Source organism: Aythya ferina, assembly GCF_964211825.1.
Source record: "Aythya ferina genome assembly, chromosome: Z".
NCBI classification, from domain to species: domain Eukaryota; kingdom Metazoa; phylum Chordata; class Aves; order Anseriformes; family Anatidae; genus Aythya; species Aythya ferina.
The window spans coordinates 22,353,642-22,569,578 of record NC_140299.1 but is presented as its reverse complement, the minus strand read 5'-3'; the positions used below and the strand labels follow the sequence as shown (position 1 = coordinate 22,569,578).

The 215,937-nt window shown below is 36.8% G+C and overlaps 1 protein-coding gene and 2 long non-coding RNA genes across 7 annotated transcripts; 2 read left to right on the top strand and 1 right to left on the bottom strand.

The window, feature by feature from the left end:
* Nucleotides 1-15,692: 15,692 nt before the first annotated feature.
* Nucleotides 15,693-16,308, bottom strand: LOC311427776. Its single transcript, XR_014687555.1, has 2 exons — nt 16,034-16,308; nt 15,693-15,953 (listed from the first exon to the last, which is right to left on the bottom strand). It is a non-coding gene; the product is annotated as an uncharacterized lncRNA (long non-coding RNA).
* Nucleotides 16,309-16,684: 376 nt separating this feature from the next.
* Nucleotides 16,685-18,789, top strand: LOC311427775. The gene is made up of 3 exons (XR_014687554.1): nt 16,685-16,994; nt 17,099-17,198; nt 17,995-18,789. It is a non-coding gene; the product is annotated as an uncharacterized lncRNA (long non-coding RNA).
* Nucleotides 18,790-23,974: 5,185 nt separating this feature from the next.
* On the top strand, nt 23,975-178,719 carry ADAMTS6 (ADAM metallopeptidase with thrombospondin type 1 motif 6). 5 transcript variants are annotated; one of them, XM_084503222.1, is made up of 25 exons: nt 23,975-24,156; nt 28,911-29,301; nt 30,082-30,446; nt 38,480-38,648; nt 44,640-44,857; nt 45,365-45,448; nt 45,963-46,108; nt 81,634-81,677; nt 85,161-85,266; nt 95,174-95,320; nt 104,056-104,197; nt 115,977-116,084; nt 122,873-123,018; nt 125,252-125,315; nt 134,865-134,967; nt 136,084-136,217; nt 138,754-138,877; nt 140,140-140,220; nt 144,048-144,211; nt 145,961-146,099; nt 157,826-157,955; nt 160,774-160,978; nt 167,951-168,127; nt 169,430-169,586; nt 175,248-178,719. In XM_084503222.1, exons 2-25 carry the CDS (start codon nt 29,205-29,207, stop codon nt 175,355-175,357), a joined length of 3,360 nt encoding a protein of 1,119 aa, XP_084359348.1. In that variant the 5' UTR covers nt 23,975-24,156; nt 28,911-29,204; the 3' UTR covers nt 175,358-178,719. The 5 variants fall into 5 exon arrangements, with proteins under 5 accessions (XP_084359348.1, XP_084359350.1, XP_084359349.1 ...); XM_084503224.1 differs by having other exon boundaries at nt 29,712-30,446; XM_084503223.1 differs by lacking the exon at nt 23,975-24,156 and adding an exon at nt 24,910-24,963.
* The last annotated feature ends 37,218 nt before the right edge of the window (nt 178,720-215,937 follow it).

Genomic DNA, 215,937 nt, shown 5'->3' with positions numbered 1-215,937 from the left:
CATTTAACTCTACAACTGCATATTTCCTTAACTGCCTCCTTTTGGGTTATGCTGTGTCTCAAAGATGTGAAACCTAAATAAAAAGGGCAGACCTGTACAGTGGATTCAAATCAACCACGGAGTATCAAACATGTCATTTGAATATGCTGTCTGGCTTTGTGAAAGAAAGGTCTAATCTGCATACAGTTCACTGTAGATTGCATTGCACGTACCGTTTGTTTTTACAAAGTGCACTTTTATTGGGTGCACCTTCAGCAAGTTTGCTGATGACACCAAGCTGAGCAGTGCAGTCAACATGCTGAAGAGAAGGGATGCCATCCAGAGTGCTTGAGAGGTGGGCTTGTGCAGACTGCATGAGGTTCAACGAGGCCACGTGCAAGGTGCTGCAGCTGGGCTGGCGCTATCCCAGGCACCAATACAGGCTGGGTGGAAAATGGATTGAGAGTGACCCTAAGGAGAAGGGCCTGGGGGTGTTGGTTGACAGCAAGCTTGGCATGAGTCGGCCATGTGTGCCTGCAGCCCAGAAAGCCAACCGTGTCCTGGGCTGCATCATTCTCATGGCCATCAGGGTGAGGGAGGTGATTCTGCCCCTCTGCTCTGCTCTTGTGAGACCCCACCCGGAGCCCTGTGTTAACTTTAAGTTAAATTATGGAACTCACTGCCACTCCAGAAAGTCCTTCTGCTTCAGCTTCAGATGTGCTCAGGACTCCATCCTTCAATGTAGAGCTGTTTCCTTAGGCTCATTTAAGTCATTTACTACAGCAAGAGAAAAACTGCAGAAATCCGTAATCCAGTTCTTCTCATGGCCTAAAATGTATTACCAGCTTTTGAGGGAAACAGGTTTGGACTGAAACAAGCTGTAGCTCTCAAAACCTGGCAAGTAAACGGAAGAAGTTCAAGGCAGTAATGAAAAACAGATCTTCCTCATGAGAAAAGCCTGGAAAAGGATTGTCCATCAGTCGTATCAACACTCAGGAAAGTCAGGGAGTTCTACAGACAGAGTAGAGTAATGTGTCTTTTTTTTTTTTTTTTTCCCCTTGCTTGTCTAATTCACATTTGTTTAACTGGACTTAATATTTATAAATGTGAATATTGGGACTCTCCCTATGCACATTCTATGAAATAATGATTTGTTTATCATCATCTCAAATTTTAGCTCCAAATAAACAGCATTAGAAAAGATGTAAATGTTCAACGAATATTTAGAGCTACTAACCTGAGTAAGACTAAAATTGATCTAGCCCACACTAGCTCTGTCTTAGACAGGACATTTTAGAGGATAGTATTCTTAGAGGAGAGATCGTGGTGGGTTCAATTAGCTGGGCCCCTCTGACACTCCACAATAATTATTTTGTGCCCAGCCAAGGGTCGACAACAAGCAATATGCATTTTCTTTCTTCACATAAATATATCAAGTACAGCTGCTGCTGTGTAGAAATTAATACACACTTCGTGCTTAATACACACTGCTGCATTTAAGAAGCTGCACTGTGAAAAAGTCACAAAGGATCAGAGGGAGGAGGTGAGCTTTCCACCCATGGCACAACTGAGGGACTGGAGCAGCTTAGCCAGGGCTTAGCTTCCAATCCATCGTTGGGTTTCCAAAAATAAACCAACCTATGTTCCATTTCCACTGTAGGGGCCAAGAAGAGAGACAAACCTTTTTAAACTATCAATACAAAGTTCTTACCTGAGGTTCATGTATGTTTGTGAATCACTTGAATCGCTTCTTTAACATCCAGAATGCCCTGTGGCAAATAGCTTCATAATTTAACTACCTACTGTGTGAAGTAGAATATCCGTTTGTTTACCAGGCACAATACTGACCTACCCTAGATAATAACAACAGGCATTTTATATTAGGGCTTATTTTTACCCAAGTGAATTCCTTAGGCAACTTGAGCAGAGAGGCCTACACAGTAGGTTTGTTTTAAGGTGCATTTTGGTACCCCTTTTCTCTGGCCTGCTGGTAAAGAAGGCTGTGTACCCTCTTCCTTCCTGCTCAGTGTTCCTCAGGCCACTTTCTCATCAGCTCTTGCTTCCTAAGATAAGTTGTCTCAGTGGTGTGAGACCTCAACAGATAAGGCAGACCTATACAGCGGATTTAAATCTACCACTGAGTATTAAATGTGTCTTTTGGGTATGCTGTCTGGCTTTGTGGGGGAAAAAAATCTATTTTGTGTATGGTTCAGTGTAGATTCCATTGTACATACTTTTTTTACCAAGAGTTCATAAACTCATTAATAGCTTTTTCTGAAGGCTATATATATACCTTATGTGTTAGTACAAGGGAAATGTCAGGATAACATTGAAACTCTTATTCATGGCAAGGGGATGTGGTCTGGATCAGTGTAAGTTCAAATACTTTCTTTGAAGAAAAAAGTACTTTTTTTTTGGATCCTTTCTCCACCCCATAAGTTAGAGAACACTTAGGCATGGACACAGATATTCTCTCCTCCATCGGTTACTGATAATGACTAGAATTGGTCTGTCATAACTGCTTTACATGATCAGTCAACAAACATAGCAGGTAAATCTCCCAAAAGGAGATTTACATCCACAACAAACATTACAGCCATTGCTCTTGCTCTCTGTCATCCCACATGAATACTCAGGTTTTGATCTGTTACTTTCCTTCAGCCAACATTTAGGAAACCAACAATTACCATTACTTCAAAGATATCTGTAATTCCAATAGGAGGAAATATGAAAAGCATTGAGACCATCGATACCAACATGTATCAACTTTTAATTAGCTGCATTATGTAGTCTATGACTTTGAACAAAACAAACAAAAAAAGTCTATGACTTTTTGTTTGAATTTAAACAGCATCATCTCTGTGACAGAGATCACGTTTTCAGTTTCACATACCTAGTGACATATTTATAAATGAGTACAAATGCACCCAACCTATAGAGAAAAGACAAACCACACCAATTCATTAAAATGTTTGTGAAACAATAACAAAAGAGGGATGATAATTTAGAAAGAAGGTTTCAATGTTGAGACCAAGCCTACTGGTCTAGATAAGTTGTTCCTGGTACCAAAGTATCTTTGAAAACACTTTATCCCTCTTCACACACCAGATATGGCAGTAGTAATCACACACACACAAAAAAAATAATAATAATAATAAAAAAAAAATCCCATGGTGAGGTCCAAAACATGAGTGATGGCAAAGACCACCTGTGGATGGCCATAACTGTTGGTGTCCTTGAGATCTTCCTTTCTTTATGTCCTGGACTAAAGGTTCGACACAAATATTGGGAAAAGAAAAAAAAAAATGCTTCCCACTCCCACAGGTGATATTTATTCAGTTTCTACTGTTTTTAGAGGAATCTTGTTGGAGACAAATGTGGCTCAGGAGGAAAGTTGTTCCTCCCCATCGCTTCAGGAAACCTCCCATTTCTCAGATGCATGCATTTTCTCTGTCAGCCTGTCAATAACCGACAAGTGGACCCTGATAATAATTAAAAGCTTAAAAGTAAAGCAGTGGTGATCCAAGAGTATGTAGTCAGGTTATTTGTGTCTTTATTGTCATCTCTTCAGTGTTTGTATGAATCACTGAGTCCTTAGTGTGCCTGATCCTTGGCCACAGGAGTCACAATTCAGACACCTATTTAAAAGTGTCTGGGATTGCAGCTGAGGACAGTGTCTCATCTGTCTGTCCTTAATTGATCGTCTTGTCTACAGTCTCATGACACGAGCATGATTCATATTGAAACCATCCCAGAGCTGGCTGTTGGAAAGCTGTTTTCCACTCGACATGGTCAGAGGTTGTGAGCGGTAGGCATTTTCAGCAAAGGTAAACACGTTCTGTGCTCCTGTGGCAGTTTTTGCACCTCAGTCTTCAATAACTCTTTTCAAATAAATTATTATAAAAGAAGTGGTTGCTCTGAAAAAGTGTTTTAATTTGGAGTTGTAGGAGACAGCATGCAGAAGTGCATGCAGAAATGCCTGTATCTTTATCCTGAAGAAGAGGGAATTCATAATATTCTAGACCACTGGATACTGAACATGATGTGTGTTACCATGGCTTCTGAATGGCAGTACTTCTTTCCATCATTTCAGACTCACCGTTTTGGCTTGGAGGTTGTTGTCCATATAAGCTTTGAGAAGTGCACCTGTGATTCACTGTTGAGCCAGTTTTACTGACATACGGAACTGCCCTTTGATTCTGGATTCTGAGATCTTAATTAAATCTTAACTTGGATCTTAAATTAGATCTTAACTTAAGATCTTAACTAAGATCTTAAATCTTAATTAGATCTTAACTTGGATTCTGAGATCTTAATTAAAACCTTTTCTATCGATTCATATCTAGACAATTGGCTGACCATAACAGCACAATCTTGAGATGCAATGACCGTGCTTCTTAGCAAAACAAAATGAATCTTTGTCTTTTCTATAGTAAGCAATAGTAATCAGGATATATGCCATGATAAAAATAAGCAGGAAGGACAGATTCCTTTGATTTTGATTGTTTCTGATTATTTAGTGTGGTATTTGGCTGCGTTTATTTGATAAGGCCCATATGTCTATAGTACTGACACTGATTAAAAACTCTCACACCTCTGACTCTGCTAATCATCAAATATTTTCAATCGTCAAGTAAGAAAGAGGCTTCTCCATCTACTCAATATATATTATCCCAGAATAGTTCTGAGGGCTGTACTCTAACATGGTCAAGAAGAGGATGTCAGTCACAACCCTGTCACCATCCAGGACATAATTCATGAAGAAATAAATGATCATCTGCTGAATCAGAGGCCAAAACTCTAACAATGATGCTTTAGGTTTTAATTGTTTCGGTAGAAGCTCTCAACTTGAGGATGCACTTCTTACCATTCAGATTTGATGGGATCCAGTTTGGCACACACATGTGCCAGTTTGGCACACATATGAAGAGGAAAAAGTGACTCACCCTACAGTAATAATCCTTCTGGACTGGGCTTCTCACTTGTCAGAATATGTTCTTCTAGCAAACTCCGTATCACAAAGAAATTGATCTAGCAACTTCAACTCCTTCTTGTAGGTACTATAAGATTACAAGGAAGCAGAGATCACATTTGCTCTCACAAACTCAAAAGCCTGATTGGTACAAATTTTCTGCCATAATTTACTACACGATTAACTAAATTGTTCTGGATAGCTCTTCAACTTTTGATGACGACATTAGAGTTAACCGTTGTATTTGTTTGTGTTTTGCTGCAGATAAGAGAATCATGATTTTGAAAAACTGGCTTAAAAGTTTCTAGATATGAAGTTTAGCCAGAAATATAGCTGAGCTTTTTGTTTGTATTTTAGAGATTGAAAAAGTGGTACTAATGAAGACTGTTATGGTTGTTCTGGTTTTGGCTGGGATAGAGTTAATTTTGATGTAGTATATCATTTTGAAAAATAAGGGTATCTTGAAACAACATTCTGCAGTATTTTAGTATGACAACACCACATTTTCTGTATCTTGTATTTGAAGTTTTGTTTTGTTTTTAAATGACATAAGGAAAAGTCAAATTAGCGTCATACAAAACTTAGTCAGGAAAGGTATTGCTACTTTGTGGCTCGTAACCTTAAGTCTCCAATACATCTTTTATCAGTTATTTATTCACAAAAGATGGCCAATCCATGAGACAAATCCTCTGAGATAAAGTTTTTTGTTGTTGTTGTTGTTGTTGTTGTTGTTGTTGTTGTTGTTGTTGTTTTTTGTTTGTTTGTTTTTGTTTTTTTTTTTTCAGCGTTTTGGTTTGTTTTACTGTGTTTGGTGCATTTTTTTTTTCTTGCTGGATTTTTTATTTGCTTATTTATTTGTTTTGCTTCAAACTTTTAGCATAACAACTTTCTGATCACAATACTTTTACTTATTCCCAAAGGTAAAATTTTAGTGATTAAGCAAGTGAGACTCTTTTTTTGTGCATATTCTCGAGCAATGCTAACACTATGTTTTAATTCAGATTGTTTCCAGGTTAAACAATGATCATTCCAAGGTACCTCAGCAGCACCGAACTACTCATAATTATAATCAGCCATGGTTACAAAAAGTTCTTTGTTCTGCAAAAGTTTTAAATTCCATACTTTACAAAATTTATTGTGTCAAATGAAACATAATCATGCCTTCTCTATTTGGCAACAAATACTGCTTGCAGGTGCTTCCAAATGAGCTTTTGGATTACAGTTAGCCAAGACAAATGTTTTTGGTGGTATTTCTATTGTAATTGTAATTTAGGTTGCATTCAGATGAGTTGCTGGGGACTTTTTCAGACAGAAAGATTTAAAATACAAATTAAACTACATTGATGTTGCTGTTTACTTGACTAAAAAAAAAAAAAACAACAACCAACAACAACAACTAACAAATAAAAAACACAATCCTTTACTATTTATAATAAATTATTTCTCTGACAATCAGTTGCTCAAGTTTCCTTAAGAAAATAAAGTGTTTTAATTTTGTTTAATAGAACACCGTGGAGTTCTGACTGGTGACAAGACAAGACACTATTCTTGGCGTCATGATCTTCTGAATATATTTTTGCATAAAACTGGTTTATCCAAAAAATATGTATAGTATATATATTGATATAGTGCTTAAAATTGATATCTCTTTTAACGTGTCATGTTTTTATTTGGGTACTTCTTTAGCTTTTATTTAAGGGAACTGTTTTTTTTTGTTTTTTGTTTTCCTATGTATTGGAACTACTGACTGTGAAAATAATGTTGCTAAATTATTAATTTATATTAATAAATGATGCCAAAGAGCAAGTGGCACATTACACAGTTACACCTAGTGTTTTGTTGTTGCTGTTGTTTTTAAGAATGTGCAACCTGCTGTTATTTTAGTATCATTTGATTTCTGAGTTGCAGCTATTTCACTATGAGAGAATTTTGTTTTGTGAAAATCATTGCATCAAAAGTTGTATTTTGATAGGTCCAGGAACATGTTGGTTACAGTCCTGCAACATTGGAAAAATGGTTAATTACCCTTTTGTATTTAAGAAAAGAATCCAAACGCTGAGGTAGACATGACTAAAATTGCTTAATAGACAGTGAATGGATCTGTGTTTCATTGTTGAAAGCTGAAACAAGTCAACTGAGCTGAATTTCAAGTTAGATAGTGTGTTTGGAATAGTTCTGCTACCCATTCTGCAAATTCAAAATTCACCTAAATTTTGCTATCATTGTTGAAAGCTTTTTAGGGTGGAACCCTTTGTTATGGCATGCTTGTTGGATTTCACATAGACATAGAGTCCTAGATTATTTTTCTTGTTAAAATTAGACATGCTTTATAATTTGCTGTTGTATATAATTAAAAAAAAAATGAAGCTATAATCATACAATATAATCAATTGCAGGAGAGATACAGAGTTTAACCTAACTTAAATAAATATTTTTATTACTCTGTGATGCTTGTCTTCTTTCACTGAACACAAAGAAGTCTTGCTATGCCTTTAAACTGCATGCACTAGAGGTATAACTCAGAAGTACTTGGACACGTGCTGACTTGTCTTGCTGATTGCAATTACTGTAAAAATCATGAAACAGGTACACTTAATAGTATCACCCAATTAATGCTTATCAGAATTATGTTATCAGGTACTTCCCAAGCCACTTGAGCTTTGCAGGGCAACCCTTGACTGTTAACAAGTGCTTGGTTTTGATGCTCTTTGTGCAGGAAGACTAAGGCTGTGCAGTCGATACATTCTTTGACCAAGCACAAGCTTGACAAAAATAGTGTAACCTGATCAAAGTCCCTTATATATGACAGGATTCTGGCAACCTTGCACAGAGTCTGTGATTTGTGAAGATAAAATATTGAAGAGCTGGCAAAGTTATAAAAATAGTATCATAACTGCATATGTGAGGGTCTCAGCAGAATTCTGCTAAGAACAACATATGAGTTCTTATGCAACTTTCCTCCTACAGCTTGAGCTGGCATGGCAATAACACATGAACTTAAAAACATTTGCAAGTCTCTTGACTGCTGACTTGGAGATGATTAACTCAGAAAGCCAGCTCTCACATATGGGTTACAGTTCAGGAACACTGAAACTGACCTTGAGAATAACAACTGTGTCTTGACTGAATTAGTCAAACAGCAACTGTTCTACGTCAAGAAAAGTGTAGCTGCAGCAGCATTCAAACTTTATAATGTGGCACAGATACTAATTTTATGAAATATTACATCTCTGTATTGACTCTGCATTACCACAATAGAAACAGCACTTTTTAGAGAGCAAAGAGTCACACAAACTGAATGAAACTGGGAGAGGACAGATGGAGCCCCAGCAGGATGAGTGATGGGAATAGTACTTACCATAAGATATTCCCTATACCATGCCAGAAATATCCTAAAAACAGCTAACCCTACATAGATTTATCAGGACTTCAATGTAAATCTTCACCTTAAATCTAGAGAGAGTTATCCTCTGCAGGAGGATCTGGATAGGCTGCACTGATGGGCTGAGGTCAACTGCATGAAGTTCAACAAGGCCAAGTGCCGGGTCCTGCACCTGGGGCGCAATAACCCCAAGCAGAGCTACAGGCTGGGAGATGAGTGGTTGGAAAGCTGCCAGGCAGAGAAGGACCTGGGAGTGATGGTGGATAGTCGGCTGAATATGAGCCAGCAGTGTGCTCAGGTGGCCAAGAAGACCAACAGCATCCTGGCTTGTATCAGAAACAGTGTGACCAGCAGGGCTAGGGAGGTGATCGTCCCCCTGTACTCAGCTCTGGTGAGGCCGCACCTCGAGTACTGTGTTCAGTTTTGGGCCCCTCGCTACAAGAAGGACATCGAGGTGCTTGAGCGGGTGCAGAGAAGGGCGACAAAGCTGGTGAGGGGCCTGGAGAACAAGTCCTACGAGGAGCGGCTGAGGGAGCTGGGCTTGTTCAGCCTGGAGAAGAGGAGGCTCAGGGGCGACCTTATCGCTCTTTTTAGGTACCTCAAGGGAGGCTGTAGCGAGGTGGGGGTTGGTCTGTTCTCCCACGTGCCTGGTGACAGGACGAGGGGGAATGGGCTTAAGTTGAGCCAGGGGAGTTTTAGGTTAGATGTTAGGAAAAACTTCTTCACTGAAAGGGTTGTTAGACATTGGAACAGGCTGCCCAGGGAAGTGGTGGAGTCACCATCCCTGGAAGTCTTCAAAAGACGTTTAGATGTAGAGCTTAGGGATTTGGGTTAGTGGGGACTGCTAGCGTTAGGTCAGAGGTTGGACTCGAAGATCTTGAGGTCTCTTCCAACCTAGAAATTCTGTGATTCTGTGAAATGACACTGAAGTAATATCAGTATGCATATTTATGGCAGGGATCAGCTTTTGTTAAAAAAAAAATAAAATCACATAGTCAGATACAGGATTATGGTTGCAAATTATTAGCAAACTACACAACGTCTGTATGCAACAAATCAGTTTGAATCAGGCCAAATGGACTAGTTTCAGTATACTTATTTTATGTTATGTTTTGTCATGCTATGAAAATATTTTTTTCAAAGATTTATGCCTTTTTTTTTTTTTTTTGGATTGTTAAGAAAATCCTTTGCATACATTTCCTGATAATACCACAGTGATCAAAATTGCATTGTTCATTAACAGGACATTTCAACTAAATTTTAACAGTATGTAATCACCTTAATGCTTTACTAGTACTTTATATGTCGGCTTGATATTAAAATACGAATGATTTTTTTTATAGTTCCTGTTCCTTTCTGAAATGTTTAATAATTAAAGGAGAAGAGATGATGTGAGTTTTAGCAAGGTTTTTCCCATTTAGGTGTATTCAAACATAATCAACAACAAACAGTATGCTCCTGTTTTTATATACTACTCAAGATATCAAGCACTTGTATGGCCTTTTAGTAGCCTAAATTATAACACAGTTGTTATGTTATATGTTCTGATGTTAAAATCTCAGTTAACATATTGCATATAGAATCAAGGGTAAGAATTAGCATTTTATTCTGGGGGGGGGTGTGAGGGGGGGGGGGGGGAAGTAACTTTTTTTGGTTCTACCATGGTCATGCCATTAGCTCATACCATTAAAAAGATCACATTAAAAAGATCATACAGTGGATTTGCTTGAGAGTTTTTGTGACTATTTCTTCTTTCTACCTTCCTCCAAACATTTATTTCCCTATATTTTTTTCTGGACTTTCTCTTTTTTGTTTTCCATTTCTTTTCTTCTCCCTTTTCTTCTTCCAAAGTCAGTACTTTACTCAGTACCTTCTAGGTCAAGCAGTATTCTCAACAGGGTGTTCCCTAGTCCTATTGTAACTGAAAACAGACCTATCTTTGGCTCTGAGCCTCTATCCAGACACTCTCTTCGTGGCACAGCTAGCTCTGAAGATTTTCTCTTCAAAGCTAATATACTCAGAAAATATTTTCATTTGGTTTCTGAGGCAATTCTGAGGGATGCATTGCTTTTTTCTTACAGAAGTATCCAGAGGAAGCTAAGGGGCAAAAAATGGTCCCTTTCCCATCAAGAAGTTTACCAGATGCAGAGCTTTAGCTGCTTTGTGAACAGGCCACTGCCTGCAGTGTTTCTTCATTCAAATTAATGAAAAAATAATTCAGTTCAGGACATATTCTTCCTTTTTAGAGCTTCCCAAAATCTTCCCTGTAAACATGGGACTATTAGTTATATTTCACAATAATTCAAGTATAAGTAACCCATTGTAAAATAGTGAAAGAAAATTTACAGAATCCCACTGAATCTTGTTATAAGGAAAAGACCCAGTATGAAAAATAATTTAAAAAAAAAAAAAAAAAAGTAAGTCTGGATGCCTCCCAACACATTAGAAAGTATACAGGACTAGCATGATCTTCCAGCACCTCATTATGCCATACCTTAATCATCCCAAAAAAGAGTCAGCCTTTTTAGACCATCTATTCCACTGGGAGTTTCCTTGGGTCTTCACTTACCTTCCTGTTTAGGACAGTCAGCCTTCTTCTGAGTAGGCTGCTACTGCAAAGAGCAGGGAGATGAATACATTTCAGATGCATCTCCTTCCCATGCCCAGCTTCCAGGAAACCCACTGAAAATCTCCTTAGGCAGAAATGAGCAGCTGCATTCCATGACAGTTCTCATGCATTCTATGAGGTCTGTAAAGTATTTCATCCATACACCACACCAACACCTAGTAGGGAGATAATTCCTAAGACTACTGCCACTTGTTGCTGACTCCAGAGAAGCAAGTCATCAGCATAAACTCCAAACTGGCTGTGAGGGGTGCACACCTGAGCTGCCAAGGTGAGAGAGGAGCTGTGGATGAAGGTGAGATGCAGGTAGCTTGGTTAGCTCTCTGGATCATTCAGCTGTTCTTCTTCAACCTCCAGCTGTACGCTTGTCGGAAGATTACTGTACGAAACTGTCCAAACAGGAGATACCTAGTGCTACACAAAAATGTGTTTGGTTCCAGTATCAACAAGGAAAAACAAAGGAAAACTGACCCTGGTAATCATGGCACAGGGACTGCAGACTGGACCATGCAGGGGAAGTCTGAATGAAGTGTTGTGGGTGAACCTGCATTCCAGGCCCAGTTGGAAAATACTAAAATACTACAAAAACTATTCCTAAAGAAAATACCAATAACAATAATAAAGCTAAGGGTCTCCCTTCGAAGTGAGCACTATTGTGCTTTTCTTCCTAATAACCTACCATTTGCTCCCAAGCCCGTGACAGTGAAAATATTATTAACAGTAGTAAAAATAATTGTGCAAACAGGCCATAACTATCCAGTCATGTAGTCATACCTTCTGTTGGGCCATCCATTTCTTTGTTCCTAGAACAAAATTAGTCTGAATCAGAAAGGGGCATAATTTTCTCAACAATAGATTTCGGTGCAAGGCAATCTCTGCCACACACAAAACTGGGAAGGTGGAAAAAAACATTATAGTCACAAAAACAAAATACAGATTGTTGGAAGAGATTGATGAACAGCATTTTAGAGGCAAATTATAAACTGATGATGCACACTTACTTCTGTATTTAGCCTCTGGCCTGAGTGACCAGATTTTTATGCATGTTGAATATGTAGTGCTTCCCTTACACTTTTTGTACCTGAAAAACAATGCATCAAAGATCAAGCATATGCTAGGCACTAAATTTCTATTTGTTGTTTATTTAAAACTGTTATCTATCCTTATTTTAAAAAATAAAAATAAAAAATAAAAAATAGTTCCTGGTTAAGAGTTTGAAAGGGAACATCTTTTCTTTACAAAGGTTTTTATACCGTGCATGCTGATTGCTGACATTCTTCAGTCCTGGCAGATCAATTTATAGGATCATTGTCCAAATTGTACTCCCTCTCTTGAGCTTTACGAAGAGTAAGAAAACTGTGGAAAATAGCAACTTTTCGAAAAGTTGAATATAAAACAAGTTTCTGTAAATGTAGTGATGGAATAGTTGGAAATCTTTCAGTGTAAGGTGTGCCATTTCATATACTTTTTTTTCCTTGTAATAGTTATAGTCCATTGTAGATGGAACCAATCAGGACTTCTTTTTTTCAGTTTTATGGAAGTTAAAATCCAGGCTACAGCTTGTCGTTATCTTTTCCTTGATTTGTGCAATGGAATGCCAGGACAGCAAACCCATTTACCAGTCCAGCGTAGCTCTTGCTTTGTTTTTATGTTAAATCACTTCCAGTTACTTTAAATAATATCAACTTTAAGACAGAGTTATGAAGCTGTATCTCTCCCATCTCAGACAAGTGCCTTGGTTGTACAGTTTAACAGAAATTTTCTCTCAGTATTAAATGGAAAAGCACATAATTTTTAAAAATAAATAAACACTTTTCAATTTTGCTGTCATTATTCCTAAACTCTCAGACTCAAAAAATGAGGTGAAAACTGCATCACTGTAGGAGACCAATCACTGGCAGATATAAGCCCAAAAATTTGCCCTCTAGGTTTTTGTATTTTTTGTTTGATTTTTTTTTTTCATTACTTTTTTTTTTTTCTCTACAGACAATTTCTACAGGTTTGAGGTTTCTTTATTGGCCCCAAATTTATTGGTGTACTGGAGGGGAATAAAGCAACAGCAGTAGTGCAACTTGTAAAGTTCTTGGCTCATATAAAGATTGCTTTCTGCTAAACCATTATTTTATTCAAAAAATATTGTAAGTAGTGCTGGCTCTATTGCTTCACTATGTTTAGACTTAATACGGGGTAGACATTGGAATATGAATGTCACACAGAAAAAAGTCACCCTGTTCTTGGTCTAAAAATGCAATGGAAAAATCCCTCTTTAGTTTCTATTTAATTTAAGGGATGTGGTTATGGATTCTGAAGATCTGATGTATCGTTTTCTTTTTCTGTCACGTTAGCGTACGTTCATCTTTTTGTTGTTATGCATACTAAGGGTGGCTGTAAGAGGTTTTAATGGGTCATTCCATTTTGACATAAAAAAAGGTTTTAGGAATCATGGAAACTGCAGATAGTTATGGAGTCCTAAGTGTCAAAATAGATCAATAACAAATAAAGAAGCCAATCCTAATTTCACTGAAATTAAACACAAAATTAGCTTGATTTCATTTTTCAGTGTCAGAGAACCATGCTTCTGCTTCTATCATAGTCAAATTTTATTACTGATCTCTTAAGCCAGAGTTCTTCGTATTTGTTCATCTCTCATATAGCATCCATCAGGCTTACAACATATATGGCTAGCTTATAATGTAATCTCTTTTGACATAAAGATATTAGTTCTGTAACTAAATTTTCTCTAGAATGAAGGGACATCAGAGGAGTCATGAGCTGTGAGGGTTAAATTAATGTCTGCAAGTCACGGAGTCAGCATGTGTTCAGTTTGGTGGGACTTACTTTAAACAATCACAAGATGGGGATACAATGATTCTTCCATACGGTGTTGGATAAATCTGTAAAAGTCCCAGGAACAGTTGAGAACCCTAACTAAAAATATTTTTCATTTAGTAAGAGTGACTATTCAGATTATTTTCCTCTTCCATTCCTTTCTAGAAAATCTGCATTCGGTTCAGATTTGCTAGTTAGGCACGCACATAGCTACAGACGACAGTAATTTGTGAGAGAATTGGAGCAGTGGAATTGGAGCAGTGCAATCGGATGTGGACTGGCGCAGGAAATGGAGCCAAAATGATTGTAGATGGCATGTCAGATTGGCTGCATCTGCCACATTTTCCGTCTTCCTGAAACTTCCTTTTAGGACTATGAGGGAAAGGAAAGCAAAGCAAAGACTCATTTTCACTGCATTTATTGATGGCTAAGATCCCTTTCTGAATCCACGCTGGCCAGATCATAGGAGTTCAGTGTTGAACCAGATAGAAAGCTTAGTGTATAGGGGCAGGAGGAGTTTAAATTTAGTAGCTAAATTTAGTGCCAGGTATATAGTCATTTTTCTTCAGGGAATTGGTTGAGTCCAGCACATTGGCAATGGGGAAGGGGAAACCTATTCTGCTTCCAGCTGGCCAGGCTAGGACTCTATAGCTCAAGGGCTTACAGTATTATGCTGCCTGCCATGGGATGATTGCCTGATGACCAAGTGCAAAGTTAGGAAATACAAATTACCTACTCTGACAAAGCTGTCGTATTTGTAGGGAGAACTCTGATCTTGTTACCAGTATAATGGAGAAAACAATTAAGTATGTTTATTTTGGTAAAATAACAAGAAAGATGAATAAGAAGATAAGAAGCAAATCCCAAATAAACTATTTTAAATGGGGATTTCCTTTTAGACATTATTTTTCTCCAAAGCTTAAAAATCCATTTGTTAATCATGCAAATTACCTTCTAACTATAGTTAATTAGCCTAAATTAAATTTGACTTTTTTTTTTTTTTTATCACTTGTGGAATCTAGACTACATTAATTTAACCTCAAAAGCAGAACAGCTTGCTGTGAGGGCCTGTCTGAAAAGCTGAGTCTAAGCCAGATAAGCAACAATAGGTGAGCCCTTTCCCAGTCTCAGCTAATTCTCACAGCCCAAAGCCCTGGGTCTTCACCTGCCACTACACTTTATACTCAGCCTGTAAAGCAAAATACAGACATTAGTATTAAGATCTTCCTAATTGTAAAACTGCAGTGCTTGTATTGTACAGTTATCAAACTGTATGAATATTTCAGAAACTGCTTATTCAAAAACAAAGATGAGAAATGCTAGGGATCTGAGCTTAAACTAACCAGAAGACAAGATAAAAAGGTTTTTGCAATAGCAAAACATTATTTTATGGTTAAGTTACAAATCTTTTCATATTGAATCATACAAGATAAAACACATAGATGAAACATGTGGAAAAAGTTCTGAGATGTTTAAAGACCTATATGTTAGCAAGGTTGGCAGAAGACAGTTTGGTAGCAACAAGTCCACCCAGGCACATTTACTAGAATTTATGTAATGTTTAACAACATGACCATAATAAGGCTCTTAGAGAAAAACAATCATTTCACATAATTGTACTTATAGAGACTACGGGCACTTTGTTATCCAGAGTTCTGTCCTCAAGATGAAAAAAAATTTTTTTGCACATTATGCATATTTTGTTAAAATCCCCAAATTACTGAACTAAAGAAAGGAAGTAAGAAAGAAAAAAGGCACCCAGTCTCTGTCCTTAGAGGGCAGCAGCGATTAAACAAACAAGTGCAAAACATTTTATCTTCATAACCACAGATGGGCTTCAGAAGAATTATAGCAACTTATTTTACACTCCATCTTTGGTAAGAAAGTGTGTAGTTGGTAAGAGATTTGCGTGCAGTTTTATTGTAGAGCCGACTGTGAGGAATGCTGGGTTGTCCTGTCTATTCTGAAAGTTTTGCACAAGACGTTTCAAGCTTCTGATTTTTTTTTTTCCCATGGAGTCTCAGAAAAACAAAACAAAACAAAAAACCTTTGCAGAGATAGTGCACAAAGTGAATTCCGTGGTATTCTTTTGCAGTTGATTTGTTTCATCCCCCAACAGAAAGGCCTCAATAGAAGGGTATCCATTCATGTGCAAAGCTGAAAATCTGGGGTAAAACAGAGAGCAAAGGTTAGCCCGCTCCCTCCCCCAGCCTTATTCAGAGAGAATCCCAGTTCTGTTCCTCACCTCTGAAAGTCAGACATTGTAACGGGGGACAGAGAGCGAGAATGATACCCGGGCCAGCTATTTGAAAATGATAATAAAACTCTCTCTGTGTAGACTTTCAACGGCCAGGCTCTAACCCCAGGTGATTAACGGTGTCAGAGAATCACCGAATATCCTGGGTTGGGAGGGTCCCGCAAGGAGCACTGGGTTTTCACAGAGTTATGAGCCTAGGCTAGGAAAACAGGCAGTCTTACAGGGGTGGAAGAAACTGTAAATTACCTCATTTGCATTCAATTACTAAAAGGTACATGGGCCCGATATAAAAATTGTACCGGCTGAACTGAGGGCATGATGATGATGCACAAATTTAGTTAAATGATTTACGTAGATCTTTACATTACAGAGTGACAAATGCTTCATTGCAATGAAGTCCCTTGTAGCCTCATCTGATCTCTTGGCAAATGCCAACCATAGCTGGCTGTATCACCGTAGATAAGTGTTTTCAGGTGGGATAACTGCATCTGTGTTTGCTCTCAGTGTGTAAGCTTGATTGCCCTCCTAAATGTGCTGTTAAGTCAGGATAGCTGTAGGTGCTTACAGCTGGCTGAACTTTATACAAAGTGGCTGCGCTGGAAGAGTTGTGTTAAGTATAAAATCAAATCTATCCAGAAAATCATGCAATAATTTATATGAGAACTTACTCAATTTATTGCTAGATAACCTGATCCATGTATGAAATTGTGCAGATCTATGCTGGATTATAGATGCAGTTGTGCATGCAATGATCTGAAAATAAAGGTTTAGCATTTTCTTCAAGCATATAGATTTTCTTAGCTATTACTCCATTTACTTTGAATACTTTCATTTTGTCTAACAAGTATCTTGATATATTCTTAAATACAAAGTTTATGAAAATAATACATAGACCTTAGTACCACTGATGGAGTTTCAGGCACTGTAGCAACACAGCATTTTTATTTATGTATGTATTTTGCTTGTTTGGTTTTTGCTCGTTTTTTGTTTTGTTTTGTTTTGTTTTTTTAAAAAGAGGGGGGAAAATAAGCGATGGAGAAATTACTCTTTCAGGAGTGCAGAAGGTTGCTGCTATAATCAGCTTGAATCCAACTCAGAGTTTCCAGAGATGACCAGATGGAGGATGAGGCTGCTTTTGATCTTGGCTCACCATGTAAGTACAAACACAGGAACAAGTTGCTTTTCCCTCCTCCTTTGCCCTCAGACATCTGTGAACAACCACAAACCAACATCTTATCTCTGGATAGTCTTATGGTTATTTCATGTTAGAATGCAGAACTACAGTATATACTGTGCAAGCCTGTTGAACCATAATATTTGCATCGGAGTAGCTTTCTGAAAGTTTTTTTAGAACAACTGAAACTCATCCTTTTTTGGTATAACTTGCCTTTCATTGCAAATCATCACTTAAAGGCTATAACAAGAATGAAAGTATGCTAAACCCAGGCCATATTTCAATTCACAGTTTGTAAATTTCAGATAGACTTGCAACTAAGAAATATAAGCTCTTGACTTCTTAGAACCAAATTTTATTTTTGTGTTTTTTTAAGTGATGGCTGATTTGCCACCAAAATGTGAAAAAGACATTTTTCAGATGCTGGAAAACTTATGTTGTGACCTCTGAGCTTCTACTGAAAGTTCTTTATTTTAGTTTTAGCTTTAAAACACAACAATAAACTTTTACAAAATGAAAATTCAAGATACATGTAAGACTGAAAGCATTTCAAGAATATTTAGAGGAATATCAGAAGATTCGTAGCACTAAGTGCTATCAAAGTTTAATATACATTTTTAAGCATCATGGTATTTGTTTTTGCTCCCAAATTTTTTATAGGTAGCCAAGGATTTTGACAGTTTCATTTAACAAATGGTTGTAGTCACTATTGGGGAGAGAGTAACTGTTCTTTTGGGGGACTTATTTTGTTCTTTTGGGGGGATCTTTTTATTAGTGCTCCTTCATGTGAAATCACTGCTGTCACGGCAGAGCAGCAAAACACAATATATGGATGTTCCTTTGCTGCCTCAGCGTGAAGTCCAACAGTGCAATGGATGCCTGATAACACCAGTGGATTCCTTTGAAAACTGATGGAAAGGTCTTTTAAGTTCAGCTACTTAAAATTTGTACTTAAGAAGCTGAAGGATGTTCTTAACATAAAATGGCTACTGGGCCATATCTAAAATTCATCTGCTTAGGGAGTCATACCCAAAATTCATTTGCTTTTGGAGGTCAGAACCCTTGCTGCTGTGAAAACCACCCTCACACAAAGCCAGCCAAACCTAAATAAGATGTAAAAGCAAAATGGTGGACATTTTAAGGGGGCTGTAATAACACCCTTTGAGAAGGAATGTCCTCGCTAATCAAGGTAATGTCAGTGTTGTGATAATCGTATATGAAAATGAACATAGAAGTTACTTGTGAGGTAGAAAGAAAGGAATGGAAAAGATTCTTACTATATTCACCTAACACTTTACTGTGTTCACAAATTGTCTTTGCATTTTTTTGGGGGATACCGAAGAGTTACCAGAATAGAGGTGTGTATTAACCCTTGTTTTCAATTCTTCCTTGAACCGTTGGCTTAACAGCTTTTATTAAAGGTTGTTCCATTTATAAACTGTTACAAGACACTATGGTAGAATGAATGTCAAAAAGCTATCTAAATTAGACAAAAACTGTAATCTGTGTCCAAAGCAGTATGCACTGTATGCTCTAGAGTCTTTAATAAATCTTTTCCAGCTATACCGTCCAGGAATATGGAAAGTCCAATTTTTTTCCATTCAAAATAAATCCATGCTCATTTCACAATCCAGTTTTACAATCTTGGACATTAGTGTATGTGTCCATGCATTTATACAAAGTGTACCAAGAAATGGAGAATCACCACATATTTCAGCAGATGCTAAATGAGCAGTCTGCGATGCTTGTAATTATGAGTTCTGTAACCTTCCTCCAGTTCAGAAACTAAACAAATCACCCAGCTTCTTAGACCAAGGTGCCTAATTCTGCATGGGCTGTCATTCCTAGAGCTGAGTGCCAGACTGCAAAACACTGCAGTGCTCTGCATGCTGATAGCCAAGTCTTGTGAGTTAGTTCCAGGTTTTTCATTCTAAAATCAAAGTAACTAAATCCTTACATTTTTGCTAAGAATTTATGCATAGCTTATATATGTTTCTGTATACATTAATCTTTGAGGAATACCATTTACCTGATTTTTCCATAGAGATTTTCCATAGACATTGTCCACACATTGTACAATTTGTCTCAACTTTGTCCTTTGTAATTCTCACAGATTGTTAAGATTTTATGAACAATTTTATCTGGAAATAGGAAAATAACAGAACAATAAAATATATACATAGAAAAATTATTATGTGTATAGCTGGAAAATGCTCCATTTAACAAACCGTTTATGCCTACCAGGCTAATCTTTTTGGTATCTCTCTCTTGATGAGGAAATCTGGAAAGAGACAAAATGGAAAAATATACTCTCTCTTTGAAAGAAAACAACTGTCTTATCTGAGTTCTGTGTTATTTTCTGCTAACTGCAATTCCTGTTCTTTTGTGGAACTTTATTATTATTATTATTTTCTGTTCTTTCTAGTTTAATTGTATCGGGAATAGGATCAGGCCCATCTATTTGCCTGGAAAATTTGAAGCAAATATCCATTCTGCTAAACAGATTCCCTAATCAGCTTAAGCTTCATTTCAGGTTTATTACAGAGAGAGTTAATCATACCACTCCTGCTGCCCACCCCCTCCATGTTTTGAGCGAGCCCTGAGCATACCCTCACCACATTCACATCTGATCTTCTCTCTGCTCTGCCTCACTTGTGTTCTGTCACGGAGGAGGCTGCCCAGGACCTGCTGGGGGATGCCAAGCTTACATGAACTCGGTTTTCCAGTTTTATTTCCAAATCTTACACTAAAATAATCAGGTTGTTCAGGTTCACAGGTTCTTGTAGAATTAAGAAGGCTCTGGTGACAGTAAGCCCCATATCAGCATAACACAAACAGCTGCTCCCAGGGAGCATCCTAGAAAAGGATGGTCTACCATCTTGCCTTTAGTGAGGTTCTTCATATTTAAATGAAGATATTCTTGGCAACATCCGCATTGTTGGGCAGAAGGATCCTCAAGGCCATACTTGAAACAAAATCAATTGCTGTGAATTTTGTTTTAGAGGGCCATCAAGGACAGCTCAGCTCAAAAGGGGTGCATTTGTCCAATTGAAAGGACACTTTGATATTCATTCTCTCTTTCCTTGGCACACTGAAATACAGCCAGGCACAATAGCCTTTGCCTCTCTTGCATGGAGAGTGATTGTTATTGGGCGGAACACCTCTTCCTGCAAAGGCAGATGAGATTTGTAAGCAAACTGAATTCAGGCTTTTTGATACTGGGTCTCAGCAGCATTATTATATTCAAGCAACACTGTGATCTTTTAGTTCAGGGGACTGAAAATGAAGCCCTTATGTACATGAAGCCCTTATGTACTGCTTTTCTCCCTATAAACACAGATAAACCACAGGACCTATAGCACAGGTAAATGCAAGGTTATCGTGCACTTTTTTTTTTTTTTTTTTTTTTTTTGACTGTGTGATCAACTATAATTTAGCAAGCACGTCACCTACTCTACCTCACGCATCAAGACTTTTTCAACCAAAGTTGAGTTCAAAAAGCCATCTGAAGTTATTCAATTAAGAAGTATGCTAGGCTATGGATATGTCTAAATTAGGGAGCCTGGATGAAGTATGAGCTCATCTACTTGTGTAAGCATATTTACATGATGGTAGAAGTTATGTACAATACAATGGGAAGATATGTAGGTTGTCAATATTGTCCTATTAGCTCCTCCAAAGGCAGCAGTAGCTTGCTGTCCAGCTCTGGAGGAGACTTGTAATCTAATTTGAGGTAGGAGGTAGCCATACTGAGAAGAAAAGCAAAGAAATGAGAAATCTGACAGATTTGCTATGTGTTCTAAAAGCCACACTCCAGTTTTTCCCAGCCCTGACAAAGGAATAGTAAGATAATTATTTTCTGATTCCTTACATGGAATTTACCAGATCAGATCACTGCTGGGATATTTCCGAACATGATAGGTTATGACACTTGAGTCTTCAGTGACCAGATGAAGATACATGTTGGAGAAAACACATATTTTCAAGCGTGTCTATCCAAGCATATAGGGAATGAGAAACTCATCTTACAGAACTACACTGCGCAGCAAAAACTTGTAGCTTTCTCTTCCATATTTAATAGAGTTAATAGCAAGATTCCTGGAATCCACCCCAAATACCTCTGAGTATATCTAGCAATGTTAAATTGAAGTTTAATGTAAATACTTATTTAAACAAAGAAGTGTGCTTGCCAATCTTATCAGCTGTTGACTGACATGCTAAAGGATTTGAAGGCCTAAAGTTGAGAGTGCTCAGTGCTTTAGCTAGCTACTTCCCTGGTCAGCAAAGACTAACAAACACGTTAAGACATGGAGTAATATCCTCTGTGCTCAATAAATCTGTAATCCTTTCTAGAGCCTTTGAGACACAGAATGGCTTGCACATATTATCAGAATTCTTATTAGAGTTCCTATCTCTGCTATTTGACAGTTTGACTTCTACTTCCAGCGAAGAAAAAATACTAAGAATCTGCATATGACTTTCTGTGCGAGTTACTTTTTCAAAAAAATGCCGAAAATCAAAAACATATGGATATTATTCTGGCTGATGAGACAAAAATAAAAGTCATCAAACAACCTCGCTATTTTTATCTGAACCAGGCTCACTCTGAAAAAAAAAAAAATATGCAAAAAGCAAAAAAGGTAAGTCAAAATGTATTGGGAATTCTGTCAGAAATTCTAATTATAGATGGTCAGGAAATTTTTAACTGCAGCCAAAGCTTTTCCTGGTAATATACCAGTTTTGACAAAATTGCTATTGGAAACATTTCCTCAGCTCCAGCAGTGGGTGTAGGCAAGAAAATTTAGTTGTCTGGGACAGGGAATAAATAACTTGTTGGTCTGAGCAAGCAGCTGGGTTTTGCAGAGCCCAAATCTTTGATTTAGAGCAGGGAGTTGAACCCGCCCGAGTGCCCTAGCCAGACAGTGCCGAGCTGCCTTTCTTTTTAGCTTGATGAGTATTTAATCAGCCATAGGTCGTGGATGGGCTCCAGGCAGGGGGAGCCCCCTGCCAGGCAGCATTCCCCAACCCGCCTGAGGCAGGTCCTGGTCCGCGGGCAGGGCTCCCGCCGCGCAGGAGGCAGCCGGCCCACGCGCGGCTCTGCTCAAAACGTTATCTTCGGGGGAAAAACTCCCCGCGCGGAGTGCGATCGCCTTACAAATGACAAAAACCACCACAGGCGAGGGTTTAAGGGGGGGACACGACCGGGGGGGCGCCGGCCCAAGCAGCAGCCGCCGCCGCCTCAGCGGCCGGCGCGAGATGGCGCCGTCGGCCCGAGCAACGCCTGACGGGGCGCAGCCCCAGCGCACGGGGCCGGCTGCGGGGACCCGGGTTCGAGTCCCGCGGCCGCCACGCAGCGCGGCTGGGCTCGGCGTCCTGCCGGCTGTTATTTAACGTCCCTTTCACTTCGCTGAAGCCCTAACGGTAACGTGCCTAACGGCCGGCGGGTAACGGCTGAGTGAACCCGGCGGGGGATGCCAGCGGGGCTGGTGACAGGCGCGAGCGGAGTGCCTGCGCGGCGGCTTGCGCTGACCCCGCCGGACCCAGCGCTGGGAGGAAATCCCCCCATTTACAGGCAGAAACGCCAATTCCGCCACGCCGCCTGGCGCTGCCCCGGCGGTGGGTGGCCGCACGGCTCGGCCGTAGGGTCACCGGAGGGATCACCCGCCGCCTGCCTCCGGCACGGGACCGCAGCGCGCGCCCAGTTTGGGAAACGTGTTAGCAAAAAGCCTGAAACCTGAGATGCAGAAAGTGCTTTATTTATTATTTATTATTTATTATTTATTTATTTAGGGTTACCGGGGGGCTGCCCGGCTCTCTGTCCCCCCCTCAGCGCCTCCCCCGGTGCCACAACCGGGCTCCTCGCGGCAAGCGAAAGCGAAAGCGCTGCACACCGGCCGCCCCCCTCTACAAGCGGCGGGTTGGTTATTGCCGTTACTTCGAATGAAACCCACGGGAATAAATTAAATAAATAAATAAATTAATTAATTAAATAAAACACAGCGGCTGCAGACCTCCGCCGGCATCCCCCGCGCCTCTCCGGGAAGGGGATGGACGTGCAGGCGGCCCGCCCTGCCCGCTACCCACGGCTGCGAGCTGCCCCCTCGCCTCCCCACACACGCGGGTGGCGGCGGCCCCGTTATCGCCCCCCCCCCAGCGTCCCGCTGTTTCCCGTTACCCCGACTGTACCCCCGCCGCCCCCCCCCCAACCTCCCTCCCCGAGTCCCCGCTGCCACGTGACGCGGCGCGCATGCGCGGGCGCGGCGCCGGAGCCGGAGCCGGAGCCGGGGCACATCTGCAGGCTGACGTCAGCGTGCTCCGCGCCGTCCCCCGGGCGAGGCTGCCAAAGGCTCCCCCGCCGCCGCCGCCGCGCTCGGCTTGGCCGGGGGCCGGCAGCGAGAGGAGGTCTGGGGCTACTTCAGCCGAGCTTTCCCGAGCCCTTCCTGCTCTGCCTGCCTCCCCCCCGCTCCCCCTTCTCCTCCTCCTCCTCCTCTTCCCTCCTCCTCCCTCCCTCCCTCCCCCCTGTCTCCCCCCGCCCCCCCACTCACGGTATTCACATGGTATTTTGCACAGAGGAGGCTGCTCGAGAGGAGGGCACCCACCCCCACCCCAATATAAGCCTGTTTTTCCTTCCTTCCTCCCCCCCACCCCCCCTCCACCTCCCACCCACCCCCCCACCCCCCCGCTCCTCGTTGGAAAGACAAAATGTGCAGGGTGATAGGTTGGGTGAATTGATGGCATCCTTCCTCCTGCCAAGTCGGTCCGTTTTCTAAAAAAAAAAAAACCCTTTTAGGAAGGCTAGAGAATTTGATTCTGTTGGAGAATATAACCCCGGTGGTTGCTTGCTCAGAGGGGAAAAGCAGAGAGGAATACGGGAACCGTCCTGTGCAATCTCTATTGTTTGAAACTTACTTTATATCAGAAATTGAAGATGAGAACGGTAAGGAAGATTTCGCGCTATTCAATGAAACTTTTGCTTTTCTCGTGTCCCGAGTAATGGTGCGTGCAGGGCTTCGGGGAGCGGGGGGAGCTTTATCTTGCATTAGGCGAGGTGGATTTGGAGTAATTTCAGAGAGAAACCTTTGAGGATGGGGGAAGGGGGTGCGAGGATTTTTCGACCGAGACGAGCAGCGATTTGTGCACTACGGTCTCGAGCCGTGCAACTTTTTTTCCACTCCTGCTCCCTTTTTTCCATCTTCTCCGACTTCCATACTAAACCGGCGGCCGACGGGGGAAGAAGAGGAAAAACGACAACAAAACAAATCCCCAAACCAAAAACCAGATGCAGACCAAAGCAGCAGCAACCCCCCCCCTCCCTCCCTTTCTCCGTCCCGTCCCGTCCCTCCTTCCTTCCCTCCCTCCCTACCTCCCTCCCTCCGCAGCCCAGGACAGCTCGGGGCTGCTCGCAGCCCGGGCAGCCCGGCGTTTGGGGCGGCCGGAGCCCGTCCCGGGGCCGTCCCGGGGCCGTGCCGGGGCGCAGGAGCCCGGGCTGGGCTGGGCTGGGCTGGGCTCAGCGCCGTCCCGCAGCCCCGCCGCTCGCCGGGCTCGTCAGGAAGATGGAAGCGTGTGGTTTTGATTTACTTCGGGCCGCCTGGGAATTGCCAGACTCTTAACCCCGCGGAGCCGCGCTATTTTTTTTTTTCCTTTTTTTTTTTTTTTTTTTCCCTCTTTTTTTTTTTTTAAATCGGAGTACGTCTGCCTGCGCAGCGGCCCCGGGGTTCAAAGGGACATTGTTTGGTGGGGGGAGGTAAGTGGGCTCTCGCTGCCCGGCGGTGTGTGTGCGGGTTTTGTCTTCGCTAATTTCTTTCATTGTTGTACAAGAGGAGAGAGAGAGAGAGGGAGAGGGAGGGAGAGAGTCAGACTCTTGTTTTTATTTGGGCTGCCGGTGCAACGCGTTTGGGCCAAACGCCAAGTGTCTGGGTCACACGCGTTTTATCCAAATAGATTTAGCGCTGCTGTCTGGAAATGGGCTGCTGAAAGTTAACTTTAGGATCAGCTCCACCGCAGCAACCAGACTCTTCCCTCCCGTCTCCCTAGGGAGGAGGGCTCTTTCTTTTTTTTTTTTTTTTTTCCTTTTTTTTTTTTTTCTTTCTCCCTCTCCTCTCTCCTTTCTTTCTTTATTCATTTTTTTTTTCCTTTTCATTCCTTCCCCTTCTGAATCCGCTTTGAGGGATGCGTGTCTGGTGACCTCCAGCTTGCTTCAACGCCAGCGCTTCCCGCTGAGCCGCTCTTGTGAAGGGCTCGTGTGCGCGGACGCGTGTGCAAGACGGCACGGGCTGTGCGTGCACACTCACACACACTCACACTCCCTCACACACACACTCCTCGAGCCCCGGGCGTGCTCTCCGTGCCTCTTTGTATCTCTCGCCCCCAGGACGACACTGACAGCGGGTCCCGGCTGTGCGTGTGCGCGCTCCTCGCCCCGCTTTCTCCTCTCCGCGGGGCAGAACGAGCCCCCCCCGGCCCTCCCACCTGTCCCCAGCCCGGGGGGCTCCGCTGATCCCCGGCCCCGATACCTGCCACGGCGCCCGGCCGCCTGACCCCGACCCCTTCCCTTCCCCTCCTCTCCCCATCGCCGTAGCAACCGCTCGTACCACCGGCGGGCCGGTCGGCAGGGGCGGCGGGCGCTGGGCCCCGCGGCGCGGCCGTCGCCCGGGGGAGGGAGGGAGGGAGGGAGCGGGGAGGCGGCTCCCCCCGGCCGCTCCCCTCCTCCCGGTCCCCGCTGTGCCGCCGGGGCTTGGAGGCGTGAGGAAGGCGTCGGGAGAGCCGGCCGCCGGCAGCCCGTGTGGCGGTGCTCCGCCCGGCGCGGCGGGGAGCTGTCGCTTGGCGGCTTGCCGGCCGTCAGGCTTGAGCCGGGGCCAGTCGAGGGGACGCTCCGGGTGCCCCGGGCGCCTTCGCCGCCTCCCTTCGCACCGCCGAGGTGGCCCGCGGTGATCCGCATCCTGCCCCAGAGCCTCCCTCGCTGTGTTCACGGGCCCCCTTCTTCAAGTTTTTTTTTTTTTTTTTTTTTTTTTTTTTAATCCTCGTTGAGTTTTAGTGAGCAGGAGCCTCCGGGCACTGCCACAAGCGCCTCTGCAGAAATCCCGCTGCACAGTACCGCTTGTGGTACCAGCGTTCTGGGTTTAGAAACACATCAAAGGGTTTTTCTTTGCTGCCTGGCAGTACTGGTGTAATGAAGCAGGAACTGTACCTTCAGGTAAACGTTAGGGAGCCATATCTGTACCTGCTTTACCTGAGGGAGATGTAGTTCAGCGGTGAGGCAGAGGAAATGCTTCTCACTGTTAGTTTAGTGCTGATGATACGAGTCATCTTGATGACCACAATAAAACTGGAATGCTGAAAATACATCTCATAGGTAGGAAGATGCTGCAGGTGTAGATGCTGGCCACTTCATAGTGTCAGTACTCCATCTGGAGTTACCTGACTGCTCTATTTCTCCACATCCATTCCAGTTTCTTAATCCGGAGCCTTAATACAGCTGCATCTGCCCTCTTTGCATTCAGTGCACAAGCCAGATACAATACTTTTGGAAAGGAGGTTAAAAGTTCTACTGAAACTTCCAGCAAGCTTTATGTCCTCTTATGTGAGGACCAAGGCTTAGAATGAGGGACACCATTTTGCACGGACCCCTGAAAGAATATGGGACACAGGTGATGCTTGCATGCTGTTGACCAAGTGGTGGCTAAGTACTGGGCACCGTAGTTTGCTTCTGGTATTCAGAGCTATTGAGCTCCCTAGGCACCATAATTTCAGAGATCTTAATGCTTGGGTAATTTATTATCAGCCTAACAGGCTGAACGTGAGCTCCCCATTGTGATTTTTTTGGCTAAGTAAAAGCTGTGAGGCAGTGTTGTCTCTATATATGGCAGTACGGAGCCATTGCTGGACTACTGTCCAGTTCTGGTGTCTGTGCATGAAAAGAGATGCTGACAAATTGGAAAGGACTCAGAAAAACAGCAACAACAACAACAACAACAAACAAACAAACAAAAAAACACAACTGTAGAAATACTTAGGCATCTGGAAACTGTATTGCACAGTGAGGTAAACTGAGTAGGTTGAGCTGCTTATCAGGGAGTGTCAAGAGTTGATTGTATCAGACTATAACTGTCCATGCAAGGAGAAAAAAGCTCATTAGCAGACATGTAAAGCAAGATGCAGCGGAATTTGAAACTGGATGTTCTCAGGTTGGAAGTAAGGCATATTCGTTAATGTACTAATGTAGCTGAAGAATATGGGATTGATTATGCCTCTTCAAAACTTGTAAAAGGCTGAAAGCTGTAATTAAATATTAGCTAGAAAATAAAGGTTTTACGTGGAAGGCCAGAGCAGAGATCATATTAACATCCTCTAAGGCCTTGCCTTATGTGAATGGCATCACTAAATCCTTTTGCTTCCTCAGAAAAAAAATATTTCTAAGTCCAAACTATGCTTGCAAAGTATATTTTATTCCCCCTACAAACCTGATTAAATCGTATGTGCTGTCTTGGAAAAAATGTTAAAAGTAGGCATTGGAATGGTCAGGTCGTTTACTGGTAACAGGTACATCTCAAATTGGCTAAGAAGTTTCCTGATATTCACTGTGATGTTAGTAAATGGGATTTGCGTGATGTTGACTTTTCTCAAGGTGACATACAACTCTTCAACCTTTACAAATTATCCATGGACTGCAGGGGAATTTCCTGTCTGAATGAACATTGTAAATCTCTCCCAGAATTTTAGAAAGGCAAATTCATCTGGTGCATGTATAAGTGACTGTGTACACTTTCAGTAATGTGTTTTTAAACGGTTTTCCCTTCTCAGGTGTTCTGTTTCTGTTCTGCCTGCTTCTGCAGAGTTTGCTCTATGCACAGGTGTGCTAAGAGTGCTTAAGAGGACTGATTATTACCAGCTGCCACAACACATGGTTTCATGTCCCATGTTACTGGACTGTTAGGTGGCTGCAGAGACCTTCTATTTAATCCCTGGCCACAGCTAGAGCTGCTTTTTGGTATTATTGCAAGAGTGTTTTAAATGGGGCTAGGGAGGGCAAGTAAAGCATTTTTCTCCCAATCCTATGACCCGCAAAATGAAAATAAGAATATATTCTGCTATATCCAACTGTAGTTTGTATACATAAAATATTTGTGACAACAAATGCTTAATCTCAGAACATGTATGGGTGAATAATTTCAAACACTGAAATTGTTTCTCTGGTACTAGAATGCAGTGTTCTCATTTAAGTGAATGAAAATTCTGCCTGCATAAGCAGAACCCAGGCCCAAGTAATAACAAAATACATGCTGCAGAAAGATCAGATAACTTTGCTCTGGACTCTTTCCCAGGTTCTTCCTGTGTCTACCAGTGTATTGGGTATAGCTATTCTGTGCTGAAATTGATGACTACAGTGCATTGATTAGAGCTGGAACAAGTCTGAACACAGTATTTGAGCAATAAGAAACCTTAATTTTATAAATTCTCACACCTGTTCAACTTGAAACAGATATGCACATCTTAAGCTGTGTAGAGCTATTAGTAAAAGATTAATGGTAATTTTTTTTTTTAAGATTGTGATCTCGGATATTAAAATTGGTAATGGATGAATTCTATTTCACGGTTATATTTTGCATATTACGTTATGGTGGCTTAATGTTTTGCAGGACAGATCTGTTTTAGTAGAAAGTTTAACTTGACTCATTTTGTTTTGTTTTTCAGGAAAAGAAACGGAGCAAGTTCAGTAGCTACCCAGTCTAACATCTTACTCATATCTTAAGGAATCTTACAACTACTTATTTTGAATTGAGAAAATGACTGCATATCTAGAAGAAAGTACAGGTTGTTGGAAAAGAATACCCGTCAAAAAGTGGAACATCCAATAGTTAATTTGGAAATAGAATAAAGTAAATAGACCTGTTATGGTGCGATTCTGGAGTGGAGTTAGCTCTATAGCACACAGGTAGCCCTCCGAGGAGGAGGAAAAAAAAAAAAAGCTCTCTGTTTTTCTAAATTATGGAAATTTTTTGGAAGACGTGGACATGGATTTTGAGCCTAGTCATGGTTGCATCGGAATTTCACAGTGACAACAGGCTTACATATAGTTCTCAAGGTAGGGGTCCAACCTCTGTAGCTGACAAGAGTCATTGATTTTTGCATTGCATTTGGGAAGTATTTTCTAAACCATGTTTGTATAATTAATGAGATCATACAGGCTCTGCCTTAGTTCTATCATAATTCATTGTCGTTCAAGCTTGATTAGAACAAAGCTGATTGAATTGTTGCTCTGATTTCTTTCTAGCTTTAACCATATGAAAACGTTGTAAATTAAATTGGTAAAATGTTGTACTTTATAATAGTTTAAAGACTTGCCATAAAGTCATTATCATGTTTTTAAACTAGGAAGTAAGGATCTAATTTTACTTTGATCCATTAACATTTATAGGTTTTTAATGGAAAGACGAGTCATTTGGATGTTTTACAGTACAGTACTTTTCATTACTACTGTTTTTATTCTTGCAGGTGGATCTAATAGCTTTTGTCTTTGAATGGTATCACTGGGAAGAATACGTCCTTCTTAGGTAGAATTTAGCCCCATGTTTACATATTTTGGGTGAATAGGAAAAGATACATAATTAAAAGCTTTATTTCCAGTGACATCAGATTAATATGAAAGAGAACATATTTTGTTGACTTAAAAAGAAGGAAAGAACAGTTTATGTTCTTTAGTAAAGCTCTATCTACATCATGTGTTTACCTGAAAATGACTTTTACGCATGAGGGTGATTAGCCAAAATATGGTTTATATTTATACTACTACTTGTTGTTTCCTGTTATATTTTCTTCTCTTCTATGCCCACTCCATGGACTGTCTTACCTTGTGATTACAAAGAGGAATTCCTGTCTTACCTTGAACACTACCAGCTAACAATCCCAATAAGGGTTGATCAAAATGGAGCCTTCCTCAGCTTTACTGTGAAAAATGCTAAACCCTCAAGAAGGAGGAGGAGCACAGACCCCTATGACCAAGAACTGGCAGCATCTAAGTTATTTTTTAAACTTTCTGCCTATGGCAAGCACTTTCATTTAAACCTGACTCTCAACACAGATTTGGTGTCCAGACATTTTACAGTAGAATACTGGGGGAAAGATGGACCCCTATGGAAGCACGATTTTTTAGACCACTGTCATTACACAGGATATTTGCAAGACCAACACAGTACAACTAAAGTGGCCTTAAGCAACTGCAATGGTCTGGTAAGTGCACATTACCTGTTTTAGTATAATAATATTGTGTTTGTTCCTTTTAAAACATGGAAGAACTTAACTGGCATTTCAGTTTTTTGAATCCTTTTGAGAAGCAGACACAGGAAAGTACAGCAATTCCCTAAAACCTGATCTGGGTCTTGGGGAAAAGTTGTCTTCAGTTCTTCAAGCTTAATTGTAAGCATTAGGACCCAATTCTGTAGTCCTCTAGCAGGCAACATTTTCAGTGTTTAACAGTGTCTGCGCTAGGGCTGCAAGATTAGGGCTGTTGAGAGATGATTACAGGTGATCAAAATGTTGCAAACTTGGGAAGGAAGGAGGAACAGTCATTCCTTTAGGATACAGAATCTCTTCAGTGAGACGTTAATTGAACTGAACAGTCATCCTTGCTGTCTTTGAGAGTTTGGGTTTAGAAACTTGAAGTAAATAACAAAGATGATGAGTTGCCTGGTGTAGTAGTCATTGTTGATATAAGTTCAGAATGAAGAGGAAAGTAGATCACTTGCAAGTACCAGCCATGGAAAGTAATTATTTAAATTTTTTAGAAATATTTTGTCTACAAATCAGACAGTTGCATTTAAAAGTAGGATTAGAAATTCTGTCCTCTGTGCTCAGCTTTTACTGTTCATCTCTTGATAACACGATAGTAGTACTTCCATGGGGAAAAAAACTCTTATTCACGACAAAAACTGGAAAACAACAACAAAAAAGCCATGCTGTTTAGTAGCAAAATACTGAAATTAAAGAGCAGGACTAGGAAATACTAAATCAAGAGCTCAGTATCTTCTCTATTGAAATATATACTGTGGTTATTCATTCAGTTTTTGTATAGCAAAATGCTGGTCAATCTTGTTAAGAGTGAACAGATCCAAGTAACTGTAAATGAGGCAAAAACAAAAACACCACTACACAGACTTGCTAAACTATTTCCTTTTTAATCCTTAGAAGTGCTAGAGAACTATGACTCTTGGGATGTTATTTACAAAGGCCCGCTGCTTCATACCTAGGTAGAGCACGTTACACCAAACTATTAGTGTTGTCCCTGATACTGTCTAGGTTAATGTTTTGGAGCTCTTGAGGAAAAATAATTTCATGAGGGTTTGCAGGGGTACGTTAACATTTCTAAAGAAACATAGTTAAAATGTAGATCTCTTGAATGTGGCACCTTAGTTTGGTCAATGCAGACTTGCAGATGATAAGTCTGAATTCATTACAACTTTTACTTTGGCTTTGCAGTTCCCATGTAATAACCTTTTTGATGCCATTATGAAAGCTCTTATGCTAGAGTCACTAGATCACTTTGCATTTGAGTTCTTGTCATCTAAAAACACTAGGGAGAGCAAATCCCTGCTTTCAGGATTCACTTTAGAAGAGGCTGCATGTCTCTGTCTCGCCAGGGTTTCTACCTACTGAGGCACAGACAGGTTGCCCACCTTGAAGCCTGCTGTCAGTGACATGGTGCTCCTATTTTGGTACCTCTGACATTTGCCAGGGAGTGAGTCAAGAGCACTTACTCTTGACTTTGCCAACTCTTGTTTTCCTGTCATGTTAGGAAAACAAGAGTGGGACGAGGCAGGAGAACTGACACGTTTTCGTATCGACTTCCCCAGTCTCTTGCTTCTCATGGCACTTGTTTTCTTCAAAGAACTTAGCAGCATGGTAGGTGTCACTGCTCAGTGAAATCTTCTTGAGGCAAAGCGGAATCATTTTTTGCTTTTGTGCCTCACACCCTGAGGTGACTGGCACTCCCATTGTTGTGTGTTTTCCCTGTCTCCAGCCATGCTGCTTGGCTGGACTGAAGACCTAGTTCTGTGGTTCTAGGTGTCATACATTAACTTTGTGTTTCAAAGTTAGGTTCAATGTGGCATGCTGCCCAGTTAAGTTGTCAGAGCTTAATAACTAACAGCTTCAGAGCTGTTAGTTATTGTTAGTTCTTTTGTATTTCTTCCTGGTATTTGTAGTGGCACCCTCAGGTTTTTTGGCACGCCATGACTGGGACTGTTGAGTCCTGCCTTTTACTTGGGACTGCAAGTGTCAGTTGTCCACTGCATCTGCTAGAAAGGCTGAATGACATGCACTCAAGGTGTTTGTCATGCTCCGGAAGCAGTAGTGACACATGGTTCTTTATCAGAGAGGCAAGGATCCTTCTAATCCTTCCACCTGTGCAGTGGTAGGCTGGACTCAATATGGTCCTCTACTGCACAGAAACTCCTGTGTTGAACTGCATTGGCACACTGTCCCAGAGCACTGCTTATGGGAGTTACCACTCAATTCAGATAAATCCATCACAGAGTTATTTTTAAATGATGATTCCTACTGGCAAGTATCTTATTATAAAGCTGCTGGTTAGAACATGTTTAATAAAGCAATTGGCAGTGAATATTGAGGGTGCTATTATTTGTTTTTGAATTAATGGTAGTTCAGGATATATTTGTGCTCAAGACATTTGTTGTATTTTCCAGTCTGATTTTTGGTCTGTAAGAGACTGCCAGTCATATTCTGCATAGTCTTCGATTAAAATCTGTCCCAAAGCCAGTCATTTTAAATTGAGTAACTCTAAAGCAAGTAATAATCTTAAACGATGAGTGCTGCTCACAAGCAAAACTTAAGCATTCCATTTATTCCTGTTCCCTGATGGGTGTCAGTATTGCCAGATGAGTCAAATTTGTTCCCCCCTACACAATGTTCTGAGTTACTCTCTTTAGTTATGCAAGGTGGTTACGTGAGACCGTGGTTTAACTAACATAAATTGTACAAATTTGAAAACATCTGTAGTATCTGAGATGAGTTCCAGCGCAAGAAGGGCTTCCTGTGCTTCACTATAGTAAAATTTACCAGCCACCAGTTTGTTTCCCCATCACTATTTCCTGGTTCAGCCTTTCCCTCTCTATTTTCTTTTTAATTACCAGACTCCCCAGAATTACAGACTGCTACAGAAGTTTGATTCCAGCAATTTCCATTGGCTGGGCCCTGATTATGCTATAAGTTGTCTGAAGTTTTGAGAAATGCTCTATAATCCAGTGAGCAGACATGTGAGGAAATTGAAGGTCTTGTCCATCATGCTTGCTGGCTTCCAAACTCATATTTACTGTATTGGAAGTTACATTTGTAGATGGATTGCAGGTTTGGCCTTCTCATGAAAGGGCCTGCAAAGAACAGTATTTTGGAACTGTTGGGTGCAAGGCAACAAGGCTGAGTCAGAAGCAGCTGAAACAATGCCTAAGCTGATTTTGTCATCCTGAAGTAAAGAATATAAGAAACAGTGGCTGAAGAGAGAATTTTACCTTAAGGGAAAGATTAACCTAATTCTGAGAGAAACAAGTCTTGAAGAAAAGTTTTGGAGCCCATAATGCTGGAATTGAGCAGAAGTCAAACTTGTCCTGTTCTGACCCACCTCTGTCCATTGCTGGGTGTCAAAGCTCTTAATTGAGTGTTCAAGTTTTTCACTGCAGTGGATTTTCTCATTTTAAGCTGACGAGGCCAATAGAAAGAAATAGTATTTCTACACTTTTCTACATGTGTAGAAAGTGGTGATTATTAGGAAAGTGAATCAGGGGCTAAATATCAGTTTGGGGCTACTGTTGCTCCAAGGAAATACTGAATGTAAAGGGCCAAGGATTTCCATGGCATGTAAAGTTCCATGCACTGAGCAATGTTTGTGCTAAGTAGCACAGCTATCTCTGTTTAAGCAGATAAGATAAAGATATCCCAAGAAATGTCTAAAAGCATGACTGTATATACTTGAAAGAAGAATTATTTTGCAGGAATGTTTCATGTTTGTTTAATATATTACAAAACTAGTATATTTATAAATTATTCATATTCTTAGATTAGCTCATTTGGAAACCGATTCTACCACAAAGAAAGCATCTACTTTTGCAGATCATAAATTACATATCATATGATATTTTTGAATCATAAGTAAAATTTGTAATCTGTGAACTGATTTAAAAGGTCAGAAGTAATGAAAAAGATTCTGTATTCTAGATAGGTGCACTTTGAGTTCTCTTTGGTAATAATCTGTGTTTGCAGTATAGGCTCAGTATTCAGAAAATTACATATAAACTGTCCCTGTCCTAGTTTTAAAATGACTTACTAGATCCCATACTGTGCTGTCCCAGGCCAGATCACTATTTTTTTTTTTTATCCTTAAGAACATGTGAAGCTAATGCAGCCTGTTTCCTCAGACATAAATTGAAGTGTAGAGTCAGCTGTAGACACATTGAACAACACTGACACATTCTCAGAAGTTTCCATTATTACTGCTTTATGTTAAAAATGTAAAGCGTAATGTCTAGAAAGGTTCAAGGCAGGCAGAAATTGGAAACCAGTAGTACTGTGAGGCAAAGGCACTTGTCCTCTGTAATTAATTTATAACTAATGTTCATGGAATCATAGAATGGCCTGGGTTGAAAAGGATCATCTAGTTTCAACCCCACTGCTCTGGGCAGTGTTGCCAACCACTAGAGCAGGCTGCCCAGACCCATGTTAACTGTTACTTCTGTAGGTGATGGACATCCCCTCTCTGAAATAAGGTGAGGCCCCAGCTAGACAGTCTGACAGATTTTCTTTTTACAAATTCAGGGGAACTGCATGTGGATTCACAGATTTGTCTGAGTATGTCAAACTGCTGGATCCAGACCTTATATATGTTAGCAGGAGTTGGCAGTCTGTAGTGGGATTGGATAAGACAGGACCTCAAACAATCTGTTTTAGATAATAGTCTTGGGAATGCTGCTTGTAGTAACCTACTTGGGCATTCAACTTATTTCTTAAGTTAATGGTGTTTTGTTAGAACATTTTGCTGTTTTTTTCCTGTGTCTTAATATTTCTTGTATTTTGGAGCAGAAGTTCAATTTGGAAGTTGCTTTAAGTTCAAATATGGTAGCAAAATGAACAGGAAAAAAAAAACAACACACAAAGCAAGCAAAAAAGACAACACATTTACATTTATTTCCTTTTAATGCTTTATAAGGCATTATTTCAATCTCCCTTTTCAACTGAAACATTGTTTTGCCCAAACAGGAGATAAGCCAGAAATGGGTTTTAAAATGTTGGTTCAGATACAATAGTGTAATTCCAAATATTCCCACTATCAGTTGGGCATTAGTGAATATATATACAATGAAAGCACCTCTAGGCACCAGAAGAAATGCTGTTTTTTCACTGCAATAGGTATTTCTTTTGTGCACAATTTGGAATGTTTCTAAAAAAATCATGCACTCATGCACTTTAAACTGATGTAAGTGGTCTTGTTGAGTTAATACTGGAAAAGCAGTTTGTTTGCAAGCAAAATTGATTACATTGGGTTTAAAATGGTGTTAGTATGCAGGGCTTATGTGAAGGGTATATGCAGGGCAAGTGAATTTCCAGTGTTTATCAAATCACATGGCTACCTGCCACAACTGACCACATGCATATTCTGACTGCCTGGTAGCAGGTGTAAGTTAAAATTTACTTGCAATTCCTTGACTACATGTTATTAACATCTCTTTTTCTTAATCTGACATAGTGTTTGAACAGATGAGATTGGACATTGACTAGGCATAGGAAAAATGGATGATACTTGCCCAGCCTTTTTCACTGCTGGTACCTGGAAGAAACCTGCCAACTGTTGTCATAGTTCACAAATGTGTGTAATAGCTTTTACTTCTCCTTTACACAGTTTGTTTACAAAATTAATGCTGCAATTAAGTGTCATTTATGGCATTTGAAATGACTTCCACTGCAGTCATCTTGCTCCTTAAAACTCATTTACCTGCTGGACTTGAGTACAGGCGTGAAGGATGTATGCCCTAGAGTAATCAGAGTTAGGTTAAGGCACTTCTCTTGCAGAGACAGGGCCACAGCTTGGATGGTACCTCTGTCTCCTCAGACTTGGCACAAAGCAGACAGCCTGATGGTGTTGGCCAGAACCACCGCAGGACTCTCTTTTCCTGTGGGAACATAATACCAGAGCTTACAATGGCTCGGGATTCACTTGAACCCAGATGTCTGACATCCAGACTGGATGCAGTCCAGACTGTCAAGGTTCTTTCTGCACATCTGGCAAAGCTAGTTACAATTCAATTTATATTTTCAAGACTGTTTAAGCAGCAGTGTACCATTAAGTGACTTATTCTGTAGTAAAATCTTAGACTTCAAGTAATGAAGCATTATGAGAAAATTTGATGTCCAGGTGAATATAGACCCTGATGTTGCCATCTTGAGAAAATAATTGAGTTCACAATGAAAAATACCACTGAAGAGTTACTGTTGTAGTCACAATGTAAGGAACACTTAATTGAAAAATGAACGACATGCATATATTTGCAGAATATATAATAGGGTTATATTTGGAAAGCATTGTTCTTTCTGAAGTGTTACACAGGCATTTTTATTTTAAAAGTTGTATGTTGTTACTGAAATCTGGTTATCCTAGGAGTGAAGAATAGCAGGCAGTTGATACACAAAAGAGCAGCAGAAGAGCTTTGACCAAAAGGACAAAGGCAATTCCTGATCTTAGAAATGGGTTTGGGATGTTTGGATCATTTGTAGAGCAAGTGGTCTTAGACCTTATCCTAGAGGTCTTATTGGAGGAAAACAAAAATATCCCCTTTAAAAACAAACAAAACAACCCCAACCCCCCAAATCCTCACACATAGTCCTTGTGTTACAGATTGAAGGTGTGATAGATACATAGGTATCGGTTTCTTCTCAAAGTGATAGGGTAATGTTTACAGCCTTTAAGAAGTACTTTGAGATAGGCTTGCTTCTTGGAACACTGCAGAGTTCAGATGACAGGCACATAAATATTTGAAGATATGTCTTGAGAACAGCATATGAGGTGTTTGTTGAATACTCTTAACTCCTCATGAGTTAGATTAAATAAGGATGAATGAATTAAGGTGCAGTTATGGATGCTTTCTTGTGTTTGAACAGTCTTCACTGTGGCTTTAATGGGATTTACATTAGTTTGCAATTCATCAGATCAAGATATGAATGCAGAATTTACTGCTTCCAGTCTTCAGGCTGATCAGTAGCTCTTTCTACTAGTGTAGAGAGATTATACATTCTGAATTTCCTAGATAAATTTACTGGAATTATTTATTTAGCAAATAGAAGTGTGGGAGTCTGCCTGTCAGAGCTTACTCCTCAGTATTTCTATACCCAAAAGGATCCCCAAACTGGATTTTCTGCTGAAGTTCAGTCTTAATTGCTGAAGATTCAGGAAATTGCATAGTTGGCCTGAAGTCTCCCCTTTCCTCTATAAACCACTTCCTGTTTGGAAGAAGCTGAGTTCACAAATGTGAAAGTTATGAGAATAGAATATCTACCATTCTGTACTGCAGTGTGAGGGAAAAAATATGCATTTGTTACAGAGCACGATGTCTAGTACATAGCCTGCAACAACTTGGATCTGCCAAAGATTTGTGATGAGACCTTTTAAGGAATACATGCTTTGTAGATAGTGTAGTCTAAGTTAATAGTTTGATTTTAATAACTAGATCAGTTTTGGAATTCAGCATCTGGATGTAAAATGCTGAATATTCTTGCTGAATAATATTGTCTAAAATTAATTCTTCCTGCAGTTTTTATGGCATTAAGCATCTACTAGTGTGGCATCATAGTGGGATACTGGGCTCACTGTTTGAGCAATATCATCTTGGCTTGGTGTCACTTTTAATGGCTATGAATCATATAGTTTTGGAACAGGTCTGTGAACAACTTTTTTGTCCTATACCAAGAGTATCTCTTCCCTTCTTGCTGCATCTACTTAAAAAAGGTGGGAAAGAACTCCTTAAGTAAGGCAATTATATTTTTATTCTTTTCTCATCGCATTGCTTATAGGTATTTACTCCTGCTCTCACTAAAGTCACTGGAAGAGAGCTGGTTCATGCATTTTCTTTTGACTTATAGCTGTGGATTTCTTAACAGAAATAAATGATAGCCAAATGTTGTTTAAAACTAAGCTTTTTATTATGAGTTTTATGTTGTTTTTTTTTTTTTTTGCAAGTTTTTATTTTCTTCTTTTCTTCCTTAAGCATGGAGTTATTGCTACGGAAGATGAAGAGTATTTTATTGAGCCTTTAAGGAATATAACTGATAATTCCAGTGACTTTAATTATGAGAATGGTCATCCTCATGTTATATACAAAAAGTCTATCATGTACCAGCAACACCTATATGATCATGGTCACTGTGGAGTCTCAGGTAAATGAGTATGAGTATCAGTTGTGTTTTCATTGCTTTTAAAATATATTAACTTAAGTTGCATTTTAAGGTCTTTCTTGGTTCACAGGTAAGGTACAACGTAGCAATAGGAATCCTTCTTTTGGGTGATACAATGTGCCGTGACAAAAAGTAGCTTTGCGTTTTTTTTTCAGATTCACTTGAAGAATATAGTGTCCATGTAAAAATACAGCACTGGGAGTAAGTCTTGTTTTATTGCTATATTGTATACCCTTGTAGTGATGAGCACAGGCTTCCTGTGCTGGATGCACTATAAATTTACTTTGTTTCCCATCTGGAAGGCATGACCTGAGTGACTGTGTTACAGCTCAGTGTGTAGTAAGTGTTCCATCTCATTTGACAAATCTTGATGTGTAGTAAATACGTTAGTAAAGTGATTACTAATACACCTGGAACTGAAGTCCATACCTTTCTCGTTATGTTTATGGTGTTTTGATACTGGCTTTTGGTTTAGTGGGTTAATGTTATTTCATGATAGTTGAGAATGTGATTTAAAGGTGCTTTACAGGATGGATTATATAGTTTTGATTGAGATTTTTTTCTTCCAAAATATAGTTTCAACATCTACAAAAACAGTTGAGTGTTTTAGTACTCCTAGTTTTGAAATGATTTTTGTTTCCTTAAAGTGATGCAGAAAACTTGTTTTTTGAGGACAGCTTTGAGTAAATCTGACCAATTGTTTTAGATTTTAGCGCTAAAATATATATATATGTATTAGCAGAAAAATGTTCTAACCTTGTCATTTATGTATATCTTGCTCTTAAAACTACAGTCCCGGACAGTAGTATTCCATGAGATTCAGTGCATAGGACAGGCTGGCATATACTAGTCTTAAAATAGTATCACTGTTCATTGATGTACCTTCTTTCAGCTGCTTCTTTTAGAAATTGTAACTTCGACTGGCAGTAGCTGACTAGACTGTCTAAACATGGTCTACAAAGTGAATGCTTGGGGAAGAGGTTTTTTTTTTTTTTTTTTCCTGAGTGGTTCTAACTGTGTTTAGACTCGTAGCAAATGTTAAACTTTATGTAAGTAACTTCTTTTTTAGTTTTGGAAGCATTATTTGGTGTACATGCTTCTAATGATGATGAAACAAGTCTTCTAATGACTACTGTGTGCTGTTTGTAAAATGAGAGAACTGATGTATGTGGATGCTCCAGTTTATGCATTTTAAAGTAGACATCTGTGAAGCATCCATCTTTTTCTTTCATTAGGTTATGCTGTCACATAAGCCTCCTGAAATAAGTGGAAGGATTGTAAAATATACTACAATGCAATTTTTACTGTTTTAATATCTCTAGAAAAAGAATGGATCATGCAGATATAATCTTCTATTAATGCTTAGGAAGTCAGTCTCCTCCAAGTGCGGATAAAGCAGTAGCAACTATTTTGATGTTGCATCCAACTGTTCTGGCAGTATCTGTCTTATGGATCATAGATTAATCAGAGCTTTGCATCTTGCATGCATTTTTTCAAAACATGCAATAATCCTTAGCATCTATTCCTTTACATATATGATGCTGCTGTTATCCTTGGAAGCTCCTGTGCATTCCCTGGTTTTCACATGTCATATCCTGAAGCCCTTAATCACTGAAATAACTCCCCCCTTTTTTTTGCAGTCCTCATGCTCTCATCCTCATTACTCTAATGCTCATTCATCTCAGCTTCTTTTCCTGTTGTTCTGTATACTTCTACACTCATTGAAAATTTCTGAAGAACTTTGTTCTCCCCCAAAACTGCAAGATCTTATTTTTTCAGGTGTCATGCTGTTTGAATGTTTTCCATCTGACTACCAAAACCTTTTCAACTCATTTTCTGAGCACTGTTTAACCTCTGTCTCAAAGTGACATGGCATCCAAACTATCCTCAGAATATCTAAAAAATAAAATCAAAGACTAATTTTCAGTTTCTCAGCTTTCAAACCCTAGAAATAAAGACAGGTAATTACTAACTCTATTGCTAGTAGAATAAATCTTTGGGGCATTTCACTATTTTTGGAAGTTTTGAGGACTCCAATTCAATGTTCAAAAAGAAAGAAAAAGGCACAACAAGTTAACAAAATTACAACTGTGTTTTTGCCGGAATATCATTTACTTTGTATGGGAAACTGGTTTTAGCTTTACTTTCAGAATACTATTGCGAGTACAATATACTGGGAGGAATGTGCTTATGTAACTGTGCTGCTATTCACACTCTGTTCTGCTGAGTTTTTTCTGTTATCTAGACCTAACTTTATTGTATACCTGTTGAGTATCATGGAAGTGGTGAGGATTTTGTGCTGATAGAAACAAAGAGTATAATTTCAGACCCTTCTGAGAAAAATTACAGTAATTGACAAAAAGCAAGGCAGGGAGTTTGGTGAAAGGATGATCAGAATTTGTTGGGATGATCAAGTGATGGACCACTTCATGGTAGATAGAGCTATGATGCCAGTACACGGGACCAGTACACAGAACTGGGGAGGCAGGAATAAAAATAGTTCTCTATTTGGCAGGTAGTTTAGGTTCAGATAAGAGTACAGGATAGAATAGTGTCTGGTTTTCATAACCTGAGTTAGATTTTTAAGCAGTTAGACGTAAGAACATTTAAAAAACAAGAAATACTAAACTAATATTTCATGTGTATATTGTCACCAACTCAACTGTGTTTTGTTATATGTAACCGAAATCATTAAGACCTTGCTAAGAATCTGAGCAACTTCAAATTCCAATTGCTTCAGAAGGATTTTGAGGCCACTGGGTTATCCTGCAGAATGCTTTGCAGAATCAACCTCTAGAAGAGTTAAACTTTTTTTTTTTTTTTTTTTTTTCCATTTTCATTCTTCTGTGTCCAAAACAGTGATGTCATTTAAGCGGCTTTCCAAATAAAGGTATCTTAAAGCCATCAAGTAGGCAGGTATAACTATGATGTCAAATTGAATTTATTTGATAGCTTAGAATTACAGTGTTAACATAAATATTTAGTTGGCATGCTAAAATTCTTCATTATTACTTTTGCAATAAAAATATATTATGGACTGTTACCTGTGATATGCTCTTTTGTCTGCATAGCTTATTTAAATGTTTATTTTAAGCTGATGCCCAATAGCATGTGCTATGTTAAGCTTGCAAAGTACTTATGGTCCGTTATTTTTGCATTTGCACAATTTTAAGGAATATGCTTTTCTACAGAAAAGCTGTATATGTGTATTTTTGTCTGGAGTTGAAATTCTGTTTTGCTTCAAGTATAAATAAAATTTCTTTACCTGTTTTTGTTACAAGAATTTAAAAACAAAATGACCAAAACATTTGTTGCAGTTATACAGACTGTTTAGATATGATTGAGAAACAATAAAAATTGACATCTGAAGCCTGAGAAGTGTCAAATTATTTAGGGATGGCACCACTACTACATGTAGTTTCACCTGGTGTTTTTATTCATGCCAGACTTTACAGTGAGCATATTCTGAAATGAAAAATGCTTGTGTATCTTTTAAATGAGGTTGTAGCAGTACATAATGTTTTATTTAAATACTCTCACAGTTACATCTTAAATAAGTAGTTATCTGTTCCATTTTGAAGTCATCTTCTGTTTTTGTGTGTTGTGTTCCTTCCTCTCTCTTCCCCACCACATAGCATCCTCACAGGACTGACTTAAAATCTGAGTATCATTGGTACTTTGTCTACACACATCTGGATTTCTTTTCAGCTTCAATTTACAATCTAATTTCCTTTTTTTTTTTTTTTTTTTTTTTTTTTTTTGTAATCATTACTTTGTAGTGCTTTTCTGGCACCCTCCTCCCCCTTGTTTCCTTGTTTTCTTTTACTTCCCAAAAGCTACACTCGGTGTTAATGCAAGATTAAGTTTTTTTTTCAAGCTTTTTTTTTAATCTGTGAATGTTTTGGAAAAATGGCATAACTTGCCACAAAAATCTATCTGTTAAATATACTGCAAACTTTTATGGAAATGCCTTGTTTTTTTTAAAGAAAATTTAGTTACACCATTCAGTGCTTTTAAAATATAACAACATGAGAACCAATAGATTCTGGAGTGCGAGCCTAACTACTCAGTGTTGTTTCCAACTTTCCCATTACTTTGAGACCAGCTGAAGCCTAAGATAAGGAGGAATGTTTGTTTTCCTGAAATCTCCTGAGACCTTTATTTGAAAGATGCTATCAAGATGAGTCCAGAAGAATCTTTGCTTTTTTTTTTTTTTTTTTTTTTTTTTTTTTCTCTGAAAGTTTTCAGCATGAGCTCATTGGTTTTCAAATGTTTAGAACAGATTTGCATCTTTGGGTGAAAATTATGAATGAATGTGGAAGCAATATTACATTTATAAAGTACTCGGCACTCTAAGAGCATCAGAAGCCCCCAGAGAACACCCTCTGCTACTTGAAAATAAGCAGTGGATTGTAAAAATTTTACTTCAGAAGATAATTATAGGTATTCTTAAGTCTGTGCTTAAGTGAGATGAAAATCTTTGAACAATTAAAGTAACTTCAACTTTCCTAGAATAGGGATGAAAACAATTTAAAGCTTGGTACTGATAACAGAATCCTCACTGGGCTTGATACTATGTTTTTAGAATGGGTATAATATTGTTATAATTTGATGCACATTTTAGTTTGAGGACAATTTCATTACTAGTGTTTTTGTCAAGTACCCAGTTTGTTTGCATTTTTCAATTTTTCTAAAGTAATGCAACTTTTAAAGCCAACACTGTAGACACAAAATATTGTGGGATACTGCAACACTGAGAATGCTGAAGCTTTGTATTGCTGGTTTTGACCTGAACATGCATACTTTGTCATGTAGTTGCCGCCCTATAAAATAGTGAAGTTTAGTTGGATTGCATAAAGCATTGCTTTTTCACAAGTGGTACTGGTCCTATCTCAGTTTACCTTAGTCGAAACAGTATATCTGGTATTGCCTACTCAAGCAGTTCTAGTCAGTCAGTTAAGAATTATATTCACTTCTTAATGTTCTTAAGTTCATCCATAACTAGCAAAGAAACTTCAGACGTTTTGAAGTCCTAATTATGTAAAGTCAGCCTAATTATCTACTTTAATAAACTTAAATTTGAGATCTGTGTGGCTCCTTGTGGAAAAGGAATACTTAATATATATAAAAGTGACAGTTCTGCAGGGAGTAGAGGTTCAAATATGCACTGAGGACAGCACTTCAGGTTTTTGCAGATAATTCCATCTGTTTGGATCAGTAATAACCAAATTGTTACATAAAAGCAATATGTTTTCTGGGTATTTATATGAAATGAGTACAAGAATCAATGCATTTGAATAACAATTAGTGTTAAAAATAACCAAAAATTAACCTTTGTTGGATCATCTTGAACTTCCTATTATTTTTAATACACGAGGTAGGTAAAATAGCTTTCTAAAAAGAAAAATTATTTATTTGGTCCAAAATGTTCTAGATGTTTCATTCTGATTGCCTAATTATGGAGTTGGATTCCCCACAACAGGGGAAAAAAAGAGGGGAAAAAAAGTTTTTTTTTTTTTTTTTTTTTTTTTTTGTTGCCTTATCAATCTTTTTAATTCCTTAATCTATATTGATGCCTTTTACTTTAATTTGGAATTTTCTATTTTATTTTTTTCCCCAAAATATTGTAGCTATCTTGTTCTTAAAATTCTGAAATGTTCTCGTGATTAACTATAACTAGTCATTAGTATTAACATAGATGTACAGGATCAGATCTGTAGAAAGAAGATGATGGTTTATTGTCCTAAGCCAAGTTATGGAGAGTTCAGAATATGAAAATTAGATACCAAGTTTTTTTCTGCTGTATAAGGTATTTTAATTTTTTTTTTAAAAAAGTATAAATTTAAATTTTCCTTGCCTCAAGAAATACTTGTTTTTAGAAGCTAAAAGATGATAATCTCAACATAAACCAGCTGCATTTGAATGAGTTTTACCAGTGACCTCTCTAAAGTGTTTAATTATTTTGGTTCCTAGAAGACCTCACAAGAAGCAGTAAACCTTGGTGGATGAGTGATGCATCTGCTTTTCCAACTTCACTTCCAGTCAATGACACACTAAGTAGCCACAGTCGACAGAAGAGATCAGTAAGCCTTGAACGGTTTGTGGAGACGCTGGTAGTAGCAGACAAAATGATGGTGGGATATCATGGTCGCAAAGACATTGAGCACTACATTTTGAGTGTAATGAATATTGTAAGTTTCATCCCTCTCTGTATTAATATTAACATGCATGCTCTGAAATTATAAAGCGTTTGTACTGGCATAATAATGTTATGCATCTGGTTGCAGGAATTAATAATTAAAATATGGTAAAAGCATGGCGGGGAAAAATGCTGTACTGTTTCTGCCAAGAAGTATGCTGTGATCACTTACATTGTTTGTCTTGCATGTGGTTACATTCAGATTAATTTAAAACTATACAGTTTTATTCTGTTTAAATCAACAGTCTAAATGCTCCTTATGTTGTATGGTTTATGAAACAAGTTATAAACATTTTTTGGCTGAAAATTCTGACAGAAGTAGTATATTTGTTTTACTGAATGGTCATTTGTTGATCAAAAGATATCTTACGCAGGTGATGGTGATAACTAACATTAGGGAATTACACTGAGCAGAAGAAGAGTTTAATTTTTAACCATTTAGGAAATGCATAGTGTTTCTTGTCTGACTTTGTGCCTTTTCTTATTTTCTGGAGGTCAGGTTGCCAAACTTTATCGTGATTCCAGTCTAGGAAACGTTGTGAATATAATAGTGACACGTTTAATTGTCCTCACTGAAGATCAGGTAAGAGTTGTTGCACTTCAGCTTTATATCCCTGAAATACAAGTTACGCTACTGTGTAATATATATTTCATGTAATTATTGCTTGAAATGGCTACATCTGAATATAAAACCTGTCTTGTAATCTTTCACTACTTTAATCAAGATGAAGACAGTTCAGAGGAATATTTCCCTCATATTATCCCAGGGATATCTGTTCTTTACTTCAGGTGAATATTTTATTACACCTTTGGGGATGTCAGTTTTGTTTTTAGACCTATATATCAAAATTCAGATTTTATTTATTTATTTATTGGTATTGACGTAGTAATTATTTAAGTTGGAGCAGAAGGAATGCCTGTTCAGTAATGTACAACTGAACTTGGGGTCAGATTTTACAGAGATAAAATTTGGCAAGAAGATTTTATTCCTAGAAACCACTGCTTCTAATTATAGTCCCGCTTTAGTCTTCAAAAGGCTTAACAACTGACCTTAGTAATTTGTTTGGAACATTTCTGGTATGCATGTTGTATTGCAGCCAAACTTGGAGATAAACCACCATGCAGACAAGTCCCTCGATAGCTTCTGTAAGTGGCAGAAATCCATTCTCTCCCACCAAAGTGATGGAAACACCATTCCAGAAAATGGGATTGCCCACCATGATAATGCGGTTCTTATTACTAGGTATGGTTATTATAAGTATTGTGTTTATTTTTATTTTATTTCTGTAGCTTTCCTGTCCTTACTGTTACATAGAGGTTAGTTTTAAAGTAATATATTTGTTAGGTAACCTTATGAATAGAAGGATTAATAGATGGTGATATCTTTAAATATATCAGACTATTAAAGTATAGATTAAGAAGTTGGGAAAGTAAGATACACAAATTACTTGTTTCTGCTGTTATTTTCACTACATAATTGCCAATGCAAAGTATTCTGGTAGAACAGATGGATCTTGTTGAATATTTTATGTTTTTATAATTGAGAAGAATTCTTCAAATTATGGAGAACAAAACAGTGTGGAAAATGTTTTGTTAACCATATATAATGTTTCTTTAATAAGAATTTCAAGGCAGAACCTCCCCTATTACCATAGTATTTTTCTGCTGAAACAGCACTTTCTTGCAGATTCAGGCAATGTGAGAGTATGCTGTGTAGTTGTTTTGATTTATTGTGCTTAGTCAAGATGAGAACTGACAGCTTTAATAGGTGGTTTCAAAGCCTGCGTATGTGCGTATTTGTTTGTTTCTATACCACATATACTATGGTAGATTCAAAAAAGCCTTGTGCTTAATCTATCTAAAATCTTTCAATCCTGGGAAAATATTGCTGTTCATCCTCTTTATGGGTAGGCAATTGTACTTTACTGGCAGATCTGTTTCTCTATTTCTTAAGAACAGTATTTATTCTTTTATCTTTTATGGAAATAGCAGCAGGTGCAGCAGCACTAATTTGTATTAGGAACCTTCTATTATAATTTGTACTTTCCCAGTCAAATTCTGTACTGCTCTGTATGTGGACTATTTTTGGAATCATTGTACTCCCTGCAGAAATTTGTAGAACAGTGATTAAAATAATTGATCTCTCCTGGGTTTTCCATAAAAGGTGTAATAGTGGCTGGATTTGGGGGGGGGGGAAGGGAAGGATATGTAGTGTTTTTTTGTTTTGTTTTTGTTTAAGGAACAATGTTCTCTTGTTAGTGGAAAGACAGGTTAATGAATCTGTTGCATAGATTTTGCTTTCATATTTCAAATATAATTGTTACGTGTGGACATTACTACTTCATAATAAGAAAATTCAAGTTTCTAATTTAAAAAAAAAATGAAATTCAAAGTAAAACAGTTCTTTTATTTAGAAAAACCTTGATTGTTCACAAAAAACATTTGTTTATAATCTTTTTTTTTGCATACAAGTAGTTCCTTTACTAGGGCAGCTCGCGTATGTGAAAATAAGTACTCCTTTAGAGTTGTGTTACACATCAGGTTTTACTGGCATACTTTAGACAGTGAGTGAAGATGTGTAATTGGTAGGTGGTACAGTTCAGTCAGTCGAAGCCCCCCAGTTTGTGTATGTATGAGCAGTGTTGGCAGCACTACATTTCTACTGTTATGACTGAATAACTTGACATTTTGTTAGCGTTACTCTGGCACTGCAAAGCAGAATTGTTTATTTTCTTTCACTGTTGTACTTTAATATGTTTTATTACTGTATATTCTGTATTGGCTTCCCTGTCCTGGTTGGATGATCACAGCAAAGTCATGAACAGTTTGGAGTTTCAGATGAAGGCCTACGTCAGTGCTAACTTGCAGGCCTTTAACTGCAACAGGAGCCAGTTTCCAGAGAACATGAAAAATTCCCATTGAAAATAAGGTTTCAGCAACAAGTAGTGAATATTAAGGACTTGTTGGGCTTATTAATTATCCAAGTACGCTGCAGAGTTTCCGAAGGAATTGTGTATACTATTTTATAAAAAGGACATAAGATTTTAAAATAAATAAAAATGTTGCACTTCCAAACACACATATTTAAATGAACATGCCTCAGTGTAGTATCAGCAGGCTATTTATACTTACCTTCATAAAGCATTGCTAAACTTTTAAATTCAGTAATCCCAAAGGCTACATTAATTATCTTGAATGGATTAGTCAGGCTTTTGCTGAAACTGCTAGCTGTCCCTGCTCTTAACTAACAAATTGTGCCAGCATATGTGAAAATGGATTTGAGGCGAGAGGGGAGGTGGGAATGAGTAAAGATATTTATAATAACTTAAGAAATTTAATTCTAAATTAATTACTGAAATAGCAGTGTGCTTTTTTTCATTGTTTTGGATATCTCATCTGATGAACCAGTTCATATATTATAAGGAAAAGAGAAGTGTATAGCTACAGTGCTTTGAACTCCTGAAGTGTTGGAGTTCTAACCAAGTATAAGGTTACTTTTTAGGTGCTCTAGTAGTGTTTCAAAAGTGTTTTCCTGCATCTTTCCCATTGATACAGCTCTGCTTTTTATGGGAACATTTTTCGATATTGTTATCAGCGGAAGCATCTTCCTTCAGTTTCACTGGGGAGCTTCTGTGCATTAGAGGTTCTCTCCCTTAGAGGTTAGGAAGAAGTTCTTCACTCAGAGGGTGGTGAGGCACTGTCACAGGTTGCCCAGAGAGGTTGTGGATGCCCCATCCCTGGAGGTGTTCAAGGCCAGGTTGGACAAGGCCCTGGGCAACCTGGTGTAGTGGATGGTGTCCCTGCCATAGGCAGGGGGTTTGGAACCAGGTGATTCTTGAGGTCACTTTCAACACAGGTCATTCTATGATTCTATGATGATCCCAGAAACTGGAGAGAATTACCAGCTTCTTCTAATGTGGTGGATAATAGGCCTAATACAGGGTATTTACTAGAGGGTCTCGGGACCCTGGGGACTTTGTATAACATGAATAGCAATTACAGAGAACAAAGATCCTTCAAAGATACTTCAGTGCATGTTGTTTTTGTTTCACCTTCCTTTATTCATTTACTTCAAAACGTTTTGTTCATATTTTCAGAGTCTTAAGTGTTTAGTCTTATTTCAGGATAAGACTGTGATTTAACTTAGGTTCTAAAGCAATGAGAGCTGGTTTTGTGATATTGTTCACCTGTAGAAATTTCACCTTGAGTATTTTTTTTTTTTTTCTTGGACACTATAAGAGAGTTCATTATTGTCACAGAAGCACAGAATGGCTGGTTTTGGAAGGAACCTCTGGAGACCATCTGGTCCAACTCCCTTGGTCAAGCAGGGACACCCGCAGCAGGTTGCCCAGGACCTTGTCCAGGCAGGTTTTGAAGATCTCTAAGTAGGGAGACCCCACAAACTCTCTGGCCCACCTGTGCCAGTGCTCCATCATCTGCACAGTAAAGATTCCAGATGTTCACATGGGACCCTGAGCCTCTTATCCAGGTTGATCAGTCCCAGCTCTCCTCAGCCTTTCTTTGTAGGAGAGATGCTCCAGTCCCTTCCACATCTTTGTGGCCCTCCATTGGACTCTTTTCATTATGTCCATGTTTCTCTTGTACTGGAGGGTCCAGAACTGGAGACAGCACTCCAGGTGAAGCCTTACCAGTGCAGAATAGAGGGTAAGAATCACCTCTCTTGACCTGCTGGCAATACTTTGCCTAATGCAGCCAAGAATACCAACAGCCTTCTTAGCAGCAAGTGGATGTTGTTGGCTTATGTTCAGCTTGGCGTCCAGTAGGACCCCCAGGTCTTTTTCTGCCAGGCTGCTTTCCAGATGGGTGGCCCCCAGCAAGTCCAGAACAATCTGAGTTTGTTCCTTCCCAGGTGCAGGACTCTGCACTCCTTGTTGAACTACATGAGACTTTTGTCAGCTGATTTTTTTCATAGGTTATCCTGTAATTGTCTAAATTAGTCTCTTGATGGTCAGTAAAAAAGTAACAGCACTGAGCTGATAGATTTTAATTGTGAAGTTGTTTAATGGTGTAATGCTCTTTTGACAATCTTTACATGGAAAAAAAAGATAAAAACTTGTATGAATCATTTATCTCAAGTAGACAGAAATTAGTCCTTGTATTTTTATTCTGCATCTCAGATATGGTAATCACACTTCTTAGAAAAATTAACATTAAATTTTCAGATTTGTCTTCTTAGGACTCAACTATTGACTACTTCATTTTGTGTTCTTGGCACTGGAATTCTTAGCAAGGCAAGCATATACCTTGTGAACAAAATTTTTCCTTGTCCTGTGCACTTGTATGGAATGGTAAGGGCCAGAGGTGTCCGCTTGCATTCTGAGTTAGTTTGTAGCAGGAACGGAGGATGACAAAATTCATTTTTTTTTTCCTTTTGCAACCTAAGAATTCTCTTTTTTTTATTTTTATTTTTATTTTTTTTTCTTAAATATATATCAAGGTAGTTTGTTTTGTCCAGGTACTAAATAGCATTTAGCTTTCCAAATAACACATGACTAACTGCATAAACAAATAACATGACTTTTACAGAACAGAGTCATTTCCTGTCAAGAGGAAAGATTCAGAGCTATTAATTTTCTTCCTAGTATGTCAGTAGTTGAATAGAAGTACCAAGCCAACCCACAGAGAAGAAGAGTTTCAGGGAAAAGCTGAGATGAACACTTGTATATCTCCAAGGGGGCAGAACTTTGTCTTTGAGATACAAGTGTTTTAAGTGGAAAAACTTTTGAAATGGTACTTACAGAGGTAGTACTTCTCAAATGTCATTGCATTAAATATTGTCATCTGTTGCTATCATCACATAGCAAGACTTTTTTGTTTTGTAAGAAAGAAAACCAAATCCACTGTGCTTGACAAGACCATAAAGATCATTTTCATGCACCTACAGTGTTTTGTTCTGATTCCAAACTGTAAAAAAAAATAAAAAAATTAACAGAAGCATTTTTCTTCAAATTTTGGTATTGAGAATATAAATCTGTATCCTTTTTTTCTCTGGTACACTGTTAGAAATACTTATGTAGATAACAGCTTTTGAAATTAATGACAGATAACAGCTCCTGAAATGCAGAAATACTGTACTTGGATTGGAGTCCTCTTGGATTTGTTTTGTGAGTGGTTTACTGCTTTAGCAGGAGTTAATTCAGCAGTGCCACTGAACTAATGTACTCTTTTGTTGGCGGGATCTTTCTTTATTCATGCAAATAATAATGCCACAACATGTTTTTATGTAAGCCAAATACACCTCAATTTGTAGATTAGACCAGTGTCAGTAAAAGTGGACAGTACTGCAATGGTATGGCTTTTCCACTTTTCTGGATTTTAAATGGACTTTTTCATGCTACAAGAGAGCTCATTCCCTCTCTCTCTCTCTCTCTCTCTCGCAAAAGTTAATACAGACTTTTGTATTTTTGCTAGGTACCACTGTACTTGTAATTCAATAAGTGTATTGCAGTGTGGCATGATAGCTCTTAGTATTAACCTCCATATGTATGCGGACAGTACTAGTATGCAATGCTTGCAATGTTGATGAAGCCCATGTGCGAGGCATTACTGTTTTTACACAATTGGTATTTTTTTTTCAAATCTTTAAAGGAGAGGAATTTTACATTGCTGTTTTTTTTTTAGTGTGTATGTTCAAGATTAACTTTCATGGTATTTTCAGTGATCATTTGCCTGTCCGCGTACTCTCACTGGCAAGGTATACTCTCATTTACCTGTGAGGTATGCATTCCCAGTATGGGCCCGTGCTGCCAGATTTGGAAGAGGCAGAAGGTGTAGGTATATGGCAGCAGTCTTAAACTCTTGTAAATATTGGGGTCCATAATCTAAAGAATTACAATATTTCTGGCGTTGCTCTAAGTATGTGAGAGGGGCAAAAGTTTTCTTGTTTCATTTTGCCTACCTGTGTAGAGCTGAATGCAACCATGCCTTTAATTTTTTGTAATACTATGGGGTTTTAGGCAGCCAAGGATGATTTGGAAGATGTGTCGCCTGATCAATAGTACTAAAAGGAAATGTACTTTATGGGCAAAATTGCTCTTTTGCATCTCAGTTGCTTATAGATTTGTAATATACTTTTATTTTGTAATAACAAGTAACATTTCTCCATTAAGTACTAGTTAAGGCATTTGGTTACAGAGTAGGGCCAGCCAGGACTCTGCATTCCTTTCCTCCTGCAGGTCCAAGATTGTTATGTTTCTTTTCTGAGGCAGTTTTCCACTTTTTCTGGGCTTCTTAACTTGTTTGCAAAGATTTCTTCTCTATATAAGGCACTCTCACATTGCTTTGTCTGATAAAAATGAGCATTCAGTGTTTTCAACTCCCATGAAGCCTTGTCTCTGATTCTCATCCTATAGTTTCTTCCGCAATTAACAAGAGAGGCACTGAATTCAAGAAATAATTCTGACGTCAGTTGTTTGTTTGCTTCTTACTGCCTTGACTTTAGTTCATTAAGCAATTTTTACCCTTGTTTGTTACGCAGACTTTCTAGTTGCTCCGCTGGAGTTTCTTACTGTGAATTTAAGCTTCTGGTGGGAGGCTCTTTTTCTTTGGTTTATTTTTGAGCAAAAATCAGAAGATTGTCCACTGACTTTATGTCCTGGAGACCACAGGTGTCAGACTGTTCAAAATCTGTGATGTATCACTTGTCTTTAATTTCTGTCTCTGCAGGTATTTAAATTGTGAAGATCCGCTTTGCAATGAATAACACTGTATTTCCGATTCCTCTTTGTTCTCAGGGAATTTGAAGGGGAGTAGGTAATAAAAATTTCCTGCATATTCAGAATGATAGATTTGGGGGGGCAGGGGAGAGGGTGTGGAAGAAAAAAAAAAAAAGCAACCCTTGAAATATACTAGCATTCTGCTACAGCGTATGGAAGAAAGTAAGGTATTTGATCTTGTATGTATGGTGCTTTGCATAATAGGAGTAGTTGTAGTTGATGTTTCTGTACATGACGTGTTTCTTATTTTTATATACTTGCTACTGACCACTGACAGAATCAGTATCTTGACTTAGAAGACATATCGAAGGTCAAATCAGTTTTGAGTGGAACTGGTCACACACTTAATGATTTCTCAACTGTAAAACTTGAGAAAATACACGAGCACGTGAGTGGGCAGTACAGCTTCTTACTGCCGCCAGTGAAAGTCTTTCCCTAAATAAGGCCTTCAGTAATTAAAAATTCATTAGAATAAACCCATTGAATACCAAACTACATTTTCTGTTGACAGTTATAGTATATTAATGCCTGATGTAGTTTAGAAATAAATACTTTCCTTTTACACACTAGTGTTACTACAGAAGAAAAAAAATCAATGAAAAATAGTTTTGTATGCTGTTTTTTTCCTCTTTTTTTTCCTCTCCTCTCTCCCAGCATTTACCTTCGGAGTTGCACAAAGGGTCATAAAACTATTGAAATGATAGTTTTTCCAGGAAATGTTTGGTGGTAATAGTTTGGGATATCTGTTAGAACACTCAGTTACTGCTTGGCCAGATATCTGAGGCAGGACTTTCTAGCAGTTTGAAATGTCATATTTTGCCTTCTTTTTCTTAGAGAACATAAAGACTTTTAAAAATCTCTCATTTTTAATTTTTTTTTTTTTTATTAGCGTGATTAGAATCCTAGTGTTCTCTCCCTGCTTCACTTATGTACAATATCAGAGCTGTTATTTCCACAACTTACAAAGGCTGGCAGAATAATACGTATGCAAGTGACTAGCTGTGCTCCTCATTCTTAAATATCCAGAAAAACATATTAGGCCAATTTCTACCCTGGATTTTTACCAACTGTGGAGTTTGTCTGCAATCTGTTGCATAAATTCTCTCTCTCACCACACTTGAATATATATTACATTTTCATGTTTTCTTCACATTTTAAACATCAGTCTGGACTATTTAGCTCAACTTTATAGCTACATTTTATTAGATTGCTTCTGTATAGGAATACATTAAAAGCATATGTTTTTAATTAAGACACAGGTTGTAAATTAATTCTTTTAGTGGCAACATCATATTCATTTAGTTTTGGTATTCAGTGTTCTTTAGTTTCTGCTAGTTTACACAAATCTGACCTAACAAAGGGAATGATTATACTTTGAGGTCAATGGCAATATGCCCATTATTTCAGTAGGCTCTGGATAGGATTTCAATTTTAGTTCATAGCATGTTCTTTTTAATTATGCAACTACTCATGAAAAACCTAAAGTAAGCATTGTTTGTTCCATGCTACTTAACTTTTTCAAATATTTCTACATCTTTAAAATGTGGATTATTGAAGTTAAGTGTGTGAGTGTCTTAACTATATTTAAATTAGGGATGATATTTATTCTGGTCTTGCGTTTATTTCTGTATTAAATTGACTGCATTTTTGAACAACTATTGTGAATGGAGATAGATCACTTCCTAACTAGTTTTTAAGTATATTCAGTGTGTTAAAAGTACTTTCCAGAGCAATTACCTCTACTTACATGTGTTTGTTTTTGTTTGTTTGTTTGTTTCTGGCTTCCTTTATTAGGAAACTCACAGCAAAGTAGTAACTTTTAAAAGGAAATGTCTGGAAATTTTCCAGTCAAATTATTGGAAATTTTCCAGTGTGTGAGTATGCAGGACCAAAGGATATTACAGAAATGTCCTAAATAAAGAAGTATCTTGCAGTGCATGTCTGCAGTTGTACCTGTTCAGTTTCAGTCTTATAGTGTATGATGTTATGTAGCTTAGAAGGGTATTAAGATTTTGAAAGAACTGGATGATAGAGGTAAAGTAAAAACCCGAGGTTAAAATTCCATGCTTCAATATTCTGTAACAGCCATGCTGGTCTGATTGTTTGAGCTCATCTGGTACTGAAGTTGAGGAAACCAATCTCTGAAACAGTAGATACTATTTAGCTTTAAACTCAAATAAAATATTTCTAATGAGTAAGAAAATTGATGAAGAAAATGTTACATTTATTTGCGATATATTCAGTATTAAATTGTCTCCTGCATTGCATTCTCGATTATTCTCTTAATTTACACTTGCTTTTCTCAATGTATGTATTTCATAGTCTTTTTTGTGTGAAGTAAATATTGACAATACAGTTGTTGAAGTACAAACATTGAGATAATTGAACTAAATGAAATTCTGGTCAAACCATTTGTTTTGCAATAGTCTGTAAAAGAACAGTGGTGTGACCAACTGTAAGTAACTGTATATTGAAATTGGAAAATATGAAACATGTAATGACTAGTAGGAGTTGGGGAGATTTCCAGTATTTCTATTCTTCCTACCATTGTTTGTTTTCTGTTCTCTTCTGTTGCTACCACATTTTCTTATTAACAGCAGGTGAAACCTTAATATATGGAAATATTCCAATTAATGTAACAATCTTTGCTTTTTCATGCTTTTTCTTTTATTTCTTTATTCTGTTTTTCATCTTCCTGTATCTTCATGGTTTGTTGCATACATCTTGTTTTCTGTTTCCTTTGGCTGACAAACTATTGTCTACATAATTCACTTTCTGGAATAGTAAAGACAATTTGAGCTACTCTGACATTTTTGAAACATATTAAATGGAATTGACACAAATTTAAGTCTCCCCTCCAAAAAGTTTTAAAGTTGTACATTCTATAGGAACAAGAATTTCAAGAAAAATGTTCAATTAAAATCTGACAGGACATAGTTTTTTGGGTATAATATTTTAGTCTTCAGGTGCAGTTTTATGCTAAGTACTTTCACACACTGAGAATGGAGGGGATTAATTATCCAATGTAATCTTTGTTGCTTTGGTTGGATAGCTAAGTGGTTAGATCTTGTTGCTCATATCTGAAGTTCCATATGTGCTTTGAAAGCTTCTATACTTTTCATCCTGTAGTAGAAATTCTGTGACCACTACAGAGAAATCACAAAATGCTATTTTTTACTGACATAAATACATAACTAAAAGAAGTCTTAAAGTTAGGGTTTTGTTTGTTTGTTTGTTTTTCAATTTTCATACTGTATGTGATATGTGGTTGTGTTAGTGCTAATGTTTAACTGATCTCTTAGGCTGTCATTAAGTAGAGCTGATTAAGGGCAAAAGAGCTGTGATGGTGCTGGGGAGGAAGCTGAAGATGGATTGCTACGCTGCAAGAGCCTGCTAGGCCTGTTTGTATTGAAGGTGAAAGGGAAGGAAAAAATAGTAAGTGATACAACAGAAAACTAGAGGAAGAATGATGTAATTAGAGTTGTTGGAGAATGTTCCAGACTGTGGGTTTCCAGACTGTTAACTGGAAATTAACTGCCTTAGAAGTAGTTTCATGAAGGTAGTAGTGTTCTGGGGATGCTAGGATGCCAAAGCAGGCTATGGCCACCGCAGCCTACAGAATACATGTGGGAACCCACAATCTGGCCACTTACTTCTGAAGTTCATTACCATAATTTACTGAGGGTATAAGGGAATAATGGAAGCTCTGTCTCAGAGAGAATGCAGAAGTTTTTTTTTTTTTTTTTCTTAACCTCAATGGAAGAGTATTTGACTAGTGACCTAGACTCACTGAAGCATGAAGACTAGTACTGAATCTGAAGCAGTAGTTGTATCTGATACTGGAAAAGTTAAGGTCACATGACTTTAAGCAAGAAAGGCTAGCTTCTGCAACTCTCAGTGTATCATCCATGTATCTATTCCTGTCATTTAGGAAATGGCAGGCCCAGTTGGCGGTGATAAGCGTGTAGAAAGTTGCTTATTCATAGCAAATTTTGGTGTTTCAGGGAACAGAGTGGAGAATCTCAACTCTGATATTTCATTAGTTCTAAGAAAGCTATTCTCTCAGTCCGTTTTAAATGCTGGTACCTGAATATTTTTTCCTGCTGGAGGAAAAGGAAAAGAAAGCTATGAAATTTAATCATTTATTTCTGGTTCAGATTGGAATGCTCTTCTACTTCTACAGGAAAAAATAACAACCATCAAACGCAACCCCATAGCAATATCCAGTCTACTACTGTGTAGTTAATTCTGAAAGATTAGAAAGAATAATTCTGGTATTTTAGTTTGAAACTTTCTGTCTTCTTGGTGATTTGGTCATTACTGTCTGTATTTCTACTGGCTAAGCTAACACAGGCCAATAATTACAACACTATCAGCAGTGTGAATAAAAAAGTATCTTTCAGTGCTGCATAATCAAATACTTTTTTCATATCATCAGTCAGTAATCCTCCAAACTATATTATGTATTATCCAGTTATGCAAAATTCTAGACAGTTGTAGTTTAACAAATACATCAGTAATAATAGTATCTCAAATCTAGGTCAAAGTAGTAAGTGAACTCTATGGAGATAGCCAAAAATGATAGAATGTGCATGACCAGGGCCTGCCGTCACTGATACCACAAGCTAACAAAATTAATTAAGAATTTATTTTTTTCACATTACCTGCAATTGTTATAGTAAAGTAATGACTTTTAGTAGGCAGTACTCTTTTTCAAGCAACATTGTATAGCTTAGTGAGTCAATGCTAGTTTGGTATAGTAGTGTGTAGATATGTTTGTTGTGTGTGTTTGTTTTGAATATTTTACATCCTCTGTCTCTCTTGCATCTTGTCAGTATTAAACAGTTACTGGCTTTCAGTTTGAAGTGCTAGTTTTCAGTAACAAATCAGATGCGAAGAATGGTCAAGATCAGTTTCAGCTGTCCATCCACAGATAGGAGAGTACTCCTCTATGGAAAATATTTTCATGCTAAAGAAAATGCTTTTTATACTTTGGTGTTGCTTATTATATAAAGTCTTATGCAAGTGCAACAAATTGCGTTGCACTTACATCTAAAATGAGTAAATACATACCCCTTATTTTAACAAGTAATATCATAAGATAGTTAGGAAAATAAATTCCAGAATTACAGTAAGGGAAAAGTAGAGCCAGTGAGGGGAGCCCTTGGCTGATGTTAAATGAGAGTGTCCTTTACGTTGCTTGTGTTCCTGTCCTTATAATTTGACTTGCAAAATTGTGCTTGCATTCACTGACTTTTGAGTATATACATTGTGATAGTGAATCTTCATGATACCATTTTTTGTCCAAATTGTTTCTACATTTCTGTTTGATTAGTGGAAGTGAGCAGAAAACCATGATTAAAAAATACTTTTAGATTGGCTTTAAGTACTTAATTTGTAGCTTTGGAATAACTCTTCAAATGTGTTGTACTTACCTTTGTATACAAAGCTAGTTATCTCTAGCAGAGACTGGTCTTTAACGAGGTACAAAAACACAGAAATCTTTTCTGCCACTTTTTTATCTGTCTCTTCTCATCTACTTTTCATCTTGGAGTATGTGTGGTGCATTCTTTAGTTTGGACGAGAAGTGTGAAATGTAGTTTGGTGGTAGAGCAAGCCAGTAAAATACTCTGCATTCAGATTGCCAGAAAGTAACTCTTTGTTACTTGTAGCAGTCTTATTTCAATATATTAGGTAAGTTCCCTTATGTCCAATGAAGAAATTACAGTTCTGTACATTATAAAATACATCTTCCCCCCCAGCACTTAACTGTTAGGTAATAGACGCATTATACCATGGGACTTCCTGAGCTGTTAAAGATTTTGATCCTCTTTACCCTAATCCAATAGACCTTTTTCCTATCAGAATAATATATAACTTTATTTTCATATGCCTGTGAGCTCCATATGTTTAACTTCTCATTAAATGGTTCTGCTTAGTGAGTTGTCGTGAAGAGTATTTGCCATGGCTACAGTCCTGCATTTTGGTGCAGAAGTTAAACTCTCAAGCTTATGCCATGTGCCTTAAATATTAACTTGGCTTTGCATGGCTATTAAAAAAAAATAAAATTTAAAAGAGCTCTGCACAAGTATGTCATTTGGAAGGATTTAGTCCACTGAGAACAGAATACTTTCTTATTCTTGCTCACTGGTGATAATTATGTTTAGAGTATGGGAGGGAGAGGAAGGAACACAATAACTTTGTGATTGTGTGGGGGCAGGCACCCAAAACCTCTTTTTCTTTCCATACTTTAAAACAAACATGAAAAATAAATTATATGGATTCCTCAGCCCAAAACACCAGTGTCACTTTTAAAAACTGTGGTACTTCAGACTTTTTATAGTGTCACAGTGTTATTTTAAAAATGTAATAGTTCTGTCTTTGATTACATGTTTATCCTGCTTTGCTGGAAGTTCAAGTGATATGACTTGTAGCACCTAGGAAGGAAAATAAGAATGTTAGTGGTATTTTCTTCAAGCCTTTTTTTTTTTTTTTTTACTTTTCATGTTGTAACATCAAGCTATGCCCTCTGGCAAAGGTCACTGTCATCGATCTACTTAGATGCTGCCAATGATGTGTGCTGTAAGCTTTTCTGTTTCCCTTGAGGTTCATGTGTGTCCTCTGCTGTATATTGAAGAGGTTCTTCTTTGCAGATCTTGCATCATTTTTGCTTGATGCAGCTACCATCCCCATAGAACATTTTATCTAGGAATTTCGACCTTTCTGTTGCTAGACCATTATCTTGTGTATGGTCTTGTATGCTAGAATTAAAGTGTGCTCCCTGTAGAGTCTGTTCAGAGGTTTCAGAGGAGAAACATTTTCATACTAAGTAAGACAATATGCACTTCTCACTGTGAGCCTACCTTGTATAAGTATGTGAATTTTCTATTTTGTACACGCTTGCAAGTTGATTTGATGCTTGTAAATGGCAGGCATAATATGGAATTCATCAGTGTGTACTTTCAGAGAAAAGGTGGTTCAATATGATAATATGCTTCGCATGAGTGGTTCTCCAAGCTTTCTTTTAGCATTACTGTGTCAGCATGTGTTTTCTTCTACTTTACAACAAAATACTTGTTTTCTGAAATTAGTGTTTGCATTCCGTAAAACATTGTGATTTCTGTAGATGAAGTACTTAAAATGCATGATGATAGATTTAAGAACAGTTAGTACAAATCAAGGAACAGAGTAAAATAAAAATAAACTACATTTTTTTGTATAATATCACAATATGATATACACAATATTGTATATATCACAATACGGTTTGCTGTCATACCTAATGGAGAGAAGAATATAAAGACTTATACATGTATAACTAAGTCTAAGAGCTAAGTCCAGTAAGGGTGACTTAGAGCCTTCTGTGTTAAGGGCATAAAAATCGGTATTTAAAAACAGCACAGGCCCAAAGAAACAGAACTGCAAGAAAATGAAATATGTTCAATACTATATTATAATAATATTCAACAGAAAAGCATAAGTGAAAGTATGCCAACTTAGTGATTTAGGAAGAAACATTCTCTTCTCCACAAACTTCAGGCTTATATGCCTAACAGCCAAGAAATAAACACCCACAAATGAAGTATCTGATCCTGTAAATCATAAATCGTGTAAGTATTTCTGCTAGAGTCAGGTTTTCAATCTCATTTTCCTCTTGATTTAGTGGAGCTGCACCTGCCTCCAATGCATGATGGAATTATGAATTAGCTCTGTAGTCTCTAGCTAAAATTTGGAGAGATGTTGTTAATTATTTTTTTCCTGTGCATGTTTATGTAGTGTATAGGTCCCTTAAGCACTGCAGTTCTAGACTTTTTGCCTTGGGTCATCTGTACTGTATGTATATCCCTAACCTCTCCATTCATAAATCATAGAACCACAGAATCATTGAGGTTGGAAGAGCCCTCCAAGATCATCTGGTCCAACCGTGTCCCTACTACCAATGTCACCCACTAAACCATGTCCCTAAGCATCACATCTAACCTTTCCTTAAACACCCCCAGGGACGGTGACTCCACCACCTCCCTGAGCTACCTGTTAACAGGATGTTATGTTTCCTCAATTTCCCTGGGTTGAGATCGAACCATTTTCTTACTGCACTAGGCCAAACCTCCAACCTGTTAGCTGTTTTGCTATAACTTCTTTCACTTGAACAGTATAAAGAGATTCCCTTGCTTATTTGCATATTCTCATTGGAGAAAAATTCTCCACTGCTACTTGTCTCTGTAGCTAAAGTATCTGAAGTAAGAGTAGTTTAGCAATAACTACAAAATAGATAATTGCCTGCTAGGAGAGGACTTCCCTTAATGTTAAGATGATTCTGTTATTCTTGCTGTGGTAGCTTTGTTGAAAATACATTTCCAGCTGTGACATCTTTAAGACAGGCATCCAAGATTTTTGCAGGGCCTGAATGATTGCTTGCACTGCAGTAGGGGTATGTAGTCATTGTTGCCCTGGATCCCTAGAACCATCTCCAGCAATTTAGCATTGCACTGAGGTCCTTTATCTGCTGTATAAATGGTACTAAAAGAAAGAAGTAAAATTACTGCTAGTACCTGGTGTGTATCAGAACTTATTATCTTGATCCACTATGCTTTCCCATTTTCCTTTCTGCTTCCTCGGAATCTCTAGATTCAAAATTCTAAATCTAAATTCTAAATCTATAAATTCTAGATTCTCTTCAAAACTTGCGTTTTGAAGAAGAGAGAAAATCATGTGGTTGGGTGACTGTGAGTATCTGTGTGTAGAAGGATGAAGTCATACCATGGTCAGTGCAGAACAGTAAGAGACAATGTTTGTCAGTACTGTGGCAGAAAGTCCACAACACCTGTTGGTTGTATGATTTTTATGTAAATATGCCTTTGGACAATGTATCTTGAACGCAGTATGGTGTTGGTAAGTATTTATGCTATCTAACAAAATCTTTTTTTTTTTTTTTTTTAAGACCGCTATTTAGTCCTTAAGGCTGTTACAGCACAGTGTTCTCTGGAATTATTTCAGTTTTATATGTAGAAACTAAGCTTTAAGAAAGTTTTCTTCAGTTGTATAGACTCCCTGAATTCTCTATGAGACATAATTTTTTAGTTGCTCTCAAAACAAAGTCTTGATAGTCTCCTACTCCAAGTCTCTATCTATTTTTCCCAAATAGTTACCAAGTAATTTCCTGTTACATATGGTGAGGTCAAATCCAAGACTGCCAGCTCAAGATTGCTTCATGTTTTCAAATACAGCTTTTTAGAGGAGACTTTAGAAGTCAGATGAGTTATTTCTGAATTTTTGCTTTCCACAAATAAAATCTTTGCAAACAAAGCTGACTTTTTTTTTTTTTTTTTAAATGGCCATCATAAAACAGCAGTTGATTTTTCTCGAATAAACTCATCTGTATGCACTGAATGTGTTTTCCTACCAAAATAAAGAAACACAAGTGAGGCTGAGCTATTTGATTGAAAAACGTTATGAGAGCTGAAGGACTAAAAAAGAATGCTATACAAGTATTGTAACAGTCTTTACACAGCTTTTAAGTTCAGCAGGGGTTCCAGTAAGGCAGTTTCCTAATGTTTTTACTATATTATCTTTGTAGTAAATATGTGAAAGCTTCCTAGCCAAGCTTTTGGGATGTCCATACCATACTGTTTTTTGTTTTTTGTTTAATTTTTTCAGTGTTTCCACCTCTGTTGAACTCAATGAAAGTCGCTTGGGGCTAAGCATTCTCAAAGCATATTTCTGCTTTTTAAAATGCTAATAGCGAAGGCTTTTTATTTTATGAGTTCCTTATCCTCATAAGCACTGTTGGCAAGTAGGAAAGTAAGACTGATTCTGTCAAAGACAGTAGTTGTAATTGTCAAGTCCGAAAGGTGATTTTGGTAAGCAATTGAGACATGTCAGAGTTACTAGTATGAGATTACATCTAAGCTTCATATCCCACTGATTGCTTAAATCCTCCAAGTACTATGGAAGGCAGACTGCGTTCAAGGAAGGATGGTCTAACTGAAATAACTGTTTTTTAATATCAGGAAGGATGTAGAACCTACATAATGACCAGATTTCTGCCCTTCCTTCTCCTCCTTACTTTTTTTTTTTTGTTCTCTTCATTATTTTTTATTTCTTTTAATCTATTTATTTACTTATTTATTGTTCCCTTCTAAGTATTTCATGGAAATACTTGGATTTGATTGATTTTGTGTTCTATAAAGGCTTGGGGCATTTAGTAACAAAATCATATTTTCGATATATCCTCTTAAATCTTACAGAACAGCAATTGTTTTATCAATTAATCCCTTGTAAATATTGTCCTTATGAGCATCAGAGGAAAAGATGTTCTTTTTAGAACTTGTATGATAGGATAATTATCTGTTTAGACTAATCTCATGTACTCTTTTGTTTATTGCTGAGCGTAATTTTAGAAGAGGAGAATACATTTTAAACAAAACTGAAGGTACACCCATGCCTTCCAAAGAGAGATTGCAAATGTAGGTTAAGCTACATTTCTAGTAGCTTTCATTGACTGCATTTCATGTGTATATTGCACACTATGCAAATGTATAAAGCACACAACAGGAATTTGTTCACATACTTCCAGAACTGATCACTTGATTTCTACAATTTAAGTTAAAAATTTTGGAACCCCTAGATAGATAGAGTTATGAATTTCTGAGTGAGACACAAAACACATTTATAGGTACACATTATGTACACATACTTTTCTTACTACTTACTACTATACACTATACTTTTCTTACTACTTGCTTTTCTTACTACTACTGTATGTGTTTTTAGAAGTTCCTCCCCGGAGGTGTTCCTTCTTGTCTCAGGGTTAATTATCTATGAGTTTAACTCAAAGGTCAAGTAAACAGATAACCTTCAGGAACAGATCCTTCATGGTTTTCTTTATTTGAGTAGTGTCCTCTAACATAGTTAAAATTATATTCCAAATTTTTCGTTTAAGGGGGAGGCTGAGAATAAATGCCCTTTTTTCCACATGTAATTTGGTGCATAATCATAGCATATTCATGTTCTGCTGCCTGTGAAGGATTTTAAAGAGGCAGAATATTTAGCAAATGACATATTCCCATTTTCTGGAAACCAAAGGTCTTAAAGTACCCGGAAATAGAAGTATCAGAAGCCTTTCAGAAATATTTTCGGTGTAAATGTTATTTGGCTAGAACACTAGCTCTCATGTTCAGGAGCGTAGATTCATTACCATCTTAGATAAACCATAGTCACATTTTTAAATAAAAAACTTTCAGATTTTCTAGGGGTAGAAAATTCTTGAAATATCTTTTAAAACTTGCTTTTTCTGTTTCATGGCAAATAAGTGATGTTAGTTTTATTTTAATTAAGTTGTTGACTCAGTAGGTGGCACTCTTCCCTCTGAGTCACCAAGGTGCCTAGGTCATCCGTATCTGAGATTCCCTTTTTTAAATATAGAATAGATCCTGACTGCTTCTGCTCATTAGAACATCAGCTGTGATATTCTGAAAAAATTCTATTTAAGCATGACACTTTTGCTTGTCTCAGTCTTGGTTATTTCTGGTCCTGGGTAATAATTATTTTTTTTCCAAACTGTTTTGTGTGTTGGTGTTAACATACGTAGTCTCAGAGGTGGTAGCATTTAAATGGGTCTTCTATTTTATGTTTCTTGTCCTTAATTATTAACATAGATAATTCTACAACAAGTCTTATCTGAATGATTGTGCCCTAGTAACAATTTTTAGCTTCACTGCATTTGAATAGGCCTCTAAACCAAGTCCCCATCCCTGCTCCTGCACCAATATTTGACAGGTGCAAACTATACCAGAAGCTACAAATGATTACAGGTCTTATTATCAAATAATCACATAATTTAATCACATAATTAAGTCTTAAGGCTTCACTAGAGTTATTTTTGTATTAAATGTAAATTCCATGTGTAAAACATAAGCATCAGTTAACTTGCAGTTAATTTTATGTGAGACTGAGGTATGATAGTCAGTGCTGCTAATACCAAAGCATGGTGTCTTGCCATGCCTTCCTGCCTGCTTAAAGGTCTGATTATACCACTACAGACAAATGCAACTCATCAGTAGACCACTTTAAGTATAAACATATACTCAGTCTTAAAGTAGATGTGCTTCAAGTATATGTTACTGAAATGCATTTGAAAGTTGTATTTTACTGCCAACGTGGTTTGATCTTAAAGTTACTGTCTTAAATTCTGAGCGTCTGTACCTTTGGTTGTGCCATGTCTATGTCCTCTGAACCCATAACAATAATGGAAATGGGGGTTTACTGTGTTTTCAATTATTCATACTAGCTATGCCAGAGACACAGAACTTCTGTGATTCACTCATTTGTACACCATGTCATTTTTGTTTGTAGCCTTTTATGCAGCAGATTAGGGTAATCTAGTTTTTCTTGCCATATTTTTTTCAGCTTGTAACTGAAACAAAATCACGCTATCTTCACACCTTTTCTGTAGTTTACATAGTAAAAGTGTTCAGCTGGCTATGGGTGGAAATATGTACCAGTGTTTGAAATTCGCCCTTTGTGTGTAATGCAGCTCATTGTATCATGTTTGTGGGATTTGAAGTTATAGTATTGGACATACAAAGTATCATTTTATTTGTTTCACAAGACAGGAGAAAAAAAAGAAAAAAGAAAAACAAAAAAAAAAAAGAAAAACAAAAAAAAAACACACACAAGAAAGCCTATCTTAAGCTTTCTGTTGTATTTAGAATTTCCATAAAGCAGAAAAGGAAGCTAACATGCTGTACAGCCATCTTCTGCTATTCCTCCCTACAAGTGTTCTACTTTTTAAAAAAGGAACTTTATTCATACAACGTGCAAGTTTTTAATCTAATCAGACAAAACAAAAAGATGAATACTCTTTATATTCCCAAACCAAATACAATATACAGCTCCCCATGTGCCTCTGCAATGTTTTGTGGCCCTTTGGTTAAGTGATACATTCTTAACCAGCAACCTATAGCTGGTTTAGTAAAAGCATCAGTTTTCAGTGCCCTCAGTGATCCCTGATTTGAGATGTACTGGTAATCACTAAGGAATAAATCTTTTTTTTTTTTTTGCTGTGGTGACTTTGAAAGTGGAATCGTTATTTTGTGTCCTTTGCTGTTGTGCCGTTTTGGTGCAGGGTCTTCGGTACAGTTTGCTGAGATTATTTACAATGTATTTGATGCAGCAGGAAAAGGATGCTTCTATACATGTGCACTTACCAGTATATGTTTCAGTTAACAAGCATTGTTATTTTATTTTTTTTTTTAATTTGAAACTGAAATCTTTTGGAACATAGGTACTGTTCAGGACAATATTAACTTTTTAATTAATATTTACCAAGGTAGAGGAAGTTTTGTAACATGTTTGTCCATGTTACAAAAGTTGTTAGAGCAACTGGCATTGTTTTTGTCAATCTGCACAAATATATTAATGATCTTTGATACTAGAGCCTTTTATCAATTTTGGAGAAGTGTTGTGAAAAAAACTACACTGCCATTTCAAATACTGAGATTATAGTGATGCCCAGTGTATAATAATGCAAATAAATTTAGGACAGGTCAGACAGAAGTTTTATTAACTATGTTTTAATAATTATGATCACAATGAGAGAACACAACATAGAGAATACAAACCTCCCTCCAAGACCTAACCTATATACTGTCCCAGGAGGAAAAAAAAAAAAAAGAAAAAAGAAAAAAAAAAAAGAGGAGAAACAATCATTCAATCTTTTAAATGTTAAAGCCAGAAATCATGTAATCATGTTTGTGATTCTCAAATAATTGCTTCCCAGCCACAAGAAGTGGCAGTACTTGTTATAGGAAGACTAGAGCATCTCATTTTAAAGGCGTGTCACTGTTCTATAGCCTATTTTCTTTCTCAGCTAGTAGTGAATTTTTGGGGCTCTTTATTGGCAAAAGTACTGAAAAAAAGTTTTATCTTCTGCACTCTTAAATTTTTAAGGTATGGGGAACTCTGCAGACAATCTCAATAGACGCTGCTGACTAATCCCAATTTGTATACATAATATATATTAATAATGTGCTTTGTGAAGGGCCACTGTTGTAAAGTCAGTTACTATTTTCATGGTATTCAGGCATTCTTTCATAACAGTTGCAATTACTATTAAAAAGAATTTTTAAAAATAAGTTATAAAATAATGATGTATTCCCCACAGACATTTTCTTGTCTTGAACAGGGTAAATGTTACTGCTTGTAGTATATTGGTTATTGAGAAAACTACAAAGTATTTGCATGCACATTTTGTGTTGGAAGCATGGATTTCACATTTTAGTGTAGACAGACCTCAGACATATCTTAGAGGTCACTCTGCTCTGCAAATATTCTATCACCACATAGAAAAATAACTTCCTGTTGCTCTTAACAAAGTTGAACAAGACCTCGGTTATGTTGTTATTCTTGTAGGCTTATTCCCTGTTCAATTCATTTAAACTTATCTTTGCTACAGAAGTTATTGCTTCTACAACTTTTAAATTTGCTCAAAGCACACTTAACCCTGTTCAGTAGGAAAAAATGTTGGTTTAAAATCATTTGAATCAAGTGATTCTTTTTGACTTAAAAAAAAAAAAAAAAAGTCTGCAGATATATTTTATTCCATTGACTGAAGTTTTTATTTACTGTGTTCATGCTGCTCATTTTTTGAAGAGCATCTATAAGAGTATAGGAGCACAGAATTCAGGTCAAGCAAGTGGAGCAGAAAGAAGGCTTGGCTAAGCAGGGATCTTCTTTTGGAGTTTAGGCAGAAAAGTGTATGGATACTGGAAGCAAGGTCAGGTGACACGGAAGGGCTGCAGAGATGCCTGCCACTGTAGAGAGAAAGTTCCTGTGTCCCAAGATCAATTAGAGTTGAGGCTGGCATTGGCCATGGTTCTCCTTTTGCTGTTAACACTCGTCTATTGTTTGATGAGGTTGGTCATGTTGCAAATATGGATTTATATTAAGCAGAGAATTTCAATGCCTTCTTCAGCCATGTGTATAGCACTAGTGATGGGCTCTGAGACCGTCAGAATTGGAGGTCTGTGATTGTAGGAACATTAAACAGCCAACTTGGAATTTTCTTGGGATTTGCTGCTCCTGCTGGATGCCCATAATTTTATGGGGCTTGGTGGATACTCAAAATGCTGGCTGATGTTATTGAGAGGCCTCTCTCAATTGCTTTTCAATGGTCCTGGTAGTCTGGAGAAGTCTCAGTCAACTGGAAGCTGACAAATACTGTTGCGGCTTTCAAGAATGCTGAGAAAGAAGACCCTGGTAACTACAAGCCTGTAAGTCTCTCTGCGGGGTCTGGTGAAATTAAGGAGAAGATTATTCTGACTACTACTACTACTACTACTACTATTTTTTACTAACTTAATTTCCTTTTATAACAAGGTTGACTAAGGGAAGCCACGTGATGTAATCTTTTAGGATTTCAGAAAAGCTTTCGATACTGTCTCTCACAGCATGCTTCTGAACAAAATGTCCAGCATACAGCTAGACAAATATATGGAATATGATGGGTGAACAATTGGCTGAGGGTCATAGTAAATGGGGTACATTAGACTGGTGGCCAGTCACTAGTGGGGTTCCACAGGTCTCCATTTTAGGGCCAGTTTGCTTTAATGTTTTCATAAATAACTTGGATGCAGGACTTGATGGTATACTAAGTGAGTTTGTGGATAGCACTAAATTGGGAGGAGCTGTTGACTTTGCTGAGGCCTAGCAGAAAGAGCTTGACAAATTAGGTGGGCTGGGCAATCCCCAATCATATGAAGTTTAACAAGAGCAAGTTCTAGATTCTGCACCTGGGATGGGGCTACCTTGTGTATATGTACAAGTTGTGGGACAAGAGGCTGGAGAGCAGCCCTGCAGAAAAGGGGTATTGCTCAATGGCAAGTTGAACCATGATCCAGCAGTGTGCCCTGGCAGTCAAAAGGGTCAACTGTACCCTAGGGTGCATTAGGCACAGCATTGCTACCTGTTCGAGGGAAGTGACTGTCACAGAATCATAGAATCATTCAGGTTGGAAAAGACCTCTAAGATCATCACTAAAATGTTGGGAATGAAGAAAATCACAGATCAGTTCTGATTTGCTCTGAGCACTCAGCTGTCTCTAAAGAGGGATACAGGCCCTGAAGTATGGATACTCACAAATCCAACTTCTACCAAAGCAGTCCAGATCCAAATGAGGTAGGTGCCCAAGGCTTTGGAGAACAGGAGGGTAAAGAAAAGAAATTCACATCAGGATCCAGAACAACCAGCCTGTGGATGACCCAGAGACGGGTGGGCATCAAAGCTCTTACCCTGCAATGGCTTATACTGTACTGCAGAAAGATGCATTTCCTGATGTTATGCCCATAAATTCTGCTACAGTAACAAAGGTAGGGTAACTTGTCTTTCCCAGCTCTGCCTTGGCAGGAAAGAGAAGAGGGGTCTTATTTCCTAGAGTAAGTACTGATGCTGCTTGTTGTTGGAGATATACTGCTGCCTAGAGAGATGTGAGCATACTGTCCTGCTCTGCTCCACACTTTCCTTGAGTACTGTGTACAGTTTTGGGCACCATAGTATAAAAAGGACATAAAACTCTTGAGAGTGTCTAAAGGAGGGCTCCGAGGATGGTGAAGGCTCTAGAGGGCAAGATGTCTGAAGAGCAGCTGAGGCCCCTTGGTGTGCTCAGCCCCAAGCAGAGCAGGCTGAGGGGAGGCCTCATGGCGGCCTGCAGCTCCCTCACGAGGGGAGCGGAGGGGCAGGCGCTGAACTCTGCTCTCTGGGGACAGCGACAGGACCCGAGGGAACGGCATGGAGCTGGGACAGGGGAGGGTCAGGCTGGGGGTTAGGGAAAGGGTCTGCACCCAGAGGGCACTGGGACAGGCTCCCCAGGGCAGTGGGCACAGCACCGAGCCTGACAGAGTTCCAGAAGCATTTGGACAAAGCTCTTAGACATCTGGTTTGATTTTGGGGTGGTCTTGTGTGGAGCCAGGAGTTGGACTCGATGATCCTTGTGGGTCGCTTCCAACTTGGGATATTCTTTGCTTCTATCTTATTCTATGATTTTAAGCTACTGAAATACAGAGCTCTGTGTAAATATAACAGTACGTATACCCAAGTATTTTTTTTGTCCTCTGCCTCTGTCACAAAAGTGTGTTAATACTATGAAATTGAGACTAGAAATTCAGTTTCAATGAGAAATACGGTAAGTTCAAGTGTTGAGGATGTTCATATGGTGCAGGTGAAAGAAAAATTGAAAATTGTGTAATAGTTCTAAATCATAAGGTTTAGGTGCTTATACTTCCTGAAGTAAGGGAGACTTTCAGCAGCAAATGATTTAAGATCTTTTGAAGACTTTTTGTTGCCTTATGCTATTTTTTTATCTGAGTTTCAGGTCCAAAAGTGCTACACTTTGTGTGTGTATATACATCATGCACAGATTTTTTTTTTTCCAAATTTTATAATGTGCTTCCATGTCAGTGTCAAGACAAAAAATAAAAAATAGGAATGCATTGTTTTTGTAGAAACAAAAAACTATGTAGGACAATAACAACAACAACAACAAAAAATAAAAGTATTTTTAAAAGTACATAAAAATAAATGTACGTTCACAATGCTCAATCTAATTCTACACAGTACTTCAGTAATGTGGTTTTGGAGTGAGGAAACTTTCTCTATGTAAGTCTTCTACAACAAATATTGTAAAATAAGGCACTTAAATGGACCTTTAAGTGTAGGTACTTGCAAGGTAAAGTACTCTAAGGGCAGATAAAATGGTCATTTCATGGACAAAGATGTATGTGATATTCTCAGAGGCTTGTAATCATTCACAATATTTGGAAAGTTGGAAGAGGAAGAAAGGCCATATCCACAACAAAACTTGTAAATATACTCACAGTCTGTTACTGGTATAATTTATCTCATTTATTTCTGTACAACAGAACTAAAGCTTGGTTAGTAATCGTAGCTGCTGTGTTTCCCTGCTGCCAGAGGTCTAGACTAGTGGCTTCCTATAAATGGTTTAGCATAATATTTTCTGCTGTGTGGCAGGATGCCCCCAACCACGCCTATGTAATTAGTTTTGCTAGTCTTCCTTTTTCCCAGACTTTTTTGCATTAGAACACTCCAGAAAGAATTACCTTACAAGTTGCTTGTGCTGCTGTGATTGAATGTCCTTTGAACAAAGGCTTTATGCATTAGTTGCCAGACTTTTCCTGAATTCACAGATAAAAAAAAAATAAAAATATTAGCAGTGTACTTGGAGTAGATATGCAGAAATTTCTGTTCTGTTCTCTAAGCCAACTTTAGCTAATCATATCCATGCAACTCCATCAACATTTTGGCTAGGTGCTGGGAATGCAATGAAACTGTGGAATTCAGTTTTGAGGAACAGAGTACAGCTGGCTAAATATTATCCAGTGTGGTGATAGGGAAAATCCTGAGTTTCTCTATAGTCTCTGAGCAGTTACAAAGTCATGATTGTCACTTGTGGGTGATTGTCACTCATGTACATCACTCTAAATTTCTGGTACACTAACATAAGCAGTTTTACTGTGGACCAGGAGCTATCCCATGGAAGAAAATCAGTTATGTCGTAGAATTTGAAACACTGTTTTTAATTATGCTATACTCTCTGATTATTTTCATGGCTTCACATTCTCCAGCTTGCAAGACTTATACGTTACTTTCATAATTATTTTTCAAAAGTCTAGAGATTTGATTTCCATGTAGGATTTATTCACAGATTAGGTTGAGGAGCCTCAGTGTTGAAGTGGACCAGAACTCTAGTTTGAAATAGAGTTAACATACTCTGAAGAAGATGGTTGAATTTACCAAGGAGTTGGCCAAGCCTACTGGAAAGCTTGGAGCTCTTTCTATTTGATGGCTTTTTGTATCTGAACTGCTTTCAGCAAGGTGATTCCATACTGGCTTCATACTGAAGCCATGCTCAAACCTCTCGCTTGTGTGCTGACACTAAATGCAGAAGCACAGAACTTGGTGCAAAGTATAAAAATGGAAAGAAGGGGAGTCTGAGCCTGGGTTGAGCCTTTTGATGCTGCTTTGGCAGCTTTGCTACTATCATTCAAGATGATTTTTGTAGTAGGGTAGACCTATTTGTAGAAACTAGCTGACAGTCATTCAAGCCATCAGTAAGTCAGTCTGATAGCCAAGCCAATCAGTCTGGTTAGTTCTAAAGTTGTGGAGAGAGAAGTCTGGTGGAAGTTATGTTCACAGAGGACCACAGAAGAAAATACATGGAGAAGGGAGGAATGAGTTACAGCAGCAAGCCTCTACCTATTGGATACAGAATAGAAAGACTGAAGAAGTAGTATATTAATGACAGACAAATTAAGGCAGAGCAGAGGGTGAAGTGACACTACACTGTGCCTGGATGTTTCTTCAGTGCTAGCATTTGCCTATAAAGCTGTCTCTAGAATAATTCTAGAGTTAATATTGCCAACTCAGTTTAATGAGTTTGTAGAATGTTCGTTTGCCTTTGTGATTGCCTTTGTAGTCATGTATAGTCTACAGAAAAGTTATGACTAGACAAGCACAGAGAATGGTAGTATTGTTTTACAGAGTTTCAAATGATATTAACAGTATGTCAGTGAACAGCAAGGAATTGTATCTGTAGTTTAACTACCTAGTTTTACTCCATGAAATAGAACTTTCATAGAAAAAAGAACAGCTCAGTGACTAAATGTCATGTCCGAACCAGTAAGTGGTATTGGTGCCACTAACCCCCTTGGTTACCTAACCCCCTTGGTGCACCTAACCCCCTCCCCCCCACCCCCCCACCCCAATACCAGCAGAATACTAACATTGGCCTATTAAGATACTGTAGGTGTCTGGCTTGAATACCTAACTAGATCATGATCTAGCTGTTCATAGCACTTGCTATTCTCTACTTTCCATCTTATTATAGTTGCTGTAGCTGGTAAGAACATGTTGCTATATGAGAATCATAGCTTATGTTGGAAAGGAAGTTTTTAGTTTGGATGACTATAGAGCAAAACCTGAAAAGTGCCAAAAATGTAAATAAAAATGGATAGTCTCAGAAAGCAGATGATGGCTAAAAAGTCTAAATGTATTATTTCTTTAAATTCATAAGATTTTAAAGCTTGTCTTCACATTTGTGCAATGATGACCTTTTAAGAATTAAATGTTTTTTTGAAATGGTATATCATGATATGTCTCCAGCTGAGAACTGTCTCAATTTCTTCATCTCATCATTAGAACTGTTTTTGTTTACAAACTCATGTATGAAATTCTATTTTTATTTAACTACTATATTTTTCAGTAACTCTACTATACGCTATATGACACAATAAAATAGCATTGAAGATTATTCTGTGTTCTGTATAAGAAAAAAACTGTTGATGTATTTTTTTGTGAACTTAGTTAAAAAGTGTATTTTGAACACTATAGATTAGAAATAGAATTATGCTAAGAGACTCTCTTAATAAATCATAATCTTGAAATCAGCTATGCATATCCGTCCTGAATACAGTGATTACAGTATTAGCTGTCCTAAATACACCAATGATACTAATGGTTATGGTAAATTTTCAAATTCTATCCTAATGTTCCATTGCCAAAATTGATGTAGAAAAATGACAGTGTTAAAAAAAAAAAAAAAAAGTTTCAGAGCAGAACTTATTTTTACTATACTGGGTGCATTTGCAATTCCAAAAAAAAGTTATATGAAATGTTTCATCTAACAGTTCAATTGTTTTATGTATTTCTCTTCCTATAGTCAGAGAATTAGAAAGTGTTAATAGTGCTTCTAGCTCAGATATTCTGTAACTCAGAATTCCATTATCCACCCAAGTTAAGTATCAGTAGAAAGCCCAGTACAGACAGACTTTGGTTGTCTGTGGCAGTTTTCAACACATGGAAAACTAATAATAGAAAAAGCTATTTCTGTTGAGTGATGTGTAACATGTATATTACGCTTTTTCTTCCTTGGTTTAAATAGCTCTTTTTGATTTGAGGTTTTTGAGGAAGAAACCATATAAGACGTGTACTTTATTTTAAGGCAGAATGCTGTTGCGGTGTACCACTTTCTGTAAGGCTAAGCATATGCTGTAGAAAAGGTTTTAGAAAGCAATCAGCAAATATTGTGTTACAAAGAATACTGCTGTTTGTAACCTCTGCAAACCTAGTGAATGACCAAGTTATCTTAAAAGTGGTGAGCTGCTGAAGAATTATGATAAAAAAAACTCGTTATAAGTGATAAGTTATAAGGTATAACTGACCAAATGACAGTAGTTGTTTTTCCACAGAATTCTCTAGTATTAATTACATTGTTTACACTTGCAAAAAAACCCCACTTTTTGTATGATAGCTATGTATACAAAAGAATATGGTAAAACTGCAAGCTATTCACTTTGTTGTTGTTGTTGTTATGTTTATTTTCTTTAATTTAAAAATAGGAGGTGGAATTATCAGATAGTTTGAGGCTTTTGATCCCTCCAGATTTTTAAGGGAAATCTGACGTTCCGGTTTGATCAGCAGCAGTTCAGTTTTAGCAGATTTATGTATTGGAACTAAGTTGACTAACTTACTTAAAAGACTATTTTTTTGAATGGCCTTTTGACGGTTATGCGCCCAATCATACATATCTTCTGTTTGAATAAGTTGCGTCACATCAAGAGTAAAAAGTAAAGAAGATAAAATTTTCATAAACCCATTAGGTTTTTATCATTGAGCAAGGGTATGTGCAACAAAGAGTCCTTACTTGAATAGCTTATTGTCATGGAATCATAGAATGGGTTGGGTTGGAAGGAACCTTAAGGAACATTTAATTCCAACCCTGCTGCCGTGGTCTTTGATGATTGCTGAAAGCCCCATCCAGCCTGGCCATGAACACTTCCAGGATGGCGCATCCACAGCTTCTCTGGGCAACCTGTTCCAGTGCCTCACCACCCTCATGGTAAAGTATTTATTCCTAATATCCAATCTACATGTAAATCTACCCTCTTTACTTTAAATCCATTCCCTCTTGCCCTACCAGTCCCCTCCCTGACAAGGAGTCCCTTCTCAGCTTTCCTGCAGGCCCCCTTTAAGTACTGGAAGGCTACTGTAAGGTCTACCTGAAGCCAGGCTGAACAACCCCACCTCCCACAGCCTGTACTCATAGGAGGGGTGCTCCAACCTCTTTATCTTTTTTGTAGCCATGCTCAGGGCTCATTCTAAAAACTCCATGTCTTTCTTGTGCTGGGGGCCTCAGAGCCAAATAAAAATAAAGTAAAAAGCATATGTCAAAAAGTATGATTTGGTTTAAAACAGATGAAAAATAAAACCTTCTTTTCTGTGATAACGTATTTGGAAGTGTTCCTTAAAAATGAACTAATAATTTGTAGTTGTTGGCTGTGTTTCCTCTTGGAACCATTTCTTAGTCTTTATTTTGTTTTCTGACAATCTTCTTCTTATTTTTTTTTTTCTCTCCCAAGCAGGTTAATCGGCAAATTTTGTAGTATTATGTATGTAAAGCGAATGTTCATCTGTCTGGAAATTGAGCTTTATGTTCAGTCATTCCCATTTGTCCATTTCATCTAGCATGAATTTTCTTGTATTTGTATATATTTGTGTTTATATTCCAGTCATCTTGGTAGGTTTTTCCTCAACAATTTCCCACAATTCTATTCTTTGTCCCCTAAACTCATTAAGAAATATTCCTTTAAAAGCCTGTTATTTCTTTCTCTTTCTATCACAAGTATTACTCAGGCATGTTGGGTAGGTAGCTTTCAGGTTATTTTATAGTAGGCTTATGTATTTATAAGTAGTTTGTATGTATTTGATGATTTTTTGGACAGTTTGTATTTCTAATAAGAGTTTCCATGCTTCATTCACCATACTTAGAGAAAAAACATTTTGTGAGTTTCTATTGATTAGTTAAATTCTTGAAAGTATGTCCATCACATCCTAGTTCGCAATGCTAAGATATGCTTCCAATCCTATATAGATATATCTATCTCAGTGCTAATTCAATTTAGGTAGTTCTAGTAGTTTAGGTAATTCTGGACATTACTAGAAAGATACATCTAATAAAAACAGACTTTCCTTTAGTGGGCAATTTCATACAATCAGATTGGTGAACAGGCCAATATTATCCTTGAATATGTAAATACAGATTATCAAGTAAGAATTTTCAGTTTACCTTTGTATCTACTACTGTTAATACGATTATTAGAAGAACTCTTTGAACTGTAATTCACATACATCAAAAAGTTTAAAAAGTTCTAAATCTCAAATAAAGGTGGCACAAAGGCTACGTTTTAGTGGCTGTTTTGTCAACGATGAAAGGTGGATTTGTTAATCTGACTGAAGAAAAAAAAAAAAAAAAAAAAGATAGCAGCATGTAAGAAATGCCTACTGGGACAAAGGGATTCAACCCTGCTGATAAGATCCCCTAGATGGACACAGTAAGATCCTGTAGATGGACAGTGAAATGGAATTATCTTGTTAGATTTAAGAGGAATTAATTGATAAAAACATTGAAAAATGTTTTTAGCACACTATTTCTAGCACACTAACACTACCTATCCTTATGTTTGATTGATGTCATGACAGGAGGCTGTTACCCCTCCAAATCTTAACCATCCTGTTGAACTGCTACACATTCCTTCTGGCTGATTTTTCAGTCAGTCATTAGTGACAGCTGTACATCTACCATTTCTTTCCCATCTGTTGAATGTGGCTCTTCACCAGCCCTGCAAGTATGCCCCACAGTCCTAATCCTTTTCTACATCAGCCTCATGAAATGACTTCTGATCCACTCAGGGTATTAATGGACTTGTAATCAACAATCTCACCTCTTAACGGCATTCTATGTTTCATTTGCCCAGCTTGGTCACATTTCTGGGATGTTATGCCTTTATCAGGAGGCATATGATTTTCTTTTCCAGCTCTGGCAAAGTATTTACTTTTTAGTCCAAAATGAACAGGCTGTAATTGTATGCTAGTTTTGTGTGTCTGTGTGTGTGTACCTTGTTTTTGTTTTATTTTTTTTCTCTACAACTTACACATCTGTATTTTTAAACTCACTTTTTTTTTTTTTTTTTTTTTTTTTTTGTTGTGGCTCTCTTACATGTTGTCAGTGAATTAAAAATAAAATATATTCATATCCTGTAAACTGCATTTTTGTATAACTGTTTTTTTGTGTGTGTGTGTATGTTTTTAATGGTTGGTTGAGGTCATTGTTGGCTTGAGAGTTTGCCGTTTGATTGTCTGTGGTTCCTTAAATATTTACTGAGGTCCTTGTGACAGCTATGACCCATCTTCACCTTTGTATTTTGTATGAAATAGCACCTAGGCCTCTCTAATCTCTTCAACAGGCTTGTGAGTATGGATCAAACTGTATCAGACCTTTCACTCAAGGGGCAGCTCAATACGTGTTTCTTTACCATCAGCATCAACAGGAATTTTAACAGGTCTGTCTGAGACTGGACTAAGATTTAGTACATCCAAGATGCACTTGTCTTTCCATTGAGGCTTGTGTCCTCTACACTATTTCTCCAGTTTCTTTGCTTTGGTATCTTTTTTAAGTGCAGTGGGACAGAATATGATATTTCACATTGTTCTTGCTTAGCCTTGGAAGTAATTTTTCCTGGACTTAATTTGACTGTTAAACTTGCTGCTTATACTTCCTCTATCTGTTGTCAGAAATCATGTGGCAAGCTTCATCTGTTCATGGTACTCTCCCTTTATCGGAACACTTGTGTGACAGTTCTCTGAATTCATTCTCTTCTGTAATTCAGGTGGTTTCTGACAGCAGCAGGCAAGTGTTGAAAGCTCTTGTGCTGCTTCACCTGTTGTGACAAAACTGAAACATGCAGCTCTTCTGTAGTGTAAACATACATTTATAATCATCATTTCAGTAAAATGATACTCAGATACTTTACAAACTATTTTTGATAATTAATATAAGTCATCCCTCTTAAAATGTGTATGTGGGATCTTTACTGGGGTCTGTATTAATGCCCGTGCTGTTTACTATGTATTAGATAGTGGGATTAAGTGCACGCTCAGCAGGTTTGTGGACGACACTGAACTGAGTGGCGCAGTTGATGCAGTAGAGGGAAGGTGTGCCTTCCAGAGGGAACTGTACAGGCTTGAGAAGTGTGCGCACATAAAGCACATGAAGTTCAACAGAGCTAAGTGCACGGTACTGCACTTGGTTTGGGACAATCCCAAACATCAGCACAGACTGGGAAATAAATGGATTGAGAGTAGCCCTGAGGAGAAGGTCTTGGGGTTGTTGGTTGATGAAAAATTGAACATAAACCAGCAGTGCACACTTGCAATCTAGAAAGCTGACTGTATTCTGGGCTGCATCAAAAGAAACATGGCCAGCAGGTGGATGGAGGTGATTCTCCCTCTGTACTCTGCTCTCCTGAGACCCTACATGCACTACAGCCTTCAGCTCTGGGACCCCAGGATAAGAAGGACATAGAGCTGTTGGAGCGAGCCCAGAAGAGGGTCAGAAAAATGATCAGAGGGCTGGAGCACTGCTCCTTTGAAGAAAGAATAAGAGAGTTGGGGTGTTTAGCCAGGAGAAGGCACTTGAGACACCTTCTTGCAGCATTACAGTACTTGCAGGGAACTTCAGGATGGAGAGAGACTTCTTACAAGAGCATGTAATCATAGGACAAGGGATAATGGTTTTAAACTGAAATAAGGTAGATTTAGACTAGATAGAGGGAAGAAATTCTTTACTATGAGAGCAGTAAGACACTAGAATAAATTTGTGAAAGACGTGGATGCTTCTTCCCTGGAGCGTTTGAGGTCAGGTTGGGTGGGGCTTTGGGGAAGCTGATTTAAGTGAAAAATATTCCTGCCTACCTTTCTTCAAAAAAGAAAGCTTAACACAATACTTTCTGAGTTTTGATATGCCTTGTCCCCACCTATGTTAGGATTTTACCCCTAGTCTCTTTCAGATACCGTTCTTCAGTGAGAAGAACGGACATGCTCAAGAGTTGTGGACATGCTCACCTTTCCATATCTTGCATAGAACAGGACGAAAAAAGGAGCAAGGGTTTTCCTTTGGTAGATAATAAAATGGAAAGCTTCCCAGTGTCACATGACAAGTCTGAGAACTCCCACAATGTAAATGTACATAGGGACTGCATGTTTCACAGGTGGAGTTTCTAGCAGAAAAAACCCTCTCTACATAATATTTCCTTCTGCTGAGATTTGAAAGCTAGTAGTGTGAACAGGAGTCAGCTAGGCTGATGGTTCTTTTGCCTTTAAATTCCGTGAAAACAGAAAAAATTCTGAGAATTTTGTGTGAAAAACACACAAAACATCTTTTAGGTCTTCATGATTAAACAGGTTCCATGAAAAGTCAAAATAAAGTTATAAGAAGTGGTGTCAAAACGATAAAAGACAAATTAGGCTGATTTGGTTAAATCATAAAGAGAAGCATAGGATGGAATTGTGCAGTTCAGTACATAAAAATAAAACAAGTTAAGAAAAAAAACGTGAGCAGGAGCCATCCAAATGAAAGGGAAATAGGGAAAAAATGGAACTTGAAGACAATGCTGTAGGTAGAGCAAGTCATGAGATGTTTTTCCTGTTAAACTGTTTTCCTTCTAAACTAAATAAGAGAGTGTATGAACATTGCTTACAGGAATTTGTGTATCAAATTTAAATATTTGAACAAATACTCAAATGTTTAATGAAACCACAATTAGAATACTATTATTATATGGGATTGATCTTGCAAAAAGAGTTTATTGGAAAATAAACGATCTTCCTTAATTTTATTTATTTAATTTTGGGACTAAAGAGAATGGCTTCAAGTTGTGCCAGGGGAGGTTTAGGTTGGAAATGAGTACATTAAAAATCTGGCGTTTCTTCTCAGAAAGAGCAGTCAGGCATTGGAACGGGTTGCCCAGGCAGGTGGTGGAGTCACCGTCCCTGGGGGTGTTTAAGGAGAGGTTGGACGTGGTGCTTAGGGACATGGTTTAGTGGGGTGAACTTGGTGGTAGGGGGATGGTTGAACCAGATGATCTTGAAGGTCTTTTCCAACCTTAATGACTCTACGATATTATGATTCCTATGAATGCTAGCCTGTGTATAATGAAGAATACTCCCTATGCAGCACAGCCAGGATACTATGGTAATTGTTTTTCAAAAGTGTAAGAGTAAGAAAGGATTTAATTCATATCATTTTCTCAAATCACAGTTCCTTTTGAAACTAGCTGAATGAATGCCTTCAGATTCATAGCAATATGGGAGTAAGCAGATTGAGGCAATACGACTAAGTTTTCAGCTCTACTGAAATCAGTGACAGCATTTTATTTGAATTTAGTGGAACTGGCTTGCTTCTTAAACATACATTTTATCTAAGGATGTATGACATTTTTTTATTATTATTATTCAGTATTAAAAAAAATAATCAGAAGAATGTTTCATTTGTATTCGTATGTTGATTATGTTCTTGTGTTGATTTCTAAATTCAGAATTCAGACTTAAAAGAATTCAGAAATTCTGGGTTTTCTTGTTAAATAAGTCTGATCCCTGTCTACTCTGAGGAACCATTCTGCATGAACTTCAGTGGGATTAGATTCAGGCTTTGTCCTAAATCAATGCGTAATAAATTTGTTTCTTTAAAGATGGCAAAGGCAGACCATATTCAGTAAAAATCTTTTGGTCTTCAACTACATCATTGTTCTGTTTTGTGACACATAAAACCTAGTTAATTATTGAGAAACAGCATATGGGAAATCAGTGAGAGCTTTAAGTGCATATAGGATTATATAGTCTGAGATGCTTTGGTGAGATCAATGCATATAGAAATTTGAGTTCAAAATTAAAGCTTAATCCAGCAAACCGCTCCATGTTTAGCACCTTTAAAAATACCAGGGATTCCATTTGGTCACAGCAGTCTACATGCACAGAGAATTCACTGGATTTGTTCCAAATTTTCAGCTTTGTTATTTTGTTGATGGATTTGGCTTACAGACAGACCTTAACTTTATTAACTCTGAAAGGTGTTTATCTCATGATCTGGTTCCTATGCGATAACCTTTTTGAAAACAATCCTTATATGTTGCTTTTAACAGAAATGTCTGGTGGCTTGGAATTAGTAAATATTTGGATAAAAATTTAAAGCATAAAGATTGTATCTTTCATTTTTGTTTTTGCTCACTATCCAAAATAATGGTATTATTCAGAAACACATTGCAAAGAAATCAGTATGAATCCTTGAACATCAAAGAGAGTATTCTCGTATCACTAGCCATATAATAGGATTACATATTCAAAATATGGAGTTGTCATTAATGAATTATGACTGCCACGTGACCACTGCTGTTACGAATAGCTGTTATACCACAGAAAACATTTTAATTCAATTTTCAGCTTCAGATACTTGCATGTCAACTGCACAAAAACTTGAGATCCCATATTTGAATCATTATACCTAAAATTATGAAAATTCTTTTTTAAATGCATTTTTTAGCTTTCAATAAAAATCTATTTTTTTATTTTAGTTTATTTTTCTTTCAGTTCATTTTAGTTCAGGACATGTATAATCATTGGAAGATAGAGATGGGAATTATAAGACAAGCTCATATTTTGATATTTTTTGTTGTAATACTCCAAGGCTAAGGTTTTAATTACAATCAGTATTTAAATATTAGGAGTTACAATTAATATTGGTTAGTTTTTAAGTGTGAGGCTGAGAATTGCAGTATGGTCAAAAAGTAAAATTAAGTGTTTTGAAGCAGTGTAGTCTACAGACATGCTGCTGTAACTTCTTAACAGCACGGTAGACTGCTTTATGGAGCTGGTGATTACAAAGATCCACTTTAACCATTTTTTTCTTACTGGCAGGTGTCCCACTGGCCTGAGGCCAGCGGCTGTGAGTGTACTACAGCTTGTGGTTTACACCAGAGTGTAGAAAATGGCGACACCAGCTGGCTGCACATAATTAAGCTGATTGCCATCTGACAACTTGCACTATGATACAGATATGTGATAAATATACAGAATATTTTACAAATTTGATCCTCTGACATATTTTATGTGCTTTTCTTCTCCTTAACAGATATGATATCTGCACTTATAAAAACAAGCCTTGTGGAACACTGGGTAAGATTATAAAGAGAAATTTCAGCTTCTATTTGCTGTTTGTTTCCTTGCTTTATACTCAGCTACTGATTTATCAGCTCATTAGATCTTTTTAAGTATATGCTTTCAAAATTTTGCAGTTTTATAAACATGCACAGTAAAAGGTAACCTACATGGATTTATGCTTTGATAGATTACAGTAATTTTAGATTAAGCGAGCTACTACTGGAGATTTCATCTCTGATAGCTGTAATGCTGATAAATCCTAGCAGATTACTCAGATTTACCAAGCAACAATTACTGGAGAGGACTATTTTTGTTTAACCTGTCTCCATGAGCTATTATAAAAAACAAATAGAAGACCTCAGGAAGGTTTAAAAAAACCACACACACACACAGAGAAACCAGAAAAGAAACAGGCTTTGAGGTTTTACACTGTTGCTGTGTTTTACACAGGGAGTACAGCCTCAGACTTTTCCTTCCACAGACTTGGAAAAAAATAACACAGTAATATAAATTATAGCAATATTGAAACTCCTTAAAACAGTGCTTTGACAAGAGAGAAAAACACAATGCAATCCTAGATGCAGGATTGTTCTCTTTATACTTAAATTTGTTGGCAGAAATTACTTACTGTATCATAGTTGTTACCTGTAGTAGTGCTTTAGTATATGAAAACATTTAATATATGAAACGTTATTGAAAGACTAATATGGTATTTTTATATTTTTTTCAAATGTACTCTGAAGTAATTAAATATATAATTCTAGTTCAGCGAGTTAATATTTTTAAGGTTGTTAATATTTTTTTCATAATGAGAGCTCATAACTGTATTTTCTTTGTCTTCCCCTGTACTACTGTATGCTTGATAGCCTTAACTCATGTTGATTTTTTTACAAGTACCACTCAAGTCAGCACGACACTTTTGGCAAAGGGAAGTAGTTTACATGAGGAGAAAGGTATCAGAATTTTTTTGCCTGTTCTAAATATAAACAATATTCACAGCATGTTTTAGTAAAAGGCAAAATGTAATGATAAATTTCTAAATGTAATTGGATTACTTTGACATCTGTGTGGAGGAGTCAAAACTGAAGAGACTGTTTATATTGATGTCAGAGTTGTCATTACAAGTGTTAAGAGAGTTTGAAAGGGAGTACATTCACCCACAAGCTATCTGATATTTATATGTGATATTTTTAACACACATCATTCATGTACTAGTCCTCACTGTATCAGACTTTAGGATAAAGGCAGATTCTGCTTCACTTGAATCCAGTGTAACAGACGGGATAGACTTTGGCTTTTTTTTTTCTTTAAACCAAAAGGCTTGAGTAAATGAAAATAAAAACCACATATGATATCAGAGTATTGTTATCAGACCGTTGGCAGTAAAACCACAACAATGTACTTGCATTATTGGCATTGAATTCAAAAAGAGGCCAGCCCCCACGGTCCTCTTCTGCAAGGCATTTAGTATGCTTAAGTCCCACTGACCTCCAGTAGCTGAAGTTAAGCATATATTTAAGGGGTCTGTGAACAACAGTCTCACATCTCAAAAGATCAGAAGAAATCTGAATCATTGGTGTTCCAGGAAGAAACAGAATTAATGGATTTACTGTGGGATAGATACCTCTTTCCTGTTCCTAGGGAGTCTTACGTAGAACTGCATGGAAGAGATGCAGTTCTTCAGATGTCTTTGGAGCAGCTGTATGGCTGCAGTGAAACACAACTCCTTTTTTCTTTGATCTGAGATGTAGTCTGGGTTCTTGACTTGACCTCTGTCACTTTCTGCAGACATGGTATTTAATTATATATCATTAGTCTGGTCCTGTAAGTCACTTAGCAAGCACTCAGTTAAGAGATCTGAAGATAGAGATGACTTTACCACCCAGATATGGTGAACTTCTCAAGGAAACAGGTTAGCTGTTACACAAGCATCACCACGTTGTCCTCAGAATGTCCTGCTCAACTGGAATGGCATAGTTTAGACAAGTGAACTGTAATTGTATTTTTTTTACAGGTTTCACGCAGCAAACAATGTACAAATTTTTCTCTGTGTCTAGTCCTTCTTATTCTGATGCTTCATCCTGTCCTCAGTGGTCATTGTCTACTGTAGTGATTTGATTTTGATGTTTTGATGGAAATTCAATGAGCAGACATTGTCGCCTTTTGCCCATGTTGGTTTGGTTCTCAGAGTAGTTTTGGTGTGTGCAGGTTAGATTAGTTTTGGACAAAACCAAGTCAAAACACATATTTCTTAAATGCTCCATATGTGCCTAAGGGAAATGTTAGGGTCTAAGTCACTGCTTGAACTGTATTCTTGATATGCACTGATACTTTTTTTTTTCCTGTAGAAAGCTCTGAACCACTTGTAGGGAGGAAGTTTCACCTATGGGAGTAAACTAGTCCAAAGTAGAGTCCAACCCACATACAAAGATAACATTAGGAGCCTAATGTCAGTGTTTTACTCTACTGACCAGCTCCTTCTGCTCCAAATTAATTGCTCGTGGAAGCAGGAAGCACTTATCTTATTACTGATGTAATAAGATGTCATCTTATTACTTGCTTGCTGATAGTTCAAACAGAATAGTTTGAAGTGCCTGCTCATTCATAAAAGAGTATAATTCTGTTTCCCCACAACCGCATTTTCCCAGCTATTGTTCTGTTACAGCGTAAACTGTGCAGGTAACTTCCTTAAAGAAAGCATTACTGCTGCTTTCACATAAGAAACCTTAGGGAATACACTAAATAAATGTGATGCTTAGAGATTTTGCTGCTTTAGTAGCAGCAAATTAATGTCTGCGATATGTTGTGTGATATTCTGTTGCTAAAGAATGTGCAGGATACTGAAGAGCCATATTCTGGAAATGCCAGTGGCTTGCTTTCTCTAAAGGAAGTTTTTTAAAGCACTTATAATGCAATAAGGTTTTAATTCCAGAAGATAATAGGTGATAAATGGAAAAGACTTCCATGGTTAAACGAGTGCTTGTTATTAACTTATCTCCTCTCTCTTCATTGATGCATTCGATTTTGTTTTTATATATTTTTTTTTTTTTTAAGTACCATGTGGGGCTTTTCATAGCTAAAAAAGTTGCTTGTATGTTTTTATGAACCCACTAAACTTAAACAGATTTCTTTAGAAAAATAATGTGGATACATTTTGCTTTCTTCAGGCTCAAGAATGTTAAAATAGAAATGCTTTCTTGAATTCCCTCTCCTGGCTCAAGTTACTAGGTGGTCCCAAGTTACCAGAAGTAAAATTTATAAATCTAACCCCTAGTCTAGACATTTTCCAGCACTGACTGCAGTTCAAAAAATATTAATGTCTAGCCGGCAAAGTGAAATTCCCCCCAGTGATTTTGCAAATGACTAGAAAGTTAACCTTTTGCCAACTGCTCCTTCTGTGCATAGAGGTTATTAAAAAGAATCCAGGCATTTATAACTAGGGCTTTTAAGACTGAAACACCTTGGCATGACCCTTTGTGTCTCCTTCTGTTTATTCAGGCTTGGCCTCTGTGGCTGGAATGTGTGAGCCTGAAAGGAGCTGCAGCATTAATGAAGACATTGGCCTAGGTTCAGCTTTTACCATTGCACATGAGATTGGTCACAAGTGAGTGAGTTTAAAAAAAGACTATGTTTTAATGTATCACCTTTTTAATATTAGTTTAATAATAGATATCATTATTTTTTCTGCATGGCTGTACCATCTCTGTTCTGGTGCTCCATGTTTCTTGTATATAATATTCATGAGTGGCAGTACATTTTATTTGGTATATATTACCAAGGGCTTTAACTTTAGAACTGAAGACTCATTGTTTACCCTTTGATTTCAGATTCCAGTTTAATCTGTGCTTTTGAGATTTGGCTCACACCCTCCTACTCTGTTTCATATTCTTAAATATTAGGCTTTGAAAAATTTCCCTCCCCCTCCCTCCACATTTCTTTATGAAACAAAAGCGGTTAAAAGTTTTTTTGTTTTTGTTTTTCATTATTTTATCTTAAATATAATTCAAAGTATTCTGACTAAAGCATTGCTTCTGTTGCCAGTATTCATATGCTTTCAGTCATCTTTCACTCAAGCAAGAATTATGTAAAATATTCATAACATCATCTGTATATTTTAAGCACTGGCATATTATTTTAAAGAGCATGATGATATGAGAGTGCAAAAATCTGAGTACAGATCAGTCTGGGAATATTTCAGGTCCTCCCTTGAAAGACAGTGCCATTAGTATGTTGTGATGACTTTAAAAAGACTAGGCACCTTCTTTTATCAAGAGGTTTCCTTTTTGTTTATGTGGGTTGACCAACACTGAGTTATGGATGATATGTTTTTCCAATCATTAGCTGATGCAACTGCTAAAAGTTCCAATGCAGACTGAAATGGAAGCTATCAATCTGCTGATCAAAAGCAGGAGTTGGAAGTAAACACTTATTTTCATCCCACCTATCATGCAAGATAATTACTTGGCAAGTACGATCTCATATTATGTGTGAAAAGAACACTTTAGTTACACTGAAGTAGATGAATTCAAAAATTCAAAAGCAATTGTATAAGATCTGAACAAAAATAATTTAAAACACGTGTAATTCTTGTAATCTTCATTTGCTTCCTTCTTTTCCTTTACTTGAATTGAAAAGGATAGTGTAAAGAAAAATATATTTCCAATGTTGCGGAAAAAGCTCCTTCAAATCACTTATACATCTGAAAATCTTATTAATAGTAATATGTAACCTTGTGGTGAATTTGAGCCACATGTTCAAAAAGAAAAAAAATCCCCATCTTCATTCTAATCTGTATGTCATGTCACTACATACTTTATGAAGGTTATTCCAGTGAAGCATAACAATAATCTGAGTGTATGCAGCTATGTTATTATTCAAAACTGGCATGATTACAATACTTCGTTTAAAAAACTGAGGCTTTGATTAGAATCTCAGGAGAAACTACATCCATAGGATATATTCTCTGATCATAGGCTTTTTGTTAACCATCTGTGTTTACTACAATCGGTGTCTCTTGGCTTCTTTTACATAAGGTCTTTTGAAATTCTGAAATCTCAGCTCTTTGAAGTTTTCAACTTGTCCTGTAGCTTGAATGACATGTCAAATGGTGTTTTGAAAATAATATAGAAATCATATTCACTTGATTTTATTTGATACACAGTGAATTAAGAAAATCATACTGGAAGTATGGAGTTAAAAACTGACCTTTTTATGGGCTAGATACCTTCTATAAAAACTGGGAAAAAATATGTGGGTAAAAGACCTTCAAGATTTATATGTTTTGTGCTATCCACACATCACGAGTGAATGGGAATTCACTCGTAATAAGACTGAATGCCTATGTGACTAAATCAAGGAAGTTATTACTTCCTTTTGTCTTCCTCTTCCCTTCAGTGGCTATTATTAAAGTATGTACTAGAAGGTACTTGCCTGTGTGTAAAATAATAATTTCAAGGAGTACTGTAAACTTTTCTTTCGCCATGACAAAATGATAGCTTTTCTCTTCAGACATACCTGGGAAATAGGAAATTGGCTTCATTGTCAAATGAAAGATAGAAGCACTTAAATGACAAGTCTACATTGAGTATATGATTCACAACAACAACAAAGAAAACACTTTATTAATTTAGAATATACTATGGAATGCTAAGTTAAAAAATGTTGAGCTGAGGAATAAAATTTCTCTTGTAATTAAGAGTCCGGTAGAGATAATACAGATAGATTTTCCATGATTTCTCCAAAAGCGGCATTATAAGACTTCTCTGATGGAATTATGATTCTATTTACTAGTTTCTATTAGGTTAATAAATTTGGGAATTAAAGGAAGGCCTTCCAGAGAAGAGCTTATGGATACTAGTTGAAGAACAGTTGGACATGAGCTGGCAATGTACATTTGCAACCCAGAAATCCAGTTGTATCATGGACCACATCAAAAGATGCATGGCCAGCAAGTTGAAGTAGATGATTCTCCTGCTTTGGTGTAGTGCGACCCCACCTGAAATACTGCATCCAGCTTTGGGTCCCAGTAGAAGAAAGATAGGACCTGCTAGAGTGAGCCTAGAGAAGGGCTGCAAAAATTATCAGAGGGCAGGAACACCTCTCCTATGAAGAGAGTTGGGGTTGTTTAGAATGGAGAAGAGAAGGTTCTGGGGAGACCTTCTTGCAGCCTTTCAATACTTAACAGGGGCTTATAAGAAAGATGAAGAAAGAGTTTTTACCAGGATGTGTAGTGACAGGACAAGGAACAATGGTTTTAGACTGAAAGGGAGTAGATCTAGATTAAATGTATGGAAGACATTTTCCACTGTGAGAGTGGTGAGGCTCTGGCTCAGGCTGCCCAGAGCAGCTGTGGATGCCCCATCCCTGGAGGTGCTCAAGGCCAGGCTGGATGGGGCTCTGGGCAACCTGGTCTGGGGGGAGGGGTCCCTGCCCATGGCAGGGAGTTAGAACTGGGTGAACTTTAAGGTCCCTTCGAACCCAAACCATTCTGTGATTTTGTGAAATGATTTGCTGATCTGGTCTGACTTTCTGTATATCACGGTATAGTACATTTAACTGATTTGCCCTTGTATTGATCCCAGTAACTTGCATTTGGTCAAAGTTTTTTTATCCAGAAAAGCACTTAGTCTTGAAGACTTAGAGACAGAGAGTGTGAGTGTGATTATTGTGTCTTGTTGTACTTTCCGCTAAATATTTATAAGTAATTTTAAAGTATCTTTTTGGCTTCCTTACAATTTGTAGCTTTTATATGTGTATATCTTAGTTTTTGTGCAGATAAGCCGTGTGTGTAGTCAAGACTCAAACCCAGCTGTTTTTATTGTAGACATCCGTAACACTTTGATTAACTCTGTGTTGCATAAAGAATGGTGGTAGACTAAGTTTTATGGTTGTTTCTCTCTATGTATGGTTTTGAGAAAAGCCTTGTATCGATTTTAATACTTCTGTTAATCAGATAAAGCCTGAGTGGACCACTCAGGCTTCATAATAGTGACTCTAAAAACTTGATTTATAATGCTTGACTTGCCACTAGATTATGTATTTCACACTGAAGAAATACTTAAGATTTCTGGTAAGCAAAAATCAAACCAGTCCAGATTTCCCTTCATGGCAGGAGTGACAACTGAGTGTGTGTAGCCTCTGCATTGTCAAACAGTTTGACTTTCTCTTTGCGAAGAAAAACACTTTGCAGGCTTGAATATGCTGTTATGGTCAGACAAGTGTAACATACAAGATCCAGTCCCATTTTCTGTTCCTACCAGCTGAGTTTGGTGCCTTTTCAGTCTGTACTTTTTTTTACTAGGTTACTTACTGAACTGCTGAATTTGCTTCATGCGTGCTGTACAGGATGCTGATTTAACAGATAAGGTTCCTTTGAATGGATGTCCGTAAAAGATAGATATAATGATATTCATTGTTGTAGTCCTACAGAGTTAGCTGAGCACTGGAAGCTAAATAACAAAGGTAAAAAGAACAAGAAAGATCAAAGAGGAAAAAACCATGAGATGTCAAAATGGGAGGATGGTGGACTGAGCTTAAAACAGAACTACCCATAAAATGCAAAGTAGGGAAAAGATTTGCCAAAGGTAGATCTCTGTTGAAGGTTTTATGAGCCAGGGAGCCAGAATGAAAGTCTGGTGTTTAGCAGTTGTATCTTGATAAAAATAAAAAAAAATCACAGAATCACAGAATTTTCTAGGTTGGAAGAGACCTCAAGGTCATCGAGTCCAACCTCCAACCTAACGCTAACAGCCCTCCACTAAACCATATCCCTAAGCTCTACATCTAAGCGTCTTTTGAAGACTTCCAGGGATGGTGACTCCACCACTTCCCTGGGCAGCCTGTTCCAATGAAAATAAAAATAAATAAATAAATAAATAAATAAATAAATAAAATAAAAATAATAAATAAAAATAAAATAAATAAATAAAAAAAAAAAAAAAAAAAAAAGATTATAAGCTAACGAATTAAATCGGCTTCAAGATGGAGAAGATCGTATTTTCTAGGAGGATTTAGTTCTGAATTAGTTCATACAGCTAAAATATGCCTGCAATTGTAGCATTTTTTGAATTCTTTTTTAGTCCGTATGCAAAGTAGGAAAATAGCACAAATAACCCCAGCTGCCCATATTAGAAAAGTGGTCTTCAGTGCTGGAATAGAAATTTCTGATTTAGGACAAAGTCTTCCTAGAGGCATTTTCAGGGAAGCTTTGTCTTTTCCTCATTCACTGGTAATTGGTGAGCTTTGTGATTGATCAGTAAGACCTTGTCTGCTTTATAAGACATCAGTTTTAGAATAAGATATTTCCTGGAAGAAATGTCTGTATGCATTGTAAAAAACATCAAGAAAATATTGCAGTCTGAGGGGCACACATGCCAAACTTCAAAATACTTAAACGCAGCAAGGATAAACTGTAGTAACACCATCTCTCATAAGCTCTCCCATGAACAAAACAAGACATTTTACAAGGGCATATAGTAATAGAACAAGGGGGAATGACTTTAAACTAAAAGAGGGTAGATTTAGATTAGAAGTAAGGAAGAAATTATTTACTCAGATGGTGGCGAGGCCCTGGCACAGACTGCCCAGAGAAACTGTGGATGCCCCATCCCTGGAGGTGTTCAAGGCCAGGCTGGATGGGGCCTTGGGCAACCTGGTCTGGTGGGAGGTGTCCCTGCCCATGGCCAGGGGTTGGAGTTGAGTGATCTTTAAGGTCCCTTCCAACCCAAACCATTCTGTGATTCCATATGGTTTAAAAATAAATAAATAATTTAGCCTTCTATTAGTGTAATAACAAAATAATATTTTTTCCATATCAATTTTACTATATTTCATTGCTAATAGGTATGAAAACAAGTAACAAAGTTACCATATATATCAACACAGGAATTGTTTACATCAGTTCATAGCTCTGAACTGATACTGTACAAAAAAAAAATAATTTATTCTTTAATAGTAGATTCTGTCTAAATTCATGCTCTTTTTGTTTAACAAGAGAATGCTGAAGCACTCTAGTTTTTCCTTCTTTTTCCTCTTTTGACATTTTCTAATGTCACTAAGAACAGATTTTTTTTTTTAAAGAAAATTAACAGTTAGCTTCATTTTATCTGTGAGCATTGCTATAGCTGTAAAGTAGGCTGCACACAGACATTCAAAGCTATATGAATGCACTCCTTACCTTTAATTATATAAAATAGAAGATTTCTGAATATTTAAATTACATCTTTTTAATAATTACTGGAATAAGTACAACATGATAGAAACAAAATGAATGCAAAATTTATGAAAAAGTTGATAAGCCTTACCTAAGCAAATAAGGTGGCATTTCTTACAAGAAACTTACCGTTTGCTCTTTATATTTTGTATCTAATACAAGAAGACTTGTTTAAGTATGCCTTCCGTCTCGCTGTAGTATTGATTTACTGTTAGAAATTTTGAAAGGATTATTCACTTGTGCACTTTTTTGACCCATCCCTACGCTGTGCTTCATTCTCCATAATAGTTGTGGGAGTATTGTGTAATGTGCTGAGACAGTCAAGGAACGTCTAGCAAAATACCTGGGTCAAAATACTTAGCTTGCAAATGACCCATTCCAGTCTTACTGTACATGTTTGGTTTGTATTTCCTAGTGCAAATAAGTTAGTATACTAAAACCCATTAAGGTCAAATTTTCTTTTTTCTCTCTCTTGAAAAGATTTATTTTTCCTAAAGAGTCACACAGAGTTACACAGCTGTAAATCAGCTTCTGATAGAGGACAGCAATATCAAGAAATTCATTTTTATTGTATTTCTTTTGCTTGTATACCTGTAACTTAGTTGCCTGACTCAGGAGAATCAGTTTCTGGTACTTTCTTCCATAACATACTTAACAAAGTGGCAGAGCAAAGTGAGAGCCACTGATTGACCAGAATTAGGCCAAATTCTCCCGTATATACTGTAACTCATGAATCTATAAGTGACTAAAAATTAATTGTTTTATTTAGAGAAAATAAACATTAGGGATCTGCAGTTCTGAATGTTCCAAACTAGGCAATAGCTCAGTGTAGAGCTTTTAGTATTACAATTGGAAAGCAGAGGTAATAGACTGTGAACAAATAAGGGAAAAAAAATCATCTGAGTAGCACATTTCAGATGATTTCTGTGCTGTAAAAGTACATGGTATATGAAATAAACCTCTGTAAGCAGTACTGAGGAGCATTCAGATTGGTTTGGATCTGTCTTCTCGGAAGTGTTTGCTTAATAAATCAAAACAGAGGTATCCTGGCTGTGCCACAAAAATAACTGATGTAATTTCAGACACATCAGCAGTAAGTGTTTTGGTAGCTCTTACCATCACAAGTTAGAACCACCAAGCAAATCAGCAACCTCACCTTAAATAAAAAAGAAATTGTAGGGAACCTGAAGTACTGTTCCTTCACAAAGTAAACGGGAGGATAAACAAGAAGTTTATGTTCACATCCTTCCCTCTGCTTTTACTCTAGAGTTTCTGGTTATCTATTGCTGTTTTATTCAATGCAGCTGAGACCAGTTAACTCCCCTGTGATTTTTGAGGTCAGAATTTAAGTTCGATGTGTATTACAAATAATTCTCTCAGTTTTTTTTTCAGATATAAAGAAAAACAGATTGCCAAGAAAAAGCGTCTGTTCTATTGCAGATGTTAACAAATGAAACAGACACAGAGCACTAGACAGATGTGCTGCCCTCTAAGAATTTTTTGAGAAGTGTAGAAACTATAGGAAATATTGCAGGAGAATTTAAATTATGATTTTAAAGCTCATAGTATTTTAACTGCTACTTTGCACAGTTCTTACATGTAGTGTGAGCAGAGAGAAGACTGGAGAAGAGTGGACATAATGCTTGAAAAAAAAGAGTGACTCAGAGCTGCTGAGCTAAACATCTTTCCTTGAGATGGTAGGCAGAAAGGTAACTTCAGAGAAAACTCCCGTGTCAGTTAAGAAGACTTCTCACTGTCTACTTGCTTATCTGCTTGTTCCTTTAAAACCAAAATTACATGGGCAGTTCTAGACAAGCTTTTAGAGCCAGTGAAAAAAATACAGTGTTAATCTGTTTAGTCATTTTGAAAAAGACAAGTAAATTATAACACTGCCTCCATTAAGACTATTTTGTTCCTTCCTTTCTTCACTGCCTTCCCACCCCAATCTAATTCCAAATATACTTTTTTGAAAGGTGTACCCTTAGTGTAATGGGGATCAAATACAACCAACATGTTCTGATGGAAATAAAAGTAGTACTTTGGACAGAAATTTGTCTTCATCTGCAGTCCTGGCTATAGGAGTGCAAATTACTAGGCTGTAAGGGCATGCTGCCACTACTGTCTATGGGAAAAGATGACAGTAATTACAAAACTCCTTTCTAAACATCAGAAATATTATCTGAACCTAATGGCCAGTTCTCTACTAAATTCAGAAGCAGGGGTGAGTGGAATAGCCTTTGTGTAAGGGAATAGATGATTTAGATGAATTAATATTTATTATTAAAAAAAGGGCAGTGCATTTAGCTCATGGAAAAGCATTGTATTCCCGTGTGCGTCTGGAATAGCAGCTTCCATTCACAGATTTGCATTTTACTAGATATACCGCTGCCACCATCTGCAACTTATTTTTCACAAGGAGACCTGGTAGAAGGAAAGATATTTAACTATGAAATTTGTTCTTCTTTTTGGTAGGCCCAAAAGACAAAATATGTTTGTACTCTTTCACTTCCTAGACAGTTGGAGTTTCTGTGATTTCTTTGACAAAATAAATATATTAACCAGCAATAAGTTGGGTATCACAGATAGTCAGTAAGACCCAATTCAGCTCTTTCCCACGTAGCAGAATGTCAATTTCTGTAAGGAACTCTCATAGGGACTGTTAAAACATAATGTTTTCTATTTTAAGAAATCGTACATAGGTAATTCAACAAGAAATATTACCATTTCAGGTACCCCTAATTCTAGGAAATTATGGCAGTTGAGAACTACGCCAATAAAATGCTTTTTCATTATTAGCTGATGAAGTGTGTTGCATTGGACTTCTAACTCCTTCACTTCCAAAATATATAACAATACCTTTCCTATGCGTAAGGCTTTCTGCATTTTTCAGACATCACACACTAAACAAAATAAAAGCAGGCATTGCTGCATACTGTATTACATGGGGAGACATCCCGTAGGCATAGATTGATGTATATTCTGGCAATCAGAATAAAAAATTTATAGAAAATAAAAATGGAATGCTTCAGCACATTTGTAAACCTGAATATTAAGTACAAAATCAGGGGGTCAGTCTTAGCATTTGTAACACAGAGGACTCCAAGGACTGGTCTCATTATAAGACATATAAAAAGTGACAGATGCGCTGCTTCCAACTGCAGCTCAGTTTTGGTATTCCCTTTGACTACTTCTCTGTCTGATGCTCTAGGAAGCTGTTCTATATCTCACTACCCGCCTCTTTGATCTCATAAGCCTTGTGTCATGTTTGGGAAGGAGGAGCTAATGTGTCCAAAAGTTAATATTTAAAAAAAATAAGATATTTCCTCCCAAGTGACAGAGAGGAAATGAATCAAAGGCAGACTTAGAAAATGGAGTTAAAAAAAGATGTATACTATTACAAAAGGTCATGGTATTCTATATTCTCTTAAAATGCTTCATTTATGACAGGTCAGTCAAGTATATGTTGTTGGTTGTTTAGGGATAACAGTAATAATTTCATTTTAAAATAGTTTTGTATATAGAAGGAAAGTCTTTTCAAATAGCTTTTTTATGAGTTAACCTCTAGTTTTAATTTATGTTGGCTGTCTGTAGCTCAAAGGGTTTGTTTCAGTAGCATGGGATTTCTAGAGCATAAAGATTATTTTACTGTATATTTCTTTCCAGAGTCATGTCATCTTTGTTGAAAGTTAATGAATTTGTTGGCTGGAAATATCTGCTGGCCAAATGCCACTCAGAGATTTCTTACTGTATTTTCTGCTGATTTTAAGTGTCCTTCACTCTGAAGTTCCATGACAAAGGAGAGCTCTAATAGAAAAACTGCAAATCATCTGTGCATTGGAAACATAGAGGGAGCATGAATACAGAATGGCCTTGGGAATTGCAAAACTCACGTTCTGCTTGAAATATCATTAGCTACTGTGTGCTTATATGTGTGCTTAAACAGCAACATCGCATACCCTATTTGTCTCTGTTTACTAATAGACGTGTTAGTGAGACAATATATATTCTTTACCAGCTACAATACCCAAATAAAGACTGATTGCTCTTGATTTATCTTGAAAGAGTAATGTTAAATTTTAGAAAAGAAGTAAAGTCCTTTCAGGACCGTGTGAAAAAAATGCTATGTAATTGTGCAATATTCTGAGATCTGAATAAACTAAACTTAACTGATCCTAATTCCCATTTGGAGTTCTCTTGTATTCTTTTAGGCCTAAATATGATTTCTGTAAAAATCACATTGTTTATGAGATGTCTGTTTCTGTAGAAAAATAACGGGCTGTTTTTCTTCTCTTTTGGGCAGTTTTGGTATGAACCATGATGGAATTGGAAATTCCTGTGGGACCAAAGGTCATGAAGCAGCAAAACTAATGGCGGCTCATATTACAGCAAACACCAACCCTTTCTCTTGGTCAGCCTGCAGTCGGGATTACATCACCAGTTTTTTAGAGTAAGTAATCTCAAGAAAAATCATGAGTTGTTCCAAAAAATCACACCTTTCGGAATAAATAGTAGAGATACAGTAACGTGTTCTTTACATTTTCAGAATGTAAAGACAGAAGTATAACAAGTCCCTGAACTCTTACAGGGTGCTTTTCCTGTGTATGGGTAAAAGTTTCTTGTATTCCATTCCCCATTTCACAGTGTTGATTTTTAATCTATTCAAACATTTTAAAGTGCTGATCATATTTCATTGCTTAATCTTAAGGTGAGAAATAAAGAAATGTGGAATCAGTCAACATGGGAAACATTTTTGTTCTAAATCGTGCATAATGTGAGGATATGCGTTGAAGGGAACAAGCTTCTAGCCCTTATCTTTGTGCATTTCATTCTCCTGATTTTTATGCCATCTTGCTTTTTTTTAGTCTGTCAATGTTTATTGGCACCTTTCATAAAAATATAAAGATCAGAGGAGAGGGTAGCATACATGTTTATGTTAATATTTTTTAAATGTGCTAACCTATACTTCTGTGGTGATTCAGTTCAGAAGTAGGTTCCTATCTTAAATTTTACCTCTGTATGAAAGAATTGAAACAGTCAAAATGTGTTAGTGTCAAAAATGTGCTTATTGATATACATGATACCTAATGAAGTCTTTGTATGTAATTAACCTTTGGAAGACAGGCACAGAGTTATGAGATCACTGAGAACAAATTAATAATAGTGTTTTTTAAAATGTACAGGAGATGGGGTCTTTATGAGAGCAGATGGAAGTTAGTTGATAAGTTCAGTGTCATCAGTGTAATTAGTCCTTTAAGAAATAAAGGTCGGTGAAGAAGTCAGTCGCTGTGTTTTAAGAGATGAACTTAAAACAGTCAAGTAGTCTAACAGTTAGATTACCAACAGCAAAACGGACTTTATCCAACTCTTTTGGGGATCTAACTTTAGAATAAGGTGCTGTATTCTGAATTGTACCTGAAGGAACCCATATAGACCAATGAAGTTTTCCTTTTGTTGGTTAAGACGTAGCTTCTCTCACAAAAGTACAGGAACACTGAATTGTGTCTGTTGGCTTCCTATAGGGTCAATGGGCAGGATCAGGTGTGTTGGTGTTAGGCACGGTCCAGAGGAAATTACCTCTCTTCAGTTACTTTATCAAGTTAAGGCATTTTTATCACCCCACTGAACTATGAACCCATGAAATTTTAAGCGCTGGAGTGTTTAAAATGAACACCTAAACTAAACTGTACTGAATAAATCATTCTACATGTGTGTGATACAGGTTTTTCACAATGTAAGTTGATTTTCTGAGGAGAGATATATATATTCATTTAACACTAGCAGCATAAAAAATGACAAGATCATCTTGTTTTTATCATTACTAATCATATCTGTTAATTCAGTTCCGTTTCTTTTAGTACTCTTTCTAGCTGTTACACAACCTATTTGTAACTATTACAAAGAACAGGATTTTCTCATCACTTCTGTGAGCTTTTTTCGTAGTTCAGTAGTCCTAACTATCAGCTTACATTTCAGGCATTTTCTTGTAGCATTGAGGGTTTCTTTCTTACTGTTACAGTGGTGCTGTTCTTAGTCTCACCTTCTATTTGTCACTGTCTTCTGTGCTGCATTTTAAATTTGTAATTGTCCTGAAAATAAGTTGTCTATTGATGAAGACTGTTCCACGGGTAGCTATGCAGTCATTTTTTACTTATGTGCTTAGAGAAGGAAACACATGGTAAAATTCTGTGGCTTGTGTTATGCTGCAAATGTAATAGAGCCAACTATTTTATAAAAACCTCACTCTGAACAAACTCTCTTGTTTCTTTACTTGTTATCTCCATGTATAGAGTGATCTTTCAACTTTTTGCTTTATATATTAAAAAAATGTTTACCTTGTGCTTCCTCTTTGTTTAAATGTTTCTATATATGTTATTATTTAATCTTAGCATCCACATTATTCTTTTCCATTCTGCAGGTTTGATGCACTGTTAAATTTCATTTTTAACCCTGTGAGATGCCACTGAAATTTTAGTTATATTGGCATAAAGGCAGAATAGCATTCTGGTGAATCTGTTCTCTAGTTCTTATGTCTTCAGGTTTTTTGAGATACTTCTGTGTCATTGCCACGGTTTTCAGCACTACTTGAATTATTATCATCTGCGTATTTCATAAAAATCATTACTGACGATTCTAGATTAGCTAGAATAAGAACAGAGCAGCTCCAATACTAAGTTATCTCCCACAATATTTTATCTTTATTTTCATAAATAAGAATGTGTTATTTTTTTCAAATCCACCTTGGATAATCATTCTTTTATGCATTTCAGTTATGAATAGAGTTCCCAATTGTGTCAAATACCATCATAAGTAATGTATGAAGAGCCAAAGACAGTTTATTCATCTACTGATTTTGCAATCTATCTTTAAAAAGTCAGATTTCTCAGACATGATCTGTTCATGATAAGTCTGTGCTTCTTATTGTTTGTGGTTTTAATAACTTAGAAATGATTTTTTTTTTCTTGAAATAGTTGTTGCATTATTTCAGAAAATAAAATAGTCTCTAACAGTATAGTTATTTTCTCTGGTTTCCATTCTCCTCCTTAAGTGTCATGTCATTTCAATGAAACCAGGAAGCTGTTAAGATAGAGTTACAGTAGGACAGCTGTCAGAAACTTAGATCACTTCTTTTATTTATTTATTTATTTATTTTTAACCTATTCACACCTTTCCTTGATGCAAAACAGCCTTAATAGCAGAGACTTTGCATTTTCAGGTAATGATCTGTGAGCAAGAAGCAAAGAAAACTACTCAGTCTCATGTAGTAGCAATTCCCTGACTGCCCCATATGATTTTAAGGATGGGATTAAAGACAAAGCAAACTTGTGCATTGCTAATAAGTCTATCAAAACTCCCAAGAATGATGACATCCTAGCACAGTCTTTGAAATGGCTAAGGAGAGCCATTTTTTTTCTGGGGAAAACATTCAGCACAAAATAGCTGTTGTCTGTCAAGGTTTATGTTAGAGTGAAAGATTGACTGAATTCAATTTATCAACTGAACGGTTTATAAGTGCTTGACAATGGCTTTAAATTTTGTTAACCTTTTTATGTAATGAAATGCAGAAGGATTCCATGAGATTTGGAGGGTGGAAGAGCATTGTCAGAGGACAAAGATTCCTGTGAAAGAAGTAGAAATCGTTAATGTGTTTTCATAGGAGAAAAGAACCAACCCTAAAAATGTTGTCTGTGATTGAAAACTAATTGGTATAAACTTCGTTCTATGCAGCATGTATATATATCATGCAAGTTTCATTTTACCTTGTATAAAATTATCTAGTGAGTAGCCATGAAGATCCCTAGACTTAAGAACAAAACAAAACAAACAACAACAACAAACTAAAAAAAAACAACCACTTTATATTTCATTATTCGGTTACTTTCATGTTTTGTAGTAACATAATTTAGATGATTTCAGGAGTTGGAGCTGCTTAATCTTGTCAGCATCAGGTAAGAGAAGGTATTACAAGAAGCGAGATGGCCAGCTCTGTCTTTTAAAGGGAGGATCCTCTTTCAAAGAGGAATAAAGAAAAACCACGAGTCTTATAACTATTTGAATCACAGGGCATTCTTAGAGAGTTTCTAGGTTTGCCATATAGTGGGATTTAGATCTCAGAGACTAGACCATTTTAACTCTGGAAAGAAGCCAAAACTACTTTGGTCCGAGTACGCTCATAGAGATGATATAAAAAATCTTTCTGTGTTTAGGCCCAGGCATCATCTGCCCCAAAATCTTGGATATTTAAGTGGATATGACAGATAAATATAGGGTAGCTCGTTGCCTATGGCAGATTGGCCAATTCCTTGTTACTCCAGGGGAGTAACAATAGCAAATTCCATCTCTTTCTATACAAATCAATAGAAAAATTTATAGAGAAAATTTATATTCATTATCATCTGTTGGCATTTGCTTTGGATTATAATTTGCCCCTTTATTCTTTTACTTTAGAATTTATAATAAGCTTTTGTTTGATTGCTTATTTTTTGCTAACAGATAATGGGTTAAAAAGGCTATTTCCCCAGTTGGCTTATGTTTAACAAGTTTTGCAAGTCAGTATTTCACCCAAAAGGCTACCCAATTTAAAAAAATAAAGAGCCAGTTTATGTAATCAGTGGCTTGCAATATGTTTTGAGTGTTGCTTTCCTAAGTAATAGCCTTTGTCTACCTCTTTTTTTTTTTTTTTTTTTTAAATAAGTTGTAAAGGGCAGAATCAGCAATGTATTAACTGTTTTGTAGAATATATGATAAAATAAATGTAGAACAAATTGGCCCCATATTTTATCTCTCTCCCAAACTCTCAATGACAGGTTGCCAGTAGATTTTGATAGGAAGATGATTTTGATAGATAGACTGGTAGATTTTTCCTAATATGGGTGCTGGATAATTATTCAGAATATGTTCACTTTGGAATGTATTCTGGAGAAAAGTATGCATTAAAGAAATAGCGAATTGTCTACTATCAAACTAAAGAAAAAATGAGCATTGTGCAAATTAAAGTGTCTTTGATGTGAAATAGCTAATCAGACATAGAGATATACTTGCATAAAAGGTTGGAAGGAAACAGAATGTATCATGAGAGAGTGTGGTAAATCCACATCAATATCTGATTTTCCCTAAAGTTCAAGAATGTTTGCATTTAGTGATCCTATTCTGGTTCGTTTTAATTTTAAACATACCACTCTGAATCATACCACCATTACTTATGTCCTCATTATGCAAATATTTATGTTATTATCTATAGACTGTTGAGCAGTTTGTAGAGTTTATTCATTAATGTCAGGTTAAGCAACTTTTGTAGCCTGTACAAAAGTATATGTCCTGGTACTCTTTAAAAACCAGGTTATACTCAGGAAAAGTATGTAATAAATGTGAATGAAGTATTTTGAAAGGAGCCAAATGTTATATGCAGGCATGTAAATAATTCATGTTTTAAAAGTTATATATATATAAAATGCTCTGTGTTTACAGTTCATTAATTTTACTATTATTATTTTCCATATATTTATGGAAAAATTTGTAACTTAATTAAAATCTTATGTATACCATCCATATATTTGTCTATATGATTTTTAGCTATAAAATAATTAAAAATACTTAGAATGCATTTAAAGTATGCTTTTTAATCGCAGCTTGCATTATATTAATTCCACATTATTATTATGAGCAAGCTCATTCTGTAACATTCAAAATCCATTTTCTGTACCAGTGTTCTGGACACTTCTTTCTGTAGCCTTTGAAGGGAGTTAGTTGTACTGTGTATGTTCCTGAGGTATCTGTGAATAAGTACTGTAATATGAGCATAAAATCTGAATGGTCTACAGCAATGTTTTTTGCATTTTTTCTTTAAGTAGTGTGGGGATATAAAAGTGATGTCTGCGCAGAGACAGTGATCATCATTATTGCATTGTTCGGTCTGTAAAGATTACAACACTGAATTCCTGGTTCACATGGATCAAACAATTAGCAGTGATAGAAAGTTGGAGATCATGAGCATTAAGTGAAAGCTCTATTATCCTTGCTATCCTTCCAAACAGAAACAAGATTAATTTTCTATCCTGAAATACTGAAATAAAAAGCAAATTGTTAACTACATTGTAGATTATTTTACAACTATCTCTTGACACGCTACACTGGAATACTGTTCACTGTGACAAAATGACATCCGGCTTCAGTATTATACAGCTGTAATTAGTCCCAATATCTCCCATTTAAACCCATTAAATTAACCTAGAATTAGGAAAATGAGAAAGTCCCTGAGTATTAGTATTATTTTAGGGAGTTAATAGAACGTATGCTGAGGTTGAGGTCATCTTATTTCTATAGCAGACAGTAAAGATTTATCCACTCTTCAAAAATGTAAGTGCTCTAGCTGGGATATTGCATTGGGGTTTTTTATTTTTTTTATGTGCTTCCAATATAGAATAAAATCACACAGCAAAAACTGACAGTGAATAGAAATTTTCTATAATTGAAGAGATTAAAATATTTAGGCATTCTTTTCGTTCCCATTATCTTCCTTTACATCTATACATAGGACTTTTTCTTAGGCCAGGTGGTAACTACTAGATCTCTGTTTGGAAAGTCCTCAAAAGTCCTGTTACTCTTCTTGGACCATTTTGGTTCACTCCCCTAGATTTTGTGCAATCTTTTCCTGAGGTGTCTAGGTTTTGCCTCGGTGGAGCAAAGAGATAGGCAGAAGAACAAGGACATAGATGCAAGAGTGTTACACCGAAGTCTGGTAGAAATTATCTGGAAATGTTAGCTAATCCTGAGTCTCCATTCATTGTTTGCATTGCTTTGATGAGATCCTTCACCTCCAATGGGGAAGGTCCTGGTTTCATGACTGTTCTGTAACGCATGGTATTTTTTCCAATGTACTTCAATTCACAATGCAGTATCAGGTTCCCAAACTAAGTTTGTAATGTGCCAGTGCTGTTCAAGTACTTTAAGAGAAATAATAGTACTGAAGCAGAAGGAAAAAGAGAAATAAATTTGTGGAGATCTTGAGAGATGGTGATGTAATGTAGCTAAGTGCATAACCACTTACTAGTCTTTTTCTTGCCATTTTATTACAACAATCATATTTCATTATGGTGAGAATGCTGTCATCAGAGCAGACTGGGCATATTTTTGAAATTTCTGCAAGGATTTGACTTACATAGAAGTGTTAAATATTTATTTCTGCCATTATGTGTCTTGTAGAGTAGTTGTAGAGTTTAGTGTACAAGTTCAGTGCATTTGAAGATTCAGATCTGTAATCTAGTACTGTGCAGGGAGGGATCTGTATGCTTATGGACAGTATCACCAAAGGTAATGAGAGGTTTATAAATGCTGTATCCTTGCCTGTTTGTTTACAGGATCATACCTTAGAGACCAAACTCTGCACTATCTGAATCTGTGGAAATGTTCCAGTCATATGTAATACTAGCTCAAGCAAATGTTAAACTTCCCATTGCTTGTTTAAGCAAAGTTCCTGTCTGCACATTGGTTTGGACAATGCAGAAAGATCAAATTGTATTTGATTTGTTTCCGTATTGGAATTATTAACATGTACTCTTTATACACGGAGAATACAACACTGAAATGGCTTAGATTCAAAAGAATGTAGGATAGTTTCTCAACTTCTGCCATTAGAAATTGTATATGCTTGCAATCCTTGAAACTGGAGTAAAGGGACTAATACATTATTTTTTTACGTTAAAATCAAAAGTTTGATATTTTAAAGGTAGATTTCAACATCTTATGTCCTCATTGTTGGGATAGGAGGAGTTATGCCTTGATCTGGGGGGGGAAAAGGAGGTGAATCTGATTAAATTTATTGGGATTAGTAACTGAAAATTGTATCTTTTCTTTATTTACTTGATAATTGCCTTAGTTGCTGTTTGCTTTCTTCTGAAATGGTCAGTGCTTGTTTGTTTGTGTTTTTCCAAAGGGGTAGTTTTAGTATTCTGAAAAAATAATCAAATAAGTTTAGAATGAAAACACAAACTAAATGGTTAATTTTTTATTTTTTTATCTGCAAGTGAAAAATACAGCAAATTGGAGATCTCCAAAAAACAGTGTAGAACATTCACTTCTGAAATTATGTTCCTTTGGCAAGGTGCATGGAAAAGATTTGGAAAAAAAACATCAGTGCTGGCAAAATTTGTAGGAATGTCGGAAAAAAATTTAAAGTGTTGGCACCAGAATTCTTTAAAAATCCTCACTTATTCACATGTGAAATGAAAGTAAAAAAGCATCTGTCCTCTTCTATGCTCACTGACTAAATAAAACTTAATAATTATATTTAGCAAAGTATGAAGTTTTCTAAAGAAAAGAACTCTGTCTGCCTTTGACTTTATTTGTTATTGTTCCACTACGCTGAAATATTATGGTTAAATATGAGCATATTTTGAAACAAAACAAAACAAAACACCCACAGAATGGTGAATATAAAGGAAAAGAATATTCAAGTTTTGGAAGATGATGATCTTAGTTAAAACTTGAAATTCTGAAGACTATATGTTGTTAATGCAATAGAAAAGATCTTTAGATCCATATGAATTTTGTCACTCACACAAGTATAGGTGAATTTTAAGATCCTAGACAATTTTTACCACTGGAACAGTTTTGTTCTCTCACATGGAATAGGCATACATGTTAGGGTCCTAATCTTATAAACATTTAGTCATGTTGAAATTTTAGTGTGTTTTACTTTTGCATAAACCGGTTGAGCTGCCGTTATCTGTAATATTTTAAGGTACTTGGCTGTTTGAAGGATCAGAAAGATTGTTAAGAATTATAACCTTTATTTATTTTATTTGCTTAATTTGTTTAATTTTTGTTCTATGACCAAATGTACCTATTATTTAATGAAAACAAATAGGAACCTTAAAACAAAAATGAAAATCAGTCTTGTGTGGCTCAGTAATTCTTGTACTTTTAAAAAGGATAATATAAGAAATCTATTTCATGATCTAAAATAAGCATTTTTGTTAATAATTATGATGAAAAATTATTTTGATCTCTTAATTCCCTTTAATATATATATATTTACCATGGGTGTACCATCGTACTGTTTGTTTATTGCGATCATATTTGTTTCACACCCAAAGACGTTAAAAGTAAGAACTAGATACATGATATCATTACTGTGATTTACAGTCAGTAGAATTCCTAATTCCTTTGGTCCTTTATGTTGAACAGTTCGGGCCGTGGTACTTGCCTTGATAATGAGCCTCCCAAGCGTGACTTTCTTTATCCAGCTGTGGCCCCAGGTCAGGTGTATGATGCTGATGAACAGTGTCGCTTCCAGTATGGAGCAACATCCCGTCAATGTAAATATGGGGTAAGAAGTCTTAATCCTTATGCTGAGTGTTCTTCTTAGTCATTTGTATATATTCCTTTATAGCATAATTTTTTAGTTAGTTGCACTAGTGGGTTACACATTTCTGACAGCATTCTGTCTGGTGCCATCCTATGTAAGCAAAGGGTACATTTTAATCCTTATGCTGCATCTTTTGCTTGAGTCATTTGCACATACTGTACACCAAAATGTGTGGGTAACAATGAGCTGGAGAAGCATTCTTGAATGTTAGGAGAAAAAAGAGCCCAGAACACTTGATCCTGTTCCTTCTAAACTGTGCTACATGATTTTCACTTATTAAATGAGATCAGGTTCATGCTGTATGAATCTTGAAACATGAAATCTGTTTTGTTGGCTTTAACTTCAAAATGTAGCTTTAAATTGAAAAGTTACTTTTGTATTTGTATTTTGCTTTCCTTTTCTTTTATTTTTTGATGACGAGCTTGTTGTTTTTCACATTCTTCAGATCTCTTTTTGAAAAGAAGAATAATTGGTAATGGGAACAGAGGAACGTGAAGCTAGGTAGCTAAATAGAACACTGAATAGCTTAGTGCTAGCAAAGATTTGGCTGTAAATACCAGTGTGCAGTATTGAAGGTAAAGAAATTTGCAGTCAAAATAAAAGCCTGCACACTTAATATTTCAGTACATTATGCAATATATTTTAAAATATTATTTAAAGAAAATCTTGCAGCCCAAAATGCATAGTAAAAGGATTCATTCCGTTATGCCTGACATCAAATAATCAGCTGACTAAATACTCTAAATAAAATAAACCTTGAAAACACGTCTAATGATTAAAAAATACTGAGTTTTATTAGCATTTTAATGATAAGACTATTCAAATAAAACAATGTAACCACTAAATTTACTCTGTTCACTTCTCTAAAGCTAGTTATAAAGGAAGTCTATTTTTAATATCCCTTGGGTGATAAATACAGTATTTTTCTTGAGATGCCTCTTTGGTAGGTTGCAGTGTGGAAAGGATTTTCAAAGCTATATGTAGTTGGTTGATTAGCTTGTTGGGTCTTCTATTCCTGATCCTCATCAAACCTCTTTTAGCCTTTATTGTTCCTCTGTAAGTTCTTACTTCCCACCACTGTTCTCTAAGGGCCCTGTTTCCTGTTGCTAAATCTAAGTCATGTCTCCCCCCCAACCCCCTTTTTTTTTCTTACAAATTCTCAGCACACACACTATTTATTTTAAGACATCGGTATAAATATTTATTTTAAGAAATCTGCAGGTATTTAATCCATTATTTATAATGGTATTTAATCCATTATTTATAGAATGCTCTTTAGAGATACTTTGCATTTTAAATTAAACTGGAAAGTTAATAATGTGCAAAACCTGACTTTTTCACATGTAAATTATTTTTTTCAAACTATGTTAAACTAAGTAATCATTGTTGTGATGATCATTCTGCACAGTACACGTGTTTCTAAATCAGTTTCTAAAATGTCAACAATCGAAGGTACTAAAGATGTAGATAATCTTGTCTATATAAAGTCTGCTTTCTTTTTTGTTTTAAATATTTTTAGGGGATTGTTTCATAGTTACAAAAAAGAGGTTGAAACTTAATTGATGTAATAGTTAAAAGAATTTAAGTGTTCATGTAGTATCACCAGTCCACTGAATTGATGCAGTGTACTATATGCCATCAGTGTGAGCATGATGTAAGTGTCTCAGAAAAAATAATCTATTTTTAGTACTAGGATTCAGACTTTTCATATCTATATAACAGGTTTTTGTAAAAGTCTTATAATATCCAATCTAAGAAATTATATAAATTTAAAATATTGTCTACATTTAAAAATATCATCTGCCGTGGTCATAATACTTTGGAAATGCCATCATGATGATCATACAGATTTCAAGTGATAACACTGGAGAGAAAGAAATAGTCCTTGTAAGTGGAATGCAGATGGAAAATACAGAAGAAAGACTTTTCTTGTAAGAATGGGTTTGTAGAACTGAGTAGTGGAACTAGACTGAAATACCAGGAAAAGTTAAGTTAAATATTATATTCTACTCTTTCATTATCAAAAGTAAACAGACAGTAGTCTGAGTGTTCCTGTTTGATATGATGTCTACACTAAAATGCTGTAAATAGTTCATTGATCTCATTCTAACAAGTGTGCAACCATGAACTGAAAAACATAATAAAAATCACTAATTAACAATGGATCTGATTCGTGTATTAACTTCTGTCTGGCAGTCAATCCTCTCTATTTGAACTGCCTGGTAAAAAAGGAAGGGGTACAGCATGATGTACAGTATGGGATTTAACGACCCACAAATAAATACATTCTAAAACAAAGGGAAATCTCAGAGAAAATTTCTTGCCATTTTCTCTTGCTCATGTTCTTTATTAATTTGTGATGGCAAGACATGACAAGAGAAACTATTGAACTCTCAAGTCAAAGCAAAAAAAAAAAAATGTAAGTCTCCTTTGGACTCTGATACTAGTGTTAAGATGGTGTTTGTAACATGACTTAGCAAATAGTGATGGTCTTTCTGCTTTGAAATTCTGTCCTAATGTCTTATAAACCTCTAGAAAAATTACCTCTTTCAACCAATCAGCTTTGATGATCATCGGTATTCATCACTTGTTCTCCCATATTTCCTCATCTAGTCCCTCTCTATGTGTATTTCAAATGCTTGTTACTTTTGGTGTAAATTAGGTCCTAATCCTGCCAAGAATTTTGTATATTTAAGTACTTAAAGCTTTCTCTCTCACTTAGGAACTTGAAGTTAATACCTGGAGAGGTATTTGAATGTTTAAGCCATGAGAACTCACTGCTAAAGGGACTGCAAGACCCTGACTTTCTGTGTGTGTGTGTTTACTGACAAGGAGTTTTGCCTTTAAAGGCAGCTCTTAGGTAGTTATACTGATATTAGTGTTATTACTAGATCTAATGAAACCATCTGTTTTAGTCACTTATGAGCAAAACTGTTCCAGCAAAAGCATTGCAGTTGTTAGTCAGATTTCCTTATGTTCTTCAGCACATTGTGTGGCAAGAATTCAAAGTGCTGTTTTAGCATATCAGTGATTAACTGTTTGCAAATAGACAGTGATTTTTTCTAATGTCACATATTTTAGTGTTCTTTATACTTTCCACAAATCTATGATATAGGAACAATTTAGATAATTTAATTGAAAAAATAAATACTTTTAATAAAGAACTAAGAGGCAATCTCACAAGATACTTAAAATACTTCATTTTTAAGCTACAATTTCAGATAGAGTGTTAAACTTATGACTTCGAGTAAAACAAATTGTAGTGGTAGAAATTTCACCATATAATGCTGATGCATACCATTTTCTACAGGCATGCATGTTTTCAAGTATCTTGTTAGATAGAGCGTAGTCAGAAATTATGACAGTTGTTAGGAACAATACCAGTTCCTGTTCTGTAGAACATGTAGCTGGATTTTTCTCTCATTACTGTCAAGATGGCTCAGTTCTTCTCTGCTTGTGTTCCAGTTCCCCTGATAGTTCAGAAACTTACTCAATTTGTTTACTCAGGTGAGTGTGAGGAGAACATCTTTTGTTGACTCCTTACCTTACTCACCTTTGAACATCTGCCTAATAAGAGTTGCCTGTCTCTGGGTTAACTCAGGAAGGAATTCCAGTCTTGACTTTGAGTTTCTGTTTTGTGAGTTTAAATAATGCCTGGAATATGCCTGACTGTAATTTACGGATTTTGTGGTTCAAAATAATGCTTTGCTTTAGAGCTGGTCCCCATGTTTTTAGGACAGGGACTAAAACCTCAGACATTTTAATTGCAGTTAATACTTTATGCATATGGTTGATATTGTTGTGGTGTATTTTATGATCTGTGAAGCTGTTGGCTGCTAGCATGAATTTCAGAGAGAGTGCCTAACAATTCTTGTTAAGAATTCTTTTTTTTTTTTTTTTTTTTTTTTTTTTACGTTTTATGCTTTTTCACCTTCATTGGTGTCTAAGTGTTTGGTTTGGAGTAGAGGTGTAACAGGACAAATGCTACGTTCCTTTGAGCACATGGCTTCACTCAGATCAGGAGGGCCAATCTATTTGTATTTCACAATGGAGTTTAAGACATCAGGTTATATATTCTAGCTGATGACATGCAGCTCTCTTCTTTTTCATGGTCTTATGTTTGCAATTAAATTCTCCAGTTAGTGTCCCAACTAAAGTAACTTAAAATTCAGGTACCAGTTTTTATTCACATTTTGTTGCTGCGTTTTGAAGGACAGATAAGTTCAAGCTATGAACTTATTGCTTATAAACAGGAAGAATGAGGATACATTCCCAAAATTAAAAGTCCTCCTTCTGGCTTCAAGTGATCCCCTTGATTTATTTTTAATGAGTTATGGAGAGTGTTCATAAAGCTAATGACCATTAATAGAAAGTTGCTTGGAAAGTATGTACCACAGAAATAAAGGATATGCAGTCACTATACCTTCACTGCTTTGTAGTTTCCTACATGCCAGTTCAGAGACAGAATAGTGTAACTGTATTATGAATGAGCAAAACAGCTAACTTGCCTCTCTGGTCAGCTGACAAATGCAGGAAAGCAAACAAACTTCTATACAGAGCAGTTCTGCAGTATTTCTTCTAGCCTAAATTACAGTTGTCCCTTGTAAATTTTAATGTTAGTGAATTAAACTGTCACTGTTTTCATGAAACACTGATATGATTTACTCCACTTAAATAAAGAGGTATTTAGCTTGACTTAGAGCTCTTGTAGGTAGGTAAAAACCATTTTACTCATTTATTTATTTATTTATTTATTTATGTGCTTTTTCCAAAAAGCAAAGGCAGAGAAGCCACTGGTATATCTTTACACTAGACTACCAGGTCCCTTCTCTTTCCTCACCCATTGATGCTATGACAAGTATTGTGCATTCAATTCAATTTGTACATAATGCTAACTCACTGAAAAGTGCTCTTTTTCCCCCCTTGACTTCATACCATGGCTAAATCACTTTATACAATGTGCTTGTTAGCAATGCATAAGTAGTTCAGTCATATTGATTTACATCACAAATTCCTGTTTTGCGTGGCCTAGATGAGTGGATGGTGAGATGGATTGGCAATTGGCTGGACAACAGAGCTTAAAGCGTTGTGCTTAGAGGTGCAGAGTCCAGTTGGAGGCCTGTAGCTAATGGTGTTCCCCAGGGACCAGTACTGGGTCCAGTGTTGTTCAATTTATTCATCAACAACCTTGATGATGGAATGGAGTGCACCCTCAGCAAGTTTGCTAACGACACTAAGCTCAGAGGGTTGGCAGATACCCCAGAGGGCTGTGCTGCCATTCAGAGGGAACTTAACAGGCTAGAGGACTGGGCCAAGAGGCACCTCATGAAGTTCAGCATGGGCAAGTGCAGGGTCCTGAACCTTGGGAGGAATAACCCCAAGCACCAGCACAGTCTGGGGGCTGACCTGCTGGAGAACAGCTCTGCAGAAATGGACCTGGGAGTCCTGGTGTACAGCAGGCTGACCATGAGCCAGCACTGTGACCTTGGGGCTAAGAAGGCCAACAGGATCCTCGGCTGCATTCGGAAAAGTGTTGCCAAGAGGTCAAGGGAGGTGATCCTCCCCCTCTACTCAGCCCTGGTGAGGCCACACCTGGAGTGCTGTGACCAGCTCTGGGCTGCCCAGCACAATGGGCATGGAGCTAGAGCATCTGTCATATGAGGACAGGCTGAGAGAGCTGGGCCTGTTTAATCTGGAAAAGAGAAGACTGAGGGAAGATCTCATCAATGTATATAAATATCTGAGGGGAGGGTGTTGAGAGGATGGTGCTGGTCTCTTTTCAGTTGTGCCCTGTGACAGGAGGAGAGGCAATGGGCACAAACTGAAGTGCAGGAGGTTCCGGCTGAATATGAGAGGGCATTTCTGTACTGTGAGGGTCACAGAGCACTGGCACAGGTTGCCCAGAGAGCTTGTGGAGTCTCCTTCTCTGAAGATTCTCAAAACCCACCTTGATGCCATCCTGCACAATGTGCTCTAGATGATCCAGCTCAGACCGGGGCGGTTGGACTAGATGATCTTCAGAGGTCCCTTCCAACCTTGGCCATTCTGTGATTCTGTTTAAATAAGTGTAGGTGAAGAGAGGAACTGACAGTCCTGCTGCAATACTCTTGTCTTTTTTTATCAACTTCTCCATTATTCTTTATTTTATAAGGTCTTGTCTTCCAAGTGCAAAACCTCTCATCACTGTTGTAGAGGTCTTTTGCATTTAGCATGATAAAAAATTTGAGCTTTTCTTGTGTAAGGACTTAGAGGATCGTGCTGTAATTAATAACAGCTTTATTCTTAAAGTGAATAACAGCTTTATATAATAACAGCTTTTATATAATAACAGCTTTATTCTTAAAGCTTTCAGCTTTATTCTTAAAGTGAATTTTGTTCCCTCTTTTTTTTTTTTTTTTTTTTTTTTTTTTTTTTGACATTGTGATGTGTGTAACCAATGGTAATCCCATAATTTTTCCTCTTTATGAATCCTATGGTGGTTTTACATCTTTTTTGTTTCTTTAAAAAGTTCCCAGAGTACTATCACCATGATGCAGTCCCTCTTTCTTCTTTCCTTTGGCTGTCTTGCCTCCACACCCTCTATCTTATTCTCCCCCTCGTCTTCATTTTTTTCTTTTTCTCTCTATCACAAGAGACACAGATGTAGCACAGGCATGCATGGATCTTATGAAAGCTGCTTAAAAATGACAAGCAGAAGCCAGTGATCAAAGCAGGAGTAGTGCTTCAGTGGATAGCAGAAGCAATGACAAGATTCCAGATTCTGTAATGTGGTTTAGATAAAGATGGAATAGTTTTCATGGGTTTGAAAGGGAAGATGCTACTTAGAGGTCTCTGAACTTGTGAGGCTTCTGTAGTTTCCATAAGGTTCACATAAGCACCCAATATTGAGGAATGTATGCTGGTTACATAATGCAAATGTATGACTTAAGTTACAGCTTTTATTTCACATTGTTTCAGCATGTTTTGATTCGTAACATGCTGCACCACTTAATGAGCATTTGGTAGGAGAGCACTAAAATGGTAACTTTTGGGTGCTTATCTGAACTAAACTTGTTGAACATTACAAAATTCGCCCATAATTACAATCAGCCTTCTAGTTTTAAGTGTGTTGCCATCAGAATTTCAGCAGTGAGGCCGGAGATACTCTAGGCTGATGCTTTTCAGATCTGAATTGTAAATTGCAATTCAAGCAAATTATTTTTATGCTCTATTTTAGCAAATGCTCATCAAGAGGTGCAGCATATTATAGATGAAACATGCTGACATAACATAAAATCCTGATTAGCGTTTTTAAACTTTATGGAAAAAAAATGAAACCCTAGATTATTGAGTTGAATATGCATTGTGAATTTGAAACCCCCCAAATTATCGTAGTTTAATATGCGTTGTGAATGTATTTCCCATCTTTTTTTTTAAAACATTATGGGCCAAACTGCTAACTTTTGTTGGAGGCTTTCATTAGTGTTAAATATTAAGAACAGAGCAGTACAGCAAGTTGACCTTCACTCATCCAACTGAGTTTTCATTGTGCTGTATTGTTACTATTTATTCTTATTATATATTATAGGTTGCTTAGATTTTACATAATTTGAAATGCCTATATGTAACTCTGCATGACACAACAGAAAGAGGCTCCATCATTGATAACACTTAGGCAAAAGGAAGATAATTTGATTTGCTGTTTTTTTTCTCTAGATGGGTTCAGCTTTGTTTAATTTACTGCAAATACAAGCATCCGAATTCCAAACTGAAGTCATGGAGCCCTAAGATACACCGTTACAGGTTGTCATCTATCTTGTCTTGATCTTGTGAAAGGCCTCAGCTTCAGTTTATGTTTCCTGGACTTCTAAAACACTTTCCCTTGTTTCCTTTATAAATTAATAGTTATTAAATCCACACACTTGAAGACTGACTTTGAGATCATTGATTAATTTTCAGATTATGCTTCTTTTTCTTAGCTTCAGTAAATTATTCATACAAATTTAATGTTGACAAAAGGTATGTTAACCTCATCCTATGTCCACCAACAAAGAAAACGCTAACCTATTAGTGGGTCACCTTATGTTGTGTTGTGTGTGTGTGTGTGTGTGTGCATGTGTGCATGTTAGTGTGTGAGGAAAAGCAGTAGACTTTCTGCTAGTGATTTTGAGCCTGACTTTTCCAGGGCAGTTAGGGCAGTTTCTCATACGTTTTTCAGCCTGGTTTATTAAAAACAGCTGCTTAGAGATGTTACGAATAGGACAGTAAGGAAATAATTCAAATGAATAATTATGAAACTGAGGTAGTACCAGGTATAGGGTTGGTATGGTGAACAGAAAGCTTTGTGCACCTTAATAAGAATCTCTCTCAACTGCCTGAAATCACCTGAAAATAAAGAAGACGTAGCCATAGTAATAGATGGCATAATTCCACTTCCATTTAATAGAATAATAGCACAGGTGAATTTTGCTATTTTAGTTTAACTATCTTGTTTTCAAATGACAATGTTATTTTACATACAAGATAGAAGAGATAGAAGATATACTTCAAATAGATGATAGTTATAGAAGAGGTGATAGAAGATATACTTCAAATTCTACTATTTCTTTTAAACAAAATACACTAGGGGAAATTAAATCATCAGTATATAAATGGTAAATAAACGAGTAATTTCTCCTAAAAGAAATTATAAAACTTCTTTTAGAAGAAATTACAGAAACACATTCTTTAATTTCTTTTTTTTTTTTTTATTATAGAATATTTCTACAAATTGTTACATTGTGTTATATTAGTTTACAAGTAGTCTGTATTTTGCGTAGTTTTCCATAAGTTTTCTGTTGATCTTGGGATATCGTATGTCTGTCCTTGGACAGAACTCTTTTCTGATTTGAATAGAGGTTTTAGCTTAAGTACTAATAGTGTTATACAGGATTACTTTCATTTTGTCATCAGATGTTTACTGAGAAAAATTGGTACTAAAATTAAGGTCTGAAGAAGAACAAACAGGCTATGTCAGTAATAGTATCTAGTTTTGATAGTTTTTTTCATCTTATCTCCCAAAGCAATTTTGGAAGAAGGAAAATATTTTTTTCTCATTTGTCATGGAGTAGGGTGATGAGCTAACTTGCTTAAAATTATTCTGTAAATGACGAATAACTAAAATAGCTGTATCCATCAGTTCATACAGTTCAGCTGATTATTTACTTGGAATTACAATGTCTGGGAGAAATTGTTAAATGCTGTCCTTTGTGAGTATGTTAGCCTGGCAATGAAATACATGTTTGAATTATTTAATCTCCCCTTCTGTGTTAACATATAGATGGTGCATTTGTATAAGGATATCAGAAGTGAAATTCTGCAAGTAAAATCTGAAGCACAAACCAGAATTCTGGATTCAAATCACTCTGAAATGTAAATGTGTTCAAAATCCAGAGTGTTACAGAGATTTTACTTTTTCTTCTGTCTGTATTAGATTGGTTGAAATCTTCATTTCCTAACGCACTTGAATTTTTGGTTTTCCAAACATTGGTCCAACCTTTGCAAAAGTAACACAGATATTAATTTAAACATTTGAATTTGATCTGATGTAAAATAAATGTAGGATCTTAACTAGGATCATCACTGTCTGACACTTCTATTTACAGTCTGACAATGTAAGTCATACATGAAACAGACAAACAAGTAAATGAGGCACGAAAGTAAGTAAGGCAGTTGTATGACAGAAACACCTCATATTGTGTCTGAAAGGAACTTGTTTTAGGTTTTCACTTTGAAATCCATACTGGATTGAAGTTGAGATTCTTGATTGAAGATGTGGTTTTGATGTAGTGTTGAATTTTAAAAATAAACTCATAGTTATAAAATTTATAAGAGAGTTTTTAAAAGTCTTTGTGATATCTTCTGTGCTTTCCCTGTTCTATTTGATCTTTTAAACCATATGTACCTGTGGATGCATATCTTAATCTGAAAATCTTACCGAGTAGCAAAAGCAAGTGTTTTATTCAGAGATTTATGTAAGTAAATATTTCTACTGTTTTCATTTCTTTAATGAAAAATAAATTCTGATTTGGAAAGTAAGGTAGTTCTTGCTTTTTTTAGCAGGTATCCATTTACCTGTGTATTTCTCCTAAAAAAGACTCACAAGTATCCATTCTCTTGAGTTTTCATAGAGCCACCCACCAAACAGGAATTGTTACATCATTTAATATAACTAAATAGCTTAGGCCAAATTGTTAAATGTTGAGTGGAAACTCCACAAATCAACAGTACTTATTCCTCATCATTTCAGACCATGCTAAGATGGTATGTTTTTTATAGATTTTTAAAAAGATGGCTTGCTTCTACCAATTGTGAAACTAAATACAGAGCATATATCTGTCCTGAATGGGCACCAGCTGTTTTTAAACTTGGTAAATAATTTTGTATTATTCAGTAGAAATTTGTACTGTTGAAATTACTGCAGTTACTAGGTAATAATGTGTAAGTCCATTTCTATATTCAGTAGAATTTCGAAAGAAGCATTTCTATTCATCATAAGTTTCATGCAAGAAGCCGAATCTTAGGGAATAACATAACAGTTGTCTAGTTGAAGTGCATAGAAAAGATGCCTAGATGCCAGATACGCATTCATTTCCTCAGATAAACACTTAATTTGCAAGGGTGTGGGGGGTAGCTAATAACTTTAATTTGCTCATACTGTCTTTTCCTTTTTCTTCTTTGTACCAAGATTCAGTCATAGAATCTATACAAGAATTATTTTTGGGTATGATTTCAAGCAGACGTTTAATATAATGCCTATCATACAGTTGAATAATTATCTTTCAAATTTTCAAAACTACTTTAAAACAGAAAGTATTTAATAGAAAGCAGGTTGTGAAGTCTCACACAGATCTCAAAGTAATACAACAAAGATTATCATGCAGGGCAGTTACCATAAAAACAAATTATTTCTAATTCCATTCTGCATATATAGTCTAAGCCAAGGACAACTGAAGTGGATCACACCTCTCATTATGAATTTCAACCCTAGATATTTTTAATACTGAATCTCTAATGTCAACAGAATTTGACTTAATTTAAATTAGTAAATGCACAAAAACAAATGAGAAAACTTGTAGGAAAATAGATTTTTTGAAAACCTTTTTAATGCTGACAATGGAGGGAATTACGATAGGCTAAATCATTTATAAAATGCCACAAATCTAAAATGTTTTAAGGAAATATTTTAATATTTTTAATATTTTAATATTTACTACATACAAGTGCACTGTTTTAGCATGTGTTACAGAAGAGGATTGCAGGTAGTCTAAGCTCCAAAACCTTTTGGTTTAACCTGAAGGAAACAAATCTTGCTGGTTCATATTTTGAAGTTAACAGTATCCTTTTACCATGATTTTTTGAGGCAGATAATGTTAATGATGGAGATACTACAGCACATCCTTTACAACAGATTAATTTTACAACAATACTAAAATATATCAAACAGTAATCAGAAAACCAGCACAAAACAATGCTTGCATAGCAGGTGTAGAAAAACACATTTTTGTAGTCTACAATTTGATCCTTCCTGAATTTTTGTGGCAGAACATTCTTAAGTAGAATATGCTGGCTTTGAAGTTGCTCCAGAATGTTTTGCAAACATCTAGACTCCAGCCCAGCACTTACAGTATGTTCAAAACAAATTTCTCTATATATGTGTATGAGCATTGGAAGCAATTTTAGGCTGTTACTCTGATCAACTTGCTTCTGCCTTCTTTCCTAGGAAGTGTGTAGAGAGCTCTGGTGCCTCAGCAAAAGTAACCGCTGTGTTACCAACAGTATTCCAGCAGCTGAAGGTACTCTTTGCCAAACAGGGAGCATTGAGAAGGGGGTGAGTACAAATAATGTATTGTTTGAATAAGTATTTTACTGTTTGGAAACTACAGGAAAAAAGAATTAAAAAATTAAAGTCCTTATGAGCAGCTATAAGTGTTCAAATAAAGAGAGATTAATTCAGGATACAATAGTATCCTAATGCAACTGCTCTACGGAATTTATTTAACAATTATTTTATATATATATAAATTTAATAAAATATTTATGCTTGCTATAAAATTTTGTATCCTGGATTGAAAAAAGCCTATTACATTCACTATATTTATTTTCTGAGTGATTTCTGTAAAAAACTCTTGTTAGTTTAATCATTATTAAATTTTATAACACTCTTCCAAAAATGTTTGTTACAACTCTGGGTCTGTTGTGGACTCTGAAAATGTAAGTCATAGCTCTAGAGCCTGATTTCTGTTAATTTGTTAGAAGATAAGTCTGTATTCTTTCAGACACTACGTGAATTCCAAGCATATAGGAAAAAAGGAAGAAAAAAAAAAGGGGGAGGGAGGGGAAGCCTTACTAAAAGGGTTTTCTGAATGCTCTTATTTCCCAGTGACCAATCTATTCTGACTTCAACTATTACAGAATCATAGAATCACAGAATGGTTTCGGTTGGAAGGGACCTTAAAGATCACTCAACTCCAACCCCGGCCATGGGAAGGGACACCTCCCAGTAGACCAGGTTGCCCAAAGCCCCATCCAGCCTGGCCTTGAAACACCCACAGGGATGGGGCATCCACAGCTTCTCTGGGCAAGCTGTTCCAGGGCCTCGCCACCATCTGAGTAAATAATTTCTTCCTTACATCTAATCTAACTTTCCCCTCTTGTAGTTTAAAGCCATTCCCCCTTGTCCTGTCACTGCACTCCTGGAAGGCCTCTTTAAGGTCTCCTGGAGCCTTCTCTTCTCCAGGCTGAGCAACCCCAACTCCCTCAACCCATCTTCACAGGAGAGGTGCTCCATTCCCTTTGATCATCCTTAATATTGTTATACTTGCATAACTGTGTAGCTTTAAAGAACTTCGGTATGCAGTCTGATAAACTCTCTTGTGTAACAGAAAAGTATGAAAACTCAGTGTTGCAATAGATAAGCCTAGTGCTACTGTATTTGTCTGAATATGTGAATTTTGATTTTTCATCAATAGTTTCAGACAAGGTTCTGAAAATAAGTTTTAGATTAAGAATAGTAAGAGAGTGTTTCTCAGTTGTAAAGGAAAATCTGTACAGATTTTAGAGAAGATCAAAAATATTTTAATCATTAATTTACAGGATGTGCGCTAGAAAAAAGTAATTTCATGTTCCTATTTCCACAAAAATATGATAATTTTTATGCAGGTTTTTAGAAAACAATGAAAAGTTATTGTATTTAAATAATTTCCATTATCTTTTTGAGTGTTGCTGTCGTTAAGATTTACTACTCCAAACTGGATTTTTTTTGTAACAGTGACCACTGTCATCTATTCCCTGTTCTGATTTTTGCCATGTTAGCTGGGCTGATTCCAACAAAGATTATGCCGCATTTTGAATTGCAATATGATTTTTATAATAGAATGAAAGCTATTGGGCAGCTGTCACAGTTTATTAATCCCTGCTGATGGCTTCATTCAGGGCGCGTGACCTAGTGCCATTCTGATGGCTTTTCCATGCTGAGTTTGGAAATATTGGTAAACCATGTTAAATAAATTCATTGAAGGGGTCATTAAAAAAAATATATAGTGCTTACAGTTAGCCAATGAAAATAGAGACACCTTCACATTTTACCAAAAATATTACCTTTTATTAGAGTAATAGAAAATGCTAGGAGCTTTATTCTTAGATCAACAGTCTAGGTTTATTTTGGAACCACCACTTCTTGTCAATGACAAGGAGCAATTTACTTCACTGTAGTTTAAATGGTTTGAAAAATACAAATTGAACAAGTCAAGATGCTTTAAGACACTGTGTGCTTTTGCCAGAGTCTTTTATCAATTTATTCTCTGCAAAAAATCTCTAGTCATCAGTATCTTCTTCCCTTGTTAGATTTCAGAGAGAAATCTGAGAATTACTATTTTACAAAGCTAAACTGTTCATGCCTTTAAACAGTGGAGAATTGCAACTATAAATTTCCAACTTCAAAGGTTCCTGTAAATTAGTAATTTGTGATAGGAAAAAGCCAAAACAGAAAACACAGTTCTTTCCAAACATGTAGTTCTCTTCACCACATGCTAAGGAGAAAATAATAGTTTACAATTCTGTAACACTTTATTATTATTATTATTATTATTATTATTATTATTATTATTATTATTATTATTGTTATTATTGTTATTATTATTATTATTATTATTATTATTGTTATAACATTTATATAGCAGTCATGCTTAAAGGCCACAACCAAATTAGGCTCTATTTTGCTGGGCTCTGTCCAAATATGTAATAAATGACATTCCCTGCTCTAAAAGCCTAACAAGATCACAGAGTACTCTATCATATTTGGAGGGTCAATTTCTGCTTTTAGTTATACTGATGTAAATTCTGTGTAACTATTAACTGAAAGCTAATTTTGATGCAGTGTGCATTAATACTTTATTGGCAGAGTTAGGAGGGATTTCTACAATTAAAATTGCCCTACACTCTATTATAAGACCTTCTTATATAAACCTGCCAAACTTTAACTCTTTGGCTTGAAATTTTCCACCGTAGAAATTTTCCGCAGTAGATGTCTGCCTAAGCCTGAAGTTTTTTAGAGTGTTTTCCATAAAAGTTATTCAGCTGTTTCCTCATACAGGGAAAAATAATGGTGTGGATTTTTTTTTTTTTTTGCTGTTGACAGAACTTGTACATCTGTTCTGTTTGAAGTTTTAACATGTTCATGCTTTAGTGAAGGGGTTTGTGTATTGGTTGGGTTCCAAAAGGTATGCTTTTTCCAAATCTTATAGTAATCGTTTTAAGTATAGATGAAGATTAAAACTGATAGATTTAAAAGGACTCTAATGAGGAAATACTGTATATGAAACAAAAAGACAACACTGATAGCATAATTTATTTTTGTCTTTGAATTTAAAGTAATAAAAAAATAACCTCTTCTAACATCGTTGTATAAACCCATACCAAGCAAGTAAATGAGGGAAAAATGTACAAAAAGTGAAAACAGTGTGCTGAAAGAACAATTTAAATACCTGGATTATGTGGTAATCTAAATTCACATTAGTACTGGGCATCAAGTTTCCTTGCAAAATAATTGCAGAAATACTCATTGAAAATTAATCCTTATAGTTGAAATGGCAAGCTTAAATTTAATTAAGCTTTTTTTTTTCTCCAAAAAAATAAATAATTTTTCCTCGCTATCACAAATACTTTCTCTGTTAGTTTTCAAAAAGTATATTATTGTAAATACCTACAGTTCTCTCAAATGTGCCACAGTGACATACCTTCTTTTATTATTAATGATCTTTATAAGAAGAATCCCACATTATTTAAAGTTTTGTGCCTCTTTAATATGTATCCAAGTGCATCACCACTGTCTTTCTCACCCAACTAATTGAAAGTTACTTCTTCATTGTGAGAGGAGAATTAACATTTCAGTTCTAAATCCTTAATAAAGGATTGTCCTTCTAAAATAGCTGTCATCTCCCCTTTTTTTCTTCATATCCTGTTCACTAAGTAGACCGTAACCTCATTGTAGGGGTTATTATAATTCTCAGAGAAAAAAAAAATCTGTAGTCCCATTAGAAATAAAAAGATTTTGGCCATTTTGAATTAATTGGACAGAGATTCTATGCATCACTTGCCTCTGGTGAAAGATGAATATGCATTAGAAAATTAAAAAGATATACCAAAGTGGACAGTAAGTGTTCAGATTTAACTTCAGTAGAGGAGGAAAAACAGCATTGAAGGAGTTTTTATAGGGGAAAATGGGAGTATGGAAGAAAGAAATGTTTGGTTGGCAGAGGACATTGCAGAGTACAGGAATCTTATACAAGTTTGGAAGAATAAAACAGGTGAAATGCACCTGCATATTATGTACAGTCATAACACCACAAAGGTTTGTTTGCATGTTCTGTTTGTACATAGATGGTATTAGTTTGGGTTTAATTGTGTTTTTCATTTATGAATCTTGATTTTGACATGTAACATTTTTACAATGTATTTATTAATCTAATTTATTACCATACGTTTTTACTCTCAGAAGCATTTTAATTTTTAGCAGTTGACTTTAGTATTACATAATTACTTGTGTACTGCTGTGGCCTCTGTAATAGTCTGCCACAATTCATTAATGAATGAAATAATTATCACTTAGTTTATCACTATAATGAGAAGAAAAACAGAAAATTCTAATCCTTCATGCTTAATACACATAAATTTACTTTATTCTCTGTCATACCATATCCATTGTACCATTAGAGGTATTGCAAAACACTACCATATGGATACAGCTATACCAGCTGAAAGTAGGTGTTCAGTATCACCAGAAACCTCTGAGTTGTAAATTTACAACTGTAAGGAGGATAAACTATATTTTGCTCAGAAGCGCTCCATGAAACCTTGTGTCCTTCTGTGTTTTTTTTCCTTAAGAAGCATGTGGTGGGTTGACCCCAGCTGACAGCTAAGTCCCCACCCAGTTTCTTTCTTAGTTCCCCACAGCACGATGGAGGACAGAATCAGAAAGGCAAAGGCAAAACTGAGAAAGATTCATCTGTCTAGATGGAGGCAGTTTAAGAAATGCAGGGAAAAAAAAAATAAAAAAGGGAAAAAACGAACAACCACAAGTGATGCAAAGGCAATCAATCACTCACCACCTCCTACCAGCAGACCAATGCGCAGCCAGTCTCTAAGCAACAACTTGCTTGGAAAGACTCCCCCCCACAGTGTGATTGCTGAGCATGATGCCAGTTTTATTGTTGAGCAAGATGTTCTGGGGTATGGGGTATCCTTTTGCCAGTTCAGGTCAGCTTTGCTGGCTCTGTCGCCTTCTAGCCTCTTGCCTACCCACAGCCTGCTCACTGGAGGGGCAGAGTGAGAAACACAGAAAGCCTTGAGGCCGTGCAGGCACTGTTCAGCTAAGAGTGGTGTGTTATCAATTCTGTTTGGTCACAGATCTAAAACACAGCACCACTTGGGCTGAGATGACAAAAACTGACCCAACCAGACCTGGTAGAAAAGGCAATGCATTTTGAGCTTGAGGTTTAAGATAATCTTCTTTATACACTTGTAGGCGTATGGGTGCTGGTTTTTGTTTCTCCAAATAATAGAGGATGAGTTTTATAAATAGAAATGTGCTGGACAGTAACAGCAGTGCTTTAAAATAAGTTCAGGTACTGCACGTACAGAGAAAAAAGTGGTCATGGAGAATAAAAATGTGCTGAGATAAGAAACAAGGATGATAGAGAAATAATGCTAGAGACTTCACTTATTAATGTTAAATGGTAGCATGTGTTTTTTATGCAAAACTACTTTGTATCTAGGTGTATTTGCTGATGATAAGCTACATATTTTTTTTTTAATGTTCATTCTCTGTAGCTACAGTCACAGAAACTTTGATGTGCTTGACAATCAACTTACATTTGTATTCAACATGAAATTTCTAATTAGGAACTAATATGAAATTTTAGTTGATTATCACTGTCCATAATCCTTGTTTATATCAAACTTCAATTATTTTTTTTTCTGAATAGTGATTGAAGGTTAAATTATCTTGTCAGTTGCTTTCATAAAAATTGAGAGAAATTCAAAGCATTGTCAGTGCCTGCATTTGCTCTTTTGTGTTTGTCCCAGCATTGTTGGGACTGACACTTTAGGTGAGCCTTAGGACTCAGAAGAAAACTTGTTTTTTTTCTGGACTAGTTAATATAAACTCCTCACCCAGTCTTACTATAGTGCTTATGGGCTGTCTCACCATGTTTTCTGTCTATGTCTCAGTGAATTTTGTCAAATTCATAGGCTGATTTTGGATACAGCAGTTATCTGTTTCCTTGTTTTTCTTGAAACGAAGGGTTTTTGTGTCTGCTTTGGGACTTGAAGGCAGTTTAAGCAACAGATACTCACCTTTTGGAACTGAAATGTGCAAGTTGAGGACACAGTAAACCTGCGGCCATGCTGTTTTCTGTTGCCCAACACAGTGATGGCAGGAATAATTTACATAACTGTTCTAGACTTTCAGTGATACACCAGAATGTGAATCAAACTGTAAGCTCCTGGGTTATTTCCCAAATCGTTTAAAAGTTGCTGATACAGGAAATTATTAAATAAATTTTACAATACCAATTTGTTTGAATTGTCTGACATTTTGTATGTCCAGTGTAAGTAGCAATATTGCAAAGGTTCAGGGTTTGCAGGGAAAAACCTTCTTAAGAATATGATGGGGGGAATTTTTCATTTTGCATAATAAAGCTACTACATGAATCCTAAGTGGAAGGCATTTTGTTTAATCTTAGAAGTGGATCATAGTGTTTGAAAAGAATGTAACTTGTGGTTCCTTTAATGTGAAACATTAAGGAGGATGTATGAGGAAAAAAGAAAGTCTTAATTTTAAGCTTGCTTAAACTTCTGGTATGTGTTAGAGACTTATAATTCAGGGCTTAGTGAAGTCAATTAACAAATCACACACACTCTCACCACACACCCTCACCGATGTCTAAACATGGCTACAAAAAGTAAAATACTAGTGTTATATGTATGGAGAATGCTAATGCCTATAATTGGTCATTGCCTGACACTTAGGTTTCTCTGCCCTGATAAACATCAGCCTGGAAGCTAATTTTTTTTTAATTATTATTATTATTTGTTTTGTTTGTCTGTGAAATCTTTCAGTGGTGTTATCAGGGAGAGTGTGTACCTTTTGGCACTTGGCCCCAGAGCATAGATGGAGGTTGGGGTCCATGGTCAATATGGGGTGAATGCAGCAGGACCTGCGGTGGCGGAGTCTCCTCATCTATAAGACACTGTGACAGTCCAGCGTAAGTAGCTAAAGTAAGCTGGAGCCAACAAAAAGACAGAGTTGGAATTTATTCAAAACTGGTTTCATATGTTTTCTGTAAAAATGTTTTGCAAGTTTGCCAGAGTTTGTCTTCAAAATTGCACACAGAAACAGTTAACAGAAGAAGCTCACGAGACATACTTAAAACAGTTTTTAATTTATCTATTATATACCGTAAAAATTGCTGGATTTATATTTATTAGTAACTAGTACAGTTTTATTTCTGAAACTTCTTTTTATGCAAAATATATTTGAATTATGATTTATATTTCTTCTTTATTCATATCTGTCATTCTAGTCTAGGATATAACAAATGCCAGTCATTTGTTAAAAAAGCAGCACTATTTCCAAGATTTTGTGTTCAACAATTTACATATAAGCACACAAGTAATTAGTAATATTACTGAGCATACATTTATATTCTGTCACATTTGACACTTAATTGTGACTTCCCACTGATTCTTAAAACAATTGAGTTACTTCTCTCCCTGCCACCACTCCCTATTGGTCCATCTACTCTCTCTCAAGAGGGGCCAGCTCCTCCACTACAGCTTGGTCTATTCTATGTATCTGGTAGCCTCTGTCTGCTTCCCAATGTCCTGAGCAGTGTTCCAGAGAAGATCTGTCAGGTAAGTGCTCTTCTCTCTGTCTAGTGCTTCTCAGAGGAGGAATGCTTACTTATTTCCATTGCTGTTCTCTGCTGAATGAACAACTGCTTTTTTTTCTGTTGATGCTTGCTTTGTTTGGGTTACCTCATTGCAAGTATAGCTCTCTGTCAAAAGGTAGTTTTATGACTACATACTTTGCTCTTGTCATGACTCATAAGCTCTACTTCCATCCCCATTACTAGTTCTTAACACTTTTTCTAGAAAACATCAAGCTTCTTTCATGAAAATCAGTTCTGTAACTTCTGTCATTCCTTTTTCATCTTCTCCTTTCTGTACACTGAAGTTTCCTGTTGCTTGTACCCAAGTTTTGCAAGCTAAGCTGTATTTCAGCTTTCTACTGTTGTTTGCAAGACAGACACCACGATGTGACATTACTGCTGTTTAAGGCAGTCTGATCACTTTTTGTCTTTAGCAATTACAATCAGTCAATTCTGGCGAATGCCACTACTTATTGAATAGATTCAAAAGTGAAAATTGTGTGTACTTACATAGATTACATGTCAGGCAATGTTACTGAGAAAATAATAAATTAAGCACATTATTTTTTTTCACAGCACTGTGTAGAAACATTAGAGAAATATTTGCTTGAAGCACAATTAATTTTATAAGATTTTTTTTTAACTACTTCTGTCTCCATGTACATCAGTTGGTATGTTGAAGGATAATTATATCTTAAATGTTTAACAGTGTAGCCAGAATGTGATTTTTTTTTCCATGTTTGCATTAGGAAAAAATTCCCTTTGGTTCATTAATTAAGATGAGTATTTCTAGGATAGGGCTGCTTGGACAAATGCCTGTACTGTGAAAAACGTTATTAATTTACTTTTTTGCTAACTGTAAATTCTTCTTTATCATAAAACAATCAGTGTTTTTCCTTTTTGCTTTCTTGTTACAAGCCAAAGATCAGATGTTTGATTAATCTTCCACTTACGTCAATATTAATTTGTTATTTGACCTCAGTGGGAGATAGCTAATGTTCCTGAACAATCTGGGAATTAAGTGCCAGTGTCCTAATTACACTAATAGAAACCTGCTTGCTCTGCGGTTTCTTTAGATTTAGTACTACTTAATTCAAATCATAATGAGATTCATGAAGAAGCAGTTTTTGTTGCTGACTCCAGTATTTAGCAGGCAGTTTCATCATTTTGTTATGTTTTAAAGTGTAATATGAGCAGATTAAAAAAAAAAAAAAGTCATCTAGGTTGCTTATACATCTTTCATTCTGGTTTTACAAAGCATTCAAATAATTGAAAGCAATACCTTTTTAATATGTTCAAAATACATTTATACTGTATTGTTTGAAATCTGTGCAAACAAGATAAATATTATGTATGAAGACTTTAAAATACCCAGTGCTGTCTTCTATGTGCTGGAGTTCAAGTCAATACCACAATTCATATTAAAGAAAACACTGTAAAATTGCACCTTAAAACTTCCATGTGCTTTTGTTTTTGTTATGTAGCAATATTTATCTTAGTAATGTATATCTCGTGAACTTATGTTTATACTGAAATATACACTAACTCATAAAAAATATTTTTCCAGACCTTCAGGTGGAGGTAAATACTGTCTTGGAGAAAGGAAGCGGTATCGCTCCTGCAATACTGATGTAAGTGAACTTAGTTCCACTGTAGAAACAACTTGTCTGTTTTCATTTTATTAGCAATAGATTAAATAGTGTTTTTAGCTATTTAAATAATAAATTATGCTAAATAATACAATTTTTAAAATAACATTTTTTCCTGACACAGAAAAGCTGCGAATTCTGCATTTTACGTGTGTGCTTTATACAGCAGGCACCCTACATGTTCTAATAAATTTTCAACCTAAATTTCATGTTGGAAATTAGAAGAAATTTTTTTTCTCAGAAAGAGCAGTCAGGCATTGGAATGGGTTGCCCAGGGAGGTGGTGGCATCACTGTCCCTGGGGGTGTTTAAGTAAAGGTTGGACATGGTGCTTAGGGACATGGTTTAGTGGGTGATATTGGTGGTAGGGGGATGGTTGGACCAGGAGACCTTGGAGGGCTTTTCCAACCTTAATGATTCTGTGATTCCATGAAATGTTGGGATGTCTATCTCAATGTGAAGTCCAGCTGGTGCCTTCACATTATTGAGAAGAGTGAGTTCAACTTGAGCAAGTATGTTTAAGGTGAACAAGGAGCATAAGGAATCCCATTCCACAACAGAGAAAAGGTTTGTGTAGAACACCAGTGTGTTCTTTCCCAACTGTAATAACAGATGCTTCAGGAAAAAATCACTGAATTGTGGGAGCCAAGGCTTGACGTTTCCATGGTATACCTAAGAGTTTCCAGAAACTGAGTGTTAAAAAATTTCTTGAACTCCACATCTTATCTTTACCTTTTTTAACCTCCACCATTCCTCCACTTGTAAACCTGCTTACCCTTTTTATACCTTTATAAGTTCCAGTGGTAATATGTTACGCAGTCCTCTTAGACATTTTGTGAAAATGTGTTTCTTCTGGTATGCTCTAAGTGCATTGCTTTGCCATGAGGTATGTGTTGGTTCATGTGTTACCATCATGATCATACAGTTTCATTTTAGAGCTGAGTCCATCAAGTAATGATGTGCCACTGTGGGAGTGGGGCACTGTATAAATGTTTGAAATCAAAAAATGAGCAAAAATTATACATTCAAGTAAGTTAAAAAATGAACCAGGAAGAAGCAAATACCAATAAACCAGTTAAATAATAAGTTTCCAAGTTAGTAGCAATACAAACAAAAGCAGGCTTCCTTTTTGTTTTGTTTTCCAAATGCATCTTAATTTTCTTAAAACAAGAAAGTTAGTAACAGTGGAAGAGTCTGTGTACATTAATGGTGTTATTTCACCTGTTCATCTTTTGATATACATCAGGAAAAAATACAATAGTTCTTGTTCTAGTTCCTTGAAAACACCTTGTTTTTATGATCACTATTAATTATTGTGTGCTATTTCTGCAAAGTTCTCTGTGAGGGATGTTCTCATTGTTCAACAGTGTTAAAAATTCCCAGATTCAAAATCAATTCCCTACTTCAAATCACAGCCACTCTGTTCATGCAGCCAAGATGTGTCATTAGGCCTTTTTACCAAAGTGTTGTAAGAGAAACTGCTGAGCTACTTGTCTATCATGAGCTGCAGAACTTCTCCAATCACACTGCCTTCCATATTACAGAGCACCATTCGGGAAAACCTGGCCATCTTACTTTCTCAGTAGATTTATATTTTTGTGTTTACTGTCTTTGTGATTTTTTCATTTGAGTGAATCCAGCTTCCCAGATGATACTCTGTAATCAATTTACCATCATCTTATTTTTCATTCAACTGGTCCTCATGTAATTGGGAAGCTTTCTAAGTAATAATTTTATTTATGGTTCCAGTGCAAAAATGAAAACATTGAGTAATATTTAACATGTTTCTCATATTTGCAGTTGATAGAAACTTCACCTGTGAATTGACTTCACCAAGTGATGATCTCTTACTGAAGGTCTATCACTTGAAAGCTGATAGTCAATATTTAGTAAATTTGTTGGATGCTCTACTGATTTTTTATTTTATTTTTTAGTCAGGGTGTAGTGCACTACCAGATTAAATGGTTTATACAGATCTAAGCATATTTCAGTATTCTGTTATTTTCACCAGGAAGTTGTATAAAGCTGATAAAAAGTGTTTTTGAGTTTTGATTTATCTTTCTTCTATCAGTTAAGTCACTACCAATTTCTCTGTTCATTTTGAATTGATATCAGACAAACTGTGTTCTATTTGCCCTTTTCAAATACTCCTCTTTTTACCTATCACTGTTTCAGTTTGTATGCATAGTCTAAGATTTGTTTAAAAATTCACATGGACAAACTGAAGACCTTCTCCCTTAGCTCTTTCAGAACTCTTGAGGTCTAGTTCTCCAGGTATTCTTATTTAACGTATTTATCTCCAGTAGGCATTTGTTAGCATCTGCTACAGTAACTCATACACGAGAAAAAATAGATAATACATTATCCTGCTACCTCACAAGTACACAACAATTTTTAAATGCTTAAAAAAAAAATAAATAAAATAATCATACCTAGTGATATTGTTGAAATGCTGCTAGGATTTCTTTTATTCTTGTCATTTTTTATTTCATATTGTCAGAAACTTTTCAGACAGTTTTCTTCCAAATCTGCTTTGCCTGCCTTATCTCCATATGCTTCTCGCTTATTACTGAGGAAGCTCAAAAGGTCACAGAAGGAACATCTGCAAAGTACCTGAGAAGACCACTTAGACTGTTTCCTGGTTCAAAGACAAAATCAAAACCAACTGTAATTAGTCCATTCTCAACTGATGGTTAAGCAGTTGTCAGACCTGTTTTGAACTATCTCCAGTCAGAGAGATATCGCTATGATCTTTATCTAAAATGTAGCATGTTTCCTTTAAGGCTCTTACTCTGTCCAAACTGCAATTTAGAAGATAGCTGGTCTTACTCCCCCTGTGGCAGCTTTTCCTGTGTTTGAAGACCACTGTCATCTCCTCTTAGTCTTCTTTACACCAAACAGTGTCTCTTTTAATCATCTTTGTCATCCCAGTAGTGCACATCTTCCTGAAGTGTGGTACCAATACCAAACCTACCTATGCATAGGTTTCTAGTTCCAGTCAAAACAAGGCATAACCTAGAACTAAGTATGTCATCTTAGTGATGAGATTCTGTTTATAAATTATAGTATTGTGTTCTTGTGTCTTAAAACTGACATTTATTCTGCACGTATTGATCCATAGCACCCAAATAAATCCCTTTCTAAGGTGTTGTGGTTTAGGAGGCCATTCCTCAGATTGTCCTGTACGGTTGATTGGTCCTACCCAAGTGTAGTGATTTGCTTCCATTGCTTTATTTCAAATCACTGTTTCAAGTTACCAAAACCTTCTAAAATTATAGTCCTTTATTCCAAAGTGTGTATTCCCTACCTGTAGTCAGATTTCAATAGTTTATACAGGGATTTGGAAAGGAAACTTCAAAAAACAAATCTTGAACAATAACATAATTGGGCCAGGGTATTTACAAATGCCATTCTTACTATTTGACTGTGAATAATTTTTAAAAATCGTTTTTCTGTGAGGTATGTTTTTTCAGTGCATAAATATACTACGACTTACAGAAGTCTAAATTTACTGTTGTAATGGTTTTGATGATTGTAGTCCATTTCTTTTATAGTAATATTTAGGGTTCTAAATAGCTAAGAATTGCTGAGGCTAGTATATTTTGTTTCAAGATTTATTGCAGTCCTTAGTGCTTGACATTTTTAAAGGAATGGTATGTTTGATTAATGTAAGCACTAAGAGCATGCAAATCTGTCATTGTTTTTATGAAAAATGTGTTGTTTGTACATCTTTTCTGTTGAATTTTTTGCAGTGTCAACATTCATTGCCCATCTGTAATTTTAGATGTAACACTCCCTCTAGCTCCTGCTATTCATATACAACAAAAAAAAACACACCCTCATTTTGACTTCATTTTTCTTTCAGTGAAGAGTTAGTTCTGTTGCCCTTTCTTTTGACCATTTTCATTCTTTGGAAACAGTGCACACACTCCTACTAGGCATATTTCTCATCAAAGACTTCCAAAGCCATATATGACTTCTTAATTCGAAAGGCATCTGCTAATGGAAACATTGAGATCAGCAGAAAAGAACATTAGCTAATGAGTCCTGGAAACAAAAGGTGGTAGAAAGAACACATTCATCAGAAACATATTTTCTAACATCAACCACAGTACCTCTTACTTCTGTTGGAAAAAAATGCTTATTTACTTATATAAATTAGGAAATAAAAAACAAACCCATGAAAGTGCAAGACACAATATCTCAGTTAAAATAACTCATTGTCTTGCTTAACATATATCTAGGATGTGAAACTTAATCTGATACACATGTAGGACTGTAAAAGGCTCCTTATTTTTAAAATACAGTAACATGTTTTGTTTACAGGTTTTGTAAATGGTTTATTTACTTGAAAGTATAAATGTATACATACCTTTAAAAGATTTAAGTTCTTCAACCTTTTTTTTCTCTTAGGCAAAGGACTCCTGTTGCTTCCTTCCTTTACGCATATATTCATTCACAGCTACTGTTCATCGCTTTCATAAATTTAGTATTTTCAGTCCTGTTATATGTAAAATCTATCCACGTGAGGAATTACATCTTGGAACAGTATCTGAGTTTCGACTATTACCCTTCTGGCCTTTTGTTAATAGGAAGCCTAGTCAATTACTGAGGTCTGCCTGACTTGAAGTTCCAAGAAAAACAGATTTCTGTAAGATCAGATGTTTGGTGTTGCGTCAGTGTTGGTTCAGTGACTTGTTAACAATTGTTAAACTATTTTTGCTTTTTGTCGTAAAAACTTTTGATGTTCTTAAAGTGGGTGCTTTTTTGAGTCAAAATTTTAAATGTTTCATCATCTTCTCAGAACCTTCTTCAGACACGATTATAAGTTCTTTTACATTTGTTAGATTCCTGCCTTACAAACTGCAGTCTCCTATAAGAGAGTTTGGAAACACAAGCAGTCTGTAGCCATGAAAAATTCCACGAAAAATGTGAAATATCTTACCCACTAAAGTGAAGCAGTTATTGCACAATTATTCTGGGTGAAGAGCATCTACGCAGAGAGATAGTGCCAAAAAGCTGACATCTTGTAAATATATATTGCAGCTAATCTTGCAGTAACCTGTTTGCACTACTATTGGTATTATTTTGAATACATATCTTGAGGACATCATCTTTAGTTTTACTTCCTCTCAGGTACCAGTTACATACAGGAAATAAAGTAAAGCAACATAAATAAATTTCAGTGTAAATTGCATTTTTTTTTCTTTAGACTACAGAATATTGTATATTTTGGGCTATCATTTGGTAACTGCAGTCTGCAAAATGGCAGCCTTTTTACTAAATCCACCTGAAAGCTGGATTCAACTAATGATTCAGAGTATTCTAAATAATGATTCAGATGAAGAGCCAGATCCTGAGGTCAGTCAGGATTCCCTGGGAAGACATAGCCACTAAAACTTATTTTATTGCAAAGGTTATCAAATCTGTCAATGGAATGATGGATTAGCAGCCAAATACACTGGGTTATAGAAAAGCTTTGACATCATAGATATATTATTTTTTAAAATTAATTTAACTGTACTTGAAGTAAAGGAAGCCACAATTAAATCTGCAGGACTACCGAAACCAGACAGAATGTTAAGAAACCAGGAACATTGTCACACCCCTATCTGCAGTACTTTCTCTGATGATTGAAATCTCCAGCTGCATTCTTACCCATTTTAAACTCATAATTTTAAGACAAAATTAACAACATTTAGTAGTACCAATGTATGTTAACTAAATTGTATCCAGTGATGGCAGGTAGTAAAATAGTTGGAATTAGAAATGAGTATTGTCTTTGTGATCTGCTAATGCAGGTCTGAGTTGAAAGAGCCCTTATTTTAAAAGTAGGTAAGCCTGTGTAATAAAACTAGTTTTCCTACAAGCACAAAAGCAGGTTATGCGATAAAAAATATGCTGTTCAATATGAAAGCCTTTGGCATCATTAGTCTTTTCAATAGTGATCTTTCTGTGAGTGACTCCCTTCAGGAATTATCTCATTTATTTAAATAAGATCTGGAGTGTGCCAGGTATGCCAAAAGCATGCTAGAATATCAGTACTGAAGACCTTTTCAATCTTCTTTGCTATCACAGGTGATTGATAAAATGTCTCTAGTAGCTTTTTCTCCTGTTCTGTTACTGTTTCATTACCTGCAACCTAGAAGGAAAGTCATCCAAATTGATAACAGTTGTATTCTTTGTTTCCTTGAGCTACTACAGTGATCTTAGGCTTTTTCAGACTTTTTATAATGCTGTGGCTGAAATTCTTCCTGTGTAGAGGAATCACGTATGAAACTACACGTCACTATATTTGTGTCATGGGTATAATAACAAAAGATTCTTGTTAGTCTAGGCAAAGATGACCTAAGAAGTATGATGAAAAGACAACTACTCTTGCAGTAACCTTCCTATTATGTCTCTTAAGTAAAGTTGCAGTGTTTATCACCTTGAGTAGCAGCAATCATTCTACATCCCAGGTCCTTTTCTGCAAAGTTCCTTTCCAACTGAGAGGCCCCCAGCATGAGACCCACAACTGACATGCTGAATGCATGAGGATATTCCTCCCTGTGTTCAGGACTTTGCATTTCTCTTTTGTTTAATTTTATGTTTCTATGGGTCCATTTAACACCCTATTGAGGTCTCTCTGGATGCCATTGTGACCCTCAGTTGTTGTTAGCTACTACTCCCAGTTCTCTGCCATCTGCAAACTTGCTGAGAGTGCACTCTTCTTCATCATCTGGCTTATTAATGAAGATGATGATGCCTCAAAATATATCTGAGATCACCGTCAAACAAGAGAAGTAAGACTATATCTCAAAAGTCAGATTATGAGAATGTTATTCAGAAAAAGGATTTCATGGTGTCTTTTGCAGGGGAGTTTAACTAACTTGCACGTCAGTAAAATAGCAGCCATACAAATTAGTGTCTTAGCATGCTGGGTTAAAAATGGGCTGGATGACCGGGTCCAGAGAGTAATGGTGAATGGAGAGAAATCCAGCTGATCATCAGTGGTATTCCTCAGGGGCTGGTGTTGGGGCCTATCCTCTTTAATATCTTTACTGACGATTTGGATGAGGGAACTGAGTGCACCCTCAGTAAGTCTGCAGATGACGCCAAGTTGGGGGGAAGTGTCAGTCTGCTGGAGGGTAGGAAGGCCCTGCAGAGGGACCTGGACAGGTTGGGTCGATGGGCAGAGGCCAATGGGATGAGGTTAAACATGGCTAAGTGCCGGGTACTGCACTTTGGCCACAACAACCCCATGCAGCGCTACAGGCCTGGGGCAGAGTGGCTGGAAAGCTGTGCAGAGGAAAAGGATCCGGGGGTGCTGATTGACGCTTGCCTGAACATGAGCTGGCAGTGCTCCCAGGTGGCCAAAAGAAGGCCATCAGCATCTTGGCTTGTATCAGGAACAGTGTAGCCAGCAGGACCAGGGAGGTGATCGTCCCCCTGTACTCAGCTCTAGTGAGGCCATACCTTGAGTACTGTGTTCAGTTTTGGACCCCTCACTGCAAGAGCATCGAGGCCCTGGAAGGTGTCCAGAGGAGGGCTACGAAGCTGGTAAAGGGTCTGGAACACAAGTCCTATGAGGAGTGGCTGAGGGACCTGGGGTTGTTTAGTCTGGAGATGCGAAGGCTCAGGGGAGACCTTATTGCTCTCTACAGCTCCCTGAAAGGAAGGTGTGGGGAGCTGGAGGTTGGTCTCTTCTTGCAGGTAACTAGTGATAGGACTAGAGGGAATGGCCACAGGAGGTTGAGGTTGGAAATGAGGAGACATTTCTTCTCAGAAAGAGCAGTCAGGCTTTGGAACGGGTTGCCCAGGGAGGTGATGGCATCACGGTCCTTGTGGGAAGGTTCGGACTTAGTGCTTAGGGGCATGGTTTAGTGGGTGATATTGGTGGTAGGGGGATGGTTGGACCATGTGATCTTGGAGGTCTTTTCCAACCTTATTGATTCTATGATTGATTCTATGATTCTACCTGGAGCTGAAGAATAGGATGAATTGACCAGTATCAGTGAGATTGGTCACAACCTTTGAGGTATGTCAGGTTACTTCTTTCTGCTGCTTGGAGAGTAAGATGCAAATAGGCAAATACAACTGGTGTAACCAATTAAAAATATTTTTTTCTTCTTATTTTATTTGCACACAGTTATTATTGTCAGTATTGCGCTCTGAAGGACTTTAATTAATGAAGCAGCAGTAACTTTTTTTTTTTTTTTTTTTTTTTTTTTACCAGTAAATGCCTTATATTCAAAAATGTATTATTTAATAAGAAGGATATAATAGAGTGATTTATACACAAAATTTAAATTGCGAGACTCTAGTATCCAGCATTTTCATTAAATTCAGAACTGGAAAAGAATGTAGTTTCTGAATCATAGTGCAATAGGATGGCTGTGGTAGGAACGTGATTCATGTGTACTGAGAATTATAATTATTATGTTAATATTTGCATTGTTAAGTAGATTTTTATCATACATGTTTATACAGATCCTTTCACTTGATTGCATTTCAGATTCCTCAACAGTGCTAACTAGCTTAGATATTTATAGGAAGACTAGTAAAACTGCCATGAAATGGACTCTTCTGTTGCTCATAAAATAGTAATATTTATTCACAACTCTCATTTCTGTCAAACAATCTCTTTTCTCTTTCAGTCTAAAAATGATTTTAATCTGTATTTCAAATACTTTGTCTGATGACACTTGCAATTGCAGCTGCTACTTAAACATTGATAGTAATGTTTAATGTGCTATCTGAATTTTGTGTGTATTCAAAATTGTCATTTGAACTTGCTGATGAAAAAATTGAGAAATAGCTAAGAATTCAGTTTTTCCTGAAACTCTTTCCTGATATGATTTTCACTTAAATCTATCATTACTCCACATAAGACAGTTATTTTTTTTTTTTTTTTTTTTTTTTAACTGATAGTGTGAAATAGTGAAAATTTAAATATAAGCACTTGGAGACTGCTTAAATATTACACTTGGAGACTGCTTAGAATTAGAACTAAGCATATCTACCCTTTTTCTCAGCCTTAATGTAATCCTTTTGTCAAAGCTGCAAGTAAGAAACGGTGATAATAGTCTGCAGCTCTTCAGCAAGTGTTTTAATTTCTTTATCCATGTCTTAAAAACATAGCTCAGTACAGCTGCTTATTACAGTACAACTAAGGTTAGAGCTCTTATCAAAATGGTTTTATTTTTTACAGCTGTTTTTTATGTGTGCTTATAAGGAGGTAGCTAATGGATTGATTATGAAGCATAATTTGACATGATTTCGATTGGTTTTGTGGAATTATGGAAACGTCTTTGTTTAGAGTAGTTCAGTTACTTTGTTCCAGCTGAAAGTTGCAAAATAAATGCATCAGTTATAAAGCATATGTTAGTATCAGACCCACAAGATAAAGCAGGGAACCATCTCCTAGTGTCTTGGATGATTTTATTTTTTTATTTGTAATACAGGTATTTATTTTTATGTTGATATTTAGAAGAAATTATTTTTTTTTTAATTTATTTTAATTTATTTTTTTTTGTCTGTATGATTTTAGCCATGTCCTTCAGGAGCCCGTGATTTTCGAGAAAAACAATGTGCAGACTTTGACAATATGCCTTTCCGGGGAAAGTATTATAACTGGAAACCCTACACTGGAGGTAATGTGTAGCTTTTCAAAAAATATTTTGTGAGTGAAATCTTAAAACTGTATAAATGTAATACAAAAAGTAGTGTATGTAAATAGAACATTTTGATGAATATATAATAAGTTAAGTTGGGTAACCTTTTGTCAGTTATGAAAAATGTAACAGAAGAGCCATGACAATTCCTTTTTTTTTTTTTTTTTCTTTTGATGTGGAAAGAGGGTGAGTGTCATTGTAGGGACTCCAGTAAGGAACCCTTTTCCACCTGCAGTTGTGATGTTCTTAGATGATCTATAAGTAATTTTGATGTTACAGTGACAAGTTTAGCATAAACATCTCAATAAAATTTTCATTAATTAAGGTGAGAATACTGAGAAATGGAGAAAGAAAGAAAAGCATTCATAAAGTATCCAAGGCTACTTCAATAAGTTGAGTTATAAATAATTATGCTATGCAATAAAAGGATATTTTGAGGAAGAGAAGAGGATTGTAATTTCTTTTTCTCTGTGACAGTTTAAGCAGATTTAGTTGTTTCTGTCATTTTTCAATGTTTCTAACTCGCCTTTTGATTTTTTTAAAAAATTTTATTTTTTCCTGTTCTAAACCCTGAGTAAATCAGTTTCACATTTGTGGTTTTATTTTTCTATAGATTTTTTTTGTTTTAAAGATTAGAAGCCTAAAAGTGACCATTGTGATCACATGATCTGAGCTGTAGCATATTTCAAGTAATAAGACTGAAGTCCTAACTGACGTATTCTGATCTTGTTTTTGAAATTTACACTGACATACTTCTAACACTACATTCTTTTCTTATTCGTTTTTCTCAAATGGTGAAGTATCCTTTTTTTTTTAAATTGTTCAATAATCATTAGTGTTGTATTAACATAATAGAATCCTTAAGTAGCTATCCAATCTTGCCATATCTTACTATAAGAAATAATCCTCTCTGCAAAAAAGGGAAGAGTCAAGTAGAGAAATCAATAAGAGAAAGTAAAATAAAGTATATCTATATTACGTGTCAGGTATGAGGGAATTTTATATATTTCAGATTTTTTTATGCATATATATTCTTAACTAATTAATATTTTTTCAAGAATTATGTTATTTTTTTTCTTTGGTTTTATTGTCCAGGTGGGGTTAAACCATGTGCATTAAACTGCTTGGCTGAAGGTTATAATTTTTACACTGAACGTGCTCCTGCAGTAATAGATGGGACTCAGTGCAATGCTGACTCACTGGATATCTGTATCAATGGAGAATGCAAGGTTACAAATGCTTTATAAAGTACTTACAGATTACTTTGTTTTGTCTGTTATATCCTACATTTAATTATGGTATCTGATGGTTACTTGTGTGAAACAGGATTGTTGATGAAGTTCTTAATGAAAGAGTCAGAGACAAAGAGCTAAAAAAAGGTATTGCATTATCATAGAATTATGGAATGATTCGGGTTGGAAGGGACCTCTAAAGATAGTCTAGTTCCAACCCCTCTGCTATGGGCAGGAACATTTTTTGCTAGACTGGGTTGACCAAAGCCCCATCCTACCTGACCTTGAATACTTCCAAGGAGGGGACTTTGTCAGCTTCTTTGGCCAACCTGTTCCAGTGCCTCACCACCTTCCATAGTGAAGGATTTCTTCCTTGCATCTAATCTAAGTCTACCCTCTTCCAGTGGCTTTACCCCTTGTCCTGTATCTACGTGCCCTTTTATAAAGTCTTTATCCATTTTTCTTAGATGCCCTTTTAAGTATTGAAGGGCTGCAATAAGGTGTCCTCAGAACCTTTTCTCCAGGCTAAACATCCCCTGCTCTCTCAGCCCCTCTTCATAGGAGAGGTGCCCCTTCATCATCTTTGTGGCCCTCCTCTGGACTCCTTCTAATAGGTCCATGTCCTTCTTGTGCTGGAGGCCCCAGAGCTGAATGCATCACTTCAGGTGGGGTCTCATGTGGGCAGAGTAGATGGTGAGAATCACCTCCCTCCACTTTCTGGCTGCAATTCTTTTGATGCAGCCTGAGATTTAGTTGTTTTTCTGGGATGCAAGTGCATACTGCCAGTTCAAGTCCAATTTTTCATTTGCCTGTACCCCAAGTCCTTCTCTGTATGGCTGCGATCAATCCAATATTAGCCTAGCCTGTACTCATGTTTGGGATTGTCCTGACCCAGGTGGAGCACGTTGTACTTGACCAAATAAGACAAATCATTCAAATTAGCTCCTCACAGACATTAAAGCAGATTAGAGTTCTTCATTTTGCCATCTTTTATCTTGCTTTGTGGTTTCTGTGTAAACTATCAGTGGAAAAAGCAACAGGAGATGAGCATATTCCTTGTACTATTCCAAGGCCTGTTCCATCATTCCAATTAGAACACTACTCTGGAAGAAAAACAGTAAACATGAACATATTAATCTGTTTCTCCACAAATAGTTCATCCTGTTGGAAACAATTCTACTGTTAATTAACTTGGAACAGAAATCTGTCACTGTCACTCTGTGAAAGAGTGTATAAGGGCAAGTATTTGCCATTTACTAAAAATACAGTTACCTTGTAAGGTTCTTATAGAACTGTATTACATGAATTTGAAGAAAATTGGATGTCTGTGCCATATTTTTGTTATATTCATCATACTGCTGCTTCAGTTTAGCAAAGCATTTAATTATGTATTTAAGTCTAAACATTTGAATAGTGTTGGTGACTAGTAAAAATCATCTGATTTTGCTGAAACCACTAACATACCTAAAGCTTACTCAAGACTTAAGTGGTTTGCTATACTGAATGCTGAAGATTTATGTTTATTGAATAATACGATGAGATTTACCATTAGTAATCTAAGCAAAAAAAGTAAAAAAATAACCTGTGGAATTCTGGTGTACTTCGTAAATAAGAACATTCTAGCACTTTGGAGAAGTCTTTTAAAACTAATAACCAGACTAAAACTCAAGTTTGAGGGGGCTGTGTAAAAAAAAAAGCAGGTCCTTTTCATCTTGGCGAATTACGAAATTGAAGTATAAGTGGTTAGAATAATACTGTTTTTTCAATTACTTGCAGTATTTTAACTTCTGACCTATGTATTAACCTGTTTGCAAGTTAAAACCAAGCTATGCAGCTGCCTCCTATTTTATATAAACCCCAGACAAAAATGTCAATGTCCAGTGTTCGTTCTCATTTTGTTTGGTTTGGTTTGGCTTTTGTTCTGTTTTTTTGGTATCTGACTGTATATATTTGCATTAGGTTTCTAATAGTGATGAATAAATTAGTCAGATGCAGATGCTCATTGTTCACTGTACATAGATTTCTCAAGTAGATAAGTAGTCTATAAAGCTGTAAATTCCTTTGTAAATAATATTTATGCTACATAAACGTTTAAGAAAACTACAGCTAATGTTTCCCTTAAACTGATACAGATTAAACACAATTAGCCCTTGTAATATTAAATAAAAAGGTCACTAATCATTTATTAATAATTGTAATAATTACATTGTTTGTAAATTGCTATGAGATCCCCACCTGAAAGTCACAGTAGAAATAGAAAATATTTATTAATCAAGACTTAACAGTAAGCCAAAATTTATTTTCAGTAAGTCAAAGTTTGTTTTTAGTAAGCCAAAATTTTGTTTTGATTTTTTAAGTTTCTTCACTTCTTGCAAGTGAAAACCCACTTAATAGTAGCAGGTATTGGAAACAGAATAGATAGAAAGAATGAATATCTTTCTGAATATCTTACACTTGAGTGAAATACTTCAACGATCTATGAAGGTAAAGGTGTAAGAAAACTGTTAAAATATTTTTTCTTTTCTTCTCTTAGCATGTGGGTTGTGATAATATTTTGGGGTCTGATGCTAAGGAAGATAGATGCCGTGTTTGTGGAGGAGATGGGAGTACATGTGAAGCAATTGAAGGTTTCTTCAATGATTCATTGCCCAGAGGAGGTATGCACATACAAGTCCATTCTGTTGTATTTATGTGGCTATTTAAAACATAACAGTGTTCCAACTGATTTCCAGCATTGCATTGCTGGCAGTCATACACTGTGACTACTTTTGCCTAGTTGTTTCCTTTTCCTATGTTAGTTTGGATTTCTATAAAATACAGTCATATATTTTCTTACTTAATCTTACTTACTTAGTTCTGCTGATGTTAAATGCGCTCAACAAGAAGTGGGTGATTAGTTTTAATTTTAGTGTAATCTGTTATTTGTAATCATGTATATGACTATACATGACATTTTAGAATAGAAAGGATCCAGAAGAGTCTTTTATGCTCATGTTATTAAGAAAATAAATGTATATGGAAATATATAAGGGTGATTAGTTGAAAACTTAACTCAGAATAGAAAATACTAGTGTTGCAGTGATTCTCTGTGTTACTGCATCTGCTCCATCTAATTAAACCTTACTATCTTATTATCTTATTAAATCTTAACTAATATTGCATGTGGTCCTGGACATAAGAAAAAGATTGATGTACCAGAGTTAGTTCAGCTCAGTGAGGGGGCCACTAAGATTAGTGGGTGCTGGAGCAATTACTGCTCTGTCAGTAGAGGTTGAGGGAACTGGGCTTATTTAGCCTGGGAGAGAAAAGACTTGTGGGGACTGTACCATCCTTCCAAATCTCTGAGGATGTTATGGTGAAAACAGCCAGACTGTTCACAGTGGTGGATGTGTGGTGGGAGGAGCAGAGACTATGTCTATAAATTGAAACAAGACATGTGCTGACCCAATGGAAGGAAAAACATTTTCCCAGGAGTGGATCAGGTTGCCCAGAAGGATTGTACAGTTTCCAGCTTTGGAGTTCCTTATAACACTACACAACTATAACGTGTTGACAAACCTGGTCTTACCTCCTAGCTAGTAGTAAGAAGTTGTTCTAAATGAATGTCTTCAGATCCTTTCCAACCTGAATTATTCTATGATCTTATGGTCATTTTATATATTAGTTACTTGTAATATACTTGAGAAGACTTTATTATCATTAAAAAAATGAATTCCTAAATTCACATTAAATTCTTTCTATCACAGTCAAATGTATTTGAACTTTAAAGACATTTCTATGCATCACATAAATGAAAATATGCAAATACATTTGAATTCCATGCTTCTTACTGTTTTTTAGTAGTGAATAATTTATTAATGGCTAGTTTCATGACTAATATTGTTTAAGATAATGAGAAAAAGTTATCTTTCTTTTACAGGCTATATGGAAGTGATTCAAATTCCAAGAGGTTCTGTGCACATTGAAATAAGAGAAGTGGCAATGTCAAAGAACTACATTGGTAAGAGCATGGTTTAAATGTTACTAAGTTGGATTTTCTGATATGATTCAGGAATAGATATTTCTGATATGACCAAACCGTACATATATTAGAAGCTGCAGAGGGAATAGTAGTTGTTAGTCTTAATCTGTGGTCAGACAGTTAGAGCAGGTGGTTAGGATGTATTCTCCTGAGTGGAGCTAATGGAATGCATCATGTGATTCCTCCTTGTATACAGTGCAAAATCAGGTCAGTTTTACTGTAGTTACGGAGTCAGACTTGGAGCTAGAGTGGATGAGGAACACTCAAGTGATCTACTGTCCCTCTCTGAGGTAATGTCTTACACCTGAGGAAGTCTCTGATCTTAGGGAACCATACTGTTTCAAAACATCATTTTTTGCTTGGAATGATTATTCAACAACAGTCATGGTTGCTTAAATACAATAATAATGCCTCCTTATCTTAAGGCAGTTGAATGTAATAACTCCACAGTGTTTCTGTGTTGCTGCTTTGTAGGGACTTGATGCCATTCCTGTTTTATAGATAGGGGAAAATGGGGTGCAGAAAAGCTATGGGCTTTATTGAGATCATACAGGAAGCCTGTGGTAAAACAGAATTAAATTCAAATGCCCAGATTATCCCTTGTTTCCTTTAAGATTGTGTTAAATTTGCTTTTCAGCTTTTAAATATTGGTGTGTACAGATCTAGCTTTATCAAACTCAAAAAGAGCATGCATTTCTGACAGCTCCTGTAGTCTGATTTGCATAGCATTTGTTCACAGTAGTGCAGAGAGCTGATCAGTGCTGCCGGAAACTAACAGATAAACACAAACAGAAGCTGTTAACCTGTTTAGGCATAATGACAACTGACTAGGCTATTTTTTCAGTCTGTTCTGCATGTAATTAGTATAAAGAATAGCAATGTGTTGGAAAGGACTATAATGCATGTTAGTAGGACGGACAATAACATCCCTAGATACATTAATTGCTAAATTGATTGTATTGATGATAATGGTGCCTTTTACTGTTGGATGCTTTTTCCTTTCTTTTTGCCTGCCCCTACAATCATGTAATTCGGCAGATTTTCAGTCTCCCTTCATTCTGCGGGGGATAGTAACATCCACTACTCCAGCAGTAAAGAGTGCTTGTTATTCTTTCAGCATCACACCCCCCCATGTCAAAATATGTGAGTAACATTGATCAAATATCCTACAATGACTTTTGAGACAGAGATGGTAGTGGAAGAGAGGCATATAATGCAGACTAATGTGGTTGCTCTATGCTAAGAACCATATTGTCAAAAGAATGTTTTGTTAACATGGACATTTAGGCTAATATTAATGTCATATTTAGTACACAGATTCCATTAAGATACTTGTGTTTCTGATTCTATGGGTAGCTGAAAATAAATACAGGAGTTAAATAGAATAAAGCAGATACTCTTAGTTACTACCATTAAGTTTGTTATAAATTTTGCTTATAAATCAGAGGAATGTGATCTGGAGCAGTATTTAAGTCAGTACCATCAGCACCAAATGAATGAAAAAAAATGCCAATTTTTTAACTTCAATAAAAAATATAGGCAACTTTTTTGATATTTAATTTGGCCACAGATCTAAAAAGGTAAAGTGGTACATAGCTGTTTTTTCAGTCTGCTTCTTACAATTTCAAGAGGGTTCCTGATTTTCAGGCCCTCTCTTCAATACCTTGCTAAATGCCACAGAAGCCCTTGCTAATTTCAGGGGGATTTCTTTCCTTGTGTTTACAACTTTGAAAGGAACCATTATATCCTATTGTAAGTTAATACTAAGTTGCAAGGAAAGGACTGTTTCCTTTTTTTGTTGGAATGTTTTGTACCATGAATGTGAACCAGATCACTGTTCAAGGATCAGCAGTTTTGGGGGAAAGGAATGCTTATAATTTGTTTGCTCCCTAAAAACAACTATGCAAGCAGGATGGCAGCTAAAAAATAGTTTATTATGTCAAAATGCATACTTCTAGAGTATCATTTTATAGATGCTTCTTTAGTGGCAGTGTCAACTTCACAACTTCCCCATCTTTATGGAGTTCCTCTCCGTTGTTCAGGATGGATGTTTTGTGGTCACACCATGAACCAGATTAGAGAACTGATTCAGCTGAAAATAACCATTTACACATATTATTATGTTTTGGTCTATGTGTACTGCTGCCAAATATGTGACCACAGTCTAAGAAATAAATTTCTCCATTTGGAAATATACAAAAAAGAAAGAAAGAAAAAAACTCTCTCATACTGTTTTCAATGTTTCCTCTGTTCTTTTCAGTTAGTAGGGTCTCTAACTTGCAGCAAACATCCCACAGTTCCTGAACTAAAATCCAGTTATTTTCCAAACCCTGGCCTCAAATTTAGGAAGCAGTTAGATATTTGGCAATCTCAAGTAGCTCAGTCAGCACCTGTCCTCCCTGCCCCCATCTCAGGCTTATAATTTCTGCACCAGTATCACTCCTAGTGCTGTGGCAACAAAACCACGTTACTGCAGCTGCATAAATAATAATTTATTTTTTTAAATGATCTGACCAAAAATAATCCAACAATAAAATTGCCCGTTCCCAGAGCTGCTGAAAAAATGTATGTTTAGGAATGCTGCTATCTTCCCTTAATTGGATTGATCTGAGCTGACATCTTTGCTTATATTCCCCCTATGCAACAATATGTTGTGTGCTAATTTCCTGTGGGCTTCCTGCATTCTCAAGTTCTAATAAATTATTTAATTATTAACTTGTTTCTTCTGTCTTATATGCTAATAATTATGTCAGTGCTTCATCATAGTCATGTAATTATATTATTGGAATGCTATTCACAGCTGTGTCCTTCACCTGTGCATAACAATGCATATTAAGCAAATCTGTTCACAGAATGCAAACATATTTTTCTCTTGCAGGCAAGTAAAAAACAAAAAAGGGTATAGCATACACAAGCTGTTTGATTGTGTATTTACAGCCATGATCTTGCCTTTAAGAGCACGCTTTATGTAAAGTAAACATAAATGATGAATAACTAGTGATCTTCATCATTATCTTGTCCAGAAGGCAATATCTAATTAACAGAATATTCACCTTAAGATACAAAGTCAGTTTCATGTTTAGAAATGTAATCTCATAAAATATTGAATAATATATGCTTGTCCAGCCTAATTGGTCAGTTAGCTAAGAAATCTGTTTGTTATCTACAGTACTTACATGGATTAAGGCTGTAAATTAATAATAATAAAATATCTTGGCAGATGAAATAGCTAGTATTTGTTTTTGTAGTAGAAATGCCTTGGATTTATGCTTTAAGAAGGAAAAAAGAAAATGGGCAGAGACAACAAAGTAAACTGATTGGGACCATACTTCAAAGTCAATCTTTTTTTTTCTCTCTCAGCATGATATGTGATATCTTTCTTATGCTTGAACATATGAAATCTTAATTATTAATGATAATCTTAATTAATCTTAAATTAGATTGGTAATTGATTATACATTTGAGACCTACATATGTCTTAAGCAGAACAGCATACATTGCAGGTGGGTTTAGTTTTAAAGTTGAAGATATATTTCAGGTTGCACAAGGCACTGTTATTTCCAATATAGCATCTGCATGTTGAAATCTGCAAAGTGTACCTGCACATTAAAGTTCATGATAGAGACAGTATTTTCAAACTGTATGACGGATATTTTAACCAAGGCTAAAGAAGAACATTTGTTGAAAAAACAATGATAGAGAGCTGAAACTCATATACTTCTAACAGAGTAGTAGTTTAATTTGTAATGGCTTCTCCATTATAAATGCTGCTTCCAATTTTTAGGTGGCTTGTATTTTTTTTTAAGCTTTAAAATCTGAAGAGGATGACTACTATATTAATGGTGCCTGGACTATTGACTGGCCAAGAAAGTTTGATGTTGCTGGAACAGCTTTCCATTACAAGAGGCCAACAGATGAACCAGAGTCTTTGGAAGCACTAGGCCCTACTTCAGAAAATCTCATAGTCATGGTAAAGTTTACAATTAATATATTTCTGAAATCTGAAATAAGTTTTTATGTTCTGAGGAAATATAAGACCATGAACAAAATCATAATAGGTCACAGGCTGTGCTGGGACTTTTTGCATTTGTATTTTAATTCACTTTTCCTCTTTTTTAAGACTGATGGGTAGATACTGTGATGGAAAAGGTGTAAAGTTAGAAGAGCCCTGGGAAGCATCACAGGAAATGCCCTATCTGTGTTAAGTGTGCTTCAGAATAGTAGTAGCAAAAGTTGTAAATTAAATATATTTTGTATTTCTGTGTATTTCTGATACATGGAATTGTTAAAATATAGCATACAGTAATTGCATCAGACTATGACTGTGATGTTTAATGTGTACACAGCAGCATTGTTTTTTTCCTTACAGGTCTGTAGTTGTCAGTGGTTTTAATCATGGCCTTAGTATTTCTATTTGACCTGCGTTAAAGTGTGTTTTGAGATAAATTGCTATGAATCGATGGTACAAAATATTTGAATGTAACAGAAGAAAATATGACCAGGGTGCTTGTAGCCTGTCTCTGACAGTAGTCAGTAATGAGCCCTACTGTATCGCTCTGTTGTGTTGAGGAAGAGTATAAGACTAAGGTGAAACTTGATCAGTATATTCTATCAGCTGCCAGTTTTGCAGTTTAGGGATTGCTTGAGCCAGACAGGATATTTTTCTGTATAGAATGATTGTTGCCTAGATAATTACATTTTAGTCAGTGTTCTTAAGTGTTTGAATCCCGTTTTTTCTTTGTTTGTTTTACTGTAGCTGTGGATAAACTGGGGAGTTCATATAGAATGAGTTTCATAAAGATTATAGCGCCTTTTCTCATTTGGTCAGTCTCTATGAGTTTTGTATTGAATCTCTTTTGGCTAATAGTTAGGTAAATATACTTTTACAAAATACAATAGAATGTAGAAGGAGTTGAGAAATAGCTCTTAGATATGTCAGATGCTGCACCTGACGCAAAAAAAAAAAAAAAAAAAAGTTTGGTAGATAATCAGACCCTAGTGTTCAGCAGGTGGTATGTGGAAGTGCACTGCATTTCAACAGTCATGGTAGATAAAGCACATGGTGATTGTTGCACTTCCATCTATATCACCTACAGTGGTGCAGCTGTAGTGATAGTTTTGATATTCCTTTAAAGGAACCACTGCTGTGATTCCATTAGTTTAATGCTGCTAGCTAATGCATTACGGGAAAACAGTAACCTCAGCAACAGTCTGTTTCTGTGTTACTATTTTTACTATTATTAATTAATAGAAGTATTAAACAAGGGCAGGGCTCGGTTCATAACTACTACATGGGTAGCTCTTTACAAGATTTCAGTGAGAATTGCTGCATGTTTGCGTAGTAACGTCTGTAACCTACTTTGACCCCAAGTAATGATTCAGTTACCAAATTAATTTCCATTAATTAATACATTAATTTATGAAGACTGGCTTTTTAGAACTTTTATGTCAAAAATAAAGAAGTGACAAAAGTTGTGAAGTTGTGGTGTCAATGGCAAAAGGTGGCTCACCACCTTAATGCAATAATACTTTTTGTTTGTATGCATCTGCATCTTATAAGTCAGTTCAGATTCACTTGGAAATACCGTACATAACTACTGTGGCTTCCTTTATTACTTTTTCCCCTTCCACAAGACATAACACATACCTAGATTAATGTCACTGTAGTTGCCCTCTGCTTGCCTGTTTTAATGGTATAACCAGTTGTTTTCAACTACAGATTCTGCTACAGGAACAAAATTTGGGTATAAGGTATAAATTCAATGTTCCCATCTCTCGCACTGGCAGTGGAGACAATGAAGTTGGCTTTGCGTGGAATCATCTGCCTTGGTCAGAATGTTCTGCCACTTGTGCTGGAGGTAAGACACCAGGCAGTCAAGTTACAGGGTAAACTGAATTGCAAGATACACTTTATTACATAAATATGTAGGTAACTAATTGAAAACGTTTCTTTCAGACATACTTCAAAGCTTAACTTAGAAAAACAACATTTATTTTATCATATTGGATTTTGCTGTTTTCAAGTACATTTAATGTGTTCAGATCTTCTTGTTAAATACAGTGTATCTTGGCACAGTGTGTCTCTTCTGAGGCTTCTTCTGACATTCTCTTGAAGCTGGGATGTTTGCTTTTCACAGGAGCTTTCTTGATAAAGGACACCAGAAGTTTTAAGTAAGGAAATTAATAAACCAAAGGGAAATAAGGCAACTATAAATAAAGAGATATGTCCGTGTGTGTGTTTGTAGGTATTCTTCATATATCCGAGTCAGCCTTTCCACCCTCCAGCCACCAAAGTTTAGGTTACATACTGGTAGTCTCTGTAGGAGGTGATAGCAATTGGATTATACTTCCCAGCCCATAGCAGTGTCTGTGATTGTTGCCTATTGGCAGCGATGGGGGATTTGTAGGTTGTCCCACGTGATTCATCATGGGTGCCTTTTGCCCACAATTTACTATATTCCTAATCCTCCCTCTAGTGGCCACCAATGCAATTCTTTACCTCTGGCTGGGAGAGCAGGACAGTTGGCTTTCTTCAAAGCCAACACCATTGCTGCTGCATGGACTGGTGAGTAGAAGTGCTGTGTGAACAGTATCTATCTTCTCTCTGGAGACTGAATGCATCATCCCCAACATATCTCAATTTCAGAAGAAATGGGAGAGAGCTGTAAATTGATGAAAGAATTTCAGTTTTCTGAAGCACTGTGCACTGACTGTAGCAAGAGGAAGAATTATTTATTTATTTTAACGAATCTGTGGACCAAATATTAGTCCTTTTCCTTTCCTTTCTGGCTACTGGAGGTATTCATGTTTGGAATCATCTTGATTTATCTCTGGTGGATCCTGCTGTGGCTGTTACTAGTTGTTTGCAGTTTAAATACAGCAGTTTGCTTAGCTATATAGGTAAGATGCAAAGGATAGTACAAATTCTGTTCTGTACATCTAAACAGAAAGTCTTGAAACAAAATAGAGGAGGTTGCCTAATTTCTCCAATACTTTATTGTTCATTTGTAGTATTCCTTTAATCAAGTGGGTGATAGGTTGCTCTTTTAATTAATATTTTAATATTGGTGAGTCTGGTAGGAAAAGAAAGGTTTTAAAGATGTAGAAGTGAAGGACATAGACTGAAAGTGCTTTTCTTAGAGTAAAAGAAGGTTCCAAGTATCAGAAACTTACAGGTACTGTGAAATCCTATTTTGATGATAACAATGGGTTAACGATCCTTTTGGTTTGAACATATGGTGTGTTCTTTTGATGGTTCTGTGGAGCTGGACTTGATCCTTGTGGGTCTGTTCCAACTCAGGGTATCCTACAATTCTATGATTAACAATTCTTTTGAAGTCACAGGAAAGCTTCCATTGATTTAGACAGTGACAAGATTATACAGATCTTCCATCACCTAAGTCATTGTCATTTCAGAGATTCCAAAGTATACAAAGGAAAAAAATAATTGGCTCTGAAGAAGTAGGCATTTGTTTAGATAAAAACAGTTTGACATAATTATGTTTTAAGGAAATATATGTGAATCTCTGATAACCCTATACATTTATTAATCATCTGAAACTTTCTTTGGAAGGGTTTTCTTCAGTAGCTTACAGTGTTCAAACCAGAGACATTTCTCTCGTTTAGCTTAGCATAATGATATATTATGATCACTTATTTTCACTGAGACTTCTGCTTAGGGAATCTGTTTCATTGTAGCTATAAGTCAAATTTTAAAACTATTTGATTTAACCATGTGAATACCAATAGAATACTATACTCCCCGGTTTATGAAACACCTTCTGCCATGTACCAAAAGAAGACACAATTCTAGAAAGGATCTGAGTAGTGGAAAAAGAAAAGGGAGACAAAAGATTGTAGAGACAGAGAACATAACTGGAAAAGCTAGCTAATATAAATAAGAAGCATGAGAAAACTCAGAAATGAAACCACTAGATTACTTTGTTTATTTCTGTAGGATTCATTATGAAGTCCATTATCGCAATTTACCTTTAGGAGAGAAGTTTTCCTCTATATCAAAGGACAACAAAATACTCAGAATTGAATATAATTTATTACTAAAAGCAAAATAAAAAAAGACAGTGAGTATATGTGAGGAATATTAGTATGGAAGTTTTTTTTTTTAATTATTTTTTAATAAAATTAAAGAGAATTTTATATAGTGACTTTGGGACAGACTGTGAACAGGTTAAAGGTATCTACATTTTCCTGCCTCTTACAACAGTTGGTGTTGCTGAACTGTAGTGGAAAGACATTAAAGATTTGATAATCATATGATATTCCTTCTTTATCCAGGAAAGCTTATGATTAAGTAGAGCCAGATACACTTTTATGTCAAAGCATAGGCTTTATATCAAAGCTGTAGGCAAACCTAAATTCTTATCAACACATTTAGCTGCTATGCATCTCTGAATGTCTGTATTCTAATGTTTTTGTTTGTTTTTTTTTTGTCTAGACATATGTTATGCTTAAAAAAGCTGTCTTAAAAGAATGTCAAATTTGCATGTATTTAGAAGCCAGGAAATTATGGAAGGAAGGATGACTATGAAATCTTAAATTGTTTTCTGTGGTTGCTCTAGAAACATGGACCAGTTGAGCAGGGACCGTTCTCTGATCCTGAAGCTGTGTCACAGACTATCATGGTTCCACTCCACTATACTTAGGTATAGCTCCCCCTAGATATGACTGACTGTATCTGCATTACACAGCATTTGGCCAAGTCTGGGTCTCTGAAGACATAGTTATTACTTGGTATATGTTGTGTTATTCAGAGTATCTAACAAAAAGGCAAGAGCTGGATTTTGGCAGCACCAGTAAATTGTTCTGGAGTTTTGTATCTTGCAGAAGTGTCTAGGCTTGTGATGTCTCTTATTTATAGCCTTTTGAGAGCAATCCCCTGCATTCAGAGATTCCTAGAGCTTCTTGTAGATCTGTCTTGGAGACGAATTACTGGAGCAGTCAAGGGGCAAGCCGAGAAGCAATTGATTCTGTCCTATTTAGTGGCTTAAATACCTGTCTGTCTGTGTATGAACCTACAATCTGTAATTAAATGGTAGCATGCTGTTTGTTCCATTGGACAATGGAACCATCTTACGTTCATCTTGTGCTGATGAGTCACTTCTGAATAGTTAAGGCATTTAAACTTTTAATACAGGACCTCTGCTCTCAGACCTGTTTCAGTTTTGCAGAATAGCAAGACTATGCTGTAAAAGGAATTGCAGGAAGAAGGAGGAGGTTTTTATGCTTATGACAGCTAAATGCTGTGCTGGAACTCTGGATTTCATTCCTGCCTTGCTTGTCTGGTTTTGTGTGATACGGAGCACTCACAGTGCACATTACACCCTTGCTAATTAGCAGTTCACCACTATCTGGAAATCTGTCTGTATGTATGAAGCATGCCATGAAGTTCATTACATGAGGTGCGTGTAAAACAAAGTATTTTGAAAACTTATCTGAACACCTGATATCAATGGATTCTTTCCACAGTAGAGTCTTTATCTCCATGTCTAGAAGATAAATTAACTTGCGAAGAAAGTAGTTAAATGCTTAGATTGCATGTAAAAGACAATCAGAAAAAAGTCAATCTTTCATGAGAGATTGTAAACGGTGTATTTAGTAGTGTCATTCATGTTATAAGATAAAAGAACAGAATATTCCATAGATGCTCTACAAGTGAGCATCATATTCTGTACAATAAACTACACAGAAATAATTTCTCCAAAATCTGAGATTTATTTTGCTATTTTTTTAGTTTTTCCAAATGCAGGTTCTTCAGATTTACCAGATTTACCTTAAAGCCTCACCCAGTAGCAGACAACTCTTTTCTGGATTCAGGTACTCAGATGTAGGTTGAGAATACAATTTCATTCATTTTTTATTATCTGCCTCTTAGTGTATGTTCTTGGGAATCCAGGATTGCAACTTTTCTTTTTGTACACTAGGATGATTATTTTCTGTATTGAAAAACTTCTTTTTTAAATACAAGTTTCTACTGCCTCATCTCGTTCTTCCTCCTTCGGAACGTTATGTAGAAGTGAACTACACGAATTCTCCGTATTAATTTCCCCTTTTCCCTGAAATTACACTTCTACTCCAAGTCAAAAGTTTTCAAAAGGAACTTATATTATCTTGTACAAGTCTTTCTTTAGCTGATAGAAATTAAATTTTCCCCTCAAGCTTTACCAAAGCTTCATCTCATAAAGTGTTTTATTTAGCACATATCAAGTTGCCCTGCTTGAAAGCCAAAGCCTTTATAGGTTAAGATGCAATCTTTTCAGGTTGCATAATGGACATGTTCAGTGAGAGAAACAGTATTACCAAGCCCCAGTGCTAGCTGTTGCATTTATTAGCTTTAGCTTGCAGTTTTTTTAGCTTTTATTAGCTTGCAGGTTTTTTTTTTTTTTTCTGTTTCAGCTATCTGTTTACCATAGTGCAAGGGCCTCTGTAAGCTACAAGACTACAAAAACATCGTCAGAGAATACCAAAAGGTACAGTTCAAGTTTATCTGCACAGAAATGAGTGGAACAGGAGAGAGCACAGGTAATTTAGAAAGGATGGATGGATGGATGAACAGGTCCCTGGAATTCAGAAAAATCTGAAGACAGCAACAAAAGATCTTTTTAAGGAAATGTTTATTTAACTATTTACAAGAAAATCTGGGAAAGGGAAAGCTAGAATACACAGAAGGAGCAAATAAAATGAGGGCTGGAAGGAGAAGAAAAATGAGCTACAATGGAATTGTAGTTTATTTACACTTCTGCCTGTCTTTCGTTATATAGTAACTTGTAGCTTTTTAAGTGCAAGTCTGTGACTTTGTCCAGATCCGTAAGTATTCTTAACAAGAAAATGTACTGCTAGTGGTGGTGTTTAAAAAATCCAGCAAATGAAGGGAAAAAATATCATTCCATATATTTTTTTATTTTGTGTAAATTAATAATAAGCCACAGTAAGTGCATATTTTATTTTATTTTATTTTATTTTATTTTATTTTATTTTATTTTATTTTATTTTATTTTATTTTATTTTATTTTATTTTATTTTATTTTATTTTATTTTATTTTATTTTATTTTATTTTATTTATTATTCCATACTAATTGAAAGCTTATCGGTAAATGGCAACAAATGACAGCATTTATTATCTGGAGTTTAGTGGTACCCTAAGCATTGATTTTGATGTTGTTTATTCTATGAAAGTTCAACTCCAGATGAGTTAAATATCTCACATACTTGTATTTTTTTAATTAAATGTTCAGTCAGTATGTTATTATAAGTAAACTTACTGCTGCCCAGTTTCCTTTGCTGGTGATCACTGTTACAGAATGGTGCCTACTGTGTTTTCTTTTTTTTTTTTTTTTTTTTCATGCTCTCAGATGAATTATGTCTTTGGACAAATAAAATATACTTGTCCTCATCAAGGAAACTGTAAGTTTGGCTCTGTGATGAACATCTTGTGATCTGATGAGTGAGCTCAGAAAATATGTCTGGGTTAACCAGCATGCACTAGTTTTTGTGATGCAAGCTTCACTATGTACTGGCATCTTTATAATTAACTGTTGCAATCACAAACCACAATTTTGGGGGATTGCTTTTAAAAATAGATACAGCATTTACATGCCTGCAATTTTAATTTAAGAATAAAATGTGCTCCATGTAATTTAAAATTTGGCTGCTGAAAGTCATGCAGACTATTTGTGAATTGAAATCTGCAAAACATCTCAATTCTCTGGAGAATGTGGTCACTAAACCACTGGAGTTTTGTTTTCTATTAGAATTGCATTGACCAGTTATGAGGACATTTTATGTTTTTTATTATAAACTATAAATCTGTAGATTTGAAAGCAGCGTGTTTCTGTCTAACCACTTGTAATTATTCCCCCAAGAGTTTCAATGAACTTGTTTAGCTATGCTTTTTAGATTATTTAGATTATTTAGAGAGAGACCATATACTCATAGAGTTAATATTTAGATTATTTAGAGAGAGACCATATACTCATAGAGTTGATAATTTAATTTTTTTTTTTTTTCAAGTTCCTCAAGGCTTAAATAAGTTGTAGCTGTTGTCTGGGTAAAAATTGCATTCCAGGCTTTTCCATTTCTTCCTGTTGTTTTGAATTTAGAATCTTATTTGTTTTTATGAGATACTATTTTAAATAACACCAATTAGACAGTTTCCTTAATCCATACCTATGTTTCTTGTATCACAAATTATATACTGTGTGGCAAGATGGTGCAGAACATTTTAAAGCTGAATTAACATATCTGCATGGCATGGATTAAGAATTCTTAAGAATAGGGGTGAATGCTGTTTTTTGAGTGATATGCTACCTGACCAATGTTCAATAAATTACATGGCTGGTTTTGTTTTGGTTTATTTTATTGAAAACTAAGCACAATGATAGACTATCACAGATAGAAATTGGTGAGAAAAGGGGTTAAGTGTGATGTGATGGGTCTTGCTTGACTAGTTGTATCTATTGTAATAGACAAATTATTTTGTAGACTAAGGAAATGTAGAAGTTCCATTTATGTAGACTTCTGTAAGGCTTTTCTTGTCACCTACACCTAATAAAGAATTAGAAAAGATTAGTACACAAGAGGCACTCTTAAAAATGTGAAGTACTGGGCAACGTGGCATTGAACCTCATGGGCATCTTAAAGACTTGTCATCAGATTTCAGTTTTTCTTGTTCTGATGGTAGCATAAATAAGAATGAAAGCTCTGATGAAATTGGTTGATAATGCAGTGCTGGAAGACATATGGGGAAGATCAGTACATTATGTTGTAGTTATAATCACTGGATAAGGCACTAGTAAAATCTCTGTGGAGTACTGGGCATGGTTTGTATTAACTGGCTGTTAATGCATCTAGAATGAAAATCAGAGTGTAGTATCAAAGGTGTGAATTTCAGAGAAGATAGTACGTGTGGGTTTAAGGCAGAGCTTGAGCAGTTTATGAAAGGAATTACTTAGAGTGGTTCTCAGAAATACAGAAGGGAATTATTTCTATTTGTATCTTGCCGTGTGCTAAGCTTATTTAATTAATAACATAAGATCTGATTGAATTTAACCCTTTCTTGTAATTAAAGTATTATCTGCTGAGAATGCTATGGTGTAACGTCTCTGAGTGAATTGTAAATATCTTTGATACCTGATGGATGATTGTCTGAAATGTGTGTGTTAACACAGTTGGCAGCTGTGGGGAGGCATGTCCTTCAGGAGGACCTTTAGTGCCTCCCATGCACTTTTGAGTACTCCAAATGGACTAACTATCTAGCAAAATAGAACTTTCCTAATATGTACAGCACCTAAATTGAAAAGTAGTGCAGGTTGAAAACTTGCAGAAATTGTTATTTTCTCTTTATTTTGTTCATGTAGATTTGTGCTTGTAAGATACTATTGGAAAACAGTCTGGCAACTTCATGCACTATGTAATGGTATCCACAGTTGTCTAGTAGCGTGGCATCCAGATACGTGTAGAAAGAAGGAAAAATGAGACAAGCCAGGTAATTGGTTTACGTGGCTGACCTGTAAGACACTGTTGTGGCTTAACTGGCAGGCAGCTAAGCACCACACAGCCATTTGCTCACCCCTCTTCCCTGCCTCACCTCTCCCCTCCCCATCCCACATTGTGATGGGGTAGAAAATCAGGATAAAAAGGTAAAACTCATCAGCAGAGATAAAGGCAGTCTTTATCAGAACAGAAAATGAATGTAAAATAATGATAATAATTATGATAAAGGAATAGACAAAGCAAGTGATGCACAATGCAGTTTCTTACCACCCGCTGACTGATGCCCAGCCAGACCCTGAGAAGCAGCCCCCACCCCAGCCAACACTCTCACTTCATTGTTCACCATGACCCCATATGTTACGGAATACCCCTCTGGTCAGCCTGGGCCAGCTGTTCTGGCCGTGTCTCCTCCCAGCTCCTTGTGCACCCCCAGCCTCCTCACTGGCAGGGCAGCACAAGAAGCTGAAACATCTTTGTCTCAGTGTAAGCATTGCTATACAACAATTAAAACATTGGTGTGTTATCAGCATTATTCTTATCCTAAATCCAAAACACAGTACCATGCCAGCTACCACGAAGAAAACTAAATCCCAGCTAAAACCAGGACAGACATATATCTCATATTAATATCTTTTTCATAAATAAAGCTTTCTTTCAAATGATCATGATATTTATGGATAACCTGAGATGTCTAACATTTGTAACCTGATTGAGAGGGCCTACTTTGGGAAAGTTATGAGTAGATATAATCAAAAAGGAGATCTCTTTCCCCCAGCAGTAAAGCTGGGGCTCTGGATTCAGGGACTGCAGTAGAGTGAAGACTCCATTATTAGGCAGGCACCTTTGGTCTCAGTATGGTTAATAATTTTGAAGTGAGACAAGGTGGCATGTGCTTTTGAGAGCTGACGCTCAAAGTTATCACCTGCTAAACAGGCAGTGCATTAGAAGTGAGATGTTTAGTGACAAGTCTAACTCCTCTCCTGTTGGTCAGGAACATTTATGTTGAGGCCACACATTTTTCTGTGCTAAGGATCCAGACTGCAAGGTTCTCATGAGAGTGTTTTGACTTGAACTGGTGCACGCTTCATTGGGTTAGAAACTGGCTGGATAGCCGGGCCCAAAGAGTTGTGGTGAATGGAGTCAAGTTCAGTTGGAGGCCAGTCACTAGTGGCGTCCCCCAGGGCTCGGTGCTGGGGCCGGTCCTCTTTAATATCTTCATCGATGATCTGGTCGAGGGCATTGAGTGCACCCTCAGTAAGTTTGCAGATGACACCAAGCTATGCACATGTGTTGATCTGCTCGAAGGTAGGAAAGCTCTGCAGGAGGATCTGGATAGGCTGCACTGATGGGCTGAGGTCAACTGCATGAAGTTCAACAAGGCCAAGTGCCGGGTCCTGCACCTGGGGCGCAATAACCCCAAGCAGAGCTACAGGCTGGGAGATGAGTGGTTGGAAAGCTGCCAGGCAGAGAAGGACCTGGGAGTGATGGTGGATAGTCGGCTGAATATGAGCCAGCAGTGTGCTCAGGTGGCCAAGAAGACCAACAGCATCCTGGCTTGTATCAGAAACAGTGTGGCCAGCAGAGCTAGGGAGGTGATCGTCCCCCTGTACTCAGCTCTGGTGAGGCCGCACCTCGAGTACTGTGTTCAGTTTTGGGCCCCTCGCTACAAGAAGGACATGGAGGTGCTTGAGCGGGTGCAGAGAAGGGCGACGAAGCTGGTGAGGGGCCTGGAGAACAAGTCCTACGAGGAGCGGCTGAGGGAGCTGGGCTTGTTCAGCCTGGAGAAGAGGAGGCTCAGGGGCGACCTTATTGCTCTCTACAGATACCTTAAAGGAGGCTGTAGCGAGGTGGGGGTTGGCCTGTTCTTCCACGTGCCTGGTGACAGGACGAGGGGGAATGGGCTTAAGTTGCGCCAGGGGAGGTTTAGGTTGGATGTTAGGAAGAACTTCTTTACCGAAAGGGTTGTTGGACACTGGAACAGGCTGCCCAGGGAAGTGGTGGAGTCACCATCCCTGGAGGTCTTTAAAAGACATTTAGATGTAGAGCTTAGGGATATGGTTTAGTGGGGACTGTTAGCGTTAGGTCAGAGGTTGGACTCGATGATCTTGAGGTCTCTTTCAACCTAGAAATTCTGTGATTCTATTTTGGATTAACAAGACTCTGTTTTTGTGTAAGTGGTAGTAAATATATTTTTCAGGATGCAATGACAGTTGCCTATTAAATAGCAATTCCCAGTTTCAGAATGAAGAGATTTCAACTGGGACTACATCTCCAGAAAAGTACTCTAGCTGTGTGCCAAAGAATAGTCAAAAAATCTAAAAAGGTAGGGAAAATGAGGACTTTTTAAACAAGTATTCCAGGTCATGGTGTAGCCAGGGATGCAAGACTCATGGGTCCAGTGGCAAGAAGACATTCATCTAGCACTGGCAGGTCTTGCTCTCAAGATGGTTTCTACATTTTACATTAGACTGTAATTGGACAACAACAGGAATAACCCACGAGTTAGAAACTGCAGACTTGCCATGTAGCTGACTAAATTAACTAGTCACAGAAGTACTGTATGATCAAACTTACTGCTCCTGGATCTGCGGCTTCATGAAAGAGTACATGCCATCTTCAAGACTATAGTGAAAAATGAGGTTTCTCTTCTCCACGTTCTTTGTGCATAACGTCAGAGAGACATATGTCTCACATCCTGTATGTCTCGTAACGTCAAAGAGACAATGCTTCTGTGCTTAGACTGGGACGCTTCTGTTTGTAGCCAAGCAGTATGCTTTATTAGCCAAACTTCAGGCATCTCCAGGTTAGGCTTGATTTACTTGGAAATAAATACCTAAGTTCCATATAGGTCTAATCTTAGGAACCAAAGATTTGGTTCTTGTCCATAATGGATAACAAAAGAAACAATTGAAAGGTAAGTGGGCTGTTTAGTGTCTGAAAACCACATTTGTGTAATTAATCTTATTACTGTACATGTCTATCTCCTATAAAATGCTTGTCTTAAAAAGAGACAAGGCTGTAAAGTAAGTTGGCACATATTTGAAGCCAGGATGTTTTAATGCATTTGTATTTGTATGCATCTCAGATTTTGGAAAAAGTTAAGTAATTGCTTCTGTTTTTAAGAATGTTTTAGGGCTTTTTTTCAATTTGTATTGTACAAATAATCCTGTTATTTCAGTACTATGACCACTTGTGTTCAGTAAGAAATGAATATGAATTGCAGATCCACAGTTGTATTATGCTAGCAAACCTAAAGCTTGTTCTAAAAACAGAGAGAAGGCCACATGTACCACTGTTTTCAGCAATGCTTGGAGCTGCATTGTTATCATATATCAATGGTTCTTTAATGGCTTTCTTTAGATTCTGTTTTATAAAAAGTAGAAAATCTGCCTAAAGTGTTACCTTGCAATGCTGTCTTGACAATGGTATGCCATTATGTTTTGGAGCAATAATCAATTCTGAACAGCCTGTTGATGGTTAACATAATGAGAGAGGAGCTGGGAGTGACAGGCAAAATGAGCATTCACAAAGACAAACTTAATCTTTCAGAATGAATAATACTTCTATTATTTTAATGAAGAAAATGTTTATAGGACGACACATATAAAATTGCAACACTGTATTCCAGTATTGCTGTCTTATTTTAAACCAGAGCACATAATAATTCTGCAGTGAAGGGTGACCACATTCTATTTGGTGATATTTTCTTTGGAAATCAGTGTCTTTTACCAAGATGGGAGGTTAGATGGAAATGGAGGTTGTTTGTTTGTTTTTTTTTTTTTTTTTTGCAATACACAAATAAAAACAATCTGTTAGTAAATCTATAAATATATTCCCTTTGTTTTAGAACACAACAGCAATTTAAGATCCTCTCAGTGGGGTGGCCTAAAATTAAAAGAAAATGAAAGATTTTGTGTGGTCAGGGGCATTCAGTCAATTGGAATTCACATCCTTGAAGCATTCAACCAGTTAAAGAGGGATAGCAGGATTAATAATCAACAGGTGAAATACACTTTTATTCAACAAGCAGAAGAGTAAGAATGATTAATTAATGGTGTTTAATTCCATCCTAAGGTGTGCAGAAACAAGAGGTGGTGTGTAAAAGACTGGATGACAACTCCGTTGTACAAAACAATTACTGTGACCCTGACAGTAAGCCTCCAGAAAACCAAAGAGCCTGCAACACTGAGCCTTGCCCACCTGAGTAAGTCAGTTATCACTAAGATGGATCTGTTTTGCATAGATAGAAAAGCCGTTGTAATATATAATAAATCCTATTGACCAAGTATGCTTAAAATTCTGATCTAGCATTAGAGATCTGTCCTACTAGAGATGCTATTTGTTTCGGGGTTTTGGTTATGGTTTCTAGTTCCTCTCGAATCAGTTGTGAAAGAAACATAATTCATCCTAGAAGAGGTCTGATCTGACTGAGAAACTGGCATTCAAACTACACAAAGCAACACAGACACTGTAAGTAAAAAGATACTGGCAAACAGTTTCTGAAGGTGGAGGTGTAAGGTGTGGTTCCTAGTGCTCAGAACAGAACTGGAGAACATTCTTAAACTAATGACAGAAGAATCTGGAGGTGAGGGGAGACTTACTTTCCCATTATACTAAATGTTTACTGTATTTTTGGGTATTTGACTTTAAAATTTGGGTTGAAGTGTTCAGATTGGAAATGGTAAACCTAGAAACTGCTTAATAGACAAACCATTACTGGTAATAGTTACATCAAACAACTTTGTCTTCTTCAGGATTCTCAGCATTAAACAGTAATACTGTGTGCCTTTAGGATTAGGTGCGTACTTGGTTAAGTCTATTTTGTTTTATATTTAAGGATATCTGTTTGCTATATATTGAAAAGATAATTAAAAACACAGCAGCTCTTTTGTTCAAAAATAAAATTTGGCAAGAACCTATAGCATAGCTTAATCTTACTACAAAAACTGTTTAGAAACAGCTGTGATATTTTGCACTGGAAAATAATTTCAGCATTTGCACAAGAGTTCCTTTCTGAGATAAAAAATTAGAGGTACAGTATTGTATTGTTGTATCAGGCCTTGTTCAATCTCAAGCTCTGGTTAGCTTAAGTTCAGTGATATTTTGTACATACAGTTTAACAGGGTGTGAAAATCATTAATGCTGATTAGTGTAGATATCACAAAATAAGGAAATACTGTGGCCTCTTCTATATGTCTGTTACAAACTGTATGTCCCCACTGTTTATCTGTAAATATGTGCTTATCCTACACGTATGCTGCTTGTATAATACTGTTTAGTGTGGCTGTAAGTGCACTAACTGAACTCTCACACCATGTACCTGAAAACAGAACTTGGGAAGTGGTCATGTTTTGTCAGTTCCTTTTTACCAAACAAATCCCTTTCCGTTCCTTTGTGTGATTTAATAGTTCAAAAATTAGCATGTCCAAAATTGTGATAATATAGTTACTCTGACATACATTTTTTTGTTATTGGTTTGTTCTTTAAATGTCAGTTCAAAAACAAACAAAAAAGAAAAGAAACCACAAAGCAGGATGATTCTAGATTATACATTCAGTACAGCAGGGAAATCAGTGAACATGGTAAAAACCAACTCAGCAATGTTCAGAAAGTGGGTAGTAAGTCATATATAAGCATATACTTGTGTATGTCAGAACAGCTGATCCCATATCTGTCTTCACCCTGATGGTCCCCACAGGGTGAATACAAAGTGCCAAACTCCTAAGAAAGTATTCTTGATTCCTTAACTTTGCAAGTATTCTAGAAAGAGGTTGTTCAAAGAGGTTGTCTTTTGAGATAGTTGCCCTGAGAAGTTTGATCATTTTGGCTGGAAAATCTATCAGTCGGTAAGGCTTACTCTTTAAACAGAGTGGCCAGATATTTCCTGTTCTTAATTAATACAATTCTGATTTTCTTCTTGTGATTACCAAGAACTATGAAAATGAAAAGACCTATGTTACTCCACATAGTGAATGCCAGTTATATTATGTTCGAGGCTTCTGAACAACAGCAAAGACTATGTTTGTTCACATTGCAATAAGTGATGCCTAAAATTCCAGATTTTAAGAAAGGATACAGGACTATCTCTGGATCTTTTGGGCTGTTTCATAGTTCTTTTCCTAAAAGGTGAATAGCACTCTGTTGTGATAGAGTATAAACATAAAAGGTATCTGAGAATACTCTTGAGCAAATCATAGTATCAACTAATAATTAACAATACAGCCTCTCCAAAGCTCTGAAGACCTTCTAATTCTCCCTGGCATTGTAAAAGCATTTGTTGAGAATCACAAATTAATTCTCTTTCACTGGGATAATGACAGAATATAGCATATGTTTGAATCACTCTGTCTTACTGGGCTCAAAATTAGCAGAAGAAAAATTGTTTCATTGATTCAGGTTCATAATAGAATACATTCAGTAACACAAAGTGCAGCAGCAAATACTTTTGGCTGAGGCTTCAGACAATGACATCTTACAAGGCCACTCCAAGTATACATCCAGGAACTGACATACCTGGCATTTTTGGCATGTTGACAACATGCTATAGCATTCAACTCTCAGACTGATTCTGACATGAAATTTCATTTTGTTGTAATGATATGAGAAAGGCAAACACCTAGGCTTATAACATATTTTTTAACCTACTGCAGTGGTTCCCAAACATTTGCAATTGCAAACCACTTTCAGATGGGTAATGTCATGCAAGTCCAGTGCAAATCTGCTTGAGTAACTGAAGTTTTGTCAGTATCAACTGTCCTTTCTAACTACTGTAGTCTAGGTTGGAAATTGCAGCTCTAGAAAAATATGAAGTAGTATTATTATTGGAAGATATGATTGCAGTAAGGCATAAATTAAAAAGTTAAGTGAAAAGAACCTAAGTTTCTACTTTATTTCACTCTGAATAGATGTATTGTTAACAGTGATTTAGTTTTAGTATTTTAAACTATTTGGATTATGGGTTTGTTCAATTATCTTACCAATTTCTGACGTGTTAATAGAATTTCCTAACGTTTTCTGTCCAGATGGTTTATAGGGGATTGGTCAGAATGCAGTAAGACCTGTGATGGAGGAATGCGTTCACGAACAGTTCTCTGCATCAGAAAGATTGGACCTTCTGAGGAAGAGACACTGGACAATACCAACTGCTTAACACACCGGCCTATTGAAAAAGAGCCCTGTAACAATCAGTCCTGTCCCCCACAGTGGGTCGCTTTGGACTGGTCAGAAGTAAGGAAATTTTGCTATGTAAAGTCATTAAGACAAGAACTCTGACCACTGAATATTGGTACATTTCCTACTGCTGCTCAAAATGTAAATTATTAATGAAAAATTCAAAACCTGAATGATTTGGATTATTGAAGCAGTCTTTGTCATTCATATTTCTTTCTTCTTTTCTTCTGTGTTGGCAGTTCTGTTATTTTGTCAAACGATTATGACCTGTTGCTATTAATCATAATAGAAAAATAGTAAAATATGAAATAGAATAGTAAAGTAATAAAAAAAAATAAAAACTAGATAAGCTTTCAGTATCAGATCTTAAAGAAAAAGTCAATTTGCATTTCCATTGTTTCTTGAATGGGAAAATAGCCGGAGAGAAGAGTTGATGGGATTATACTATCAAAATCCAGAGTAAACTGCAAGATTTTTTTTTTCTGAAGTAGCCATGCTCATGTAAAGCATCACCTTTTTTAGCAACATGCCCTAAGAGGCAGACCTGAAAATTAGTATTCTCTTAACTGAAGAAAGCATCTTTTGTTCAATACGGTGATTTCTGTTTCAGCATAAGTCCTTATAGTGATTCAAGCATTAAACCTGAAGGATGTTAACCAGTGCAGCTGAAAGAAGACAGATTGGTTCAGTGATATATTTGAGTGGTACTCCATCACATGCAAATCACAATGCAAAAATGGCTCCATATTTTTTCAGATCCATCTGTCCTGGACTCTTATATCACCTCTCTTTTTATCTCAATGTAGCCTTTGTAGTACTTACAAGTAAGGTTTTCCTGTCTATGGCCCTGCTGTCAAATGCAGCAATATAATATAATTATTCTGATAAATGGATTAAACAGTGTTTTAAAAATAATTAATTTGGAGCTGTCATACTGCTTCTTGGAAAATTATTCCTGAATTTCACTTTTGGAATTGCAAGAAATGTTCCAATTCCATACCAGTTTGTACGTTTGCTTTTGTTATTGAAACAAACCCTTTGTTTTGAAACAAACCCTACTTCTTTTCCAGCTATTATTCATCAAAAAGGAATTTACCCTGATCACATTGTGCTTTCATGTTTCAGTTTGAAGTCTATATGTATTTCTACATATTACCCCAAAGGCGATTTTGTATGTGCCTTGTTATTTTGTTTCCTGCCTCTACTGAAAATAACTATAACATATGGTGTATTGGTATACCTTTTTCTGTTCCACAAACATCACATAATGATTAGTTAAGCTATCTTACATTCTGTTAGTACATCCATAACTTTATCCTCCTTTTTTTTTTTTTTTTCATTTCAGTTAGTGATTTACCAGTTTAAATAGAGATTCTTGTTTGTTTGTTTGTTTTTAATGTTTCTCTTTGTACTGTAAGGGTTCTTTTTGTACTGTCAAATTTCACTTCATTTTAGTTATTCTTGTCCTCAAGGTTTCCGGTTCTTTCTTTAAAGCATACCTCTTTAGCACCAAGGTCAGTTAGTTACTTGTGCTAGCTGCTAATTTCTGTAATTTCAGTAACACAACAAATTAAACCACTGTTGCATGAGTATCTATCATTAAGTAAACTATGAAGAAATATGAATTAGATCCAGTCGCATGACTGATCCTATAAGGTCTTTGCAGATAGTATCTCTGAAACACCATTGAGGATAACCACTTGACTGGAGGCCAGAGGTTAGAAATCTTATGCTTCCTCTTTCTGAAAAAAAAAAAATAAATAAAAAAATTGTTGGAGTAAACTGGAATAATCTATCAATGATAAACCCATTATTCGTTATATCCCGTTTCCTGTATACTTGCTTGTCTTGAAACAGTCTTTCATTCAAAATAAATTATAAAGCACTCTAAACAATCGGGAAGGTTACTGTGCTTGTGATTGCACAGATCTCTTCTATCCACAGGTAGTTTTATCTCCAAAAATCATTACAACCTCTGGAAATTCAAAGCATGAAGAAGGAGGCCTACCAGCCTTACTCTGAGTGGCCATACTTGTAGTACTGATCAGCTCTTTCCATATTTTTTAATACAGGTTCACAGAATCATAGAACAGTTGAAATTGGAAGGGACCTCTGGAGGTCATCTTGTCCAACTGTCCTGCTCAAGCAGAGGCACCTAGAATCAGTTCCCCCAGACCATGTCCAGCTGGCTTTTGATACCTCCAATAATGGAGTCTTCATTCATTATTAGTAATAATAGTCTAAACATTATGGCAGAACTTAAAAGTAGTAATATCTTCATGTGTTGTGAGCTACCATAGAAAGTGTTGAGGTTCATTTCCTTCCTTTCTGGATCTCATGCCTATATAATCTCCATGTGTTCTTCTCAGATGAAGAAACTACTTGTGTAGACTTTTTTCTCCATTATGTACATTATTTTTCTTTGAACAAAAGAAAATGTGTTACTATGCTATACTCTTCAACTGTTTGGCTTTGTTTCATGAGGAGTTAATTGTCATTTTAGTGAACTTCTATGTAAAGAAAGTTCTTTTTTTTAAAATACAGTGTGAACTTCTGACTTTTATTTTGTTTTCGGTACTTTATCATAGAGATGTTTTTGGTTCTAAACCTCCTGTTATTTGTACCAGGTTTTGTAAATGATTTGATATCATAAAACAGATATCTTTCACAGATTGTACCTGGATCTGTCTCTAGTTCTATACAGTTTTAACATAACAGATATATATTTTTTAATTGATTCTATAAAAAGTTATCAGTTGTATATCTTGAAACCTCTAGGAAGAAATATTTATTTCAGAAGCTTTTACCAGTTTAGAGCAGGACTTCATGAAATGACACAGTGAATTTTAAAATATGTCTTGGTCTACATGTGGAACAGTATTTTTTTACCCCACTGTTGGCTGGCATTTCACACAAGAAATAGGGAATTTAAATCAAGGCAGAAAATATTTTAAATGGTTCTTGTCCTTATCTAAAAAAGTATATAGCATATTGCAGCTTGTCAAGAATGAATTTGACTTCGAAGGAGCAGAAGGGGAAGGAGCTAGAAGGAAAGAATGGATGAGTAGAAAAGGATGTTCAGTTGAAAACGCACATCATATCTGTGGCATTGATAGTTTTAAGCTCTTTGTGACCATTACCATGGTACTTCATTTCTGGTTGGAATATTTGGACATTGTCTCAATACTAACATGTAGTGGTATCTATTTGACAAATTATGGAGCCATACATATATGTTCTAAATACTATCAAATATAAGCATTCCCTTGTTGCTGCTTTCTGCAGACTTTACTGACTGTTATATCATCGTTGAAAATGTCAACATAGGAGCTTTCACATCCAACCTTTTATAGAGGTGGAATGTGTTATAATTTTGAACACAAATATTCTCATCTAAAGGTTAAAGCTCTGCTAAGCATCTGGTTGTGAAAAAGTGCTGACTTCTTTCTTGTACAAATTTTGCCTGATGATAACATTTTAATATAATGAGGAAAAAAGATATTTTTTTTTCTGCTCAGTGTTCCTAGAAAGATAATATATATATAAATCCCTTTAGTAATATACTTCAAATATATATATATTTATATGATTTTCTGACAGAAGCATGAAAATGCTGCCTCTGTTTTTGTACAGAAAACAAGAGTGAAAATAGAAGAGTCAAATAGTGCTTCCCTTGAAGCCAGTGGAAAATTTTGCTACATTTCTCTGGAATGCAAGGTCTAAAGCTTTGCTTTTATATGAAAAATAAGCAATACTAGGTAAAATTAAGAAATTTTTAAAATCTTTCATATACTAATGTAGTTGTTGAGCATCAGTATAGTTACATTTTTTTTTTTACTTTACATGGTAATGAACAATAAATTAATTAACAAGAAATTTTCTATCTTGTAGGACAGAGAAACAAATTTATTTTGTAAACATAGAGATTAGTTGATATCTTTAAGAGAAGGGCAGGAGCCCTGGAAGTGTTTCAGGCCAGGTTTGATGGGGCTTTGAGCAACTTGGTGTAGTGAAAGGTGTCCTTGCCTATGGCAGGGGGCATGGAATTAGATGGTCTCTTCTTACCCAAAGCATTCTATGATACTGCGTTTCTATAAAAATACCCACACCTATATTAAAACTGACAGTGGCTTGTCTAGAAGAGTGTAATCATTGCAGCTAATAGATGTAATATTTTGGATTTCAGTCAAATTTTCAATATTGTTTCTCACAGTATCCTTCTGGACAAGATGTCCAGCATACAGCTAGACAAAACAACTGGCTATTGGGGGTTGGGCTCAGAGTGTTTGTAGGAAATAGGGTTACATCTAGCTGGCAGCCAGACACTAGTAGGCTTCCACAGGTTGCCTTTTTTGGGGCCAGATCATTTTCATGTGTTCATAATTGACTTGGGTGCAAGATTTGAAGGCATACTTAGGAAGTTTGTGGATGGCTTTAAATTAGGAGGAGCTGTTGACTCTGCCAAAGGTAGAAAGGGCTTGCAGAGAAAGCTTGACACACTAGGGAGGCTGGGCAATCCCCAACCATATGAAGTTTAACAAGAGTAAGTGCCAGATTCTGCACCTGGGATGGGGCTACCCCGGCTATATGTGTAGGCTAGGGTACAAGAAGCTGGAGAGCAGTCCCACAGAAAGAGATCTCGGGGTTCTGGTTGATGACAAGTTGAACATGATCCAGCAGTGTGCCCTGGCAGCAAAAGGATCAACTCTGTACCCTGGGGTGCACCAGGCACAGCACTGCTAGCTGGTCGGGTCAGGGGAAGGGATTGTCCTGCTCTGCTATGTGCTAGTGTGGCCTCACCTTGAGTACTGTGTGCAGTTTTGGGTATATAAGAAAGACATAAAACTGTTTGTGAATGTCTAAAGGAGTGTCTAAAGGAGGGCTACAAAGATGGTGAAGAGTCTAGAGGGCAAGATGTATGAGTGACTGAGGCCCCTTGGTTTGCTCAGCCCCAAGCAGAGCAGGCTGAGGGGAGGCCTCACGGCGGCCTGCAGCTCCCTCACGAGGGGAGCGGAGGGGCAGGCGCTGAGCTCTGCTCTCTGGGGACAGCGACAGGACCCGAGGGAACGGCATGGAGCTGGGACAGGGGAGGGTCAGGCTGGGGGTTAGGGAATGGTTCTGCACCCAGAGGGTGCAAGGCTGTCAGAGTTCCAGAAGTGTTTGGACAAATCTCTCAGACATCTGGTCTGATTTTGGGGTGGTCTTGTGTGGAGCCAGGAGTTGGACTCAATGATCCTTGTGGGTTCCTTCCAGCTTGGGATGTGATATGATTCTATAATTCTTGGGTAATATCAACTTAAAAAATTTAATACTTTGAAGTAGTTGAGGTGAGTTCTTCTGCACACTGTAAATTACTTCTATATATTTCTAGATAAAATAGCAAAAAATAAAGATTTCTTGGGAAGAACCTTATCAGAGACAAGTAAATTTATTTTGCATTCACATTACTGTTAGTCATGACTTCCGCTGAGTCAAAAATTCAACAGGCGTGTGATAGTGGGGAACATGATTTTCTGTTTTTCTTTGAATGGGTATTTTGTCTTTCACATGCTTTGGAGACATACATTTGTGTTAACTTCTGTTGATGCTTTTTAGTTTTGGTGATTCAGTATTATTGTAGACAGCCTGTTTCCTTACTTTGCTTTCAGTTCTGGGTACAGGGTGTAGTCCATCTTAGTGGAATTTTAACTACGAGTAACTCCAAAAAGTTTTTTTGGTACAAGTAGCTGAAAAATTTTCCTCAAGTTGCAGTTTAGACATAGATTTAAAAATATGTTTTCAAACAAGACTAGAAAAAAGATACACCTAAACTCCAGTGCTGATCCTCAAACTCTTGTTTATTTGCTACTATATTCTTGGGATTATAAAATTCCATAGGCACACTGGATTTTGACATTTATTTAACTGATTATCGGAAGTTCGACTTTTTGCCTGTCTTGATGCATAAGAGAAGCTGAGTGCCAACCTCTTCCCAAAGTCACGCAGTGATTCACATGCTAGATATTTCTCCACATATCCTCTCCAAAGGCCTCTATTAAGAAGACATTCTTTCAGCATGTCTAACGATCTGAGTTTTCAGCTGGTGATAGCTTGCTATTTGTGTTTTTATAGTATTTCAGGTTTTAGAATGCACCGCCCAAAGTGCAGAACACAACCCTCTGCAACTCTGAGGTTCAAGTCTTTCTGTCTCCTGCTGTTTCTCAAAGTGAACTGATCACAAATCTGTAGACTACCCTAATGATGGTGGTAGGTCCTTCCAGCCTTCTCTCTCTTTCCTGTTGGCTTCACAGAATGCTCCATTGCCAGGAAGAGGAGATTGAATGCAAGTAATTTTTAAGCACTGAGCTAGGAAGGGGTACTTGCTTCCAGTTCCTGCTTTAAGGATTTATGCATGTTATTTGAATTTTTTTCCAGAAAACATGCAATATTCCATAGAATTTGGACCAAAATAAGTTATGATTATGACACGGCGGACCTGACATATTCATTGTCATTCTCTTTTGATCTCTATTTAGCATCAATATTTAATTCTTTCTTCATTTCAGCCAGGCAGATTTTTCTTCTCTTCCTTCCCTCCTTCTCCTAGTTTTCTAGTAGACATATGCTTAGCGTGTACAAGATTTGTGTTAAAAAAAGTAGAACTGAGTTCTACTTTGTTTCTGAAATAATTACACTCAAGTTTGTTTCATAATAATGATGCATGTGGCAGTGCTTTTTACTTTACAGCAAAGTGCATATCTTAAACCTAACCTAAAGGTTTTCATGTACAAAAGCAAATAATAGAGACACATAAATAGCAAAGGAAATGTACTTTTATTAAATTAAACTTATAAAAGATTTAACTTAATAAAGCAGTCATCAGCCAGCTTGTTCATGTTTGTAATAATTTTAAAACTACCATTTTGGGAAAATTATAGTTTACTTGTAAGAACATAAATATATCTTTCAACTTCTCCATACTATTTCTTAAAACTTGTACTGACCTTTTACTGGAATTTTCATTATTTGTTTGTACCAATATTTTTTCAGTGCACGCCAAAGTGTGGTCCAGGATTTAAACACCGAATTGTTCTGTGCAAAAGCAGCGATCTTTTAAAAACGTTTCCAGCTGCTCAATGCCAAGAGGAAAGTAAACCTCCAGTCCGCATCCGCTGTAGTTTAGGTCGATGTCCTCCTCCTCGCTGGGTGACTGGAGACTGGGGACAGGTAAGATAGTCCATATAAACATTTACTGCTGTTAGTCTCCTACTCATTAAGTATCAGGCTCTACCACCTACTAAGCATAAATGTGTTACTGGAAATGAATAAGGGATGGTTCCCATGACTGAAGCGAAAGCTTCAATCAGTTTATTTCAGATTGAAATATGGTGCAGAGTGATTATTGTCGGCTGAACTATAAAGGATTTGTTGACAATAATCTGGTTTCTGCTGCATGAGTTTCCATATGCATGCTTTAAAAATGAACTAGTCCTTACTAAAGTTTAATAGAAGGGGAATTTGCAATACAGCAATGTTGCAAGTTTAGTTTTAACATATATAGAATTTAATTTGAGAAACTTCATGGAAATACAAAGCCATTTTAGTGTATTTTACTGTACAGAAAGATACATAGCAGCCCAAAGAACTGAGTTTTTTATTTTTTATTTTTTTTATTTTTTTTATTTTTTTATAATTTTGTATAAAGTATGCTTAATTATTGAGGTTCTAAATTGTTACAGCACAGGTTGAATGGTGCTGCCAGTTATGGAGTGTTCCTAAATAGGATGTACTGGGTTTCTTTGCTTTTTTTTTTTTTTTTAAATCTTAATTATGATAAATTATGATACGTGTATATTAATTATGATACATGTATAACTTGATATTTTCTAAGTTTGCTGATAAATTTGCCTGTAGTGAAAATAAAACACTTCAGGAGATTAACTAATCAGGAAACAATCGTTTGTGGTATTACAGTATAATTCATATGCAGTCCATCTTTTCTTTTACATTAGTTGTTCAGATACATTTTTATCTTAAATTGATCTAAGTCTCAAAACCACTGTTTAGATACAGAAATTCAAAAACGTTTGGAAACCACAAAGTATTTTTGTTTGAAAGATACTTCTCTTTGTTCCTAGAAAAATTCTGTTATCAGATTTGAATTCTTGTTGTCCTTGTTTTTTTCTTCTCTTTGTTCTAAACTAGATGATTTCTCTATTGAAAATATGCACTTAACCTCATACATGATATATGAAATAGAGTAAATTTTATTCTCTTACTTCAAATCTGAGCAGTTTAAGGAGCTAACATTGCACTGTTTTATTTTCTTTGAAAGACAAATGCTTGTATACTGTCAGAAAAGAAACATCCTAAATATTTTATGAAAATAATTTTCTGTATTAACCTAGAAAATTGCCTGTGTGTACATAGGCAAATGTGCACATTTGTTCCTGACTGCTCTCCTGTTGTCTTGCTTTATTATTAAAAGTTGAATCTGAGTTGTTTTACTTTTTTATGTCTTATTTTTAGTGTTCTGCACAATGTGGTCTTGGGCAACAGATGCGAACAGTACAGTGCCTCTCATATACCGGACAAGCATCTAGTGAGTGTCCAGAAACACTTAGACCTCCATCAATGCAGCAGTGTGAAAGCAAATGTGACAGTACTCCCATTTCCAACACGGAAGGTAAGTTTGCCATCTTAAGATAATGTAGTCTGAGTGAAAACAAAGAAAGAGTGAAGTGGTCAGTATTACCTTATTCATTTATTATTAGAAATCTACATTAAATCATTGCCCAGACTGACTTAATTTTTTTGCAATTATTGTCTAATTAGTCGATGTAGTTCAAAGGTGAAGTCAGTGAGAAGCTACATGCTACATACAGGTTCTTTGTTTAAACAAACAAGCAAACAAACCATATGTAGCCACGGACAAATTGCTATAATTTTGTGTCATTAATCTTCCAGTCTTTATATTGGTGAATGGAAATGTTCATGATAGCAGGGATAACATGATATGTTTCTTAATCCATTGAGTTTGTACTCACTCAGCAGTGGAGCAGGCAAAATTATTTAATCACATGTTCGTTGAAAAACATTTAATGCTACATGGTGTAACAATTCTGTTTTTATACTTTGACTGACTTATCAGCTTCTTCTAATTAACTTTGAATTTCCTGTATTCATAATGCCTGTTTGAAATAATTTCAGTATGTTTACACAATACAAACTAATTTAATCAGACTATTATCTGTCTTCATCATAACATAATTTATGTTACAGATATATTAGATAATAATGTCAAAATAAGTGTGTTAATGTTTATGAAGGGTTCCAGGTCTGGACTCATAAATTCCCCGTGTAAACCTCTTGGGAAATTCTGTCTTCAAAGTAGAATTTGAGTGCTAGGCAGCAAAAAGTTTCCTTGCTGATCATAAAAATCTAGAATAGTTGTTCACCAGATGATTACATTCCATTTTGTGTGGAAGGGAAAAAGCAGTCAAAAATCATCATAATAAATCACGAAACATTGAAATCACAAAACATTGCACAATAATTGTAGTTCTTTTAAAAGAAGTATTCCCCAAATTGTGAGTGCTTCACTTGACAATATCAATATCACTACTCCTTTAGCATAATTAATGTAAATGGAGTGGCTTTTGCAGTGGTTCTCCAGCTGTACTGTAGGTTGATGTCCTGTTTATATGGAACAAGTGCTCTGATTTTTACTTAAAAAAAAAAAAAAAAAAAAAAAGGAAAAAAAGGCTAGTCTTTCCTTATTTGACGTTCATGTAATAACCTTCTGTATCCATTTAGGCTCACACCGTAGCTTCAAAATTGTCATAAAAGTCTGTCAATGTAGACATCTTGATGAAAAAGAGCATACTAAAATCTTCCTAGGAATACACTGATAATTGATTGTGAGCAATTTGTCACTTGGAGTTTTTAAACTTTAAATAGACACTCATCATCCCATGTTTTCATTAGAAATACGTCATCATAATAGAGTTTTCCTTGGTCACTTTAATTTCCATTGCTATGTTTAGTACTCTTAAGTAATCCCTAGGCAATTATTATCAATGTAGGAAACTTCCTCTCCTTTAAGCTCAACAGCTAGCTGTTATTTTATTTCCAAACACAGAAGTTGTCTTTTTTCCAAAGTAATGAAGGTAGTAAAATATTTTTAAGTGTGCATGATTAAGTCTTAGTCTCCTCTTCAAGATGAAAAGGTCAAGTCATTGCGTTAGTAATTCTTTAACACCAGGAAAATAAGGCGATCTGTTTTTTCTGTCTGGGATTTTCTGTCTGAGATATATGGATACTTAATGTTCATGGACTTATTTAAAGAAGAGCTGTGCAGGGTAGCTATGAAAAGCAAGTCTGTTGGCTGTAGTGTTTTCCAGAGACCCAGACCTTCACTGGAACGTTGTTGGGATCCACAGAATGAAAAAAGGTGAAAAACACTTACATGGTATTCCAGCTGGACTTCAGCTCTTTGGCCAGCTCCATAGTGACAGCTATGCAGCATCATTAGCATGGTACTTTACTAGTCCTAGGAGTAATTAAAAGGAAGAAGATGCTAGGACAATCTTGTCCAATAGAAAGACAGTCATATTGCCACTTAGCACCCCATTTTTGTTTTTGTCCCACACTGAAGGTCTTTACTGGAAACCACTGATTATTTGTAAGTGGTTAAGTGGCTCAAATGGCTCAGAAGTAAACATAATCTCAGAATTTACTTACCAATTTAAAATACCTACATCCTTTCAGAAGAACCTAGCTGCAATCCATGAAATAATAAGGGTGCCTTATCCCAAAGTAAGACAAAAAATGTTTTCTAGTTATTTTTTTCAATATTTTTGTAATCATTTCTTAAATATAAATCCTAATTTATAAACATTTCAGAACTATTAAATACTGAATATAAGAAGCACAAACTGAGTATTCGCAAAATAATGTGCCTGTATTGCACATTTTCTGTTTGTACTTTGGCCTTAAAAATCCTTAGACAAAAGAGAAGCTGACAACTCTTTGTGCACGTATGTAGCAGTGCCTATCTGCCTGCACATAGGGACTTAGTCTGCATGCCATCCAGAATTATTATGTTGTGCTTTGGGCTCCACTGTGGGGAAAAGCACCCTCAGCAACCAGTCATTGCTTTGCAGAAGGGTTGGGCTTGCTGAGTGAATTCCCTTCCTATTTCAAACTGCAGTGAACTTCCTGGTTCCCTTCAATCCCAAAATTCTAGTGCTAGCCAGTGGGACCCATTCATCAATTTCTGAACAACTTAGTTTTGCTAACCCAAGATAAGAAAGTACATATTTTTCAGCACATTTTTCAGCAAGTGTAATGATCACATTGGTAAAGTTTGGAAGTGCTTTCTTGCGGAAAGTGTAGGTTGTTTACATTAAATAATAGTCAAAATTCTGGTTATATAGGATTAGTAAAAGAAAATTAACATGTATCTTGTCACATTAAACATCTCCTTTAGCTCTTTATTTTCAGTAAACTCTTCACTGGAGATTTAGAACATTGTAGATAAGGTTTTGAGGTAGCTGCTGAGTACCATTACATTCAAAGCTGGAATTGCGCTCCAGACAGCATGTACCACACGATTTGAAATGTATTCAGAATGATTTTATTCTCTAAGTATGTATGTCTGCTGAATCTAGACTGCTAAATGCCACCTGAAACTTTACATGACAAACTATTTAATCTATGTTTATGTCATTTCAGTTTCCCTTGTATTTTTTGTGGTAAGCCTTTGCAGTCTCTTTAGTTGACAGCACTGTGACATTCTCTGCTTTATTACTGTAATATGATACTTGGTATCATAATATTGTCTGATCTGACAAGGAAAGGAGAGATTAATATATGTATTTTATTGAAACTTGCTAACAGTAGTTACTAGGAACAAAAAGAGCTCTGCTAAACCTCTTCCATTCAATGACAGCCCTGTGAAGAATAGGCTACTTCATCAACCTCTGTATCTATTTCAAAACTGATATTTAAAACAGAAGTTGTGGGCACCTTCCAGGATATTGTCTCACTGCTGTCCAAATGGCACTGACTGAACAGTGTCCAGGTTTAGTCAAGAGGAAGAAAAACATTAAGAAACATGAAATGGGATAATTTCAAATCCTACTTTTAGCAAAAATATAGTTAGGGGCTTTTCCTGTATTTAACTAAACACGGTGTGTATGGGGTTATTTGGGGGATTGAATAAACTTTTACATCTCATCAAGATCAAGTGAACCTTTTTATTCCTCGTTTTATTTATAAGTCACTACTTTTCTCTCCTATGTTCTCAGTGGTAATAAACACAGGGACCTGAAATATTTCTGGAATATATTTGACCTCTTTTGGGAAGAGTTTTTGAAATAAAGTAGTGACCACATGTAGTTGCAAATGGAGAAACATGCCTCTTTCAAACAGCTATGCTCAATGTCTTTTCTCCTGACATCCAACTCTGTTTTCAAATAGAGAATTAAAAATTAGAAAAATAGCGCATAAAACAAAAGGTAGTTAGAGTCAAGAATTACAATGAAAGCACTATATGTGAGTAAATAAAATAAAAATTTAAATCATTTCATGCTTTTACTTGTCTAGCTAAAAGCATGCACGTGGGCATTGTCAGAAGTACCATTAAGTACAGACCCTGAGTTCAGTGTCACTAATGCTTTCCTAGGTTCAAATACTAAAAAGTCTCATCTGCATATAACTTTCTACTACAGCATCCTTGCAGCTTGAACCCCACTGCTCATAGCTACCTTTTCTGGAGGAAAAACATATATATAGAAGACAAATAGGAGTAGCTGAAGGATTGTACGTCCAGATTGTGTTTGTTTCACTATTACTTCTTGCATGGCTTGTGTGTCTCTGTTGTCTTTTTCATACATAGTTTATGGACACTTGGGATTCAAGGACTTTTGTTCTGTCAGGCCTTTGAGCAACAAGATCCTGGCCTTCACTAAAGTCTTCACTTTTAGACAGTAAATCAACACAGTATCTGATAATGTTCAATGTACAGCTAGATCCAGTCCTTTTTATTCACATTTTCTTTATACCTATTTAATGTGAGAAAGATTGTAGAAGAAATGAAGTATTGAATGCAACCTTGAAAACTTACAGCATCTGAGACAAATTATTTTCTGAAATAATCCTTCCTACATCATTTCAGATTTGTGGGTTTTGCTTTTTCTGTGTATACATCTCTTCCTTTTTCCTACCCACAAAACAAGGCTCCTTGCCAAAGTCCTATTTTAATATCAGCCTGGAAAAAAAAAATACACAAATGCTATTAACTGGAGTGGTAACTCCTGTATCAGACACCTACCACAATATTTACTCCGATGAAAAGCAAATCTGCAGTAGCAAAATCTGAGATGTAGAACCTGAGTGTAAAATAGAGCTCTTGGATACTGCTTTATGTCTCTTACATATCACACTAAGAACTGGGTATAGACCAAACTATTCCATTCCCTATTACCACCTTCTTTCTACAGAATGGAAACTGAGCCACAGGAGAACCATTGCATATTCCTGCAGTGCTCCTGTAATGAACACCGACAAGTCACTGCAGGTACAGCTGGTGTGGGATGGAAAGAAAGGAATCCTTGCTCCATGTGACAGAGCTCTTGTTCCCTTCCTGGGACACTTACCTGCCAGTATGACAAGGGCTGCTGAGGCAGTAAGCCCAGCATACAGGGAAAATGCAAATATGAAAAAAAAAAAAGCTCTTGCATGCCTATTACAGGCATAAAAGTGCCTTTTTCTCCTGTGTAAAAGAAAGTGTGGACACATGGAATTGAGCCTCAAGTACAACATTTGGCCAGGTTGCTGAACTCACACTGTTGGTGCCTTGATTTGTAACACTCTTTGTTTTCTCCATCCCTGTTCACTGCAATGCTTATACTATTTCAAGGATTCTTACAAATGCACAGGCATGGTACCAAATACTGTGAATTGTGTTAGATTTTGGATAACCTCTCACAGATGAATGAAATAACTCCTGAGAAAGAAGCTATAAAAGTATTGTTAAAAAAAAAAAAAAAAAGACTCATGTTTCCTAGCTGTCTAAAGTGGTCATTTATTGCAATAATTTTTATTTTTTAATTTTTTTTATTTTTTTTTCAAGACAAATTGGGCACACTTCTGAATTTCTGGGAGAGAAGACCTGCAAATGATTTTATGGCTTTTAAAAATATACTGTATGCACTAAGATGATTAAGGAAGAGTAGTTACAAAGAGGGCAAGGTGGATGGGTAGAGCAGAAGCATGTTAAATTTTCTTTGTAGTTTAATTTTTATTTCTGATTCTTTTTCTCTTTAATACCCTTAATTATTAGAGTGCAAAGATGTGAACAAAGTGGCATATTGTCCACTGGTGCTGAAGTTCAAGTTCTGCAGTCGAGCATACTTCAGACAGATGTGCTGCAAGACCTGCCAAGGACACTGACCCACAGAAAGCATGAGAATGTGCCTTGTTGTTACCATTGTGGAAAAGTGTCCATCGAAGAGAGCCACACAGTGGAATGAGATTGACGTCCTTGCAAATGCATTACCCTGTGGAAAACGTAACCACTGGTCAGCCCCAGCTGACAGGATTTCAATATTATTTTAACTTCTGTGAAGTGGGATTTATTCATCCAAAGTGCTGGACACAGTATAAGGAGGGCATGCCAAATTGGAAAGATCCACACAACACATATAGAATAGCTTACTGTGGAACATTTGTGTTCTTTTGACTAAATCCAATAGTCTGTTTACCTCCTTGGACCATTAAAATAATTTTTATTATGGACTTAGCAATGACACTGAATCCATTTGTATTTAAAACTGTTTAAAATGTAGCTGTTATGACTTGGTCTACTATGGAAGTAAAGAAGAATCAAAAAAAAATGTTAAGTCATAGCTTAAAAATGTTAACTATTTTATCTCACGACACAGCACCACAATTTAAATTATAAAATGAGCTTGGAATTGTTATTTAAGGAGCAGATTTTTTTTTTTTTTAAATGTATTTTTCCTTCATTCCATCTAATTCCCTTTGGAGTAATCCATATTTCCTGAACACTGCTGTGAGCCATATATAAAACTATACTCAATAGAACAACCATGAGGGACATTGTTTTAAGAGGTGCAACAGTTATTGCAGTGGTGCATGAAATACAAGTGTGCGATGAAATGAAATGAAATCTATGTTGCAGGTTTATAGCCATCTTACCATTGTACAAGCAAAGCTGAGATTTCTACTAAAAGGGAACATATTTGAATACCATGGAGGAGTGGTACTCCAATAGTGGTGAAGACCATATGGCCAGCTCTTTCACTGCTACTGTGCAGTTTGCGTAGAATTTAAGATTTTGTCTTCAGCTCACTTTTGTTTACATCACTAGCCACAAAGAAATAACTTTGTCAGCATCTATATCCATTTTATGCATTACTTTTGATTCTCCAATACCAAGAAGTTATAGTGCAAAAAGATAAGCGTACTTTGTAATAATAATAATAGTTCTTTACAAAGCTGGAAGTTAAGATGGATTTCAAATGTTCCCTTCTTTGATACCACAGTGGAAGAGCATTTTTTTTCAAAAAGAATATGCGAGTCTGCAGTTCAGGAGTCCACATCAGAGTGGACAAGGATTACAACCAAAGATAAAAGATTTTTGGGGATATGTAGGTTCTGCAAATGAGAAGTCGAGTGTGCTTGAGCCAAAAGGCATACTGGGCTATCAGGAGTAAGGCACACTGGAAAAGGGGTGGCTAGAATGAAGTCTGGTCACCTTGACCTAAATGGCCAAGTACCCATTTAAAGCTGGATCATATTTAAAGCTTGAGGCAGCTTTCAGTGTGAGACTGGAACGAAGTCCTGCCTCTGGATTCATAGCTAGATGCCAATATATTTCTAGCTATTCCAATTATTCTGCTGTCATACTCCACTTATTCCATATCACCATATTTTTAATATTCACCAATTACTTTGCATTTTTAAATGTGAAACCAAACTGCTTAGGCAAGTCACATTCAAGAATCTACCATAAAAATGTTTAGTGTAGTGCTCCTCTTCCCCTTCACTCTCAATAGCAAGACTCAACAAGGAGATAAGGAAAGTGGGTACTTGTTTATATTAATATATTGTACTTGAACACTTGCAGTTTGCAGCAGGTACTTGATGAATGTGCTTTTGTGTCAAACTATGCCTCCTTTGTTGTAGTGCAATTAAAATTATGTGAACAATAATGTGTTACAAATTCTAACTCAAATAGCACTTTTTAAAGAAAGTACTCTTTTCAGTGAAAAATAATTTCAAAATATCATGAGATTGAAGTGTATCAGTGTATTTTACCAAGAACAAGCCAGATGTGTTGCACACTATCTACTAATGTGAATTAGCATGGAGTAGTAGATGTTGTTAGCAGGGCTCATACTATGAAATCCCCCCAACATATTGACAATCTATCAGTGGGGTTTTGTGCAACCCACGTACTCATGACCATCAAAGTTCTGTCATCTGCTACCTCTTGCCAGTATTTTCACTTCCTTACACCTGAGACCAGTGGAATTAATTTTCAGTTGGCTTGCATGTATTCACATATGCTTATCTGCTGCTCTCATCACCGTGTAAACAACTCCTGCTAAAACTGACACCAGTAAACAGCCTTTGGGAGTTGCACATATGGATTAAGGGCAGTATGTAGTCCTTCTCTGTTAAGTGAATTGACTTTCTGTATCCTTTTGACAAAACACCTTGGTGCTAGCATGCCCTGGTTAGGTCAAAAATATGATAAAAGGGAAAGGCGTTACTATGGCATTCTTTAAACAAGAAGCCTCTCTGTGTCAGGGTCCAGTTTTCTCCAGGGCATGACTGTGTTTATAAGATAATGTGTCTTTTCAGCTAATAAGAAAAGGTTTTTTAATGTATTCAAAAGAAACTTTTTTTTTTTTTTTTTTTTTTTTTTTACCTCACTTAGGAAAATTGTAAGGAGTGTTTCCAAAGACACATTTTGCTCTCTTACTGGTGCTAGAACACTAGGGAGTCCCATGTTTACTCTGCAACATAACAGCACTGAGGCTGGAATTTAAAGAACTCCCTGGAGCAACATTGAATCATATTGTTAAAGGGAACAAAACACAGAATGTATGTGGATTTACAAACTAAGCAACACTTCAGACTAAGACTGACAAATGAAACCTACTTCAAAGAAAAATAATTGGTTTCCACAGCACAGTTCATTGCTGCTGCTACGCTGTAGCCATCTATATAATCTAAGCTAAATAGTGTTATATTCCTAACTAGTGACAATAGGACTATTTGTGTAGGCTATAAATATGAAAGGCCTAGAATCAAATAGTAGAATAATAAATGCAGAAATCAATCTGGTGCCAGTACTTCCACTGAGCAATACTATCAGCTGAAGAAGATCAAATCAAAAATAATCTATGGATTAACCCCTCAAGGTGTATACACCCAAAAATAGTCCATTTTATTAGGAACTTTGTAATGGAGTGAATGTCACATAGATATCCTTAATAATACAGACTGAAATTACCTTTGTATTATTGTGATTAGTTGCTTATTATTTTATACTCAGTATTAATGTGGTACACTGTTACTTTATTATTATTATTTTTTGCTTTTGTAAATTATATTCTAATTTATTGTCATGTTTCTTAACACTTGTTCTACATGCATTCTCCTGCTTGTAATGAAAACAAAAATATTGTAACACTTGATGCAGTGAAATTCCACACCAGGCACAGATTTGTTTTTAACATAGATAATTTAGTAAAATAAAACTGCAGCTTTTAAGAATGATACCCATGGTATGGTTGTCTATTCCCTGACTTACAGTTGCTAGAATTCTGTATGCTTGATGTTTGCTTCATCAGATGCATCAAAATATATATTAGATATTTTCTTTCAAGTAACATCTATATGTTATGCCAGAATTCTGTCTTTGGCAGCAGCAATGTTTGTCATATATAAGTGAAACAATAAGGAAAAGGAAGAGTCAAAAATATGATCATGTACATTATTGAGTAATATTTTAGCCTAAGCAATAAATGTAGATCAAGAATGAAATTAATGGCAGCAAATTATCCTGTACTTCTTGGAATGATTTCATTACCAGTCAGTCAACAATAACAATAAAATGTCCTTCTTGCATTGAGCTTTTAAGGTTTCATCTGAAGTTTATCCGAAGCTGTAAATATAAAGAACAAAGTCATTTCAGAAGACCTGGTGGTTAGATGACTGTTGTTGACAGATGCTTCTTTTCTTACCTGATGCAGTTAAAATATCCTGTATTGAAATCTCTGATCAAGTCCAATTAAATATTTATTGTTTCTCTAGAATAAGTTAAAATCTAGCTTCTGTTTTAATGAAAATAATCTTTCTACTACTATTAATAAGTTATTAAGGCAATTAGAGAACCTTAAATATTTTGATAAGGCATTTAGTAATTTTTTTTTTCTTCTTCTGTTTACTAAGGAGGATTCAAAAAACCTGCCTATTTCAAAGGCACTGATATTTCCACCTATCAAGAAGCTTTATTGCTCTACAGACTATAAATTTAAGGTTGAATAGTCTTACTAAATTACACAGTGTAATAACAGTTTTCACTGTGATTCCAAAACTCTGTTGATGCTTCCCCCATACATTCACACTGCAAATTATTACCTGATAGGTTTCCCACAATTGTTCAGTTATGAGTATTATTCTTTTCCCCTGGAGCAACTGTGTTTTGGATTATAACAACAAACTGCATACACTGAAACAGATGCTCTTGTGTTTCTCTCCTTTCCTGCTTTTGCTACTTTATACTGAACATCACCCATGCTGACTGCAGAATTCCTGGCACATAAAACTCCCTTCAGTCTTCTAAAATGCACTCTTCCTACACCTAGAACTTCCTTCTAGTGCCAACCCTGCTGTCGCAATTCTCTGTTATACTTTTTCAGTTTATTTCTTGAGGAGGCTATCTTTCATTGGACACCATTTTTACCTGAGGTTCTGCTTATCCTTTCTCTGATTTATCTTGCTATACCCCATGATTCAATATATCCCTTCATCAGTAAAATCTCTGTTCTCTCTAAATGTATCTGATCCATGAGACAGACTTGTAAATACCGTCTGTAGAATACTGAACAGGCCTTGGTTATTTTGCTGACTTTTTTATTATTTTTTTATTACTAGAAACTAAGGTCCAGGACTCTTTTGTGGACTTTTACTGCAATAGACTTTGGATGAGTCCTGTGAGTCTCATCTGGAGTCAGTCAGTCATCAATCTAAGAGTCTTAAGAGAAGGCCATTACTAAGCTGAGGCTGTCGTTCTGTGAGAAGCGACACCCTATCTGGCCGTCTTCCCTTCACCACAAGCAACAATTAGGTGGAAAGGATGGATCATTGCTTCTGTGTGGTCCCTCCGATCTTTGTCCTAGACAGAATGGTGTAAGAGCATTTGCATGCAGTAATCAGGATGGAATCCCAAACAGATTTATAAGAGCTCAGTCGGCCACATAACAATGTTCACTACAGCACTAGCAAATTGGTAGCTTCCCAAGTATATTTGGCCCAGCTAAAAGGGGAGTTCATGTCCAGTTTAGGAAACTGAGCAACGGAGAATTTAGCGTGGTGTGCATTTAAGGATACTCCGTCCCTTAAAGCTGTTGTATCACCTAAGCACCACATGTCATTTATTTTCCTCTATTTCTGCACAGGACCGACACAAGCTGGATAGTCTATGGGACAAAGAATTTATGCTCATCAAAGGTCATATAGGTGCCAGTCAGAAAATTACTGAAATCTGTCCTTGAAAGGGTATGTCTTTCTGCATTAAGAGTGGGAAGATGCCATTTTTATAAGCTGTAAGACTTTTTCAGTGAAGACCTAGCAAGATCACTTAATAAATAATCTCACTTCTTCAGTAATCCTGCTTGGAATGAATTCATCAGATCACAGCTTGAGATAGCAAAGGAAGTGTTTTGGAAGCTAGATGTGAAGACTCAGCCAGAGAGGGCTCCAGGCTTTGGTTGCTATGACCACCCAGAGGGATCAGATTTGGCCTTGCTGGTAAGGGCTAAGCCATGGCTTTTGGAAATTGGGTCTCTTCAGTGCTCAGCACATTGCAATCACTGCAATTTTTTAACTCTTTCCTCCCTCTCCACTCACCTTTTAACATCAAAGTGCTTAGAGCTGTGCAGGTTTTGCGACATTTATAACAAAATTATTGCTTGTCTTGTTAGAAATCACATCTCACAATATGACATCTTTTGTAATGAAGATGTCTTCCCTGTATGATTGAAGATCTCCCTCCCCTTGAAAACAGATTGGTATTGAGTAAACAGCTCATGTTCAAGTAAGTTGAGGTAACAGGTTGCACATGTGGGAATGTCTTCCAGTTACATCTCTGTACAGACATAGACCCTGGACTTAACTGGAATTTCAGAAGACAAACTTCAGTTGTGCACTTTAAGTTCTTATTACCACATCTGTTTTGAGGTCAGCTATGCTTACAAAGCAAATTATTTTACAGAAGTGCAATGCACTTAATTGGGTCACTGCATTCTAGCATCCTTGAATAGCGTCTAGAGACAGGGTCAGGGCCTGATATGAACAACAACTACATGTGTTTGACAAGTTTGCAGTCCATTTCCAGGGCTGTCTCTTTCGTTCCTCAGAATCCATATACTGGGCCAGAGCTTCTCTTCCTTCCATCGTCTTCTTTCTCCTGGGACTGCTTCACCTCTTTCTCACTGCTTTTTCACATGCCTGTGGAGTCTCACAGTCAGTGTACGGTATTTCTGTCTTTGATTTTAATGTGAGCATTATTAACAACTTTCCAATCTGTAACTTAACACTATATGGTATGTTAAAGAACCTGATTTTCAGCTGTTTTTGTCAATTTTGTGTTGAAGAGTAAAAACTAATTCAAAATCTAAATAAGAATTTAAAGGGAAAATGCTAGAAACATTAAAATATTACTTGCTTTCAAATAAGATTTTTTATTTCAATTTTTTCTACCACAATAAAGACACCCTCAAGATCTTGTTTCTTATTATGAAAAACACTGAGTTAGGAACAAATATAAACAGAGGGAACTGAGCCTCTCTTTTTGTCTCATTCTCTTTCACATTTAGCCTTTGTTATTGAAATGCTCTATCAAAACAAGACCTGCAGCAAAAAGGAATCTCAAACATCTCATTTGCCCTTTGTTGCTCAAAGTTTCCTTAGAAGTTTATTTACATAAGATAAGGTTACATTGTTGAAACCATCCTGTCAATTAGCAGATAACATTTGACTTCAAATGTATTATTCTTCACAAGCATTTTGTCAAGGATACTGCTGGTAACTGAGTTACTGTGGGGGAGGGGAAGTATGACAGCTATAAATTACACATATCAATTAACCATGGGTTGCTCAGAATTGTTGTGAAACAAAGAATAAAACTGCTCATTTAAATAAAAGGGAAAAAGAATTCAAGTTGCCTTTTTGTACCAGCTGCAATGGGAAAATACAAGGAAGTACAATATTCTGTCCCAGGATTTTCAGTGAGGCTTAAGAAGTCAGCTCAGCTTCTGTTACTGCTTTTGTTATTGGTAAAACTGCTTATAATGATAAAGGACCATGGCCTGAATTCTCTTAGCATGGATTTTTTTAATAACTTTTTATCCTAATAAGGATCTCATGCTGAGACACTTAACACCCTTCTACAAAGTATCCCTCCACAGATTTACGAATTTGCCATGCTGCTCATTCCACTTCTTGCAGACTTAATGATCATGAATTTTAATGTACATAAAACTACAGAGAACTATGGGTTTAGGACTGCAGTTTAGTGTTTTGGGGTTCTTCCCTTCACCCCCTTTCTCCTTTAGATGGAACTGCAACCCTTTTTCCCCAGTATGAGCAGAACACATTTCCAGCACCACAGGCTTCCATGCTGTGAACAAATGATCTGTAGGATTGGTGGCTTCAGCCATGGCAGCTACCTCTGCCTGTGGTCAGTGAACCTTCTACAACATCTATCAAATTAGGCTAGCAGGCCACCAGCCTCCCTGCTCACAGCACTGGGTGTCCCTCAGCCCTTTTTGGGAGCACAGCCAGGGCCACAGCCAGTGGCCATAGAGAGCTGCTGAGCTCCCTGCTATGCCAGGAGCAGGGAAGGCTGAGAGCTGGACATGGGTTGGCTTCAAGACAAGCTTCAGGTCTGGTGAGTGCCCATCAACCTTGTCAACTCCCTGGGCCAGGCTGGGCAGCTGCACCGATGGCATCCCTTCCCATCTGGAGAAGTGAAGGGGGCACTGTGGTGAGCAGCCACATGGCTCCTGGGGAGAAGTCCCGCTCCCGGGGAGAGGTCCCCAAGTGTTAGCACAGGAGCATGAGCTGAGATTGAAGGCAGGCTGGTGAGGCTGGGGGACCCATGGTGTGGCATGGCTCTGGGCTGCTCAGTAACAGAGATGACACAGAGAAGCTGGGAGGGAGTGAAGGGCTGAGGGAATCCCAGGATGGCGGTGGGAAAAAGGGTTGGATGAATTGGTGGAGTCCTCAGGCCCCGGGTGGAATTGGCTCTGTGTTGGCAAAGAGTTGGCTCCTGTGAGAGTTTATGAGACCCTTATAAACCCTCATTCTGGGAGATGGTATGGCGCTCCCCCCCCCAGAAGCTCAGGCCTCAGGATGGAGGGTGAAGGGCCTGGGTGAAATACTGTGGAGAGCCCTCACAGGGACAGTGGAGACAGAGGCCCTTGGTCAGTTTAAACCCTTCAGTGAGCTGCTGAAATGTTACATGTAGTGTTAAAAGGGGAAAGCTGTGACTCTGTATTACTTGTAGTATTGTGCTGAACTCTGCCTCTTTGGATAGCCTGTTTTAATTGGTTATTTTGTATTTAGCAGATGAACAAACTGCAAATGAGAATGAAAAATAGCAGTTGCAAAAATGATGTCCATAAACATGCTTATCATAAAGACAGCAGCATTCTCTAATGCCAGATGCTTGGTGAGTCCCATGTAGTTCTGCTGAGTTGATAAACAAACACTTACAGCATGTGTTGGCTCTCAGCTGGTCATCACGATCACAAAGAGCTGCCAAGAGATATGTTTCTTGTTATCCATCTGAGACTTAAAGCCTTTAAAAAGTAAACCTAAAAGAAACAATCAAACAACTACAACATCAAATGGGTAAGAGTGTGGTAACATGTTTTGGTAAACTTTGGACTTAATTTTTTATCATTCCTCTGTGGTTTGAATGACTTGATTACAAAAGAAGTCACCTTGCGTAAGGTGTCCAGAGTTTTGCAAATGGAGTGCTGTGGTTAAGTGTAAAATGTCAGCTTGGTTTTGCTTGTTTCCCTTATTATATTTATGTATATCATATATCTAACATATACTGCATATCAGGAATCTAGTCAAAGCTGCTTGAACAGTCAATAGTATGAATTCTCAGCTGGGTTGTCTTTTATTCTTGTCCAGAAGCTTTCTTTCTGAAATTAAGGATGCAAAAAGTTACGTTCTTTGTCTTGGTACCACAGTGTGTCAGAACATACTATGTCACAATATAATAATCCTCACAAACTCATTCTTAGTCAGGAGTTCAGTTAATTACATTGTAGAAATTTGCCCAGTTGAGACTGTTGATGCAGCTGCTATAAATACTTGCAGAGCTGCTAGAAACCAACATAGCATTGTTCCCAATCAATTTTTAATCTGAAAAATGTACTTTTTATTAAAAGATTGAGAAACAGTGAATTCTTGGACATCAGTAAATGTAATGAGTAAAGTATGTATAACTAATCATAGTAGAATATTTATTACAATGAAACTGCTGAAAATCTTGAGAGACTAAAAAACCTCACAAAGACACAGTTCAAAATCATCTCTAGTAAATAAGTATGAAAAAACTCCTCAAATGAAAACATCTTTTGCTGTTTAGAGGCAGATAATCCATTCTTAGTCCAGTGCACAAATTTGATTTACAGTGCATTTCAAAATGTTTATCTTTTTTTTTAGGGTTTCCATCACTGCCTAAGCCAATAACCTGCTGTGTCTGAAAATGTCTGGGCAGTAATTGTCATTGTTTGCAAAGCTATTTTGGAAAATAGTGAGCTTCGTGGCATTTTGTAGAGTTAAGGAATGCAATTACCAACATTGTATACATAATCCAAGTGACCTTCTGGCTTCAGAAGCTCAAACCCATAGAAAAAAACTTTAACAACAGCAAAATGTTTGTTTAATTTTTCTTCTGTAGTTGGTGAGTCGTAGGTGGATTATATTATAGCCAGTTTGGCAAAAATATGATTAGCTTAACAATTCCATATAAGTTCATAGCAATCTTGAAGTAAACATGCAAGGAAGAGTATGATTTCTCCATGTGGGTATTCCAACCCTTTCTCATAAGTATTTGATGAAGGACTGTGCTGATATGGCAGTAGCTGGGTGTTCATGTGATTCACCCAGAATAATTAACAAAGAGCAGAAATAATTATTTACTTTTGTAGTTTTCCAAAAAATTTAATAGATGTGAATATATTGAAGTCTATTCTACATATGAGCATGTTAAATAAGGGATTGGGTGCTAGTTAGAAATGGACAGAGATCTTTCCCAAATTCAGTGTTGAGTTTCCCCTCTGTCTTTTGCAACCTGCCATGCTGTTATAGAGTGAATGTACTTTTCTGATAGACAACTGTTGAAGAATTTAAGATTTGAAGAAAATTTTGGAATTTCAATTCAAATTAAAAAACAACAACAACAACAACAACAACAACAAATGGTTTTCTTTAAAAATAAAAGTATTAAAAATACTTTTTTTTTTTTTTTTTTGAGAAAAAATATTTAAACATTTTTGTCTCACCATGAACATCCTACTGTATAAATAACATGCAATCGCACTTTATTGACAACAGAAAAATGTAAAAATACACTTCGGGTCTCTCTTCAGTCCCCTTCCTGACTGATTTTAATCACAGCTCACCCTGTTCTATAGTGGGTCTTGATGCATTTCACAGAAATCAGTTAATGCTTCGGAAAGTTACCAGCATTTTCAAGATCATGTGTAAAATGAGCATACCCAGGCACCACGGTATTTATTCGCTGATGTTCAAATATGTATTGCATCCAAGTTATACACAACTTTTGGGAATTTCCATCTGTATCTTATACTTTTGACAGACTTTTTTTTTTTTTTTTTTCCTGTTAAAGAGGCACTTTTGAAAGAGTAGTTTGGGATGATTTTGTGCCAGAAGTTACCTGTCTCACTCCCATTTTGAGAACTGGCCACTAGCAGACACATTAAACCTTGAAAGTCATAAATATTTTATTCCATAAGTACCTGGATCCTAGGACCACATTCTGCAAGTTGCATATTATGACTTTTATTTTAACATTTTTCTCTATTCAGACTAGTTACAGGTTTCTTGATGATTAGCAAGAACCAGTTCTGTATCATAATGTGTGTTTACACCCCATTCTGGTTAATGTGAAATATATTTATCTGGACAATTTTATTTTGATCCACATTGTCACAGAATTAGATTAATTTAAAATAGTCCTTTACCTGTTCTGTGCTTTTGTGCTCAAATAAATTGGTTCAGATTGGGTCAGACATTTTTTGACTGCCCATTCATGTGTCTGTACATTTTTTTTCTTCTCTGATTTTGAGTTCAGCTCTAGATCTTTCTTTCTCCCTAAAAAGAAACACCTCACTCTTTATGCAACTTAAAAGGTCTCTAGGAAAATTGAGCTCACCTTCCCTGTTTCTTGTGTGTGTGATCCACAGCAATCTCTCTGTTACAATTACAAAGAATCTGTTCTAGGCATGGCATGCCTCTTATATTCATGGTGTGCTCCTCATGTATAGAAGTCAGCAGATGCAGATGCTGAGGCAATGATACCACAGAAAGGAAGGAATGAACTTACTAAAATGGTTGGAAGCTGAGGTTTTTCAGCTCAGAAAACACCTTTGCTGATCCATGAAGCTCTGAGATATTACTTCTATATGACTAAATTAAACTGAATAATGGCAGTGAACTGTGAGGTGCTTAATTTACAAACACTGAAGGTGTTGCATTGAAGCAGGCTCTCTGATGTATTACTCTGCCTGGTTCGGTGCTGTCACCACAGCCCCAAGAAATGCAATATTCAGACAGATTTTGCACTGTATACAAACAAATTCAAGTATTCATATTTGGAAATGAGGGACTCCAAAATGCATGTGCAATAGAAGTTAGAATTTCTTCCTCTCGAGGTCCTGTAGGTGCTTCCTCTGCTTCTTTGGGGCTATTAGGGAAATGACTTTTTCATTGTCACTCAGCCTCCATCTATGGATTGGAAACACAGGAAGGTCTGAGAGAGTTTCGAAATTATCTCTCAACCTTATTCTGGGAGTTTTGAGAAACCATTAGTCCTTGGTAACCCCAGGCAATTTCTAAAACTAATAGAAGTATCTGTCAGACTGTGAAGTGGGTTGATCCACAGTTCTTGAAGTTCCTCTCAAAACTGCCTTCAGGCAGCTGTCCGTGTTGTGAGGCTTCTGAAGAGGAGGTTAAGGAGGGTTGTTGAAAGGTGCTTTGATACTTCCTCTGTAGCATATACATGTACCCTTCTAAAGGGTATTCCTGTAGTTTCTGCTGGAGCGGTTCTTTGGAGATATTCCAAGCCTGCCTTGATGTGACCCTGTGCAACATGCTCTAGGTGACACTGCTTGGCAGGGGGATTGGACTAGATGATCTCCAGAGGTCTCTTCCAGCCTTGGCCATTCTGCAATTCTGTAAAGTGAAGCTGAACATTTTGGTGGTGTTCCTGTGGCTTGAGCCTAGAAAGTACAATCTGAGTGAATAGAAAATTGCTTCCAAATCTTTTTTAGGAAGTCTTTGTCCTGCTCTTACGAGTTGACTTTTGAAGTGATAAAATCTCATAGGGATGCTTGAATTTTCCAGGGAATGCCTCTAATATCTAGAGCTATGAAGACCAGCAAATCCATGGAACTCGTGTATTTGGTGTGGAGCAAATGACCAGGTTTAGTCAGTTCTAGACAGTCTATATTACTCAGTAAAATTGGATGAAAAATAATAGGAAGGCACACAGGCAGAACCCAGGCTGGTTATTTTGTTGTTAAGTCTTATAATCTATGATATATACGTAGGTTAACCATTAATCACTTACCCTATGGGGCATTCAAGAAAAGGTTATGATATAGGGCATAATTGCTGTCTGTAATCCCTTTCAAAGTTTAGAAGTAAAAGTTCTATATCACTGATGGAGAGTAACACTTTTTCTCTAGCAAGTTCTGTGTTTTTAGATCTCTGCTTAGAACAAAGTAGTAAAGTTAGTCTGGTTTGATGATCCCCTAGCACTGGCAAATCATTACAAAACCTGCCAGCAGTCAGAAGACCTTCAGTGCTGGTGGTGCCAAAGCATTTGGACCCAACGCCTTCTCTGGTGCTGCAGTGCCTAGAGCTGAGATACTCTTAGTTCTCAGGTTAGAAGTGCAGTTTTAAAGATGTTGCTTTGCATGGTCGCATGGGGGGACAGGTGCTTCATTGCTGTCAGAGGCAAGTTTTTGGTATTTGGGTATTTGAAGAAAGTTTGTTTTTAAACAGCTGATCAAGATTTGAAACAGCAGTAGCTGTAATGTTGCTAGATTTAATCTTGGTTAATGGATTCTTGTAGTCAAGGAATTATAGAAGTTGCCGGACTATTTGCAAACCCAGGTGTTTGTGAAGAAATAAAGAAGTATTTAAAGATGCTTACTTGCTGAATAGATGATGATCTGGGGAGCAAGGCATTATAAAAGAGAGAAACTAATAATTTTATTAACAAGCATTGCTACCTCTCAAAGTTGTACTGTGTTAGTTAGAAATAAGCAATTATGGTTTCTTTCTTCCCTATCTCAGGGAATTTTAGGCCAAAATTAGTAAAGTGAGATTCCCTTCTTTGCCATTTTATGATCTCTTGATTGGACTCCCTATTAATATGAAGCCAAAAACTCCTTTGGTATTATATTTTCTGAATATGTACTGTGTTAATGAAATTTATATAATTCTAAAAGTCATAGAAGAAACTGTAGTGCCTGCTGTTTGTGCCAGAATCTGTGCGCTCTAGAAGAAAATTAACCACTTGGCTTTAGTCAGACTCTGTGTGCAAGTGTAGTTTCACAATGGCAGTATTTGAAAGCCACAGTGAGAATTTGTCTTTATCCTGCTTAGTGCTAGTACTTTTCACAATCTGTCACTTGTTATGTGAAGTAGAATCAAGAAGAAGTTATATGAAAAGATGAAGTTAAGCAGGGATGAATGAACTCATAAGAAATATCACTCGGAGTGTATTGAGAAGAAAACAGACTTCTCAGATCTACTGAGCAGAACTAAGGTGAGACAAACTAAAAAAAAAAAAAGTGCATAAATAGATGCAATTTTCCTGCTTTTAAGTCTACGTTGTTTCCACTTACACTTTCCACCAGTGTTTTCACAGCTGTCGATCACTATGGCTTGAGACCACAAGAATAAATGGAGAGCTTAAACTATAAACATCTGTTTTCTAGATTTGTTATCACTGAATAACATCCCCCCCAAAAATGTTTTTTTTTTTTTTTTTCAAACATTTGTCAATTTCTTTATTTTTAAATCCAAATTCTAGATTATGTGATAAAACACCCACAAAGGATCTCAGAGAGACAATGGCAGGAGAGAGAGCCCAGACAATAGGCTGCTGGGCCCATCACAGGAGCCAGCAACCCATCAAAAGCCCATCTGCACGAGCCCAGGGGAACCCAGGGATGCACAATAGCAGGCAGGAACCCAAATCAAGGACTCTTGAGGAATGACCACCTTGTCCGGTCCCCTCCCAAAATATGGAAAAAATGAAGCGTCAGGGCGAGGACCAGAGCTATGTAAGGAGTAGTCACACAGTGTGGTTTGGCTTGATATAACTTCCCTTGTTCAGACATGGCAGACAGAAAAACAAGACTTTTCTGGATTTCTCCTGATAAAGATAATGTATTGGAATTCTGCACTCTTGACAAACTTCTGTGAAAATGAATTTGTGTTATATTAGTATAAACTGTAGGGGGAGGATTTATTTATTTATTTATTTATTTATTTAAGAGTTGTGAAAATTAGATAATGGCTTTTTTTTTTTTTTTTTTCCCCAGCATCTGTCATACAAAAAGGTGCCTCCCTTGCAAGAAGTGTTGAATACAGTTTGGATGCAGTTCTTGAGCCCAGATTCATCTGATCCCTACCTAAATGCCTAAATGCCTGCCTACTGTGTTATCTAAATGTTCCACCTGAATGTCTGTACCTTGTGCTTGAGCAGCTTTGATCAACCTACTCTGGAATTGGTAGCCACCAAACCAGTAAGAAATATTTCACCATAAATTAGATGGGATTTAACCTCTATAAATCTGGGTCTATCATTTCCTTTTGATCTTTGGCTTCTAGTTCAGGTGTGCAGATATGCCCAGTGTAAGAGTGATGAAATAATGACTTATTACTTCGTGTGTAAATGAGAGACAAACTCTTGATAAAAAATTACTTTAATTCTATTTCTTTTTAGCCTGTGATTCATATGTGCATATGCACTTACTTGATGACAAATATTATTTTGTACTAGCTTAACTTGGACCAAGATGAATACTTCTGTAACATACTACACTGTGTTACAAATTAAGGTATATTTTGGGACTGAGCATCTGTAAATGATCTGTCTGCTGTATATTTTATGATTGTTCTTCATAAGGTAAATCAGTCGTGTTGCTGGTGTTGCCAACATGGGGAAAGCTTCCACTTAATGACCATCTATAAAAATATAGCTTTTTACATTGAGAACTAGCCACCTGGATTTTTACATATTCCATTTACCATGTTTCTTTCCTATGCCTTGAGGAAGGGAGGCAGCTCACTGTCAAACACATATGTCAATTTTGAGGAATGGGAGGGAATGAAAAAGGAGATCAGTACAACCCTATTAGCCAGATGTTTACCCTCATGTTATGCAGTGACATCTGCAGATAAAACACAGTCCTGTAATTATAACCAATTACCAAAGCATGCAAATTTGAGAGATGAAGAACCACGTCTTAGTCCGGGGTGTTGTGTACAAGTTTCATATACCACCAAAACTGAAGAGGTAGCTTGTACTTTAACCTAGAGGCTTAAGGCTCCCAAATAAAATATAACAGGTGTTTGTGTCTGTCTTTGGTGTGAAGATGAAGTTTAAAACACACCAATACTGAATGAATGACTTTTCAGCTTTGTGCAGATTAGAAAGCAATCTGATGGCTCTTAGTTTTTGAAGTATAATTATTGTGCATTTATTTAGCTCATTACCAAAACTATTGAGTACTCCGGCTAACCAAATTCAATCAGCTTGTTACTGGAAATGCAAAGTCAGCATCTAAATATCTAAAACCACACCTTTCCTAAACAACCTCAAGGGTCTTCTAGATATCTCACACAGTCCGAGTGAAGGAAACTAGTGATCTCTCTGTTCCTCTTCAAAAAGTCTTGACCCATCTCTTGTCTTTCTTTCCTATGGCTGCAGTATCCATCCTAGCTTAGAACAAGTGAAATATTTTCTTTGATTATACTGATGTACTTTTGATCATGTATAAACATTCTAGCGATAGAGAGCTTTGACTAATAGAGACAATAGTGCTCTGTAACTGTAAGTGAGTCAGGAAGGGTCTTTGTAAATGAACTGCTTTTGAAGTTCCATAAAGTGCAGTAATATAAAAATACTGATTTTGGAAGTACCTGCTCTTTTAATGTTTACAACAAATTGGAACTGTAAAGACATTAAGGAAGAAACAACTTTTAACTTGATTTAATATTTTTGCCTGAAGTCTTGTTCAGACCATTTTCCATGTTTTGAGACTTGGCAATCTTCACTTTTAGAATAGGTCTCCCCTCCTGTTCTTATATTAGCACAAAGTGCTGTAGTCTTGTGGCCAGTCTGGCCTATTTCAAAGAAAGTATTTAATTTATTGTAAATTTTATTTTAATAAAATTTGAATTTAATTTCCAATTTGAATAGTCAATGGCTTTGTTATTTTAAAAGAAGGGAAAAAATCGTGGATTCAGATTAATTTTTGAATGTATCAGCTTTACTTATTATCATTGCTGAGATAATCAGATATTTGTGTTTCTGTAGTAGAAACATGTAGGTCATATTTAAGATAAAAATGAAATAAGATTATAACAACAAGTTTTAGGGACCTTGAGTGTAGGGACAAAAATGTTTAATTGTTTTCAAATTACAGAATTTGTGATCACCTGCTAGTTAATGATAGACCCTTCTCAAAATTTTCTTTACTTTATCAGGAAATAATGGATTAAATACTTTATGAACACTGTTAATGTCATTTTAATGTGCAAGGTTCTTCTACATGGTCAGTCACGCTGTGAGGAATTACCTAACTTGGAAATACTCTATATGGTAGTGAAGTAGCTTAGTACTGTAAACTTGATGCCCATAGGGTTGTTCATTTCTTCTTCCTTTCAGTAACTTCTTCTGTTTTCTTTGACAGTCATGACAGCAATTACTTCAACCAATAGATGACAAGGAGGCATTTGTTTCCTTTATATTAATCACTTATGGAATTGCAGCCTCAGGGTATGTCCATCAAACTAGGCCACACAGGTTACATTCCTGAATTCCTAACAATACTGACTACACAGTAAATGAAAAGAGGTCTGAAGAAGCTGAGAATATCTTTTTCTGTAATGATAAGAAACCTCTCTTGACAATACATTTGGACAAAAACTAGAAAAGATTATACAAAGGTCTTAAATACCTGTGAAATAAAGTTGTTTTTCTGAATATTCAGTTGCTTCAGTTTTTAATGGCATCTTTCATATTTCAGCAGTTAAACTATTCAGTAGAACTTCATTTTCAGCACATGTAAAATACTTCCATACCATGATTAAAATGTTTCCTTTTGATGGCATGAGAAATGTTTAAATACCTCTGCATAGCTTATCTGCACAAATAAGATTGATTTTCTTTTTCAAAGCAAATTTATATGTAATATGAAATTTGTAATATGAAATTTGTAATGATTTTTTTTCCCCCCAAAAAATAAAATTTGGCATGCTTCCTCCTTTGATTAGAAAGTCAAATCTAACTTCAGCTCTTCCAAAGAAGATGACAAATAAGATATTTTCAAATATGAAACATGCCAGCTAAATATTATCATGCTAAGTGCCTTATTCCAGAATATTGTCAAGTATGAAATAATTTCTCAGCAATGAAGAAATGTTCTAAATATTCTCACAAACATTGACACAAGTTTGCCACTATGTGCAGACCTAAAAAACAATTTTTTCCACCTTTATTTAACCATAACAGTGATATTCACCCAGAAAAAAAGTAATTTCTTATATGTATCAAATTGTTCCTTCTGAACATGGGGATGAGAGATTCCCTTGATTTTTTAGGGAAGATTTTCTGAATTAACGGCCATCAGGAGTCTAGTCAGGAGTCTAGTGTTAGAGTAGAAACTTCCTTTGTCCCAGAATTTGCCTCTCTTCCTCCCAGCAAATAAACCCACCACAACCAACAAAAAGGAAACACACACATACAAAGCAAAACAAAACGAACAAGGAATGTATAAGTATAAAGTAAGCATAATGCAGAAGAAGAAAACAATTCATTGAAAGATGAAAAAACACAATTTGTCTGTGAAGAGGAGAAAAATTCCAAATTAATTGTTTAGTATCTTGCAATGACCTTTGGAATATATGTAGCCTGAAGTCCTGTGGTCAAAACAGTATCAGCTGAAGGCAGTTTGTAACAAAGATAAAGGGATAAAAAAAATGATTTTTTTTTTTTACTTTCTAATTACTTGTTAATTTCTGTTTGCCTTTTTTTTTTTTTTTTTTTTTTTTTTTTACACGCCACAAAGAAGAAGTGTACTTTCTTTCCTGATGAAAAAGCTTTACTGCAATCTGGCAATTTCCTTTGATTTAGCAATACTTTTCCAGGAGGTTTAACGTTTTAGCAAGATTCAAATACTTTTCTTTGAGTTCTTGGAAAATAAACCAGCCTCTAAGTGTTATTTTCTTAATGTGGAATTTCTATTAATGAAGTTCTATAAGAAGATATCAGAATATAAATGTAGAGGAGTTTTCTGGGTTTCATCTGTCTCATCTCTCCATAACACTTTGATCATTAATAATGATGAAATGATAATATGACCGACCTCCCCAAATCTGCTGTTTCTTTTTTATTTTAGAAATTTAATCATGTGTAACTATGGAGACTCTGTGGCAACAGCAAAACTGCTCAGAATTCTGGAGTTTTGCTAATAAAACATTTTAAAACAGGTTCTTAATGCAATGTGCAGTAGTTTTTGCATAGGGGCCAATATATTATGCTGTCTGTATCTGCTGTGTTACCACTGTATAGCAAAACTGATGATAAAATAATAGCCAATTTAATGTCTAAATTTGACCATAATACTAATATTTCCAGAAGACTTTCAGAATGCTGAAAAGATGTTATTTCACAACTGAATAGGTTAGAATTAAATCTTGCAATTCACTGCTGTTCCCCAGCTTCTAAAGTCTTGGAATTATTATTTTCCAAGATTTTTTCCATGGACTTAGCACTGAATAGCACTAAATAAAGACAGAAGAGGAGGGAAGAGAAGAAGAGAGGACAGGACAGGACAGGACAGGGTTATGACAGGGACAGATCCAGAGCAAAACGCCCCAGGTTATCACATATTCCTGACTGTAAACCAGGCTCTTCTTTCTGCAGCTTTGGCTTCGTTCTTCCAGCTTTTTGGCCAAACCAAGTACTTGCAGAAGACAGCCTCTCATACTTCATGCGCAGCCTGATTCACCCTCCAAGTCTGGAACATACAGAGTGGGGCAGAGGTCATTCAAGAAAAAATGTTTTGTGATCATTAAAGTATGCAATATAACATCATGGACAGATGAGAGGAGTGAGGGAGTGTTGCAGACTAACAGGGAGTGTCCTGAGGTTCAGGCTCTCCCTGCTGAAATGCTGTACTTCCCTCGGTTTTAGGAATTGCCACGTTCACAGGAAAGGAATGCAGTGGTATTTGGTCACTTAGACTGGAATCAACATTTGCACAAGAAAATGTTAGACATGCAAGTAAATATCTATTTACTGAACCTCAATATTAACTCTACAGTTACAAGGTTAGTGCCAGCTACACTATAAATGATGCTTAGATGAACCCTGAAGGATTTTTTCCTTTTGGTATCTGGATAGCAAGTGGTGAAGACTTTCACACTTCTTGTCAAGACTGAAGTTCAATCGTCCTGCAAAATAAGTCTTGGATATAAAGTGATACTTCCAATACTGAACTTCTGAGTTTTTGTTCAGATTCAGCCTCCTACCTCCTAAAATAAGCACATTCAGCATTTAATGTCTGCCTTCACACTTCTGCTGGTGGATTGTTTACAACCCCCACCTGCTTGTTTAGAAATTAGAAGCACCTGTGGGCAAGGCATAGGCTCCCAACAGTAAGCAGAAGTTTTTAATGACAGTCCTGCTGCTGAAATATATACAGACTAGAAATGTAGGACTGGTGGTGTGGGATTAGGCCCTAAGGGCATGTATAGTTGCTTTATGCACTGAAACATATTTTTATATCAGTAAACCAAAAATTCCATACTTATGTAAAAGCACACACAAAGCGTTGCTAATTCTTTACCAGACAGGATGGTAGCTAAGTAGCTTCCTGGATGATAATTATAATCATAAGTGAATATTATAAGTGAAATCATAAGTGAATATTACTAGCCCTGGCTCTGAAAAGTGTCTTTGTGACAGACTGGAGATCTTTAGCTCCCTTTCCTGTTAGATCTGAGCTGACCATATATAAACAGCTGGATTGCTGTCTTTGTTACTCTTGAATGCTTGACTTTAAAAATCATGACAGTTTCTTTAAGGTGCTTCTTTGGTTCTAAATAGACTGAAACAGAAGCTGTCATTTTAAGTAATCAGTTAATTGGCAGCAATGGAAGGTTGCTGTCCTCTCTGTGAATCTCTGATGTTTTAGTGGTGGTTTGCAAAGTTCTTATTAGCAAGGGAACAGGGAAGTCAAAGATGATAAATATTTTCTTTAAGATCATATTATTATTATTATTATTTTAATTCTCATGTGTTTTTTTCTAACCTTTTTCTCAGAAGCAGCTAGATCATTTTGACTGGCACATTACCCATGGTCTGCTTGCCTGCAGAAGCACTCCTCCCAGATCTCAGATTGCATTACTGTCTTGTAAAAAAGCTGTAAAACAAATTGGCAAGGTGTGCATGTGTCTTTTTCCCCTACAGATAGGGCTACAAAATGAAGACCACTCTAATTACTACTACGAGCTCAGGTCCCAGGGAAGTCCTACAGAGGAAAATACATAATCTTGCTACCTAATATATCGTGAGCAGGCATTTTTGGTTTTAAAACAGTTAAACAGTAAAACGTTAAGAAATGCCAGGATTAAAATTTGCTTATGGTGCTGAGCCTGAATTCTCATATCCTATTGCTGAACAAAGTTTATCGTTTGAGGCTCAATGATGTGCTAAATGCAACAGTATGGCTTTTCATTCAGAGCTGGCATGTGTCCTGCTGGCTCAGCGCTTGGGTGGAATTTTCATGTGCCTGCCTGCGAAATGCCATGTAAACAAATGCTATGGGGGGAATTTCCAGGAGTATGTAATGGCTAGATGTACAAGGGCATGTTGTGTCAGTGAAATGGGATATCTTCCTTTAGTGGCGAATGTCTTCACCATCTGCTTAAGGTATCTCATAGTTTGGTGTTTGGAAAAGAAAAAAAAAAACGCGTAGGTGAGGTATAGATTCTAATCCCGAAGGCAGACCAGGGCACAGAAACCCTGCTCTCCCACATCCTGTATGACTGTCTTAATCACAGGGTAGTACATGATGATGATTTTTCCTGTGTGTCTTGTTTGGACATATATATGGTCTAAGCACATATACCTGCAAGTGGGAAAGATTCAACATGTTTAGTCTGTGAATAAGAAACAACTTAGCCCCTGCCTCTGCCTTATGCATCTAAAGTGGTATGCATTTAGGTACGTACCTAAAACTAAGTGTAGTTCCTTAGTAACTTTACTATTTTATTTATTTTTATTTTTATTTTTTTTTTTTGTTAACAGGGACTAGGTTTTGACAGGCATAAAAATTTTAAGTCTTGAGCTTCCTTATGAGCCTAAGGTATAAGGTATCAACTTCCTCTGCCCTAATAATAGCCATAAAATGATTTTGTTTGTCTGAAAGGCAGGTTTATTGTGCTTATGCTAATTAAATGAGATTATCATTGAGAAAAAAAATCTGTTTCATTGTATTAGAGAGCTGAACATTCATGGAAAACATGCTGCATTCAAATAATGACAGAAACTGTTTTGTCAGGGATAAATCCTGAGGATAAGCATTGTTTTGTATAGCTTTTTACTAGACAGAATATAGCAGTGTTTTTTTTTTTTTTTTTTTTTTTTTATTATTATTTTTTTATTTTTTTTTATTTATGATCTTCCATGTCTCTCTTGGGCTCTCTCCCCTCTGAAGTAAGCTATGCATTTTGGAAGCTTGGAAAGGAACATTAATATTTGATACATGTTTATACAAAAACAATTCATTTAATAGCTGCAGGGGATAGTTGTGTAGAAGTAGGATGATTTATAAAGCACAGGGTCAGCTTTGGAGTTTTTGAAGCCTTAAGCAATGGATGATTACAGTGCGCCAAATGGGATCAGAGATAGCAGAGTTTGCACCTGCACTTGCTTTTTCAGCCTTTGTACTCCATGCAATTGATGGCTCAGAGGCCCTCAAGGCTGTCCAAGATGATATGGTCTGACCCAGTAAAATGAAAAGTCAAAATATCAGGTGAAAAACAAAAGAGCAAAGAAAAATTGTCTATGCAGAGAAGGTGTGTCAGAAGTTGAATTAGCAGCTGGCTATTCTGTGTTATGTCAAAAAACATCAGCTCTTATTTGTTTTAGATCTTATTGTATGTAACTGGCAAGTGTGGTCCAGACTGTTGCTGTGTAACAGTTTTACTACAGGCTGTGTTAGATTCTTTGCCAACTAATGCTTTGAAAAGCAGTGACAAAATGGTGTGAATAAAGAGCTGAAAGCCAGTCCTTAGATTCTTAGCTTCTAGTTAGGTTAACTGTGAAAATTTGAATATTAAATACCAAAGCGAAGCTATGAAGAGCCATCTCTATAAAATATTGGATGTTATATTGGATGATCTTTTTTGTTTCTTTTCTCACAGCCTTTACATTTGAAAATTAGTTGTTTTGAAACTCCAACATTCCTGTTATCCATATATCCCAACTTTCATAACCTGGTGAATTTAATCATATTTCCAATTCTGCATTCACTATCCTATAATCCAATAATTATTTTCTGTAAATGTAGTTCTGTTGGTTTTGCATACTAGTTGGTGTCTGACCTTATTATGAAACCTCTTGCTGTGATCTCAATATGTAAATTTAGCACGCAAAGACCTTAAGCACTTTTTAGAAGCCAAAAAAATCCATGATGTCTGGCTCCATTATTGTACCAGGTTAAAATTTGTTACTGCTCATATATGCATTTTGAGCTGCATGGTAAATCCTTCTTGATTTTTTTTTTTTCTTTTGTTCAGTGAATCCAGCCCTTTCTTTTTGCTATTTTCATTCGAAGATGATGTAAATTTGACAAGCTAATTTTAGTTTTGCAATGATCAGAAACATCAGTAATAAAAAGAAGTAGACATGCTGATTAAAACAGCTAGAAGTGCCACTTAATGAACTAAACATCTCACCAAAACTAAAAATAGTTTTATTTCTTTAAACTGTTTCACACCAATGAAGTGCATGAATCTTTTACCAGTGCTTCCCAGAGAAACTCCTTCCCCCACTATGAGAAGATAAATCCATGTGACAAACTCTGGACAAGAGTGTGCACAGGCTTGCTGATAAGAAAGTTGAAGGCCTTTGAAGATTATACATTCATTTAGAAACAAAGGCTGCCTTGTGGGTCTGCCTTTTCCCATAATGTTGGTTAAACTTTTATAAGCTTCTGTTTGTTGCAAATATTCATACTTCTGTTCATGAAAAATATCTTCAGAGTACTGATTGTGTAGCTCAACGTGTAACATGGAGTGGTGTCTGAGAAGATCTTTAAAGGAGTTAGTGGGCCATCTGGGTGCCCAACTCTGAGCTCTGTGTGCCAGTTCACATTATGACAAGAAATAAGTGTTTGGAATATTTATAATTTTGCCCTCTCCAATTTTGCCCTCAAGAATCCAAGTGCAAATACAAAAAGGTGAAAGTAGACATTTTCAGCCTTTTCATCCTAGAGATTTTTCTTCTTCTGAAGCTAGTAATTTTTTATGAATAGAAAGTACAAATTAAAAGTACAAATTAATGTCCGGAGCAAATTAACAGTGTAATTTAGAGGGATGAGTTTGGCAGACTGCTAGTGTGTTTTGGGGGAGAGAGGGAAGGGAGTATTACAAGCATCCATTTATCATTTTTTGTGTTTTGACCTCAATTCAAATTAATCTCTTTAATGCTTTCCCCTTATATCCTACCTTGACCATGCAAATAAGTTCGAAGTGTGGTGTCTGTACTTGTAAAAGTGCTCACTTATTAAGGGATCTTCTGAAAGTGTCCTTTCAGTGTTGAGTTGTGACTCATATGTCTTTCAGAGGACTTCTGCTGCTGCTCTGTAGTCTCTGAAGTATTATTTACATGTCTTCATGCCTTATGGCACTTTTGAAATTGCTCTTAAGTGGTCAGATGTGTCTGCCAGGTTATTCAATTAACTTCTGCTTCTGCAAGCTGGAGCCCACGCTGGAATGAACACATTCACACTCCAATGACTGATGCAGCTGCCCAGGCTGTATCCTTTATCAGGAAGAACTGTTCTTTTGGGCTAACAACCACAAACACAGATCTGGATGGATATTCTCTGGTTGCTTCTTTCAGTCTTGCCTCAAAGCCAGCTAAATGGCCATTTGTCCTTTCCTAGTGTTAGGTGATCAATACTGACTGGTGGACAGACATCCAAAGAAATCATGGGTTTGGAAATATCTCTTGGGTTGGAAATATCTCTTTCCTGTCTTCCATTTCTCATTATATACATATCTTATCTTGGTCTCATACAAAATTTTTATCTTTCCCAATGAGTAATTCCTGTATCTCTGCCTAGAGCTGAACACGTTTGCTCCCTGGCTCCTTCTTTCCTCTATTAAATGTGGTAACTACATCAAGTCTTTCTCCAGACTTTTAGTAATACCCTGTTTTCAGTAAGCTGTCATAAACCTTTTCTATAAGGCTTCCAGTTTCCCTCTCTTCCGCTTTCATAATTTGGGGATTTAAGTCATCTGGGTTTAGTGCTTTGTTGGCTTTCAGTAGTTCTAATTGCCTTCTTATCTGTTTTATGATGAGGGTAAAGCCTTTCAACAATGCACTCCCTCAAGCCTAGGAAAACATACCTCAGTCCCCAGGATGTTATCATCTTTCCTTTTGTGTGTACTGACGTGAAAAAAATAATTTAGACCTGCAACATATCAACCATCTATCACTAGTTTTGTTCTTTGATCCTTCAATATTCCTCCTGTATCTCTTCATCCTGTTTTGATAGCATGCTGATTTATTATTTTATTTTATTTTATTTTATTTTATTTTATTTTATTTTATTTTATTTTATTTTATTTTATTTTATTTTATTTTATTTTATTTTATTTTGTTTTGTTTTTGTTTTGTTTTGTTTTGTTTTAATTTGTTTTGTTTTAATTTGTTTTATTTTGTTTTATTTTGAATTGTTTTGCTATCCTTTTTCTGTTGTTGTTTTTCCATTTAGGCACTGTCTTTATTTAAATGTTGTATTGTTTCAGTTTTGTCTCATCTCTTTTTGTTAATTTCCTTCTCTGGGAAATAGAGATTTACTACAACCCACTTCTCTATTCCATTTCTCATACTGCAAGGTTCTGCTTTAATCTAAAATTTAAAATATTTCAATTCAGCTTTTTTTTTTTTTTTTCAAAATGATATACATAAAGGCAACTTTTCATCAAACAGCTAAATGGGGATCTATACAATTTCACCTGTAGCTATTTCAGTAATTCTAAATGTACTTTTCCTTGCCAAGTGAATATTGTTGCTACATTCTAAAATCTCATCTTACTAATTGCCTAGAACTGTAAGGCTAAGCCCTAAATCCTATTCTTTCAATCATTATGCAAACAAAAAGACATTCATGTTACTTGCAGTTTAAAAGCTATTCACTGCTTACTCTAAAGTTGGTGTGTGGTGTGTTTTGTTTGTTTTTGCTTTTGTTTTTGTTTTTGAGGATTATTTCATTTTACAATGGCACTGGTGTTTTGTTTTTGTGTGTGGCATTATTCTGTTTGGAAGGGGGAATGGAATGAAAATTGGCTGAGTACAAATGAATCCCACAGGAGACTGGAAAATGCAAAATCAATCTAAATGATCAGGTCACATTTAGACATATGAAAATTAACTATAGGTAAAAACATGTGCAAAAGCTGAATTGTAAAATGTTTAGTTATACTGGGCCTTTCCCTCTGAGATCTATCAAATGGTGCACAGTAATCTATCCCTTACTGATGAAATAAAATGATTCAATTTCCAGACACTTCCAGTAACATATCTCCTTTCATAAGTGCTTAGCATCTGCATGTATTCTGCACTTTTTCAGAATTTGCTTTTCCAGTCTCTATTGCTTTTTTTTTTTTTTTTTTTAATGTTTGGTTGGAGCAAGGATGAAGCTTTGGCAACCAGGCTGTCCTTACAGACTCTACCTGCACAGAATATGTGCAGCCTTCACTACACTAGAGGGTTTTCCATATTCACCATTTGTTTTGTTGCACCAGTACTACCACATACTGTGTTCCCAGCACTTTGTAACACAGTTCTCCAAAGTCAGAGGCATAGGTGTGATGCAGAGGCCTCTCCTACGGTACTGAAATGCCCATCTTGCTGTGTTAATGCACTTACTGCTTGGTGAGGAGAAAAGAGAGGCATGGCATGGCCAAGTACACAATTTCAGGAAGGCCACAAGAGCCACGCTGGCAAGTACCTCACCACCCGGGGGGCCCAGGTGGATCTGGAAAACGCTTTGTAATAAAAAGGTCTGAACTGAGATGTTGAAGGACAGTCTCTCCAAAGTAGAGAATAGTAATATCTAATTGTCTTTCCCCTGGACTTGATATGACAGCAGGAGGGCTGGAGGAAGGAAGGCAGTGCTCAGACCCTGACTCTGAAAATCACCAGTCCTGTGAGGTGAGAAAAAGCATTGTCAACTACTGGGGAGTGGAGGAAAATAGTTCAAAGAGAACATCTGCCCCTGTCCTCGTGCTGCCTCCAGAATAAACGCTTGGCGAGTCTTGCCACTGACTCTTAGCCATGGTGGTGGTCTAATTGAGTGTTAAGATTACTCTGTGGTGGTATTGTGATGGCCTCTCTTCTGATACGTCTGTTTGGTATGCTTTATTGCCCTCCTGGTACTAGAGAGGACTGTCCTTTATGCCTGTCTGGCAGCAGGCATTAATCTCTTTGTGTGCAGTGTGTAGATGTCCAGAGGTCTTGGCCTTTTCTGCAATGTGAGACCTCCATCTGGCTCCTCCATAAAAAACAGCCCTTGCCCTGGAGCTACAGTGACAGAACTACTGGGAGAAGGTCTGACAGACGATGAAGTGAAGTGGGATGTGACAACAAAGCTATGAGTCTTTTAGAAGTGTCTTTGCGTGCCCCAGTAGTGTCCTGGGATCGATCAATCTATCTATCTATTTATTTATTTTGGGGTGAGGAATAAAGGTTTTTTCTACCTTTGCAGCCAGATTTAAAGACTACTACCAAAGAGTTAGAGGAAAAGGTACAGAAGAGTCGCAGAAGTCAGGTGGAGTCCTTCTGTTATATTTAACTGTGGGAAGAGGAGACAAGGATGTGGCATTGCAGAAAGAAAGGATAGAAGAAACCTATTTGAAAGTAAGGAAGGCTGAAGGGGAAAGGATGCTTTAAATAAACTCTAGAAAGATGGAAGGAGAAAAAGAAGGAGAAATTGTTGTCTATTTTCCCCCACATATTGGTTCTTTTTCATGTTTCTGGGTGCTGTATGTAACTCTCAATAGACATACTATAAAAATATGGTAATGACTTCAGAATGAAGACTATGCTGAAAATAATTTCAAAATAATTACTAAAACTTTTTTCATATGGTAAAACTTGTATTCCATGCAGTAATTGTGTTTAAAACCTAGGAATTAAGTTTTTGCTTCAGTGGCTCCTTAGAGGGGAGCTGACTTTCCATTTACCAATTTCTACTGTTGAAGAGAGAAAAACTCTTTTCTACAGTAGTAATCTCTCCTTAACGTTAAATCTTGTGCAATACTAAGTGCTAAATCTGTGTTCTTGCCATAATATGTTAATTGTGGAGAGGAGGAAAAAGTTATCTTTTTTTCTGCCCAGAGATTGTTTCTCCAGCAATATCCAAGCTTGCTGTTTGATGATACCTGTTCAGGTAGCTCATTAATGAAGAAAGTCCATTTTAATCTATTTTAATCACATTTGCATTCAATCAATTTAATACATTTAATGGGTTTTGCTCCATAAAAATCTTCCTAGAACTCTGTTGAAATTGAATTCAGAAAAATGACCTCTAAGCACCACCATGTATCAAGAGAATACAGCTGCATTATTTCGGAGGTGAGTTAAACTGCTTTCAAATGGCATTGTCTCTGCCTCTCTATAGCTTAAGTGTGTTTGGCATAAATGCTTTGGAAAAACTCTTGTAAAGAGAAAAAAAATCACATTGGTAACATAAGATGGAACTTTTAAAGTATGCTTCTCTGCTTGTTCTTCCTCGCAGTTTTTGTCCCCCCCAAAACAAACAAACAAACAAACAAACAAAAACAACAACAAAGAATCCCCAAACAAGCAACAACAACAACAAACAACAAAACAAACCATAGTTCCACCTACTTACATAATAACTATAACTTGTAACTTCAAATAGGTAAAAATAATGTCATGTTAGGTAATAGAGAAGCAACAGTTTGAGTGAAACTGGTATATAAAGGAGTAATGGTTTGCCTCTGTGACTGACAGTGCTTTGCTCTGACAAGAAACCAATATATTTTCTCAATGCACAGCATCAAAGCATAAATGAGGTGCAAGCAGAAAGAGGAGATAAGTTAGCACTGTGCCCAAAGTGGCACATGGGTGTTTCCAGCTAAGATAGACTGAGGTTCTGTAATGTGCTTCTCAGGAGCTCAGCCCTGACTGCAGCTCTGGGACATGGACTTGCTTTACCTGACAGGTTCTAAACTTTTGGGAAGAGAGAGGAGGAGATACAGTCTGACACCAAATCAACCCTAGTGGAGGGCTACTTTCATTCAGTTATGAAAAGATGAACTTTTAACCTTTCCCATGAGACATGAAAAGAGATTTTGTGCTGTGTATCTTAAGAGGGTTTCAGCCTTGCTTGTCATTTTAAGATCTTCTCATTTCAGAAAAACAAGTCTTATGTGTACCTTTTCTAAGGGCTAGATCTTTGACTGTTGTTTGACCAGATGTTTATCATCCTGTGAACAAAAATTTGCTGATCTCAGGTGCAAACTACTCACATAACAGTCACATCTGTTATGATTAGTTAATGCCCACTGAAAGGGTTGTTGAAGAAATCCAGAAGTATTAATTTAATTAGATGTTATCTTAATTAGGTCTAAAGAAAGCAGTAGCTCTGTTCAAGAAGCGTCTGATTTAAGAATGGTCAAAATTTTGAGCATGTGATGGGATAGTCCTATAGAAAGCATTAATAGCAGAGCATTAAGGACTGCATTGGTACCAGTAAGTAACCACATTCTAGTACCAATAGGTCCTGGGGAAAAAATATTACTCTTTTTTTTACCTTCTAATCGATTGCTTTGGTAATTTCCAGGATTAGGGCACTGTATGGAAACACTACAACTCTAAACAATACTGCTATACCAGTGGGAACAAGAAAACCATTGATCTGTCACTTCCCAGACCAACAGACTTCTCAAGAAAAAAACACATTTTTCCTTGAGTTCTGTTTAATGAACTACTACTATACTCCAGTCACAAAAGTATGTTCTTCAGCCTTGAGAAGAAAGCCAAATCAAGATATGTAAAGTCAATGACGAGCAGAGTAAGACCAGGTGCCAGAATTAAGAGCTCAACACTAGCAAAGACTGCACTGTACAAAACAGACACATTTATACCTGTTTAATCACAATAGTTAGAAGATGCATGCTGATTATGTGTCCAGTATTTCAGAATATAGACGAGATTTAACCTCAACCTGGCAACTGACAGGTTGTTTCCTCATATGATGTTGGGGTCTTCATAGAGAACGTCCTATTATCTTCCCTAAGTCCAGTGGCTTTCACAAATGTGGAATACTGTTTTATATTCACAGTCACCATTGAGTATTTCACACACTTAAGCACCTCCCTTATCTTCCTTCTATGTAGCATGTGGGCTTCCTCTTGGTGGCAGTACACTTGACTAAAGTGTAAAGAAGCATGTGGAAATCAGTCTAAAAACAATCTACAGAGGTGTTTCACTTCCTTTGTGCAGACATGGCAGATCAGTTATCAAATGACAGATGAGAGCAGTTGTTCCTGACACTTTAATTCTTTGCCTTTGCACCTCTTTCTTTGGTAAGAAGAACGACAACCATTGTATGAGGACATTTAGGAAGTGAAATTATTTTCGTTAATGCATCTAGATGACAAAATTTTCCATGTCAATGCAGGGAAGAAGCCTCTCACAGGCTTCCTTTTCTCAGAAGGAGCTCTGTGCCCCTGCTGACCTAAAATGACTGAGAAAGTTTGTTAGTGCTCACTTCCATCACATCATCTGCTCAGCCCCAGAGCTGGCTTTTAATTCAGTTTCACACATTCATCCAGACAGTTTAAAGGATTTGGGGCTTGGGATATGAATAGTGTTACAACTTGCAGTCAGAGTTTACATTGATATTGCTAGTGGCACACCTGGGGAAAAGAAAAGACTGACGGGCTTAGTCAGGCTTTAAACCTCAACTGTGTGTTAACTTGGTTCATGCTGCTGGGTTTAGTCAAGTATGAAAATCATTCTTTGTCTTATGCAGCCTATATCATATTAAGGATAAACTGCATTTCAACAAGTATCTTCCTTCCAATGGTAGATTTTTTCACTTCATTTTATTCTTCATAACATGATGAAATTGCACTTAGCTTTGATGGGATGAATGTTTGTTGACTACCAAATTTCCTGCTAGCATATGGACACAAGGTTTGGCAATAGCAGAGAAGTAACGTAAGCTGAATAGTTAGATAGTTTGACCTATTCAACATGAAATTCTGATAAGCAATTGAGGAAGTATGGCCTAGGCAAAACTACACATGGAATACCCTGCAACATGCTAGTGAATGATTACAACTGAAGAAACATCTTAAAAATAAGATGCTGTTAAACACAGTATTGGTTTACTGTTAAATACAGTATTGGTTTACAATAATAATAATAAAATAATAGTTTTGGCTGGGATAGAGTTAATTTTATTTGTAGAGGCTAGTGTGATGCTGTGTTTTGGATTTGGGATGAGAATAGTGGTAATAATGCACCGATGTTTTAGCTGTTGCAGAGCAGTGCTTGCACAGAGCCCAGGACGTTTCTGTTCCTCGTGCTGCCCGGCCAGCAAGGAGGCTGGGGGTGCCCCAGGAGCTGGGAGGGGACACGGGCAGGACAGCTGGCCCAGGCTGTCCAGAAGGATGTCCCCTATGACATGGTGTCATGATCAGCAATAAAGAAGGGGGAAGGAACACTAGGAGCAGTGGTGTTCACCTTCCCAAGAAGACGTTTTGCTGACGAGCCCTGCTTTCCTGGACTGGCTGAACACCTGCCTGCGGATGGGAAGTAGTGAATGAGTTCCTGGTTTTTTTGTGCTTGCACGTGCAGCTTTTCCTTTACCTAGTAAACTTTGTCTCGACCCAGGAGTTCTCCCACTTTTACCTTGCACATTCTCTCCCACATCCCACCTGGGGAGAGCGAGAGTGGCTCGCTGTGTAGTGCTCAGCTGCTTGCCAGGTCTAAACAACAACAGATGTATTCATATCAGACAGAGTGTGCTTCTTAGGTATTCATGGTAGAAATCAATAGAGAACTTGAGGCATTGAGTCTCTGTGCAAGATGTCTTTCCCTTGCCCTTCAGCCAGGCTATTTAATACGTTTTCTTCTAAGACAGCATTCCAGTATCTTTTGCATTCTGAACATTCAGGTAGCTACAGAATTCAGCTACACGACATTATACTTGCCTGTTCAAGTTTATCTGAATCCTCCTGGTATTTCATTGGTCACAGGTGGCCACTCAAAAATGCCAAATGGCATTGTGGTGGCAGTAGCAAATGGTTTATCACTATTGAGGTCCTCTCTTCTGCTTTCTCCCCCTCCAGTCTGGAATCTGTACTAAACCTGTGATCTCAAAACTGAAAGAGCGTCTGTAAATATAGATCAGACCTAAACACTAGAATAACCAGATGTGAGGGAGCAACACTCCATTGCCTGCTTCCAGCCTCTGAAATGTAGCTGCTTTGACTGACAGTTCACAAAAAGCATTCTTAAAACCTAAAAACCAAAACAACAACAAAAGAAAACCTATGTCTTTAGTTTTCCTGACATGGTAAAAATCCCCAAATTTTTGCATGCTTTGGAGCAATCAAAAAGCATGAACATAAATGGCAAAGTAACAAAGGAAAAATTGCAGCAATTCCACAGTTCTGTAGGGTAAATAAACATTAATCTTCTATATTGAATGCAGAAGTGGACATATTATGTATTCTGAAGCCACTTATGCCATACACAATTACTCAAAACTCCTGGCTAGGTTTTCCCATGCCTGTGAAGCACAGTTGCCCACCTACGGTGTTTACATTCTTCATCTCCTTCCTTAGTTTGTGAGGTCTCCCCTTGTTCGCCTGTTCCTTCAAATCTTACTTTCAGTATCCAGAACAGTCTGCACTTCTGCACTGGAAGTTTTGGATGCCAGTGAGTTTTCATGTACTGTCATATTCTGGTGCATATGGCAGTGCTTTTCTGGTGTGGGATTTGTAATGCTACTCACTCACAGAGTGAGAATCAGGATCCTTCTTGGCTTGGTGAAGAGATTCTGACAGCAGGCAAGTGGCTTTCTTTAATAATATCAGCAACCTTGATAAGAATGTTAGAGTCACGGAAACAAACTCCTTTCCCAGTTTGAAGTATTGAGCTTTATGAATAGATAAGATTTCAATAAAAACTCCTGTTATTAAAATAAAGTGTCATAATTCCTGAATAAATTATACTTTGGAATAGCACAAGTTACTAGAATCAATATCGATATCTAAATAGACTTTATGCCATAAAAATAATTGCGTTCCCGTAATTTTAATCAGTAACAATGATGAACTTCCAGTGCAGGTTTTAGCCTCTGAAGAAGTGCAGGTTAGCAGAAAAACTGTCACAAATTGACTATAAATAAATTCTATGGGCCAAGCTTGTCTCTAATAACAGAGCTTGAGAGGAAAGAAATGTGCTTGTTTTACTTCACCTTCTAATTGCTTTCTGAAACAGTTGGTCTGGTACTGATTACTTCGGAGCTACAGAGTATTGTCTTCACCACAGTATTTCTAAGAAGCTTTCTATTGGAGCTCCTGCTATTCCTTTTCCATCAGCTGCTTGTTCTAAGACTGTATATGGGGATATACTGTCCTGTTTGCTTAAAAAGCCATATGCCTCTGTTACTATTTTGAAAAATATCTTTTGCATTCTGAACATTCAGGTAGCTACAGAATTCAGACGTATTCCTCCGTTGTGCAGTCATATTTCTGGTTACATTCAGGAATTCCAAAAATAATATCAGGGAGGAAAACTCAAAAGCTCATTGCTTTTGTGGCTTTTTTTGCTGAGGCCTGTTTTAGGCCATATTTCCAATGATCAGTCTGTACTCCTTAGTTCTATGCTATATATATAAGCTGTGTGTGCTACAAATGATGTTTTTTTTAGCTTCTCCATATAACCTATTAAACAGTAGTTGGAATACTTCCATCCCTAAAGAGAAACCTTTGGCATAAATAATATTGTCATTTGGATAGGCTAGACATACTTTTGCAAAGTGACCTTGTAAAAATATTGTCTGAGGTATGACTGAGCCTAAATTATATGACAGTGAGGTAGTATATTCTGGTCCCCCAGGAATACAAGGTCTCATCTGAAACCACATGAAATTAAACAAAAAACTGTAGTGTGCATCAAAGTTAGAGGTTAAAATAAACTTTTTTTTTTTTTTTTTTTAGATTGCAGACATTTATGTAAATTCTTTGTTTGCCACAGCCAAGAATTGCTTACTGTGGTTTTTCTGTCTGATGATTTTGTCTTCATAAAATAAAATCACAGAATCACAGAATTTCTAGGTTGGAAGAGACCTCAAGATCATCGAGTCCAACCTCTGACCTAACGCTAACAATCCCCACTAAACCATATCCCTAAGCTCTACATCTAAACGTCTTTTGAAGACTTCCAGGGATGGTGACTCCACCACTTCCCTGGGCAGCCTGTTCCAGTGTCTAACAACCCTTTCAGTAAAGAAGTTCTTCCTAACATCCAACCTAAAACTCCCCTGGCTCAACTTAAGCCCATTCCCCCTCGTCCTGTTACCAGGCATGCGGGAGAACAGGCTACCCCCACCTCACTACAGCCTCCTTTAAGGTATCTGTAGAGAGCGATAAGGTCGCCCCTGAGCCTCCTTTTCTCCAGGCTGAACAAGCCCAGCTCCCTCAGCCGCTCCTCGTAGGACTTGTTCTCCAGGCCCCTCACCAGCTTCGTTGCCCTTCTCTGCACCCGCTCAAGCACCTCCATGTCCTTCTTGTAGCGAGGGGCCCAAAACTGAACACAGTACTCGAGGTGTGGCCTCACCAGAGCTGAGTACAGGGGGACGATCACCTCCCTAGCCCTGCTGGTCACACTGTTTCTGATACAAGCCAGGATGCCGTTGGCCTTCTTGGCCACCTGAGCACACTGCTGGCTCATATTCAGCCGACTATCCACCATCACTCCCAGGTCCTTCTCTGCCTGGCAGCTCTCCAACCACTCATCTCCCAGCCTGTAGCTCTGCTTGGGGTTATTGCGCCCCAGGTGCAGGACCCGGCACTTGGCCTTGTTGAACTTCATGCAGTTGACCTCAGCCCATCGGTGCAGCCTATCCAGATCCTCCTGCAGAGCTTTCCTACCCTCAAGCAGATCGACACACGCACCTAACTTGGTGTCATCTGCAAACTTACTGAGGGTGCACTCAATGCCCTCGTCCAGATCATCGATGAAGATATAAAATGATATAAAATACTGGAAAGAACTAGATTCTTCTGCCTGTATTATAAATGTAAATAAGCTTGGCATAGTTGGGTCAGATTTATTTTTTTTCTCTCTCCTTTCCAGATGTCTCGAATATTTTTCTGTGACATTCATTTTCAGGGAGAACTTGATTTCTCTGTGTTATAAGACAGCAGATTACACTCTATTAAAACATCCTCGTTTCTGTTTCCCCTCAAGATCATCTTAAAAAATGTCTTTGTAGTCTGTATGGCAGTGAGAGATATGATAGTTAAATATGCCATTTGCCCTCTCATCCTTCTGAATCATTATTTGCATTTTCATACTTACTGTATTATGTTGCTGAGACTATTTCAGTTCATAGGGACAAATGAGACCAACCTATGCTCCATTGGTTGAAATAATTCTAGTGCTTAGAGTGAAATTTTTTTTTGGTTTGTATATCCTGTAAATGTAAGAGTGAGTATAGTGTAACTGTAATGGCAATATTTTTCAAGAAATGACTATACATATACTGACTTTTATTCTCCTCCATTCCAGTGAAACAGTACCTGTTACCATCAGTACCTGTTACCAACAGTACCTGTTTAACATCATAGATGCTATTCACATAGTGAATCTGAAAAAAAAAAGGGAAATATACTAGTTTGCTTGTGAATCCATACCTCTCACTGCTTGCCAAGAATGTAGAGGCACTCAGTACAAGCAGGTGAAAGAAATATCCTTTGAGTGTAATGTTCTATTAACATGTTTGACTCAAAAATTATTTCTGAAGAAGAGCATATGCTATTTCAGAGCCAATTATTCTGCTGCAAATAGCTGCTGCAAAAACGTGATCTTTCAGGCCATGTTCAATACAAAGAGCTCCAGCTTTTAATGCTTTTTTTACTGTCAAAGTGAAGCTGCCAAAATTAAAGGGCTGTTCTCTAACTGTTCCCTTTTACTACTATGAGCTAATAATAAAGTGGAGCAAGCATAGAACTTAAAGAACCTTATGAATATTAGACTGAATTTTCAAGTTCATGACTCGTATTGACGGGGGAATCTGAATGTCCTACCTTGCTATGTTCTGTAGCCAATGCATTTGAAAAACTAAAAATAGGGACTGTTGTAGAAGCTCTTTTCATCAGAAATTCTTTTCTTTTCCATGGAAGACAAGAATGGTAGATTTTCCCTCTAACTTCACCATACCTCAAAATTCCTTGATATAAATTCAGAGTGGTAATTCATAAAAACACATCATTTTATATTTTATTTTATTTTATTTTATTTTATTTTATTTTATTTTATTTTATTTTATTTTATTTTATTTTATTTTATTTTATTTTATTTTATTTTATTTTATTTTATTTTATTTTATTTTATTTTATTTTATTATTTCTTTTTTTCTGATGTATTGAGGCTTAAGAACAGGTTTTTTTGTTTGTTTGTTTTTGAGAAGACTCCATCTTGTGTGTAGTCTGCACTCCTGTCTGTACATTTGAAATGATTAAGCTAGGGTCTTTGTTCTTTTTTAGCTGTTTTATAAGTAGAAAGTTCTTTTCAACCTATTTATATTTAAAGAGCCGTAAAGGATAGGTTTGAATTTAAATTAGATTTGAAGGGGGAAAGGGACAAAACCAGCCCTACCAGTGATAAGCTATGGGACTGCACACTAATAATTGAGGGACTGCATGCCAGTAAGACCCTTCAGCTTGCCCCATGAGGGGCTGTGTTCAATGAAACACACCTGAAATGTTTCTATGCAGACTCATGCAGCATGAGAAACAAGCAAAGGGAGCTAGAAACCTGGGCCAAGTCCCAGAGCTATGGCATCATCAGCCTAGGCGAAGCCTGGTGGGAAGAGGCCTGTGACTGGTGCGTTGCAATGGATGGTTACAGGCAGGGCAGGCAGCGCAGTGTAATGGGGGCACTGGACTGTATGGAGCTTGCAGTCAGCGACAATGTGGTTGAGAGCCTTTGGGCACATGCAAATAGAGGGGATGTTGTTGTGGGAGTCTACAATAGACCACCTGGCCATGATGATGACACTGATTCTTTAAAGAACTGAGAGACGCTTCTAGATCAGCTGCTCTTGTCCTTAAGGGGGACTTCAACCTGCTAGATGTCAGCTGGGAATATCACACAGTTGAGACAAGTCCACGAGATTCCTGCTGCACCTTGATGATAACTTCTTGGTATAGATACTAAGAGAGCTGACTAGGAAGGGTGCCTTCCTGGACCTGTTGCTTGTAAACAGGCCGGGGCTTGTGGGTGAAGTGGCGACAGGTGGCCGCCTTGGCCATCGTGACCATGAGATAGTTGAATTCAAAACCATCAGTGACAAAAGGAAAACTGACACCAAAGCTTCAACCCTGGATTTAGGGAGAGCAGACTTCAGACTGCTCAGGGAACTAGTTAGTAAGGTCCCCTGGGAAACTGCTATTGAAGACACTGGAGTCCATCAGTGCTGGTCAGGTTTTAAGCACCACCTCCTAAGACCAACAGGCAATTCCGAAGTGTTGGAAGTCAAGCTGGAGGGGCAGAAGGCTGTCTAGTCCGAGCAGGGATCTCCTTCAAGAGCTTAGGCAGAAGAAGAAAGTGTATGTTTGCTGGAAGCAAGGTTGGATGACAGGGATGCTGCTCAGCTTTATAGGGAGAGAATCCGGGAGGCCAAAGCTTAGTTGGAGTTGAAGCTGGCCAGCTTTGTGGGGAACAACAAAAAAAGCTTTTTTAGGTATGTTAATGGGAAAAGGAGAAACAGAGCAAACATATACTTGATGAGGATGATACTTGAGGAGGACAGTCACCTAACAATCAAGGACATAGACAAAGCAGAAATGTTTAATGCATTTATTGCCTCTGTCTTCAACACCAGTGAGGGGTTCTGGGACTCCCAGAGCCCTGAGTTGGATGGTGACTGCAGGAACAATAAACTCCCAGTCAACCCCGAACTTGTGCGGGATTTGCTGCTCCATCTGGGTGCATATAAATCCATGTGACCTGATGGGATTCGTCCCAGAATACTCAAAGAGCTGGCTGATGTCATTGTGGGACTTCTCTCAATTATTTTTCAACAGTCTTGGGAATATGGAGAGGTCCCAGTTGATTGGAAGCTGGCAAATGTGGTCGAATTTTCAAGAAAAGCAAGAAAGAAGATCCTGGCAATTACAGGCCTGTCAGTCTCACTTCAGTGCCTGGTAAACTTATGGAGATTATTCTGGGAGTTACTGAAAAACACCTAAAGGACAATGCAGACATTGGTGAGATTCAACATGGGTTCACAAGGGTAAGGTCTTATCTAAAAAGCTTAATTTCCTTCCACAATAAGATCACTCACCTAATTGACCAAAGGAAGACAGTTGATGTTTCTTTCTGGATTTCAGTAAAGCTTTTTATATTGTCTCTCAGTATCCTTCTGGACAAAATGACCAGAACACAGTTAGATAAAAGCATAATAAGATGGGTGAACAATTGTGTGATGGGTTGGGCCCAAAGGGCTCTTGTAAATGGTGTTTTATCAGGATTGCAACCTGTCACTAGTGAGGTTCCGTGGGGCTCTCTTTTAGGACCTCTTCAGTGGTATCGAATATGAAACTGAAGATATGGAGTGACTGAAGTCATCGATTGTTCAGCCTGGACAAGAGGAGACTGAGCGGAGGCCTCATGGTGGCCTGCAGCTTCCTCACAAGGGGTATCAGAGAGGCAGGCGCTGAGCTCTGCTCTCTGGTGACCAGTGATAGGAAAAGATGGGAACAGCAAGGAGCTGAGACAAGGGAGTTTGGAGCAAAACATTTTTCGCCAGCAAGTGATTTTTTTTTTTTGAGTGGTCTTTTGTGGACCCAGCAGTTGGACTTGATGATCCTTGTGGGTCCCTTCCAACTCAGATATCCTATCATTCTATGATCTCTTTTCAACGTTTGTGCTAGCTGTATAAGGTGACGAGCCTCTGGTGACATTTGGTAGATATTTCTGGTTGGTCTAATGCTCTACACCAGGAGAAGAAACACAGAGATGTGTTCTCATTTTTCCCTTTACATCCTCTGTGCTACACATACTTCAGCAGGACATCTTATATGTAGCCAGTCTGATCAGCTCATGTTTTGTTACAGTGAAAGACGTAAGCAAGACTCTACATCTCGTACTAAGAAAGCACATGTAGGAGTCCCCTCATCTTCTAACAGCCCAATTTGTCTGTCATAATTTAAGTAACGACAGACACACACAAATCCGCCAGAATGAGGCAGAGTCTGGAGCTATCCATTCTGTCTGAGGCTAGTTTTTATGTTGCCAGAACATAACTCTGTCTCCTGTAAACTTGAGGTCCTCTAGACAAAAGCAGACATTGGTGTGCAGTTTTTTTAACCATTAGAGTTCAGTCACCTTTTTATTGCAGGAAGGAGACAGTAAGGGAACAACTTCTCCCCAGACCTGCTCATGATGCAAGCCAGCAGGGAAAACTACATAAGGTGACATTGTAGACAGCATAACAGCATAGGTATGGTGAATATTTGGCAGAAATAAACCACTTTCATTTTTATTTGTGTGGTTTTTTTTTTCTTCCCTTTTTTCACCCCCCCCCCTTTTTTTTTTTTTTTTCCTTTTTTTTTTTTTTTTCTTTTTTTTTTCAGTACACTCCAAAGCAGAAAGGGCACGTTGTACTAGCTGTTGGCTTCACCATCAGGATTCCTGAGGCAAGGCTTTAAGCTGTGCTTTAAGATCTTGCTGTTAACAGATGTGGCCTAGAAGGACAATTATCTTCCTGAAATACAGCTGGTCTGGAAACAAGAACTTCAGGTTTACAGCAAAATGTCTGCATGCAGGTGTAGGACCTTTTTTCTCCCCTTTATTTACATTTAGGACTATTAAATTCCCTTTAATGAAATGAGAGGCCATATTGTACTGAAGGTAGGCAGGACTGGAAGGTCTGTTTGTCTCATAAACTTTGTCTGAGTTACTGTTTGTTGACACGGACCTGTGTTAGTAGCAAAGTAAATGTATGGAAATTTCAATTTAGCTGAGAAGTGTATTAAATGAACATTGTGAAATACTGTGCAAAGATGATTAGCCCTCAAGACTAGTATCACTTCAAACAATCCTTGCAATTATTGTTAGAAACTAGATATTTCTGGGAAATAAATATTTTAAAATATTTTTATCACATGAAAATGATAAAACCTGCTGTAATTGATTTATTTGTAGCATTTCTCTCTGGTGTTCCCTAATGATGAATTCTACTTGCAAAAGATTCTATGCCCAACCTCTGTGGCCTAGTGCACAAGTAGTCCAAATATCTTCATTAAACATCCAGGGACTGGCATTTCTAAATTGTCCTCCATCAACTTAAGGTGGACCCATGTCTCCAGGGTAATAGTTCTGTGCAGACTTTGATCTTGACCTGGAGAAGCTACTGACACGTGAAGTCTTCCTAAAAGGAGCAAAAGACTATGAAACTTACCTTTTCAGTGTAGAAAAATCTTGAATGTAGACTGTTCTTGTGGCATGGCAAACTGTTTTTCCAATGCCAATGTTGGGCTGGGAAGAAGACTTTAGTGTGAGGCTTAGTACCAGCTGTGCAACTGGGAAGTGGCACAGTATGATGCAGCGCTGATTTGGGCTGGTAGCATTAGAATAACAGCACACAATTAAGGAGAATGTGGCTCGGTATGCTCATGAGACATCTTTATAAAAC

Bases quoted from the DNA above. Each gene is read 5' to 3' on its own strand.
- ADAMTS6 (XM_084503222.1), top strand. From the start codon at position 29,205: ATGGAAATTTTTTGGAAGACGTGGACATGGATTTTGAGCCTAGTCATG. The intron at 85,267-95,173 runs GTGAGTGAGTTT...TCTTTTGGGCAG, and splicing joins GCACATGAGATTGGTCACAA to TTTTGGTATGAACCATGATG. The intron at 160,979-167,950 runs GTAAGGAAATTT...ATATTTTTTCAG, and splicing joins TCGCTTTGGACTGGTCAGAA to TGCACGCCAAAGTGTGGTCC.